Source organism: Loxodonta africana, chromosome 19, assembly GCF_030014295.1.
Source record: "Loxodonta africana isolate mLoxAfr1 chromosome 19, mLoxAfr1.hap2, whole genome shotgun sequence".
In the NCBI taxonomy this organism is placed as follows: Eukaryota; Metazoa; Chordata; class Mammalia; order Proboscidea; family Elephantidae; genus Loxodonta; species Loxodonta africana.
The window spans coordinates 19452231-19697666 of record NC_087360.1 but is presented as its reverse complement, the minus strand read 5'-3'; the positions used below and the strand labels follow the sequence as shown (position 1 = coordinate 19697666).

The following is a 245436-nucleotide window of genomic DNA, read 5'->3' as shown; positions in this document are numbered from 1 at the left end:
GAGAAGACAATGAGGCGGGAGGAGTCACACCCTGGGTGGCACAGACAGGTAAGCGCTCGACTACAGCCAAAAGGTTGGCAATTCGAACCCACCGAGAGGCACCTCGGAAGACAGGCCTGGCAATCTGCTTCCAAAAGGCCATAGCCTTGAAAACCCCATGGAGCAGTTCTACTGTGCTCCACCCTACGAGGGGTCACCATGAATCAGAATTGACTTGACAGCAACTAAAAACAACCATGTACTAGGCCCTGCTGTAAATTAGCTTATTCAATCATCACAACACCCTGTGAGGTGTGGCTTATTAATTATGAAACCCATTTTACAGACGAAGAAATTGAGGCCCAGAGGAGTAAAGCAGGCAACTTGCCACCGAAGATAATAGCAGAAGGGTCTTGTATGAGCTTCCTATAGCTGCCATAACAAATTACTACAAACTTAGTGGCTTAAAACTACAGAAATTTATTCTCTTACAATTCTGGAGGTCCGAAGTCTAAAATCAAGGTGTCGAAAGAGTCAGTTCCTTCTTGGGGCTCTGAGGGCGAATCTGCTCCACGCCTCTCTCCTAGCTTCTGGGGGACTGCAGCAATCCTTGGTGTTTCTTGGCTTATATACATATCACTCTCTGCCACCATCTTCAGAGGGCATTCTCCTTTTCTGTCTCTTATAAGGACACTGTCGTAGGAGCCCTGGTGGCATAATGGTTAAAGTGCTTGGCTGCTAACCAAAAGGTCAGTGCTTCAAACCCACCAGCTGCTCCGCAGGAGAAAGATGTGGCAGTCTGCTTCCATAAAGATTTACAGCCTTGGAAACCCTATGGGGCAGTTCTGTATGTGTTGGAATTACAGCCTTGGAAACCCTATGGGGCAGTTCTGTATGTGTTGGAATTGACTCGACGGCAGTGGGTTTTTTGTTTCCATCATTGGATCTAGGACCTACTCCAACTAGTGTGGTTTCGTCTCTAAGATCTTTAACTAATTCCAACTGCAAAGACCCTGTTTCTAAATAAGGTCACATTCTGAGGTTCTGGGTGACACGGATTTTGGGGGGCCCTATTAAACTCTTTTTTTTTTTTTAAACTCACTACAAGTGTATGGATTGAGATTTTAAGTCTAAAGCCCATCCGGGAAGTGGCTTGTGACCTCACCAGGGAGATTAGGCGTGCGTGTGCACGTGCAAGCACGCACACATTCACGTGATGATTAGGGTCCTGAAGCGTGTGGGCTGATGGGGCAGGGTGTTGTTGGCAAGTCCTGAGCTGGGCCCACCTCAGTGCAGACCCAGCAGGCGGGCTGGCAGCACAGGGGTGCCTGCAGTGGCCCTGGGCTCTTTCTCTGCACAGCACCTGTAACACCTCCATGACTCTGGGGTGGACCTGTGACCCTGGCCTGGGCACCAAGAGCATCTCTGCACCAACTTCCCCCAGCAATGACTGACAGCAGGCGAGTGACCCCAGCTATGTTGGTCATAGCCCATAAGCTTCCCGTGGGGAATTGGCAGGACCTGTGGGACAGTGGCACCCCCCCTTCTCCTGGGGTGCTGAACTGGAGCATGAAGCCTGAGCCACCAGGGTTACCCCATGGAGAGGGCTGGGGAGCTCCCTTGAGTTCCTTACCACGGGCAAGTACTGGCCAGTACACACAGAGTCAAGGCCAATATGCCAAGATCACAAAGACGTAAGCTAGACAAGAGCCCTGTTCACAGCAAGGGCTGCAGGCTGAATCAAGGTTCTCTCTGGAGCTGGTGAACTCAAGTTAGGGGAAAAACACAAACAGCCACCATTGAGCACCTGCTGTATGCCACGTGGGTTTAAACCCTCACTGTACATCAACTCCATGAAACCACACAGCAACCCTGCACAATCTGTGCGAGGGGCCCATTTTACAGATGAGAAAACTGAGGCTCAGAGATTGTGGTCCTACAACTTTTCTTCCTGCTGGATGAGAAATCTTTCACATTTTAACAATAACAATAATAGCCCTCACTAACACGCATAGGACGCTTACACCATATGCACAGTAACACTGTTTATCTCATTTATTCCTCCCTGGTCCCCCTGGGGTAAAGCTGTTATCATCCCCTGTGGCAGGCAGAAGGGCCCTGATCGTGCAAGTGGTTTGCACTCAATAACTAACCCAAAGGTTAGAGGTTTGAACCCACCCAGCAGCACCATGGAAGAAAGGCCAGGCAATCTGCTTCTGTAAAGATTACAGCCAAGAAAACTCTATGGAGCAGTTCTACTCTGTAACACATGGGGTCGCCATGAGTCGGAATTGACTTGATAACAGTGGGCTTGGTTTTGGTTGTAGGCAGAATCATGGCTTCCTGAGATGTCTACATTCTAATCCCCAGAACCCCTTGAGTATGTTACGTTGCAAGGGGGAATTAAGCTTGCTATTAAGGGTGGTTATCCAGGTGGGCACCATTTAATCACAACCAATTGCCGTCGAGTTGATTCTGACTCGTAGCAACTCCATGGGACAGAGTAGAACTGCCCCATAGAGTTTCTAAGGTTATAATCTTTATGGAAGCAGACGGCCATGTCTTTCTCCCACAGAGCAGCTGGTGGGTTCGAAACACCGACCTCTCAGCTAATAGTCAAACACTTAACCACTGCGCCACCAGGGTTCCTGGTGTAATCACAAGGGTCCTCATAAGTAAAAGAGGGCGGCAAGGGGGTAGAGTCAGAGAGACTGGAAGGTGCTAAGCTGCTGACTTTGAAGATGGAGAAAAGGGCTATGAGTCAAGGAACACAGCAGCCTCTAGAAACTGGAAAAGCAAAAAAAAAAGAAGCAGATTCTCCCCTGGAATCTCCAGAAGGAACGCAGCCCTGCTGACACCTTGATTTCAGCCCGGTGAGGCTCATGTCTGACTTCTGACCGCAAGATAATACATTTGTGTTGCTCTAAACCACCATATTTATGGCAATCGTTACAGCAGCAAGAGAAAATAAATACATCCCCATTTTACAGAGAAGGAAACTGAGGCTCAGAGAGGCTAAATGGCTTACACAGGATTCAGAAGCAGCAGAGACAGGATGCAAATGACACTGTGCTTCCCCCAGGCTTTTATCACGTCTCAGAGGGCTCAGCACACCCTGTCTGCTTGCTAGTTTAAACAGGAGAGAAAACTCTCCAAGGTTAATCAGCTAGGATTTGAGCCCAGGTCTGCAAGTCCCTGGTGGCACAAGTGGTTTGCGATTAGCTGCTAATCTAAGGGTTAGTGCTTTGAACCCACCCAACGGCACCGCGAAAGAAAGGCCCAGTGATTTGCTTCCATAAAGATTACAGCCAAGAAAACCTTTTGGAGCAGTTCTACTCTGTCACATGGGATCACCGTGAGTCGATGTCAATTAACAACAACAACTGCAGGCCCTACAGCCCCACCCCCAACCCTGCTCAGGTGTGGGTTGCTGAAGGGCAGGTGGTGGGGTCTTGGGGAAAGAGACTTGAGCAAAGTAGGAGTGGAGGTGACCGAACCAGGCACTGCCTTCCTTGGGCAATGCTGGCAGTGCTGATGCTACCCTTCCTGTCCACAAGGAGGCAAGACCTCCAATCTCTGGAGCCGCAGCTCCTCAAGCCCACGGGGTATCAAGACGAAGACCAAACCCAAGGTGGAAACATGGCCCACTTCCTCTGCAACCACGGACACAGGAGGCCAGGCAGGGCCTCAAATCCACATGCAGGGGCCTTGTCCATGGAGACTATGAGAACCTCACCCTCCAGCTCAGCCCTCCCAGCACCAGGGGAGGCAGGACAACTCAGCTCACCTCTGGGATGCTCGGAGGAACGTGCAAGGCCTCTCTGCTTCCTGTTCCTGAGCGCCTGGCATGCTGGGAACGCTGCCCCCACAGGTGGAAGCATCTTGAATCTAACAACCTGATGCTTGGGCCCATCCCCCACATCATTGCAGAAAATTGTCAGGTGAGCCATGGAAATATGGTCAAACCCGCTGGTCATCAGAAAACCCCAGGGCCTTTGATCTTAAAAATCTGGTCATCCAGTTCCCTGCCTGAACAATTCTGCATCCGGAGGACTGAGGTCAGGCTACGGCGAGTCTGAATTTTTAACAAGTTTGGGAACCCCTGGCCCAGGGGAGGGATGGCAAGATTCCAATACAAAAGGTGTGGAGGGGTCAGCAGGTGGGCTGAGATAAGACAGGCCCCATTGCTGTCCTAATACCGGCTGGCTGGGGAGTCCAGAACATTCCTCCAATTTGGTCTGGGGAAGTGGCTGCACTTATAGGTGAGCTGTGAGGCAACCCCAAGGTTGAAAGAGGTTCTCAGAGGGGAATGAGATGGGGAAAGATAACATACACGTGAAGGTTCCCCCCACACCAAGGACCCTGGCTTTCCCACCGCTGCTGTTTCTTCCTTTCCCAGCCTCCAGGGGGTTCCTGCAGACATTTGGAAGGCAGCCTTGCAGTATCAAGAGGACGGGAAGGAAAGAGGAAGGCTGGTGGTGCAGCTGAGGCAGGAGCAGCTGTGCTGGGAGCAAAGTGGGAAGCCCATTGGTGGGGCCGACGTATTCCTTCTGCGGGGGCAGTCGTGGTTCAGTGGTAGAATTCGCGCCTTCCATGCAGGAGACCGGGTTCGATTCCTGGTCAGGGTACCTCATGCACGGCCACCGCGCCTCTGTCAGTGGAGACTTGCAGTTGTTATGATGCTGAACAGATGCCAGCAGAGCTTCCAGACTAAGAGAGGCTAGGAACAAAGGCCTGCCAATCTACATCTGAAAATCAGCCAATGAAAACCCTATGGTACAAGTGGCCCACATGGGGAAGGGGGAGACTGACAGCGTTTAGTTCCCCTGTGCATGGGGTCGCCGTGGGTAGGAGGCAACTCAAAGGCAACTATCAAGGTATCCCTTCCACCATGTGTGGGGCTGGGATCTGGAGTCAAACAGGCCTGATTCATCTCCCAGCTCTGTTCCTGCGTCACTCTGGACAAGGGTCTTCACCATTCTAAGCCTTGCCTTCCTAGTCTGCAATCTCAGGGTGGGGAAATGGAAATGGCATGCGAAGCAGTGCCTCGACCACCCTACCCTCCCTTCTCCACAGCAGCTCCCTTTTTCGTCTGTTTTATGGGCTAGGCTTTGGTTTTTTTGAATTTATTTTGTTATTGAGAAAATATATGGTAAAACATACCAAGTCAACAGTTTCTACATGTACAATTCAGTGACACTGATTACATTCTTTGAGTTGTGAAACCATTCTCACCCTCCTTTTCGGAGTTGTTCCTCCCTCATTAACATAAACTCACTGCCCCCTAAGGATCCTATCTAATCTTTCGAGTTGCTGTTGTCAGTTTGATCCCATATAGACAGTTCTTAGGAGAGCATAATGCTCAAGGCACATTCTTTACTAGTTACTGTTGTTGTTGTTGTTGTTAGGTGCTGTGTAATCAGTTCCTGCTCACAGCGACACTATGTACAACACAACAAAACACTGCCTGGCCTGCGCCATCCTCACAATCATTGTTATGCTTGAGCCCACCGTTGCTGCCCCTGTCAATCCATCTTGTCAAGGGCCTTCCTCTTTTTCGCTGACCCTCTACCTTACCAAGCATGACGTCTTTCTCCAGGGACTGATCCCTCCTGGTAACATGTCCAAAGTATGTGAGATGTAGTCTCACCATCCTTGCTTCCAAGGAGAACTCTGGCTGTATTTCTCCCCAGACAGTTTTGTTCATTCTTCTGGCAGTCCATGGTATAGTCAATATTCTTCACCAACACCATAATTGAAAGGATCAGTTCTTCTAAGGTCTTCTTTATTCACTGTCCAGCTTTCACATGCATATGAGACGAACGAAAATACCATGGCTCAGGTAAGGTGGGAAAACCTGGTGGCGTAGTGGTTAAGTGCTATGGCTGCTAACCAAAGGGTCGGCAGTTTGAATCCACCAGGCGCTCCTTGGAAACTCTATGGGGCAGTTCTACTCTGTCCTGTAGGGTCGCTATGAGTTGGAATCGACTCGAGGGCACTGGGTTTGGTTTCGGTTTGGGGTGGGTCAGGTGCACGTTAGTCCTCAGTGACATCTTTGCTTTTGGACGCTTTAAAGAGGTCTTTTGCAGCAGATTTGCCCAATGCAATATGTCGTTTGACTTCTTGACTGCTGCTTTCATGGGTGTTGATTGTGGATCCAAGTTAAATGAAATCCTTGACAGCTTCAGTTTTTTCTCCATTTATCTAGGATAAACAAAGCTTTTCAGTGTTTTTTTTAAAAAAAAAAATGAAGATCATTGCTTCGGGGGCACTGAGCTTCTGTTAATGGCAGTGGAATAACGTGAAAGGGGCAGTGGTGGTGGTTGTACGAGATGAACGTAATCAATGTCACTGAATTGTACGTGTAAAAATTGTTGAGTTGTTGGCAAATGCTTTATTATATGTATATTTCTACAGTTAAAAAAAAAGGGGGGGGGACATTTTGAAACCATCAGGCCAGTTCACTCCAGCCACTGGCACCCCCCACTGGAGTGCCAGCTGCACCTTGAATGCCTCCTGTGACGGACGTGGAACTTACTCAAGAGCTTAGCTACTGTATGAGGACAGGAGGTGAAGGGCAACCACCAAGGAGGCAGTCTGCCTTTTCTGGTCCAGAGAATCAACCAAGGCCAAGTGCTTCCTTCAGGAACAGTTTATTCTGTACATTTCCTGTAGTTTCTTTTGCCCACCCTTCCTGGTGGCAGCTGGAGTCATCAACTTGTCTTTCCCCTCAAACCACGAGAGCCTTGCCGTACCAGATACCCTCAGAGTTCCACAAGAGCAGGGACCTTCCCAGTCCCCCCTCCCCCCACTGTCTCCACATCACTTTCACTTGCCAGGGCTGTTACTGGCTGTCAGACTTTTCATTTTAAACTCAGACACCCTCAAGTATCCTGGCTCATTGAGGCTTCTAACATGGTGACCACACTGGCTTCCAAAGTGGCTGGGCGTGGGGTTCAGTGTCCTCGGACAGACTTCCCACCACGGTAGCACATGGCAGCCAACTTCCCTGTCGCCTGCAATCTGGGCTGACCCAGGGAGGAGGAAGGGAGGCCCCGAGGACCCCAGGCCCTGGAAGACATGCAGCCTTCAGAGCCTGTGCTGCTGGGGGCATGCAAAGTCCTCCCCTGAGACACTGGGCCAGTCCCTGGGAGCCGACAGCTCTGCCCCTCAGGACCTGATCCAACCATGAATGTCAAGGCAAAGGGTGGGGAAGGACGGGAACCCAAGGTGGCCCTCCTGAGGGGCAGGAGGAAAAGTAACTGTCACAGAGGCAACACAGGTGAGTGAGTCTGGTGAGATCTCTCCCTCTGTCTCTGGGCAGGAGTTTACATGTCTGAAGTGGGTGGCCTGCAGGCACAGGGAGGTCAAGAGTCAAGACCTCATTCTCTTGAAAAGAAGGGGCAGACTGAGGACCCTGAGCCACAGGCAAGAATTCTCCAAACGCTCCGGCACCTCAGCCAGGCAATTCCACTGGTTTTGTATTCCCTCTTCCAAAAACAGAATCTCTCCTGATGAGTACTGGGAATGGCCTGCCAATGGACATTCCTAGTGATTCCCTAGGGGCCATGTGGGGGGAAGAAAATACCATTTTATTCTCTTAATAAAAAATAATCTCGGAGTGCGGGGCCAAGATGGCAGACTAGGTAGACACTACCTCGGATCCCTCTTGCAACAAAGACTTGGAAAAACAAGTGAATCGATCACATACATAACAATCTACGAACCCTGAACAACAAACACAGATTTAGAGACGGAGAACGAACAAATACGGGGAAGCAGCGACTGTTTTCGGAGCCTGGAGCCAGCGTCCCAGTCAGGTAACCTTGGCGCCGGGCTTAGGTCTGGGCCCAGGGGAGCTGAACTCAAAATCTTGTGATGGCGCAAACAAGGGTCACAGCCCCACCCCCCTGAACTGACCCTGGCAGGGGGCCCAGCCGGTCCACGTAGGCGGCGTGGCGACACGGCTGGTGGGAGAAGTCCCCAGGAGGCAGTGACTGGTTTTGGAGCCGGGAGTGCAGCGTCCCAGCCGGGGAAACTTGGCGCCAGGCTTTTGACTGGGCACGGTCACGGCACAAGCACGGGGTATAGCCCTACTCCCCTGAACTAACTCTGGGAGGGGGCCCAGCCAGTCTATGGAGGCGGCGCGGCAACGCGGCTGGCAGGACGAGAAGTCCCCAGGAGGCAGCGACTGATTTTGGAGCCGGGAGTGCAGCGTCCCAGCAGGGGAACCTTGACGCTGCGCTTTGGACTGGCAGTGGAGGATCTGACCACAGCTTCAGCGGGCCAGACCCTCGGGGGCAATCTCCACACAGCCAGCACACATAGCTGACACGCCCCTCGGGAATCTCAGATAAAATAGTCATTCCAAGCAAGATAAGCAACTTTGGCTATATTCCGGGGTGCTACTCTCCTGTTTCTCTGAACCCTCCCCCACCCTTCCCAGGCGGCTTCATTAACATTGGAATTTCCTGAGCCAGAGGGAGAACAGCTCCGGCTCCACAGCGGCTTTGCTTTTCCTTTTTTTTTTTTTTTTCCTAACCCATTCTTCCGGCCTGAGAGAAGGAAACACAAAAAACCCAGGGACCAAAAATCCATCCCTAATTGGACGAAAAACACAGAAACAGCTACAGCCAAGCATATATGATCCAAATCTCGGACTTTCATCCTTACAGGGATCAAGGTGGCGGTTATAATCCAAAGGCAGTTCTAATAGGGATCTGACTGCATTTTTTTTAGAGGATTTTTCTGGAAAAACAAGTTTCCCAGGTCTGATATCTCTGCTTATTCAACAGAGCCCTAACTGACGCACAACAGGGAACTGAGGGCTGAAGCTCCCCCCAGACCACCTAGCCTCTTGCCTTAGGGGTCTAAGGAGGGTGACACCTACCAATCAGTAGAGGTACTTGCATTGGGGGCCTAAGGTACAGCTGCAGTGCCCTCCCACCAAGGCGCTACAGGAATAGAGACACACCTACCTCACGGACACGTGGGGGAAGCCTGTCAGCATCCTGCCCCCCCTGGAGGGTGAACCCCAGCTGCTAATAGAATCTGGTGCACACAACTATCACCACTACTTCTCGAGGTGGATAGGTGTTAGGGTGCAGCACACACTTGATGACCAAAAATCAGATTCTACTCAAGAATAGTGAATAGACTCAGGCATATATATCTGGCAACAGCCCAAACCAGCTGGTAATAGGTCATAAGTAAGTCAAGGGCTACAACAAACAAAACAGCACAATCTAGTAGCCCATCCACGTATATTGAAAGAAAACAAAACAAGATAAGACTCAGTGAGCAATTATAGAATAAACCACTACTATATCTTTTTTTATATCTTAGTGATGGCTCGGAGACAGCAGTCAATATCAAACCACATAAAGAAGCAGACCATGACAGCTTCTACAACCCCCCAAACAAAAGAATCAAAATCTTTCCCAAATGAAGATACAATCCTGGAATTATCAGATACAGAATATAAAAAACTAATTTACAGAATGCTTCAAGACATCAGGGATGACCTCAGAAACGAAATAAGGCAAACTGCAGAAAAAGTCAAGGAACACACTGATAAAACAGTTGAAGAATTCAAAAAGATTATTCAAGAACATAGTGGAAAAATTAATAAGTTGCAAGAATCCATAGAGAGACAGCATGTAGAAATCCAAAAGATTAACAATAAAATTACAGAATTAGACAACGCAATAGGAAGTCAGAGGAGCAGACTCGAGCAATTAGAATGCAGACTGGGAAATCTGGACGACCAGGGAATTAACACCAACATAGCTGAAAAAAAATCAGGTAAAAGAATTTAAAAAAATGAAGAAACCCTAAGAATTATGTGGGACTCTATCAAGAAAGATAACTTGCGTGTGATTGGAGTCCCAGAACAGGGAGCGAGGACAGAAAACACAGAGAAAATAGTTGAAGATCTGCTGACAGAAAATTTCCCTGACATCATGAAAGACGAAAGGATATCTATCCAAGATGCTCATCGAACCCCATTTAAGATTGATCCAAAAAGAAAAACACCAAGACATATTATCATCAAACTTGCCAAAACCAAAGACAAAGAGAAAATTTTAAAAGCAGCCAGGGAGAAAAGAAAGGTCTCCTTCAAGGGAGAATCAATAAGAATAAGTTCAGACTACTCAGCAGAAACCATGCAGGCAAGAAGGCAATAGGATGACATATACAGAGCACTGAAGGAGAAAAACTGCCAGCCAAGGATCATATATCCAGCAAAACTCTCTCTGAAATATGAAGGCGAAATTAAGATATTTACAGATAAACACAAGCTTAGAGAATTTGCAAAAACCAAACCAAAGCTACAAGAAATACTAAAGGAAATTGTTTGGTCAGAAAACCAATAATATCAAATACCAGCACAACACAAGGTCACAGAACAGAACATCCTGATATCAACTCAAATAGGGAAATCACAAAAACAAATTAAGATTAATTAAAAAAAAAAAAAAGCTCATAACAGGGAATCATTGAAGTCAATACATAAGAGATCACAATAATCAAAAAGAGGGACTAAATACAGGTGGCATAGAACTGCCATATGGAGAGTGATACAAGGCGATATAGGACAATACAAGTTAGGTTTTTACTTAGAAAAATAGGGGTAAATATTAAGGTAACCACAAAGAGGTATAACAACTCCATAACTCAAGATAAAAGCCAAGAAAAATGTAATGACTCAACAAACAAAGTCAAACACTATGAAAATGAGGATCTCACAATTTACAAAGAAAAACGTCTCAGCACAAAAAAGTGGAAAAATGAAATGGTCAACAACACACATAAAAAGGCATCAAAATGACAACACTAAACACTTATTTATCTATAATTACGCTGAATGTAAATGGACTAAATGCACCAACAAAGAGACAGAGAGTCTCAGACTGGATAAAGAAACACGATCTGTCTATATGCTGCCTACAACAGACACACCTTAGACTTAGAGACACAAACAAACTAAAACTCAAAGGATCGAAAAAAATACATCAAGCAAACAATAAGCAAAAAAGAAGAGTAGCAATATTAATTTCTGACAAAATAGACTTTAAAGTTAAATCCACCACAAAGGATAAAGAAGGACACTACATAATGATAAAAGGGACAATTGATCAGGAAGATATAACCATATTAAATATTTATGCACCCAATGACAGGGCTGCAAGATACATAAATCAAATTTTAACAGAACTGAAAAGTGAGATAGACACCTCCACAATTATAGTAGGAGACTTCAACACACCACTTTCGGAGAAGGACAGGACATCCAGTAAGAAGCTCAACAGAGACACGGAAGACCTAATTACAACAATCAACCAACTTGACCTCGTTGACTTATACAGAACTCTCCACCCAACTGCTGCAAAGTACACGTTTTTTTCTAGCACACATGGAACATTCTCTAGAATAGACCACATATTAGGTCATAAAACAAACCTTTGCAGAATCCAAAACATCGAAATGTTACAAAGCATCTTCTCAGACCACAAGGCCATAAAAGTGGAAATCAATAACACAAAAATTAGGGAAAAGAAATCAAATACTTGGAAACTGAACAATACCCTGCTCAAAAAAGACTGGGTTATAGAAGACATTAAGGAGGGAATAAAGAAATTCATGGAATGCAACGAGAATGAAAATACTTCCTATCAAAACCTCTGGGACACAGCAAAAGCAGTGCTCAGAGGCCAATTTAGATTGATAAATGCACACATACAAAGAGAAGAAAGAGCCAAAATCAGAGAACTGTCCCTACAACTTGAACAAATAGAAAGTGAGCAACAAAAGAATCCGTCAGGCACCAGAAGAAAACAAATAATAAAAATTAGAGCTGAACTAAATGAATTAGAGAACAGAAAAACAATTGAAAGAATTAACAAAGCCAAAAGCTGGTTCTTTGAAAAAATTAACAAAATTGATAAACCATTGGCTAGACTGATAAAAGAAATACAGGAAACAAATAACCCGAGTAAGAAACGATATGGGCCACATCACATCAGACCCAACTGAAATTAAAAGAATCATATCAGATTATCACGAAAAATTGTACGCTAACAAATTTGCAAACCTAGAAGAAATGGATGAATTCCTGGAAAAACACGACCTACCTAAACTAACACATTCAGAAGTAGAACAACTAAATAGACCCATAACAAAAAAAGAGATTGAAACGGTAATCAAAAAACTCCCAACAAAAAAAAGCCCTGGCCCGGACGGCTTCACTGCAGAGTTCTACCAAACTTTCAGAGAAGAGTTAACACCACTACTACTAAAGGTATTTCAAAGCATAGAAAATGACGGAATACTACCCAACTCATTCTATGAAGCCACCATCTCCCTGACACCAAAACCAGGTAAAGACATTACAAAAAAAGAAAATTACAGACCTATATCCCTCATGAACATAGGTGCAAAAATCCTCAACAAAATTCTAGCCAATAGAATTCAACAACATATCAAAAAAATAATTCACCACGACCAAGTGGGATTTATACCAGGTATGCAAGGCTGGTTTAATATTAGAAAAACCATTAATGTAATCCACCACATAAATAAAACAAAAGACAAAAACCACATGATCTTATCAATTGATGCAGAAAAGGCATTTGACAAAGTCCAACGCCCATTTATGATAAAAACTCTCAGCAAAATAGGAATCGAAGGAAAATTCCTCAACATAATAAAGGGCATCTATGCTTTTTTTTTTTTTTTTTTATGCAAAGCCAACAGCCAACATCACTCTAAATGGAGAGAACCTGAAAGCATTTCCCTTGAGAATGTGAACCAGACAAGGATGCCCTTTATCACCGCTCTTATTCAACATCGTGCTAGAAGTCCTAGCCAGGGCAATTAGGCTAGACAAAGAAATAAAGGGCATCCGGATTGGCAAAGAGGAAGTAAAATTATCTCTATTTGCAGATGACATGATCTTATACACAGAAAACCCCAACGAATTCACCAGAAAACTACTGAAACTAATAGAAGAGTTTGGCAGAGTCTCAGGTTATAAGATAAACATACAAAAATCACTCGGATTCCTCTACATCAACAAAAAGAACATCAAGAGGAAATAACCAAATCAATGCCATTCACAGTAGCCCCCAAGAAGATAAAATACTTAGGAATAAATCTTACCAAGGATGTAAAAGACCTATACAAAGAAAACTACAAAGCTCTACTACAAGAAATTCAAAAGGACATACTTAAGTGGAAAAACATACCTTGCTCATGGATAGGAAGACTTAACATAGTAAAAATGTCTATTCTACCAAAAGCCATCTATACATACAATGCACTTCCGATCCAAATTCCAATGTCATTTTTTAAGGTGATAGAGAAACAAATCACCAATTTCATATGGAAGGGAAAGAAGCCTCGGATAAGCAAAGCATTATTGAAAAAGAAGAAAGTGGGAGGCCTCACTCTACCTGATTTCAGAACCTATTATACAGCCACAGTAGTCAAAACAGCCAGGTATTGGTACAATAACAGGCACATAGACCAGTGGAACAGAATTGAGAACCCAGATATAAATCCATCCACATACGAGCAGCTGATATTTGACAAAGGCTCAGAGTCAGTTAATTGGGGAAAAGATAGTCTTTTTAACAAATGGTGCTGGCATAACTGGATATCCATTTGCAAAACAATGAAACAGGACCCATACCTCACACCAAGCACAAAAACTAACTCCAAGTGGATCAAAGACCTAAACATAAAGACTAAAACGATAAAGATCATGGAAGAAAAAATAGGGACAACCTTAGAAGCCCTAATACAAGGCATAAACAGAATACAAAACATTACCAAAAATGATGAAGAGAAACCAGATAACTGTGAGCTCCTAAAAATCAAACACCTATGCTCATCTAAAGACTTCACCAAAAGAGTAAAAAGACCACCTACAGACTGGGAAAGAATTTTCAGCTATGACATCTCAGACCAGCACCTGATCTCTAAAATCTACATGATTCTGTCAAAACTCAACCACAAAAAGACAAACAACCCAATCAAGAAGTGGGCAAAGGATATGAACACACACTTCACTAAAGAAGATATTCAGGCAGCTAACAGATACATGAGAAAATGCTCTCGATCATTAGCCATTAGAGAAATGCAAATTAAAACTACGATGAGATTCCATCTCACACCAGCAAGGCTGGCATTAATCCAAAAAACACAAAATAATAAATGTTGGAGAGGCTGTGGAGAGATTGGAACTCTCATACACTGCTGGTGGGAATGTAAAATGGTACAACCACTTTGGAAATCTATCTGGCGTTATCTTAAACAGTTAGAAATAGAACTACCATACAACCCAGAAATCCCACTCCTCAGAATATACCCTGGAGAAATAAGAGCCTTCACACAAACAGGTATATGCACACCCATGTTTATTGCAGCACTGTTTACAATAGCAAAAAGCTGGAAGCAACCAAGGTGTCCATCAACGGACGAATGGTTAAATAAATTGTGGTATATTCACACAACGGAATACTACGCATCGATAAAGAACAGTGACGAATCTATGAAACATTTCATAACATGGAGGAACCTGGAAGGCATTATGCTGAGCGAAATTAGTCAGAGGCAAAAGGACAAATATTGTATAAGACCACTATTATAAGATCTTGAGAAATAGTATAAACTGAGAAGAACACATACCTTTGTGGTTACGAGGCGGGGAGGGAGGGAGGGTGGGAGAGGGTTTTTTACTGATAAATTAGTAGATAAGAACTGCTTTAGGTGAAGGGAAGGACAATACTCAATACATGGAAGGTCAGCTCAACTGGACTGGACCAAAAGCAAAGAAGTTTCTGGGATAAAATGAATGCTTCAAAGGTCAGTGGAGCAAGGGCGGGGGTTTGGGGACCATGGTTTAAGGGGACTTCTAAGTCAATTGGCAAAATAATTCTATTATGAAAACATTCTGCATCCCACTTTGAAATGTGGCGTCTGGGGTCTTAAATGCTAACAAGCGGCCATCTGAGATGCATCAATTGCTCTCAACCCACCTGGATCAAAGGAGAATGAAGAATACCAAGGTCACACGACAACTAAGAGCCCAAGAGACTGAAAGGGCCACATGAACCAGAGACCTACATCATCCTGAGACCAGAAGAACTAGTTGGTGCCTGGCCACAATCGACGACTGCCCTGACAGGGAGCGCAACAGAGAACCCCTGAGGGAGCAGGAGATCAGTGGTATGCAGACCCCAAATTCGCATAAAAAGACCATACTTAATGGTCTGACTGAGGCTAGAGGAATCCCGGCGGTCATGGTCCCCGAACCTTCTGTTGGCACAGGACAGGAACCATTCCCGAAGACAACTCATCAGACATGGAAGGGACTGGACAGTGGGTAGGTGAGAGATGCTGATGAAGATGAAGAGTGAGCTAATTATATCAAGTGGTCACTTCAGACTGTGTTGGCATCTCCTGTCTGGAGGGGCGATGGGAGGATAGAGACAGTTGGAAGCTGGCAAAATTGTCACGAAAGGAGAGACTGGAAGGGCTGACTCATTAGGGGGAGAGCAAGTGGGAGTACGGAGTAAGGTGTATATAAACTTATATGTGACAGTCTGACTTGATTTGTAAACATTCACTTGAAGCTCAATAAAAGTTAATTAAAAAAATAATAATAATAATCTGTACCTTTTCCTGGGCAACTAGACAGCGCCTGAGTCAGCATCATTACAAAAATAGGTCTTCTGTTGTCCAGATTTTTCGTTCCTTGGTCTGTTTGGCATATCGAAATATATAAGATCCTTAAATCAAGAGCTGGCCACAGAGTAAAAAAATAAAGGATTCCATGATCTGATAGAAACCAGGCCTAGAGAACACCTGGATCCCGCACACCAGACAAGAAGAAACAAAAGGAAACGGGGCGGGGGATGGTGTTGGTTCAACTCAATGATGCAGCAAACTGTTATCTCAGGAGACAAGACAAAACAAAGCAAACTTCCCAACAAGGGACAGGAGGCTGTTTCTGCTTGGAAGGGGCACCCCTGAGCTTTTGACTGAGACAGCAGTGAGCAGCAGCCCCACAGAAACGCCCAGGATGGAGAGAGGCAGCCCCTGGTCCTCAGTGTGGGGTTGCGGTGGAAGCGCAGGCGGTGTGGTCTCTCGGGTCCATGGTCCTGTGAGTGGCAGGGCTGGGTCAGGTGGAGGCTGGGCTCTCCATGGTGGACAGGAGGTAGGCAACCTGGGCCCGCTGGGCTGGGCTGATGTGCTGGCTCAACTGGATCACGCAGTCCACGGCCACCTCAGGGTTCTCCTGGACCAGGCTGCAGTGGGGAGAGACGGGCTGGGGTTGGGCCTGCCACTTGGCTCGGGGCCCCTTGAGAGTAACGTCCTTGGTACAGGACCATGTCACACTCATGTCCCTGGATAGTTTAGAACCCAGAGGTCCAAGCCCCTTCCTGCTGTGGTCACGGCGGGGTGGGGAGATGATGGCCCCATGGGGCAGAGGGCATGAGGCCTGGTGAGCAAATTGCCTTGCGGTGTGAGAGTTGGCCTTGCTGGTCACTAACTGTGTGACCTGAGATAAGGCACATCCCCAAACCTCAGTGTCATCTCCCAGGTGGAGTCCTATGTGCTCTACTAGCTACCTCAGGGGGACCCCATGTGTAGGGGGGAGTAACCCTCTGGAAAAGCTGACACCAGAATGGGAGCCAGCACCCTAAATCCTAGTGGCTTAGACTTTGGGTTCTATACTTACCTTGGCCTTGGACAAGTCATTTCATCTATTTCAACAAGGATCATAAACTGATAGCCTCCCCCCACTGCGGTCTAAGACCCCCCAGGTTCTGCACCTCCCTCTGGCCGTTGTGTGGGGGAATGGGCATTGGGGCACTGAGGCCGCTGTTGCTGGGGGACCAAGCCTGAGATCCCAGGACTGTACGACGTGGAGGGTACAAGTGGCCACTCTAGATTCAGGCAGCTGGGCTTGAATCCTGCCTCTAGTACTTGCCAACCAGGTGGGCGGGTAGGTGGGGCGGCCATTCACCTTCGGATGGTCTTGAGGACAAAGTCGCGCTTGAGGTACTTGATGTTTTCGCGGATGGTGGACTGCAGACCGTCCCCCACCTGCCAGTGCTGCTCCAGCCACCGCACCACCACCTGGTTGTTGTCCCACAGGTAGGCCTGGGGAGGCACAGCCTGCCTCAGAGAGCGGCCCCACCGGTGGGCCTGCCCTCCCCCCACACCGCCGGGCACCTGTCCACAGCCCAGCCCACCTTGACGGCCCCCTCAGTCTCCATGAACCAGCGGCGCAGCATGGACTGTGCGTGCACGTGGCTCAGCTCCCCGCTGGCCTGAAGGATCTCCTGCTTGACCTGGTCCTCCAGCAGCAGGCGGCGCAGGCGCCAGTACAGGAACTCCCGCACCGTCTTCCACTCCAGGATGTCCTGTGAACAAGCCCAGGCATGAGACGTTGGCAAGGGCGGGAGGAGGCTGGGTGGGAGGCCAGGTCCTACGACCATTCCCATTTTATGGGTAAAGCAGCTGAGACTCGACGAGGTGGAGGCTCATGCCAGGAAGGGGCAAAGCCAAGATCTGAACCCAGGTCTGTCTGCCTGCAGAGCTGGTATGTTGGCAAGTCACTAGACTGCTTCCCACAGCCTCGGGTGAAGGCAGAAGTCCCCGTGCAAACACGGTGACCACTTCCACCTCAACTGAGCCGGGACGTGGGTTTATGCAGAAGCATAGTCAACTCCGTGCATGCGGAACAGAGCTGCTCCGTAGGGTTCTCGAGGCCGTGAGCCTTCAGAAGCAGATCGCCAGGCCCTTCTTCCGAGGCACCTCTGGGTAGGTCTGAACCACCAAACTTTTGGCTAGTAGTCCAGCATTTCACCATGTGCCACCCAGGCACTCGCAGAGGTTAGACCCACAAAAAAAACAAACCCGTTGCTGTCGAGTCAATTCTGACTCCAAACAACCCTGTAGCACAGAGTAGAACTGCCCCATAGGGTTTCCAAGGAGTGGCTGGTGGATCTGCACTGCCAACCTTTTGGTTAGCAGCCGAGCTCTTAACCACTGTAGCTGCTGGAATCTCTCTGGGGTCTTTAAAGAGATACTGATGCCTGGCTCCCATGCCCAGATAATCTGACCTAATTGCAGTTTTTTTTTTTAAGTCCCTCAAGTGATTCTAACGTGCAACAGCAGCCCCATCTCAGACCCTCCATGTGTTGGATGCCAGGTGACCTCAGGATGGGTCGTTCACATCCCCCGGGCCAGCAGCCGGCTCTTACCAAGATGATTCCCTTCTCCAGCATCACACCCGGTGTGTCATGCAGGTCGGCGAACTGCACCGCCACCTGGCGGTAGATGGGAAGCAGCAGTTCCTCCCGGGCCTTCAGCTGGCTCTCTAGGTCCTGCCGCTCCTTGTCGGAGAGATCAGACTTGCCTGGGGCCAAGGAGACAAGCTGATCAGGCTGGGGCCTTCAGGAGAAACCAGGGAAGGCAGCCACATGTGGCTGGGGCGGGTGGGGGGGGACATAAACCACGGCCTGTGGGACAGGCCTTGCCCCAGGAGTGACTCTGCTGTGACTCCTAAAAAAGTTGCTCATGTAGTCTCAGAAATGCATTTGCAAGCTGCGAGACAGCATTCAACATGCAACTTTGAATTTGCCCCCTTGTATCAGACCCACTGCACTTACAGGCTATTATCAATTACCATATTTAATAAATATTGTAAAATATAAGAAGGGAATATTATAAACAACTCTATGCCAATCTGATGACTTAGGTGAAATGCACAAATCCTTTGAAATACACAAACTAGCAAAGTTCACCCAAGAAGAAACAGATAACCTGAGTAGCCCTATAGCTATTTAGTTAGAAAGCTCCTACTACACACTTAAAGAAGAAATAACATCAATTCTACACAAACTCAGAAAATACAAGAGGAAACACTTCCCAGCTCATTCTATGAGATTGGCATTACCTTGCTATCAAACCAGACAATGAATGACACACACACACACAGTCCCATAATAATCTTGTGAATAGCACAGTTATAAAGACCTTGCCACTTAATATAGAGACATTTAAAAAGAATGACATGTAAAGATTACAAGTGAAAAACACCTATTATTCAAACAAAATTAGTAAAATACTTGATGTCTGATTAGAAATTCTTAAGAGACATTTTGCCACCAAAATCCTGACATTCTTCATTGGCCCCAAATACTTAAATTTCTCTATTTTCTGTGTGCAGAGAAATAAATTCACTATGGCATTATATACCTATTATTATTATTTTTTTAATGTTAAAAGGATTGATTTGCTATTTGTGAACACTTAAAATATCTCAGTTTTTATAACCCTGTTTTGGTACATCTTCATTTTATAACATATTGCAAAGCTCCAGCTAAGAGCTGGTTGGCCCCCTCTGGACCCCTGAGAGGTGACCCTCTCACCTAGCTGTTCAATGAGCTTCTTGCAAGTCAGGTCCATCCTTCTCATGGCCTTTATCAGTTCTTTATTTCGGAACTTAATTGCCACGGTTCCCTCTGGCTCCAGAATACCTGCCCTGAAAAGGAAGAAGAGGAAAGGATAGAGTCTATGAGGCACTGTCCAGCCAGCGACAGCCAGCGGAGGGGAGGGGAGGCAAGAGAGCCAGGAGGTTGTTTATTTTTTCATTGTGCTTTAAGTGAAAGTTTACAGATCAAGTTAGTTTCTCGTATAAAAATTTATACACACGTTGTTATGTGACCCTAGTTGCTCTCCCTACAATATGACAGCATACTCCTCCTTTCCGCCCTGGATTTCCTGTGTTCATTCATCCAGCTCCTGTCGCTTTTTGCCTTCTCATCTCACTTCCGGACAGGAGCTGCCCATTTAGTCTCATGTATCTACTTGAGCTAACAAACACTCTCTTCACCAGCATCATTTTATGTCTTAGAGTCCAGTCTAATCTTTGCCTGAAGAGTTCGTTTCGGGGAATGGTTTCAGTTCTGGGCTAACAGGGAGACCGGGGGCAGTGTCTTTTGGGGTCCTTCCAGTCTCAGTCAGACTATTACGTCTGGTCTTTTTAGTAGAATTTGAGTTCTGCACCCCACTTTTCTGGGAGCCAGGAGTTTCAAGCTCTTTCTCCTACTCACTATGTGAGACTTTAAACAACTCCTTTTTCTTTTTTTGCCTTTCAAAACCTGGAAGCCCTGAGGAATGCCCTATGTATCTCTGAGCTTCCTGGTGGCCAGAATGAAAAGTTAATGGGGACCCCATTTGAGGCTGTTTGCGGTCCTGAGCCTTCCTGGAGGGCCGACCTTAGCAGCCTCCCACGAGGGTCTAGGCAACCCACCCTGAAATAAGGATAGGCTTGGCTTGTTTGTCACCATATCACAATGCCTGATGTAGTGCCTTGCAAACAAGAGGTACTCAATAAATAGTCACTGAATTAATGGATGAGGGAGCGGACACAGGATAAAAAAACAAAAAAACCAGTTGCCGTTGAGTCGATTTTGACTCAAGGTGACCCTCAGTGTCAGAGTAGAACTGTGCCCCCATAGAGTTTTCCTGGCTGTGACCTTTAAAAGCAGACTGCCAGGCCTTTATTCTGTGGCACCTCTGGGTGGATTCAAACCGCTAACCTTTGGGTTAGTAGCCAAGCACTTAGCTGTCTGCACCACCCAGGTAGTCCAAGACATAGAGAGAGAGTACTTATATTTAGGGCAGAACAACTTTTGAAGCTTTTTTAACTTATAAAACACCTAGCACAGAGCCTTCACTTAGTAGGCCCTCAGTTACCGTGTTGTAAGCATTGTTGTCATTGTCTTTTCTGTAAGGGATTAACTCCTCTAAAGAAAGCTCCTTAACAGCTGGGATTCTCTCATAAGGGTATCCATCCAACCATTTGTTTGGCCAGTCCTTCCCAAGAGTCAAGCACTATACTAGGTCCCGGATTATAAAACTGAATAAAACACAGCCCTTACGGGAACTCATAGTTTTGGGAGAGACTCAGAGTCTAGTGAGAGCTAGGTTACTTATCATATTTCCCTTTTCATCCTGGCTGCCAGGAAACTCAGGGGCTTTTGGTCCTTCCTTTTGATTTTTGACTGCAAACGTCCTAGGAAGCAGGTGAGTATAAGTTATAAAAGAATTGACAACGATTCCTCCATCCTGCCTTTGGGCTCCAGTCACTAGCTCTCTAGAGAAAATCCAGTCGTACACTGGACACTAGTTTTGGATTGATGAAGCTACAGAGTTGCCATCCTTCAGAAACTCAGAACACTCCCATGATCCCCGGCCAGTGGCTCAAAGGTGACAGGGCCTCAGGCCTGGGGAGCGAGAAAGAGAAAAGGCTAAGCCAGATGGAGGTCGAGCACCCACCTGCTCTCTTTGTCGGCATACATTTCTATGCACAGGGGGTTGATGGTGGAGTCCACCACGACCCAGGAGCCTCCCCGGAGCTCCGCGTAAGGTGGGATGTAGATCAGGACAGGCTGTTTGTATTGCCTGAGGCTGTCCACAATGTATGCCCCAAACTTCAGCACCTGGTCGTACATGTCTGAAATGCAGAGCAGTCGTTTGTCAGGCGTCTTCAGGCCCTAGGACACCTAGCACAGAAAGCCCTCCACAGCAGTGGCCCTGGGCATCTGAGAGCCTGCTCTGGGCCATGGAAAGAGGAATGGGTTTGGGTTAGAAGGCTGGTCTAGGCACAGATCACTCCCTACATGGCTGTGTGATCTTGGACAAGTCACTCCCCCTTCCTGGGTGTCAGTTTCCTCATCTGTAAGAGGAGAAGGGATCAACCTATCTCCGAGATTCCTTCTAGCTCTGGCTCTGAGATGCCCTCACTGTGACTGCCCCCCGCCCCATTCCACCACTTACAGCACCCAGAACCCACCCCAACAATACACTGGCCCTTCCCCTGCTGATGATGGCATGGTTCTCCCTTCCACCAAAATGTGCCCCTCCAAGATTCTGGCCACCCTAGGTGGTGATCAAACCAAAAACCCAAACGCTTTGTCATGGAGTCGATTCTGACTCAGGGGCAGCCTCATGTGTTACAGAGCAAAACTGTTTCATAGAGTTTTCTTGGCTGTAATCTGTACAGAAGCAGATCGCCAAGCCTTTCTTCCAGGGCACCACTAGGTGGGTTCAAACCTCCAACCTTTAGGTTGGTAGCCCAGAGCAAACCGTAGAATACAATAATATCAATGAGGGTCACACCGAAAAGGTAACATTGAGTGCCAGGCCCTCAGTGAGCACATTAAGTGATCAGCTCATCAAATCCTTACCTCAGCCCTCTGAGGTTGGTCCTATTCTTTCCCCCTTTCATAAAGGTGGGAAACTGAGGCTCATAGAGGTCACCTGGCTGGCAAGGATATACCCCAGTCTACCCACTTCCGCATCCAGCATTTTCTTCAATACCACACCACATGCCATTGTATTTAAAAAGGTGGTTGTGCTTAAAAGCATTTTCACAACTGCAGGGTCACTTGAAGAAGCCATAGTGGTATAACAGTTAAGCACTCAGCTGCTAACCGAAAGGTTGGCAGTTCAAACCCACCCAGAGCACTGTGGAAGAAAGGCCTGGTGATCTATTCCCATAAAGATTACAGCTTAGAAAACTGTATAGGGCAGTTCTCCTCTGTCACATGGGGTTGCGATGAGTCAAAAGACTCGAAGGCACCTTACAACGAGCTCACTTGAGGCTCACAGCATCCCTCCAGGAAGGCAGAGAAGACACACAATTTCCTCATTCTACCAAGAGGGAAGAGAGTGGCCAGGTCATTCAGCACAAAAGAGCTAGAGTGGGACGGTGTCCAGGACCCTCACTGCTCTGCCACTCATAGTGGGACCTCCGGTAAGCCACGTATTTTCTCCAAGCCTCAGTTCCTCATCAAAAAATGCGGTGATGTTACCCAAAGTGCCTCCTGCCCTCAGGGCTGCTGGGAGGCTCAGCTGAGATGGCAATGAGGCCGTGCATAGGAAAACAGCACTGCCACCCCGAGGCAGCTGCCCTGGGTCTAACCTGTGGCTTCAGGGTGACCTTGGGGGACAGGCTTACCTTTCATGCCACCAGAGAACCCCCTCCAGTTAGCAAAGATCATCAGGGGAAGCTTCTCCCGGTTGAAATCCTTGATGACCTGGGCCGTCTTATAGGCTGAGTCTGGTAACCACACCTGGCCTGCCTGCTGGATGATCTGAAAGAAGGGCCGGGGGGTTAGGCTCTCCCATGGAGCAGTGGCCCAGAGACACAGGGACGATGCCGGAGCCTCGCGCCAGAGTGTGGGCAACTGTCTGCGTCAGCATCAGCCCTGGAGGTAGGTCTCAAAAAGAAGTTCCTCTGGGTCACTTTGCAAAGTCTGAGGACGCCTCACGACCCTCCCTCTGTAGCCCCGGAGGTTCCTGTAGCCCCATTTACAGGGGAGAACCGAGGTCAGGGAGGAGAAAGGCTAGGAAGCCACACGGAGTCAGCAGCAAAGCTGGTGCTAGAATGCAGCCTCTGGCTTCTTAGCCCCTCCCTATGTGCCATGGCCTAGGTACAATAGCAAAGGTGGGCAATGAGTGGGAGGGGTTCTAAAAACCGGGTGCTGTAGAGTCGATTCTGACTCATGGCGACCACAGGTGTGTCGGGATAGAATGTCTCCATAGGGGTTTCAATGGCTGATCGTTCAGAAGTAGGTCACCAGGCCTTTCTTCCGAGATGCCTTGGGTGGACTCGAACCTCTAACCTCTAGGTTAGCAGCTGAGTGTGCCAGCTGTTTGCACCATCCAGGGACTCCAAGGGGCTCCTCTGAGGAAGAAGGGAAGATGGTGCAGGACTTGATGCATCCCATAGGGAGAACACCAGAGGACCAGGCACTGAGCCCCACACACAGCCAGGGGCTGCACTGAGGCTATGCTTTCCTGCCTCTGAACTGGAAGGACAGCAACGGGACCACTCCCATAGGCAGACCCAGCGGACACAGCAGCACAGCTCCCGCCCCTCACCTTGGCCTCGGAGTCCAGGTTGGCGGGGTCTGCAGGGACCACCACCTCCACAGTCCGCGTCTCCACAGCGATCACTCCAACAGGGATGCCCCCCAGCCTGGAAGGCGGAGCACAGGTGAGCAGGAGCCCAGCAGCATGCCAGTGGGAGGGGCCCTGGGGGCCTTGGGGTTCACTCAGCCCCAGCTAACACTCTGGTGTTTCTGGCTGTCTTCGCTAGTGGCTGGGACGAAGGCAGTGGCTGTTTTAATCTGACTGGATTATTTTATTGGGAGGCAAAGAGAAAGACCTAAAGCAGTAAAAAAAGAGCCTCCTAATCTGGGGGATGGAAAGGTCCTGTCTGAGCCCTGCCCTGTGAGGACAACAGCAGGAAGGGAGGGTCGGGGTAGTACAGAGTCTAAAGCAGCACTGCCCACTAGAACCTTCTTGATGACGGCCATGCTCTGTATCTGAGCCGTCTAAGACGGCAGCCACGAGCCACATGGGGCACTGAGCCCTTGAAATGTGGCAAGGGAGCCTGAGAACTGGATGACCAATTCCATTTAAGTTTAATTCATTTAAATTTAAATTGTGACACATGTCGCCAGTGGCTGCTACCAGATTGGGCAGGGCAGGTCTAGACCCCAAGTCACATCTGGGCAGCGGGGAGGGATGTTGAGCCTGAAGGAGACTCGGCTCAGGGGACATGACGGCTCACTGACAGCTGCCACTTGCTACTGGCTGGTACCCTGTATGTTACCGCATTCCGTCTCATCTAGTCACACGTGAGCCTACGAGGTAGAGGCTGTGAGGAGGGTCTCTCACACACAGGAAGGGCTCCCACGTGGAAGCAGGTGGAGATTTATTCTCAGGTTTTTTTAAAAAAAAAATGCTTTTAAAATAAACACTTGCTGAGAAGTGACTAAGTACCAGTACTATGCTTAGCACCAAGACCATGCTAACGTAGATTATCATTTCTAACCATCACAACAACCCTTTGGGGTAAAATTATTATCTCCATTTTACAGATGAGGCTGCGGGGGCTCAGAGAAGCTGAGTGACAGAGCTGGGGCTTGACCTTGGGTCTGATTCCAGCGTCTGGACTTATGGCTTCTACATCATACCAGAAACTTGAGTGGGTTCAATACGGGGAGGAGCTTTTGGGCAGCTGGAGCTACTCAAAGGGATGAGAGCTACACCACCGAAGATTGAGCTGCTCAGCTCCGAAGGCACCCAAGCCTTCTGTCCAGTGAAGGTATGCGGTAGGGGTTCCTGTCTGAGGTCCCCCTGAAATGGGATTCATGGTTTTGAGTGTCTGCACAGTTGTCTGGGGACAGCACCCAGGGCATTCCTCTGATTCCCAAAGGAGTCCGTGACTCCCTGTGAATAGGGAGCCTTGCCTCTGGGGGCTAACACAGGGGCAGGGGTCCTGGCCCCCAGTAGGAGGCTGGTCTTTATGAAGAACTTCATCCAGACAACCAGTCCTCCAGCTGGTTCTGCGTTCTGAACACCCTGGGGCCTAGGAGAAAGTGTCTCTGGGGCCCTTTGGGAGGGAGGAGCTGCCCGGCCTAACACCTAGGCGTCCCAATGCCTGGTGAGGCCAGGTCTGTGCAACCTGCTCCCATCCTACGGTTACCTTGCTCGTCCCGTCACCACAGTCTGGGCCCAGGGTGCCAGGATCTCCCTGAAACTGCCCTGGTCGAAGAATCCACTCTGCCAGGCCCCCTTCTGAGCTGTGGGCAGGAGAGAGAAAGTCAGCTGAGGGGCCCCAGATGGCTCTGCAATCTCTTTAAGGGCAGCCTGACCATAACCTGATAGCCTAGGTACCTTTACCCCCTAAGACTATACAGCTACCACCCCCCCCCCAAAAATACACCAAAACAGGAATTCGGTCCATATGGAACCTCTGCGTACCACCACCTCGCCGACAAAGCTCAGTCCTAGCTTTCTCTTCCCAAGAGGCAAGGGGAGCTGGATACATGTTTCCCATAAGGTGGGGTTTCAGGAGGGCCTGCCTGTCCTAAGAAACTCATCCGCACCCTGCTAACTACACACTGCGGTTTGACAACTACTTAATTGGTGTGATGGATTGAATGGTAGACCCCTCCCCCCAAAAAATGTGTTTACATCCTAACCCCTATACATGTGGATCAGGAGCCCTAGCGGTGCAGTGGTTAAAGCACTTGCTGCTAACTGAAAGGTCAATGGTTCGAACCCACCAGTCACTCTGCCAGAGAAAGATATGGAATTCTGCTTTCATAAAGATTACAGGCTTGGAAACGCTATGAGGCAGTTCTACTCTTGTCCTATAGGGTCAATATGAGTCAGAATCGACTCGATGGCAACGGGTCATACCTGTGTTATGTGTTAGGTGCCACAGAGTCAGTTCCGACTCATAGAGACCCTATGCACAACAGAACAAAACACTGCCCGGTCCTGCGTCAACCTCACAAATCACTGTTACGCTTGAGCCCATTGTTTTAGTCACTGTATCAGTCCATCTCATTGAGGGTCTTCCTCTTTTTCGCTGGCTACCAAGCATGGTGTCCTTTTCCAGGGACTAATCCCTCCTGATAACATGCGCAAAGTATGTGAGACGTACTCTCATCATCCTTGTTTCTAAGGAGCACTCTGGCTGTACTTATGCCAAAACAGATTTGTTCCTTCTTTTGGCAGTCCACAGTGTATTCAATATTCAGTCACTGAGTCGAAATCAACTCAAGGGCACTGCGTTTGGTTTTCGGTTTTTCGCCGACATTGTAATTCAAAGGCGTGAATTCTACTTCGGTCTTCCTTATTCATTGTCCAGCTTTCACATGCATACAAGGCGATTGAAAACACCCTGGCTTGAGTCAGGCACACCTTAAACTTCAAGGTGACATCTTTGTTTTTCAACACTTTGAAGAGTTCTTTCACAGCAGATTTGCCCAATGCAATGTGTTGTTTGATTTCTTGACTGCTGCTATAGGGTTGCTATGAGTCGAAATCAACTCGACGGCAGTGGGTTTGGTTTTTGGTTTTGGCTTCCATGGATCCAAGTAAAATGAAATCCTTGACAACGTCAATCTTTTCTCCGTTTATCATGATGTGACTTATTGGTCCAGTTGTGAGGATTTTTGTTGTCTTTATGTTGAGGTCTAATCGATGCTGAAGGCTGTGGTCTTTGATCTTCATCAGTAAGTGTTTCAAGTCCTCTTCACTTTCAGCAAACAAGGTTGTCTCATCTGCATAATGCAGGTTGTTAACAAGTCTTCTTCCAATCGTGATTACCTGTTCTTCATATAGTCCAACTTCTCAGATTTTTTGCTTAGCATACAGATTGAGTAAGTATGGTGGAAGGATACAACCCTGATGCACACCTCTCCTGACTTTAAACCAATCAGTATCCCCTTGTTCTGTTCGAATGACTGCCTCTTGATCTATGTACAGGTTCCTCATGAGCACAATTAAGTGTTCTGATATTCCTATTCTTCTCAATATTATCCATAATTTGTTATGATCCACACAGTCAATGCCTTTGCATAGTCAATAAAACACAGGTAAACATCTTTCTGGTATTCTCTGCTTTCAGCCAGGATCCATCTGACATCAGCAGTGATATCCCTCCTTCCACGTCCTCTTCTGAATCCAGCTTGAATTTCTAGCAGTTCTCTGTCAATGTACTGCTGCCGTGGCTTTTGAACAAGCTTCAGCAAAATTTTACTTGTGTGTGATATTAATGATATTGTTCAATCGTTTCTTCACTCTGTTGGATCACCTTTCTTTGGAATAGGCATAAACATGGATCTCTTCCAGTCAGTTGGACAGGTAGCTGTCTTCTGAATTTTTTTGCATTGACGAGTGAGCACTTTCAGCACTGCATCCATTTGTTGAAACATCTCAATTGTTATTCCGTCAATTTCTGCAGGCTTGTTTTTTGCCGATGCCTTCAGTGCAGCTTGCATATCTTCTTTCGGTACCATCGGTTCCTAATCATATGCTACCTCCTGAAATGGCTGAATGTCGGCCAGTTCTTTGTGGTACAGTGACTCTGTGTATTCCTTCCGTCTTGTTTTGATGCTTCCTGCATCGTTTAATATTTTCCCCATAGAATCCTTCGATCTTGCAATTCAAGGCTCGAATTTTTTCTTCAGTTCTTTCAGCTTGAAAAATGCTGAGCGTGTTCTTCCCTTTGGGTTTTCTAACTCCAGGCCTTTGTATATGTCATTATAATACTTTACTTTGTCTTCTCAAGCCGTGGATGTTTGGAAAGAGGGGTTTCTTTGTTATGTTGGTGAGGCCATACCAACGTAAGGTGTGTCATAAACCTATTCACTGCTGAGTTTTAAAATGAACAGATTAGACACAGACTGGGCAGGCACTGGGGAAGACAGACGCCATGTGAGGGTCGCCAAGGACCAAGGAATGCCCGGGGCAACCAACAAAGAAGGAATCATGTTCACATGGTCAAGATCCTGATTTGAACTTTCAGCCCCCAGAACTGTGAAAAAATAAATGTCTTTTCTTTAAAGACACTCACCTGTGGTACTTGTGCTACAGCAGCACTATCTAAGACCCCTGGGAGGACAGCCTTTAATTTCCCAGAAAGAACACAGTGGATACAGTGACAGTGACTTAAGCCCACACCCTGGTATAAATGACACGATCTAATGAGAACAAGGAGCAGGCAGCTCGAGGTGTGTTGAGTTGCAGACGTGGAAGGCTGGGTGCCTGAGAACTATAGGTCCTGACCACACTGTCTGCCTGCTGTCTGAGCTGCCAGTAAGCAGTCCACTGTTTTTGAGTCAGGACAGAGTCCTCTCGGTGCTTACAGATGGGAAAGCCCGAGAGAAATGGAAAAAGGGAGAGACAAGCCGCGGGGCTTCTTTTGTGGGGGAATCTCACAGACTCCTGAGGATGCTGCTGGCACGGGGCGGGGAGCAACAGGTGAAATTCTACACAGGGGATCATGGTGAGAGGATAGCTCAGCTTTCCTTTTCTGTTCTGGTTGCTCAGAATGAAATAATATACCTCTGGGAGGCAAACCCGCCCCTTTCAAAGACAAAGAGGATGGATGTGCACCTGGGTGCATGTGTGTATGTGTGTGCCCTGTGTGTACATGTACACCTGTGTGTATGTGCTCGTACATGTGTGTGTATGCATCTTGTATATGGGTACATACGTGTGTGTACCTGTGTATCGTGTGTGTGCATGTGTGCACCTGTGTATATGTGTGTACCTGTGTGTGTGTGTGTGTGTGTGTGTGTATATGCATGTAGAAGAAAAGGCCAAGCTGCCCATCCTGGGTAAACTCACAGAGTTCCCTTCTTACAAAGGTTTAGTCAATAAAGAGAAGTCTTCTCTTTGAAACTCTGAAGTTTGGAAGTTTCAGTACCAAATCTTCCATCAACAGGACCACAGGGCAGTCTCAGGAGCCATGGGCTCTGTAATACCCCATTCTCCATCTATTGGCTCAGGAAACCCGAGGCTGTTTTCATACCTTCTTGGTTCACGGCTCAGGAAAAGCACAGAGCCCTGCATTTGATCTCAGGTGTGCTCCTTTGGGATAGCTGACCAAATATCAATTCTTCTTCTAAGTGCTCCTTTATCCCAGGCCCAGAAAAGAAACCCTGAGACCCAGGCAGAACACTTTAGGACTTACTTGGGTGAGGCCTTCCTGCAAGCATCCACCGGGGGTCGTAAGGAGCTCTGGACGGGTAGAACTCAATTTCTCTGTCAATGGGGTCAGTGGGAGTGATGATAGGGACTGGACTGTGATTATCCTAGAAAAGAAAACAGGTCTCCAACTCAGTCTCTGATGTTTGTCAATAACACCTGTGATGAGTCCTATACTCTTTCCTCCTCTGGCTATGATTATGCCTGGTTATACAGCACTAACCCCTTCTCTAGGACTTCTGTTTTGGTTGAAAAATGTCAGACCAGGATTAACCATTCCATAGAATCTTTTGAAGTCCAGTTTATGGAGTCTTGAGTGTACTTCAGGGTTCAGATGGATTTAACAATTCTGGGAAGTGAAACAAAGGCAAGATGGGGCTGCTACTGCTACAGAAGGCCAGGAGAGAGGAAAAGCGCTCATTAGAGAAAGAAACAAAGAGGCTAGCAACAGGGAGTGGTAAGAGTTAGGAAAATGAACAGTGGGAAAGCTCCCTGAGTGGGAGAAAATACTCAGGAATAAGTACTTATATCTGTGATATTTAAACTGGAGTTCTTGGCAGGAAGTCTAGGGTAAACTGAACTCTAGAAACTAACCTTAGAAATAATTATAAGAATAACAACCTCACTTATTTGTATAGAATGTTACAGTAACCAAGAACCATGTTCACTATTATCTCCTTCTTAGGCTGCTGCTCAGCAGGTCCCCTGTGAGCCAGGCAAATAGCATCCCCTATCACAGTCGAGAACACTGAGCACAAACATCTACCTAGTCAACATAAGACGTCCAACCTGAACTAGCTAATCATCACCATCATATGCAGTATTTGATGAAGGCCTACTAAGTGCTGGGCTCTGAACAGCATCTCATTTCATCATCATGGTGACACCATGGGGTGGGTGCTATTAATACCCCCCTTTCAGAGATAAGGAAACTGAGGCTCAGAGAGATAAAGACACTGCCCTAGGATCACACTGCTACTAAGGAGAAGGTCAGGAATTGAATCCAGGCTGACTGCAAAGCTTATGGCTTCTCCTTGTCCAGCACTCCCTCCTCTTTTGTTGGGAGTCAAGACCATCCCTTTCTAAAGGGTAGCATCATTGCAGATGGCATTAGTGCCACCAAAAGATCAAAGATCAGCCAGTACAGGGCTGGAAATCAGGGAGGGAAGGAGACAGAAGTAAAGAAAAGTCAACCCAAGCCATGCTTACAGAGCTCCCTGCTTCCCACCTTCCCACCTTCGCACATCACCCAGGAGGCAACAGGGATACAATTAGCAAATGAGCTGGTTTGGTCCCTGATAAAGGAGTCTTCCAGGCTCTAAATTGCAGGGGACAATACTTACCTTTGGCATATAGGACAGCCACTCCAGGATAGTATAAACCCCCTCAAAATCATCAGGCACAGTGATATGGGAGACGCCATTGTAATACATGATCTGCACACCACCAAGTTGGTTGTTGGATGTGTAAACTTCTCTTCCCAGGACCTGCTTTGACACAACATGGTTAGCAGAGTCCTGTACGGATGGTCCACCTAAGTCCATGGCCCTTTCACCTGTCCAGAAATCATCTTGCTCAGTGTTCTCAACCTTGGCCATACATTAAAACCACCTGGGCACTTTCAAAAATTCTGATGCCCAGGCTGTACCCAGACCAAGTACATCAGAACTTTGGGGACTAAGACCCAGGAATCAGCCTTTTTTTTTTTTTTTTTAGTTCCCCGGGTAGTTCCAATTTGGGGACCAGTAATCCAGCTGGTTACTTTGGCATGTCAAAAGCAAATCCCTTCTGGGTGTTTCAAGACAGAGCTGGGAAAGGTTCTGTTGTAAAGTTAAAAATCTTTCTTAAGAGAAAGGGGGAGAGTAGAAATCTGAGCCCCCCCCCCAAAAAAAAAAAGTGTTAGGGTCTTCTAGCAAAACTAACTTTTTATATTACTGACATTTAAAAAAAAATTATTGAAGTGGCATTATAGAACACTGGAAAAAGAGGGGGAAAAGAGGAATCACCAGTAAGCTCGCTCCTAGTATAATTTGGAGTTCCGCACTCCTGCCTGCTGTCCGTGGTTAGAATCATAGTGATCGTGTGGTTCGGTATTCTACCTTTTTCTAACTGTATTAAAACACTTTCCACGTTGCTACAAAGCCTCCACTTTTAGTGGCTGCTAAAAGGTTCTCAAAGTAAAGTCCCTGATCCAGCAGCATCAGCACCACCTGGGAACGATGTTAGAGATGCAAATTCTCAGGACCCAGCCCAGACCCGAAGCATCAGAACCCCTGGAGGTGGGGTCCGAGGATCCCAGGTTTAAGGAACCCTCCAGGGGATGGAGAAGGGGGCTTGTTTGGAAACCCCTGCTCCAGCACTCCGGCTATTTGTGTACTTTCCTGTCTCGCCCCTTGTCAGGCTGCTGGGAAGAACCATGGGTCTCCCTCCTCTCTGTACATCCCTACAGCCCCTCCCACAGTACCCGGGTGAAGCTGAAATTTAATAAATATGCTGTGTTGCCTCAGAAGGGGCCCAGACAAACACAAACTGGAAAAACAGCTCTCACATCACTAGGAATGAGACTGGTTTCGTAGGGAAGAAAACGTGCTCCATCAGGGGACAATGTTAAAACAATCCCCACCACGCACACTTCTGCTCCCCGAAAGGCCCTCTGGGTTACCTTGTTGAGAGCCCCTATTCCTGTCAGGATGATGTGGGAGTTTTCCACCTGGATCACCCGCTGGCCCAGCCTCACCAAGTAGGCCCCGATGCCCATGGCTCGGCAGGTGACCTGCAGAGACAGGACCCCTTCTGAATTGCTGAGTGTGCACCACCCCCCAGAGCTGGGAGAACCCAGGAATGTGCTGAGCACAAATGGAAGTTACATCTCGGCCACTGGCAACCTGATTTGGGGCCACACTGCAGAGACAAAAGCTTGTTCTTTTGGCCACTAGTTGGATCTTGGCTTCCTGTCCAGAAAGGAGGTGGCTGATAGTTAACCGAAACGACGGTGTAAGACAAAGAGCAGACCCTGGACGTTCTGGCTCTTGCTTCAAGAGGCTTGTGTATAGCCCTTTTAAGCTCTGCCATTCACGAACCATTGCAGCCTCCTGCACGACCAGAAGGCAGTCTAGGGGTGCAGGTCAAAAGGGGTAAATTCTGAACGAGCACTGTACTGAGTTAATAAGACTTCACCAAAGTCAGTTTCCTGGTTTTGACAATGTACCGTGGTTACGGAAGACACAATCACTGGAGTAAAGAGTACCCAGGCATTCTCTGTACTATTTTGCAACTTCTTATGAGTCTTAAACAATTTCCAAATAAAAAGTTATATATTAAAAAAATAAACACCTAGGAAACAAGCCTGAGAAAGATGCTCATGGCCAACATTTTTCTACTTTGGAAACTGAAGATCCAGCACCATATGTAAAAATAAGGCTTGAACAATGGTTTATCATTAAATAGTGCTATTACTACTACTAACTAAAGCCCTCGGCTGCTAACCGAAAGGTCACCAGTTCGAACCCACTAGCCACTCCTCAGGAGAAAAGTGTGGCTTCGGTAAAGAGTATAGCCTTGGAAACCCTACAGAGCAGTTCTACTCTATCCTATAGGGTTGTTATGAGCTGAAATTGACTGATGGCAAAGGGTTTTTTTTGGTTTTTGTTCTTTTTTGGTATTACTACTACTACTGATACTACCAGTACTACTGATACTACTAGTAATAACAATAATAGACACAGAAAACGTTTCTGGAAAGGCCACAGGAGGGGGAGGATGGACACTCATTTTATGGCAGTTAAAATCAGACAAAAGTTCTTCTAAACACTCAGTGCCTTTCAAATAAGAGGAGATCGGACCCTGGTTCAAACCAACTAACTTTGAGAAGATATTTTTGAGACACACCATTAAAACTAAATGTGAACAGGGTCACGATGATATTAAAGAATTACTGCTCATTCTGTTGGATGTGATGGTAGTACTGTGGCTATGTCAAAAGGGTGGGAAACGAGAACGGCTGCATGTCGGGAATGGTCGAAGCTGGGTGGTGGGCACGTGAGGGCTCAGGGTCAATTCTACTTTTGGGACTAGTTAAAAGTTTCCATAATAAAAAGTTGCAACACGAAAGAAAGGCAGAGACTTACCAAGCTGATGGTGATGATCTCATCGTAGGCCTGAGAGGACTCCCCAGCAATGGTGCCCGAGACCTTGAGATTCTCCATACCCAGGCTTTCATCCTTCCCAATGATGTCCGTGACCACGTACCTTCGAGAACCAAACCCAGGTTAAAATCAGAGCTCTGGCTCAGAAACATCCAAGGCTGGCAGATTTCTCAAGGACCCACATCAGGAGGGATGTGAAAGGGGGATAAAGCAGCCAGGTATGAAACGAAAGCAGGAGTTGAGGGACCCTCACCACCAGACTCCAAGTCTTTAAAAGGGCAAGTACAGTATCAACAATTTCACCCCCCAAAACCAAAGATGTCACTCCCACACCACTCCATGTTCCTCCAAGAGCAATCTGGAATAGGATTTGGTCTGCTGATCGGGCATATTTAGTTCACAATCAATTAACCAATGGAAGCCCTATGGATCACAACAGAATATTGTCCAGTATAGCACTGGAAGATGAGCCCTTTAGGTTGGAAGGCACTCAAAATACACAATGGCTGCAACAAGGGACTTGGGCATACCAACAATCGTGAAGATGGTGCAGGGCAAGCACTACTCTATTCTGTTGTACATTGGGTCACCATGAGTCAGAGCTCAGTCAATAAGCCAACCCCACAGTAATTAACAACGATAGTGATAAATGATATACCTGGATTCTCCTCCTTCCTCAATGTGTTTACAGTGGATGGAGTTCAGGGGGCTGATCTTGGTGTAGTCTTGTGGGGTCAGGTACAGGTATTTAAATCCCTTAAAAAATACACTTCAGTGAGGTCAAGAATTCAGTTCCCTGCCCTCATTAGCCACTTTTTTTTTTTTTTTTTTTTAATGCAGGCACTGTCAAACCAAAAAAAAAAAAAAAAAACAAGCCTGTTGCCGCGAGTCGATTCCAACTCATAGCGACCCTATAGGACACAGTAGAGTAGAACTGCCCCATGGGGTTTCCAAGGAGAGGCTGGTGGATTCAAACTGCCGACCTTTTTGTTAGCAGCTGAGTGCTTAACCACTGTACCACCAGGGCTCCGTCAGCACTGGAGAGGTGAAATTATCATGCTAATAACATGATGTTAATAACATGCTGGAGTCCCTGGATGGCGCAAATGGTTAAGCCCTTGACTGCTAACTGAAAGGTCGAAGGTTTAAGTCTACCTAGAGGAGCTTAGGAGGAAAGGCCTGGTGACTGAATTCCAAAAAATCAGTCATTAAAAACCCCATGAAGCCCAGTTCTACCGCGATATACGTGAGGTTGCCATGTGCCGGAACCAACTCCACGGCAACTGTTCTTTTTTTCTGTCTAATGACATGTTAATCACATATTATTTCACTCATCCTTACAACACAACCTCATGCTTTTCTTAAATTCGTTTGATTCAGTGTTTCTCAGCTTTTTTTTCACCCCCCTCCCCTGCAAGGAGCTTTTGTGGGCATTTTTCCCTAACCACCACACCCATGAAGTTTTAATGACACAGACATACTGTATCTAATTATGGACTGTACGTAGATCTGTGCTTTATACGTGAAGGGTTTCAGTGGAGCTTCCAGATGAAGACAGACTAGGAAGAAAGGCCTGGCAATCTACTGCTGAAAATCAGCCAGTGGAAATCCTATGGATCACAATGGTCCAATCTGCAACTGATGATGGAGATGGCAAAGGACCAGACAGCATTTTGTTCCATTGTGTATGAGGTTGCCATAAGGTGGGGGTGACTCAATGGCAGCTAACAACATACATAAAAGAGCAAGATCTGTCTCAGCTCCTTGGGGTTGCTATCACCCCGATGAGAACGCAATGCTAGATGAATGGAACCACACTGGCTTTGGGACTTACTTTGTGCGGGTCTTCAGGGTCCACCCAAGCCACCTGGAACATGTGCTTGATCTCCTCTGCGAGGCCAATGCGGGCCCCACTGTTGGCTGCGAGGTAGATTTTGGGGATGCCCTCTGCCCGGGCCATCTCGGATGCCCGCAGATACAGAAGGTCTTCCCTGGGGCCAAAGGACCCAGCGTGGAATGTGATGTCATTGCCAATGACAATCACATCCCGCCCTTCCGGATACTCTCGGGTCTTAAATCGCATTTTGAAGGCCACCATGCCCACCTGGTAGAAGAGGCGCAGACAAGGAAAACAGGTGTGTTTCTTCAGGAAGCAATTTTATACAGGGTGATTCACACCTGGTGCTGGGCTTCACTGGGCTCTCACCTCATTTCCTCCCGGAAGTCGGTTCATCTCTACCAGATGGCCCTGCGAGTCCAGCACCAACTCAGTGTACGTCAGGATGTCTTTGGGGTACATCTCCGGGGAACCCCAGAGTTTAAAGAGCGCCTGGGAGGAAGGGAGGAAAGAGAAGAGCTTGAAGTCATCAGGAGGAACGTACCGTCCTTCCCCAATGGAGATGACTTTGGCAACCTGTCGGGATTCCATTGTGAATTTTCTAGTTCTTTCTCTCTTTTTAAAGCATGAGATATTCAAACCCTACAGAAAAATATGTAGAATAATAAACACCCAGGCACCCATCTTGTGGCTTTGGTAAATCTTAATTTTTCCATAGCCGCTTAAGATTCTGTAAAGGGATAAGATCTGAAAAGACGCAGCTGAAGTCCCTGGTGTACCTCTCTGCATCCCATTCCTGCCCCCCCCACCACCATCAACCTCAGGTAGCCATCATCTGGAATTTAGTGTCTACGAATCCTTCACATGCTGTTACATTTTCACTTCACCACGTGTGCAAGCATTTGTGGTTAGCTGCCATCGAGTCAATTCCGACTCATGGTGGCCCCGTATGTGCAGATAGGGTCTTCAATGGCTATGACCTTTCAGAAGCAGATTGCCAGGCTTGTCTTCCACGGCACCTCTGGGCAAGGTCAAAGAGCCAACTCTTCAGTTATCAGTCAAGTATTTAATCATTTAGGCCACCCAGGGACTCCTGTGCAGACATTTAATGGATGCAGTATTCTTTTGAATGACTTAAACTTTGAATGGTATCACACTGGGCATATCCTTCTGCAACTTGCTTTTTCTATACACTGTTATGTTTGAAAGATTTATCCGTATTGATGAATTTAGCTCTGGTTCCTTCATTTTCCTTGCTTTTCATTTTTTCCATGGTGTGAATATATCACTATTTATTTAAAAAAAAAAAAAAACAACCGTTGCCGTTGAGTTGATTCTAACTCGCAGGGACCTATAGGACAAAGTAGAACTGCCCCATAGGGTTTCCAAGGATCGGCTGGTGGATTTGAACTGCTGACCTTTTGGTTAGCAGCCAAGCTCTTAACCACAGTGCCACCAGGGGTCCATTTATTTATAACACTATTTTTAAAAATATTTTATTGAGTTTTTGGTGAAAGTTTACACAGCAAGTTACGTTCTCATTTGGCAATTTCCACACAAATTGTTCAGTGACATTAGTTACATTTATCACAACGTGTGAACATTGTCTTTGTGTTCAGTTTGTTCCATTTCCAGTACTCAGTACTCTAGTTTCCCTGACCCCTTCCTTGTCTTCTCAACTTTGCTTTTGGTAATTGCTGACCTTTTGGTCTCATACTGATGGTTAAGCAGGACACCAATTTTACAGGTAATAGCCTTTATTTTGTGTGCCACTCTGCTATTCCAATAAAAGGGGGTCTCAGGAGACAGGCTTGGATATAGGTTTAAAGAGTGTCTCAGGGTGATAGTTCTGGGGAGTCCTCTGAACCCTTTTTTAGTAACACTTATGTTGCTCCCAATTCTACAATATTACCTATATGCTGTAAAGAATATTTTATGGTGTCTTCTTTTTTTCTTATAAACATGGGTTAGAATTTCACTGAGAGTGGAAATGCTGGGTCACAGGGTATGTGAAGTTTCAACTTTACTTGATATTATCAAATTGTTCTCAGTTTTTTTGTACCCCTCTATAGGCCCATCAGCGGTTAAGCGCTGGACTACTAACCAAAAGGCTGGCTATTCAAACCCACCCAGAGGCACTTTGGAAGTAAGGTCTGGCAATCTGCTTCTGAAGGGTCACAGCCTTGAAAACCCTAAGGAGCACAGTTCTACTCTGCACACACAGGGTTATCATGAGTCGGAATCCACTCAACGGCAACTAACTACAACAAATAGGCCCACCACATACACTCACTCGCACTTGGTTTTGTCAGATTTTAAAATCTGACCCACCTGCTGGGTGTGAAATTATATTATGGTATTGATCTGTGCTTCAGTTATTAGTGAGGCGATCACCTTTTAATATGCTTAGCGACCACATGAGCTTCTTGGTGAGTTTCCTGTTTATAACATCTCCCCATATTTTTTAGAATTTGGTTTTTTTTTTTTTTTCCCCTAATTGATTTATAAGTGCTCTGTAGATAATCTAGATTCTAATCCCTTGCTGGTTATAGACAATTGAACATATTCTCCTGACCTGGGGCCGTTTTTTCTCTTTTGCATTAGATAAGCGCTTTCCCTGGGCCTTTGATTCAAGGGTCCCTTGCCCTGATTTGCAATTCCACCTCAGCATTCTATCAAGGTTCTGTTTATAAGTAGGTCTGATTCTAGGCTCTCTATTCTATTCCATTGGTCTGTCTGCCTAGTGGCATTACAATAATGTTGTTGTTAGCTGCTGTTGAGTTGACCCCCGACTCATGGCAACGCCATCCACGACAAAATGCCGCCCACTCCTGCACCATCCCCATGATCAATTGCAGATGAGATCACTGTGATCTACACAGTTTTCAACAACTGATTTTCACAAGTAGATCACCAGGCCCTTCTTCCTAGTCTGTCTTAGTCTGGAAACTCTGCTAAAACCTGTTCAGCATCGTAGCAACACACAAGCCTCCATTGAGAGACGGGTGGTGGCCTCACGTGAGGTGCGCGGGCTGGAAATCAAACCTGGGTCTCCCCCATGGAAGGAGAGAATTCTACCACTGAACCGCCGCGGACCCCTCAGTAATACTATATTGTCTTAATTATTGTTGCTTTAAAATAAGTTGTCATATCTGTTAAGGTGAGTCCTCCTGTCATTGTTGTTTTTCAAAACTGTTTTAGCTATTCATGGGGGCTTTTACTACTCTATATGAATTTTAGGCTCAGCTTTTTAAGTTTCACACACACACACAAAAACTCTGCTGATATTTTAATTGGAATTGTACTGCACTTATTAACATGGGCAGAACTGACCTCTTCACAATATTAAATCTCCTCATTCAAAAGGAAACCCTGGTGGCATAGTGGTTAAGAGCTACGACTGCTAACCAAAAGGTTGGCAGTTCGAATCCATCAGGCGCTCCTTGGAAACCCTATGGGGCCATTCTGCTCTGTCTGATAGGGTCACTATGAGTGGGAATCAACTCAACAGCAATGGTTTTTTTTTTTTTTTTTTTTGGTGGGGGAGGTTATCATTCATAAGCATTATATGGCTCTCTATTTGTTTAGGCTGAGAATCTTTTTAAAAAGTTTTAAAATTCCCCTATAAAGCTCTTGTATGTTTTTTGTTTTTATTTCTTCCTATGAAACACTGTGGTTGACACTGACATTGTAAATGGTATCAAGAGAAGTGGTGGTAATGGGTATTTCTGTCCTGTACCTGTCCTTACAAAGAATACGTCTAACATTACACCTTAAAAAAAAAAAAAAAACGCTGCCGTCAAGTCGATTTCGACTCATGGCCATCCCATGTGTGTCAGAGTAGAAGTAGGTGATATTAATTTTAGGTCGATATTTTTATCCGGGTAAATGAATTTCCTTCTATTCCTCCTTTATTAGAAGTTCTAATTATGAATAGATGTCATTTTATCAAATACTTTTCTGCATCTATGGAAAATTTAAGTTTCTTCTTAACCTACTTATATTTTAAATTGCAATAATAGACTTCCTAATACCACATCATATACGCAGTTGCAGGGTGGACCCTACTTGGTCATTTTTTTTTTTAATTCATTACTGAATTTCATTTCTAATATCTTATTTAGAATTTTTGTGTCCATGTTCATAAATGAGATAATTTCCCCCTCTCCTATTGTCCTCGTCTGGGATTAAAATTCAGGTAATTATAACCTGATAAAATGAGTTAAGAAACATTCCTTTTTTTTCACATTCTACACAATATATATGAGATGGGAATTATCTGTTTCTAGGAAGTTTGATAAAAACTGTTCTATAGCCATCTGGGACCATTTTTGTTGGAGAGATTTTTTAAACTATTAATTTCTTTAATGCTTATAATCTATTCAGGTTTTCTATTTCTTCTTGGGTCAGTTTTGATAAGATATATTTTTCTAAGAAATATTTAATCTCATTTTAAGTTTTTTAATTTATGGGTATAAGTCTGGGGTCTTAAAAGCCTGTGAGCGGCCATCTAGGATACTCCACTGGTCTCACCCCTTCGGGAGCAAGGAAGAATGAAGAAAACTAAAGACACAAGGGCAAGATTAGTGCAAAGGACTAATGGACCACATCTACCATGGCCTCCACTAGACTGAGTCCAGTACAACGCGATGGTGCCCGGCTACCACCACTGACTGCTCTGACAGGTATCACAATAGAGGGGCCCGGACAGAGCTAGAGGAAAATGTAGAACAAAATTCTAACTCAAAAAGGAAGACCAGACTTGCTGGCCTGACAGAGACTGGAGAAACCCTGAGAGTATGGACCCTGGACACCCTTTCAGCACAATAACGAGGCCACTCCTGAGGTTAACCCTTCAGCCAAAGATTTAACAGGCCCATGGAACAAAACAAAACTAAAGGGCTGCAGCAGCCCTGGGGCAGGGACTAGAAAGTAGGAGGGAACAGGAAAGCCGGTAGTAGGGGAACCCAGGGTTGAGAAGGGAGAGTGTTGACATGTCATGGGATTGTTAACCAGTGTCATACAACAATGTGTGTACTAACTGTTTGATGAGAAACTAGTTCTGTAAACCTTCACCTAAAGTTCAATAAAAAAAAGAATTAAAAAAAAAAACTTATGGGCATAAAATTGTGCAGAGTAGTCTTCTGTTTCCTTATCTAAAAGAAAGGAGACAGGTTTGCTGGTTTAGTCATGCTTCTTACCCTATGACACTTGAGGTCAGAGACAAAAGGACACAACAATGACATTCTTAATAAAAGTTTCAATTGATTAAGCACCTACTGAATAAATGTGTTCCTCTTAACAACCTTGCAAGGTAAATACTATTATTATGCCCATTTTATAGAGGAGGAAACTGAGGCCCAGAGAATTGAAGACGCTTGCCCAGGGACACACAGGAAGCAAAGGACAGACCCAGGATTGAAACCCCAGCCTGAGTGACTCTAAATAGTAGGTTTTCCTACTGGTCTGCGTCTCCTGTGCCTGAAGCAACACGACACTTTGCTGCCTATAGCAGAAGGCCCATGACCCTAGTCTGTTTCATGAACGTCATCCACAAGCCAGTGTAGGGGGTGCAGACAGACATCCATGACACCAATAGCAGTGTATTCCGTCTCCTTTAAGGCCGTACTACGTAAAAAAAGAAAGGCAGAGAAAAAATACTTGAAGGAAATGCGTTAAAATGTAATTGCAACTACTGCCCTGAGATACTCTTCAAACCTTGAACTGAAACTAACCTCTGAGGTCACCGTGCAGCTAAATACCAGTTTGGCTCACAAAATAAAAAATACCACCTGTAAGTACTGTGCTTCTTTTAAAAAATCACCTACATGAGGCCAAATGGTCAACAATTACTTTAAAACAAAGATAAGAATATAACGGGAGATTAATGGAAACGGAACAACCAGGAGGGAAATGATGAAAACGTTCATACATTCTGAAGACTGTAACCAATGTCACTGAACAATCTGTGTAGAAATTATTGAACGAGAACCTAAACTGCTGTGTAAACCTTCATCAGAAACACGATAAAATATTATTTAAAAAAAAAAAGTTACTGCAGTCATCATTGGTGAGTAAGTTATATATGGGCGGTACTTCATTTTCATATTTCTACTCTTCTGTATTTTTCCATTGTATATTTAAATAATAAAAAAAAAAACATAGAAAATCATTACTTTTTAAAAAAAATAGACTAAAACTTCCTCAAAGGCAGTGACCCCATCCTTCTCATGCTGTATCTACCCCTAAAATGGGACCTGGAAAGTAGCAGGTACTTAATAAATAAGCATTAACAAGACTAGACGGAAATACACCAAAATGCTAAGCAATCTGTCTTCAGGACATGGAATTGTAACTCACTTTCTCCTTCTTGGAAAGTTTCTACATTATATTACTTTTATCATTAGGATAAAATCTGATTTATTTTAGGAAAAAACGCTACAAAGTCATTCCCAATGTTAATTTCTTTTTCTTCACCAAGACCCTGTTCTTTGGATGGGGGTCTTTGGAAGAGTGACTGAGGACAGGAGGGGATGGTACTGATGGGGTCTGCTGAGGGGACCTGGAGGCGGTGTTGCATCTAACCACAGGACTTGCCTGCCTGAACACTTCCGGAAAGTCGTACACATAAGTGGTTCCTAGGGACTGGGCCTGGAACCGTTTGGCCTGCAGCAGATCCTTGGTGACGTAGGGTGTGTTGATCAGCATCCCGTGCTGGGGCCCTTGTTTGTGGCCGAAAGAATGAAACATGATCTAGATCACCAAGGAAGACAGGGTGAGAAAGGTCAGTCACCAGTATCCAAGAGCCATGCCCCTCCCCCATTTATATCTACCCAGTCCTCAATGAAAATGCAATGGGGGAAGCTAAGCACACTACGTCATGTAACAGAGAGAGCTCTTAGGGTAGCTGATATTCTCCTCTCTGCCACAGGGTAATCACAGCAAGGAGGCATAGTGGGGGATACAAAAACCTGTCTCCAAAAATATAACAGTCGTAGTATTACACACAGAAAAACAAAAAAGAGTGCATGTAAAAACTGGTGAAATCTGAATAAGGTTTGCATTTAACTTAAAAGGAGTATACCGATGTCAACGTCCTGGTTTTGATAACGTACTATGGTTTCGTAAGATGTTATCTTTGGGGGAAGCTGGATGAAGGGTACGTGGGAACTTTCGGTACTCTTTTTTTTTTTTTTTAACTCTATTTCTGCAACTTCTTGGGAGTCTTAAGTTAGTTCAAAATAAAAAATAAAAATATATATATATATATACAGAGCCCTGGTGGTGCAATGGTTAAGAGCCTGGCTGCTAGCCAAAAGGTCAGCTGTTTGAATCCACCAGCTGCTCCCTGGAGACCCTATGGGGCAGTTCTACTTTGCCCCATAGGGTCGCTATGAGTCGGAATCGACTCGACGGCAACGGATTTGGGTTTGGTGTATATAAACATATATAAAATGACAGTCAATAGGATATTTGATTCACTTTACAAAAGTCTGTTCTAAAACATGGTTGGGAAAATATCTATTTCCCTAAGTGAACCAATCTGGGGACCACATTATAAGCAGCCCTGGCATTCCATGATTTTCCCAAATAAACCAAACCCATTGCTGTTGAATCAATTCCAACGCATAGTGACCCTATAGGACAGAGTAGAACTGCCCCACAGGATTTTCAAGGCTATAATCTTCAGGAAGCAGGCTGTTACATCTTTCTCTTGTGGAGTGGCCAGTGGGTTCAAACCACCAACCTTTCAGTTAGCAGCCAGATACTTTAACCATTATGCCACCAGGGCCTCTCTTCTTATCTCAGATATGGCCTTAGAATTGATTAAACCTTGGAGGATTCATTCTCCTTCCTTGAACAACTGGGATCCAGAAGCTAACACGTTTATCCTAAAATTTAGGAGCTACTAGAACCCAGCATGGCAAAGCCAGACAGCCACTGAGTGGTGTTTGAATCTGTATCTCAATCATCCAAGTGGTCTGCCTCTGCTCTGATCAAGACATTCATGGCCTGGCCCAGCCTTACGTGTCCACATCTGGGGTCATTCACTTCTCGGTAGAGGCTGATGTCCAGGTAATAGCCTGACTCGTTGGTGATGAATAGGCGGATGGGAAAGGCCGCGCTGGTGGTGGTCTGGCGGATGTTGATTTTGACCTCAGCCTGGAGCACACGGAGTTTCCACAAGCGGCTGCCATAGCGCATGACCATGGAGCGCACTGACTCCTCAATCTGCCGCAAAACCATAGGAGTCCCAGTTTCAGAGCCCATTCCACGCACACTTACAATAGTTCTAGCGCTAACTATCCAACAACGATCAGCTACTAACAACAGAAGGCAATATGCTAAGTATTTAAAATCCGTCATCTCATTTCATCCTTATAATTACTCAGAGAGGCTAGCACGCGGATCTCCCACTGACGGATGAGGAACCTGAGGCTGGTAAGAGATAGAGCTAGTATTCCTAAATCACTCCAGCTTTACCTCCACCAGGCATCCCAAGCCTATGCATTGTTTTTCTTCTGGAATTATGCCGACCGGTGGAGTTGGGGCATCAGCATGAACCCTCTGCACCCCTCAGGTGCCATATTGATGGACCAGGACTTCTTTCACCACAGAATCACTGCCATTAAAGAACTCTGCCTGCCCGCGAAGAACCAACCTATGGCAAACAGCTCGGCCCCAAACCTCAGGTTCTCATCCCCTATGCTACCCACATGCAAAATCCCAGCAGAGCCTGGAACCAGGAAAAGAACAAGATTTCATTTCGCAAGACATTTTGGGTATCCATGTTGTCCTCAAAGTGAAGCATGCCCGTGGAAGGGTGACCATCAAAACAAGTAAGGTGCTAAGGGTTGTGGCTAAAATATGGCTCTAGAACGGAATGACAGGAGGCTCATTCTCCTCCCTCAGTGACTGAGATTCAAACACATATGTGTTCATTCTAGAGTTCAAGTCTCGAGGGCCAGGAGACAATGCCCCACCCTGCATGGCACGAAGAGCCATCAGTCCCAGCAAGGCTTAGCCCAGAGCCCAGTGAGACCCCCCAGAGGCAAAACCTTGTAGGGGTCCATGATGACAGTGGGCACGAAGTTGAGGAAGATATGGTTGCAGTCAGTGCGCACACTGGTGTTGTTGAACGCCACCTCCAGCTCGTCCATGGCTTCCAGGAGCAGCCGCTCACCCTCATTCTGCAGGTACTCGAAGGATGCTTCCTGCCCAGGAAGGAGGGGCAGCCACTGAGGCAGGGGTCTCAGAGAGGTAGACCAAAAAAAAACCCAAACCCGTTGCCGTCAGTCAATTCCGACTTATAGCAACCGTGCAGGACAGAGTAGAACTGCCCCACAGTGTTTCCAAGGAGCGCCTGATGGATCCAAACTGCCGACCTTTTGGTTAGCAGCCATAGCTCTTAACCACTATGCCACCAGGGTTTCCAGAGAGGCAGGCAGGGACGTTCCCCTCCTCCAAAAAGTGTACTAGGCGAGACCTGCAGAGCCAGGCTCGCAGAGGTGAAGGTAAGCAAAAGCTGACTAGCTGTCTGAGAGAGCAAAAGACTGAGACTAGCTTAACATCCTGCAATAAGGAATTGTTGGGAAAAAAAAACCTGCATGCTTTAGGGCCGTGAAACTATTCTGTGTTGATACTGTAACTGTGGACGCAAGACATTATGCCTTTGTCAAAACTCATAGGACTGGACAAACATTGTACATGAAATATCTAGAATAGGGAAATGTGTACAGACCAGAGTCTACTATTAGTCAGTTACCAGCGGTGGGAGGGAGGGGGAAAGAGGGAGCCACTACTTGGGGGACAGTGAACGTCTGTTAAGGGTGATGGAAAATTTTGGAAACAGTGGTGATGGCTGAACAATATGATGAAATAACTGTACTTATAAAAAATGTTGAAAAGGCAGAATTGTGACTATATATACACTCATCACAATAAACAAACAAAATTGGACTGTACAACACCAAGTGTGAGCCCTAATGTAAACTATGGACTCTGGTTAACAATGTATCGATATTCATTTATCGACTGTAACAACTTATCATAGGAACGCAAGATGTTAATACCAGGAGAAACAATTTGGGGGGTTAAGAAGAGAGGAATTATATGGGAGCTCTCGGTACTTTTTGCACCACCTTTCTATAAATCTAAAACTGCCCTTAAAAATAAAGTGTATTAAAAGATTAAATAAAATTAGAATGTCAGTCACTTAGACACACCAGCCATACTTCAAGTGTTCAATAACCACACATGCACCAGAAGAACTAGATGGTGCCCCGCTACTACTACCAACCATTCTGATCAGGGCCACAATAGACGGACCCTGATACAATGGGAGAAAAACACGGAACAGAACTTAAATTCTTAAAATTCCAGAGTTTCTGGCCCTGTTGAGTCTAGAGGACCCCCTGAGACTATCGCCCTGAGATACTCTTTAAGCCTTGAACCAAAACTTATCTCGAGGTCCCCTTGTAGCAAAATAACAGATTTGCACACAAAATAAAGGATACTACCTGTGAGTATGGTGCTCCACTAAAAAAACCATCTCTATGAGACCAAAAGGTCAATGATTACTCTAAAGCAAAGATGAGAAAGTAAGGGAGGCAGGGGAACTAGAGCACTGGAAACGGAACAACCAGAACGCAGACAAGCTGTGAAAAATGTAACTAACGTCACTGAACAATTTGCGTAGAAACTGTCAAATGGGAACCTAATTTGCTGGGTAAACATTCGCTGAAGACACAGTAAAACATTACTAAAAAAAAAAAAAATAACCATATGTGGCTCGCTGCTCTCATACTGGGTGGTGTACACATGGAACACTTCTGCCCTCACAGAAGTTCCACTGGGCAGCGCTGCTTCAAGAGCCGCTGAGAGGCCTGTACGTGTGCTGTAGAAATCAAATGCAAGACGCTAACACAGGAGAGCCAGTATGCAGGGGAGAGAGCACGTGGAGGCACTGTGCTTTGAGTACAAGTTTTCTGTAAATCTAAAATGGCTCTAAAAAAAGTCTATGATAAAAAAATAAAAATTATTTAAAAAAAGTTCCACACCCACAGTACATCCCCGAAAGGAAATATCACACAGCTACCCAGAAGGATGCTGTGGGTCACTATCCATCCATATGAAAAGAGGTTTAAAGGATTGTCTAGTAGAAATCAGCAGTCTGCAAATGATTTGGCCCCTGGGCTCCCGTCTGTAACGTTGCACCCACAAATGTGAATGTGGGGTTATGTCTACAGAGGATCACCCACAGAGCTGACCTCTGGATGGCAGGATTCTGGGTTCTTTTACTTGATTTTTGAAAATCATGTTCAGTTTGAAATTTGCAACTGCATATTTGAATGAGATTTTCATCATATCATCACAGCTTACTTTTATAAATGCAAGAAGCAGTGAAAAATCATCGAAGCTGCTTGAAATTTCGTAATATAAATATGGGTCACTTTCACGAATGCAAGAAATGATGAAACATGGTCACTCAGTCAGCCTTTAACGAGTCAGCACCTTTCCATCCTCTCCATCCTCCTCACACAGAGAAATCCATGTAACACGAGCAACTGATCCATGTGCCACCAGCCGGGACACAATCTTTGGCCACTTCCTCTCCATCTCCCCCAAGACTGGATATCAGAGGCAACCCTGTGGGTGCAGTGTGGCCGCCTGTCCCCAGCGGCCAGCCCAGGGCCCTGCACAGACCAGGCACTTGGTGAATGAAGGGCCAGGGCATGAGGACGGGCTCAGATGGAGAAATGGTCCGCGACACTTACCTTTGTAATCAGGTCCGAGTGCCTGATGATGGCCCGGATGAAGAACCTGTGGTCCGTCACTTCTGCACCTTCTTTCACCTTGGCTGAGCCCAGGTAAAGGTGCATCTTGTGGTTGGCAGAGGGCACAGCAGTCAGGTCGAAGTTTCGCATCCGGCTGAGCTCCAGCTGGAAGGCCAGTGCGGGCTCCAGGTGACGGTAAATGCGGTCTTCTGCAAACTGCAGGCCGCCAGAGAGGACACACACAGACAGATACACAGAGACCACACACAGACATACACGTAGACACACACACATAGATATATACACAGATACAGAGACACATACACATAGACACACAGACACACACAGATACACGTACAGATGCAGATACATACAGACACACAGACACACACACACAAAGGCACAAACACACACACAGAGATACACAGAGAGAGACACACACAGAGACACAGACATGTACACACCAGACACAGACACACATGCACACAAGACAGACACACAGAAACAGAGATACAAAAACACAAAGATATAGACACAGACACAAAGACATACAGACGCAGACACACACAAAATCTGCCATTAGGGCTGCGCACCTGCTTGTCCACGCCCTGTACCGTAGACCCCCCAGTGTTCATGAATTTAGCATTAGTGGTATAACCTCATGGTGACCAACTCAAGGGCTCAAGGCATTTGGATTTCAGAAAGGCCCAGAGGAGCCTGTGTTCAGTGTAAGACTGGTGTGCTGCCACGCCGCTGAGCTCACGGTGAGCCTAGCTTATCCCCAGCATCTGCCAGCACACAGCCATCCTCTAGAAGTCACTAACACCTGATTTCTTTGTGAAAAATGGCCACCAAAAGGAAGTGAACAACAGTGCTGGAGACCAAAACGAAGAGAGAATGAAGGATCTAAAGAAGGGCTGGTTCTTAGCTAGCTTTGGATCAAATAAAACATAAAATACTGAATTTGGATGAGTTATGGGCCTGTGTTGGAAACTAGCCCATCTGCTCTGGAAGAGAGGTCTGCAAGCCTTTTCTTAAGGTAAATAAATGCTTAAAAGTATGGCTGTGTATCAATAAAACTTTATTTACAATACAGCCTGCAGGTTATAGTTTGCCAACCTCTGTTCTAGGAAAAAAAAACTAAGAAATACTGTCTTACTGAACACACCCACCCACAAGTACGAAAATTATCCAAGTGAGGGAGAATCCTGCAGGGAAAGCTGGAAGGGTAGGGGACTCAAGATGTGGGTTCTGCACAGAAAACACAGGGTTCTATTAGGAAATACAATCCCAGAGGAAGGCAGAGTCTACATAATTGTCATGTTCTAGAATCAGGGGATTCTCAAGGGCTGGGAGCCGTATTCTTCATGAATATCAAAGATGCCACGAAGAGAGAAAAACCTCATTGCTTTTGGTCATACCTTGTGTCTTGCTCTGAATGTGAAAAACTTGGGAAATTCTTTCTGCAAAAAGAAACCCACACGAAAGACAATTAAGTCAAGCAAGACTCATTGTAAAACCTGCATGCTTATTTTATGATTTTTTTATGATAACCCAGTCCACTTATAGAATGAATCATTTGGAAAGCCTTCTCTCATCTAGTGATTGATCCCTTCCACCGTAATCTGCAGGATAAAAGTCACGTAAATGGTACTGGGTCTTGAAGAAGGGAAAAGACTCAGACAGGTGAACTGAGAATTGCACTGACCTTTTGGGCAATCAGGAATGTGATTCTTCGGAGTCCACAACCCACAAGGCTATTTCTCTGCATTAAAAACCAAAGATACAATGGAATATTATACAGTAATAAATAAGGGATAAAGTTCTGGATGAACCCTGAAAAAATTATTCTAAGTAAAAGAAACCAGCCACAAAGGACAATATGTTGTCTAATTCCATTTAGATAAAATGTCCAGAGTAGGCAAACCTATACACACAGAAAGTAGTTGAGTGGTTGCCTAGGGCTGAGGGAAGGAGCCCTGGTGGTACAATGGATAAGTGCTCAGCTGCTGACGACGAAGAAGGCTGGCAATTCAAACCCACCCAGCAGCCATAAAGATACAGCCTAGGACACCCTAGGGGGCAGTTCTACTCTGTCATATGGGGTCACTATGAGTCAAAATCGACTCAACAGCGCCTAACAACAATAACAACAACAGGGCTCGGGGCAGGGTAATACTGGGGAGAAAACGGGGAGTGGCTGCCGATGGGTATAGGGTTCCTTTTTTAGGGTGATGAGAATGTTCTAAAATGAATTGAGGTGATGGTTACACAAGTCTATGAATATGCTTTTAAAACCACTGAACTGTATTACTGTTTAATGTGGGTGAACTGCATGCCATGTGAACTATACATCAAAAGAGCTGTTATACAAAAAGATAAGTTAAAGATGAATGAACAAAATGTGGCACATACATACAATGGAGTATCACTCAGCCATAAAGAGAAATGGAGTCCTGATACATGCCACAACACGGATGAACCCTAGGAACACGACGCTGAGTGAAATAAGTTAGTCACCAAAGGACAAATAGTCTAAGTTTCCACTTAACGCAAAATTCTCTAGAGTAAGCAAAGATATAGAAAGTGGTACTGGGGCAGAAGGGAGAGGGAAAGAGGTCACTGCTTAGGGAGCACTGAACTTCTGTTAGGGGTGATGGAAACATTTGGAAAAGGATAGTGGCGATGGTCACACGACATGAGGAAGGTGATTAATGTCACTGAACTGTGTGTGTAAAATATGTTGAAATGACAACTTTTTGTTATAAATAACAATTAAATTATTAAACAATCATTGTATTTTACTAACAGAATTTAGTATAGTAACCACAATTAAAAAAAAAAAAAAACACAACTTCAGCAAAAAAAGCCCCGCAAGGAAGAATACAAACTGTACGGTCCCATTTATATAACATTCATAGACAGACAAAATAAATCCATAGTCAGAAGTCAGGATAGTGGTCAGTTATCTCTGGGGAGGCAGTGACTGGGAGGAGGCATGACGGTCCCCGGGGGGCTGGGGATGGTCCGTTTCTTCGTCTGAATGCTGGTTGCGCTTGTGTGTTCACTTTGAGAACGTTCATCAAGCTCTATATATATGACTTGTGCATTACTCCGAATGTTAGACATGGATAAAAAAAAATGAACACCCCCAAAAAGGACAAAACCGGTTTTAGTTGCTCCCCAAATGAAATATTACATACACCTTTACAGAGAAAGAAGAAAAAACTCAGAAGACAAGAAAATAAGGCCACTGTCTTATTCGTTGACTTGGTAAGGGAAATTATTAGGGGAAATAAATATTCTTAGCCCATTTCAGAAAAGGTGAATCACGCGCACAGAAGAAGGCTTTAGCAGAAGGTAGGCCGGGAAGCAGCAGAACAAGCTGCAAAATGAAGAGGATTCCAGCGTGGGAATCCAGCTGGTTATTGACAGCCTGATTATTGGTTCTCGGCTGGGGGGAGGTACTTGTGTGTTGTGTTAAGAGTGCGTGTATGTCTGCGTGAATGTGTATCCATATGTGTGTACATGTGAGTGTGTGTCAATGTGTATATGCGTGTGAATGTGTACATATGTGTAAACGCGAGTGTGTGAACATATATACGTGTGTGGATGTGTGTACATAGTGTAAATGTGTGTGCACATATGTATACGTGTGAACGTATGTATGTCTGTAAATGTGTGTGTGTGAATGTGTGTACATGTATGTGTGCATATTGGCATGTGACTGTGTGTACATATGTGTGTAAACATGTGTGAATGTGATCTCATTCTGTTTCTATGACCCCGCTCGCCCAGCTGCTCTGCATTTGTGTGCGGTTGAGGTCCTTGGACGTATTAACAGCCGTCCCACCACTGGGTGAGAACATACGCTGAAAAAGTACCCACAGTTACTTGCATACACAGTTGTCAGTGTAACTGGCCATTAACACTGTGGGCTTCTGGGTTATTCCAATGAAATGATCTCTCTTTCCCACCATCATTGCAACACCCTGGCAAAGAGATATACTGTCCCCACGGTACACGTGAAGAAACCGAGGCCCTGCCACGGTCAGCCACTGCTGACAAGTTCACCGGCAATGAGGGAAGCAGACCCAGGGCAGGAAGCCAGGCCTGTCTCTCTGAAGCACACAGCAGCACAGCCTCCCCACGCCACTCAGGAGCACAGGCATCTCGCCAAGACCACATCTTCCAGCTCCTCCAGGGACCGCCCACCGCCCCCCACAAACCACAGGTGTACCCAAGCACCTTGGACTGCACAAACGTCTGGAAGGTCATCACCAACTCCTCGTCCTCCAGGTGGTCTGCTGACTGGAGGGCCACGTTCAGGATGTGGATCGGCTCTTCCCTGATGCTCTGAGAAGGGAAAACATGGCTGGGCAGTGGCCAGCCCGTGGCCCCACCGTCCCCTCCCAAGTCTCTCCGCCTTCCTGAGGCCCCCCACCCCTCCCACAGCCCTGCTGCCTCCTCCTACGGCCTTGCTCACTGGGCTCAGATGCATACCTTGCCATCATCCTCCGAGTAAAGGGAGGCTTGGGCCTTGCTGAAGAGGGGGATGTCCTTGGGGACGTTGGCAAAGCAGGAGATCACTTCATCAAAGTTCCTGGGGGCAAGTGGCAGAGGGCAAGGGTTGGGGGCAGCTGTTCCATGCTAGGCAGACAGGTGAGGCAGGCCTGCCTTCTTTACCAATCAACACTCTCTGATCTCATCCAACCTGTGCAGTCCTCACTGGTTCCTTGATGAGGCCAAAGGGACCTCTGATGAGTTCTTCTCCCAAATGGAAGAATGGATCTATGTGGACTGCGATCATGAATAAATGGAAGGATGCCCAATACTGTGGAGCATCGGCTGGGTTCAACTCTCACCTCCCCTTTTCTGTGACTGTGAGAGTCCAGAAACATCACCACACCTCGAGTCGGGGCTCATAAGGCTGTGGTGAAGCTCCAACAAGATAACCCAAGCGCGATGCACAACACACAGTGACAGGTTGAAAAGACATTAATGGTAATAGCACTGGTCACTAGCACTTACCGAGCACGTTACTGACATATTAATTATCTTTAACACATACTATTTCTTGTATATTATCTAATTATCATGGCAACTCTATGAAGTAGGTCTTACTCTTATCCCCATTTTAGACATGAGGAAACTGAGGTAGGGAGAGGTTAAATAATCTGCTCAGGGTCTCGTGATGAGGAGGAAGCAGAGCCATGATTTAAATACAGATGGGCTGGGGCGAAAGCCTACACCCTAGGCTACAATGCTGTTATTATTCTGTTATCACAAACTAAATCAAGTGACATGTGGGGCCTCCTCCACCCCATATGTCAAGGCAAGGGTGGGGTCAGGGGAAACTCACTCAGCCTCTCTGTCATGCCAGGTACCTGATGAAATCCTCGAATCTCTGGAAGGCGACCATGGCTCCCATCCGCTGGCAGAGTGGGGAGAAGCCACTGTCCATGAAGAGCTCCTTGCTGTGCCTCATCAGGTCGGGGTTGGTGACACTGACAGGCACGGACATTCTGCAGGGTGACAAGAAAGGGGATGCAGCAGCTGTGCACAGACCCAGCCTGAGGTCCTGGCCCTGAAGCTTCGGCAAGCCGGGCCAGCATTAAAGCCCCCCCAAATGAGGGCTTAAAGTGGGGGCTGAGATAGGCGACAGGGACTGAGGAGTCGTCAAGTGTTTAGGACCTGGCACACAGTAAGAGCTCAATAAGTGAATGAATGACACATGCATGCATACAAGACCAGTCCCAACACAGTCCCAACGTAAACCCAAAGTGGAGAATTTAGACACACACAATAAACACGCCCAATGCCAATTTCTCCCAGGGAAGGCCTGCCCCAGGCAGCTGGCAGGGCAGGCTGGCTTGGTCCGGAGACAAACCAGGTCTCTGCTTACCCTGCTCCCTCCCACCTCCAGCAAACCTGCTCTCCTGACGGTGCCAGATACCAAATCTGGCCCAAAGGCCAGCAACCTGTTAAGCGTTTAGAGGGCTACTGGTCACCAGGAGCAAATCCAAATGTATCTTCCGGAGGTGATGGAATCAGGTCACAAAATCAATCCAAACCCATCACCTACAGTGACTCTATAGGACAAGGTAGACCTGCCACATAAGGTTTCCAAGGAGCGGCTGGTGGATTCGAACGGCCAGCCTTTTGGTTAGCAGCTGAGCTCTTAACCACTGAGACATCAGGCCTCAGGTGAAGGAGGCACTGTTTATCAGACAGTGCACAGCAGGCCAGAGGCCGTTAGAAAGGTCTGCTTACAAGGCTGGCCCTTGGCTGGTATCTGTGAACTTGGATTCAAGAGGGTCCATACCATCATGTCCAGAACTGGCAAGGGTGTCTCACTGTGTCTAAACTGTTTGTATAAACAGTGTAGTATATGCTGAATACCTGCTTTCCTTCTAAGAGTCTGGAATTTCAGTATTTGCTAGGCAGAGGGTGCCTACAGGACCAGCCCCCAATAAAAACCCAGGGTACCAAGTCTCTAACAAGCTGGTAGAAAACACTTCACACATGTCACATCTTATAGCTAGAGGCATTAAGATGGAGTTCCTGGGTGATGCTCATGGTTAACGCACTTAGCTGCGACCCAAAAGGCTGAGGTTTGAGTCCACCCAGAAGTGCCTTGGAAGAAAGGCCTGGCAATCTACTTCCAAAAAATCAGCCATTGCAAACCCTACTGTGACACACATGAGGTTGCCATGAGTCGTAGTCAACTTGACAGCAACTGGTTTGAGTGGCTCCACTGGGAGAAGACTCTGGAAGCTTGCACCTGGTTTCCCCCAGACTTCTCCCCATGCACCTTTTTCACTTGCCGATTTCACCTTGAATCTTTTTACTGTAATAAGTCATAGTAGTAAGTATGTCTACATGCTGAGTCCTCGTAGTCCCCTTAGTGAATCATCGAACCTAGGAGGTGGTCTTGGGGACCCTCAACAGGTGGGGTGAGGCTCACACGTGTGCGTTCCTGTTATGTACCCCTGAAATCATTAACCACACCCCCTGCGGAGCTGACCAGGCTCCTGACAGCCAAATCCAGAGGCCACACACTTGCAGAACAGTGTGAATTCTGCCCACAGATGGTTTTGTTTGGTTCATGCAGCATTTTAAAATATAACTTAATATAACTTTAATATTTGATACTTTTTAATTAACTGGTAACCAGGTGCCCTCGAATTCACTCCAACTCACGGCGAACCCATGAGTATAGCTGTGCTCCATAGGGTTCTAAATGGATGATTTTTTGAGACTAGATCTCCAGGCCTTTCTTCTGAGGCACCTCTGGGTGAACTCGAACCTCCAACCTTTGGGTTAGCAGCCAAGCACATTAACTGTCTGCATCACCCCAGGCAGCTCCCCAACCTCTGGCTATGCCTACAGCCCCAAAGGGTACTGGAGTGTGTCACCCACATAAGCTACATCTTGCCATGAAGCCCTACTGACCCTTGTCAGACCCTCTCTCTGCTCCCCAACACCCAGTTCACAACACACCCACTCCACAAATGCAGGTGTTACGGGCTAAGCCAGAGGCCCTACAGAGCTAATGGGGGCAGCCAAAAAGGAGGGGTCTCTTCTGGGGCACAGGCCCAGAGGCAGCTCCTGACACCTTGAGTCAACAGCAAAACTGAGGCCCTAGGGGATAATTTGGAAAAGATAACGAGAATGGTAACCCAATATGAAGACTGTAAGAATGTCACTGAATTGTATGTGCAGAAATCGTTGAATTGGCTGATGTTTTTTATGTATATTCTCACCAAAATAAAAAAATACATGCTTTTGAAAAGTGAAGACCAGCTAGGGAATCTCTGAGTCAAAAATACAAGGCCCTGTGCCCATACTGGGGTCGCCTCGAACAAGCTGGATACACAGCAGTTTCTTCCTAAGAAATCAGGCCTGGCCCACAGCCCTCACCAAACTGCCTTCCCTCCTAACAGGTTACCTGCTGAGAAAACAAAACCAAAACAGAAGAGACTTCCTCCTGAGGGGCAGATAATCTCAGAAGCTCTTAGTTCACACCCTCCACGGTCCCAAAATGGTTCCTGGCTGCACACAGTCCTCCTTTCTCCCAAGTGGGTAAAATGTCACAATGCTTTTTCTTGGAAAGAAGAAGGGTAAAAATAAATGGCAAACACAAAAGGAGGAGCGTCACAGGGAAGCAGTTTTTCACCCACTAAGAGAGCAGCACCTTTCTCCTTAAAGACCAAAGGAAAAGAGAAACATTTCTTTGAAAATTCCAAGAGACCAGAAAAATCCCTGCTTCAGAAAGCATGAAACCCATTGCCTCTGTAGGTACGAGATCTGATCAGTGGAGCCCCCAAATCAAGATGAGACCGCTGCAGCCACAAGCAAGGCCTTTGAGAGCCAGAACCACAGAGGCAGAAGAGTGAAAGAGAACCCTCCAGGCCGTGGAGACAAAATCGCTTTAGAAGAAGGTATTGATTGCACTCCACCTGACCAGAATGGCACTTTGGGCCCTGAATTAAGACAAGTTAGAAAAAGAGATGGTGAACCTGGACACACTGTTCATGGCAGCGCTGTTCACAATAGCCACAAGGTGGAAACAACCTAAATGTTCACCGGCAGATGAAGGCATAAACAAAATGTGGTCCAGCCACATAATGGAATACTAAAGCCATTGCCGATCCTGACTCATAGCAACCCTATGGGACAGAGGAGAACTGCCCCAGAGGGTTTCCCAGGTTGCAATTTTTACAGAAGCGGACTGTTACATCTTTCTCCTGCAGTGCGGCTGGTGGGTTTGAACCGCTAACTTTTGGTTAGCAGCCAAGTGCTTAACCACTGTGCCACCAGGGCTCCCAACAGAATATATACTCAGTCATAAAAAGGAATGAAGTACTGATATGTGCTATGACACGGACAGACCTTAAAAAGATTATGCTGAGTGAAATAAGCCAGACACAAAATAACAAATATTGTATGATCCCACTTACATGAAGAATCTAGAATAGGCGTGTACATAGAGACCAAAGGAGATTAACGGTTACCAAGAACTGGGGGCAATGGCTTGTTACTGCTTAGGGGGGACAGAGTTTCTGGTGGGGGTGATGAAAACGTTTTGGAAATAGATAGGGGTGATGGTTGCACAGCATGGTGACTGTAATTATTGTGAACGAACTGTACCGTACACTTAAAAATGGCTAAAACGGCAAATTTTATGTTACATATTATTTTACGGGTCTGGGTTATTATTTTACCACAACAACAACAACAAAAAAAAGAGAGACTGTGAGTGAGCTACTCAGGCACATTAGGACGTCCCCAACTGAGAACCACTGAGGGCTTCACCAAGCTGCCTGGACAAGTACAGGTGGCCCCCCCAAGCCTGTAGCATCCCCCAAGGGCTGCTCAATGCTGCGAAAGAACTTGAAAGAGAAGAGCCACCTGGGCTCGAATTCCAACTCTGTGTTAATGAGCAGCGTGGGTTAAGTCGAGTGACAGCCCAGGGTGCCTGAGCTGTAAACCGGGGACAAGAACACATTTTTGGCAGACAGATGGTGAGAGCTGGATGAAATCAAGTGTTTCTGGAAGCACTGTGGCAGAGCACCTGACCAATGGCTTGCCACTAGGCAGTAATAACCATGATAATAACCATGGTGATCATCAACATCCATCAAGCACTTTCCGTAACAGGCACTGGCCCAAACGCTGCACACGCCTTATTTCATTGACTCTTCACAATGGTCTGTGCAGCGCTGTCCAGTAGAACTTTCTGCAATGAGTAAAATGTTCCTATCTGTACCATCCAACATGGTAGCCATAAGTCACATGGAGCCACCACGCACTTGAAATGCAGCTGGTATGGCTGAAGGTCTGAAGTTTTAATTTGGATATGTTGTCATTTATTTGAATAGCCACGCATGTGGGTAGTGGCTACCATATTGGACAGCATGGGTCTACTAGGCAGGCACTGGATTACCTCCATTTTATAAATGAGCGAACAGGGATCTGGGGAGATGCTGCAGTGGGGAAGTGGTGGCCCTGACGACCCTCCATCATCGTTCCCAGGTATACTTGCTGGGTCCCAGGGGAGTCAAGACTACAGAGGTAAGGGAGGAGAGAACCCGCAGGCGTCCCCAGGTGTGCCCACTCCCTACCTGTTGGGGTGGGAGGAGGGCAGCATGAACTGGAACTCCACCACACAGGTGCCATCTGGGAGCTGCCGGTGCTGCAGGCTGTTCAGCTCATAGGCAATGTAGCCCCTCCGCACATATACCTGAAGCAGAAGTACAGCGGACATTCTCAGACGGCACGAAAGACGTCCCCAAAACTGAGAAAACTCAGGCTGGAGGAACACCAGCAGTCATCTCTAAATGATCTCAAAACAGTAGTGAAGGGCAAATCTGTTCACATTTCAGAATGTTACCGATTAAACAAAATCTCCTTCTTCAGCTCCAGAGCAGCGGTTGATAACACTTTTTCTGTAAAACCAGATAGCAAATAGCTTAGGCTCTGCAGGCCGTATGGACTCTGTCGCAACTACTCAGCTCTGCTACTGTAACTTGAAAGCACCATAAATAAAACAGTTGCCATCAATTTAACTCCAACTCATAGCGAACTCACGTGTGTTATAGTAAAACTGTGCTCTACTGGAGAAGCCAGCACAGCTTGTCCAAGGCAAGGTCATGGAAGCTCCATAGATACATCCAAACTCCCTGAAGGACAGAATTACAGAGCTGAGGGCTGGGGACCATGGTCTTGGGGGACATCTAGTTCAACTGGCATAACATAGCCTATAAAGAAAATGTTCCACATTCTACTTTGCTGAGTAGCGTCTGGGTTTCCAGTATTTTTATTTTTTGTATTATTATACTTTAGATGAAGGTTTACAGAACAAACTAGCTTCTCATTAAATAATTAGTATACATATTGTTTTGTGACATTGATTACCAACCCCACCACACGTCAACACTCTCCCTTCTCGACCGTGGGTTCCCTATCACTGGCTTTCCTGACCCCTCCTGCCTTCTAGTCCTTGACCCTGGGCTGGTGTGCTGATGACTAGTGTCTGGGGTCCTAAAAGCTTGTGAGTAGCCATCTAAGATACTCCGCGGGTCTGAGCAAGGGAGAATGAAGAAAACCAAAGACAGAAGGGAAAGGTTAGTCCACAGCTGCCACCGGGCTGAGTCCAGCACAACTACCACCACGGTGGCTACCACCACTGACTGCTCTGACAGGGATCACAATAGAGGGTCCCAGACAGAGCCAGAGAAAAATGTAGAACAAAATTCTAACTCACAAAAAAAGACTTACTGGCCTGACAGAGACTGGAGAAACCCTGAGAGTATGGTCTACAGACACCCTTTTAGCTCAGTAACGAAGGCACTCTTGAGGTTCACCCTTCAGCCAAAGATTAGACAGGCCCATAAAACAAAATGAGACTAAAGCGGCACACCTACCCAAGGGCAAGGACTAGCAGGCAGGAGGGGTCAGGAAAGCTGGTAATAGGGAGCCCAAGGTCAAGAAGGGGGAATATTGGCATGGCATGGGGTTGGCAACCAATGTCACAAAACAATGTGTGTACTAACTGTTTAATGGGAAGCTAGTCTGCTCTGTGAACATTCATCTAAAGTATATATAAAAAAAAAGAAGTATAAAAATACCATATGCTTTAAAAACTAACATAGGTTTCCCCATGAAAATAACTGCTTTCATAAGTGTCTCACTGCCTAACCACATTTTAATAATAGAAGTTCTCTGGTAACGTAGTAAAGCATTGTTTTTCTATAAAAAAAAATTAAAAAAAAAAATTTTTTTTTAACCCTGGGTAAAAGCAGGCACAACTTGTAAGGAGCTGAAGAAAAAAAATAAAAAAACAAAAAAACTGTGCTCCATAGGGTTTTCAACGGCTGTGATCTTTTGGAAGTACATTGTCAGGTCCTTCTTACAAGGCACCTCGGGGCAGACTCAAACCTCCAACCTTTCAGTTAATGGCTGAGCACTTAACCATTTGTGCCACCCAACTCACAAGCCCAAATTGTCCCCATGAAGGCTCAGTGGACCTTCCAGCGTCACGATGGGTGACCCACAGGGTCTAAAAGAAGGCATAAGAGGAAGTGAGGGCCACAGGTGACCGAGGCTCCAAGCTCAGAGGGTGAACAAACGAGGGAAACCACCCTCAACTACTGCAACCCAGAGGAAAGAGAGTCAAGTTGAAAACAAGAAGTCATCTCATATTTTCTTGAAAAGATTCTGAAAAGGTAGATCAAAAACGTTGACTTCCTAAAATGAACAAAGACGGGGGCCATCGGGACTACCTCCAAAACACCTCTCAATCCTGAACTCAGGAAGAAAGGAGAGAGCCTGGGGCAGGAGCAAGGTGACCTCACTCTAATTGAGGGTTGCGGCCGGTCACACCTTTCTCTGACCTGTTACACAAGGCAGGCACCCTAAGTGCTCACCTGGGTTCCTTCCAGCTCTCGTAATTCCAAGCAGAAAAGTCTTCCAAAAGTCTTGCATGCACCATGAGAAGGCCACATAGCAAGGCATTATGGGAGGCCGCTAGGAACAGAGAGTGGCGCCTGGCTGACAGCCAGCAAAAAAACAGGGCACTCAGCCTACGACCAGAAGAAACTGAATATTCCAACAACCACATGAGCTTGGAAGAGAGTGCAGAACTCAAGAAAGGAACAATACCCACCTGACTCCTTGCCTGCTGCCTTGTGAGACCCTGAGCAGACGACCTGCTAAGCCATGTCCAGAATCCTGACCCACAGAAACTGAGATAATAATACGTTTGGTTTTAAGTAAATTAAAAAAAAAAAAAAAAATTGCCTGCAGGTGAATCTGAAAGTTTGGACAAGGGGCCTCAGACCTGACTCTTGGGGTTAGCATTTACCTATGCTCTGCCTAAGGGGTCCTGCTAGCACCTTGGTTAAGCACTCGGCTGTTAACTGAAAGGTTGGCTGTTCAAACCCACCCAGAGGCTCTGTGGGAGAAAGACCCAGCGACCTGCTCCTGTAAAGATCATAGCCTAGAAAATCCTAGGGGCAGTTCTACTCTGTCACACAGGACCACTATGAGTTGGAACTGACTCAGTGGCACCAAATGACAACAGCAGCATGCCCAGACTGGGACAGGTGGGAATGACAGACCAGACAGCACAGTGGCTACGAGCATGGACTCTGGAGTAAGGCTGACGTAGTTTGAACTCTGGTTCTGCCACCTGCTAACTGTGTGACCTTGAGCAAGTCATTCTCCTCTCTGAGCCTCGGTTCCCCCTGTCTGTAAAACGGGGATAGTAACGGTACCTACCTCATGGAGAGAATCAGAGGATAACCCCTGCAAGGTACGTGTCCCAGGAGCAGGCGTGTGGTGGGCCGGCAGGGAATGCTAAGACTGGCACATTCAGCATTGCTGCTCTGATAAAGGACTTACCTCCAGAGATGCCATGCAAACGACTTTGTTGGTGTGATAGAAAAAAGTGGGCAGGACGTCAAAGATGGTCGTTTCTGAAAGTATTAGTTTCTGCAGGAAATGGAAAGGGAAAAAAAAGAAAAGAAAGTCAACAAGTTTTAACCAGCAGTCAGAAGAGCGGGAGGAGTGAGAGCAAGGAGAGGAAGCCCTCGTGTTGCTATAACTGAATGCTGCCTGCGTCTAAGTGCATGAGGTTCCTTTTGGGGGTTAGTTCCATAGGTCGGACAGCACTGGACCCCTTCCAATGACTCACTCTGGGCTCCCAGTGTCAAATACTGGGGGTGGATCTGGGAGTTTGTGAACGAGTGTCAGTGCGGGGGGCGGAGGCATGAGCTGCAGAGATGAACCTGGAACACCGCCACGTGAATGCACTGCTTCCAAACACTCAGGGTCACACCTGGATTTTACAAGTTGCACCTGCAAGGGCACCCTCACTGTCTGACACAGCACTCATTCTTCAAGACCGAGCTCCAGGCCACCCTTCCAGCAGCCTCCTCCCCTGACACCCACCCTTGGGCAGCCCTTGCCCCACTGGGCTGAACTGCCTGAATTTGTGACTGCGCCTCACACAAGCCACAGCACCCTGAGGACACGGGCGCCATGCCCACTTCCGCTGAGACCCCCACATGGGCCACAGTGGAAGGCAGGAGGAAGGAGAGGGCCTCACCTTGAGGTTTTCTGGGCAGAACTGGTGGCCGTACATGTCAATGGCGGACAGGAAAATGGACTCCACCTGGTTGTGTCTCAGCTCATAGGACGGGAGGTGGGAAGCAATCAGGACCTGTAGCAGGGAAGGGCGGAGGGGCTGGGTGACTGACTCAACCTCTCAGGGGAGAGCACCGAGGGCTGGACCACAGATGAAATATGGGACGGCAGCAGAGGGTGACAGATGATGAGGCTTTGCATGGTGGGTCTACGCACTGTGGGGCTATACATGGTGCAGCTGTGTATAGTGGCTGCACTGTGTGGGGCTGCACATGGTGGAGCTGCATATAGTGGGGCCGCATAGTAGGGCTGTCCACGATGGGACTGCTCATGTGGGGTTGCACACGCTGGGATCACACACAATGGGTTTGTGCACAGTGAGGCTGCTTGTGATGGAGCCACGCAAAATGGGACTGCATATGGTAGGGGCATGTACAATGGGACTGTGCATGGCGGGTCCCCGCATGGTGGGGCTGCACACAGTGCGACTATACATGGCAGGACCATGTACAGTGGGGTTTGTGCATGACTGGGCTGCACACAGTGGGACCACGCACAATGGGTTTCCACACAGTGGGGCTGCTCATACTGGGACCACACAAAGTAGGGCTGCACATGGTGGGGCCACATACACTGGGGCCATGCACAGTGTGGCTGCACCACGGGGCCCTGCACAGTGGGGCTGCACACCACGGGGCTGTGCACAGCAGGGCTGCACACCATGGGGCTGTGCACAGTGGGGCTACACAATGGGGCCCTGCACAGTGGGGCTGCACACAGTAGGGCTGAATGCAGTGTGGCTGCACCATGGGGCCTTGCACAGTCAAGCTGTATACCATGGGGCCCTGCACAGTGGGGCTGCATACCATGGGGCTGTGCACAGTGGGGCTACACAATGGGGCCCTGCACAGTGGGGGTGCACACAGTAGGGCTGCACACAGTGGGGCTGCACACCATAAGGCCTTGAACAGTGGGGCTGCACACCATGGGCCCGTTTACAGTAGGGCTGCATGCCAAGGGGCTGTGCACAATCGGGGTGCACCATGGGACCCTGCACAGTGGGACTGTACAGTGGGACCCTGCACAGTAGGGCTGCACATAGTAGGGCTTCACACAGTGGGGCCACCCCTTGTGCCCCCTACCTGTCTGGCTCTGAGGGCCACTTTGCAGTGCTCGGTTTTGCTCAGCTGAGTGAGCTCGTCGAAGATGGAGGTCAGCTCGTCCGAGAGGGCAGGGTCTGGGCTACAGAGTTCATCCTGCAGGGCGGACAAAAATGGAATCCCCAGTGGTTTTTTCTGCCAGAGGGGAAAAGGCCAGTGATCACCCCCAGCAGAGGGGTACCCCAGCAAACCAGATAACTAACTACTCAGCTGTCTGAACGTGCCCAACAAGACCTGATACATATCCCCTTACCACTTTCTACTGTGAATCCCCCATCCATTCATTCATTCGTTCATCCCTAAACGTGCCCTAAATACCTCATACAAAGAAAAATACAACTGAGTCCCTGCCTGTATCACTACTACCCAGTACTCAGTGCTGTCAACTACTAGCTGGCAATTATCACCCTATGTGCCAGGCAAGCAGCTAGTCCCTTTCCATACATTTCCCCAAATACTCCCACCTCCTTGAGAGGTTACTATCATGACTCCCATTTTACAGATGAAGAAACTGAGGCTCACAGAGGCAGTATGACTTGCCCCAAGACCATCAAGCATGTGCATGGCAGAGCTTGGATTAGAACGCAGGTTTATTCTGTTCCTAAAGCCTCTTGCGCTTTTCCTGCTGCCTGCCTTAGGGGCTCACTACTTCAGAGATGGACGAGGGGAAAAACAGTTAGGCACAAACAGGAAGGGCCACACAGGGCTCTAGTGGTGCTCCCAGGAGGAGCATCGGGGCCTGGAGAGGCCAAGGGAGACAGAAGATCCCTACTGGAAAACCAGATGCCTGGGCAACGTGCCCCCCACTCCCTGCATCAGCGACTGCTCTCAAAGGAAGTCGCCAGATGCTGGGACCACGGGTCATTTCTTCTACCAGTGTTTCCGCATTTTCCTAATTTATCTACGATGAGCACATACTCTCTTTAGAGTCAGAAAAAATTTTTAACATAATAATGTTTCACACATGAACGCAAACACACCAGGATGTCAGGGCTGATGGAATCTTGTAAAAATCATTCTAAATCTTCTCCCCCTCCCAAATACTGATTTTCTTTGTATTATCAAATGGTGGTGGCCATTACTCTCCGCCATTACACCAGAGTCTGGATCCAAGGACGGAACAGAGCACAGGTGCTATCCAACACACCAGACTTGTCTCCTGAGAGTTAAAGAGCTAAAAGCAGTCGGTGTAAAGATTTTTTCATCTGGCCACTGCACCCTAAATACCAGTTACCAGTTGCCATCAATTCTGACTCATGGTGACCCCACATGTGTCAGAGTAGAACTGTGTTCCATACAGTTATCACTGGCTGATCTTTCAGAAGTAGACCTTTCTTCCAAAGTGCCTCTGGGTGGACTCTAACCTCCAACCTTTCAGTTAGCAGCCAAGCGCTTAGTTGTGTGCACCACCAAAATACCATTTTTCTTTCTTGGGAACATGTGTGATGCCATCTCATCTCATATTTTTTAGTTAGCAGTATAGCATTTTGTTTTCATTGCTTTGTCAGTAAGTCTGTCCTAGTTATCTAGTGCGCTATAACTGAAATCCCACAAGTGGATGGCTTTAACAAACAGAAATTTATTCTCTCACAGTCTAGGAGGCCAGAAGTCTGAATTCATGGTGTCAGCTCCTGGGGAAGGCTTTCTCTCTGTTGGCTCTGGGGGAAGGTCCTCGTCAACAATCTTCCCCTGGTCTAGGAGCTTCTCAGCACAGGGACCCTGGGTCCAAAGGACACGCTCTGCTCTCGGCACTTCTTTCTTGGTGGTACGAGGTTCCCACCCACCCCCCGCCCTCTGCTCACTTCTCTTATATCTCAAGAGATTGGCTCAAGATACAGCCTAATCCTATAGATTGTGTCCTGCATTATTAACATAATGGACAGTTCACTCCCAAACAGGACCATAACCACAGGCATAGAAGTTGGGATTTACAACACATAGGATAATTACATCAGATCACAAAATGGAGGACAACCACACAATACTGGGAATCATGGCCTAGCGAAGTTGGAACATATTTTGGGGGGACACAAGTCAATCCATGACAAAGTCCTATGAGCAGTGAATCTACATTTAAAAACTAAGCCCCCTTAAAGACTCAAAAAAATTCATTTCAAAATGATCCTTCAGTGAACAAGTCTTTGCTGAGAGCCTAGCCAAAACACAACCCAGTGCGGTTAAGTCGATTCTGACTCATAGTGGCCCTATAGGACCAAGTAGAACTGCCCCATAGAGTTTCCAAGGAGCACCTGGCGGATTCAAACTGCCGACCCTTTGGTTAGCGGCTGTAGCACTTAACCACTACGCCTACTAGGTACCAAACACTGCCATATAACAAAGAGAACCAGGAGGGCCAGAGCCCGAAGAATGAATCTCCTGTGTAATCCCAAACCACAGTGGACAGAACATTTTAGCCTCTTTCACCCAAGAAGCCCCAAACAAATGTCCCAGGTTCTCTGATCTGGGGTCATTCTACCTGCCTCTCGCCCAGGCAGTCCTCTGGTGGGCATGATTCTTAGTAACTTCATGGCCCCAGAGAGAGCCAATACATGCAAAGAGTAATGGATGACCAGAACCCACATCCCACCTGCTGGCCATGGAACCGTGAGCTGACTGCGATACATCCTAGGTGTGCCTTGCTTTACGAAAAATGCAAACCCCAGAAAAATAACCTTTAAAAAAAAAAAAAAAACTCCATCAAAAAGAAGACATTTTGAAAAGGGTGATTTATTTTAGCAAAGGAATTCACTCCCCAAAGAGTAAATACCTCCTTGGGCATAAGTTCTCAGTGGCCACACACTGCATTTGTTAGGGGAGCGCCGCCCTCCCAAGTTTAACTATGAAAAATTTCAAATTACAGTAAAACCGAAGAAATCCCCTACTGATAATCACCTCAATTCACCAGGTGTTAAACTGTTATCACCTGACTACACTCACACTGTCTCTAGTGTGTATACACACACACACGCGTGTGTACAAACACACCCATTTTCATTTCTTAAAAGTCCGTTGCAGATATCATAATCCTTCACACTATTTCAGCATGTGTTTGCTTGAGAACAAGGACCCTCTCTCACTTAACTACAAAAAAAAAAAACCCAAATCCACTGCTGTTGAGTTGATGCCGACTCACAACGACCCTGTAGGACAGAGTAGAGCTGCCCCATAGGGTTTCCAAGACCTTTTGGTCGGCAGCCATAGCTCTTAACCACTGCACCGCCAGGGTTTCCCACCTAACTACAGAACCATTAAAACATCTGAGAAATTGAATAAACTAATAATATTATCTAATAAACAATCTGTGTTCAAATTTTCCACAGGGGAGCTTTCAAAAAGTATTAATGCCTGGGCCCTACCCCAGAAACCTTGATTTAATTAACCAAGAGTGAAGCCTGGGCATCTGTATTTTATAAAGGCTCTCCAGGGGATTCTAACGTACAGCTGGAATTAAGAACTACTGCACTAAATTTAAGGAAACCCTAATGGCCTAGTGGTTAAGTGCTACAGCTGCTAACCAAAAGGTCAACAGCTCAAATCCACCAAGCGCTCCTTGGAAACTCTATGGGGCAGTTCTACTCTGCCCTATAGGGTCACTATGAGTTGGAATCGACTTGATAGCAACGGGTTTGGTTTTTGTTGGTTTGTTTGCTTTTGGCGCACTAAATTTAAAAGACAATTCTTTACAAAAACATCAATATTTATGAATTTATCTTGTCATCTATCCTATAAGCCTACGGCCCCAATTCAGCCCTCTGCCTGTTTTGTAAATAAAACTTTATGCTCATTCATTTCCATATTGTCTATGGCTTCTTTGGTGCTATAGCAATACACTTAAATAGTTGTAGAGGCCATATGGCCCACAAGCCATTTTATATTTATAATTATAGTTATTTATATTTTATATATATATTTACTATCTGGTCCTTTACTCCTGATCTGACATTTTCCAAGTCAGTCATTGGGGACTACATCAGAGAAGAAAATCTTTAGCTACAAAAGACAGCTAAATATTATCTAAAAGGAGAAGAAGCAAGAATGAAGACACTCCACACTTCCCCAAAAAGGCAAAATGGAACTGCACAAAGACGAGCCACAATAAATGGAACTGTACATGTTGGGTCCCCGCATTCAAAATCCAGTATCCCTTGACTGACACCTCATCCCCTGGAGCCAGAGTGTGGGGGTTCGAATTGCAGCTCCGCATGTCTAAGCTGGGTGACCCTGGGCAAGTGACTTCACCTCTCTGTGCTTTGCCAAAGGGAGATGAGAACAGTACCCACCTCCTAGTGATGCTGAGAGACTATAAGTTCACAGTCCTAATGCTCTTCAAGAGTGCCTAGCACATGGCAAGTGTTTTATAAGTCTCGGTTAAGATCTCCACGGGGGCATCAAACTACCGTACCTACCACCCACAATCCAAATCCCAGCTGCCACCTGTTTTTATAAATAAAGTTTTATTGGAACACGGCCCCACCTATTCATTTACGTATTGCCTATGGCTGCTTTTATATGACAACCGCAGAGTTGAACAGCTGTGGCCCATAAACCAAAACCAAACCCACTGTTATCAAGTCGATTCTAACTCATAGTGACCCTACAGGACAGAGTAGAACTGCCCCATAGGTTTTCCAAGGCTGTAAATCTTTACAGAAGCAGACTGCCACATCTTTCTCTCATAGAGTACTTAAACACTCTAAAATGTTTACTCTCTGGCCTCTTCCAAAAAAAAACTGGCTGACCCCGATCCACTTCCCCCTGGGCCCCTTTTTCTGCTTACAATCAACATGATCACCAGCTGGTTCTTCTTGGCCACCTGCGCGTGGGAAAAGATGCAATCCAGCACCCGGGACATGTCCGGCTTGAACTGCTCCCTGAGGTTTATCACACACTTGTCATAGTGGTCTACAGAGGGAGACAACAGGTGGCACAGGGATAAGGCTGGGCCTCCCCTACCACCAGGGGGGCTCATCAGCAGTGTCAGGCCAGGGCGTCTTGCCTTGTTGGAAATGGTGCTCAACCTGCAAGTATCTTCGCAGGAGATCCAATACCACCATTTTCATATACCCACGAGTCCCGCTGCGGTACCTGGGGAGGAAGGGAATGCCATGAACGTTCAACCCCACTTCCTGATGAGCCTGAACACATCCAGCCAGGGGGGTTATCATTTTGAAAAGGAGAACACAAGAATAAGAAAGTATCTGGAGGCTGTGCTGCCTAAGCCTCAGGCCTAAAAGGGACTCATGAGTTGGCTCATTTGTGCTAACTCTGTTGGCCAGAGAGAAGTGTCTTGCCTGAGATCCCACAGCATACAAGAGGCCAAGCTGGGGCAGAAATCAAGCCCTAGCCTTTGCATGGCTTCTACCCATTCCCAGGAAGAAGGAAAAAAAATTAGAGTTGGGGTCCTGAACTGGGAAAGCCAATATTACCAAGTTTTAATCATTAAAAGTAAAAAATGTAAAGTAACCACCTAATGTATAAAGACCAAAAAACAAAAAAACCAAACCCGTGGCCATCGAGTCAATTCTGACTCATAGCAACCCTACAGGACAGAGTAGAACTGCTTCTTCATAGGGTTTCCAAGTGGCTGGTGGATTCAAACTGCCAACGTTTTGGTTAGCAGCCAAGCTCTTAACTATTGCATTAAAGACAGCTAAAGAATATTTTCTTGGAACAAAAAATGTTTCCTCTAAAAAAAAAAAAAAAAGAAGAAGAAGAATCTTCTGTAAGTCTCACTTCCCTTAAAAAATAGAATTTTAACCTGCATGTTCCCCAAAACACTTCTTCTCTAACTTTTCTGAGCTGAGGGAATCAAGCTTCTTAAAAGATGTGACACTGAATTTTAGGGAAGTAGAGACCAGTTTGGCTTTTTTTTTTTTTGGTAGAGACCAGCTTATGTCCAGTACCACCAAATGACAACAAAATATAACAAGAACCTAAAACACTCATTTATCTAAATGTGATAAATAAATAAATAAATAAATAACAGCACAGGACAGAGCTCTGATAAATATACACCCACTCCTTACTCCTCGACATGGTTAGGTTCCAAAGACCAGGTCATTACGCAAAAATCGGCATTCCACAAAAATGGAGACTGACCATATCAGATAACAAAACAGAAGATGACTACATCAGTACATAACTGCCAAATTACATCATTACATAACTGCCAAACCACTGAGAACCACGGCCCAGCCAACTTGACACATAACCTTAACCATCACAGCCAGTGTTACTGTCACCTCACACCTTGGCCTTCATCACTGCCAGAACAGACAGTAGATTTTTTTATTATTATTGCAAAGGCGAAACGTCGGATGATGAGATAGTCGATAAGGAAGGAATAGGTGTACTCAACACAGAAAAAACTGCTAGGGAATACAATGAATTTATCATTGGTTCGTTTCTTCTAGGTGTTTCTCTGAAGCTAAGGATGGGTTTAGGAGCTCCTGGGTGGTACAATTGCTTAATACACTCGGCTGCTAACAAGAGGTTGGAGGGAGTCCACCCAGAGGTGCCTCGGAAGAAAGGTTTGGCAACCTATTTCTGAAAAAACTCAGCCATTAAAACCCTATGGAGCACAGTTCTACTCTGACACACATGAGGTCACCATGACTCGGAACTGACTCAGCAGCAACCAGTACCGGTAAAGAGTGGGTTTAAGGTCAACTGTCCAAATCAGATGTGTTCTGGGGAGGACTCGCCCTCCCGGCCCTTGGCTGTGAAACTCCGTGTGGGGAACCTCAATGAAATTTCCTTCCTTAATCGTACTCCCAAATGGTCAGTGTGTGTCCCCAGTAGCCGGGGAGTTCCTTGAAAAGAGGGGCAATCTTCTACAGTCCTGGATTCCTTGACCTATGATAGTTTCTGCCACATTGGCTCATTCAAGTCTGGGAAAGCTTTGATTCTGTCTTTACAAGCGAAGCTTTCTTGCTAGGTGAATGTTTCATGCAACACGGCAGAAGTTATTTTTATCATCAGAAGAGTTCTCCAGCAGACTATGCCTGCTCAATAACTACTTGAGATAAAATACAAATGATTCATCTATTCTCCTTTACAAAGATCTCAAACACCACAATGGTCATTTCTAGGGCCCTTTACCGAGTATAAAAGACCCAGGGTGGTAAATAAGAAGATTAAATAAAACGTACTTGGCTACTAACTAAAGGGTTGATGGTTCAAGTCCACCTAGAGGCGCCATGGAAGAAAGACCTGTTGATTTTACTTCCAAAAAATCCGCCATCGGAAATCCTATGAAGCACAGTTCTACCCCGACACACATGGGGTCCCCAGGAGTTGGGATCGACTTGCCAGCCACTGGCCAACTAGTTAACCATTTCAATACATTGTCTTATAATCAAAGCTACCATTCTTGTTAGGTATGCGTCAGCAGGTCACAAAAATTAATCCACCTATTACTCAAAGCAGCTTACCTTGAGTAGTGTTTTTATTCTCATTTTACCAGTGGGCATACTGAGATTTACAGAAATACAGTGCCTGGTCAGGGTTCTGCAGTTAGTAAATGGCAGTGAGTAATCAGGGTCTTCCAACCCCCCATGTGTTCACTTGGTTTCAGCCTGTCCTTAAAATAGGCCCCCAGGAAAGCGGCAACTGGACTACAGGACTAATAGCCTCCGTAAACCGCTGCTTCCTTTAACATGAAACCAGAAGAACTCAGTGGTGCCTGGCTACCATTACCAAATGTTTCAATCAGGCATGTAACAGATAGGTCCTGATAAGGAAAAAATGGGCAACAGAACTTCAAATTCCCAAAGAATCCAGACTTACTAGACCCACTGAGGCTAGAGGAACCCCAAGACTATTGCCCTGGGACAGTTTTCAAACTTTGAACCAAAACTATCCCCTGAAGTCACCTTTAAAAAAAAGAAACAACTTAGCTCAAAAAGCAAAGAATAGCATCCATAAGTACTGCACTTAAAAAAATCAAAATAATAACATCTTTATGAGACCAAAGGGACAAGAGTAGCCCTAAAGCATAGACGAGACGTTTAGGGGGCAGTGAGTCTAAATTAATGGGGGTTGGGGGGGTGTGATCATTACAGTTGTGTGTCAGCTTGGCTAGGCCATGATTCTCAGTGGTTTGGCAGTTATGATGTAGTTTGGCAATCATGTGATGATGTGATCACTTCCATGATGAGATTTGATATAATGTGATCGCCTCCATGATGATCTGCTGTGAGTAACCAATCAGTTAAAAGGGAGTTTCCTTAGGAGTGTGGCCTGCATTGAATATAAGTGGACTCTCTGGCAAAGCTATTGGGCTTTTGCTCACTCTGGATCCTGCAGCTGGCTTCTATTCATCTGATCTCCAGTTCTTGGGACTTGAGCTAGCAGCTTACCTGCCATCTTGGCTGCACATCTTGAGATTCATCAATCTTCACAGTCTGTGCACAAGAGCCCTACTCCTTGACCTGCCAATCTTGGGTTTACCAGCCCCTGTGACTATGTAAATAAGGAGAAGCCTCTACCCTGATCCACAGACTTGGGACATTCAGCCTCTACAACCGTGTGAACCATTTCCTTAATATAAATCTCTCTATATGAGTTGGAATCAACTCGTCAGCAACAGGTTTGCGGGTTTTTTTTTGGTATACATTTTTGGAAACGCTGGTGGCAAAGTGGTTAAGAGCTTGGTTACTAACCAAAAGGTCAGCAGTTTGAATCCACCAGGCACTCCTTGGAAACCATATGGGGCAGTTCTACTCTGTCCTATAGGGTCCGCTATGAGTCAGAATTGACTTGATGGCAATGGGCATTATATATATATATTTGTGCACTTTACTGGTTTTGCTTCTGTAGAGAACCCAGCCTAAGATGTGGTGAAATAACTAGAGCAGATAACAAAAATGTTGATATAATGTGGAGAATATAACTACTATAATGTAACTATTTCTCACCCCAAAATGAAACCCTGTACCCATCTAATGCCACTGAACAACATGTGCAGAGATGGCTAAATGGGAGCATGTTTTGATGTGCACATTTTCACCAAAAATAAAATTGCATTAAAAAAAGAGAGCAAGACTGGTGAGGAGTGAGCTTCGTGGCTCAAGTAGACACTTGGGAATACATGAGCGACTCCTATCTGGTGGTGAGATGAGAAGGAAGAGGGGGACAGGAGCTGGTTGAATGGACATGGGGAATACAGGGTGGAACGGAGGAGTGTGCTGTCTCATTAAAGGGAGAACAGCTAGGAGTACACAGCAAGGTGTGTATAACTTTTTGTATGAGAGACTGACTTGATTCGTAAACTTTCACCTAAAACACAATAAATTCAAAAAAAAAAAAAAAAGAGCAAGAGACTCCTCCCCAGGCACCACCCTGGTGCACCAGGTAGGACAATTCCACTGGACAGCCGCCTCCTGGAGGCCAGGACTCACCTCTGCACCAGCTGCACAATGCTCTGGGTGTTCATGAAGAAGACCTCGCGGTCGGCCTTGCGCTGCAGAGTGGCCACATGGCAGTCTAGGGTGGCAGCTATCTGGATGGGAAAACAGGACTGGCTACTCACCACACAGAAGTCACTCAAAGGACCCCCCACAGCTCCTACAGAAGCCTGTTGAAGACTCATTTAGAGACTGGAAATTTCAGCCCCACAGCCCTTGGCCACCCAGAGACAATCCTGTTCATCCCAGCTGACCTTGTTGCTTGAGGAACTCAAGAGCTCAGCATCACAACCATCACCTGAGTCTGTGTGCCCATTCAGATGACACCATGGTGCAAATCAGAATGGCAATGGGGAAAGTTGTCGTTAGGAGCTGTCGAGTCGGTTCTGACTCATAGCGACCCTATGCACAACAGAACGAAACACTGCCTGGTCCTGTGCCATCCTTAACAATCGTTGTTATGATTGAGCCCACTGTTGCAGACACTGTGTCAATCCACCTCGTTGAGGGGCTTCCTCTTTTCAGCTGACCCTGTACTCTGCCAAGCATGATGTCCTTCTCCAGAGACTGATAGGGAAACAGGGGAAGGGGATTTCTGACCCAGTGAAAATCAGGGTGCTGGGGTGCAGGGGGTGGGAGGTTTTCCAGTGCTTAAAGTGAGATTTAATGTATTGGTTGATGGTTATGGGCAACCAAAATATTTTTAAAGAAGAAAACCCTGTATCAATGACAAGTACCTGAAGGGTACAAACATGTACTTTTCTCAGCTGGGGTACCCTAGAGTTATTTTTTTTTATTGAGATATAATTTACATACCACAGTATTCCCCCAGGAGCCCTGGTGGCCCAGTGGTTAAGGCCTGGGCTGCTTACCCAAGGGTAATAAAAAAATAAATAAAACAGGTAGGCAGTTCAAATTCACCAGCCGCTCCTTGGAAACCCTACGGGGCAGTTCTACTCTGTCCTATAGGGTCACTGTGAGTTGGAATCAACTCAACAACAATGGGTAATACACCCCTTTTTAAAGTGTAAAATTTAGTGGTTTTTAATATATTCATAGAGTTATGCAATCATTACCATTAGCTAATTTAGAACATCTTCACCCCAAAATGAAATCCTATACCTGTCAGCAGTCACTCCCTACCTCTCCCTGACCCCTGCCCCCAGCAACCACTAATCTACTTTCTGTCTCTATGGATTTGCCTACCATGGACATTTTGTCATATACTACGTAGCCTTTTGTGTCTAGCTTCTTTCACTTAGCATAGTGTTTTCAAGGTTCGTCCACGTTGTATCAAGCCTCAGTACCCCATTCCTTTTTCTGGCCGAGTGAGATTCCATGCTCTAGAGCTGCTGACCTCTGGGGAAAGACCTGTGCTCGGCTGACCTCTAGCTTCCCCAATCACTAATGTGTCAACCAGACAGAGGGCAGCAAGGTAAATGGGCTCTGCTCATGCAAACTACCTCGAAAATGCTTGACAAAAGCAAGCAACCCAAAAACAAACCAAATGAGGCCATTGTGGAATTCTTAGAGATACTTTAATCCCACCTAGTTATGGTTGCCATTCTTAATACAGCCCCAAGGTTATCACCTCACAAAAACCAGACAGAAGAAAAACTGGGAAGAAAAAGTCGTGATTTCCCCTGATTATTTCAGCCAATTTTTTGGAAAATCCTCTATTTGTACGCATTGCTAACTCCTATTCTGAAACTGGTGAAGCTGGTAAAGTAGAAGGTCAGCAGAAAGGAGGGAGCCCCTTAATGAGTTGGATTGACACAGTGGCTGCAACAATGGGCTCAAGAACAACAACGATTGGGAGCATGGTACGGGACCCGGCAGCGTTTCATTCTGTTGTACATAGGATCGCTGTGAGTCGGAATCAACTAGATGGCACCTAACAACAACAACATTCTGAGTCTGAGTTTTATGGCAAGCAACCGTTCCTTTGGAGAAAATTCTGGGATTCTGCAAGGGAGACTCGAAAGAGAACCCCCAGCCCCAATACCTGTGGTTGTAAGTGGGTCTCAGGAAGCCCAACATGACCACAGGCTGGGTCTCAACGCTCCCAGGAGCTGTGCACCAAGGAGGACCTGAGCCCATGCACGCACCTCAGTGGGACTGGGCTGGGCCAGGGCACATACCTGCTGGCTGGGGAATTGGCACAGCACCGAGGTGATGTTGCTGGCGTACTGGGCCATCACCCTGCGCACAGCCTTCTCCACGGGGTCGGGGATGCGGCCCGACACACTGGTCATGATCTCCTGGAGCTCCAGCAGTGGCAGCGACGGGTTTCGGAGGGTCATCATGAGCTTCTGCACCCACTCCTTCAGCTGTAGCAGGGACCATGGCATCACCCCCGGCCCTGCAGGGGTGTAGGCACCACCACCCTCCACGATACAACTCACCTAGGCCCTGTGTACCCAAAGGTATAGATCCAGCTGCCTCCGGAACTGTCCAGGGTGGAATGTCCCCAGGCCCCGAGCACAAGGGTACCTAGGAAATACCCAACTTCCCCACACAGCAAGGCCCCACTCCTCTCCAGGCATCCAGAGAGCCAACGTGGAACAGGGACATAACACAAGGCCATACAAGGAGCTAACATGTGGAAGACACCTCTTAGTGCCAGATGCTGCTCTAAGGCCTTTATTGGTAGGTTCTCATACGATCTTCAGAAATGCCCTACGAGGTAGGTGTAATTACTATTCCAATTCTACAGATGAGGAAACTAAAACAGAGAGGTTAAGTGAGTTACCCAAACTCACCCAGCTAGTAAGATGCAAAGCCAGGATGCAAACCCAGACCTATTAGCTCCCAAGACTCTGAACGCCTGCATAATGCCACTTCCTGGGGTACTGCGGTAGCCGAAATGTTGACGGGCTTTGAATGAGGATTATAACAGTGCCAAACCCATAGGATGGTTGTGAAGTTTAAAACGGAAACGATGCATACCACTGGCAAGTGCAAAAGCTAAATAAATGCTGTGATTGTAGCAATCACAATTAGGCAGCATAGCACAGGGGTTGAGAACACAGACTCTGAAGCCAGATGACCAAGGTTCAAATCTCAGCCTTGCCTCTCCACATGTGAAGGAAGGCAGGTTTCTTAGAGGCTCTGTGCCTCCGTTTCCTCACCTGTAAAGTGGTAATAATAACAGTTCCTATCTCACAAGTTGTTGGGAGGATTAAATGACAACAAATTTTAAGTGTTTAGAATAGTAGCTGGCAAACACAGAATATGCTAGACAAGGCCTGGCTACCATCATCATCATCCTCACCACCATGATGCGCTATTAAGACATGGAATGAGACAGAGCACACAATGCTACCATCAGTGATGTCAAGCTTAGCGTCACGGGTATTTCGTGGAGGTCTGCGAGTTTAGGAACTTCTTGTTTCTCTATAGAGTGAGTGGACAGTGGGGCCCTGGGACAGCAAACGGTGACTACAGCCGTGTTTCTGAACAAAGTGCACGCTTCCAATTCTCATGAACAGGGCTGACTCACAAGGACTCCCTTATTCCCACTGGAACATTCTCAGTCTTGAGCTAAACTGAACCACTAAACATGTAACTTTTTTTTATTTAAGTGTAATTTTTACAACAGTTCATAGTCGGAGAGAAAATACACACCGATGTTTACAATCACGGAAACCCCGGTGGCGCAGTGGTTAAGTGCTACGGCTGCTAACCAAAGGGTTGGCAGTTCAAATCCACCAGGCACTCCTTGGAAACTCTGTGGGGAAGCTCTACTCTGTCCTATAGGGTAGCTAGGAGTCACAATCGACTCGACGGCACTGGGTTTGGTTTGGTTTACAATCAGACCAAGGAATGTCATGAGAACAGACCTTTATTAAAACAGCTGTGGTTTTATTTTTTCCTTTACTTGACTTGGAGCCCCTGGGTGGTGCAAACCATTAAGTGCTCGGCTACTAACCAAAAAGTTGGGGGTTCAAATCTACCCAGAGAGGTACCTCAGAAGAAAGGCCTAGCAATCTACCGCCAAAAAATCAGCCACTGAAAACCCTACGAAACCCAGTTCTACCCTGACACCCATGGAGTTGCCACAAGTTGGAAATCAACTCGATGGCAATGGTTTTTTGTTTGTTTGTTTTTCCCGTTTACTTGAATAAAGACCTGTGATCTCATGGAGTAAACCCTTCTGATTCTTTACGGGGACCTGCATGACTCACCTTGATGCTGAAAATAGGTTCTGGCAGACAATAGCCACTCATGACATTGGTCAAGTTTTCCAGGACATTGTGGAAAACCTGGTGCAGTTTCTCTCCAAGGATGGGCAGAGTTGGCTGGGCTGGAAGCTCCCCTGTGAATGGCTCAGCCTGGTAAGAGACATGAAAATGAAAGGTCAAGAAACCGTGGGATCCCAAGTGAGATGGGGCGAACTGGAGAGCAAGGCAGATCTATCACTCACACAACAAGTTTAGGGTGGAGCCGAAGAAAAAGCAGAACACTGCATTGGAAAGACGAAATTGCTAAGTGAACACCCCTGTGCAGCTTTTTCAAATCATCCCCTTTGCAAACATCCTAGTACACTGTTTAGTACCCTGTTATGGATTTAACTGTGTCCCCCCAAAATACGTGCTGTAAATCTTAAACTGCTGTATCTGTGGACATAATCCCATTTGAGAACAGGATTTTCTTTGCTGTGTCGATGAGATGATATCAGTGTGGGGCATGTTTTAAGCCAATTTCCACTGAGATATAAATATAAAAAGGGTAGATTAGGCAGGGAAGGAAGCTACTACACACAATTGGAGGGGAAGAGACAGGCCACATGAAGACTGTCAAGCAACCAAAAAACAGAAGCTGAAAAGAGACAAGGGCCTTCCCCCAGATCCAGCAGAGAAAGAAAACCTTCCCCTAGAGCCGGCACCCTGAATTCGGACTTCTAGCTTCCTAAACTGTGAGGAAATAAATTCCTGTTTTTTAAAACCACTCACTTGTGGTATTTTTGTTATAGCAGCACTAAGAAACTAAGACATACCCAAATCAACTTCGGGTGGTTTAGACTTTTTTGTTTCCTTTGTTTGTCATGAAGACAATCTCTCTACTTAGTCCATTAATTTTCATTCTCTAGTGAATTCCAAAGATAAAGACCTAGTAGGATGAAGATTCATAAGAACCTCATACAAAGGTACCTGATTTTTGTAAATCATAAACATTTACCTTGAGATAACCTAATGAAAAATAAACAGTTCTACAGAGGGGCAAGAGTGACTTAACATACCCATTCATCTATTAATTCTCTCCACAAATATCCACTTAGCACCTGCTATGCGCCCGGTGGAGTCCCTGGGTCGTGTAAATGGTTAATGTGCTCAGCTGCTAACCGAAAGGTTGGAGGTTCAAGCCCACCCAGGGGCACCTTGGAAGGAAGGTTGGCAATCCACTTCTGAAAAATCAGCCATTGAAAATCCTGTAGAGAAGAAACTAGGCTACAGACTAATAGTCTACACAAGCCATAGCCTCATCTACCCTGAGACCAGAAGAACTAGACGGTGCCCAGCTTCCACCATTGACCATCCTGATCAGGGTCACAATAGAATGAAAGAAAAGCGTAGAACACAACTCAAATTCTTAAAAAGTCCAGACTTACTGGACCAGTTGAGACTAGTGAATTCCCTGAGACTATCACTCTGAGATAATCTTTAAACCTTGAACCAAAACTATCCCGAGGTTACCTTTTAGCGAAATAACGGATTGGCACACAAAATAAAGGCTATTACCTGTGAGTACGGTACTCTATTAAAAAAGTATGAGACCGAAAGGTCAAAAATTACTCTAAAGCAAAGATGAGAAGGTAAGGGGACAGGGAAACTAGAATACTAGAAATAGAACAACCAGAACACAATTAAAGAGAATGCTGACACGCTGTAAAAAATGTAACTAATGTCACCAAACAATTTGTGTAGAAATTGCCAAATAGGAATCTAATTTGCTGTGTAAACTTTCACTGAAAACACAATCAAATATTATTTTAAAAACGAGAAGAAAAGAAAACCCTATGGAGCGCAGTTCTACTCTGACGTACAGGGGGTCGCCAGGAGTTGGAATCAACTCAACAATTGCTGTGTGTGAGGCACTGTACCCTGAAAGTTTGGGACATGCTGTTCTCCTGGCCTGGACAGTGCAGTTTCCTGCCTCCCCAGCCCTGTGGGTTCCTCCTGCTTTTTGAGAGGTGACTTGAGAGTTTCCTCTATGATCTGAGGCTCACTTTCCCATCTGCGTCCCCAGAGCCTGGACCAAAGGCAGTCCCTTTTACTGCATTTACCACTAAACGACAAGGGCTTGTCTGCCTGTCTGACTTGCAGGCATATGTGAGCCTGCAGCACCCCAGGGCTGGGGCCCAGTCTCACTGAGCCAGCACAGGGAGCGTTTGCTGGGAGGACTGCCAGTGCGGGCACACAGACCTTCCCAGAGATCCAGAGAGGCCCAGTCTATGTCTAGCTTTGGGAACCCCCTAAAGAGAATAACAAGAAAAATGAGAAGAAAACACATGAAACTAACAGAACACTCTGGAGAAAAGGGACGATTAGCTTTGTTTTGGAGCAGATGTACTAATTATTAAGAGATTCATACATTGAAATATACATGAAAGGCTAGCTACCTCCCCGTACCCATGCCTTGCTTAGAAGGTCTAAAAATCATTCAGGCATAAACAGTTAGGCACTCAACCACTAGCCAAAAGGTTGGCAGTTCAAATCCACCCAGGAGCGCCTCAGAAGACAGGCCTGGTGATCTGCTTCTGAAAGATCACAGCCTTGAAAACCCTATGGAACAGTTCTACTCTGCTCACACATGAGGTCACCACGAGTTGGAATAGGCTCAGCAACAACGCCACCACCACCATGCCCCAAGCGTGGTGGTAAGTGCCAACAATAAACAATAAAGGTAGTCCTTACCCTCAGCAAGCTCAGTGCAATGGCAAAGCAAAACAAACACTGAAAAATTAACAAATATCTAAACTGGAGGTCCCCCCTTGAGCTTGAGTCACACAACAGACATGCTGGTACACCCTCTGCTCATCCGGACGACAGGGCGCTGCCCCCATGGCATCTGTATGTCTGTATATTCACCCAACAGATATTTATGGAGCACTCACGACATGCCAAAGCCTGTGTTAGGCACTGGGGATCTAGCTGTGATCAAGAAAGACAAAAAAGCATTGCACAGTGCTTACAATCTACCAGAGGCCGTGGCCATGCAGCTAACAAACACCACACCAGTGATACAGTCTACTGATGATGACAAGTGCTGCAGGGAAAAACGCAGCTGGGCAGGAGGGCAGGGCGTGTGAGATGGTGTGTGTGCGTGGGTGTGTTTGTGTACGTGTGTGAGTGTACACAATTTTAAATAAGGTGGTCAAAAGAGGAGCCAAGGAGTCATGACAACTATGTATGATGGACTATCCTAGGTGGGATCTTGAAAAAGAAAAAGGGCATTTGGTAAAAACTAAGGAAATCAGAATAAAGTATGAACTTAATAACAATGCAGCGACATTGGCTCTTTAATTGTCCCAGGTGTCCCATCCAAACGTAAGATGCTGCTAATAGGAGAACCTGGGTGCTGGGTCTTTGGGACCTCTCTGTACCATCTTTGTGAGTTTTGTATAAATTGAAAACTGCTCTAACAGTTTATTTAACAACAACAACAACAAAAAGAGGTGGTCGGGAAGGGCCTCACTGGGGAGATGACATTTGAGTAAAGCCCAAAGGAGGTGAAAGGGCAAGCCCTGAAAATGTCTAGGGAATGTCCTTCCAGGAAGAGGGAACAGGTCTTAAGGCGGGAGGGCCTGGTGGGCTCAATTAAGCAGGGGAGAGAGAGGATGAAGCCAGAGAAGCAACCAAGGCACAGCTCATTTGGCCTTTGTTGGCTGTCAAATTCTTGCCTTCCATGCAGGAGTCCAGGGTTCGAGTCCCGACCAGTGCACTTCATGTGCAGCCACCAGTGTTGTTATGATGCTGAACAGATTTCAGCGCAGCTTCCAGACTAAGATAGACTAGGAAGAAGGGCCTGGTGATCTACTTCCAAAAATCAGCCAAAATCAGGTTTTTAACCCTATGGATCACAATGGTCCAAAAACTCGAGCTCTTTTGACAGCTCTATTGTGCCTGGGGTCACCACAAGTTAGAGGCTGACACCATGGCAGCTAGCAACAATAGGGCTGTCAAAGGAATTTAGTTTTGTGCTTAGTGGTACAGAGAGCTGCTGAGAGGAACTTGAACAAAGGGAGCACGGGCTGCCTCGCGTTTCTGCCCCATGGCACTTGTTGTTGGGTTGCACATAACCTGAAGTGGGTAGGTGGAGGCGGAAGAATGGCTGGAGTACCAAGACTTCGCTCCTCACTGAAACAGTGGAGGCCGTGAGCAGACCTGGACAGTGGGGCGGAGGAGTCAGGCGCCACCTACCGGGTGCACTTTGGAAGGGTCATCAAGCTCCAGCCTGGCCACCACACAGCCAGCTTCCAGCATGGCTCCCGGGCGCTTGATGTACTTCACCTGGCCACTCTCCTGCACGGTCAGGCTCATGATCATCTTCATCACCTGTTTTGCAGAAAAAATAAATAGGACAGCGCCCAACAGGACTGGCCTGTGCGTGTAACACCCAGCATCACCCAGAGCTAGGGACTCAGGAGCAAGGATGGCATCATTTAAACAAAATAGACTCCTGGCAGACAGTGGAAACTAGCATTCCTATGTGCCAGGCACAGTGCTTGTCGTGAATAAACTCAATCTTCGAAGCCAGCCCCGAGGTAGGGATTTATTATTCCCATTTTACAGACCAGAAAACTGATATTAATTTCCAAAGTAAAGCCTGCCTCTTAGAAATACAGCAACAATCACCTTAGGCATGTGTGACTGTTTGCACGTTCCTAAAATGTGGTGTGCACATCAAAGCCTGCAGTGCAGTCATCGGCCCCTTTAATCTGCCTTCTCTGAGTGTCTGGATATATGAAGGTAATGCATTTTGTTGCGTGGGGCCGGCTACAGACAGTCTAGAGACAGATACCAGGACTGCACTGCCTCTTGCTTAGCAAGTTCCGGAGCTTGGGAGCCAGAGTCGGCCAAGCAGCCTCACCACTCATGATCTCTGCGGTCTCCAGCAAGTACTTTCCCCTCCCTTAGCCTCAGTTTCCCCAATTATAAAATGGGGAAAAATGACAGTGTAACTTCACAGGGCTCTTAGAAGCATTAAACGAGATGAAGAACCTGGCACAGAGCCGGAGGTAAACATTAGCGACTATTGTTACTGTATTTTCATCGCTATTATCGTTACTATTTTCCTTGGCGGCATGGAATGGAGTCCAGGTTTGAATCCTGACTTTGTGTGACCTCAGACAAGTTCCTTAGCCTGCCTGCACCTGGTTTCTTCATGTGTAAGATGGAGGTCATATCTGTGCCCACCTCATAAAGTTGCTGGGAAAAGTAAAAAGATAGGTAAAATGCTTAGTACAGTGCCTGCCATGTGGTAACAGCTTGGTAAGTGTTGGCTTAATGTTTTTTAATCATCACCATCGTTACTATTAATCAGTCCTTACTCGTTCCCAGGAAGGTATGCGTTTTGGAGTTTCCCCTTTGAATACTGTAGGGAATTTGGGTTGAACCACACACCCTCGATCTGTTTTCAGAATTGGTAGACAGCGGCCAAGGTGAGTAACACCTGCTGTTTTCTCCAATAGAGAAGCAATATCACTGACCCTCTCTTGGGGAGGGGGTTGAGGGTGGCCACAGGCCCCATGCCCTTAAGAGACAACCCCAAGGGCCACTCTGCAGTCACCTCAATCTCAGCGTAGCTGCTCCCAGCCTCGACATGGCCCCCGTCCTTCACTGTGTACTGTATCAGCTTCCCAGCCGAGGGGGATCTCAGGACTGTCCGGTCATTCTCCTTCTCGAACACACACGTCTTGTTGCCGATGGTAACTCGGTAACTGGGAGAGAGGAGGAGTGGGGCAGCGAGATCACGGAGGCCTATTAATCCAGTAAGCTTGAGTCAAGCTTTTAACAATATTTTATGTTGCCTAAAGGCAGCCATAGTTGTCACCCCCTGTGTGGCTTCAGGGAGTCTATATTCCCAAATGGTGGTGTTTGGTAGTTATCACAAAAACTCCTAGAACTAATAAGCAATTATAGCATGGTTCCTGGATAAAAGGTTAACATAATAAAAGTCAACTGCTAAAAAAAAAAAAAAAAGTCAATTGGTTTCTTATATACCAGCAACAAACAACTGGAATCTCTAGTTAAAAGCACATCATGTACATTAGCACCAAAATAAATAAACACTTAGGTATAATTCTAACAAAATATGTACAAGATCTATACGAGGAAAACTACAAACTGATGAAGAAAATCAAAGAAGATCTAAATAAATGGGGAGATAGTCCATGTTCATGGATAAGAAAAATTAATAGTATCAAGATGTCAGTTCTACCCAGCATGACCTATAAATTCAATGCAATCCCAACCAAAATTCTAGCAATTTATTTTGTGGATATCGACAAACTGATCCTAAAGTTTACATGGAATGGAAAAGACCCACAATAGCCAACATGATACTGAACATGTGCATTGAACTGAGTGTGACAGAGATCCGAAGACACACTCTAAAGGGTGGTCCAACCTATAAAATACATATTTGGAGATATAAGAGCACAAGAAATGCAGAAATATGTATTGCAACATTATTTATGATAACAATAAAAATTAGAATCTAACTATCCAACAGCCTCACAATGGCATAGTCTAGACCTATACTGTCCAGTCAGGTAGCTCCTAGCCACATGTTGCTACAGTGGTGAAGACAGTGTGGTATTAGCAAAAGAATAGACCAAATAGATCAACAGAACAGAACAGAGAGCCCAAAAACAGACCCACACAAATATAGTCAACTATCTTTGATAGTTATCACAGAGATTGGGAATGAGTTGGGTGCACAACGAATGTTACGCTTTTCTGGTAGAAAGCTAATCCCTTTTGCTGATGTAATTCCAACAGGTCCTGGCACAGAGAAGGCAATCAATAAATATTATTCAAGAAGTATTGACTGAGAGTCTTCACTCTATAACTGAACTGGGGAGAGCATGCCCCACTGGTGGGGCATATAATAATTTTGAGTATTTTTGGCAGATAATATTCATGGGTTAAAAGGAGATAACATTCACTGGTAAAAGGAGATAATAAGACACTGCTCTGATATCAATCAAATCTACCTTCTTCCAAAGCATTGAGGACTGGGAAGGAATGGAGTGTCACTTTCTAACAGGATCTCCTTCAGACATGAGGGAGGCCTTTGGCACCAGCTTACTCTCCCTGGCCGGGATCTGTGCTGCCTTGCCCAGGAGGCCAGCAAGGTTACCTCCAATCCATGTGCCATCTCAGAAGGCCTGGCCAGACACACTGGGAACAGAGGGTCTCTGGGGCCCATTCATGATGCCCCCTGCTAAGTGCTGCCACAACAACCTGCATCTCACCCACTAAGGCGCATGGCGACGTTCCTGCCACTGTTCACTTGTTTAACGTGTCAGCCTTCCCTGATAGCCTATAAGCTCCCTGAATAGTGACCATGGAGTTATCCCAACACCTTGCCCAGTGCCTGGTACAGAGCTCAGTAAACAGCTGCTGCATTAGCTGGATGGACACATCCGTCAAGCCTGTCCTGAGATGGTGTGGACACTGCACATTGTCACACACTTTGTAAGCAGCGGAGTTGGGGGTCATGCCCTACTCAGCTCAAATTCCTTCCACGTTGCTAGAAAAGTGCCTCCTGGGAAGCTTCCAGAGATACCTGTCATGGAGTGGAAGCTCAGCCAAGGGACCAATCTCCCCATGTGCCCCAGAGTTGACCAGAGAAAGTACCTAATCTAAGATCCTGGGGCCTGTATCCTCCAGCTTTGTATTTTCAACTCTCACGGGAGGAGTTGCCTGTCTGTGCCAGCCGCAGCGGGACAGCACCCATGCGTACCTGTCCACCTCTTCTTTCATGTAGGTGGTGTAGCTGTTCCCATTGTAAGACAGCAGCAGCCCGCCATCGTTCAGCCGGTGGGCATCGATCTCAATGTGACAGCCATTCATGATGAGCACGAACATGGTCAGAGACTGGCGGGCCACCTGTGTGGATAGACTCAATGCTACCCGCTGGATGCAGGAGGCCTGCTGATCCCTGGGCTTCCAGAGCCCCACCTGGCCCCTCTGCTAGTGGAAGGGCTAGCTGCCCTCTGCGGGAATGCTGGGGTGGACACTTCCACCTCTCCAGCCCCCGTCCTTACTCACTCCATGGGAACAGCTCACATGGCTGGAGAGAGCCTGGAGTCAGTGAGCCACATGTGTCCGTGGGTGGAGAGGCCAATGGCCGCAGGCTTGGTCCAGCCCAGCTATCACCAACTGACTACATGCCCTCGGGGGCTGGGGGCTTCCTTCTGATTCCTGTCTCCCAGCATTAGCCCACCTATGCAGGGCCTCCTTGTGTGGCATCTCACTGTGTGTGAGGCAGCCCTGGACACTCCACCAGTGACCTGGAAATAGACTAGGCCCTGCTCCCAGGCCCAGTCCAGGCCCAGTCCACCCAGGATCCTACAGAGATGTGGGACAGAAGTGAGAGGCACACATGGTCAGGGCTCGGTCTCAGCTCTGCATTTCAATCCAGGGAAGCACTGGCCCCACTTGGCCAGTTCAATGTGTGTATTGAACTGAAAGTACAATAGAGATCCCAAAACAAACACTCTAAAGGGCCCTGTTGCTGTTGTTGTGTGCCAGCCGTCCAGTCAATTCCAGTAGTGCTGCCCCAGGGGGGTTTCTTGGCTGTAATCTTTAAGGAAGCAGATTGCCAGGTCTTTCTCCCATGGAGCTACTGGTGGGTTTGAACCACGTACCTTTTGGTTAGCAACCAAGCGCTTAACAACTGTACCACCAGGGCTCCCTCCAAAGGGCCCTAACCCATTGCCATTGAGCTGATTCTGACTCCTAGCGACCCTATAGGACAGAGTAGAACTGGTGTGGCTGGTGAGGTTGAACCACCAACCTTCCAGTTAACTGCCAAGCGCTTAACCACTGTACCCCCAGGGTTCCTCTAAAGGGCCCTACGACCTATAAAATACATATTTTGAGACGTAACAAGAAATATAGGAATATTTATCACAACATTATTTTAGACAGCAATAAAAATTAGAATCAAACTAACTACCTACCCTGCAATGGAATACTCTGCACTGTCCAATGGGGGCCCTGGTGGCGCAGTGGTTAAGAGCTACAGTATGCTATGGCTGCTAACCAAAGGGTCAGCAGTTCAAATTCACCTGCCGCTCCTTGGAAACCCTATGGAACAGTTCTACTCTGTCCTATAGGGTCACTATGAGTCAGAATCGACTCAACAGCAGTAGTTTGTTGTTGTTTTTTTGGTACTGTTCAATAATTTAAGTAGCCCCACTTGGCTACTTAAATTACACTTAATTAAAATCAAATAAAAAATTTAGTTTCTCAATCACACTAGCCACATATCTGAAGTCCTCAATAGCCACATGTGTCCAGTGGTTACTGTACTGGGGAGCATAGCTATGGAATATTTCCATCACTGGAGGAAGTTCTATTGGACAGTGCTGCACAGATGCTAAGCTTACGTTAGAGAAAAATGATTGACAACATGTGGGCACTAATACCATGACAACAGGGAAGCAGTAAAACTGTATTTGCCCATGATCTTGACTTTGTAAAATCAATACATTGGGGGAGAATGACAACTAAGAAGAGACTTGCTCAAATGTTAACAGGTGATGCCTCTAGGTGTCAACACCCAGTGGATTTGTCTTTCTGATTCTCTATGCTGGTTTGGAATTTTGAAATTTTCTACAGTGAGCATCTACATTTAAAATCGAGTTTAATAGCGGTGGGATGGCTTGGAAAAGAACAGTGAGAGTGGTTGCACAACTTGAATGTAATTGATGTCACTGAATTGGATGCACAGAAATTGTCCAGATGATGTATGTTTTGTCATGTATATTTTCACCACAATAAATAAAAATAAAATCAAGTTGGGGGGATCCAGGTCCCCAAGGTAGCCAAGAAGCATTGGGCCAAAAGGGGGATGATTTCAGAGTATGTCCCCCATGGCCAATACCTATATTTGGCTGAACTAATCCCGAAAATCTCCAAAGTTGAGAGTTCAGTATGTGCTCAGCTATAAAAATAAGGAAAAAGAAAATAAAAATTCTGCTTCAGAGGCAAACTTGAAACTGTCCTCTTTTCCCTCCCTTAAGCTTGAGGCTTGGAAGAGCTGGATAAGGTAGGGCTTGCTGGGGACACTTTGCTCCTGTAGCTGCACTGGAGCCCAGGACACTGGAGCCCAGGGCACCAATGCCAAGGCTCACTCATCCTGACGCAGGCTCCCAGCCTTGTGCTGTGCCCACACATCCCAGGTGTTCTCTGATACCCTCTGCTTGAATTGCCACCAGATGGCCCAGGAAGGGTAACTAGATACTTCCAACAGTGGAGAGAGACTCTGAGTAAACTCCAGGCATGCCAGTGGTGGACCAGGGAAGAGACCAGAAGCCCCATTTGGATTCTTGGTCCAGAGATGAGGAACACCGCCAGCTGCATGGCTCTTGGAGATGGACCCAAATGGTTGTGCCAGCTCAGCAAAGCCCCGCCACGCTCTGCCTTGTCCTCTGTGTATTACTGAGCCTACCATGTCCTGACACCCAAGTGTTTAGGTTTCAAGGTCATAGTGCTGAATGCCCATACTCAAGCATGAGAAATCCCCTCCAGGAACAGTTCCTGGAAGAAATAAAACAAACAACTCAAACCTCTGAGGTTGGAGACGTCAGAGAAACACAGGACCCTTACCTTGAGAATATATTTAATGCCTCCATAAATTAACTCCACATCCACAATGTTCAGCAGAGAATCTGCTGGGAGAACCTGGCCCCTGAAAGAGAAGACAGACCTATAGTCACCTCAGGAAGGACCAAGAACTCTGCAGTTTTCAACTTGATTGAAACAAAAATTGCCCAGCTCTTTGCCTTTCTTCAGCACCAACGAACTGGACTGGACTGAAGAAGCTAAATCTGATTAAAAGGCAAGGATATGGAGGAATTGGAACCCTCATCCATTGCTGGTGGGACTGTAAAGTGGTGCAGCCGCTATGGAAAAGTTTGGCAGTTCCCAAAAAGTTAAACATGGAACCATATGATCCACCAATTCTACTCCTAGGTATATACTCAAAAGAACTGAAAGCAGGAATGCAAACAGACGCATGTATACCAAAGCATTGCAGCACTATTCACAATACCCAAAAGGTGGAGACAGGCTAAATGTCCATTAACAGATGGATCAACAACATGGGATACATACCTACAATGGAATACTACTCAGCCATCAAGAGAAATGAACTTTTGATACACCCTACAGCATGGATGAACCTTGAAAACACACTGAGTGAAATCAGTCAGTCACAAAAGGACACATACTGTATGATCCCACTTTTATGAACTATCTAGAATAGGCAAGGGCATAGAGACCAAAGGTTATTAGTAGTTACCAGGGGCAGCAAGATGGAGGAAGAAAGAAGACACAATGCTTAGGGGACACTGAGCTTCTATAAATTAACTAAGGGTGAGGGAAAAATTTAGGAGAGTTAAGGGTGATGGTTGAACAATATAATGAACATAACTAATGTCACTGAACTGTACATCTGAAGGTTGCTGAGGTGGCAAATGTTTTATTACATACAAATCTTACCACACATACACACACACACACAGAGGCAAGGAACATGGAAAATCCCAAGGAAGTGGACATTGCTCAGGACTTATGGAAATGGCACCTGCTGAAGGAAGTGAAATTTTAAAAAGGGTTTTCAGGAAGCAAAACCCATAACGGTTTCTTCTCCGCAAGATTCCATACATGGGGATTCTAGGAAACAAACCAGGGTGCAGACTGACCCCGTGCCATTCAGAAACCTGAGACCCAAACTTCAATCCTTTTCTCTTTTGCATTTGAGTGCTTATTCCGGTGGTCCTCAGTGGGGGCATCTATGGCCCCCAGGGGACATTTGCCAATGTCTGGAGAGACATCTTTGATTGTCATGACTTGTGGAGGAGACCTTGTTAACGGCAACACTAGGCAGAGAGGCCAAAGATGCTGCCCAACATCCTACATGCCCAGGGCGACCCCCCACATCCAAGAGCCACTCCACCCAAAATCTCAATAGTGAGGCTGAGAAACCCAGCCTACCTAACAGGGAGCACCTCGTCACTTTCCATTCTAATCCGTTTCACTAGTCACCTTCTGAGTCAGGTGAGGGTCTGGGAAAGCAACCACTGTACAGGTGATCTTTAACCCACCTGGCTTATCGAATCCACCCCCTTCAACTGTGAACTCCTGAGAGTTAGAATATACCTTACACAAGCTAGCATGAAATTGACTGCCCTGGCCTTGAGATCCCACCCCTCCTCCAAATATTCCAATGACATCCCCCCACCCCCCCAACCCCCCTCTTCCAAGGAATTCCAAGTGACAGGCACACAGGGAAGGCTTCACTAACTGCCTGGTGACTGATTTGCACCTAAATAAAGCATGAGCTACCTTTTATGGAGCTAACACCTATGATGGGGGGAAAAGAGTTACCCACATGCCCTACCTTTCAAGCGAGTGTAAGAAATCCGTCATGCAGGTTCTGAACATGGCATCTGCGACGTTCAAGGCTCCGCACACCACCCCAAGCATGACATCTGGCTTCTCGGCCTGGGAAAGACTGTGCTTCAGTCCCCCATGGCAACCACAAACCCAGGGGAGCCAGGGGTCCTAGAAACCCTATGGGGAAGCGCATTCAACCTCCTACCTGAACTTTCTGGGCAATGAGATGGTCTAACCACCCGGTGTAGATGTCATTGTTCTGGAAGCTCTCAGTCTCCAGGAGGTTAATGAGATACTCCACGGTGGTCCTGAAGTCTCCCCGGATGGACAGTTCCTTCAAAGCCACCACCATGTTCCTTGAGGGGAAATGCACATTTTTCCAAATTAACACACCTGTCAGCCGAACTCTGTTGGTGGCTTTTATGATGATTCGGTTCTTAGAGAGCCAGAAGAGCCCAGCAGTTAAGGTGGGGAGGGCACTAGGCAGATGGCCGGGTGGCCATCTCAGCTCCCCCATTTACTGGTCATGTCATCTTGGGGAAGTGATTTAACCACTCTAGGCCTCAGTTTCTTCACCTGGGAAACAGGACAATAACCCCAACTTCACATGGGTGTTTGAGGATTCAAAAGAGACAATTCATGTAAAACACAGAGTAACTGATCAATAAATGTTAGTGGCTATGAACGTGATTAATTACCATTATTCCAATTATTGTTAACCACCACCAGTCACTCTATCTTTCCCCCAATTGAACCCATTCAAATCTCCCCACGTCCCCAGAGCTGGGGTTGCCCTCTCGCTGGCCACACAGCTACTCTGCCAGATGTGTGTGGGGTGCGCCTGTGAATTGGTCACACTGTTACCTCCCCCCCCCCCGCCAGGGGCATAGCGATCACCAGACCACCAGCTGGCATGTGCTTGGCTGATAACAACCTATCACCTCCCTCCACCTCAAAGAGCCCCAGTCCAAAGGCCTATACCTCCACTATCTACGAAATCAGAGCAAGAGTATTTGGGGAGGAAACGCATCAAAGAAAGGCCAACCAAAAAAGAAAAAGAAAGGCAAGCCATTAGCATGCATCTCTTCCTGGGAGCAGGAACCATTCACATCTGTTAAGAGTTCCTAAGTGTCAACCAGACTTACTGGCCTGAGAGACTGAAGAAACCCTGAGAGTGTGGCCCCTGGACACCCTTTTAGTTCAGTAATGAAGTCACTCCTGAAGTTCACCCTTCAGCCATAGATTAGACAGGCCCATAAAACAAAATGAGACTAAAGGGGCACACCAGCCCAGAGGCAAGGACCAAAAGGGAGAAGGGGACAGGAAAGCTGGTAATAGGGAACCCAAGGTCTAAAAGGGAGAGTGTTGACATGTTGTGGGGTTGGTAACCATGGCACAAAACAATACGTGAACTGTTTAAAGAGGAGCTAGTTTGTTCTGTAAACTTCTACCTAAAGTACAATAAATAAATAAGAGTTCTTACATGTCAAATTCTCATGGACTCTAGACTTTCTGGAGCCATAGAGGCTACACGAACCCCTGAAACTATTGCCCTGAGATCATCTTTAAACCTTAAACCAAAAAATCCCCTGAAGTCTTCTTAAATCCAAGCCATAGCTTAACTAGTAAACAACATCTGCCTTGAGCATTATACTCTGTAAAGAACTATCTATATGGGATCAAATAGACAACAGCAACTCAAAAAGTTAGACAGGAACCTTAGGGGGCAGTGAGTTTATGCTAATGATGGAGGAACAACTCAGAAAATGATGGTGAGGATGGTTGCCCAAATCAAAGAATGTAACCAGTGTCACTGAATCATATATGTAAATTGCTGAATGATGTATGTTTTGCTGTGTATGTTCTCAACAACAACAAAACAAAATTTAGAGGAAAAAAAAACAAACAATAGTTTAGCTTAACTAGTAAAGAATGTCTGCCTTGAGCATTGTGCTCTGTTAAAGAACTATATCTATAAGGGATCAAACTGACAATAGCAACTCGAAAGGTTAGATAGGAACCTTAGGGGACAGTGAGTTTATGCTAATAGGGGAGGAACAACTCAGAAAAGGAGGGTGAGAATGGTTGTACAACTTGAAGAATGCCATCAATGTCACTGAATAGTACATATAGAAACGGTTGAACAGGTGTATGTTCTGCTGTGTATATTCTCAACAACAATGAAAATAAAATTATTAAAAAAAAAAAAGTTCCTACATGGTGTCAGCAGGTGTAAGGAAGGAGCAATTACTGACCTTGCTTTGGGGTAATAAGGTCAAATGAAGTGTCAATAGGATACGAAAAGTCGGTTGTGGGGGAGGAACCTGGACCTGAGAGTTAAGCCGTTGGGCTCTAGGGCTCTAAAAAAAAAATCCCTGTTTTTTAAGGACTTTCCCAGTTTTAGCACCAGAAAGTCCCACATCTGGGAAACCCCGTAGTCCCAGGAAAACCAGGACAGATGGTCACCCAATTAGACTCTGACCAATAGCAATAAGAAAAGCTGATATTTTTTCACTGAATTCTGTTGAGTTGTGACTGTTTATTCACAGCATGGGACAGATCACAGGTCACTGCATTCGGAGTGGGCAGGGCTGGGCTGATCTACTCCCCACCTCCTTGTATTTAGCCTTGTTTGCTGTAATCCTCCATAAGCTTCAAGGATCGCCACTGTTCACAGAGCATGATTAAAATTCCTAACTCTAAGCTGGAAACAAAAGCCCACTCATCGAAACCACAAAACTCCATTTAATTCACAGCCCGGCATCCCAGGCCAGACAGTAACGCTTTACTCTCCATGTCTTTGGGATCTTTCACTCTAAAGAGCAGTTATCCATCCACACAACAATGTTTAATTAGAAAGAAAACTGTTTTTCACATTTTCGAGCCATGTCGAGGAAGGAGAAATGTAAGATACGAGTGTTTCAGAATCTGGGGGCGCCCTTCGTGGGTTTCTCAGCTCTGTAGAAAGCATGGCAAGTGTGGACATACCTGAGCTGGGGAGAAGAGGGCTGCTGTCGCAGGCTTCAGCGTGGTGAGTGGTTCATAGCCCAAAACCCAAAACCCAAAACCCACTGCCGTCGTGTCAATTCCAACTCATAGCGACCCCATAGGACAGAGTAGAACTGCCCCCTAGAGTGTCCAAGGAGCACCTGGCAGATTCCAACTGCCAACCTCTTGGTTAGCAGCCGTAGCACTTAACCACTACGCCACCAGGGTTTCCGTAGCAGATACAGTCCTAGAAATTTTAGGCATGAAACATGGCCTTGGCAAGAACTATTTACAAGGTTTAAATTTAAAGCAGTCCTTTTTTTAAACGTTATAGTCCTCAGCACCTTTTAAACTTTTGGTATCACCTTGACTAACCTTTGGATCTCCTGCCAGTTAAACTTCCAATAAGACAGGGTTATGTGACCTTAGGTGGGCTCCTTAACTGTGTGGTTCTCAAATACAAAAAACAAAGGCAGACTGGAGTCTTGGAAATGAGCCCAGGGTATTTCAAATAGGATCCGTCCTGTGATTCTCCTCCCTTGGTCTCCTAAAGTGCTCCTGCATCTAAGCCACAGGCTAACTATTCAAAAGAAGGAAATAAGGATAGGAAATACTGACGAAATGGCCTCTTCCCGGTTCTCTCCCCAGGAGAAGCAGTGCCCAAACTGGGAGTCGGCGAACTCGTGTAAGCCACCAGCAGCAGCCACGCTGAAGTAACCCCACACGTTCTTGCTGCTACGGAAATTCAGTTCCTGGACCGTCCCGGAGCTTGGCTTAAAACCCTGGAGCCCAGATAAAGGAAGCAAGATAGAAGAAATCATTACTCCAGATATTGTTGTTGTTGTTGTTGTTAAGGGGCTATCGAGTCAGCATCAACCCACAGCGATCTCACGTGCAATGGAATGAAAAGCTGCTCGTTCCCGCACCCTCTCCCTGATTGGTTGTAGAATGGACCATTGTGATCCACGGGGTGTTCATTGGCTGATTTTCAGAACTAGATCGCCTGGCCTTTCTTCCTGGTCTATCTTAGTCTGGAAGCTCCGCTGAAGCTTATTCAGCATCATAGCAGCATGCAAGCCTCCACAGGCAGGCGGTGGCCGCACATGAGGTGCATGGGCCAAGAATGGAACCTAGGTCTTCTTGTAGATGGCAAGAATTCTACCAATGCTCCCATATACCAGACAAACAATCTCATAGAAATCAAGTCCCAGGAGGTGATGAAAACTTTTGGAAACAGTTTTTGGAAACATTGTGAGGTTGCACAGCATGATGAATGTAATTAAGGTCATGAATTATACAGTTACAAATGGTTCAAATGGCTAATTTTTTGTTACATATATCTTACCACAATAAAGTTAAAAAAAAAATAATTCCCAGGAAACCCAAAAGCCCCTATACACAATCAGAAGCTTAGGGTTCGAAAAAAAAAAAAAAAAAACCCAGCAAATAAGGCCCAGTACTCCATGTTGTTGGTGATCAATAAAACATTCACGTCTCTTGATAGGGGTGTGGGTGTATCTAGTGGGTACATCCACTGAGTATAGTCAGTCCCCAGGTTATGTACAACCCATGGTTACAAACCAACCTCCATAAAGCCTATTACATTAAAAATCTGAGGTATATACAATGGTTCCTAATAACAAACGGGCACTATTTTCTGATGTGCATCAAACATTATTATTATTTTTACATATCATTATGTTAAAAATGTTTTAGCATAACCAGAGACTGCATCAGCCTGAGACCAGCAGAACTAGACGGTGCCCAGCTACAACTGTTGACTGGCCTGACAGGGAACACAACACAGAACCACTGAGGGAGCAGGACGGCAGTGGGATGCAGACCTCAGATTCTCGTAAAAAGACCAGACTTAATGGTCTGATTGAGACTAGAAGGACCCTGAAGGTCACAGTCCTGAGACCTTCTGTTAGCCCAAAATAGGAACCATCCCCAAAGCCAACTCTTCAGACAGAGATTGGACTAGGCTATGGGATAGAAAATGATATTGGTGAAGAGTGAGCTTCTTGGATCAAGTAGACACATGAGACTATGTGGGCAGCTCCTGTCTGCAAGGGAGATGAGAGGGCAGAGGGGGACAGAAGCTGGCCAGATGGACACAAAAATAGAGAGTGGAGGGAAGGAGTGCGCTATCTCATTAGGGGGAGAGTAGTATAAAAAAAAAATTTTTATATAGCAAGGTGTATATAAATTTTTGTATGATAGGCTGACTTGATTTGTAAACTTTCACTTAAAGCACAATAAAAAAATTTTTTTTAATGTTTTAGCGTTATCTGAAGTGTTTCTTTATACATAGAAAGGTACACTATACACTAAGGCTAATATTTGAGTAACTGATGGTAGATATGAACCCATAAAAAAAAAAAACAAAAACCAAGCCTGTTGCCTTTGAGTTGATTCCGACTCATAATGACCCTATAGGACAGACAGAACTGCCCCATATGGTTTCCAAGGAGTGGCTGGTAGATTCAAACTGCCGACCTTTTAGTTAGCAGCTGTCAGAGCTCTTAACCATTGTACCACCAGGGCTCCAGTATGAGCCCAACAGTATGAGACCAGTGGTGTATTACTCAATAAGCACAGTGCTTACCTTGCATACCGGGTCATCTATAGTGAAAAATTTCACACTTTTTTTCCACCACATCAAAGATTCTGCTTCTAAATGTGGTTGGCATCTCTCTCCCAGCCCCACAGCACCTTCCTACAGAATCAAAGTCTCTTTTCAAATTTACAGTCCTTGGCGGCGAGGCAGATGACCCAGTAAGAAAGGACTAGTAAGCAAAAGTAAGCCCGTGCTTACCTTGCTTACTGGGTCATCTGCCCCGTATGAACCATACCTAACTGTTCCAACTTAGGCACAAATTCAACTTAAAAACATACTTAGGAACAGAATTCATTCATAATCCGGGGACTGCCTGTACTTCCATCTATGCAATTTTTACCTTAAAAAAATAACACCCTGTTTGCATACAGACCAAAGCAGGAGGGAGGAGTAAGGGAGAAGTCATTGCTCAGGGGCCACAGGGCTCCTGTTAATGGTGGTGAAATAATTTGGAAAAGGACAGTGGTGATGTCTGTACAACATGATGAACGGAACCAATGTCACTGAATTGTACGTGTAAAAATGTTGAATTCACAAAAGTTTTGTTATATCTATTTTTACCACAGTTCAAAAAAAAAAAAAAATTGGGGATCAGGCAGAGTAGGTGCAGATATAACGTAGGAGAACGTTGTTGGTGGCTGTCAGAGCTGGGTGAAGGTCCAAGGGATTCATGACACTCTACTGATTTTATAGGTTTGACATTTTCTACATTTGACATCACAGAAAGTTTAGGAGTGAAGAGTCGTAAGGGTGATGAAAAAATGGGAACAGAGAGCAGTGATGGTTACACAGCACTGTGAAGGTAACCAATGTCACCAAATTGCCCGTTAAAAATGGCTGAAATGGCAAATGTTTTGTTATATATATTTTACCACAATAAAATTTTTTTAAAGTGAAGAATGTGATTAATGAGCCTCTTTTTAAAAAAAAAAATGAACTACAGGAGACCAAAGGAGCCCTGGTGACACAGAGGTGAAAGCAATCGACTGCTAACCAGAAGGTCAAGAGTTCGAAAACACCAGTGGCTTCACAGGAGAAAGATGGGGCAGTCTGGTTCCGTACAGATTTTTTCCTTGGAAACCCTATGGGGTCTATATGAGTCTGAATCGGCCCGATGGCTACGGGGGTACGTAAAGTGGACCAAATAGTCAACAATTACTCTAAAGCAAAGATGAGACAGTGAGCAGGCAGGGAAGCTAGAGTACTAGAAATAGTACAACCAGAACCAAATGAATGAGAATGATGACACATTGTAAAAAACGTAACCAATATCACTGGATAACTTGTGCAGAAATTGTTAAATGGAAACCTAATTTGCTGTGTAAACTCTCACCTTAAATACAATTTAAAATATTAAAAAAAAAAAAAAAAGTAAAGAGTGGGTAGATTTCCAGTTCTAAATTATGAAAGTACTAGCAGATAAAGAGACTCAGTGAGCCCCTGGGGGGCTCTTGCTGCTGCCCAGCTGCCCGGCACCCAGGCTGCTCCTAACACACATCTGATTCCTTTGGAGGGGATGCCCCCCACCCACCCTTAGTAAGGTTTTGGTAAGGGTGGGTAGATGTGGACCCTCTCTCTGGGGTTAGCACTCTTGAATAGAGCGATGGAACATGTTCATCTGGGCAGGGGAGACTGGAGGAGAGAGATGGAGAGTCCCAGGTGCTGTGCGGTTTCTAAACCTGGTTCTCCATTCTCCCAGGTACCTGTGAACAAGCATCTTGTCACCAAAAAAATCCCTGTTTTGCTTGTCCACCAGAATCAGCTTTTCACTCACAGCCAAAGACTCCAGCCTGCTACAGTGTCATGGCTTAAAATTCTTTCATTAAATGGACAGGAAAAAAAAAAAACAATTCTCTTACTCCAAGTTCCTTTCAAATGAATAATGAATATGATAAACAATTAGCTTGCAGTAGATTACTGAGTCCTGTAACAACTGACCATCACTGACTATCAGTAACCATGGAAACTGTGATAGATGCCAGTTGGTTTGTTAAGACACAAGTTAAGTCCAAGTCACAAAGGGAATCCCTATAATGGACCAGGCTCCACTGATACTGCCACAAAAAATGAGTGGGGCCACAGACCAGGGTTCCAAATTTTCACGGAATCCAGATTTCCCGGAGCCATGGAGGGTGGATGAACCCCCGAAGCTATTGCCCTGAGGCAATCTTCAAACCTTAAACTAAAAATAGCCCCTAAAGTCTTCTTCGAAACAAACAATAGTTTAGCTTAACTAGGAAATAATGTCTGCCTTGAGCATTATATTCTTTTAAGGTCTATCTATGTGGGATTAAACTGACAGCAGCAACTCAAAAGGTTAGACAAGAAGCTGAGGGGGCAATGAGTTTATGTCAATAGGGGAGGAACAACTCTGAAAAGGAGGGGGAGAATGGTTGCACAACTCGAAGACTGTCATCAATGTCACTAAATTATACACGTAAAAACTGTTGAATTGGTGTACGTTTTGCTGTGTATATTCTCAGTAACAATGACAAAATAAATAAACTTTAGAAAAAAATTGTTTTAAATGAGTGAGGCCAGAAATCCAAGGACCTGGGTTTTAACTCCGGCCACTCATCTCAAAGATGGACCATGATGCAGTGGATAGACATGACCTTTAGAGTCCACCAACGGGGCTCAGTCACAGCTTCAGCAGGTCCCAAGTGGGAGACGTTAGTCAAGTTACCGCAGCCTCTCTGCCCCAAACCAGGGATTGCGATGCCCAGTGGTAGCGTTGTCATAACAATGAGCAATGAGATACACGAGGGGATTTATGATACTACTTGTCCTTTCCTGCATCTCAGTTTCCCCATCTGTAAACTGAGAAGTCTAGACAACTGGTGTGCCCTCCAAGGCTAACATCCAGGGTCTGCCCCGACCTGGGAGATTTGAGATGAAGGAAATGCAGGGGCCCCCATAACTTGCCTCGTCCGGATTTTCGCTGGTGATTCTGGCAGCAATGACATGGCCTCGGGCCAGGGGAGGGTTGTTAGGCGTCTCAAAAGAAATGGGTGTCACCCCCCATGGCGACTCTCCATACAAAAGCCGGATATCCTTCAGCCGGTGCAGTGGCACGCCCATGGCAATCTAAAACCAAGAAATCCATCCACAGACTGTCAGGCCCACTAGAATGCCAGTCCCAAAATGCCAAACACAGTGTCAGATACAATGTAGGAAGGAGCTCAGTACATTGTTTCAGATACACTGATACTTACTATGTGTACAAGCCTAAGCTGTACTTTGGCCAAAGAGGTAAAGAAAGAAACAGCGAAAAGACATGACTGTGCCCCACAGAGCTCAAAGTGTAACTGGGGAAATGAGCAACATTCCTGAAACAACATCACATCACAAGAAAATGTGTACGTTCGTAACAACAACCGCACAACATTTATAAACCTCAAAAGCAATATGCTCAATGAAAGAAGCCTGGCACAAAAAATCACGTATCATATGATTCCATTTATATGAAATGTCCAGGAAAGACAAAACTATAGACAGAAAGTAGACTGGTGGGTGCCTGGAGTTGGGGGTAAGAATGAAGAGTGACTGCAAACGGGCCTGGGGGATCTTTTGGGGGCCGATGGAAATGTTACAAAATTGGATTGTGGTGATGGTTACACAACTTTGCGTGTTTACTAAAAATCACTAGACTGTACACTGAAGGGAAACACTGGTGGCGTACAGCTGCAAACCAAAAGGTCAGCAGTTCAAATCCACCAGGCGCTCCTTGGAAACTCTATGGGGCAGTTCTACTCTGTTCTATAGGGTCGCTATGAGTCGGAATTGACTCGATGGCAGTGGGTTTGGGTTTTTGGTTAAGTAATATCTCAATAAAGCTGTAAAAAAATGCTTTCAATAAAAGCTAAAGATCGTCAGTTCTATGGAAGGTGAGAAGGAGGAAGTGTGTCTAGCTGGAGACTCAAGGTTGTGTGAAGGGCACAGAGAAAGCTGGCCTTGAAGATGAGCAAAAAAGAGACAATTATGGACGTTAGTTTAACCAAATGATCGACTTAAACGTTAGCTATAAAGGGACAAATGGACATTCTGTGCCTCCTGATTCGATGTACTAGGAAGGACACAACATCACCTGTGTCATGTTCTACCAAACTGTTTAATGTGAATCTAATCAGGAAGACACAATTAGACAAATTCAAACCAAGGGATGCTCTGCCCAGAGTTGCAATGTCAGTGTGAAGAATGAAAAAATAAAAAGACTAGGAAACTGTTTGAGATTAAAGAGACTAAGAGATATGACAATGAATGGCATGTGTGATCCTTGATTAGATCTCAGATTAAAAAAAAAAACAGCTATAAAGGGACATTATTGTGACAACTAGGAAATTTTTAACGTGGATGGTATCTTAAACACGTGGTATCAATGGTATACTTTCCGGGTGCAGTAATTACACTGTGGCAATGGAGGGGAGGAGCCCTGGTGGCACAGCGGCTAAGCACTTGGCTGCTAACCAAAAGGCTGGCAGTTCAAATCCGCCAGCTGCTCCTTGGAAACCCTATGGGGAAGTTCTAGTCCATCCTATAGGGTCACTATGAGTTGCAGTTGACTCAACGGCAATGGGTTTTGGTTTAACGGAACGGAACGCCCTTTTTCTCAGGAGATGCTTACATTGAAATATTTAGAGGTAAAGTATCATGACAGTTTAAACCATCTCCCAAAAGGCAGATCCAAAAAGTACATAAACAGACATGCAGTATGTATGTGATATTAAAATTTCACATGGGAGGGATTATAAGAAAAATGTCTAAAAAGGCCTCTTAAAAGAAAAACCAAACTAGTTGCCACTGAATTGACCCTGACTCCCAGCGATCCCACCTGGGTCAGAGCAGAGCTGCACACCACAGGGTTTTCAATGCCTGTGACCTTTTGGAAGTAGATAGCCAAGCCTTTCTTCTGCGGTACCCCTGGATGGATTCGAACGGCCAACCTTCCAGTCAGTAGCTGAGTGTTTAATCATTTGTGCAACCCAGGGATTCCAGAGGGCAAAAATGAAAAAAAGGTTGAGAAACACTGTTTTGGGTCTATGAATGAGTTTCTGGGGGACCATACCCAACCAAAACCAAACCCATTACCATAGACTCAATTCCAACTCGTAGCAAACTTATAAGACAGAGTAGAACTGCCCCACGGGGTTTCCAAGGAGCAGCTGGTGGATTCGAACTGCCGACCTTTTGGTTAGCAGACGAGCTCCTAACCAGTGCACCAGTGCCCTGAAATTGGAGAAAAAAGACATTCTCAGCATGTGTGGTTCTCAATGGAACTCACACACCGAAACAGTCTTTCCCCAGGGACAACTAGCCAAGAGATGAGCAGGACCCAGGGACACGGCCTCCTGCTGTGGGCTTGATGCTAGTTTCCTCACCTGTAGCTGGGCAGCCGGCAGGTTGACATCAGCGATCATTTCTGTGCAGGGGTGTTCTACCTGCAAGCGGGGATTCAGCTCCAAGAAGTGGAAGCTGCCGTCCTGGCTGTAGAGGTACTCGACCGTCCCCGCGCTCACGTAACCTACGGTCTTGGCCAGGCGGACGGCACACTGCAAAGAAAACAGGGACAGAAAGCCTTGTAAGAGGTTTCCAACAGTGTTCTTGGGTAAGTTTAAATGACAGCTGTTATGGATTGAATGATGTCCCCAAAAATATACATGTCGAAGTCCTAACCTCTGTACCTACACATGTAACCCTGTTTGAAAATACAGGTTTTCTTTTTTTAATGTTCATGGGATCATGTCAGGGTCCTAAACCTAATCCCTTCTGAGTGGTGTCTAATAAAAAGAGGAGAATGGACACACACAGGTGGAAGACAGAGGCCACGAGAAGATATATCTACAATGTCACTGAATTGAAGACGTAGAAACTGTTAAATTGGTATCTGTTTTGGTGTGTATATTCTCCACAACAAACAACAACAGATACATCTACAAGCAGTGAAGGAATACCTGGGGCTAATGACAAGGAAGGACCTTCTCCTAGACCCGATGTCCTCGTTTGGACTTCTGCCTCCAAAACTGTGAGACAATAGATTTCCTATTACTGAAAGCCATTCACTTGTGATATTTCTGTTATAGCAGCACTAGGCAACTGAGACAATAGTTTATTAGATGCCTCACCAAATGCATACTGCATCCCTGCTGTGTGTAAAATAGCTTGAGTCCCCATAGATCGGCTACTCCAATAAACCCATGTCATGCTGAAACCATCTCCGAGATGGACCAGCCTCTTCTTGGACACCCACCCATCTCCTGTGGCAACTCTGGCTTGTGGAAAGCGCTGGCTGACTCTGAAATGAAATCACTCCCCCTTGCAGCTGCCCCCCAACCCCAGCCCTGGGAAGCTCACCTGTTCCATGACCTCAAACACAGCCGGTGTGGCGATGGTAACCGGGGCCTCCTCAATGATCTTCTGATGCCGCCGCTGGATGGAGCAGTCACGGCCAAACAGAGACACAGCGTTTCCGTACTGGTCGGCGAGAATCTGGACCTCCAGGTGGCGGGCTTGCTGGGCCAGCTTCATGAGAAAGACGGGGGAGCCCGGGATCTCAGTCTGCACCTGGGAGGAAGCAGAAGGAGCTCACTGTTCCCTGAGAAACCAGGGCTGGAGCAGGAAGTTGTCTGGAGAGAGTGGGGAACATCACAGTGATGCAGCTCGGGGACTCCTCAGTGATTTTTCTGTTTTTCTCCTTTTGTTTCACTTCTCTCAAAGACATAACATTCCCATTTTCTTAAAGTCGAATGCGGTGAAAATATATAATGCAGAAAGTGAAATTTCTCCACAGTTCCATCTCCTAAGAAGATAACTTGTCCTTAAGAGTTTGGTATGTGTTACAGATTGAATTGTGGCCCCCCAAAATGTGTGTCAACTTGGCTAGTCCATGATTCCCAGTATTGTGTGACTGTCCACCATTTTGTCATCTGATGTGATTTACCTATGAATCCTACCTCTATGAGGTTAATGAGGTGGGATTAGCGGCAGTTATGTTAACCAGGCAGGACTCAATCTACAAGATTACGTTGTGTCTTAAAGCAATCTCTTTTGGGATATAAAAAGAGAAGTGAGCAGAGAGATAGGGGGACTTCATAGCACCAAGAAACGAGAGCCAGGAGGATAGTGCATCCTTTGGACCTGGGGTCCCTGTGCTGAGCAGCTCCTCAACCAGGGAAGATTGATGACAAGGACCTTCCCCCAGAGCCGAAAGAGACAGAAAGCCTTCCCCCGAACCCTGAATTTGGACTTCTAGCCTCCTAGACTGTGAGAAAATAAATTTCTCTTTGTCAAAGCCATTCATTTGTTGTATTTCTGTTATAGCAGCACTAAATAATGAAGCTATGAGTCGGAATCGACTCGACGGCACTGGGTTTTTTTTTAAATAATGAAGATAGTATGCCACCTAAAGTAAAGGAAGATTCCTTTTTTAAAAAACAGAATCATCAGACCTTACACTGGATAGTTAAACATACATGGTATTTGGCCAATCCTCAATTATTTACACAGATAGTATAGTGATCTGTAATGCTTTCTGAGGCAAAATGAGAAAAAAAGAACAATATATGAACTTTACTTAAATATGTTACATTTTTGTTTAACGCTGAAGTTATATCCTTTCTACAGTTTGGTCTTAAATGCCTTTCTATTATGAAGTGATGAGATCGTAGATGGTAATTAAAATTTTTTGTGGCATCACTTAGGAAAATAAAGAGTTATTCTAAAAAAGAGAGTTTGGTGCACAAACTATTTGGTTTTCTTCTACAGGTACAGTAATACACACATAGGACATTTCTTTAAACAAAAATGGGAGCAAAACAGGAGAGCTATTCCATAGCTCTCTTTTTCTCAGACTTAACACATTCTCTCAGCTCTTCTTGTTGGAACCTACAGACAGACTTACTTTACCCTTTTAATGGCAGAAACGTATTCCTTTATAAGGATGCCATCTAGAGGTTATTAAAGAAATCCAGGTTCACATGGGATGATTTCTAAGACAAATTGTTAAGTAAAAGAATGCAAGCTGCTGTGAAATACGAGATGATCCCTCTCATGCTAAAAATAAAATTGTATGAATATCTTTACCTAAGTACACATTGTCAAAGTGCTGCAGAGACCCAACTGCTAGCAGTGGTTACATCTGAGAAGAAGAAGGGGATTAGGAGGTGATGGTAGAAAGGAACTTCTTTTTTATTCTTAATATATGACTGGAGTGTTGGAATATTTACACTGAGAATATTTTCATATTGCACTCATGTAATTAAAAGCAAAAGCTTTAAAACCTATACAACCCCTAAATGCCATGTGGGGTCCCAGATAATATCCTGGAACAGAAAGAGGTCGTTAGTGGGAAAACTAGTGAAATCCAAATAAAGTCTGGAGTTTAGTTACAAGAAATGTGCAAATATTAATGTGATGGTTAAGGCTATGTGTCAACTTGGCTCGGCCATGATTCTCAGTGGTTTGGCAGTTATATAATGACGTAATTTGGCAGTTATGCAATGATGTAGTTATCTTCCATTTTATGATATAGTGTAATCACCTCCATGATGTGATCTGATGTGATCAGCTAATCAGTTGTAAAGGGTGTTTCCTCAAGGGTATGGCCTGCACCAAATATATATGGATGTTCTGGCAAAGTTCACTGGCTTTTGCTTGCTCTGGATCCTGCATCTGGCTTGTCATCGTCTGATCTCTGGTTCTTGGGATTTAAGCCAGCAGCCTGCCATCTTACCTGCCAATCTTGGATTCATCAGCCTCCGCAGCCCATGAGCCAGCAGCCTGTCATCTGGGTGTGCAGATCTTGAGTTCATCAGTCCCTGAAGCTATGCGAGTCAGGAGAAGCCTCCAGCCTGACCCTCAAACTTGTCCTTGCCAGCCTCTACAACCGTGTGGCCATTCCCTTGATACAAATCTCTCTCTCTCTGTGTATGTGTGTGTGTGTATATATATATATAAAATAGAGTAGAACTGGCCCATAGGGTTTCCAAGGAGCATCTGGTGGATTCGAACTACTGGCCTTTTGGTTAGCAGCCATAGCTCTTAACCACTAAGCCACCAGGGTTTCCATACATATATATATGTATGTGCGTGTCTGTATGTATATATATATATATATATATATATATATATGCTTCACTGATTTTGCTTCTGTAGAGAACCCAGCCTAAGACAATATCTTAGTTGTGACGTAGTAACATAATGTGATATGGTAACACAGGATGTTAATACTAGAGGAAACTAGGTAAAGGGTAAGGAGCCCTGGTGGCACAGTGGTTGAAACAGTCGGCTGCCAACCAAAAGGTCAGCAGTTCAAACCCACCAGCTACTCCATGGGAAAAAGACGTGGCAGTCTGCTTCCATAAAGATTTACAGCCTTGGAAACTATAGGGTCGCTATGATTCGGAATCGATTCGATGGCGATGGAGTAGGTGAAGGATATGTGGGAAATCTGTGCTATTACTGCAAGTTCCTGTGAGTCTGCACCTCAAAGTCTGTACACCCCCATGGAGACACCATGGTTGTGAAACTGGTATTTTACCTAACACTCACATATTGCTGACAGCTATAAAATTGGTATAAGCTTTTTAAAAAGCGATGTACTGATATGTACTTGTAAATGTATGTAAAGTGCATATTTAATTAAGTCCTTCTCCCCTAGGTCTTTATCCAAAAAGATAATTCAGAAGAAAGCTAAGTATTTTTTATAGTATTAAGTACCATATGATACTATGATATAACTGTAGCATTGTACATCATAATGAAAATGGAAAAAAGCTAAACTTTGAACAACAAAGGAAACATTTCATGATAAATAATATGCTCACGTATGGAATACTGTGAAATCATGAAAATAATGGTGAGGACTGGAACAACATGGCAAAAATGTTCATGATACACAATTTAGATTTTTTTATATGTAGAACAAAATTTGAATAGAAGTCTGTAAAATATACATATGAGCAAAGTCTAAGAAAATTCTAGAAATATTCAAATGGTCAGATTCAGAATGGGAAGGTTATAAGTATAATTTTTTCTTTTTTTTTTTTAAAAAACATTGCTCATATAATAGATATGTCTTTAAAGCAGAAAACCAACTGTAAGTAAATGCATAATTAGTTCCTACAATTAAAAATGATCATCCAGAAACTTTAAGAATGTCAAGACTACTAAAATTTATAAAATCTCCCATCCCTCAAAATAAGTAAATATATTTTCAAGAGATATTTTGAGCCTATCTCTCCAAAATTCATATTTTTAGACACAACTGATTCACAAGACCAAATATTCTATTAAAATGGTTTAGAGAACATCACAAATCATAGATTCCTATGAGTAAAAATGCACACATTTGCTTCAAAATATAACTCAGCGATACACCCTAGCTCCTGCAAACCTCTTCTCCACGGTTATAAAATAATGCTAATAGAAATAACTTGGTTGCCAACAACTGGGTAAAATCAATTCCCAAAGACATGAAAGGGGTCAGGGAGAGGAGGAAGGGATGAATAAGAGGAGCACAGGGTGTTTTTAGGGCAGTGAAACTATTCTGTATGAAACGGTAGTGGCAGACACGTGACATTTGTCAAAACCCATAAGACTATACAACACCATGCATGAGTCCTAATGTAAACTATGAACTTTAGTTAACTATAATGGATCAATCTTGGTTCATCGCTTGTAACAAATGTATCACAGGAATGCAAGATGTTAATGGGAGAAATGATGGGCAGGGAGGAGAGGGTATATGGAAACTCTACTTTCTGCACAAGTTTTCCGTAAATCTAAAACTGCTCTAAAAAATAAAGTCTTAAAAAAAAAAAAAGACAAGAACAGCTCACTTGTCTAAAAAGAATTGGGAAGTCCTCCATACTCTCGGCCTTCCGGATACCTTTCCCTCCACCGCCTTTGGAAGCTTTGATCATCAGTGGATAACCAACTTTTTCTGCTACCTGGGAGCAAAGGACAAAGAGATATCTTTAAAGTTAGTCACTTTCCTTGACTACCAAGACAAGTGAGAAGGTTCTGGCTCCCTGGCCCACAGGCTCTGTGCTTACCGCCAAACCCTCATCGACGTCTTTCAGACAACCTTTGTTGTAAACATCTTCTGGGACGCTGATCATTTTGCCCTGCTGCAGACCATCCTCTGTCCACTCCACCATCAGACCTGCAGAGTCACAAGGAAAGTGGAACCCTTCCCAGGTGGGCAGAAACGCACACACCACAGCAACCACAGGGCTCTCTCCTCACCCACATCACTCTAGAGCTGGATGTCTGCCCCAACAAATTATAGAAACACGTTCCTTCTGCTTCCATCAATGGCTTTTTTTTTTTTAAATAATTTATTCTATTTGTTGTTGTTGCCATTTAAAATGTACACAGTAGAACATACACCAATTCAACAATTTCGACACGTACAATTCAGTGATATCGATTATACTCTTCAAGTTGTTCAGCCATTCTTTTCTGAATCATTCTTCCCTATTAACATAAAATGGCTCCTAAGTGTTTTTATGGATTGATTCAATCTTGAAGGGGAAAGCGAAGCTGAAGAAATTCAGACTGACCAAACTGCCAACAATTGCTTTAGAACACATATGCGAATGTAAGGGGGTAGGGAAACTAGATTAATGGAAACAGGACAATCAGAATGGAAATAATGAGAATGGGAAGAATGCAGGCAAGGCCACTGAACAAACTGTGTAGAAATTGTTGAATGGAAACCTAAATTGCTACGTAAACCTTCACCGAAATACAATATTATTAAAAAATAAACACATCCCAAAAGAAAAATGAATTCAGACTGAGTCAACCAAGAACAACCATATTAGCCTGAATCCAAAAATCCCCAACTCTACCCTATAGGGGAAACCCTGGTGGCATAGCGGTTAAGTGCTACGGCTGCTAACCAAGAGGTTGGCAGTTCGAATCTGCCAGGTGCTCCTTGGAAACGCTATGGTGCAGTTCTACTCTGTCCTATAGGGTTGCTATGTGTCAGAATCGACTTGATGGCAGTGGGTTTTGGGTTTTTCTACCCTATGGAGTCATTCCTATGTAAGTCATTATTGGCCAAGGCCCTGTAAAGAAAAAAAAAAAAAAAAGCTTTCCATTTCAAATTAAAAATTCATGCTTTAGAAGGAAAAAACAAATTGAACAGGAAACTTCTGAGACAGTCTTCTGTTTATTTTTTGTCCTAGAAATTTAGAATTTTAGCCAAAGGAAGCAGCTAAACTTGTACATAGGATTTAACTATAAGATTATCAAAGTTCCATTATTTTTAATATTTTTTTAAATTGGGGTGGAGTTTAGAAACAACCTAAATGTGAACTATAGATGATTGTTAGTTTTGGCACATCCACATGATGTCATCGACATAGGCATTTCAAATGTTGTAAAGTCTATTGACATAGACAGTTGTTAGTGAAAAAAAAGTCAAAAATTAATAAATATAAGACACCAGTTTTTTCAAGTATATACATAGAATAAAGAACGGAAGGGTAGACACCCACATTGCAACAACTGGGTCATGTTCATTATGTTCAAGATTGGGTCATAGGATTATGGATGACTTTTATTTTCTTCCTTGTACTTGTCATATTTTCTAAGTTGTCTACAATGGAGTTGTACCATCTGCTCAATAATTTTAAAAAAATTTAAATGGAAGAATAAAAAAGCAAACTCAGGTCAACTACCCCACCCCCGCACACACTGTTCACACTGGCAAGATTGGGCCAAGAAGTTCCCCCAAAGTGAAGCTGAGGAACACTTACCACTTCCACTCCAGGGCAGGGTTGGGATCTGCAGTGTCTGGGCCACGATGGTAGATGCGATCTTATCTCCCAGGGCCCACATGGCCTCACTGGGAGGGCCTGAGGGATCAAGGACGGGGGGAAGGCAAAACCACGTCAGTCAGAAAACACTCTAGAGCCAAAGGCTGGCCAAGTGCTCAGTGGTAGGACCAGGTGAGGAGTAGACAACAAAGAAAGGTATTCAAGGCCCCAGCTCTCAAGGAGCTTAAAACCAAGTCAGGGAAGAAAAAGATGTGTTGGTCTGCAACTGTATCAGTCAACTTTCAACAAATATGGACTGTAAACCCAGCCTGGGTTACAATCTAAGCTATTGTGGCATACACAAAATTCACTCTGGGACCATGGGTAAAAAGCTAGACCAAGGGGGGCAAGCCAGCACCTCAAAGAACTAGACCTGGGGTCGACAAACTTTTTCTGTAAAGAGCCAGATAGAAAACGTTTTCAGATTTGTGGGCCTGATGGTCTCTGTCACAACTACTCAACAACTTTGCCAGTGTAGGGCACAACACATGCATGAATGGGTACGTCCATGTCCCAATAAAACTTTATTTATAAAAACAGGTGGTGGGCCAGGTCATGGGCTGACACCAACCTCCAGAGGAGCTAAAACTGAGGGACAACGAGAGGTGCGTGTGACAAACAGTCAAGACAGACATCCCAAATGTACTCAGAGACCATGGACAGAGAAAACATCAGCAATCGCAAGTTGCCAAGCAGACGCTCGACATATCAGGTGTTGATTTCCACTGAGCTGCTTCATACATGGGTAAGTTTGTGTTGCAGGCCCCAAGGTAAGGAGCAGCACCAGGGATTTAGTACATGACGAACGATTCCCCTAAGCCGTACAAGCATGGTCGGAGGTAGCATAACTACCTATACGAACTTAACAAACACAAGTAAAAACCCTGAAACAAACAGATGCCCTAAGACAATAAGTATCATTTCACCGAAGACGCCACAGAGATGAGGGACTCTGGTCCCAAGGGGTCAAGGGCATTCTAAAGGTCCGAGAATGGCCCAAGCAAAGGGCTGGCCGTAACAGAAATGTGATCCCCTAATCCCAGTCAGAAATATCTCAGTACCAAAAGAACACAAGCAGAGGATTCCGTTTTTCCTAACGTCATTCTGCTGTGATAACCACCTTAACGGCTCCTATTTCTATAGCCTGGAAGACTTACCCGTGTGCCCGCCCACCCCTCACCTGGTCTGCTCCCAGCAATGAAAGTGTGAGGTAGGAATACCAAATGCATCCCACTTTACAGAGCAGAACTAGAAAGAGAACCTCACCCAGCCAAGTTTTCCATAACATCCCAATTCCCACATATCCATGGAAACACACTCTACCTAGGAAAGCAATCCCATGCTTGTGCAGCAGCTCCGGAAGTTTGGGGTTTTCGGAAGCATGGCCCCAGCCAGCCCATACTGCCTGCAAAAGAGAGAGGCATGAGCTACGGTCTTCCTTCCCACGACACTGAAAGCTCTATGCCGTGTTGCGCCAACCCTGGATTTCTGAGTCTCGCAGAACCTGACTCCTCTACCTCTTCTGAACTGTGGGATCAAGTCGTTCTGGATTTCAGGGTCACCGTCCCCCTGTGGGCAGATGTGGGCACCCTGGCCAATCTACCTGCACGGGGATTCTCTTGGCAATGTCCAGGATCAGCTCCACGTTGGCATAGTTGTTGTTATTGGGCCCACCTGGGACAGGGACATACTGATCTGCCATCTTGATGTACTCTGAAATTAAAGAGGAGAGAAAAGGAAAGAACTACTGAGAGATGTCAGTCAAATGCAGAATACTCTGTGAGATGCAACGATATACGGACACAGAAATAATAACTCTAAATAACTCTATGTGGCAACAATGGACAAATGAACCTATGTCCCCACGGAAGCTTGTACGTGAACAATTGTACGTGAATGTTTATAACAGCAGAGCCAAAAGGTGGAACCAATCCAAATGTCCACCAGTGGATGAATGGATAACCGAATTTGGTTATATCCATACAAAGGAATATCACTCAGCCATCAAAAAAAAGTACTGATACATGCTACAATGTGGACGAACCTTGAAAGTATTACGAGAGGAGGCAAACACAAAAGGTGACGTATTGTCTAATGTCTTTTATATGACATATCGAGAAAGCAGATCCATGGTTGCCAAGGGACAGCAGGAATCATTACTTAATGGGCACTGGGTATCGATCTGAGATGATGAAAAAGTCTGGAAACCAGAAGGATGTGGTAGTCACATAACACTATAAATACACTAAATGCCACAGAATTGCATACTTTAAAATGGTGAACTGCACGTCACGTGAATTTCACCACAATTAAAAAAAAAATGGAAAAAGGTGTATGATAATCTGAAGAAAACTGAATGTATGATTTTAACATGTATGTGAACATATGTGAACATGTATGATATATGTGCCTCCGGACAAGGGCTGGGAGGGAGCAAAAGAAGATGGAAGCCAGCTGCCAGAATAGGGGGATTAGAAGTGGGTTTAAAAAAAATCTCCTCTTACAGTTTGTCTTCATATGGTTTTAGCACTAAACACTACAGTGACTTAACTTTAAAATATTTATGCTATCTAAGCTAGAAAGTCCACTCAGAGGGATATGTCCTTAAAAAAAACACTTGTCATTGAGGCCAAAGGATTACATAACAGGATGTTGGCAGAGCAGCACTCTGAACTGTGACAAATCAGACCATTCCATAGTCAAAGGTTGGTACATCTGAACTTGGGAATTCTCTAAGATCCCACGAATGAATGAAGTGGAACTTTAGGGGCAAGCACAGCAAGAAACTCAAGAGGACTGCTCCTTCTGGCCTTCCTGCCTCCAGTGTTCATCAGATCCATGTGTGCTGGCCACCATGAAGGTTCCAGAAATTATAAAGTGAGCAAGTCAGAGCTCACTGAATTTGACTTTAATGTTGAATTAGAAAAGCAAGGAAACAATACAATAGCTGCAGACTGTGGTCAGTGTTAGGAAGGAAATACCCAGGGTTCTCTGGGAGAGCAACACAGGAGGAAGTTCCCTGCTCAAAGGAGGTGATGTGTGACTGAGACATTGTGGCGGGGTGGGGAGGGGGCCTCCCAGCCAAGATCTGTGAGAAAGCACCTTCAGCAGCGGCCGCAGCTTGTGCCAACCTCTGAAAACAGAAACAGCACAACCAATCAGGACTCAAGGGAGGCCAGAGGGCAGTCGGATGGAGCCAGGAGGCCAGCAGGGCCAGAGCCATGTGGGGAAAGTTTAGTCTAAGCCTGATGTGAAGGTAACACTTTGGACTCCAATCCTGCCTACATCACATTCAGGTTGTGTGACCCTGGGCAAGTTATTTATATCCCTGTGCCTCAACTGTCTCTTCTGTAAAATGGGGTGTCATAGATTGAACTGTGTCCCCCCAAAATATGTGCTAACTTAGCTAGGCCATGATTCCTAGTATTGTGTGATTGTTCACCATTTTGTCATCTGATGTGCTTTTCCTATGTGTTATAAATCCTACCTCTATGATATTCATGAGGCAGGATTAGAGGTAGTTATGTTAATGAGGCAGGACTTCAATCTACAAGATTTAAAAAAAAAAAAGTGTTGCATTCCGACTTATAGCGACCCTATAGGACAGAGCTGTATCTGAAATCAATATATTTTGAGATATACTAGAGCCCTGGTAGTGCAGTAGTTAAGAGCTTGGCTGCTAAGTAAAAGGAGAGCAGTTCAAATCCACCAGCCACTCCTTAGAAATTATGGGGCAGTTCTACTCTGTCCTACAGGGATGCTATGAATCAAAATCAACTTGACAGGAACAGGTCTGGTTTCTTGGTTGTGACATAAAAGAGAGAAGAGAGCAGAGATGGGAGACCTCGTACCACCAAGAAACAAGAGCCAGGAGAATAGTGTGTCCTTTGGACCTGGGGTTTCTGTGCTGAGAAGCTCCTAGATCAGGAGATTGATGACAAGAACCTTCCCCCAGAACCAACAGAGAGAGAAAGGCTTCCGCTGGAGCTGGCACCCTGAATTCAGACTTCTAGCCTCCCAGACTGTTAAAGCCATCCACTTGTGGTATTTCTGTCACAGCAGCCCTAGATGACTAAGACACGGGCTAACAATCAAACCTGTCCTCACTGGCAGCTGTGAGTAACAAACAAGGCAGCACCCCTGCGTAGTGCCTGCCCTCGGAAAGGTTCAGGGACCAAGACTGAAGTTACTGATACTGGCAGCAGCATTGCAGGTATCAAGGAAGGGAATGACAAGACCTTTAGCTCTGCATTTGTTTTGTTGTCATTTTAGAGTGGTAAAATATGCATAACAAAACATTTGCCATTTCAACCATTTTTGTGTACAATTCAGTGATGTTTTAATCACGTTCACCAAGCTGTATAACCATCACCACTAACCACTTCCAATTTTTTTCCATCACCCTTAAAAGTGCCCCTTAAGCAATAACTCCCCATTTCCCTGTCCCTCCCACCCCTAGTAGCCACTAATAAACACTGGTCTCTATGCATTTGCCTATTGTAGAGACTTACATTAGTGGGATCCTATCAATATTTGTCCTTCTGTGTCTGACTTATCATAATGTTTTCAAGGTTCATCCATGTATCTGAACCTCATTTCTCTTCACGGCTGAGTAGTATTCCTTGCGTGTACACACCACATTTTGTCTATCCGTTCATCTGCTGATGGACGTTTAGGCTATTCCCACCTTTTGTCTATAGTGAATAATGTTGTTATGAACATTGGTGTACAAGTATCTCTTTGGGTCCCTGCTTTCAAGTCTTTCAAGTCTTTTGGGTATTTCCTAGGAGTAGTGGCGTAGTGGTTAAGAGCTACGGCTACTAACCAAAAGGTCAGCAGTTCGAATCCACCAGGCGCTCCTTGGAACCTCTATGGGGCAGTTCTACCCTGTCCTATAGGGTCGCTATGAGTCAGAATCGACTCAACAGCAGTGAGTTTAGCTTTTTTTTTTAAAGCAGATAAATGAATAAATGACTGAAATACAGTACATACATCTGTTTAAAAAAATTCCCAGGGACAGACACCAATCTGCTGTGAACGCAGACATTTCTCAAAGATGGGATCTCCACTTTGCATGGTAACTACTTGTGAGACACATGGATCGCTTTTGTTATCGGCAGAGAAGAAAGAACAACTGTGGGGTCCAACAAGGTACCCTGAGACTTCGAGGCCCAGGGGGACTTGCCCAGGCAGGGAAGGGGGTGAGGGCAAGTGGCGGGGGGTATGGCAGAGGGAGGGTCATGGCCCAGGTACCTGCATTGGCCTTGAGGTCCTCGGGGGTCACCATGACCACGAAGCGGATGGCCCGTTCATTGCGGAACATCTCGTAGGCCCACCTGCGGATGGAGCGCATGCACTTGACGGCAGCGATACCATTGTTGGCAATGAGGACCTAGAGAGGAATAACGAGGAAGGGGCAAGGGCTGCACCTGGGCTGCAGGTTTCGTGCTTGCAGGTGCTCAAACTCAGGTTGCAGAACAGATGACTGACTGAATAATTTTTATTCCTTTGGCTCCATCATGATCACCCTTAACATTTTTTTTTTTGAGTGTTTAGTATGTATCAAAGGAGCCCTGGCAGTGCAGTGGTTAAGCACTCAGCCACTAATCAAAAGGTTGCCAGTTTGAACCTACCAGCTGCCCTGCAAAGATTACAACCTCGGAAGCGCTGTCCAGCCATTCTACTCCACCCTACAGGGTCGCTATGAGCCAGAATTGACTTGATGGTGACAGGTATGATGTGCCAAGCCACGGTGCAACGTTCACACCTGCGTTCTTTCATTTCATCCTCACGGTGGCCCTCTGAAAGAGGTTTTGTTATTACCCCTATTTTGGTGTTAAAGACATAAAGACTCAGAGGAGTTAAGATGGTACCCAAGGTCACACAGCTAGCTAGCAGCAGAGCTGGGACTGGAGCCCACATCTGTCTTATTCCGTAGTCTGACCCAAGCTCTTAACTGCTGTCTCTGCAATTCATAGGCTAAAGGTTCCAGGTTTGGTAAAGAGTAAAGGCAATAACGGTAGCTGCACCCAAAAGCAGAGAGCATGGGGAGGGGTCCAGGTTTCAATTCCTGACTGTGTCATGAACTTGCTCTGTGGCCTTAGGCAGATCCTTCCCCACTCTGAGCATTACCTCCACATGAGGAAGTTGGACTGGCCAACCTCTGGGCTGGGTCTCTGTGGGATTTACAATTAAATTTACCCAAAGAATTTGGTCTTTGTCCTTGGTTCCTGAGCGATAAACTCTAAACCTTCTCCAGGGACTGAACTGTCTTTTATCTATACGGTTCCGGATCATACCTGAGGTTTTATGTAATGAGGTGACACGACTAGGGGCTGGCCAGGCCAAAACGACCTACTTCTGGCTATCAACCCAACCCTAGGGGAGGGAGCATGACTCAATTAATCATGCCTAAGTAATGAGGCCCTAACAAAGGCTCTGGACATGGAAGCTCCATGGGCTTCCTGGTTCGTGATAGACATCAACCCACATAGTGTGTCCCTTTTTCGGACATGGCAGCTCCAAGCTGGGAACCCTCCCAGACCTTACCCTGTGCAGGCATCTCTTCATTTGTATCTCTTTGGCTATAATACTGTAAGAGTAAGCATAGAATTTTCTGTGCGTCACTATAGGGAAAGACTGAACCTGAGGGAGTAGCCTGAGCCAGCAGGTCAGAAGTGAGGACATTGTGGGGACACCCAAGTTTGGGCTGGCATCTGAAGTCTTGGGCAGTCTTGGCAGTCTGGAGGACTGTGCCCTTTACCTGTGAGCTCTGACCTGGCCCAGGTGGTTAGGGTCAGAGGAAGGACAGTATGTACAGTGAATAGCGACTGAACTTCTTTGATTTAGTTGAAAATACAATGGAATAGATTAGATTGCAATTGAATTTTAAAGTCTCTAAGAAATAAAACCTAACTCTAGTTTGCTTGTCCCCTCCCCCCCCCAAAAAAGACAATTTACCTGACATTCCTGAAGGACACATCCCATTAGAGATTTGGGCTGTGGTCATCTCTGTTTTACAGAAGGGCAAACTGAGACATGGAGGGGTTAGGTCACTTGCCCGGATCTCACTTGCACCAGGATTTGCCTGTAGGCTTCTGGCTCTGGACTCAGTGTCCCTCCTACCCTTTCATAAATGCCTCTCGGGAGGTGACAAAACAGCTGGGCCCTGGCTTTCTCAATCTCATTACCAAAGCAAGGTGAAGAGGGAAAGATCTCTGAGTGACCCCAGCATGGCCCAGTTTCCCTCGGTCCCCATTTGTTCTAGCACATTCTGGGAGCCCCGTGGGAGAGAAGGCTGCTGGAGGCAAGCCTGCTGTTCTAGTCTCCAGGACTGTGGCTTTCCTATGAGAAGTGGTGAAGAGAGGGCATGCCCCAGGTCAGCTCCTAAGCCAGAATGTGCAAGGGCACCAGGCTGAGGCCTTTTGTGGCCAGCGCCCCTCTGGGCATCTGAGGACTGAATGCTAGCCATCAGCTGGGCAGGCTGCGAAACAGTCTCCTGGTGACTGTGGCAAAAATGCAGTTTGTGGATGGCCATACAGGAGATTCTGAATTCCAGGGCCTGGGGCAGGGCAGAGGAATCTATTTTTAACCAACAAGACTAGGTGTGGAACCACCAGGTTTGGGACCAGCACCAGTCTCAACCACTCAGTGCTTCACTAACTACGCTGGGGTGAGGGCGTGGGCTCTAGAGTCTGACAGCCAGGGTTCAAATCCCAGCTCTGTCACTGACTGACTGTGAGATCTAGGCTAGTGGCCTCCCCTCTCTGAGCTTCAGTTTCCTCATCTGTAAAATGGTACCCACTGACAGGGCTGGGGGGATGGTTAAATGAGATATAAGGATGAAAGCAGTTAACATAATGCCTGGCCCAGTGTAGGCCCTCAATAAATGGTAGCTGTTGCTGCTGCTGTTGTTGTTATTATTGTTATTGTTATTATTATCATTACCATCACTCAAAAAGAATGGAAGCTGACTTGGGTTCAAATCCCACCTCTACCACTCACTAGCTACATGACCTTGAACAACCAATGTCAAGTCTCTGTATCCTAACTTCCCCACGACTCCACCAGGAATAATCATAACAGCATGTAAGCAGATGGAATAAGAAACAAATGCGCAAAGTCTTTGTCCATGGCAACTCTTAGCAAACTATTCTCTTTCATTACTACCATTAGAATACGTGGGTCACCTCTCCATGGAACTGTAAACCTCGGGAGGACAGGGTTGTGTTTCAAGCTTCCCTCCTAATAACCTGGGTGGTACAAACAGCCAATGTGCTCAGCTGCTAACCTAAAGGTTAGAGGTTTGAGTTCACCCAGAGGTGCCTCAGAAGAAAAGCCTGGTGACCGACTTCCAAAATAATCAGCCATTGAAAACCTTACGGAGTGCAGTTCCACTCCGACACACAAGGAGTCACCAGGAGTGGGAATCAGCTCGACGACAACTGGTTTTGGTCTCAATAACCTAAAGAGCAGCCCCTTTCACAGAGACACCTCGGGATTCTTTGTAGGAGGAGCCCACTGACTGGGCTCAGAGGCCTCAGTCTCCTCTGTGAAATGGGCCACTGCACGTGCTGCACTGAGCTATTGCGAGGGTGGAAAGCTCCTGCAGGTCAAGTGCCTAACACTTAGCAAGTGCTCGTGAGAGAGTTCCCTCGCCTCCGCTGAGGAATGGCCCAGAAGCTGGTTTTCCATCTCCAGCTGGGAAGAGGGGCCCCTCCACCAGGTCCCGGCCCCCACCCAGAATGCCAGGACACATCCTTACCTTCTCGATGACCCGATTTCCTCCAAAGCGTGTGACAAACTCAGCTGGAGAAGCCACGGTAAAGTCTCTATGCAGATCCAGCTTTTTGTGCTCACGGCCCCTCTTCACCAGGTGGAGCCCCGACATGCTTGGCCTGCAGAGGGAAAGACAAGCCACCTCAGGGAGGGGGCCAGCTGGGCTGCAGGCCCCAGAGCACCCCATACAGGGGAGTTGGGGGTCCTGAACCTATGAAATGAATGACAACAAAGAAGCCCACGTTAGGCCCCTCTGCTTTGCAATCCTTCTCCCAAGATCTTGAAGCACTTCACTTGAGGGCACTGATCTCATCCACCCTGGAGACTAGAAGAACTAGATGGTGCCCAACTACTACTACCAACCACTCTGATCAGGGCTACAATAGGTGGACCCTGATAGAAGGGGAGAAAAATGTGGAACGGAACTCAAATTCTTAAAAAGTCTACTTACTGGACCAGTTGAGACTAGAGGTCTCCCTGAGACGATCACCCTGAGATAATCTTTAAACCTTAAATCTAAATAATAGATCCATTTATAAAATAAAATAATATCACCTATGAGTAATGAGTTCCTTTAAAAAATCATCTATGTAAGACCAAATGGTCAAAAATTACTCCAAAGCAAAGATGAGAAGGTAAGGGGGCAGGGAAACTAGAATACTGGAAATGGTACAACCAGAACGGAATGAATGAGAATGACGACACATAGCAAAAAAATGCAACCAATATCACTGGGTAATTTGTGTAGAAATTGTTAAATGAGAACCTAATGTACTATGTAAACTTTCAGTTTAAGCACAATAAAGTATTATTAAAAAAAAAAAAAAAACAGACACTTGAGGGCAGGAAATAGCTTCTGGAGGGGCCAGGGCACAAAATGAAGCAGGAGGGAGCCCTTCACCTGCCCCCAGGTATACGCTTAGATTTCTAATCTTCCTCAATTACTTTTTCCTTTACATGATGGAGCATGAGTTCTGTCATTTAGGAACTCAAAATAGTACTAAAAAACATAGAACAGGGGTAGGAGTGTATGATCAGGGAGGAAGCCCTCAGGACTCCTTAATCAGGGCAGTGGTTACAGTCTAATACTTGGTATCTGTTAAATTGTATTTATATTTTCCATGCACTTTTCTGCGTGCACATTTCACATTTTTAAAAACTGGAAACAAATAAAAAAGGGTAACAAAATAGAGGTTCCTTGCCCCACCCCGCCAACCCCCCGTGCCACAAAAAATCACTTTTGGATTTTTCTGGCATTTATACATCTCCATGGTTCTAAGCAGTGGGCTGATGGTTCTAAGAAGGAGCCCTGGTGGCACACTGGTTAAAGCACTCGGCTGGTAACTGAAAGGTTGGTGGTTCCAATTCACCAGGCACTCCGCAGGAGAAAGATGTGACAGACTGCTTCCATAAAGATCACAGCCTTGGAAACCCTATGGGGCAGTTCTACGCTGCCCTGTAGGGTCGCTATGAGTTGGAATCAACTTGACAGCAAGGGGCAACGGGTGTAGTTCTAAGAGGTACAAATAGTTAATGCTCTGGGCTACTAACCAAAAGGCTAGGGGTTCCAGCCCACGCAGAAACACCTCAGAACAAAGGCCTGGTGATCTACTTCTGAAAAACCAGCCAAGGAAAACCTAATAGAGTGCAGTTGTACTCTGAAACACATGGGGGCACCGTTGAGTTGGAATCGACTAGACAGCAGCTGGTTCATAGCTCTAAACAATATAAGTACACCATCTTGTGAGTCATCAATCTAAGACCCCAGCTACAGCCTCCCTTTAATAGATGAGGATTTAGCTCTCTTGCCAGGCCATCCCATCCGCTTCCCCATCCCTGACCCCCCAATAGACTATATACCGTCATTTGGTAAAGGAGGTCAGGTGGTACAGTGGTTGAAGTGTTTGGCTGCTAACTCACCAGCCGCTCCTTGTGAGAAAGATGTGGTTGTCTGCTTCTGTAAAGATTTACAATCTTGGAAAACCTGTGTGGCAGTTCTACTCTGTCCTACAGTCTCTATGAGTTGGAGTTGACTCAAGGGGAACAGAGTTTTTACAGGTAATTTAGTAAATTCGGTATTATAGTGTTTCATTAGCCTATGATCATTATTCACAGAAGAGTTTTGCAGTGTACCAAATTCTTCCTTCCCTCCCCTCCCCTTCCCTTTCCTTCATTTCCTTCCTTCCCCCTGGAGTTAACGATGTCATCCATTTACTTGGTGTTCGTTGCACCTGTTACTAATTCAGCCCACTCTGTCTAAAAGCCTCTCAGTACACCAAAAGGTTGGAGGTTGGAACCCACTCATTGGTGCCGTGAAAGAAAGGCCTGGTGATCTGCTTCCATAAAGATGATAGCCCAGGGTTGAGGGCTGTGGGAACCACGGTTTCAGGGAACATCGAGCTCAATTGGCATAACAGCGTTTATAAAGAATATGTTCTACATTCTACTTTGGTGTCTGAGGTCTTAAAAGCCTGTGAGCGGCCATCTAGGATATTCCACTGGTCTCACCCCTTCAAGAGCATGGAAGAATGAAGAAAACTAAAGACACAAGGGAAAGATTAGTCCACAGCCTCCACCAGACTGAGTCCAGTACAACTAGATGGTGCCCAGCTACCGCCACTGACTGCTCTGACAGGGATCACAAGAGAGGGTCCCGGACAGAGCTGGAGAAAAATGGAGAACAGAATTCTAACTCAAAAAGAAAGACCAGACTTGCTGGCCTGACAGAGACTGGAGAAACCCTGAGAGTATGGCCCCTGGACACCGTTTCAGCTCAGTAATGGGGTTATTCCTGAGGTTCACCGTTCAGCCAAAGATTGAATAGACCCATGGAACAAAACAAGACCAGGCCTGGGCAGGAACTGGAAGGGAGGAGGGAACAAGAAAGCTGGTTAATAGGGCACCCAGGGTTGAGAAGGGAGAGTGCTGACATGTCGTGGGGTTGTTAACCAATGTCATACAACAATGTGTGTACTAACTGTTTGATGAGAAACTAGTTTGTTCTGCAAACCTTCATCTAAAGTTCAATAAAAATTTTGAAAAAAAAAAAGTACAGCCAAGACGACCCTGTAGAGTTCAAGTCTACTCTGTAGCACATGGGGTCACTGTAAGTCAGAATCAACTCAATGGCAACAGTTTTGGTTTGACACACAAAATAATTGATCGATTTCATTTTTTTTTTTTTTTCCATTGGAGACATCCCTCCTACGATGTCTCTTTTCATGTGGGTTGGCTATTCTCTAGGCCTCCTACTGAGCCGCCGTCCTGGGGCTTCCCTTTGCAAAAATCCTTAGAATTCCCTTGAATTTCCCTCCGGGGTTAAATTTCTATGGGGGGGAGGATCTCATGGCTCCCTCTTTCTTGGTGTACTCCATTGTTTTGCTGAAGCATATCCTCCAGTTGTTTCATCCACTTAAAAAGTTGATACAATAGCAGGGTGCATGACAATCACGTCCTCAACGTGCCTGTAGTGCTCCTGGCACCGCTGGCGTCTCTCCACAATCATTCTGCAGGTTTCTTTTAATTCTGTGTTGGATCACCTGTTTCCCATCTGTTGCTCTTCTTCAGTTTACTTTCTTGTTTCAGTGGAAGACATCCTCCAGTAGCTTTCTAAGAAAGGATGTTTGGAGGATAAATGCTTTGCGGCCTTGCATGTTCTAAAAATGTCTTTCTTCTGCCTTCACATTTGACCCTACTGTCTGGCTGCATACGGAATTCTAGGAAGGAAAACCTTCTCCTTCGAGTTCTGGAAGCATTCTGCCATTGTGTTCTGGCTTCCAGGATTGCTAGAACCAGAGCTGTTCTGATCCCTGGTCCTCTGTACCCCTTGCCTTCGAGTAGATTCCGACAAGCCTATAAGACTGAGTAGAACTGCCACATAGGGTTTCCAAGGCTGTAATCTTTATGGAAGCAGACCGCCACATCTTTCTCCCACAGAGCAACTGGTAGGTTCAAACTGCCAATCTTTCAGTCAGCAGCCAAGCACTTAACCGCTGCGCCACCAAGGCCCTTATCCTCTGTAAGTGGCCTATTTTTTTCTCATCCAGAAGTTAAAGGATCTACTCTTTGTCCCCAGTCCACTATAATTTCACATGCTGTGCCCAGGTATGAGGCTGGGAGTCTGTCAGACCCTTTAAATCTGGAAAACTCGTGTCCTGGGAAAGTGTCTTCAAGTATTTCCTTGATAATTGTGTTGCCTCCTTTTTCTCTATTCTCTCCAGAAGTCCTCTTACTTGGATGTTGAAATTACCAGATTGGCCCTTTATTTTTTATTTTCCCCCTCTTCTCTTTTTATTCTCCTGGGCGATTTCCCTATCCTTACTGTCTCAGTGTTCGGTTGAGTTTTTCATTTCTGCAAAACCATAGTTTTAATATCCAGGAGTTTATTTTGGTGTGCAAACGTTCCCTTTTTTTACAGCATCCTGTTCCTATATGTGTGGAAACCCTGGTGGCATAGTGGTTAAGTGCTACGGCTGCTAACCAAAAGGCTGGCAGTTCAAATCCACCAGGCGCTCCTTGGAAACTCTGTGGGGCAGTTCTACTCTCTCCTATAGGGTTGCTGTGAGTCGGAATTGACTCAACGGCAGCGGGTTTCTTTTTTTTTTTTTTTTTTGGTTCCTATATGTGCAATATGCCCTCTGACTTCTATGAGGAGACAAATGATAAGTTTGTTTTTTTAATAAAGTTCTCTTGGCATGGTTTCTGTTTCTTCCAAGTTTCCTGTGACCGTTTGTTTGGGCCCTGTCTTCCATATTAGGAACTGCACTCAAATGTTTGGGAAGCCCTAGTTACCTCATGACTAAAACAAAAAACAAAAATCCCGCTGCTGTCTGTCCTATACGTCATAGCAACCGTATAGGACAGAGTAGAACTTGCCCCATAGGGTTTCCAAGGCTAGAATCTTTACAGAAGCAGACTGCCACATCTTTATCCCCCGGAGTACCTGGTGGGTTCAAACCACTGACCTTTCGGTTTGCAGCTGAGTGCTTAACCACTGTGCCACCATGTTAGGGACTAACGGGCTAGTGCGAAGCATAGAACCTGCGGGTGTGGCTGGCTGACTGTGAGCTTCAACATAGGGTGATCTGGAAGGGCTATTTGCTGAGGAACCCCCACTTCAGTATGTTTAATGTCTTCCACCTTGCTGGTCCAATTCCCTAGGAAAAGCCTTTTGGTCTTCTGCCTGGAGGACAAATGTTGGCAGGAAGGAGAGGGGCTGGACAGGCTGGGGAGGTCTCAGGATCAGCACCTACACAGATTCTTATCCTCTTGCTTGGGATACAGGCCCCATACCTTCAACTGTGCCCATCAACCTCCGGAATCCCAAGGCCTTCTGTCTTTCCCTCTCTAGAGAATAAACTGCCACCTTCCTTCTGCTGGGATAGAGGTGGGGCGGTCGCCCAGCCACATGGAGCAGGGGAGGGGATCTAGGACTCTTTTATCCAATCCTTCTTATATTGGTACCTGCCCCTGGTGGCGCAGTGGTTAAGAGCTTGGCTGCTAACCAAAAGGTCAGCAGTTCAAATATACCAGATTCACCTTAGAAACCCAATGGGACAGTTCTACTATGGTCACCAGGAATCAGAATTGACTCCAGAGCTTGATGGCAATGACTGTGGGTTTTTTTTTTTCTTGTTTTTTTTTTCTCCCCCCACCTCCTTCCAAAGGTACAGATGCCCCCAGCTCCTGCGCCTGCAGGGGGTCTGCAATGAAGTCCCATAGGTTCTCAGCCTTCCTTGCCGCTTCAGGGTTCAGCCTTCTTGATTCCACTAAGCCACTCATTCAGCTGCTTTCTGGCTTCCAAAATGCGGTTGCTAATATCCCCTCCTGTTCTCCCTGTCTTGGGGGATTTCTACCTCTTTGAAAAATTAATTAACTTTAAAATGCTCTTTGCTGCCATTGGGGGGAGATTTGGTAGGAGCAAAATCAATGTGGACACTCAGTTCACCATCTTAACCTGGCAACGGGGCGTTTAAGCTGGGGAGACCTCGGCCAGGAATCACTTAGAGGTTAACCGCCCAGAGGTGTGTCCAGCAATGTGTCGTCGGGCACCTTGGGAGGCTGGGGCTAAGTGGGGTCAGGAGCCCAAAGTCTTGGCGAAGAACTGATGGGTCCCGAAGATCACCACCAGCAGGCCACCATATATTTGTCATGCTATTAGCTTGTTAAACAAAAGATACCATCCTAGGTATCTCCCCAGAAGAAGTGAAAGCAGGAAGGCAAACAGAAACCTGTACACCAATGTTCACCGCAGCACTATTCACAAGAGCCAAAAGGTGGAAACAACCAAAATGTCCATCAACAGATGAAGGGATAAACAAAACGTGGCATACACATACAATAGAATATTACTCAACCATGAAGAGCAATGAAATCCCAATGCATGCCACAACACAGAAGAGCCTTGAAAACATCATGCTGAGTGAAATCAGTCAGTCACAAAAGCACAGATACTGCATAATCTCACTTTCATGAAATAAGCAAAGACAAAGAAACCAAAGATGATTAGTAGTTACCAGGGCTGGGAAGGAGGGGGAAGGGAGAGTTTTTGCTTAGGGGGCACTGAGCTGATGTTAATGGTGGTGGAATGATTTGGAAAAGGTTAATGAGAATGGTTGCACAACCTGAAGAATGCAACCAGCATCAATGAATAATAGGTGTGAAAAAAAAAAGTAGACATGAGCAGCCTTTGATTTGCCTGAGCGGTGAACAGCAAAGCTGGAAGTAAATAAGCAGTCAAGGAAGAGTGATTCCATTGTTGTTGCTGTTGGTTGTCACCAAGTCGGCTCCACCTGCTGTTAGTCCGAGGGACTCTGGTGGCCTGCATGTTGCTATGATGCTGGGAGCTATGCCACCGGGATTTCAAATACCAGCGAGGTCACCCATAGTGGGCAACTTTCAGCAGAGCTTCCAGACTGACACAGACTAGGAAGAAAGACCTCGTGATCTACTTCTGAAAATCAGCCAATGAAAACCCTTTGGATCACAACAGAATACTGTCCAGTAGAGTGGTAGGAGATGAGCCCCCTAGGTTGGAAGGCACTCAAAATTAACAGTGGCCACAGCAAGGGACTGGAGCATACCAACGATCGTGAAGATGGTACGATGGTTTGTTCTGTTGTACATGGGTTCCATTTTACAGATGGGGAAACTGAGACCCAGTCAGGTAAAATGGGTCACCCAGCAAGTCAGCAGCCTGGGCTCTTTGCACCAGCATTTTCTGCTATATAAAGTCTCTGCGTTCTACCCCCCTCCCCCCCACCTCTGGGGACAAGACTAAACCATGGGAAAAGCCTTCTACAATCCGGTAGCCTGCATCCCCGCCCCCCAAATCAGGAACCAACAAAAGCTTCACCTGTTAGAGACGGAGAAACAGACTTCTAGGCCAAAGGGCCAAAAAGAGAAATGAATGACAGAAACCCATCATGTTTATCTGCCAAAATCAACAGGATATGTATTTTCAATTAAGGTTTTTTCTGCTCAGCTGGCCTTAAGCATAGTACCTGAATGAATGAATGAATGGACAAATGAACAAATGGTTTCTAGCCTTCGAGATGGCCTTGTTGCCTCCCATAAACCGCAAGCAGCTTTTCTTCTATACCTCCTAGCACTGAGTTGCAGAAATGAAATAGGCCTTAGAACAGTCCTTTGGAAGGTCAGCATCACCTTGTGAATGTGAACAGTACTTTTATCATAACTGCATTTCGATAACCAGCAAGTTCAGTTTGTTTTTAAGATTATGGGTGGTTGCTGTTGCCTTCTCTTTGCCTGTACGTCCTGAATTTTCTGCAGTGACATATTACTTTTCAATAAGGAAAAAGTTATTAAAACCAGCTATATGAGACCAAAAGGTCAATAATTACTCTAAAGCAAAAATGAGAAGGGGCAAGGAAACTAGAGTACTGGAAACAGAACAACCAGAATGCAGTTAAAAGAGAATATTGACACATTGTGAAAAATACAACTGATGTCCCTGAACGATCTGCGTAGAAATTGTCAAATGGGAACCTAATTGGCTGTGTAAACTTTCACTGAAAACACAATAAAATATTATACCAAAAAAGACAGAAAAAAGTTATTAACTTTGTAATAGGGATACCCAAAGCCACCGCCATTCCAGTGTCCCTTGCCAAGGCACTCAGTTTCCTTATCTGTAAAATGGGGATGATAATAGCACGTACCCCACAGGGCTGAGGAGATTAAATGAATCAATACACAGAAAGCAACAGAAGAGTGCCTGGTGCACAAAAATGCTGGAAAATTATTTCAATGGAGAATTCCAAGAGGGTCAGGGACTGCTGATCTCCCTCTGCCCCTTGCTCCATGAAGCCCAGGGTCTGGTCCCCAACCGTCCATTCTCCTCATGAGACAGGTAAGAGATTGGACTGGCTAATAATGAAATAACCTCTGTTTCAGTATTCTTCGAATCTAAACCGAAGTGCAGACCACTATATAACTTTTACTGCTGGCACCCGAGAACTACTTGTGATTAACAAACGAGGTGCTCAGACAAGATAAGGGGCTACACTCCAAGGCCCTGTGTGCTTGACCAGCTATAATTAAATAGTCTCTGATTCAGAATTCTTGGAATCTAAACCTAAGCGCAGACCACCATATAACTTTTTTACTGCTGGCACTCGAGGACTACTTGTGACTACCAAACTAGGTACTTAGACAACATAAGGGGCCATATTTCCTATCCCTACACGCCTGACCAGCTATAAATTACTGATAACCCTTCTGAGTTGTTTTTCAAGTCCCCCACCAGGTGCAGAGCATGTACAGTAAAAATCAAAGTAACTTATGAATGGCCTTCCACATGAGATAATCATGAACAAAGATCCCTTGCCAGGACTCAAACCAGGATCCAGAGACATCACGCATGCATAACATCCCAGAATACGTTCTATTTGACATCCCAGCAGCCTTTGTGACAGACTCCATCTTAGTTCCAGCAACCTCTGCGAGGAAATCCATCTTGAATTCCAACTGCACGCTCATTTGGTTTGCATAATCCCTCCCCTTCTCCTGAAAATCACCACCCATCTAATGAATAAAGATAATACCTTTTTATAAGCCCTAAGAAATCCTTCATTCAGAGAGAGACTGGAGGCTAGCATAGGTGAAAACCCCTCTCCGTCTCTGCCTTGCGAGCCTTTTCCTAATAAACCTTTGTTCGTGTGGAACCTCTGAGCCTCTACTGGTCATTCTTGATCAGAAGAAGGTAGGAACCCAGGTAGGGCTTAGTCCTGAGCTGGGAAGCCCTGCTCTGTAACACTCACTCCTTCCACAGCCTTCCCTGACTGGCTGGCTTTATCTTTTGGCCTCAGAAAGGGCAACAAACATACAAACATTAAAACTCTCACAATTCGACCTAAAGCTCAACAAAGAAAAACTCAACCATTAGAAAAACATCATTTTGTGCCCATGGAAAAACCATTCCTGGCCGCCATTTTGATATCAAATTGGTGACAGAGCCATCCGACCACAAGCCAATCAAAAGCATTTACAGTGGGTCAACCACACAATGCTATCAGAATGGTCTTCTTTCAAGTCTCCCAGGCTAGTGGCTATTTTGATCTGTTTTTGACAAAGTTGGAAGCAAACCAACATTGGCTCTGGAGACTGACCTTTAGCCGGCATTTGCCCCAGTGGAAGGAGGAGCACCTTTGCCTGGTGCTAAGCCCTGCCCTTACAGGATCAGGCAAGAGTAGGGGCTGAAATGTTCCATGGTGACTTTGGAAATGGCTTCACATGCAAACAGCTACACAACAGATGGTGTCAGCCAAACACCAAACACAGTCAGCTGTCCGAGCACATGACCTGGCAAAACCACATTGGGAACAGAGAGAAGAAACATTTTTGAGTGCTCGCTGAGGGTCAGATACAGGGGTCTTCTCACTGACTCTGCACAATTCTGTGCAGCAGACACTACCATCTGTTTTCCATGATGAGGGAACCGAGGCTCAGAGAAGGCCAAGGGACTTAAGTCACACAGCCGGCAAGTAGTAGAGCTGGGATTCTAATCCAAATCTATCTGACCCCCAAAATCTAATTCTGCAGCAGAAAGATCAGATTATTTGAGATAAATGGGAGCACCTCTATTGTCTGAACTTTAAAAAACAAACACTTGCATTTCAGAGGCAGTGTGTATAATGCAGGAAACCCTGGTGGCATAGTGGGTAAGTGCTACTGCTGCTAACCAAAAGGTTGGCGGTTCAAATCCACCAGGCACTCCTTGGAAACTCTGTGGGGCAGTTCTACTCTGTCCTACAGGGTCGCCATGAGTCGGAATCGACTCAACGGCAACAGGTTTGGTTTGGTTTTGGTTATATATAATGCAGAGTCCCTGGGTGATGCAAATAGCTAAGGTGACTCGCTGCTAACCAAAAGGTTGGAGGTCCAAGTCCACCCAAAGGCACCGCAGAAGAAAGACCTGGCAATCTACTTCCAAAAAAAATCAGCCATTGAAAACTCTATGGAGCACCATTCTACTCTGACACACATGGGGTCTCCCCGAGTTGGAACTGACTCGATGGCAACGGATACTGGTATGTGTAATGCAGGGCTCTCAAGCAGGGGCAATTCTGCTTCCCAGGGGGCACTGGGCAACATCAGGAGACATTTTTGTTTGTCACACCTTGTGGGTGCTCCTTGCGTCTAGTGGGTGGAGGCCAGGAATGCTGTTCAACATCTTACAATCCACAGGATAGCCTGCACCACAAAAAATGACCCAGCCCAAGCGTCTGTAGTCTGTGGTTGAAAGACCCTGGTAGACTGGCGCCATCCTCCCGGGCACTGAATCCATAATTGACCATCTGTGACCTGTATAATCCTGGGCAAGTTACTTCAATATCTACGCCTCGGTTCCCTCATAGGATGGAAATATCAGGCTGGTGTTGGGGCTCAGCACCAGGCCAGCCCACAGTAAGGCCTCGGCCACTTTGCTCTGGTGCCTCGTTCCAGTGGAGCCATCACAGAGGTCCAGGAGGGGGACATGGGCTCAGGCCCTGATTGTAACCAGCCCAGCGAGCTATCTGCAGTCTACGTTAAATCCCTTACCCTCTCTGTGCTTTTATAAAATAGGGATGGCAACAGCACCCTGGTGGTCACCCAACTGCTAAGAGCTGATGGGGGTGAAGGCACCTTCTGACCCATGTAACGCTTGTAGGGTCAAACATCCTACCATCACAAAGCAAGTAGGCAAGAAAGGATATTATGTAATCAAGGCTGATAGCTTTAACTTAGTTTTCAGACAGCACAAAACTGGGCTCCCAGAAAAATGGATCCTTGGAAATTTCTCAGGCCACCTGCTCCCTCAGTGCTGCCTGGAATGGCCTCTTTAGCCAGACAAGGGTTGGCAAACTACGGCCCAAGGGCCAAACCTAGCCCACCAACAGTTTTTGTATAACCCACAAGCTAAGAATGGTTCCTACAACTTTAAATGATTGGGGGGAAAAAAATACACAAGAAGGATATTCTGCAACATGTGAACATTTTATGAAATTCACAATTCAGTGTCCGTAAATAAGGTTCGACTAGAACACAGCCATGTCCATTTGTTTATATATTGTCTATGGCTGTCTTCCAAGTCCCTAGGTGATACAAAAGGTTAACGTACTCGGTTGCTAACCAAAAAGTTGGAGGTTCGAGTTTACCCAGAGGTACCTAGTAAGAAAGGCCTGGCAATCTACTTCCAAAAAATCTGCCACTGAAAACCATATGAAGCATAGTTCTACCCTGATGTACATGGGTCACATGAGTCTAAGTCAACTGGTTACTGGTTACATGGCTGTCTTCACACTCAAATGTGGAGCTGAACAGTTGTAACAGAGACCATATGGCTGGCAAAGCCTGAAACAAGTATTAGCCAGCCCTTCATAGAAACAGTTCACTGACCCCTGACCTAGGCAGTGGTTTTCAACCCTCACTGCATACCCTATCATCTGAGGAGGTTTAAAAAATACTGATGCCTTAACATAGTTTATAAAGAAAATTATCTACATCCTTCTTTGGTGAGTAGCGTCTCAGGTCTTAAAAGCTTGTGAGAAGCCATCTAAGACAGTCTACTGGTCCCACCCGACCAGTCCACTGGTCCCACCCCACATAAAGAAAAACAAGGACACAGGGAGAGATTAGTCCAAAGGACTAATGGATCACATCTACCACGGCCTCTACCATACTGAATCAAGCACAACTAGATGGTGCCTGGCTACCACCACTGACTACTCTGACAGGGATCACAAAGACGGTCCCAGACAGAGCTCGAGAAAAATGTAGAACAAAATTCTAACTCACAAAAAAAATACCAGACTCACTGCTCTGACACAGAATGGAGAAACCCTGAGAGTATGGCCTCCAGACACCCTTTTAACTCAGTACTGAAGTTACTCCTGAGGTTCACCCTTCATCAGGCCCATAAAATAAAACACGACTAAAGGGGCACACCAGCCCAGGGGCAAGGACGAGAAGGCAGGAGGGGACAGGAAAGCCGGTAACAGGAAACCCGAGATCGAGAAGGGAGAGTGTTGACATGTTGTGGGGTTGTTAACCAATGTCACAAAACAATATGTGTACTGTTTAACGAGAACCTAGTTTGTTTTGTAAACCTTCATCTAAAGTACCAAAAAAAAAAAAAAGAGACAGAGAAAGAAAAACAAAGCATAATAATAATAAAAAAAAAGACACCTGGGCCCTAGTTTGAACTAACTAAATCAGTATCTTGGGGGAGGGGGAACCGGGCATCTACATTATTCCAAAGCTTCCCAGGAAAATCTAATGTGCATTTAGGGGTGAGAACCACTAAGAGATCAACAAGCAACATTTCCATACAAGCAGCTGGCCGAGACTCTGAGCAGAACCCCCATGCGGTGATATCACTCCCAACAGGATACTGCAGGACTCACTGAAGACCAGATTCTTCTTCCTCCCCCTCCCCAATTTATTTCACACCATTCAACTCAGGCTCCTCCCAGAAGCCCTTCTCCAAGTATACCCACCCCATCTATTTCTCTTTCCCCCGAACTCTGGTACTGTTCATGCTCCAAGGGACACTGTTCAGCATTTGGGACCTTGGGAACTTAATCACTCATTGTGGCTCCTCAGTTAGCTGGCCAAGGCCTTCAGGACAGGATCCCAAGCCCTCTTGCACTCTGGGGGACTCTCCTGCAACAGAACTCTGTTGTCACTGTTATCAGTTCAGGCAAGTGTTTGTGCTGACCCAGGACAGTGCCAAGGCCAACACCTCCAGGGTGCAGGTGACCAGGCACAGTGCCAGGCACTAGGGCTGGACATGCTCATAACCTAATCAGGAGTTCCCTCTTTGACAGATGAGGAAACCGAGGTTCAAAGGGTGGAGTGCACTTGGTCAAGGTCACAAGGCTGCTAAGTGACAGAGTCAGGCTGTCTAACTCCATCTTTTTAGCAACTCTAAGCTAAGAGAAGAAGCCAGAAGAACAAACTAGTCTGTCTCAGAAGTATCGCCAGGGTGCTACTTAGACGCAAGGATGGAAGATTTCATCTCACGTTCTTTGGACATGTTATCAGGAGGGACCAGTCCCTGAAGAGGGACATCATGCTTGGTAGAAGGTCAGCAAAAAAGAGGAAGACCCTCCAGGAAATGGACTGACACAGTGGCTACAATAATGGGCTCAGACACAGCAATAGCTGTGAGGATGGTGCAGGACCAGACAGTGTCTCGTTCTGTCGTACACAGGGTTGCTATGCGTTGGAGCTGCTCGACAGCACCTAACAATGCCAACAAGCTAAGAGATGAATGATTCAGTCACCTGATAAAGCATCTTCATATTATTATAATTATGGTGACCACACTCGTCTTGGATTTGCCAGCATAATTCTGACCACTTCGAAATTTATTCTTTTAAAGTGGTTTGCAAAATGTATTCTTTGGGATTAAGTATGCAATTAAAGATTTACATGATAAACTTTTTGAGTAAATACCTTTACAGATCAGGAGGAAAAATTATCCTTTGCAAACCACATAGTCAGTGATTTGGGTACGCTCTAGGAGCTGAGTGGTTTTGCCAGAGGAATTCGATCAGGGCCTCAAATGTAGAAGAAACTCGACCTTCGTGCCCCACAAAAGGTAGTGTGCAAGAAGGACCGTGATTCAAACCCCAGTTCTCTCTACCTTACAGGACCTTTGCTCAGTCACAGCTGTGAGCGCTCCAAGGCGGGTCCCCCTTGATGGCTCCGTTAGTCTCTTCTGGAGAAGGATCAAAGAGCTGGAAGGTCCAGCCTTCCTCCATCTGCCTGGCTGCATGTCTTTCTGATCCTCCCATCTGTGAAGCTAAACAACCTCTGAGGCCCTTCCGGCTCCACAAAGCCTCATTTCCCCAGAATGCTCTCAAGTCGCAGTAACTTTTTAGTCCTTCTGACTAGTCCAACATTAGGACAGCCATCTTATTATTAAACTGTCCACTAAGCAGTGACCCTGCTGGTATTTGGAATACCAATGGCAGAGCTTCCAGCATCATAGTAACACACAAGCCACCACAGTACGACAAACTGACAGGTGGCTGGTGGGCACGTTTCAGTGGCACTTCCAGACTAAAACAGATTAAGATGAAAAGCCTCGCAATCTAGTTCCAAGAATTAGCCGCTGAAAACCCTGTGGAGCACAACAGAATATTGTCTGATACAGTGTTGGAAGATGAGCCGCCTTGGTTAGAAGACACTCAAAATCAACGATTCATCCATCCCCTGAGGTCATTTTTTAGCAAAATAACAGATTGGCACACAAAATAAAGGATATTATCCGGGAGTATGGTGCTCCATTAAAAAATCATCTATGTGAGACCAAAAGGTCAATAATTACTCTAAAGCAAAAATGAGAAGGGGACAGGGAAACTAGACTACTGGAAGCAGAACAACTAGAGTGCAATTAAAGAGAACGTTGCTACATTGTGAAAAATGTAACTAATGTCACTGAACAATCTGTGTAGAAATTGTAAAGTGGGAACCTAATTTGCTGTGTAAACATTCATCAGAAACACAATTAAAATATTCAAAAAAAAATCAATGGACTCAAACATACCAATGATCATGGGATAGCGCAGAACTGGACAAGGTATCATTCTATTATACGTGGGGTCACCATAACTCAGAGCCAGCTTGATGGCCACTAACAACAACAACTTATTTTTAAAGAAAAAGGACTCCATTCAAATAGGTTGTTAACTTAAAGCAATAGAACCCGGAGGCCTATAGCGTAGGTTTGGGTTATGAATGGGAATCCCTGTTGTGCTCTTACCGGCTGCGGAGCCTCAGTTTCCCCACTTAGTGCCCCATGGTGGTGTTACGAAGACAGCATGAGATCCTGCCCACCACGTGCTCGGCTTAGCAATGCTGAAAGCGCCCCAGGAGTGGCAGCAGTTACCATTGCTGCACCCATTGGCTCTGAATTCAAATTACTAAGATGACATCCAGTTCCCCCATTGTACAAGGAGTCCCTGGAGGTAGGAGGTCATAGTTCCCAAGTATTTTGGTGTCCCTTCCTTTTCCTAGATGCAGTCCTGACACATAGGTGTGCAGGGACTGCTTATAAAAAACTAAAAATTAGGACCAGGTAAATTGATCCTAAGAAAATAACAAAGAATGGAAACAGAGACTTAGTTACTTTATAATAGCAAAAAGAGAGAGAAATAGACTAAATATCCATCAATAGGGTATTGGTTATTCATTTTAAGGTATACCCATTTAAAGGAAACACTACTTACCCTGCAAAAAGTATGTTGTAGATCAGGGGTTGGCAAACTCTTTCTATAAAGAGCCAGATAATTACTAGGTTTTAAGGGTCAAACAAACCCTGTCCAATCCTGCCACTGAAACATGAAAGCAGACACAGACAATACAAAAATAAGTATGGGTGTGTTCCAATCAGACTTCATTGAAGGAAACTGAAATCTGAATTTCATGTAACTTCTATGTGTCACTATACAGTATTCTTTTGTTTTTTGTTTTTTAGTCCGTTTGAAAACGTAAAAACCATCCTTAGCTCACAAGCCATACAAAACCAGGCAGGGAGCCATAGTTTGCCAAACCTGATGGTAGAAGAATATTTAATGTTGAGTGAAAATGCAAGGTACAATAAAATATATTCTGTACGATTCAAGTTCATAAATAAAAACGTATCTGCACAGAAAAAAGGCTGCAAGGACAGACAACAACTGTTAAGAAAGATTACAGGTTGTGGAATATGGGTAATTTTTGCTCTTTTTTGCTTATTGATAAATTTCAAAATTTTGAAAAAAATGAAGAGGTGCTCAGGTGCAGAGATGTCTGCATTGATCTGCTCAAAAAAGGACCTTCAGAGTGATACCTGCTCAGGTCCAGGTAGATTCCCCCTCAGCTTCAAAATCACTAGGCTTTAAAAAGACCAGCCTTCCACAACCATCACCTTTCTCAAGGATAGGGAGAAAGGGTGGCCCCCACCAACAGGTCGATCATGAGGTACACGTGGTCTCCTGGATGGCCACCCCCTCCTGTCATCGTCTCTGCCAAATGGAGCTGGGCTCTCCCTGCTCTTCTCCTGCCAAGAGCAGCTCACATCTTGCAAGGCCGGCTCCATCTCCCCAGCGCCCGAACCGGAGCCTGCACTCTCCGGGGAGGGATGGGGGCGGAGGGGGGGGTAGTTGGACTAGAGGGTATTGTTGCCAAGAGGACACTCGGTCTGTCTTCATGGAGGGGAGTGCACACGTCTGTAAAAGGTGACCCAGCGGTCAGTATATTAAACGAGCAAGCTTACCTACTTTACTTTGCAATCAGGGAAACGGACCTTGCACTTGGCAGGACTCATGCTGACAGCTCCGCGGGCCAATCCCACCGGGTTCCTGCTGGGGTGCAGAGCATGCACCCCCTAACCCTCTGAAGTAGACCCGGGTCCTGGGACTCAGCAAGGCAGCAAAGCGGCGACGGGGAGGTGGAGGCGTGATTCTACAGCGACTTGGGTCCGGTTCTACTGCAGCTGGTAGGCGCCCAACTCCGCGTTGGCTTCCTTCGCCCCGAAATGCGCGCTGCGTGCGAGCATCCCGGGCCTACGCACCCGCCCCAAGCACCCCCTCCCAGGCCCGGCCCGCTCCGGGCCCCGCGCCCCACCCACTGGGCCGGCCCGGGCCCTGGACCCGCGCTCGCCGGCACCCGGGCCCAGCCAATCGCAGAGAGGCAGGTGATCCAGCCCGTGAGTGAAACCAAAAATCCCATTGCCATTGAGTCGATTCTGGCTCCGACCCTACAGGAAACAGAACGGCCCCATGGGGTTTCCAAGGAGCGGCTGGTGGATTCGAACTGTCGACCCTTTGGTTAGCAGCCTCAGCTCTTAACCACTGCACCACCAGGGGTCCCCTTGGGCTCCTATTTCCCAACCCCACTATCCTGGCTGGAGTACAGGAATTCTAGGATGGACTACCCTGACATATTGGCAGCTGGAGAAAATTCTCAAATAGCACGTTTGAATACACACACAATAGGGAAGTGGTGGAAAATACAGGACATTTAAAATAAGAGATACCCCCTTTGTACCTGCTAATAGCACCCTTGGTCAAGTCAGCTTTTGGCTTCCAAGTTCCTGCTGTTGCTTATTCTTTCACCTCTTCGCAGGTACCCATTTGCTCCGCACTCCCCCCCAGTGAGCTTCCGGGGTACACTTTGAGCCCCCGGGGGTCTCCTAGTAAAGTGAGGGCCACACAGAGTGGCCCTAAATAAGCTCTTGATAAGACTAACGAGCATATACATCGACTTTTGTGCCTGTCTCATTTACTCTTCACAGCAATCCTAGTGTGTTTATCCCCATGATACTGATAAAGGGCACCGAGACTCACATGTGAAGTGGGTTGCCCAGCTCACGGAGCTGGAGATTTGAACTCATACTGATCCCAGTTAGAACGAATGCATGCTTCTCCAAGTGGTTATAATAAATACAAAGTGCCCTAAACACTGCCCAGAAAAGAGTACAATAATAATAAATGTAACCTAAAAAAAAAAAACCCAAAATCCAAACCCACTGCCATTAAGTTGATTTTGACTCATAGCGACCCTATAGGACAGAGTAGAACTGCCCCATAGAGTTTCCGAGGAGCGCCTGGTGGATTCAAACTGCCAACCTTTTGGTTAGCAGCTGTAGCACTGAACAGCTACATCACCAGGGTTTCCAAACACAACCTAGATTCATAAAAACAAGCAAACCCCAGCCCAGTGCCGTGGAGTCGATTCCGACTCATAGCGACCCAAGCAAACAAACACTAAATAGTATAAATGTTGGCAAATGTCCTTTCAAAAGGCGCAGGCCGAGCCAAACCTCTAGGGAGTGCTATTCACATGGCCACAACTTGAACAGTGACTCCCCCGGAGTTGTGACAGCCTGAGGGCACTGGTCAGTTGTGCTCTAACCACATATTAAACAACATTTCAAGAACTGGTTTAAAAAAAACAGATGAATAAAATTTTTAGTTCTTCGGAGTTTCAAGGTCTTTCACGGCCCTTCACCTCCTCCAAAGAAACGCACATTACCAAAAAAAAAAACCAAACCCAGTGCCGTCCAGTCGATTTCAACTCATAGAGTAGAACTGCCCCATAGAGTTTCCAAGGAGCGCCTGAGGGATTTGAACCCTGACCTCTTGGTTAGCAACCGTAGTTCTTAACCACTATGCCACCAGAGTTTCCTAGATACCCTTAGAGATAGCCTAATCCACTGTCATGGACTGAATTGTGTCCTCAAAAAATATGTGATTCAATTTGGTTAGGCCATGATTCCCAGTATTGTGTGATTGTCCGCCATTTTGTCATCTGATGTGATTTCCCCATGTGTTGTAAATCCTACCTCTACGATGTTAATAAGGTAGGATAGGCAGCAGTGATGTTAATGAGGCAAGATGCCATCTACAAGATTGGATTGTGTCTTGAGCCAATTTCTTCAGGAGATATGAAAGAGAGAAACAAGCAGGGAGACAGGGGACCTCATACCACCAAAAAGCAAGAGCCAGGAGAATAGCGTGTCCTTTAGACCTGGGGTCCCTGTGCTGAGAAGCTCCTAGTCCAGGGGAAATTGATGACAAGGACCTTCCTCCAGGGCCAACAGAGAGAGAAAGACTTCCTCTGGAGCTGACGCCCTGAATATGGACTTCTGGCCTACTAAACTGTGAGAGAATAAACTTTTGTTTATTAAAGCCACCCACTTGCGATATTTCTATTATAGCAGAACTAGGTGACTAAGATACCCACCTTGCTTTTCCCTGGGGCTCTCCAGAAAGGGATTTCACTTAGATATGGCAGGGTTTTGTGCTTCATCAGAGTTATAATAACTTGAATTTGTCTCTGCCTGCATTATCTGGTAGGAATAGAAGGCAGGAGAGAAAGAATAATACGCACATGTATGCACGACACCACATTTATGCAAACATCAGCGGCTGGGATTCTCAATGAAGCAGTTCAAACACGGCTGTAAATGTAGTCTCCTGATACAAGCTCTTCCTCTCAGACTTATCAAAGGTTAAATTTTACTTGTTGGTATTGTAGAGGGAAAACCCGGGTCAATGAAAATACATACGTACAAATCAACAGGAAAATGCACAGGAGTAGCAACATGATGGAAAGACCTGTGGAAGGACTGGCCATGGTGCTGCCTCCAGCCACTGTGTGACCTTGGGCAAATTCCTTCTCCCCACATCCTCGTCTAGAAGATTATCGCTACAATGTGCTTTCATGAAAAAGAAAAACAAAATGAAATAATCCCTTTCAATATAGGATGGTAGAAAATGTTCTATAAAGTATAGGGTTAGAAGAGAATGGTTTTTCTAAAACAGGATACTGAGGGGGGAGAAAGGTATTATTTTTAGTTGCTCTTTAATAAAAATGTCCGGTCGATTTTGACTCATGGCGGCCCCACGTGTGTCAGAGTAGAACTGTGCTCCATAGGGTTTTCGGTGGCTGATGTTTTGGAAGTAGATCTCCAGGCCTTTCTTCCGAGGCACCTCTGGGTGGACTTGAACCTCCAGCTTTTCAATCGGCAGCCAAACACATTAACATCTGCACCACCCAGGGACACCAGTTGCTCTTTACCCTGGATTAATTTAATAGCCAGCCTCGAGGGGATCCCTTTTCTCAAGCTCCCGGAAATCATTTTAGGAGCTAAAGGGATTTGAAAATTGAGGTTCTGACAGCCTCTTCCAAAATAAATAAATGAATGAATAAAAACCTTACAGAAAGATACTTGACACTCTATTCAGGGACAAATAAAAACTGCATGGTGATGGTAGCATGATAGGGTAAATGTAATTAATGTCACTGAGATCTAGTCTTAAAAATGGTTAAAATGGAAAATTTTTTATTTATATATATTTTATCACAATAAAATTTTTAAAAAGCAAACAAGCCCCTCTCGCCAAAAAAAAAGAAAAAAAAATTGTAGACAATTTAAAGTTTTAGGACCTGATTACTACCTGGAACTGGAGCCCTGGTGACACAGTGGTTAAGTGCTTGGCTGCTAACCAAAAGGTCAGCAGTTTGAATCCACCAGCCACTCCTTGGAAACGCTATGGGGCAGTTCTACTCTGTCCTACAGGGTTTTGAGTTGGAATCGACCTGACAGCAACTTGACAGCTGATGAGAAGAAGGGCAGATGGTAACGGTCATCAGGAAGGAGCAGAGATGTTCTCACTGCAAGCCCACCCATGTCTTTATTTGGGAAGGTGATGCCACATACCTGACTCCAGTTGGATTCCCTGGTGTTCCCTAACCTCTCGGGCAGGGCCCCCTCCTTCATGTCCAGAGCCCACAGACCTTCACTCTCTTTCCCTGGGTCCAAAAGTCTCTTACCTCAAGGCTCCCAACACGGAAGGGGAGGTTTGGGAAGTGGGGGCAGCCCCAGCACCCGTGGCCTACTTTGTCATTTTATCAGGACACTTCACCTGCCTTCCAGTTGCTCTTCCTCCTCCACAGAAACAGGTTGCTACATCTTAAAGGCACATGCCTAGCCAGGGTTCAGGAATGGCCAGGGTCACAGGCCAAGACTTCCAAGGTGGCCCATTCAACTGATGGGAGCTGGGGGAGCCTCTGGGCTGCCTGCACCAGGCACCCCCCACCCAGCGATCTCAACAATCCTGTGAGGTAGGCACTATTATTATCCCCCTTTGACAGAGGAGGACCTGCAGCTCAGAGAGGTAATGAGACTGACTTGAGGTCTGAACCCAGACCTGGCTGACACTGGGGCCTGGGCCCTTCCCGTGACACTGAGCATCTTAGGTAATGATGATCACGCTGGGATCAATAAAGACTATAAGCAGGGTTTTACTACTGAAAGAGTTTACTACCAACTCATGTTCAGTTTCAGAGCTTGTCCTAACTTCGGAGTTGTAGCTGAGAGCCCCTGAACCTGCTGTATTCCATTCAGTCCACACATGCAGCCCCCAGGGTAGGGACTGTTAGTTAGAGGTGGCTTTGAGCCTGGGTATCTCACCCCAGGGCCTGCTCACACAAACCACACTGCTTCTTTTTAAACAAAATGGAATCCCTCTGAACAGCAGTCTTTTTTTTTTTTTATTGTGCTTTAAGTGAAAATTTACAAATCAAGTCAGTCTCTCATATAAAAATTTATATATACCTTGCTATATACTCCTAATTGCTCTCCCCCTAATAAGACAGCCCATGCCTTCCCTCCACTCTCTCTTCTTTCGTGTCCATTCTGCCAGCTTCTAACCCCCCTGCCCTCTCATCTCCCCTCCAGATAGGAGATGCCAACATAGTCTCAAGTGTCTACTGGATACAAGAAGCTCATTCTGCACCAGCATCCTTTTCTATCCCATTGTCCAGTCCAATCCATGTCTGAAGAGTCGGCTTTGGGAATGGTTCCTGTCCCGGGCTAACAGAAGGTCTGGTGGCCATGACCCCCGGGGTCCTCCTCGTCTCAGTTAGACCATTAAGTCTGGTCTTTTTACGAGAATTTGGAGTCTGCATCCCACAGCTCTCCTGCTCCCTCAGGGGTTCTGTTGTGTTCCCTGCCAGGGCAGTCATCGGTTGTAGCTGGGCACCATCCAGTTCTTTTGGTCTAAGGCTGCGGTAGCCTCTGGTTTATGTGGCCCTTTCTGTCTCTTGGTGAAGAGCAGTCTTTGATAACCTTCATTTAATAGTATGTAGGCAACTATTTTGCCACATCATGTAATGTTCTCTTTAACTTCCTTTCTAAAGGCTGCATGGGAATTCCAAATCTTGGGAACTGTTTCAAAGCCTAAGGAAAGGCCAAGTCCCAACCCCAAGATAAACACAAAGGGGAGTACAGAGCAAAGATCTCAACAGATAGTATGAATTCAATGGATGTATATTTTTAGCCAGCCCTTGTCAGGTGAGAAAAATGCAACGTTTTATAACCATATTAACGACAAAAGAGTTGCTATGATGCTGGAAGCTATGATACCTGTATTTTATATACCAGCAAGGTCATCCATGATGGACAAGTTTCAGTGGAGCTTCCAGACTAAGACAGACTAGGAAAAAAGGCCCGGTGATCTATTTTTGAATATCAGTCAGTGAAAACCCTGTGGATCACAACATAATATTATCTGGCATAGTGCTGGGAAGATGAGTCCCCTAGGTTGGAAAGGATGACACCATAGCCACAGCAATGGACTCCAACATACCAATGATCATGAAGATGGAACAGGACCAGGCAACGTTTTGTTCTATTATACATAAGGTTGCCATGAGTTGGAGCCAACTTGATGGCAATTAACAACAACCAAGACAGAAGAAAAATTCAAAATTGGAGTTTAATCCCAGGACTAGTATGCCAAGTCACAGACTATATGCCAACAGAATTTGGTGAAAACAAAAATTCTACTTCTGCTAGCCATCTAAGATGCATCAATTGGTCTCAACCCACCTGGGGCAAAGGAGAATGAAGAACACCAAGGACACAAGGTGATTACGAGCTCATGAGACAGAAAGGGCCACATGAACCAGAGACTACATCACCCTGAGACCAGAAGAACTAGATGGTGCCTGGCTACAATCGATGACTGCCCTGACAGGGAACACAACAGAGAACCCCTGAGGGAGCAGGAGAGCCGTGGGATGCAGACCCCAAATTCTCATAAGACCAGACTTAATGGTCTGACTGAGGCTAAAAGGACCCTCGTGGTCATGGCCCCCAGACCTTCTGTTGGCCCAGGACAGGCACCATTTCTGAAGCCAACTCTTCAGGCATGGATTGGACTGGACAATGGGTTGGAGAGGGATGCTGGTGAGGAATGAGCTTCTTGGATCAGGTGGACACTTGAGACTACGTTGGTATCTCCTGCCTGGAGGGGAGATGAGAGGATAGAGGAGGTTAGAAGCTGGCGAAATGGACACAAAAAGACAGAATGGAGGAGAGAGCGGGCTGTCTCATTAGGGGGAGAGTAATTGGGAGTGTGTAGCAAGGTGTATGTGGGTTTTTGTGTGAGAGACTGACTTGATTCGTAAACTTTCACTTAAAGCACAATAAAAATTATTTAAAAAAAATTAAATGCAAAAAAAAATCCTACTGCTGCTAAAGAGCAATAACAAAATGTCTGTTCATCCATCCATCCATCCACGCATCCATCCAGCCTTCATTCATTCCTGCACTCACTCATTAAGACATTTGCATGCCCCGGGAATGCAGAATTCTGTCTTTGGCAAGCTTGTGTTTCTCATTGTAATCATACATTTGGCAGGTATTTATTAAAAGTCTCCATGAATCAGCACTAGGCTAAGGAGTGGGGAAAAGCAGAGACTTGGATAAATATGGACAAACAGGGGCCTGCCTTCATGGTGCCTAAAGTCTAGCATGGGGAGACAGGTGATCACCAAGTAAACAAATAAGGAAACTTATTTGAGACACAATCTCAAGGAGTGGAAGACAACAAACCAGCATGACTGATCAAGAAACTGAGGCAGGGGAGGAGAGGAGGGGAGAGGTGAAATACTTTAAAGGTGGGAAGGGCACAGGGGGGTGACTGATGAGCCAGCAGGCAAAGAGCTGGGGTGGAGACAGCACCAGCTACGTAATTTGCAGGGCCCAGAGCAAAATAAGAAAGCGAACACCTTGTTCAAAAATTATTAAGACTTTCAAGAGGGTACTGCTGAGCACTAAGCCTAGCTAGGGGCCCTGGTGGTAAAGCGGTTAAGTGCTTGGCTGCTAATCAAAGGGTCAGCAGTTCAAATCCAGAAGCTGCTCCTTGAAAGCCCTATGGGTCACTATGAGTCAGAATCGACTCAGTGACAATGGGTTTGAATTTTTTTGGAGGGTGGCCTTCTAGGCACAAGGCCCTGAGCGACTGACCACAGAAACTGACCAGAGAGGTAGCACACTCAAGAAGCCAGCCCTGGTCGGAGAGGAGAGGGAGGGGGAGGGGAGGATTTCAGTGCAGAGGGAACAGCAAGCGCACAGGCCAGAATGGGAATAGGGCAGTGAGTGTCCTGGGATAATAAGGTGACAGCGGGAAGGAAAAGGCCCTTTGAGGACTGCTTCAGAAAGAGCTTCCTCCCAAACCACAAGAAGTAAACATGTGCATTTTCTGTCTATTCCAAGGCCATCTCACAATTGGCAGCCTGGAGGAAGAGGCCAATGTGGGTCACCAGGTGGCCTTCCAGGGAGCAGCTGGAGGTACAGCAGCCTCTCCCAGGCCTTAATGTCTGCCTGGGAAATGGGGAAGGGGTTAGATCAGATTGGAAGGGTCCCTTGAGTTGGACTAGCCCAAACCCCTACACCCCGTGCCCATGTGCCCCCTAAAGATTGTCAACATTCTCCACTTTCAGCAACCAGGGTTAAAATTAAAAAAAAAAAAAAAAAACTCACTGGTAATATGGGAGCCCTGAGGGTGCAGTGGTTAAGAGCTTGATTGCTAACCAAAAGGCTGGCAGTTCAAATCCACCAGCCGTTGCTTGGAAACTCCATGGAGCAGTTCTACTCTGTCCTAGAGGGTCACTCTGAGTCAGAATCAACTCGACGGCAACAAGTTTGGTTTTTTTGGTTTGGTAATACGGGTGCCTATGGAAGAACCCATGTCCATTTCCTTGCTTCAATTTGTTCTTACTTTGGTGGAGAGTGTTTGAGAGATACTTAAAAGAACACCCAGTAAGGCCCACCTCCAGGGGAGAAAACAGGCTGGAAGGAAAGAAAGCAAAAATTGTGAGGCAGGCAGCCTCAGAGCCCAACACTTCCAAGAGACTCCTGCTCTGACTTACCCTCCTAAAACCCACAACCAAACCCAATGCCGTCGAGTCGATACACCAAGCAAAACCAGCTGCCTTTTCTTCTGAAATTGTCCTGACAAGATAACCACAGAACGGGCCATAGATGGCTTAAACCCGCCTCCGGGTAGAGACTTAACATCCTAATGGAGAAAAATTCATCCCTTCCTCCATCTTGGGGGATCGAACCATTGTCCGGAGAAAATGAATAATAGTCATCCCCAAGCCCCGAGCTCTCTTTAAAAGCCCACCTCCTCAAGCTGCCTGTTGGAGGCAACAGCCCCGATGGCTCCTTTCCTCGTACAAGGAAATAAAGGTGTCTTTCTGATCGCCCACCTAGGCCTCTTGTACGTGGAGCAAAACCCAGGGTTTCCACCTGGCAACAATAGAACCGAGGTTATGCCTGCTGGTTGATGGTCCTTCTCTTGTCGGTGCTTTCCTGCATGCGCATAATGTTCTACCTGGAACTTCCACCTTCATTTGTAATTTGGGGTTAGGGGTTGGCTTGGAGGTGGAGAACGTTGCTAATGTAAAATACAAAGCCACCAACTGCACCCCTGGGATAGTCCCACCTGCTGGGGACCTATGGGTATCCATTTCCAACAATCACAGGAATGGGTATGGGTTATATCATCCAAGTTTCTGCTTTTTTAGGCATCACGGGGGGAAAGCATGTTTTCTGGCTGCTAGCTACATGTTGAATGAGTGAATGAATGGATGAAGGAAGGATGTCTCGGCAGGAGGCGGGGAGAACCTCCCTCCTGGTTAGCCTGGGCTCCTTCTGTTTAAATTATAACTACTTACACAGGAGCTTATCTTCCCCAGCTAGGCTGAGGTCCTCTAGAAAGCCAGTGTCCTGGCACGGGGCCCTGTACACACAGTAGATATGCTCATAAATGATTTTGAAAGGAGAGATGGAAGGAAGGTGGGAAAGCTTATGCCTTCTATTTTTTAACATTAAAAAAAAAAATTTCATTGCTGTAGAGTCGATTCCGACTCGAGGCGACCCCATGAGTTACAGAATAGAATTGCTTCATAGGGTTTTCTTGGTTGTAATCTTTATAGACACAGATCGCCAGGCCTTTCTTCCTCTGCGCTGCTGGGTGGGTTCAAACCGTCAACCTTTGGGCTAGTAGTCCAGCGCAAAACATTTACACCACTGAGGGACCACTTTTTACATAGCTCTCCCCAAAGTGTTAGTGTCAGTGGATGGCTTGACTGAGCAGGTGAAGTGGAGGGAAGGGGAGAGTGCAAGCCCACCCAAGCTCTGTGCTGGGAAGAGAAAGAACACCTTACCTCATATTGGGGACAGTGTTCTCAGGCTCGCCTGCAGTCAGAGCAGCGTCCAGCGACAGGGCCCCCAGGCTGGCCCGGCTGCCTTTCCGGGAAGATTCTCGGAACAAGCTGGTGCCAGGGTCTTCATCAGAGGAGTTGTCATCAAAGGAACCCAGGATGAAGTTGGTCATCAGCTGCCTTTTGATATGAGCTTGTTTCTTGTCTTCTTTGGAGGAGGACCTGGCTTGCTGGCCCTGAGGCCTGGCTGGGGAGGACAGGCCATTGGTTTCTGGGGCCGTGGTCGCTGCCCCATTGGCTTGGAGATCTGGGGAGGCCGGCAGGTCATCAGAGGAAGGGGGGTTTCTCAGGGGTTTCTGGTGTGGGGGTGGCCAGGAAGTTCTCCACTGAGAGGTATCTTTGAGTTCTTTAAGAGAGGCTGGCTCGGCCTCTGTGGGCGTCTTTGGCAGTGAGCTGTGGTCGTCATTTTTCTGCAGTGGCTCCCCTGAGCTGTCTGAGGCCAGAAAGGGCTCCTGGCTCTGAATGAGGCTCGCTTTGCATTTGCTCTTGGTGACTAGGTCGGAGTCCATCATGGTCTTCCAGATTTTTAATCAGGAGAAGGTTAGGCAAGAAAAAATCAGACAGGACACAAAGAGAAGTAGGACCATTCAGAAAATCTGTAAGGAGAAAGGAGAAACATCTTAGGGTCGATATAATGGAGTGATTTCTCTCTTCAAGTTGCTGGTGGGTGAGAGGCATTAGGTTCTGGTATCAGCAGAGAGGCTAGAAGGGAGGATCCCTGGGTAAAGACTGGAGACAGGCTCACGTCCCAGCTCAGCGGCTAACTTGCTCTGTGGCCTTGGGCATTCTCCTTAAACCCCTCTGGGTCTCAGTTCCTTATCTCTGATTGAGGCATACCAACGCACACTTGCCATAGATCACAAACGTGCGTCTAGGAGAGCTAAGTGAAACCATGTATATTAAAGGACCCTGTGATAGCAGCATCATTCATAACAGCCAAAACGTGGAAACAACTGAAATGCCATCAAAGGACAAATAGATAAACAAAAGGTGGTATATGTCCATAATATGGAATATTACTCACCGATGAAAATGAATGAAGCCCTGATAAGACAGGGAGCAAAGGCCCTGAGATCAGAGGGTCAGAGGATGCCTGTTTGAAGAATAGCAAAGAGACTCGTATGGTTAGATGAGAAGCAAGTAAAAGAGAGATAAGCTATACTATCAGGGAGGTAATAGGGGGTTGGGTGTGGAACCTAGAGACTTATTAAGACAGGGAACAGAGGGGCCCCCAAATCTACAAAGTAACAAGAAATGGGCCAGGGCGCAGACACAAAGCCATTCCCCAGAACAATGGGGCAGGGTATCAGAAAATATCCCACAAACTCCTTCAGAGTTGTCTTTCAGAAGCAGCTGGAGAAAACCAACCCCAGGGACATGCGCAGAACATCTACCTGTGACCGCTACGTGACCTTCCGCCAGGGGCAGTGAGGGGCTACAGCCCCAGTTGGGAATCGAACCTGGATAGCAGGGGACTGCACAGGCGCGACACCCCATAATAAGTCCTGCTACAAATCCCAGAGGCCTCCAGGAAAGGAGCCATCTTGGAAAGCTGCTGTGTGCACAACGTCATATCCCTGCCTATGCCTGTGAATAAACATAAATCTTTTCCCGCCCAAGAACTTTTAAAAACCCAGGCCTGTCTTTTGTTTTGTGAAACAGGTGTATGTGTTACTTAGGCCCTCCTTGTCTCCACTTGCAAGCCTCTTCAATAAAGCTTTGCTCGTGTGGAAAATTCTGCGTGCCTTACCTGTTCATTCTTGACCAGTGAGAGGCAAGAACCTTATTCTGGTAACACTGATACATGGTACAACATAGATGAACCTTGGAAATACTACGCTAAGTGAAAGAAACCAGTCATAAAAGACCACATATTATATGATTCCATTTATATACAGTGTCCAAGATAGGCAAATCCATAACCCATTGCCATCGAGTCGATTCTGGCTCACAGTGACCCTGTAGGACAGACTAGAACTGCCCCATAGAGTTTCCAAGGAGCGCCTGGTGGATTCAAACCGCAGCTACAGCTATTAACCACTGCACTACCAGGGTTTCCAGGCAAATCCTTAGAGACAGAAAATAAATTAGTGATTGCCTAGGGCTTGGGAAGAGAAAATAGGGGGATGGGGGCGATGGGGAGATGATGGATAAAGGGTGTGAGATTTCTCTTGGGGTAATGAAAATATCCTAAAATTGATTATGGTAAAATAGGTACATAAATTTGTGAATGTATTAAAAACCATTGAGCTGTAAATTTTAAATGGGTGAATTGTATGGCGTGTGAACTGTGTCTCAATAAAGCTGTAAAAAAAAAAAAACTCTTTACTATATTCCACTTTGTAAATATAAGGTGATTATTGCTGCTAGCCGTCATCTTCGTCGTCAGTTATTATCATTGTTGAGTTGTTATTATTAATATCATCATCATTACCATCATCATGGCCCTGAAGGAAGGAAGGGCACCCTGTCTTATTTTCTTGACAGCAGTAGTACACCCAGCCTGGGGTATGCTTAAACAACTAGAATGGAAGGCCAGGAAGGGCAGAAAAAGCCTGTTCTATTCCAGGGTCTAGAACAGTGCCTGGTAGAGTGAAGGCTAAACAAGTGTTAATTGAATAAACAAACTCAGGTCTTTTGATTTCTAACCCATGCCTCTCTCTACCACACTAACTCTGCTCTCTTGAGCAGATCATCGTTATTTTAAAGAAATACTGTTGAAAAAAAAAGGTAGCCTGAACATTTTGAAATTTCTATACTCATATTGCCACCATCATACCTGAGACGCATTAAAAAAGCAAGACCACAAAGCTTGAATCTATCAATCTGGTATCTAAAACACTTTACTTTTTATTTTATTGCAGTAAAAATATACATAACAAAACGCTTGCCATTTTAACCATTTTTACATGTACGATTCAGTGGCAGTAATTACATTCACCGTGTTGTGCAGCCAGCACCACTATCCATCTCCAGATGTTATCCACCACCCCAAACAGAAACTTAGTACCCCTTCAGCAATAACTCCCCACTGCTCCCTCCCCCTCGCGCTGGTAACCACTTATAAACGTCTGTCTCTACGCATTTGTCTGCTCTAGATATTTCATATACCTGGAATCATGCAATATTTGTCCTTTTGTAAAACTGCTTTTTTTTTTATACTTCAACACAGCTTTCTTACAGACCAACAAAAAACCAAACCCAGTGCCGTCGAGTTGATTCTGACTCACGGCGACCCTATAGGACAGAGTAGAACTCCCCCATAGAGTTTCCAAGGAGCGCCTGGTGGATTGGAACTGCCGACCCTTTGGTTAGCAGCCGTAGCACTTAACCACTATACCACCAGGGTTTCCAACATTTTTAAGGAGAGTGGAAAAATTCCCAGAACGAAATGATCCGAGTACTTCCTCCAAACATTCAGAATTTCTGGCAACGGTACTTTCTAGGTATTATACAAAGTCAGAAACTTCTGTATTTTTAAGTTCATCAAGTTTCTCTTTAAAGAAAACTCCGTGGTCTGTGGCTGAACACAGGCTTTTTCACTACAGAGCGTATTCGTCGACAGGGCAGGCGGACTCCAGTTTGTCATAGTCCCCACCACTCCCTATTGCTTTCCCCTGCCTGTTACACTCATTTATATTACATGCTGGTCCACTGTAAGATAATGGAGTTTGTGGCCCCAGAGCTGAAGGATAGAGGGGTAAGGTATGTGACTTCTCACCCAGTCAGCTCTTAAGGCACTCCACTGGCTCAGCCCTCCCAGGACCCTATAAGGTCAGCATTTTGACTTGCCCCATTTGACAAATGAGGTCTCTGGATGGCGCTGATGTAGGAAATAATACTGGAGTCATTATTCCCCGTCCTTGAGTATAGAGAATGTGACCCAGCTGGAGCCGGGCTCAGAAGGACTCCCAAGGACACATCAACTGGGCCCTGAAGTATAAACATAATAGCTAAGATAATCTTGGGAAACATCTTTTAGGGAACCTTTCACATAAGCCAGAACACAAAAGACTTTCCACTCTTACCTTTTTCTATTAACATTTAGTGAATAGAAAATGTGTTGGACCAATGAAGAGCCTCCTGACTGTCAGTTACAGTTTCTAGCCAATCTGTGAACAGGGGAAGCTTTCAATGGTTTTGCCCATTTTGTAGTGTTATATGTACTGATGACTCTGTAGTATTCTCTGGACTCGGGCAGACGTGGTTGTGGTAGCGTACTTGTCCATTTTCCCATTCTTGCCAATTCTGTAGTATTCTCTGGACTCAGGCAGACGTGGCTGTGGTAGCACGCTTGTCCGTTTTCCCACCCTTGTCTGTTCTGTAGTATTCTCTGGACTCAGGCAGACACGGCTGTGGTAGCATGCTTGTCCGTTTTCCCACCCTTGTCTGTTCTGTAATATTTCCTTGTACTCAGGGGGATATTAGCTCTGGCAGCATGCTTGTCTGCTCCCCACTTTTGCCTTTTTTAATATATGCTGAATAAAACTTTCCTTTTGCTTTACTCAACTTTGTGATGTTTTTTACCCTACGTCAGCACAAACCCTGAGCGGTGCAAATGGTTTGCTCTCAGTTACTAACTGAAAGGTTGGCTGTTCAAACCCGTCCAGCAGCACTGTGGAAGAAAGGCCTGGCAATTGACTTCCATAAGATCGCAGCCATTGAAAACACTATGGAGTGCGGTTCTACTCTGACACACATGGGGTCACCATGAATCAGAATCAATTTGATGGCAATGTGTTTTTTTTTTTTTTTTTCTTTCTGGACATTTGAAAAACCTGAAGCTCTGACAGGGGAGTCACTCACCCACAGACACCACAAGTAAGTAGGGCTTAAACTCAGGCCTTTCTGACACCCAAGCCTTGCTCTAAACTCAGGGTTTCTCAACTGTGACACTGTTGACTCTTGAAGCCGGAGAGTCTTTGTGGTGGGGCCTGTCCTGTGCATTGTAGCCCGTGGAACAGCTTCCCTGGTCTGTACCCACCAGCTGGCTGGGGCACCCCATACCCCTAGCCCACCTCCAATTGTGACAACCAAAAAACACTGCTCGGAACACCTATGCCAACTCCTTCCACTGCAGATGGTGAGCTGGGAACTTGCAGAGGGCAGGGTCTATTTCTTACTCATCTCTAACATGTAGGAAGTCCTGTTGTAGGGAAAAAACATCATAAAGTTTAGTAAAGCAAAAACAAAGTTTTATTTGGCATATATTCAAAAAGGCAAAAGTAGGAAATCGGACAAGCATGCTGCCACAGGCATGTCTGCCCAAGTCCAAAGAATATTATAGAATAGGCAAGAACGGGAAAACCGACAAGCAGGCTGCTTAGAGTCTGTCTGCCTGAGTCCGAGGAAGGTTAGAGTCATCAGTATATATTAACATTACAAATGAGCAAAACCTGTGAAAGCTTCACCTTTTCACAGGTTGGCTAGAAACTGTGATCCTACACTTTGAATCAACTGGTACGGGTTTCGGTAAGGACAGTCTTTATTGGTCAAAAAAAATTTCCATTCACTAAATGAGAATAGAACAAGATAAGTGTGGAACGTCTTTTGTGTTCTGTTTGATTGGCTTATGTGAAAACCTTAAAAGTATTTTCCAAGGTTATCTTTATACCTTCAGGGCCCAGCTGATATGTCCTGTGAGCCCTCGTGAACCCAGCTCCAGCTGGGTCCCATTCTCTGTGCTCAAGGACAGGGAACAATGATTTCGATATTATTTTCTAAATCAGTCCTCAAGCAAAGCTTAACCCTTTGGTGACCCAATTATTTTCCGCTTGGAAGTTTTTCTTGATACCACGCGTTTTCCTTAAGGAAGCTTGCCGAATCATTGTTTCTAAATTTTCGGCGGATAGTGTGGATTTTTCTTTCTTGCCCCCTCCCACAAGCCTACCCTAAGTATTTAGTGGTACTTTTTTTTTTTATGGAAACCCTGGTGGTGTAGTGGTTAAGTGCTACGGCTGCTAACCAAAAGGTCGGCAGTTCAAGCCTGCCAGGCGCTCCTCGGAAACTATGGGGCAGTTCTACTCTGTCCCATATGGTCGCTAGGAGTTGGAATCGACTCGACGGCACTGGGTTTGGTTTTGGTTATGAAGTACCACTAATTATACCCTGAAGACCCCACTGGGGTCTATTGGTAACAAACAAAAATTTTCAAAATATCTTTTTTTCTAACCAAAAATTCAGACACCTCATGCAACACCCTGTAAAAAGTCATTTGCAGCACTTGCCTGTTCGTTTGGTTTCAAACAGTCATAAAGGTCTTTGCCTCACAACTAACTTGCACTATCAGGTACAGCAGCTTCCCTGTAAGCCTCAGAGGCTAAAAAAACGTTCATCGTTGCTGTTTGTACCACAAGAAAAGGGTTAACAAGCCTCAGCAAGCAAGCTCAGAGACTCAAAACAGCTGGCTCACACTTACCCTCAGGACAAAATGTGAAATCGGTAATTTGCATACAGCTTTACCAAAAATGTTGCAAAGGTGGTCGGTCACAGCTTCCCCAGCGATTCCCAGGGGGGCCGAAGGGGAGAAGGCAGGTACGCCCTTCTAGACCGGCTGAGAGGCCGCCCTCTCTCACGCCCTCTGCTGGCGACACTGGGGAAGCGCTTTCACACTTTGGCTCCCTCAGGGCTCTCTGTTCAGCGACCCCCGCAGAGTAGCTGGCAGATACCGGCTTCTGTTGTGGAAACACTGACGACACTGTGTGAGACCAGCCTGGTCACTTGTCTGCTTCTCCAGGCAGACTAGGAGGCCCTTGGGGACATGGACCAAGTGTCATTCATTTCTGCATCCCTGTGCCCAGCTTGGCACTTGGCACTCCGAAAGTGTGTGCTGAATGAATGAACAAATCCAGGCCCATACATTGTGCAACAACGGATGGCTTCAGCCAAGCTGGAATTTCAATTTTAGGGTCTCGTTTCTGAATCTGTGTTCAGAAGCGCCAGGGGAATGAGCTGGTTGTCTCCATGGTCGTTCTGAAGCAGAGTGCCCAGCGGAGCACTTTATACAAATAGGGCCAACTTTAGGCAAATTTTAAATGTGCACATTTAAAATGGTGAGGTACAAAAAAAAAATAGTAAGTGCGTAAAACTGAAATGCTGGGCATCTCCCCACCCCAGATAAAAATAACTTGAATTACTGACGAGAATATTAAAAAGCGGCATCAGAGCAAAAAATACACTACAATGCTTTGGGATTGATGAGCTCTGAGGACAAAATTCTTTACATTGATTATCATTGGAAAGCTGGTGAAATAATGCAAGCTTTGCATTATCAAGAAAACCCTGGTGGTGTGGTGGTTAAGTGCTACGGCAGCTAATCAAGAAGTCTGCAGTTCAAATCCTCCAGGCACTCCTTGGAAACTCTATGGAGTAGTTCTATTCTGTCCTATAGGAAATCGACTCGACGGCACTGGGTTTGGTTTTGGGTTTTGGTTTGCATTATCAGGCTTTTCAGGGACTTGGTCAGGAAGTCCCATCTGGAGGAATGGATGGCTGATTCGGACAGGGGATAGGAGGATGGATAGATGGACAGATGGGCAAATGGGTAAGATGGACAGACACATGGGTGGTGGGTGGTTGAGGGATGGCGTATAGCTTCCAAGCTCTAAACCAGAAGCTTTCGTGGAGTGGCCAGCTCTTTTCCACAGTCAGCCCCCTCTCTCTCTGCAAACCCTCTAAGATCTACCATTAGACAGGGGCCAGTGGATCGAACACCTCAACGCCTACCTTGCAGGGGTTACCAACACAAAAATCCTAGTGTCTTTCTCTTTTCTTTGCAGAGCAATGACATGGGCCCAAAGGCCACCATGTGAGAACTTTCCCCAAGTACACAGGGACAAATAAGGGCACTGTTTGAGAAAGCTGCCAACAAAACACTCTGAGCCTCAGTTTCCTTATCTTTGAAATGGGGATACTGATTCTTGCCCATTTACCTGGCACACAGTTAAATACGACTCTTCAAGTTATATATATGTATATATATATGGCATTTGCACACACATAGGAGTCCCCAAGTACTGCAGACAGGTAATGCTCTCGGCTTCTAACCAAAACAATGGCGGTTTGTGTCCACCCAGAAGCACCTTGGAAGAAAGGCCTGGGGACCTACTTCTGAAAAATTAGGCACTGCAAATTCTATGGAGCACAGTTCTACTCTGCCACCCATGGGGTCGCCACAAGTCAGAATAGACTCCACAGGAGCTGATGTTTACACACACGTAAACCATCATACCTGTAGAATGCTTTCAAGCTTATACGACTTCTCACCACCACCCGCTCTAGCCCTCAGAAGAACTCTCTGGAAATTATTACTGTTATTGTCATTATTTACTTCCATTTCACAGTTCTGTGGCTCAGAGAGGCTCGGTAGCTGCTGAGGTCCAGGCTCCACACCTATACGTCTCCCACAACTGGATATAAACATATTCCATAGGTCAGAGGGTGTTACACTGAGCACATAGATACGATCCTCAGACAGGCACCTGACCATGTGCTTTAAGTGGAAAAAAGCCAAAAAATCCAAACCCGTGGCCATGGAGTCGATTCCGACTCATAGCGACCCTCTAGGACAGGGCAGAGCTCCCCCATAGTTTCCAAGGATCACCTGGTGGATCCCAGCTGCCGACCTTTTTGTTAGCAGCAGCAGCGCTTAACCACTACGCCACCACGGTTTCCACTTTAAGGGGAGCGAGGGGGGTGAGATAACGGTGCTGCCCAGCTGACCTGTAAACTGTATGCAGTGGCCAGAGCTATTTTTATTTCTTGCAAACTGAACGCAAACAACAACAGCTGCGAGATGCCAGAGTGGCAGGAGACAAGTTTGGCTTCCACAGGTGTTGGCCAGCAGGCAGCAAGGGCTGGCGGAGGGGATCCGAGTTTGTTTTCTAGCCCATCCCACCACCCCACCACCCCTCACCCCCCAAAATAACTATACCTGGAAGGCCTTTGAGGGAGGAAGGGGCAGAATGATGTCAGCCTTAAATCGACAACCCCCACACCTGGATTTTTCCTCCCACCCAAATGAACTCCCAAGAGCTCTTTGCCACTTACCGTGGCTGAGGACAGGGTCACCAGCTCCATGCTCATGTGGATCTGAAGAGCACCCAAGAGTGACTAAGGGCACAGGTGGCAGTGGAGTGTCACCTTTCAGCTGGAGGTTGGTGTCAAGCATCAGGCCATGGGGGAGGGGTTTGGATTAGCCAGGGCTCCCATGAGTGAGTTTCCCCACCAGCCTGACAGGCAGCATGCCCTTATCTGTCACTTGCAAATTTAAGCTCTTTGCTAAGGTCCTCGCTCAGCATCTCACTTATTTACTCAGCACCTCACTTATTTACTCAGCCCCTCGGGTACTTAAGAGGTTGTGCCTGCTCCCTGGGGCTTGTAGGCCCGAGTAGGCACCTCCCTGTGACTTGTCATATCCCTGCACTTAGGCCCACTTGGCAGCACATGGGACCACTCCCTTGCCAAACTTGGCATCCCTGGAGTGTGCTTTCAACATTCCCATAATCACTCGGGTAGACAGCAAAGCAGGACTTCCTTCTGTTCACCTGTCAGAGAGCTGCCCGTAAGCCAAACTTGAGTTTGGCTGAGTTTGGGATGATTAAACGAGAAGCAAAACTGGCAAAAACAAGGAGTGGGTGGTCAAGGACCCTTGGGTTGGCAGGCGGACGGCGCAATGCCCGTTTGCAAATTCAGAGACAACCGAGGCGATAGGAGCAAGCGAAGTGCAGGTGCCAGGGGCTGGAAGCCTGACTGGTAGACACCTGGCCCGCACTGCTGCTCAGGGGGCAGGGTTGGCACGGGCACAACAGGTTTTTCAGGACATTGCCTCCTCCAGCCTGCAGCCTAAGAGGGGCAGACACAGAGACAGTCCGCTCTGGACCCTGGTTTCACAGATGAGTAAACTGAGGCCCAGAGGTCACGCATGACATTAGCGACACAGCCAGGACTAGGACCTGGGTCTCCGGCTCCAGGCTGGGGCTCTTTCTAGAACGAGCATTATTCACAGCAAAAATCAGCTGTTGTTGGTCCTCTTTTTGGTCCCCTAGAAACTGACCTGGGTTCACATCTGTCACTAGCTGGGTGAACCTTGGGCAAGTGAAAAGCGCTCTCTGAGCCTCAGGGTCCTCATCTGCAAAGTGGGGAGATAAGGACAGTACTTTCATCATGTAGTTGTCCTGTGAGTGCAACGAGCAAATTCTCTCAGAGCACTTGGCAAGGCGCCCAGCACAGTACACACTCTATATATCTTTTTTTTTTTTTTAATTGTGGTAAAATATATATAAAAAAATTTGCCATTTTTACCATTTTAAGTATACAATTCAGTGACATTACTCACATTCACCAATGTTGTGTGATCATAACTACTCTATACTTCCAAAAGTTTTTCATTATTCCAAATAGAAATGCCAGACCCCTTCAGCCCTAACTCTCGATTTCCCCCCATCCCACTCAACTCTGGTACCACTAGTGAACTTTGGTCTCTATGCATTTGCCTATACTAGACATTTCATGTCAGTGGGATCATACAAGCTCTCAGCAGAGCTTCCAGACTAAGACAGACTAGGAAGAAAGGCCTGGTGATCTGCTTTCAAAAATCAGCCAATGAAAGCCGTATGGATCCCAATAGAACAGTGTCTGACTCACTTGCTTTGTTCCCATCATCAGGAGGGATCAATCACAAGAGGAGGACATCATGTTTGGTGAAGCCAAGGGCTAATGTGGGTGTGGAGACCTGAGAGTGACTGACCGACTTATTTCACTCAGCATAACGTTTCCAAGGTTCACTCATGACGTAGCGTGTATCAGAACTTCATTTCTCTTTATGGCTGAATAATATTTCACTGTATGGATATACCATATTTTCTTTATCCATTCATCCGTTGGTGGACATTTGAGTTGTTTCCATCTTTTGGCTACAGTGTGTAGTGCTGCAATGAACATTGGTGTACAAGTACCCGTCTGAGTCCCTGCTTTCAGGTCTCTTGGGCACACATCTAGGAGTGGAATTGCTGGGTCATACAGTAGTTTCATGCTTAACTTTCAGAGAGCCACCCAACTGCATACATCTTAGGGATTGTCACCAATGACCCTCTGCGCTGAGAGCACCACAGGCAAGATGGGTGCTGCTCCACCTTAGACAAATCACGTTTCCTCTCTGAACCTTGGTTTCCCCATCTAGGAAAGGAAGGAAAATGCCCAGCCTCGCCCACTCCATAGGATTACTGTGAGGATCAACCGAGGTTCATTTATTCACTATACACAAGCCATCCCATTCCCACTAAAACAGAAGGAATGAGGCAGGTGCCGGGAGAGCTGCTTCTGCTGAGAGCTTCTTCCTCCACACACAAACAGAAACGGACTCACGTTGAGCTAATGGATACCAGTCTGCCACTGTCACGCAGCAGGGCCAGCCCCTGAGGTCAGCCAGCCCAGATGGGACAGGTGATCCCCACACCAGGGACAGCCCCAGGACTTGCTCCAGGCTCCTGAGGCCTCCAGCCACAGCTGCTTAGAGAACCTGTGGGGGCAGGACCAGGCTGAATCAACTTCTCATCTATTCCCTGATCCAGTGGGGATACTTTCAAGGACTTTGCGTGTTTGTAGGGGGTTGGAGGATCACTTTTCAAGCTATTTGGAGTGAGGATTTTTTAAAAAACGCCAACACAGGAGTTGAAGAAAGGAAAGGAAGAAGGGGTTTTGAAGCATCTTAAGGAATCTGCTGCAAAGGATCTCTTTAAAGCCTTAAAAAGTAAAGATGTCATTTTAAGGACTAGGGTGAGCCTGACCCAAACCGCGGTGTTTTCAATCGCTTCATAAGCATGCAAAAGCTGGACAATGAATAAGGAAAACCAAAGAAGAATTGATGCATTTGAACCGTGGTGCTGGCAAAGAATATTGAATATACCATGGACTGCCAAAAGAACAAACAAATCTGTCTTGGAAGAAGTACAGCCAGAATGCTCATTAGAATTGAGAATGGCAAGACTTCATCTCACCTGCTTTGGACATGTTATCAGGAGGGACTAGTCCCTGGAGAAGGACATCATGCTTGGTAAAGTAGAGGTCAACAAAAAAGAGGAAGACGCTCAGCGAGATGGACTGACACAGTGGCTGCAACGATGGGCTCAAGCCTAACAACGATTGTGAGGATGGCACAGGACCGGGCAATGTTTTGTTCTGTTGTACATAGGGTCGCTGTGAGTTGGAACTGACTCAGCACCTAACAACACCAACAAGGAAGTGATTCCTAATAAGACACAGAGAGTGTTTTCCTGTGTCATTAGTATGTATCAGCACCACCCGTCTGTCAGTCTGTTGTACTGTGGTAGGTCGCGTGTTGCTGTGATGCTGGAAGCTATGCCACCAGTATTTCAAATACCAGCAAGGTCACCCATGGTGGACATGAGTGGAACTTGCAGACTAAGACAAGCTAGGAAGAAACATCTGGCTATCTACTTCAAACATTAGCCAATGAAAACCTGATGGATCACAACAGAGCAACGTCCAATGTGCTTGTTTTGGGCATGCCATCAGGAGGAATCAATCACTAGAGGAGGATGTCACATTTGGTGAAGCAGAGGGCCAAGGAGGGTGAGGGAGACCCTGGGTGAGACGGATTGCTGGCGATGGTGAGGATGACACCAGGCTGGCAATGTTTTGTTCCGTTGCACATAAGGTTGCCATGAGTCGGAGTTGACTCGATGGCAGCCATCTATCTGTCCACCTATCTAGCATGTATTGAGCACATGGTCTGTGACGGCCATCATGCTAAGCGCTTTACATGCATGATCTCATTGACTTCTCCCTACAGCCCTCAGCATAGATATCACTTACTACCCACCTTTTACAGGTGAGGAAACTGAGGCTCAGCGAGGTTCAGTCACTGCCCAAGATCACACTTTTGGGACCCCGGTGGCCTCATTTTGGAGCCCATGCTTCTAACCCTCCTGCCCTCTTGTTCTACATGTGGAATACCCCTCCAAACGCCCTGGGGAAAGTCCTAAGTCGGGGGACCTCGACATGACTGCGAGTTGTGTTGTTTGATTTCTTAGAGCCATGGGCTTGGTTTTAAACCTCTGTGTCCATTCTTAAGCAACTAAACACAACAAAGGAATAAGCAACAAGATTTCAGGTTCTTCTTGGCAAGGCTTCAGGGAAGAGAGGAGAGTTCTGTCCACACAAAGAAAAAGCCTTCTAAATCAAGACCTAACCTCTAGAATCCCGCAATCAGGAAAAGCCACAGCTGGAAGGCAGTTCAGAGAGAATCCCTTCCAGGGGTGGAGATGGGAGAAGGGGACATTTACCTGGGCCTCTGAAGGTTGAACAGGAGCTCACCAGGTTGTCAAAGGGACAGGACGTCCCAAGCTAGGCACTAAGCTAGACAGTGAGTCTATAACTCTACCGGCTAAAGATGGGGACTTTGACTCAAGTTACAAAACCAGGAGCAGCAAATTAGCATATTGGTTTTAGAGTAAAGTATAATTGTTTGTTTTCTTAAGACCTCTGCGTCTGAAGAAGATATGTGACAACTTTCAGGTGACAGTGGAGAGAGGTGTGACCACCCTGCAAACTGTAGGACTTGAGAAGGCACAGAGCCTTGTGTAATCCAACAACCTTGCCTTTCCCTGCAATTGTGACTGAGGGCGCCTGTGATGTCCCTTATCCCAGATGAACAAATGATCCAGATGAGCAAAAAAATTGCAATGGTCACCTCCAAGGAGAGACTCTGCTCTCTGTTACTCTCTGTCTTGAAACACTAGTTAAGGTGCCTTCCAATAACATGTAATAACGACAACGTCTTCAATTATAATAAGCATCTGGCATTCAGGATCTCATTTAAGCCTCACCGCGGCCCTATGGGATAAGCATTATTATTATTATCCCCTTTGACAGATGAGACCCCGACACCCAGAAAGGCCAAGCGACTTGCCAAAGTCACACAGCTTGGAAGTAAACAGCCCCATCTGTCTGACTCCAGCTCCTAGATTTGCAAAAGGTATAAGTGAACAGCTTGTTGATTCCATTGATGAACTGACCACCCACTTAGATGGGTAGATCCTAAAGCCTGAAAAAAAGAGGAGGCCCAGAGAGGGTGTTATGGATTGAATTGTGTCCCCAAAAAGATATGTCGAAGCCCTAATCCCTACACCTGCGAATATGACCTTGTCTGGGGAAATAGGGTCTTTTTTGAAGATATTATCAGTTAAGTTAATGAGGTCATGTTGGAGTAGGGTGGGTCATTATCCTACATAACCAAAAACCAAACCCGTTGCCATCGAGTCAATTCTGAATCATAGCGACCCTATAAGACAGAGTAGACCTGCCCCATAGGGTTTCCAAGGAGCGGCTGGTAGATCCGAACTGAAGACCTTTTGGTTAGCAGCTGAGCTCTTAACCACTCACTGCTCCACCAGGGCCTCTTATCCTATATAGCAGGGGTCTTATAAAAGAGGAGAACAGACATGGAGACAGAGTCACGCACTTGGGAAGTCACCATGTCAAGCAGCAAAGGAATAGCAAGGATTGGCTCCCAGGAGCCAGGATAAAGGTATGAAATGGTTCCCCTCTCGGGGCCCTCAGAGGCCTCGATGTGGCCAATACCCTGATTTTGACCTCCAGGCTCCAGAACTGTGAGCCAGTAACTTTCTCTTCTTTAAGGCCGCCCACCTTGTGGTATTTTGTTTGGCAGCCCTAGGACACTAAGCCACTCAGTCTTCTGTCAGGGCACCCAGATCTTTGTGGAGCCCCAACCAATACAGTGAGCATAAACATAAAATAACTCCATCTCCATGCTTTTGTGCCAAACCGCTTGCTTCTAGAGTTTAAGTGTTGGCGTGCAGCGTTAGGGACCACCGATTTGGGGACAACCTCAGAGAGAACAATACGTTTGAGAAACTTCTGTGAATGTACATTTTCCCCCTAATCGGGAAAAGGCTCAATGATCACATTTCCCAGGACCTTGGGAGTGTTGACCTAGAATGGTACACTCCTGCAGGCCTGCCACACCGCGGGTGCTCGATCAACGCCTGTTGGGTCAAACCAAACGTTCGCTGTGGTGGATTGTTCCAGCAGCAGTTCCTCCCTTGGCAGATGTAAGAGGAGCGAGCTGACTGTCTCCATGGAAAGTCTGTTCCTATCAGGCTCATCTTTTCCGTCAGTCTCACTTGAATCCTTCTTGCAGACACTGCTCACATCGACTGTCTGACTCTCCTTTGAGGCCTGTGCCGATGCCATCTTCAAAAATGGAATTCTATCCTCCACCCCCTTTATTCCTGCCATCCCCTAAATTTGCCTCCTTCAGCCATTCCCGCATGCACCCACAGGTGTGCCCTGAGCACCTGCAGGCAGGGTGTGGCTTGCTGGGGACACGGAACAAACAGGACAAGACTAACTTTTCCTCACCGGGTTCACATCTCACTGGGACACAGGTAAAATCACAGACACACAGAAGGGCACAGCCAGGAAAGTTGTTGTGAAGGAGAAGCTTGGGGTGTGTCCACCAAGAGTGCGCAAGCAGATGCAATCTTGGTCTGGAAGGTCAGGAAAGGCTTTCTGAAAGCAGATGGAAGTTCTGGAAGGTAGACAAAATGTATTCCAGGTAGATGGAGGTGAATGCATAAAAGCCCAGGAGATGGCACTTCCAGGAATCCAAAGGAGGCCAGCCAGTTGACCTGGAGCTAAGAAAAGGATGGGGTGGGGGTAGGACATGAGACAGGGCCAGAGAGGCAGGCACGGTTATGAAGATGGATTAATCCATACCTTCTTCATGGAGCAAGGAGTCTCCGGGTGGTGCTAACGGTCAAAACGCTTGGCTGCTAATCAAAACGTTGGAAGTTTTAGTCCACCCAGAGGTACCTCAGAAGAAAGGCCTCGTGATCTACTTCCGAAAGATCACAGCCTTTGAAAAACCTACGGAGCACAATTCTACCATGACACACATGGGGTTGCCATGGGTCAGGATCAACTTAACAGCAACCGTTTGCTTTCCCTCCCACTCCTTGGAGCAATGGGGAGCTATACAGCACAAGAGCCAGGGCACAGACTCTTCAGCCTGACTGCTTTGCTAAAATCTGCTCTGCCACCGAAAGCAGCGTGACCATGGGCAAATGTGTTAGCATGAACTTTAGCTTCCCCATCTGTAAAATGGGGATAAGAATAGTATCAACCTCACTGGCCTGTCAAGGCAATGAAATGAACTAACATAGGTAGGTTGCTTTAAAAAAAAAAATTTTTTTTTTAGGTTGCTTAGCCTGGTATAAATGAAGCATGTGGCCAGAAGTAGCTGCCATGATTACTGTAGTTATTCTTCCCATTAATGTTATTCAGGGTAGTGGCTGGCCAGCTCTCGGGACACCAAGGATCTTTATGCAATCCTTTTTCTTGATGTCAAGCTGTTACGTGATGGGTACCTCTTCCACCTAGATAGGGCTAGCACTAGGGCTAAGGTTAGAGCTAGGGTTAGGCTTAAGGCCAGAATTAAGGCTAAGGTTAAAGCTAGGAATATGGTTAGGTTTAGGGTTAAGATTACGGATAGGGCTAGGGCAGGGTAGTGCTGATACAGCACTCAGCCAGAAAGGCAGTGGAGTAACTCCGGAGGTGGCCGGGAAGACCTATATACACAGGTCAGCCTATGCGTCCACATGTGACTCCAAAGCAGAGTCGTGGCTGCCTTCTCCCCACTTGAGCCACACCCTTACCCTCTGGCGACAGCTGCTTTCCTTCAAGTCTATCTAATGCTTTCTACCAGCTTTGGAAATCCCGATTCACATGCTGGGGGGAATCAATTGCACCCCAAGGGTGATCTGCCTTCCTAAAAACAAGCACCCTCTCCTCTGTCCTGCCCCTTTCCTCCTCTTCCTTCCAGACAAAGAAGCAAAACCAGCTTTTGGCTCAGAATCAGAGGACCTGAGTTCAAGTCTTAGCACTGACACCAGCCAGGAAACTCTTTCAGGTTGTTTTGTTATTTGAGTCGTTGAATCTTAGTTTTCCAGGTTTTACTAATGCCAACTCACAGAGCTCTTGCGAGAGCATATACTTAAAAGAGCTTATAGGCTGTGCAGGTGGAATAAATAGCAGTCTCAAGGGCCACTTCATCTTGTTAAACCGCAGCGATGCAGACATCTTGAGGGGCAGGGAGAGGGTCTGAAGGATGGCCCGGCTATCAGGACCCCGCTGGAACCTCAATTTACAATCTGATGCAGTGTAAGCAAAGAGATCTCACTGACTTAGTTTCCTAGGACTGCTACACAAAATACCATAAAGTGGGTGCTTTAAAATACAGACATTTATTGTCTCACAGTTCTGGAGGGTAGAAGTCCAAATCAGGGTATCTGCCGTGTCGATTCTTTCTGAGAGCTTTGAGTGAGGAACAGTTTCTTGCCTCTCTCTTAGCTTCTGGTGGTTGCTGGCAATCCTTGGTGTTCCTTTGCCGCTTGTAGGTGTATCTTTATGTGGTCTCTGTTTTTGTGTCTACTCTCCTTTTTTTAAGACACCAGTTGTCATGGATTGAATTGTATACCCCAAAAATATCTGTCGACTCGGCCAGGTCATGATTCCCCGTATTGTATGATTGTCTGCCACTTCATCTGATGTGATTTCCCTATGTGTTGTAACACCTCTCACCATGATGTAATAAAACGGATTAAAAATTAGTGGCGGTTATATTGATGAGATCTACAAGATTAGATAGTGTCTCAAGCCAATCTCTTTTGAGATACAAAAGAGAGAAGAGAGCAGAGAGACGGAGATGTCTCATACTACCAAGAAAGAAGCACTGGGAGCAGAGCACGTCCTTTAGATCTGGGGCTCCTGTGCAGAGAAGCTCCTAGTCCAGGGGAAGATTGACGAGAAGGACCTTCCTCCAGAGCCAACAGAGAGAGAAAGCCTTCCCCTGGAGCTGTCCCCTGAATTTGGACTTCTAGACTACTACACTGTGAGAAAATAAACTTCTCTTGGTTAAAGCCATCCACTTGTGGTATTTCTGTTATAACAGCACTAGATGACTAAGACACCAGTCATATAGGATAAGGATCCACGCTACTCCGATATGACCTCATTAACCGATAACAGCTTCAGAAAAGACCCTGTTCTCCCAAACAAAGTCACATCTACAAATACAGGGGTTAGGGCTTCTGCATATCTCTTTGGGGAACGCAGTTCAATCCATAACAATGAGTGATCAGGCTTTACGCTCAGAACTAATCTAAGGCAGTTTTGATTTTGAAACCAAGAATCCTATGGGCAACAGGGTATATTGGTCAGAGCGCAGGACATGGTGGGGCTGGGTTCATGTTCTATTTCTGCTTTTTATTTCCTGTGTGACCCTGAGTGAGTTTCTTCACCCGTGTTATGGATTGAATTGTCTCCCCCAAAAACGTGCATCAACTTGGCGAGGCCATAATTCCTGGTATTGCGTGGTTGTGCTCCATTTCGTGAACAGATGTTATTTTCCTACGTGTTATAAATCCTAACCTCTATGATATAAATAAATGAAGCAAGATTAGAGGCAGTGATGTTAATTAAGCAGGGCTCAACCTACAGGATTAGGTTGCATCTTGAGTCAATCTCTTTTTTTTTTAATTGTACTTTAGGTGAAGGTTTATGGAGCAAATCAGTTTCTCATTGAAAAATATAGAACAAAATTCTAACCCAAAAAGACCAGGTTTGCTGGCCTGACAGACACTGGAGAAATCCTGAGAGTATGGCCCCCGGACACCCTTTCAGCTCAGTAATGAGGTCACTCCTGGGGTTCACCCTTCAGCCAAAGATTGAACAGACCTGTGGTACAAAACAAGACTAAAGGGGCGCACCAGCCCTGGTACGGGGACTAGAAGGCAGGAGAGAACAGAAAAGCTCGTAATAGGGAGCCCAGGGTTGAGAAGGGAGAGTGTCAACATGTCCTGGGGTTGTTAATCAATGTCATAGAACAACGTGTTAAGTTTTATTAACTGTTTGATGAGAAACTAGTTTGTTCTGTAAACCTTCATCTAAAGTACAATTAAAAAAAAATTAGTTTCTCATTGAACAATTAATACACTTACTGTTTTGTAACATTGGTTGACAACCCCACAGCATGTCAACATTCTCCTCTTCTTGACCTTGGGTTCCCCATTACCAGCTTTCCCATCTCCTCCTGCCTTTTAGTCCTTGTCTCTGGGCAGGTGTGCCTATTTAGTCTCCTTTTATTTTATGGGCCTGATAATCTTTGACTGAAAGCTGAACCTCAGGAATGACTTCAGTACAGAGTTAAAAGGGTGTCCAGGGGCCATACTCTGGGGGTTTCTCCAGTCTCTGTCAGGTTAGTAAGTCTGGTTTTTTTTGTGTGTGTGTGTGTGAGTTAGAATTTTGTTCTACATTTTTCTCCAGCTCTGTCTGGGACCTTGTATTGTGATCCCTGTCAGAGCAGTCAGTGGTGGTAGCCAGGCACCATCTAGTTGTGCCGGTTGAGTCAATCTCTTTTGAGATACAAAAGAGAGAATGGAGCAGAGAGGAGAGGGACCTCCTACCACTAAGAAGGAAGAGCTGGGCTTCTAGCCTCCTAAACTGTGAGAGAATGAACTTGCTTGTTAAAGCCATCCACTTGTGGTATTTCTATTACAGCAGCACTAGATGACTAAGACAGCCCCTCTGAGCCTTGGTTTTCTCACGTATAAAACAAGGATGATAAGAATGCCTTCCTCCAAAACAGAGAGTGGAGGGAGGGAGCGGGCTGTCTCATTAGGGGGAGAGCAACTGGGAGTATGTAGCAAGGTGTATATAAGTTTTTGTGTGAGAGACTGACTTGATTTGTAAACTTTCACTTAAAGCACAATAAAAAGGAAAAAAAAAAAAGAATGCCTTCCTCATAGAGTTTTGGAAGGGTTAAAATGAAATAATGTAGATAAACCAAATAATGAGAGGGCATGCTAACACTGTACCCTCCACGATGTACCAAGCATTGTGCCAAGGTCCTTAACAAAGATCAAGTTCAAGACACTGTTATCTCTCACCTGGATCAATGCACAAACATCCTAATCCATCTCCCTGCCTCCAATCTTTTCTCTTCTACCAGAAAAAAATCAAATTCCCACTGTTTACTTCTCTGCCACTTCTGTTCTGACACCAGGTACAGACGCAGCACTTCCTCCTCTGACCCCAACCTCCCAGAGGTAGGTCAGACCTCCCAAGTTAAAGGGTACAGTCCTCCAGACTGCCACGTCAGCCCAAGGTCTCAGATGCCAGCTGCAAGCCTGGGAGTTTCCATGAGACCCTTGCTTCTGACTTGTTGGCCCCCACAAATTTGGAGGTTCCCTCTAGCCCCTCAAGATACCAGGGGTATCTAAGTTCAGGGATCCCCAGCCCTCCCCACCCCCACCCCCCACCTCCCACCTTTACTTCTGACCTGCTGGTCCCATAGCTCCCTTGGGATCAATAACTTGCTAGAACAACTCATAGAACTCACAGAAACTGCTATCCTTATGAAGACAGTTTTATTATAAAGGAAGCAAATGAAGAGATACGTAATGCGAGGTCTGGGAGGGCTCCCAACATGATGTTTCCACATCCTATGTGCATCACCCTCCCATGTGCATCGATTTCTTTCAACAACCAGGAAGCACATGGAGCTTCCATGCTCAGAGCCTTTACTGCCCTAGTGGTGCAGTGGTTAAGCATTCGGCTGATAACCAAAAGGTCGCCAGTTCAAACCCACCAGCCACTCTGCAGGAGAAAGATGCGGTAGTCTGTTTCTGTAAAGATTACAGCCTTGGAAACCCTATGCAGGTAATTCTACTATGTCCTACAGGGTCTCTATGACTAGGAATCGACTCGATGGCAACAGGCTTTTGGTTATTACTTAGTGGTGGTTGTTTGAATCAGTCTACCTCCCCTGAGGTCAGCTGATAACATAAGGTGGTCTTTCTGGCCTGGCTAGCCCCTACCTGAGTCTCCTCATTAACATAAACTCTCAGGTGTGGTCTGGAGAGTGATAGATAACAAACCAAACAACCAGTTGCCATCAAGCCAATTCCGACTCATGGAGACCCCATGTGTGTCAGAGCAGAACTGTGCTCCATAGGGTTTTCAGTGGCTGATTTCTTGGAAGCGGGTTGCCAGGCCTTTCTTCCAAGGCACCTCTGAGTGGATTCAAACCTCCAACCTTTCATTTAGTAGTCAAGTGCATTAACTATTTGCCCCACCCCGGGACTCCATAGATAGCAAAGGCACCTCAATTACTCAGGCAAGTCCAAGGGTTTAGAGTTATCTCTCTGGAACCAAGGACAAAGACCAAATTACTGGACATAAGACTGTTATTGGAAAGACCACATTCTAGTATCCACAGAGCAGCCAAAGAGACATTGTAAAAAATTTACTTACACCTCTAGTGTCCAGACTATGGTTTCTAAGTACCTTTCCATTAAAAGCAGCCAGGGGTCCTTGGAGAAATGGCTGATTCCAGGGTTAGGGCAGAAAGGTATACAATGAGCTCAGATATTCTGTCCTTCCTGAAAGCAAGGAACCTGCAGGGACTTGCTCTGCCAAAGAAAGGATAAATGGGGCAGTAAAAGCATAAGGACTGCAATGAAAAGGATAATGATTGCAAATATAGCTTAAAAAAATCATGAGGTCATAATGTTACTCAAAACAGAAACAACCTTGTCGACATCTTTGCATGTTTCTAGGGCACCACTCATTACTCTGCAAATTGACTTACCAAAAAAAAAAAAAAGCCATCAAGTATTTAGCCTATCTTTCTTGTAGGGACTGTATTTCAGGGCTAATCAAAGGGAACTTCCCTAGAGTGTGACTGTTTTCTGGGGCTCCAGGAGAAGTAAAGCTGATAAAGCTGTGCTGGGTGGCCCAGAAACTCAGAACAGGACTTCAGGAGCAAAGCTGGAGTGAGTGGAGGCTCTGCCATTTGTTATCTGGTTGATCCTGACTGACTTCAGTTTCCTCAGCTGTGAAATGGCGTTAAACAATACCTACTTCCTAGAATTGTCCTAGGAATTAAAAGACATCACGTAATTAAATACCGGGCAGGTGTCAACTACTCAATAATCAATTGTTACCTCAGTTGACCTGCTATGCCCAGTCTGGACTCCATGGACAATTAGCCCTGGATCCCTAGAATAAACGTACATGGCCTATCTTCAAGAACCATCTTACTTTATGGCAGTAAGTGCTTTAAAAATTCCTATTAGAAGAGAATGTAAACTGCACAGGAATTTTTCAGATAAAATACAAGATTTCTGACCATGTCTCCAGGTTTCCCTGGGTACAGAGTTCCTCTCCTTTCACGAATGGAGTTCCCTGAGTCAGATTCTGAGGAAGCACGAGGACAAGGTATCCCAAAGTTTCTACTGGGATGAGACTTTGAGGAAACTTCCATTTCAAGAAATTAACATATTTATTTCCCTTCAGACTTTTTGGAGCCATGGAGGCTGGTGAACCCCTGCAACTATGGCCCTGAAATACTCTTTAAACCTGAAATCAAAACTATCCCCTGAAGTCTTCTTAAAGCCAAACAATAATTTAGCTTAACTAGTCAAAACTGTCTGCCTTGAGCATTATCCCCTTTCATGATGTATCTATAGGGGATCAAAGTGATTACAGTTGCTCAAAAGATCAGAGAAGAACCTTAGGCAACAGTAAGCTTATGTTAACGAGGGAGGAACAACTCCGAAAAGGAGGGTGAGAATGGTCACACGACTTGAAGGACGTAATCAACATCACTGAATTGTACGTGGAGAAACGGTCGATGGAGGGTTTGCTGTGTATATTCTCAACAACAACAACAAAATAATAAAAAAATATTTCCTCATGGAGATCAAGTATCTCACGTACTGTAATACAAGGCTCTGATTTCTGTCTCAAGCCTAAAGGTGATTTGCTCTGCATTAAATACAAGGGAGGGAGTTCACACAACACCTGAGCAGGTGCAAATAAAACTCCTCAGGCCAGTTAGTCCTCTAAAAAAAAATTTTTTTTTTTTTTTTTCTAGGCAAACCTAAAACTCTCCCCAGGGTGTCTCAAAGAAAATTGTGAGTTGGGAATGTTTGCATCTCAGATCACAGGCCCTTAGGGTTGGCAGGGTCTTCCCATGGAAAACTTGGAGAAGTCAGTAAGGAAATCACACCTTGTACAGGTCTCCAGGACACTGTGGGAGGAAAAAGGCAATTTATCAAAGGACATCTTGACCTTTCATTTTTAAACAGAAAATCCCGTATAGGAACCTCCCTCAGTTCTGGGAAAACTGGGATGGTTGGTCACCCTACCTATACGCAAGCCCGTTCATGTTAAATAATAACGATAGACGTGAGAGATGTATTTGCGTACTATGTGAGTGCATAGAATAAAACGGTCTGGAAGGTTGCGGACCAGCCGTGCATAGCAGTCCACTCTGCGGAGCAGAGGCAGAGGGGCAGGACGGTGCCCAGGGACATCCCATTTTACTTTTCCTTGCGTACGACTCTGTAATGAAATTTTTTTTTTCATTAAATAAAATCATATGTTTTTGGCAATATTGGCTGACTACAAATGTTTGATTTTCAAAGGATTCTTTTTTTAAAAAAATGAGCAACACTTCGAGACATTGGCCGTCTGTGAGAAACAGAATACTTTTCCTTAAGACAGAAACTTTAGCGGGAGAAAATCACAGAACTTCCTTTAAATGCTTTGTGGACGTATTTAAGGAGTATGGACACAGATCCCCGGCAATACAACCATTTAGAGAAGCAAAGGAAGGCCCTTTTCCTTCACGTACGTTACATTTCAAGCCCTTACAACCAGCTTCTCTCCAACAGATCAGGTTTGCTGTTCCCCTGGAAACCCCAAATGCACGCTTTTGTCCAGGGGCCACTCTCCCAATAAGTGTAACTCCCAGATCATTTGAAAGTTGCTTTAAAGGCAGTGATTCCAGGGCAGATGAACTCACTTACCACTTCAGTGCTTCGTCTTTTCTTTCCCACGTCCTCTCCACCATGCGAGTTTTCCAGGTTCCTTGTTTACTTAGGGCCTGAATCTAAGCCGGCTAGCTGTTCACTGTTGTGACTGTAAATGTCACTTTTAGATTAACTGGTCTCTGCTGTTTAAAAATACCCCTGCGGCAGCACTTAACCTTCAAGGCACTGGCCAGCAGTAAGAACCTAGGCGAAGAGGACAAAGTCTCAGCACAGAACCACCTGTCTGGTTCCCGCCATTCCAGGTGCTTTGCACCCTTCAATTCCATAACTCGTTTTCTTTCCAAATTCTTAGGTATCCAAGCCAGAGGCATCTGCGGTCCAAGTCGTCATAAGCAATGCAAACAAAGTCATTCTGACCCTCCTAGGACCAGCTGCAAACTAACTGCAGACAGGTTTTTTTTGTGTCCCAGAAATGACTTCTCAAAAGAAGCCCTCAGTGGAAGCTAGAAGGAATGAAGGTGATAGCTATCAAAAGATCATCTGACTTCTCTTCCCTGGAAAGATGTGGTAAAACCCTCTTGCCTTATCACGCCACTCAATGAAATCCTTCTTATTTCTTGGGACTTGGGGGAAAAAACCCAGCTCCATTCATAGGCAGGGATGCGTGGCCCTGGCTAGGGCTGGGAGAAAGCTGCGATTCAGCACACAGTGTAGTTACAAGGTGTTCTGCCAAGGCAGGGCGGGTTGGAGGAATGTGGGACAAAGGTCACCTCCAGGCCCAGACCAGAGCCAGCGGCTGGAAAGCAGAGACCACACAAAAGTGCGCTGAGCTCAGACAAAAACTAAGGACAGCAATAGCTTAGTGTTCCAAATTCAGGAAACAAGGACGCACCATTATTAAAGAGCGAGCGAGAAAACTGGGAACAGCATTGAACCTACTGGAGAGCCCTTTAAACCACTGCCATTCCAGGTGCAGCCTTCACCCTGCCAGAGCTACTTCACTTATGAATTTATCTTCCAATAAGGCAAAGTAATCAAATAGTGGGTTTTTCAGATTTGAAGCCACTGGACACAAAGCATAGCGTACTTCTTGCTAATCATGGGTTCCTCGGATGCTGGAAGCTATGCCACCCGTATTTCAAATACCAGCAGAGTCACCCATTTTGGATATGTTTCAGCAGAACTTCCAGACTAACACAGAGTAGGAAGAAAGGCCTCGTAATCTAAAGGCATGGTGAATATTAGCCAGTGAAAACCTTATGAATCCCAACAGAATACTGTCTAATCTAGTGCTGGAAGATGACCCTCTAAGTTGGAAGGCAACAATGGAGTCAGCCATGCTGGCGCTCTGAAGATGGTATGGGACTGGGGGGCAGCGTTTCATCCTGCGGTACATGGGGTTGCCATGAGTTGGAGCCAACTTGACAGCAACTAACAATAGAGCCGTAACCTGGGACGATACCACATACACTTTACAGGAGTCAGGGATTAATGATGTATGTCAAGTGCTTAACACAATGCCTGGCATATGTTGAACTCTTGGCAAGTGGTGGTCCCTATGACCATTATTAGACTATTTATTGAAATGGTACCATTCCACAGTAAGTAGCTCACACAATGAGGCACCTCTTTAGATATAGACTTGTCTTCCGTGTTTCCTGAGAGAGCCATCTGTGACTCGAGTAAATTTTTTTTAAAAATTTATTCCATTAAAGGAGTTCCTCCCAGATGACCCAAATAATTACGATCCAGGCAGGGTGTTTGCAGTGGCAGGACAATTGAGCTTTGAAGTCAGGCAGATGTGGGTTTGAATCCTAGCTCTGTTACCTGTTACCTGTGATTTTGGGCAAATGCCTGAGCCTCTCTGGGCCTGTTACCTCATCCAACTACTTTATTATTAAAAAAAAATCCATTGCCATCAACTTGACTCCGACTTACAGTGACTCTACAGGACAGAGTAGAACTGCTCCATTGAGTTTCCAAGGAGCTGCTGGTGGATTCCAATTGCCAACCTTTTGGTTAGCAGCCAAGCTCTTAACCACTCTGCCACCAGGGCTCCACTTCACCACACAGTTGAGAAAATGAAAGGATATGCATTGAGCTTCTAGCCTTGTGTCTTGCTCATAACAGGCACTTGATAATATCTTTCAAATGAAATTCATGACTTTCAAAAAGACTAGGACAACCTTCCCCAACCCGACACACACATACTCACACTCATTCATATATATACACACACACATTAAGAACTCTCTGGTGGGTGGCTCAGTTCTCCCTTGACATTATCTCATGAAGACATAAGTATTTTTCATTAATTATTTAATGAGCAACTAATGTGCTCTGTAAACTTTCACCTAAAGCACAATAAAAAATAAGTAGTCAAATGGAAAGCTTGAAACCAAAGTTAGTCACAAACTCTTTCCACAAAACACAAGAACATTAATAGAAAATTTATTTCTTCAAACACATCTTAGATTCAGAGACTCAAGCGTATCAAGTTATTTGCACACACACAAAAATAAATAAGTGGCCACGGGGTCCAAGGAAACAGGGAAAGAAGTTTCAGGTCCTGTGCAAACCAGACTCTTTATAAAAATGACAATTTCTCAAAAACTACCAGCGAAGGTCACCCCCTCTGCTCAGGTCACAGCACCTTCCAGTCGATGGGTTTCCTGCCAGACTTCCACAGCAGCTCATTGGTTTTAGAAAAATGCCCACATCCAGAGAGTTCTCCGTACAAGACAACAGGGACGAGGGGCAGTCTGTCCCCACCCCTTCCCTGCCTGCAAGGACCAATTAAGTCAGGGTCTGGGGGTGGGACCCAGCATTAATATTTTTTAATGTCTCCCCAGATGCAGGCTTGAGGAGCACTAACTGGTTATTTGAAGTCTCCCAACCTGCTTCAGGAAGGATGAGAAACTGAATTCCAATTCCAAACATACTTCTGAAAATTTTAAAATGCCCCCAACTGAAAGAGTCTACGAGGTAGCTTTAAATTGTGAAGTCCAAATCAGTTTTAGGAGGACTCTTATAAGAGAAAAAGAGGCCCATCTCCAACAGGTACATGTTCTTATCTTCCCTCAGCTTGAGCCATTAACACAAGTCAACACACAAGACCCTCCAAAGTAGCCCAGGGCCCCCTACCAATTTTTCCTTGTAAATCTCAAATATTTGAGCAAGAATGGAAAGCCACTGCCACACACATACACCCAAATGTCTGCTTCCCCACCAAACACCCTCTTTAAGACACCAGTGTCAAAGCTAGTTTTTTTTTTTTTAATTGTGCTTTAAGTGAAAGTTTACAAATCAAGTCAGTCTCTCAATCAAAAATTTATACACACCTTGCTATATACTCCTAGTTGCTCTCCCCCTAATGAGACAGCACACTTCTTCCCTCCACTCTCTCTTTTCATGTCTATTTGGCCTGCTTCTGACCTCCTCTGCCCTCTCATCTCCTCCCCAGACAGGAGATGCCAACCTAGTCTCATGTGTCTACTTGATCCAAGAAGCTCACTCTTCACCAGTATCACTTTCTATCTCATTGTCCAGTCCAATCTCTGTCTGAAGAGTTGGCTTTGGGAGTGGTTCCTGTCTTGGGCTAACAGAAGGTCTGGGGGCCATGACCTCTGGGGTTCTTCTAGTATCAGTCAGACCATTAAGTCTGGTCTTTTTATGAGAATTTGGGGTCTGCATCCCACTGCTCTCCTGCTCCCTCAGGGGTTCCCTGTTGTGTTCCCTGTCAGAGCCATAGCTAGTTTTTTTCTGGGAGCAAACCGAAGCAAAAAGCAAATTTTATGAGAAGGAAAATGTAGTATCAGATAATGGATACTACTAACAACATGCTCAAGTCTAAACAAACAAAAACCCAAAACAAACAAAAAAACTCAACAATTCACATCTGACCTTGCCCTGTTGCACTCAAATCAAAAGCAGATAGTGACTTTCACACAATTAATTAGTATATAACTTGGGGTGCCCAGGACATCATTTTGCACAACTGACTTCCATGTTGTTTGACTTTAGATTACAAGTGCTGAGAGGCTTCGGCAAATACTCTTTTCTTTGTTGAATTGTTTCTGTCCAGTCTCTCACTCCTGCTCACTGAGCCATGAATAGCTCAGTTCCAGGTACAGCACGAGTTTTCTCATGGACTTGGCTTTGCAGAGCCCACTTCCTCTGCACAAAATCCTCCTTCCCCTTCCTCTTCTCGGCCTGGAAGCCACAATTCCTTCAATATCCAGCTCAGACATTCCCTCCACTGTGAGATTGCTTCTTTCCCGGACTGACTGAATGGCTGCTTCCTTTTGCTTCACACTACACCAGCGTGAGCACACAACGTACGGGCTCTGTGATTGTTGAGGTCTGAGTGGGAGCGTCTACAACAGAGATCCACAAACTACGGCCCAGGGGCCAAATCCAGCTGGCCACCTGTTTTCCTAAGGGTCCTGAGCTAAGAATGGTTTTCACATTTGTTAAATTCTTAAAAAAAAAAAAAATTTTTTTAAAGAACTTTTCAAAGCAGCAGAAAAAGATATTAAATTCAAATTTCCAAGTTTATATATAAAGTTTTATTGGAACACAGCCACACTCATTTGTTTACATTTTGCGTATGGCTGCTTTCACACCAATGGCAGGGTTGAGCAGTTGCCAGGGAGACCACCTGAGTGAAAGCCTGTAAAATATTTACTATCTGACCCTTCACAGAAAATGTTTAACGACCCCTGACTTAAAAGACTAAAATTACCTTTTATTTGTTTTTGCATATGGAATGATGGAATCGTAGGAAACCCAGAAACGTGAAAAAATTATTACTATGTGGTTAAGAATTCACCCAAATAAGGAACGTTCTTTCTAAAGAATCAGTGATAAAAACTGGATTTGTATTTTTTTGGTCGGAGACCATTTAAAGCACTCATCTGTGTAGTTTGAAGGGTTAGTACACTTCTAAGATGCAGTATATTAAAAAAGTGATTATTACCTGGTGTTTTGATAATTTCTGGTATCTCAGCATCTACTCCTTACAGCATTGCAATAGGAGAGAAGTGTCAAAATCTAACTGGTCTGGGAATTCTATCCTCTCCCTTCTCCCTTGGGTGGCGGAGTCCACTGTAATTTCTCAGGAGGTAGGAACCCAACGGTGCCAGAGGGCAGATTAAAAATGCCTCTTCCTGCTGCTTACTGATCCCAGAATGTGAGGATCATGAACTCTTCACAGATGAGGGAAGCAGCAAAGTAAGGCTTCCACACCCCTAAGAAACGTGTTTGCTAGTTTAGATGCCTGCACACTTTCTTGCCCAGATAGAAGCACACCATGGAAACGCTGGCGGTATGGTGGTTAAGGGCTACATCCGCTAACCAAAAGGTCAGCAGTTTGAGTACACCCGACGCTCCTTGGAACTCTATGGGGCAGTTCTACTCCGTCCTATAGGGTTGCTGAGTCTGAGTCGACTCCGCTTCAACAGGTTTGCTCTGTTTACCAACCCTTCTGCATACTTTTTTACTGGACACCAGGGAAGTGCAAACTCCACTCCCAGCTGCCAGAGCCAAGTGCCGGTAGGTCAATAGCCATCAGGGAGTCTTCCTGGGCCCCTAGCCTTATCACCCTAAGTTCAGATTCCTAGGCGGTGTCTAGAAATACTAGTCAAGGGAGCACCAGAGAAGGAACTCTCAAACTTTTACAGGGTATGGCAGAAAGGCAGGCCATGATGGCCGTGCTAAGACCTGAAGCAATGCTTTTTTCCCAGCGGGAAGCTTGCCCTTTAGGATCTCAGTAGGCCCTGACCCCATCTGGGCTCCCCACAGCACTTGTGGAGTTGGGGTGCTACTCCTGCCTGGGGCGGAGCCCAGCTTGGAAGAGCCCTGCCGGCTGCAGTCTTCTCTGCGCCCCTTCCCAGAACCAGGCCCGGGCTTACCCAGGCATGGTGGTGGGGTGGGCCGCTCCATCCGGGGCGGAGGGGGCGGGAGGAAGGGGGGCGGGCCTGCGGCGCGAAGGCGGCCCTTCCCGCAGACAATGGTTGTCATGGGGACGGCTCTGCAGCGCCCGCCCGCACTTGGCCCCAAGTGCAACGGCAGCTTAAGGACATCCGTGTGTCTTGGCAATTGCCTAGGGACCCGAGGGAGCTGACAAAAGACACTGGTGCACCGAGCGAGACTGCAACAATCTTTTTATTACCAAACTCACACGGAGTTAAGGCTTTAACCCCGTTAATAGCAAAATGGCATCTCTAACAAGATCAAGGTCGGGGGTGCAGGACTAAAAGTTGGTCTCTTAAACAAAGGATTAAAAAAATATATACACACCGGCACACGTATTTTTTGAAAAAAGGTAAAATTCCTGAGGGTTGCAGAAAAAAACACCCCAAGCTTTTTTCAGTCCGTAAAAAATAGCATCTGACAGTCTGCTGCCTTAAAAAAAAAAAAACTCGAAATGAACTCAGAAGAGAAGCATTTCCCCCCTAAAAAACTTTTCTCTTCCTGGTCCAACTTGCACCCTTGATTCCAAGAAAACACTCAAAGAATAATAAGACCCCCAGCTCACTTCTCGGAGCCTCTGCCCATTTGTTAAGCTCCTGCCTACTATCTTTCCTTAGGAATTTCCCCCCGTTATCATCAGAAAATTGGTCCCTAATTACTGGACCAGTTGAGGGCCAGATAGATTCCGTTTCCTGCAATATCAATGGAGCTGGTGTCTCTGGCAGAGATTGGGATGCCTCGCTGGGTGCAGGGGGCCTTCCTAAATAAAAATACCCACCACCATCTAACCTAAAGTCTAACCTAGCTGGTAAAAATAAGTAGCAGCAGCATCAAACTACTGGCTGTACCCAAAAGGTGCATGTTTCCTCCCTTTAACCAACAAGGTAAGGGGGGCGAGTGGAGGTGAAAACTGCTGTTTGTGGGCAACCTGGCTCGCTGCTGCCTTAGGGAAGCAGCTCCCCTTAGGCAGGGCACTGAAGAATTAGTAAAGCAATTCTTTTTCAACTGGACTTCACAGCTGGCTAATTCTTCAACAGCAGCTTCGCAAAAACCACTAGCAGAGGCCACCCCCTCTGCTCAGGTCACAGGTCCTTCCAGTCGATGGGCTTCTTGCCAGACTTCCGCAGCAGCTCATTGGTTTTAGAAAAATGCCCACATCCAAAGAAGCCTCGATACACGGACAACGGGGAGGGATGGGCAGTCTGCAACACGTGGTGCCGCTTCTGCAAGAGAGTCCAGCCAACGAGAGAATGAAACATGGCATATTCGGGACTTTTCCAAGACACTGTGTGGATACCCTTTTGTTCTAAATTTGCCCGTTTTCCGAAGTTTATTTCCCCTTCAGCAATTATGCTAGAACATACATCCATTCATTCACTCACTCATTCATTATAGAGTAACTACCTTTGCTGGGCTCTGAGCATGCCAAAAGGGCGAGCCTCACCTCTGATTTGGCAATTATCTCTCCGTTTTTTAAATGCCCCTACCTCACAGCCCCACAATTCCACCACAGCTAAGAGAGCACTTGCTAAAGGTCACCACGATGCATGACTAACACAAAGGTCTGCATGTAAGGAGGCTCACAGCAGCACTGCTTCTACTAGCTAAGATCTTACATATGGGCTGATATGGCAAAACAAACAAAAGCAAGGCAGCGATTCCTTCTGAATAAAAATAAAGTGATAAATTCATTAAAAAAGTTTTTTTTTTTTTTAAAAATTCACGAGAAACTATTTAGTACCTTTAAGAGGAAAGAAACAGTGGAAGGTATTTACTTTCCATTTTCTTCTCCTCTATATGGAGCTCCTGTGGCTCAGTGGTTAAGCCTACGGCTGTTAACCAAAAGGAAACCCTATCGGGCAGTTCTGCTCTGTCCTGTAGGGGTGCTAAGAGTTGGAATTGACTGAACAGCAACGGGTCTGGTGTTTAGGTTTTCTATGAAACCCTGGTGGTGTAACAGTTAAGAGCTTGGCTGCTAACCAAAAGGTTGGCAGTCCAGACCAACCAGCTGCCCCAGCAGGAGAAAAGATGTGGCAGTCTCTTCTGTAAAGATTCTGGCCTTGGAAACCCTATGGGACAGTTCTACTCTGTCCTATAGGGTCACTGTGAGTCAGAACTGATTCAATGGCATTTCCACGGTTTGAGGGGACAATGGTGGTTCAGTGGTAGAATTCTCGCCTTCCGTGCAGGAGACCTGGATTTGATCACAGCCAACTCACCTCATGCAGTGGAGCTTCCAGACTAAGACTAGCAAGAAAGGCCTGGCGATCTACGTCTGAAATATCAGCAATGAAAACCCTATGGATCACAATGGTCTGATCCACAACCTATTATGAGGATGATGTGGCTAACAACATACTGTTTGAATAATCTCACCACAAAAATAGACTTTGACTTAAACGTCAACTGCAGTTATCTGAGCAGGAGGATGACAGACCACTATTTGTTTCCTTCTTTATTCTTTTCTGCATTTAAATAAAACATCTAACAAAAAAAAAGTTTATTTCAAAAAGTCCTGCCTTTGGGCATTTTTAGGGCAGTGTACACTATTATGTATGATATTGTGAGGGTGGACACATGATATTAAGCATGTGTCAGAGTGACCCTAATGTGAACTCTACGAACTATACAGTAAAACCTGCGAGAGCCACAACCTGTATAAGGCGAAAGCCTGTCAGAGAAGGAAAACACAAATATTTTCCACTAAATCGAGCAATAAAAAAGTGGTCAGACTGCACCCTGTCAAAGATGGAAACCTTGCCAGATGGCTCTCACAAGTTTCAAGGTAATAATGTGTCAATATGGGGTCATCACAGGGATTGGACTGGACTATAAGATAGATAATGATACTGGTGAGGAGTGAGCTTCTTGGCTCAAGTAGATACATGAGACTATGTGGGCAGCTCCTGCCTGGAGGAAAGATGAGAGGGCAGAGGGCACACGAGCTGGCTGAATGGACACAGTGAACACGGGGTGGAAAGGAACATGCCGTCTCATTAGGGGTAGAGCAGCTAGGAGTATATTGCAAGGTGGGTATAACTTTTTGTATAAGAGACTGACTTGATAGTGAGGCAGTCCAGAGTGGTTGAAAGCACAGAGCCTGAAGCCAGATGCCTGGGCTCAAGTCCCAGCTCTGCCGCTTAGTAGTTGTATAAACATGGAGTGGCCCTCAACCTCTCTAAGCTGCCCTTTATTTTTCACCTGTAAATCAGGAATACCAATAGCACCTAGCTTATAAAATACCATGAAGGATCGAATTAATGATAATGCATACAGAGTACGAGAAGTAATACCCGTGTGGGTCTGACAAGTGGAAGAAGCCCCAGTAAATGTCGGCTGCGCTACACTTTAAAGGCTGAGTTAGCTCTGGGGACTGCAAAGACCTCACGCTGTGGGCAGAGAAAGCAGGACAAGCAAAGTGGGGCGCAGTCAAGGAAGCGGTGGAGTTGCAGCGAGAGGCAGGTGTGAGCCAACACCAAGACACCGTCTTGTCAGCCAAACCCATCACTGCTTCCAAAGCCATAGCGGGGGAATGACATGATCAGATTTGCATTTCAGGCTGTAAGACGGGTGCCACTGAGTCAATTTTCAACTCATGGTGATCCCATGAGCCAGAGAACTGCCCCATAGGGTTTTCTAGGCTATAATCTTTAAGGGTATAGACTGCCAGGTCTTTCTCCCGCTGAGTGCCGGGTGGGTTTGAACTGTCAACCTTTCAGTTAGCAGCCGAGCGCTTAACCATCTGTACCACCAGGGCTCCTTGAGAAGGGACTAGAATGGGGAAAATGAGAAGTAGGGAAACCAAGAGCAGGCTGCAGCTCAACAATCCAGGTCAGGTAAGACGAGCCTGAAGCAAGGCATGTTCAAGTGGAGAGGTGGGACAGATGTGAGACAGACAGAAGGAAGAACACAGACACTGATGGCTGATTAAATATGAGGAAGGGAAAGAGAGAAATCAAAAACGACATCAGATTCCTGGCCTAGACCGACTGGGCAGATGGTGGTACTTTTTAATCAGTGGGGAGAACACAGGAGCAAGTTTAGTGAAAAATGGATGAGGAAAGGAGAATTTAGCTTGAAACTTGTTGAACTTGATGTGCCTATGGGGTCACTTATAAAAATGCAAATGCAGCCAGCTATACAGATTTAGTAGTTAGGAGACTCGGTTAGTACGGAGTAACGGATTCCTTTTGCGTGGCCTTCCTTGCCATGGTCTTGTAACTCTCACCAAATGATTAGGTGACACTATGTAAATAAGGTGCTTGTGGCCCACCAAGGGGATTGGACAGCTTGCTAATAATGCAAATAAGGTGCATGGCACCCTTGTGGGGTGGAATCATGCAAATAACATGTATGGAAGCCTAATGAGGGAATTGGTCAGTTTTGCCATCCTGCTAGGCTTAACAGTGTATTCTTTGGACCCCCGGTCCCTGCACTGACAACCTCCTAGATCCAGGAGATAGAGCAAGCTGGAACACCTGAGACAGAGCAAGGTGGTTACAGTGGGTGTGCCGACCCACAGCATAAGAGAGCTGAGCCGCTTCAGGCCAAGTCTTACCGGCAGAGTGGGGTGCTGCCGGGTACTTATTGGTAGAGCTTTGTAACAATTGCCCAAGCAGGTGAGAGGCCGGGCTAAGGGTTCAAGGAGCTAAGGGCCAGAGAGACTATCCTGATCGAAGAACTGTATCCTAAGTCATGCCTGATCCTAAATTGTAGCTTGTCCCTTCCCTAATAAGCCCCATAATTGTGAGTTTGTTCTGTGAGTTCTGTGTGGCCACTGCAATGAATTATCGAACCCAGCAGAGAAGCAGAGAGTGCCGTGGGAGGGACAGCTGGTGTCAGAATTGGTAAAAAGGGGAGGGTGAAGGTGTGTCAGACCTCCAGCTCACAGCAGCCAGCCTTGGGCTAGTGACGCTGATAATGACTCTCTTCCCCTTCCCACAATGCCCCCTGAAGGTCCGATGCCCTCACACCACCAGTTTTACAGCTGGAGATACACAACTTGGTTTCCACGATCAAGCTGCTTTAATGACTGCTTCCTTTTAGACCAAACCAAGTTTAATAATAAAGGCTATAAATATACTGAATAAAAACTATGCTGAGGTAATAGATCTACTGATTGCAAACCTCCCTAAAGCACAAAGACTGGAAATTACTCTCACGTACACTTCTTACTTACCCAGACAATCAGATCTTAACAGTTGGTTCATTCATGCAACACTTTATTTCTATTATTCCTTCAGAAAAGTGAAAGCCTGAAAAGATTCTGTTCATGCGCACAAAACCTTTGGAGACTCTACCACCGGCTTAGAATCCTGTATACTCCCTTGTTCAAAGGCTGCACACAACACACTCCCACAGGCCTACCCAGGCGAACAGACAAACCACTCAGCATGGTGCTTAAGAACCTAGAATCTGAAGCTCTGCAAGGCTGGGCTCTGATCTCAGCTCCACCATTTACTGCAACTTTGGGCAAACGACTTCACCTCTCTGAGCCCCAAAACTTTGACAATCTTAAGGGAAACTAAGACTCACTTAGTTTATGACATGGATTTTCCAGGACTGCTTGGCAATGATTCCTAGAATTTTCTAAACTGCTTTGAAGTGATTAAAAAAAAAAAAAAAAATCCATACCCTATCGATGGCACTGCCCTTCTTCTGAGCATAAGAGCCCCAGAGTAAGAAGACAAGGCCATGTGAGTTCTGATTTAGCCAGGACACAACTGCATCGGTAAATTGCTCCCAGCCTCTTTCCTTGTGAGAGTTAGCTTGATGTGCTCGAACAGTGAGGACAGCATTGAGCAGGAGAACACCTAGGAACACACATGGAAGAAATCAGTTAAAAGTAGGCTACAACAAGTCAGCTCCAACTCCCAGCTTGGGTGTTATACACACTATGAAATCATCCACATAAGTCTGAAATTAGGTCATGAAGAAAGCATCACAACATGAACCGTGGTCAAACATGAACTGCAGGTGATGAGATTAGAGAGCATTTTATTTTCATCTCTGCCTTTTTGACGTCTTCCAAGTGAATGTTCATTTATTGTTGTCATCAGGAAGGATGGCTTTTAAAAATATCCTAAATGATATTAAATAACCCTGGGAGATACAGTGGGACTTGTGAAAGCCAGAACTCAATAGGACTGCCTTGTTTTTCCAGGTCTTGTAAGTTTTCCACCTTTAACAGGGTACAGTCTTACCACTTTGTGTCATTTGTTTTAATGGAAAATATTTTAGTTTTCCTTCTCTGACAGGCTTCCGCCTTACACAGGTACTGGCTTTTACAGGTTTTACTATATAACAAGTCGGCCAAAAATTTCATTGAAAACGAAAATCAAACGGCAAGAAACAACCAAAGATACTAGACACATTGAGACTAGAAGAATCCCCAAGACTACTGCCTTATATACTCTTTAAACCGTGAAGTGGAACTATCCCACGAAGTCACCTTTTAACTGAATAGCACGTTAGCTCAAAAAGTAAAGACTGTCACCCATGAGTACTACCCCCTTTTAAAAAATATGAGACCAAATTGACAGGTTACGCTACAGCACAGATGGGGTGGAAAGTGAAAAACTAGAATGGAAATAATGAGAATGTTGACGCAATGTGAAGAACGTAACCAACGCCACTGAACATTAGGTGTGGAAATTATTGAATGATAACACATTTTGCTGTATATATTTTCACCAAAAATACAGTAAAACACTAAAAAAAAAAAAAAGAAAAACAATCAAAGACTAACAGTCTTTCCTTATTCTGATTGTATAAGGACGGTTGATTATTGTAAAAACATAAAAAGTAGAAAAGTCCCGTAGGTAGGCATTAAACACACACACACAACGCATGTGTCAAAATGAGAAGAGTGAGGCCAATTTCTAAGTGGTCAAAGCGAAGAATCTTTGAGCAGATAAATTTTAAAAATTAATAATATTATTATTATATTACAAAGTTATATTAATAATATAATAATAACCCACTTCCGTCGAGTCGATTCGGACTCATAGCGACCCTATAGGACAGGGCAGAACTGCCCCATAGAGTTTCCAAGGAGCACCTGGCGGATTCAAACTGCCGACCTCTTGGTTTGCAGCCATAGCACTTAACCACTACACCACCAGGGTTTCCAGTATAATAATATATATGATATAATAAGGAACACATCTTTCTTTTTCAGAGTATGATTACAACATGAAAGGAAACATTGGCTACAGGATAAACTAAGATAATACATTCTTTTTTACTTATATAAATTAACCATTTTATAAAAGAGCTCTAGATTTTTACAGCCGCCTTTTAAAGTACAAACAATCAGGATGGAAAGGAGAAGGCTGTTGAAATTAATCCAAATATATCTTGTAATTTTGGGGTCTGATGTGTTCAAACTGTGGTATTGGCAAAAAATGTTGACTATACCGTGGACTGCCAGAAGAACAAACAAATCAGTCTTAGAAGAAATAAAACCAGAATGTTCTTTAGAAGTAAGGATGGCAAGACTTCAATTCCTTACTTTTGACACGTCATGAGGCAAGATCAATCGCTAGAAAAGGACATCATGGTTGGTAAAGAGTCAGCAAAAACAAGGAAAACCCTTATTGAGATGGGTTGATGTAACAGCTCCAACGATGAACATAAACAAGGTTACCTTGTTTGGCCCACCCAGACAGATCTCCATGACCCGGATGAACAAAACCATCTATGTCTGTAGACAGTTCTTTATAAATGTTTTCCAAACTGAAAGAAAAGCAAAAAAAAAAAGAGAATCTTAACCATAATTCTGAAAGTTCAGCAACCACCCACATACCTGAGAGGTTAAAGTCTGTAAGTCTGCTCTCGATTAGGAAATATTTAAACAGTCCCCATTTCATCCTTTCCTCCTTCAGCCATGACCGAGCAGGGAAGAAAAACAATGGAATGCTGCGGGTACCGGCCAAAAGCAAAATCTTATTCTTTACTTTGGTCTGTGTGTAGATTTAAGATCTGGCACTTTGGAAGACCTAAGTAGATTAGCCCAGCAGCCATAATTCTTTCACAAATGATGTTCACAGTTTTTATATTTCTATAGTATATACATTGTATACAAAATCCTCCAAAGCAGTGGTTCTTAACTGGAGCGATTTTGGTTCCAGGGGACACTGGGCAGTGTCTAGAGACATTTTTGGTTATCACAACTAGGGAGGGGAGGTTGCTACCGGCATCTTGTGGCAAGGATGCTGCTAAACATCTTACAATGCACAGGGCAGCCCCCACAATAAAGAAGGATCCAGGCTAGAGGACCTACAGTGTGAAGTTGAGAAACCCTGCTCCTAAGGCCAGCGAATGCCCTCAAATAGTCGCACCTGTGATTCAAAAAGTACACATCTGAAAGTAGTCAAGATTGGCCCTGAGCCATCTATAGAGCAGTTGTACCTGGGTGGAGGCGGCACAGGTCTTTGAACACTAAAGCAGAGCCCATGAGCTTGATTAGGTCCGTGATATGGGTCCTGTCCCAGGATGACAACTTTCACCTGTGAATACCAGTTGGCAAGACGTTAAACAATACCACAGTGCAGGCAGTCTAGATAAACACCTTGCTGACTGATAACCTTTAAAAGGAATGTCACAATGAGAAGGCAAACCTTCCTGACCCAACCGAGAACTCCAAGGGAGTAACTTCCTTGGCACCATTACTTCCTATGGCCAAATTATCTTGCCCTTGATATCACCCCAAGTCCTTCCCTGACACAGGTTTTTCAAACAAGCTGGCTTTGTTTTCATGCTCATCTTCCAAGTCACCAAAGTAAATACACCGTCGTAACAAGTGCAGCCACCCAGAAGCACATACGTTAGTTATCTCTCGGTCAGCCCTATCCCATCCCAATTTACCCATTTGAAATTACCTGTGTATCGGGGGTTACTGCACTCATTACCCTATGCTTGGTATTTTTTACATCACTCATTTTGGGCATCTTTCAAGACTACAGACAGTTTAATCAGTAATGGGCAGTCATCTTGTTTCCCAAATTATTTCCATTACACAAAATACTGCTTTTTATTTCTATGGACTAGATTCCGAATAGTGGAGTTGCCGATCAAAGGAGAAGTTTATTTCAAATTTTCATAGGTTATCACCAAATCACTTTTTAATGAGTTTAAGCAATTTGAATTCCCCACCAGTGACATGAGGGTGCCTGCTCCCCTACAATCGCTAACGGACGAAACCTCAAGAGATTGAGGCCAGGTCCAAAGGACCAAGGGAAGAAAGAAGCGGCTGATGCACCGAATGGGAATGAGGTCACTGTCACGGGAGGTGTTGCAATAGAAGGTTAACCCTTTTGTCCAGTGCCCACCCACCTCTTCATTCTACTGCTTCTGTCCATGGGGCCCTGTTTAGACTCTTCCTTCACAACTGACATACTTTTCTTCTTTTGAAAACCCAGATTCAGATGTTCCGTGTCCAGGACGCTGCCACAAGCCTCTCTCTGTGCCTCCCCTAAGGGTTCACTGTCCCTGGTGTTTTCTCCATAGGGAAGCAACCTGTCCCAGGACGGATGGTTCTCTGTTCAAGGATCTGGTCCTGGATGAGTGAACTTCCTTGTTTGAGCTACTTAACCACCTCCCAAGCTAAAGCCTCAACGTGCTTTTCTATAAAGGAGCCCCGCTGACCCCTCCGATGCTCAGACTCTCACAGGCTTGACGCTTTCGTATTGACCGTTGGTATTCAGAACAGAACATAATGTTCAAACATTAGAGCAAAGTCATTTCAAAATAAGGAGCTACGGAGTTCCTGCTTTAAAAAGTAAACTGTGGAGTTTGCTAAGTATTAGGTGTGGCAACCTTACCAAGATGGCGGATTCACCTCTCTCTCTTCCATTTGGTTTAGCAGACATGTAGGAAATCACAGGACTCCTCCCCCCATCTTACAAATGGGGGAGGGAAAAGGATAACAACAAAACCCCAAATCCTCCAGTGTGAGTATATTGTGGGGGTTAAAGGAAAGACAGATGACAAAGGTCATAGGCAACAGGCTACAAGGAGATGCCGGAGATGGATCTAGTAAGTTGGTTTTCAAGACAGAAGTGAGGAGGTTCATGCCACACAGCCTGCTCTGAGATGGAGGTAAGACATGATCAGCCCTTTCATAGTTTATACAGCCAGTCCCCAGGTTACAAAGGAGATTGGTTCCTAAGTCTGTCTTCAGGTTGCATTTGTAAGTTAAGTCAGAAACGGCACACACGGTTCTTATTTAACGTCAGTCAAGTGTCTGAAGACCTGGCAGTGCAGTGGTTAAGAGCTCAGGCTGCTAACTGAAAGGTCAGCAGTTCAAATCCCACAGGCACTCCTTGGAAACCCTATGGGCAGTCCTACTCTGTCCTATAGGGTTGTTAGGAGTCAGAATCGACTTGACTGCTATGGGTTTTGGTTTAATCAAATATTAGTATACAGTATATATTTTACCTTTCTATGCATATAAAACACTGAAGAAACACTTCCAAACCACACAACGTTTTCATGTCCATCACAAAGTAGCACTTGCGTTCATTACGAACCATTGTATTTAAGTCAATTTTTAAATATGATAGGCGGTATGGCAGTCCGTTCCTAAGTACATGAGTTGTCCCATTCTCCCTTTCGCGATGGGGGCTGCCTGTACGGTGCAAAACCACAGACAAGCTCTTGAACAGGAGACTGATGTGACTGGAGCCGCCAATCAGCAGCAGTGGTGGAGGAAGAACTAAAGCCAAGGATTTGTTACCAGAACATGGAAACTGTCCGGGGCAGAACTCAAACGCTTTCAAGTGCCAACAACAAAGAGTGGTCAGATAGAAAGAATAACATATTGAGCTACACGTCAAGGTGGGGTCGACTGTACCAGACACTAAGACAGCAGTCCTGAATTCCGATTTGCGGTAACCCCACGCGCACGGAGGAGAACTGCATTCCATAGGGTTTTCAAGGCTGTGGCCTTTGCAGATCACCAGGCCTGTCTTCGAGGCGCCTCTAGGTGGGTTCAAACCACTGACCTTTTGGTTCGTAGTTCAGTGCTGTCTTAGTTATCTAGTGCTGCTGTGAGAAAAACACCACAAATGGGTGGCTTTCACAAACAGAAATTGATTTTCTCATAGTTTAGGAGGGTAGAAATCCGAATTCAGGGTGCCGGCTCTAGGGGAAGGCTTTCTCTCCCCGTCATCCCCAGAGGAAGGGCCTTGTCTCTTCTGAGCTTCTCCTCCTGGGCAATCTTCACGTGGCTAGGCATCTCTCTTCCCCATCTTGCAGGTTTGTTAATCTCTTTTGTATTTTAAGAGATTGACTCAAGATACACCCAGCACTAAACCTGCCTCATTAACATAACAAAGACAACCCATTCCCAAATGGGATTAGAACCACTGGTATAGAGGTTAGGATTTACAACACATATTTTTGGGGGACACAGTTCAATCCGTAACAGGTGCCTAACCATTTGGGCCAGCCAGTGATTCCCCGGCAGTCTGCGACTTATTGAAGAGTTTGAATATTAGCCCTGGTTCTGTCAACTAGGGCGGGGAGTCCTATTACTAGCTTCATGCCTCAATTTCATCACTCATACCACAATAATACCTAAGAGTGGCATGGGGTTGGTTTCAGGGTCAAATACGAAAAACCAACCAAACCCACTGCCTGCCGTCGAGTTGATTCCGACTATAGCGACCCTATAGGACAGAGTAGAACTGTCCCATGGAGTTTCCAAGGAGCGCTTGCTGGATTTGAACTGCCGACCTCTTGGTTAGCAGCCATTAGCACTTAACCACTATGCCATCAGCATTTCCTCGGGGTCAAATAAGATACAGAAATGATGCTTAAACGACATATTCCTAAAAAATGAGAACTCCAAAGTGAAAATGTTCAACCAAGTTTGGTATATAGCGAATAAAGGTTTCATAAATAGCTCCTTTAAAAAGAGAAAAATGAGAGCTACAGGCACATGGTCTATGCACGCATTTTTCTTTTCCTTTCTTTCTGCTATGTAGTAAAAAAAAAAAAAAATGTAGTAGCACATGGTAAAAGTTAAAGAGTAAACAGCAGCTAAAATATAGTCTGTCAAAGTTCACAGTTTCAATGTTTTATCTATTAATGAATTGCGGACAGCGGCTTATCTGCAGCGTCCCTAATTGAGCAATACTATTTGATTCCCTCGTCTTTTATGAAGTAATCACCTTCTGGTACTTACATCTCTTATGTCACACATCTGGGTCCATGTGAAGACCTGGTGTGGGGGTGGGTAAACGGTGTGATGCTTTCTTTCTTCTGCCACAAACCCCATTAGCTGATATAAAGATAAATGAGATTTAAAATCACATTCTCACTGGAAGCCATAAGCAAGCCTCTAAATAAAGCAAATCAGTTGAATTACCTAGCTCTTTGTCAAGTTCTATACGCAAACCCTCTTAAAACACAACAGTACCTGCCACCCACCAAGGTTGCTCAATCACTTCAATTTCCTCCTTCTTTCTTTTTTTGGGGGGCCTGGTGGCACAGTGGTTCAAGAGCTCAGCTGCTAGCCAAAAGGTCTGCAGTTCGAATCCACCAGCCACTCCTTGGAAGCCCTATGGGGCAGTTCTACTCTGTCCTACAGGGTCACTATGAGTCAGAACCAACTTTTTTTTTTCTTGGGCTGGATCAAGCTATATTTCCCCGGCTGCCTTAATTTCCTCTTAATGCCTTTTATTTTTTTAAAGGCCATGCCAGGTTTCATTCAGTCTGGTTGGTAGTTTTACTATGCCAATTTTTTTCTGATTAACTCCGTGGATTAAATGAAGGCATAATACCATTCTATGGTTGTGAGCCCTGGTGGCCCAGTGGTTAAGAACTTGGCTATTAAGCAAAAGGTTGACAGTTCAAATAAACCAGCCTATCAACCCTATGGGGCAGTTCTACTCCGTCCTATAGGGTTGCTATGAGTTGGAATTGACTTGATGGCAACGGTTTGGTTTTTGTTTTGGTATGATATCCTTCTTTTGGTGTTGTTAGTTGCCCGTGGTGTCTACTCAGATTCGTGGTGACCCCATGTATGCAGAATAGAACTGTGTTCCATAGGGTTTTCAAGGCTGTAATCCTTCAGAAGCAGATCACCAGGCCTGTCTTCCCAGCTGCCAAGGTAGGTTCCAAGTACCAACTTTTCCATTAGTAGTACAGCACTTAACAATAACCACTCAAGCCATCCAGGGACTCCTGATATCATCCTGCTGATGCTACTGTGTGTGATGGAATCAATGTGGATTCACACTGACCCTACAAGACAGAGCAGAACTGCCCCATACGTTTTCCCAGGCTGTAATTTTTATGGAAGCAGACTGCCACATCTTTCTTCCACGGAGCCTCTGGGTGAGTTCAAACCAACAACCTCTGGTAAGCTGTCCAGTGCTTAACAATTGTCACCAGGGCTCCTTTCACATCAACACAGCCTTTAAAACCTGTAGCTAATAAGCATGCGAGGACCCCAAATACCATGGCTTCATTTTACTCCATGAGTGCAAAAATGACATTTACGGAGGGAAAATAGGAGAGACTATGAAGGCGATATCCTAACACTTGAGGACTTGACCTGCTATCTCAATAACACAAAGAGTCAGCGGTCTCCACTGTTAACGTTATGAAAGGTACCGCTCTACACTTACCTTTATAAAATACGGTTTCCCGAACTCCTGGCTGAGCTGCTGCTTCCAGCTCTCCCCAAAGCCCACGGGCACGTTGCGGGCTGCGAGTCTGAGCAGGGCGATGGCCTTGTTCTTCTGAATCCGGATCAGCTGCTCGGGGCTCAGCGGCGAAGAGGGCGGCGTGCTCGGCTCGTCCTGCCCGGTCCGGGCCTTCTTGGCGGGACTGGCCTGCAAGTGGAGCCCGCAGAGGCGGGCCGTGAGCTGCAGCGGCCCTCTCCCGGCCGCTCCCCATTTCCAGCCCCATCCCAAGGGCCATCTGCAGAAGATGCCCATTTGGGAGGTTTTCGGTTCTGCGACCCCAGGGCTGAGCCCAGTCCCGGGCCAGTAGGCCGCTGCCGGAAATTTCGTGAGCCTGAGACCAAAACCGGAGGGTGGGGGAGGCAGGTGGGCTGAGGAAGCCCCGCGGGGTCTTGAGGGATTGGCGGGAAAGGAACAAGGCGCGGAAGCTCCCGCCCCGCCTCAGGGGCCAGCCACTTGCGTCCCCACGCTGCCTTTTCGCGGCAAAATCCCTCCCCTGGGGTCCCGCCCCCTCCCTCACGCGACTGGACGGCAAGACCAGAAGGGCGGGCCCGCGGCGCTCTGATTGGCGCTCTGGACCCCGAGGCTCGCCCCCATTGGCTGCTCCCTTAGCATGGCCGCCGGTGAGAGCCCATGGCGGCTGTTTTGAACACGTTGAGGCTGTTTTCAACACGGGGCTCCCAGTTTGCAGAGTCAGTCGCTCGTTCCTGCATCCCCTCGGTCGCCCGGGGCCCCCCGCCAGCAGCCCCGGCCCGGCCCCAGACCCCGACCCCACAACCCGTCCCCGCCGCGTCTTACCACCACATCCCCGTTCTTCTCAGGTATCGCCGCCACCGCCCCCACGCCAGTCCCCGCGTCGGCCGGCTCGGGGCTCCGGGTACATCGCTTCCCGGCGGGGCTCGGGGAGAAGAAGGCGTAGAGCGTCTTCTGGCCGATCATCCTGGAGCCTAGGAGCGAACGACCGCGCGCCGTCCGGGAAACCCGCGAAATCCTTGTTGGCGGCGGCGATCAACAATTGGCGCCAAGCGACCCGCGCATGCTCTGACCAGGGGGCTCTGCTGGGGACGGGGGGCGGTGAACGCCCAGTGCGCGTGTGCGGGAGGGGCTTCTGGGTGATGGGTGGGGTTTGGAAGGGTCCTTGGGGGCCTGTGTGAGGGCTGGGTTGTCTTCATTCATTCCCTCCTTCATTTAGTATATTCATACATTATAACCCTGCCTTTTGGGCAAGTCCCCCTGTCTCTCAGCTGTAAAAAGAAAATTAAGAGTACCTGCCCTATGGGGTTGTAGTAGGAGTAAAATTAGCATCAAAATGTTTACTCAGCGCGTATATAAATTATCCAACTTTCACAACCTATTTTACAGGTTGGGCAAATCTGCTGCCAAAAACCTCTTTGAAAGTGTTAAAAAGCAAAGATGTCACTCTGAGGCCAAAGGTGCGCCTGACCCAAGTCAGGGTATTTTCAATCCCATCATATACATGTGAAAGCTGCACAATGAATAGGGAAGACCGAAGAGGAATCGATGCCTTTGAACTATGGTGTTGGTAAAGAATACGGACTGCCAGAAGAACGAACAAATCTGTCTTGGAAGAAGTATAGCCAGAATGCTGCTTAGAAGCGAGGGTGGCGAGACTTTGTCTTGTGTACTTTGGACATGTTATCAGGAGGGACCAGTCCCTGGAGAAGGACATTATGCTTGGTAAAGTAGGGGGTCAGCGAAAAAGAGGAAGACCTCAAGGAGATGGACTGACAGGGTGGCTGCAACAATGGGTTCAAATATAGCAACAATTGTTAGGATGGTGCAGGACCCCGCAGTGTTTGGTTGTGTTGTACCTGGGGTCCCTATGAGTCAGAGCAGACTAGGTAGCACCTAACGACATCATTTTACAGATGACAAACTAAGGCTTAGAGTGGCGAAAGTGTTGCCCCAAATCACTTCGATAACCTAACTTATACAGTTGGGGGAGACTTTGGGGTCATGGAGGTTAAACCTCAAAGTATTCATCCTCCAAATGGCACTACCGACACCCCCATACACCTGGGATTCTTCTCTTTCCCTCCCACCTCACATCCAAGCTATCAATACGTCCTGTTGGTTCTGTCTCCAAAAACCAAAAAATCCAAACCCATTGCCATCGAGTAGGACTCATAGCAACCCTATAGGACAGAGTAGAACTGCCCCATGGGGTTTCCAAGGAGCGGCCGATGATCCCAACTGCCGACCTTTTGGTTAGCAACCAAGTTCTTAATCACTGTGCCACCAGAGCTCTATCTCCAGAATAAACCCTGTATTCAACCAAGGCTCTCCTCTAGCTCCAATCCCAGCTGGCCACCTCTTTCCTATAGCCACAGGACAATGCCCGGGTTAATACCCTCCTGTGTCTTCCAGATGTGCTTAGACTAAAAGGCCGGCTTCTTACACCACAACCCTCTGGCCCCCTCCACAAGGCCCTATGGGCTACGGGGCTGACGCAGTTCCAACAACCTGGATCTCCTCACATTTGCTGGACGCACGAAGCTTGTCCCCCATATGGCCTTCATATACTAGCACACGCTGTCCACCTGCCTGGAAAACTTCTGATCTCAGCTGAGGGTCCTTCCTCAGAGATGCCTTCCCCTCCACTATGTGAAACGATCTTGTTTCCTTCTTTCCTTGTTTATTGTCTATCTCCACCTCCAAAATGTAACCTTTATGAGGACAGGGACTTTATCCTTGTCCTTGTCGCTGTTGTGTCCCAGTGCCTAGGACTGAGGGCTCCCAAGGAGAAACCAGTTGCCACCAAGTTGACTCTAACTTGTGACAACCCCACGTGTGTTAGAGTAGGACTGTGCTCTACTGGGTTTTCAATGGCTGATTTTTCGGAAGTAGATTGTCAGACCTTTCTTCCCAGGTGTCCCTGGATGGACTTGAACCTCCAACCTTTTTATAAAGTTAAACATACATTTACCATGGGATTCAGCAATCTCCCTCCTAGGAATTTATCTAAGTGAAATGAAAATCTACAGTCACATAAAACCCTGTACACGAATGTTTATAACAACCTTTATGCTTTGTTTTAAATGTGATTTTATTTACACCAATTCAACAGTTTCTACATGTGCCTTTTAGTGACGCTGGCTACATTCTTTGAGTTGGGGAACCATTTTCACCCTCCTTTTCTGAGCTGTTCCTCCCTCACTGACATAAATTCAGTGCCCCGTAAGGTTCCTATCTAATCTTTCTAGTTGCTGTTGTCAATCTGATCCCACATAGATAGTTCTCAAAACAGCGTAATGCTCAAAGCAGAGATCTTTTACTAGTTAAGCTTAAGTATTATTTGGTTCAAAGAAGATTTCAAGGGATATTTTTGGTTTAAGGTTTAAAGACTATCTCAGGGCAATATTTTCAGGGATTCATCCAACCTTCACAGCTCCAGGAAGTCTGGAGTCCATGAGAATTTGAAATTCTGTTCTGCATTTTCCACCTTTTAATCTGGATTCTTCTGTGGAATCTTTGACCAAAATGTTCAGTAATGGTAGCCAGGCACCATCTAGTTCTCCTGGTCTCAAGGCAAAGGAGGCAGTTGTTGAGGTGAAAACTAGCCACACATTCCAGACCCTCCTCCTATTCCTGACTCTCCTTTCTCTGTTGTTCCAGGTGAATACAGACTTACTGTTGTACCTTGAATGGTCCCTCACAAACCGTTAAGACCTCAGGCACTATGCAAGGAAATAGGAGGTAGAACAGAAGCACTGAACATGTTATTAGGCCAATTAACTGGGATGTCCCATGAAACCATGACCCTAAACCTTCAAGAAACCAAATCACGTGAAGTACTTGATTGTACGTAAGTAGCCTCAGCAGCTACTCTTTTTTTTTTTTTGTCATGGTTGTAAATATGTCTATCACACAACTTTTGCCAATTCAGGTTTTCACGGGTGTACAGCTTATTGACAGCAATTACAGTAATCGGCTTTGCAACCCTACCATTAATCACTGTGATATTTCCATCACCATTAACCACCTCCTTTCCCCCTCCCTCCTGCCCTATAGCAACTTTATTCTTAATCACCAAAAACTGGAAGCAACTCAAACACCTCATGAACTGACAAATGGGGTAAATAAACAAAGAATACTGTTTGTTGTCAGGTGCCAGTGGAGTTGGTTCCTACTCATAGCAGCCTTATGTATAACAGAAAGAAACACTGCCCGGTCCTGCACCATTCTCACAATCGTTGCTGTATTTCAGTCCATTGTTGTAGCCACTGTGTCAGTTCATCTCATTGAGGGTCTTCCTCTGTTTTGAAGACTGTCTACTTTACCAAGCATGATGTCTTTCTCCAGGGACCTGTCCTTCCTGGTATCATGTCCCAAGTATGTGAGATGAAGTCTCGCCAACCTCGCTTCTAAGGGGCATTCTGGCTGTACTTCTTCCAAGACAGATTTGTTCATTCTTCTGGCAGGCCATGGTGATTTAGAAAATAATATTGCAATTACTATTCCCTGTCCTTGAGCACAGAGAATGTGACCCAGCTGAAGCCGGGCCCACAGGACTCACAAGGACACATCAACTGAGCCCTGAGATAAAGACAATAGATGGGACAATCTTAGAAATTATCTTTTAGGGAAGAAAAATAATCTTTTAAGGAACTTTTCATATAAAGTCAATCAAACAGGACACAAAAGACTTTCTACTCTTATGTATTCCTATTAACATTTAGTGAGTAGAAATTTGTTGGACCAAAGAAGACCCTCCTGACTATCGCTTCCTGAAACCTATACCCATGATTGTCAAGAAAGGCAATTCAAAAGGTAAGATCACAGTTTCTAGCCAATCTGTGAAAAGATGAAACTTTCAATGGTTCTACCCATTTTTGTGATAATATGTACGGATGATTCTGTAACCTTCCTCGGATTCGGGCAGACATTAGCTCTGGCAGCATGCTTGTCCACTTCCCATTTTTGTCTTTTTGAATATATGCCGAATTAAACTTTCTTTTTGCTTTATTAAACTTTATGATTTTTTTCCCCACAACAATGCTATATCCAATATTCTTCATCAACACCATAATTCAAAGGCATCAATTTTTCTTCAGTCTTCCTTATCCATTGCCCAGCTTTCCACGCACATAAGGCAATTGAAGATACCATGGCTTGGGTCAGGCAATGTTGTGCTGCTATTTAAAAGGTTTTCATTGGCCAATTTTTTCAGAAGTAGACTGCCAGGTCCTTCTTCTGAGTTTTAGTCTGGAAGCGCTGCTGAAAGCTGTCCACCATGGGTGACCCTGCTATTATTTGAAATACCAGTGGCATAGCTCCCAGCATCACAGCAACACGCAAGCCACCACAGTACAACAAACTGACAGATGAGTAGTGAAATGGAATGCTACTGAGCAATAAAAAGGAACAAATTACTGATACAAAGTCATGATAGACGGAGAGAACATTGAGGTCAAGGATTTCATTTTACTTGGATCCACAATCAACGCTCACGGAAACAGCAGTCAAGAAATCAAACAAGGCAGTGCATTGGGCAAATCTGCTGCAAAAGACTTCTTCAAAGTGTTTAAAAGCAAAGATGTCACGTTAGAGACGAAGGTGTACCTGACTCAAGCCATGCTGTTTTCAGTTGCCTCATAGGCATGTGAAAGCTGGAAAATGAATACCAAAAAACCAAACCCATTGTCCTTGAGTCTATTCTGACTCATAGTGACCCTGTGGGAGAGTAGAACTGCCCCATAGCGTTTCCAAGGAGCACCTGGTGGATTCAAACCACCAACCTTTTGGTTAGCAGCTGTAGCTCTTAATCACTACACCACCAGGGTTTTCTGGACAATGAATAAGGAAGAGCAAAAAGAAGAATTGAAGCTTTTGAATTACGGTGTTGGTGAAGAATATTGAGTATATCCTGGACTGCCAGAAGAACAAACAAATCTTTCTTGGAAGAAGTACAGCCAGAATTCTCCTTAGAAATAAGGATGGTGAGACTTCATTTCATGTACTTTGGACATGTTATCAGGAAGGATCAGTCTCTGGGAAAGGACATCATGCTTGGTGAAGTACAGGGTCAATGAAAAAGAGGAAGACGCTCAATGAGATGGATTTACACAGTGGCTGCAACGACGGGCTCAAGCATGACAATGATTGTGAAGATGGCGCAGGCCGGGCAGTGTTTCATTCTGTCGTACTTAGATAGGGTCGCTATGAGTCAGAATTGACTCGAGGGCACCTAACAACAACAACTGATATAAAAACATGGATAAATCTCAAAAGCATTATGCTAAGTGAAAGAAACCAGACCAAAAAGGCTACATATTGTATGATTTCATTTATAAGTAATTCTGGAAAAAGCAAATGGTGGGGACAGAAAACAGATCAATGGTTGCCAGGGACAGGGGCGGGAGAGGGGAGTTTGGCAATGAAGGAGCCTGAAGGAATATTTTGGGATGATGCAATTGCTTTGGACCTTGATTGTGGTGGTGGCTACACAACTGTGTGTATCTGTCAAAGTTCTCAGAAGGTCCACAACCTCATGGAAGTTTCATCCCACTGGGGGAGATAGAATAAACAAGAATTAGGAGCAGTAACAGCACCTGCCACCCCTTTTTAACATAGAAGCTCTTCTCACACGTCCTCTCATTTAATCCTCATGGCCCTCTCATGACATAGGTTTTATAGTCCCTGCTTTACAGGTGAGGAAATTCAGGCCCAGAGAGGTTAAGCGACCTGCTGGAGCCCACACAGCTAGAGCCAAGGAACCACAAACGGAAGCCAGGGGTCTGAGCGCAGAACTTGCGCTGCTACCTGCCACAATATGTTGGTGGCCCAACTCCCTTCCAAGACACCAAGATAATCCCCAGTGAGAGGTGACATGAACAGTTCCCAATTCACCAACGATTCTCAACCGTTGTGGAACAAACGATGTTAAACTGAAGCACGGAAATGCCTGCAACGCACAGAAAGAGCCAGCAGGTGGCGCCTGGAGGTTTCCCACAACCTTGTTTTGCAAATTTTGTCGCGTTTCCCGGCTTGCAGCGCAAATCTACCCGGAAGCAGTGGCTGTGGTCCGGGGTGAGTGTTTTTTCTTTCCCGCCACCCCCTTCTAGAATGCTTGCAAGAATTGGAGCTGCACGGGTGCTGTCTGAGATATTAAAAAGAATCCTTACACACACACACACCGCTCCCCGTGCCCACGCGCATGTTACAATTCTTTCAGAATTCAGTGTGTGTGTGTCTATGTGTTTAACTGTTTTATATCTGGATTCTTCATCATATCCGCTGAAGTATTACTCTACTGACCTATTTTAATCTGGGGTTGGATGGTGGGTGGTTAACAATCCTCCCTTCTCCTAAGTGGGGTGAAAAGGGCTCAGTGATTAAGCACTGGGCTGCAAAAGAAAGGTGGGCAGTGAGAACCCACTGGCTGCTCTGCGGGAGAAATACGTGGCAGCCTGCCTGCCTAAAGATTAAAAAAAAACAGCCTTAGAAACCCTATGGGGCAATTCTACTCTGTCCTCTAGGGTCGCTCTGAGTCTGAATCCATTGTCAGCATCCTTTTTTTTTTTTTTTACTGTAAGCAGGAGATAGTTGCACTGCATTCCTGGGTGACTTTGGGCCAATCCCTTCCCCCTCTCAAGGCGTCAGTTTCCCCATCTGTAAAATGAGGGTTTGGACTAGATGGCATTTCCACATTTGACTGTGGCGTGTGAATTCCCGGGTGTACTCTAAAAATTCAGGTGCTTGGGGGCGGGGTGCAGATACTGAGATTTTTGCAAGTAGCCAGCCACAGAAGTCGGGGAGACCCTGGAGCAGACCATCGCTAGGGGTCCTTTCGACTTTAACAACCTCTGCTTCCTTTTTAGGATGTGGTTTTAAACTTTAAAATGGAAACTTAAAAATAGGGGGAGTGTTGCTGTGGGAGCCCTTTGCAGAACAGGCTTTCCACCAGACAAACAGCCTGGGTAACCTCTCCCTGTCTTTGCCTGGCTCCAGGTGCCTTTGCGGAGACAGAGACAGGATGGACAAATTCCTGGTGAAGGGGGCTTTCCACCACCGTTTGGGGAAGGGTGAGGAGAGAAGCTTGCGGGAGGAACAAGATCAGACAGGTGAAGACGCCGCTGTGTTGAGAGGAGAGGAGGGAAGCTCTAGGAAAAGGCCCAGGAGAGACACTGCAGAGGATGGAGTCCACTCAGCAGGCCCCCGCTGGCGCCATATTCGGGCTCAGGACCTAGACTGCGATTACACTGTCCTGTTTGGCAGAGCTGAGGCAGATGAGATTTTCCAACAGTTGGAGAAAGAAGTGGAATATTTTACAGGTAAGCAGAGGACGGCGATGGGTGTGTGTTGTGTGTGTTTTGAAGGCTTGATAAAACCACTGCTCTGTGTTTAGAGAGAGTCCCTGGGTAGTGCCAATAGTGATGTGCCTGGCTACTAACCGAAAGGTTGGTGGTTTGAGCCCACCCAGAGGCACCTCGGAAGAAAGCCCTGGCAATTTGCTTCTGAAAGATCAGCTTTAAAACTCTGTGGAAAACAGTTCTACTGTACAGCACATGCAGTCACCATTAGAGGGTTTTTTTTTTTTCTTTTTAATGGTAGTACTATGTTTAACTTTTTGAGGAACCTCCAAACTTTTCCAGAGTGCCTGTACCATTTTGCATGCCCAGCAGATTAGGTTTCTAGTTTCTCTACAGCCTTGCCAGCACTTATTATTTTCCTTTTCCTGATAGTAGCCAACCTAGCGGGCATGGAGTATGGGCTTCAGTGTTTTTAAAAAGCTTCCAGGTGTTTCTAATGTGCACCAAGGTTGAGACCCACTGGTCTAGTGGGAGAGATGAGTGAATAACCAGGTAATCCCTCTACACCAGTGGTTCTCAGCATCACCTGTTGGACTTGTTAGAACTCAGATTGTGGGGCCCCAGCCCCTCAGTCTAGTTTCTGTAGTTTTCAGGTGATGCTCATGCTGCTGGTCCGGGGACCACACATTGAGAACCGTGGCTCTACCCTGTGATGAACACGCGGGGATCTGGCCAAGCACTTGGAGGGGTCCGTGGAAAAGCCCACAGGAATCCCAGTTGACAACCTGAGCTACATTTGCCCCATCTTTCACAGAACCACAGGCCCTCAGTTTTGCCCAGAGTTGGCAAAACTGCTGTGTTGTTGTTATTTTTAGTTCCCGTCTGGTCAATTCTGATTCCTAGCAACCCTATGTGTGCAGAAAAGAACCGCTCCATAGGGTTTTCAGGGCTGTGACCTTTCAGAAGCAGGTCGCCAGGCCTGTATCCCGAGGTGCCTGTGGGTAGGTTTGAACTGCCTTTTGGCTAGTAGTTGAGCACTTAACCATTTGTGCCAGCCAGGGACATCTAAAGGAAACCCTAGTGGTATAGTGGTTAGTAGCTATGGCTGCCATGCAAAAGGTCGGCAGTTCGAGTCCACCAGCTGTTCCTTGAAAACCCTGTGGGGCAGTTCTACTCTGTCCTGTGGGGTCTCTAAATGTCGGAATCAACTCAAGGGTAATGGGTTTGGTTTGGTTTTGGTTGCGACTTCTAAAAACCACCCTAGTGTGTAACCAAAGGAGTCCTGGTGGCATAGTGGTTAAAGGCTTGGCTGCTAACCAGAAGGTCAGCAGTTCCAACCTACCAGCTGCTTCCGCGGGAGAAAGATGTGGCGGTCTGCTCCCGTAAAGACAACAGTCCTGGAAACCCTATGGGCAGTTCTACTCTGTCCAGTGGGGTCTCTATGAGTCTGAATTGACAGCACACAACAGATGTGTAACCTACTCATATTGTGCTCAAATTTAAGCTTCTTTATTTGTTTTGTTGCACTGTAGTTAAAGCAGTTGTTACAGTGTTAAAAAAATATTGGACTAGGACTGTCTTTCTCTAAGTACAGGACAGGATCACTGTTCTTACATGAAAATTCTGGGCAGTCCACAATGATTGTTGAGGAGGCGTTAAAAAACATGGAACAGATTGAAAGGGCAGGGCCGAGATGGCTGACTAGGTAGAAGCTACCTCGGATCCCTCTTGCAACAAAGACTCGGAAAAGCAAGTGAATCGATCACATACATGACAATCTGTGAACCCTGACCATCAAACACAGATCTAAAGAGTTGACCTGAGTGACAGGTGAGTGAAAAGCTGCATCCTGAAGCAGCAACTGCCTCTGGAGCCGGCGTCCGGCGCCACAGCCTTGAGCCCTTGCGGTTCCCTGGTGCCGAGTGGTGGGGCTGATTGTGGCTTGCTAAGAAGGGGCAGGCACAGGACACAGCCCTAACCCCTAGCCCCCTGGGGTAACCTCCGTAGAGACTCAGCCAGCGCAAACACGCTGCACACTGACGTGGCTAACGAGAGAATGAGCAACCACGGGGAAGCAGCGACTGTTTTTGGAGCCTGGAGCCAGCGTCCCAGTCAGAAAACCTTGGCTCCGGGCTTTGGACTGGGTGCAGGGGAGCTGAGCACAGCAGCCTGAGACAGTGCAAACACAGGACGTAGCCCTAGCTCCCTAAAGTGACCCCAGGGGAAGCCCAGCCAGCGCATGCAGGCAGCGCAGCGACGCGGGTGACGGGAGGAGAAGTCACCGGGAGGCAGCGACTGGTTTTGGAACCCGGAGTGTGGCATCCCAGTCTTGGCACTGGGCTTTGGACTGGGAGCAGAGGAACTGACCACGGCTTCTGAGACAGCACAAGACAGGACGTGGGCCTGACCCTCGGGGGCAATCTCGACCCAGGCAGCGCACACCCCTCGGGAGTCTCAGATAAAACAGTCATCACCAAGCAAGATAAGTGACCTTGTCTGTATTCCTGGGTGCTACTCTCTCCTATCTATCTGACCCCTCCCCTCCCTTCCCAGGCGGCTTCATTAACATCGGAATTTCTTGGGCCAGGGAGTGAAGTGTTCTGCGGTTTTCTTTTCTTTTTTTTTTTTTTTTTTGTCTTTTCCTAACCCATTCTCCTGGCCTGAGAGAAGCAGCTACAAAAAACCGAGGGACCAAAAATCCTTCCCTGACTTCCTGAAATTGGACTAAAAATACAGAACCAGCTCCAGCCAAGCATATGAGATCCACAGTCTTGGGCTTTCATCCCTACAGGGAACAAGGTGGCTATTATAATGCAAAGGCAATTCTGATAGTGATCTGACTGTAATTGTTTTAGGGGATTACTGGAAAGACAAGTTTTCCAGGTCTGATATCTCTACCTATTAAACAGAGCCCTCACTGACCCACAACGGGGAACTGAGGGCTGAGGCTCCACTCAAACCACCTAGCCTCCTGCCATAGGGGTCTGAGGATAGTGACACCTACCAATCTGTAGAGGTACATGCATTGGGTACCTAAGGTACAGCTGCAGAGCCCACCCACCAAAGTGCTTTAGAAATAGAGACACACCTACCTCACTGGCACTTGGGGGAAGCCTGTCAGCATCCTGCCCCACCTGGAGTGTGACCCCCCTGCTGCTACTAGAATCTGGTGCACACAACTATCACCACTACTCCTCTAAGTGAATAGGTGACAGTCTACACCACACACTTGATGACCCAAAATCAGATTCTACTCAAGAATAGTGAATGGACTCAGGCATATATATCTGGTAACAGCCCAAACCAGCTGGTAATAGGACATAAGTGATTCAAAGGCTACAACAATCAAGACAGCACAATCTAGTAGCCCATCTATGTATGTTGAAAGAAAACAAAACAAGATAAGACTCAGTGAGCAAATATAAAATAAATCATTACAATGTCTTATAGATGGCTCAGAGACAGCAGTCGATATCAAACCACGTAAAGAAGCAAACCGTGATTGCTTTTACAACTCTCCAAATTAAAGAATCAAAACCTTTCCCAAATGAAGACACAATTCTGGAATTGCCAGATGCAGAATATAAAAAACTAATTTACAGAATGCTTCAAGACATCAGGGATGACCTCATAAATGAAATAAGGCAATCTACAGAAAAAGCCAAGGAACACACTGATAAAGCAGTTGAAGAAATCAAAAAGATTATTCAAGAACATAGTGGAAAAATTAAAAGCTGCAAGAATCCATAGAGAGACAGCATTCAGAAATCCAAAAGATTAACAATAAAATTACAGAATTAGACAACTCAATAGGAAGTCAGAGGAGCAGAATCGAACAATTGGAATGCAGAGTGGGGGAGTTGGAGGATAAGGCAATTGACACCAATATAGTTGAAGAAAAATCAGATAAAAGAATTTTAAAAAATGAAGAAACTCTTAAGAATCATGTGGGACTCTTTCAAGAAGAATAACTTGTATGTGATTGGAGTTCGAGAACAGGGAGGGATAACAGAATATACAGAGAGAATAGTTGAAGATCTGTTGGCAGAAAACTTCCCTGATATCATGAAAGACAAAAGGATATCTATCCAAGATGCTCATCGAACCCCATATAAGATTGATCTAAAAAGAAAATCACCAAGAGGTATTATCATCAAACTTGCCAAAACCAAAGATAAAGAGAAAAATTTAAAAGCAGCCAGGGATAAAAGAAAGGTCTCCTACAAAGGAGAATCAATAAGAATAAGTTCCAACTACTCAGCATAAACCATGCAGTCAAGAAGGCAATGGGATGACATACATAGAGCACTGAAGGAGAAAAACTGCCAGCCAAGGATCATATATCCAGCAAAACTCTCTCTCAAATATGAAGGTGAAATTAAAAGGTGGAATTATCCCATTTACAGATAAACACAAGCTTAGAGAATTTGCAAAAACCAAACCAAAGCTACAAGAAATACTAAAGGAAATTTTTTGGTCAGAAAATCAGTAATATACCAACACAACACAAGGTCACAGAACAGAACATCCTGATATCAACTCAGAAAAGGGAAATCACAAAAACAAATTAAGATTAATTGTAAAAAGAAAAAAATGCTCAAAACAGGGAATCATTGAAGTCATTATGTTAAAAGAGATCACAATAATCAAAAAGAGGGACAAAATGCAGGAGGCATAGAACTGCCATATGGACAGGAAAACAAGGCGATATAGGATGACACAAGTTAGGTTTCTACTTAGAAAAATAGGGGTAAATATTAAGGTAACCACAAAGAGGTCTAACAATTCCATAACTCAAAATAAAAACCGAGAAAAACATAACGACTTAGCAAACATAAATTCAACTACTATGAAAATGAGGAACACACAATTTACAAAGAAAAACGTCTCAGCACAAAAAAGTGGAAAAATGAAATTGTCAACAACACCCACAAAAAGGCATTGAAATGACAGCACTAAACACATACTTATCTATAATTAACGCTGAATGTAAATGGACTAAATGCACCAATAAAGAGAGAGAGTCTCAGACTGGATAAAGAAACACGATCCATCTATATACTCCCTACAACAGACACATCTTAGACTTAGAGACACAAACAAACTAAAACTCAAATGATGGAAAAAATTATATCAAGCAAACAACAAGCAAAAAAGAACAGGAGTAGCAATATTAATTTCTGACCAAATAGACTTTAAAGTTAAATCCACCACAAAGGATAAAGAAGGACACTACATAATGATTAAAGGGACAATTTACCAGGAAGATACAACCATATTAAATATTTATGCACCCAATGACAGGGCTGAAAGATACATAAAACAAACTTTAACAGAACTGAAAAGTGAGATAGACACCTCCACAATTATAGTAGGAGACTTCAACACACCACTTTCGGAGAAGGATAGGACTTCCAGTAAGAAGCTCAATAGAGACATGGAAGACCTAATTGCTACAATCAACCAACCTGACCTCATTGACTTATACAGAACTCTCCACCCAACAGCTCCAAAGTATACTTTTTTTCTAGTGCACATGGAACATTCTCTAGAATAGATCACATATTAGGTCATAAAACAAACCTTTGCAGAATCCAAAACATCGAAATATTACAAAGCATCTTCTCAGACCACATGGCCATAAAAGTGGAAATCAATAACAGAAAAATCAGGGAAAAGAAATCAAATACTTGGAAACTGAACAATACCCTGCTCAAAAAAGACTGAGTTATAGAAGACATCAAGGAGGGAATAAAGAAATTCATAGAATGCAATGAGAATGAAAACACTTCCTATCAAAACCTCTGGGACACAGCAAAAGCAGTGCTCAGAGGTCAATTTATATCGATAAATGCACACATACATAGAGAAGAAAGAGCAGAAATCAGAGAACTGTCCCTACAACTTGAACAAATAGAAAGTGAGCAACAAAAGAATCCATCAGGCACCAGACGGAAACAAATAATAAAAATTAGAGCTGAACTAAATGAATTAGAGAACAGAAAAACAGTTGAAAGAATTAACAAAACCAAAAGCTGTTCTTTGAAAAAATTAACAAAATTGATAAACCATTGGCCAGACTGACTAAAGAAATACAGGAAAGGAAAGAAATAACCCGAATAAGAAACGAGATGGGCCATATCACAACAGACCCAACTGAAATTAAAAGAATCATATCAGATTATTACGAAAAATTGTACTCTAACAAATTTGCAAACCTAGAAGAAATGCATGAATTCCTAGAAAAACACTACCTACCTAAACTAACACAATCAGAAGTAGAACAACTAAATAGACCCATAACAAAAAAAGAGATTGAAAAGGTAATCAAAAAACTCCCAACAAAAAAATGCCCTGGCCCGGACGGCTTCACTGCAGAGTTCTACCAAACTTTCAGAGAAGAGTTAACACCACTACTACTAAAGGTACTTCAAAGCATAGAAAAGGACGGAATACTACCGAGCTCATTCTTTGAAGCCACCATCTCCCTGATACCAAAACCAGGTAAAGACACCACAAAAAAAGAAAATTACAGACCTATATCCCTCATGAACATAGATGTAAAAATCCTGAACAAAATTCTAGCCAATAGAATTCAACAACATATCAAAAAAATAATCCACCATGACCAAGTGGGATTTATACCAGGTATGCAAGGTTGGTTTAATATTAGAAAAACCATTAATGTAACCCACCATATAAATAAAACAGTAGACAAAAACCATATGATCTTATCAATTGGTGCAGAAAAGGCATTTGACAAAGTCCAACACCCATTTATGATAAAAACTCTCACCAAAATAGGAACCGAAGGAAATTTCCTCAACATAATAAAGGGCATCTATACAAAGCCAACAGCCAGCATCACTCTAAATGGAGAGAGCCTGAAAGCATTTCCCTTGAGAACGGGAACCAGACAAGGATGCCCTTTATCACTGCTCTTATTTAACATTGTGCTGGAGGTCCTAGCCAGAGCAATTAGGCTAGACAAAAAAATAAAGGGCATCCGGAATGCCAAGGAAGAAGTAAAATTATCTCTATTTGCAGATGACACGATCTTATACACAGAAAACCCTAGGGTGTCCTCCAGAAAACTACTGAAGCTAATAGAAGAGTTCGGCAGAGTTTCAGGTTACAGGATAAACATACAAAAATCACTTGGATTCCTCTACATCAACAAAAAGAACATAGGAGCAGAAATCACCAAATCAATACCATTCACAGTAGCCCCCAAGAAGATAAAATACTTAGGAATAAATCTTACCAAAGATGTAAAAGACCTATTCAAAGAAAACTACAAAGTACTAGTGCAAGAAACTAAAAGGGACCTACATAAGCGGAAAAACATACCTTGCTCATGGATAGGAAGACTTAACATAGTAAAAATGTCTATTCTACCAAAAGCCATCTATACATACAATGCACTTCCGATCCAAATTCCAATGACTTTTTTAACGTGATGGAGAAACAAATCACCAACTTCATATGGAAGGGAAAGAAGCCCCGGATAAGTAAAGTATTACTGAAAAAGAAGAAGAAAGTGAGAGGCCTCACTCTACCTGATTTTAGAATATATCATACAGCCACAGTAGTCAAAACAGCCTGGTACTGGTACAACAACAGGCACATAGATCAATGGAACAGAATTGAGAACCCAGATATAAATCCATCCACATATGAGCTGCTGATATTTGACAAAGGCCCAGTGCCAGTTAATTGGGGAAAAGATAGTCTTTTTAACAAATGGTGCTGGCATAACTGGATATCCATTTGCAAAACAATGAAACAGGACCCATACCTCACACCATGCACAAAAACTAACTCCAAGTGGATCAAAGACCTAAACATAAAGACTAAAACGATAAAGATCATGGAAGAAAAAATAGGGACAACCTTAGGAGCGCTAATACAAGGCATAAACAGAATACAAAACATTACTAAAAATGATGAAGAGAAACCAGATAACTGGGAGCTCCTAAAAATCAAACACCTATGTTCATCTAAAGACTTCACCAAAAGAGCAAAAAGACCACCTACAGATTGGGAAAATATTTTCAGCTATGACATCTCCGACCAGCGCCTGATCTCTAAAATCTATATGACTCTGTTAAAACTCAACCACAAAAAGACAAACGACCCAGTCAAAAATTGGGCAAGGGATATGAACATGCCCTTCACTAAAGAAGATATTCAGGCAGCTAACGGATACATGAGAAAATGCTCTCAATCATTAGCCATTAGAGAAATGCAAATTGAAACTACGATGAGATTCCATCTCACTCCAACAAGGCTGGCATTAATCCAAAAACACAAAATAATAAATGTTGGAGAGGCTGCGGAGAGATTGGAACTCTTATACACTGCTGGTGGGAATGTAAAATGGTACAACCACTTTGGAAATCTATCTGGTGTTTTCTTAAAAAGTTAGAAATAGAACTACCATACAACCCAGAAATCCCACTCCTTGGAATATACCGTAGAGAAATAAGAGCCTTTACACGAACAGGTATATGCACACCCATGTTTATTGCAGCTCTGTTTACAATAGCAAAAAGCTGGAAGCAACCAAGGTGTCCATCAACAGATGAATGGCTAAATAAATTATGGTATATTCACACAATGGAATACTACGCATCGATAAAGAACAGTGACGAATCTCTGAAACATTTCATAACATGGAGGAACCTGGAAGGCATTATGCTGAGTGAAATTAGTCAGATGCAAAAGGACAAATATTGTATATGACCACTATTACAAGATCTTGAGAAATAGTATAAACTGAGAAGAACACATCCTTTTGTGGTTACGAGATGGGGGAGGGAGGGAAGGTGGGAGAGGGTTAGTTACTGATTAGTTAGTAGATAAGAACTACTTTAGGTGAAGGGAAGGACAATACTCAATACACGGAAGGTCAGCTCAACTGGACTGGACCAAAAGCAAAGAAGTTTCCGGGATAAACTGAATGCTTCGAAGGTCAGCGGGGAGCAAGGGCGGGGGTTTGGGGACTATGGCTTAAGGGGACTTCTAAGTCAATTGGCAAAATAAATTATATTAAGAAAACATTCTGCATCCCACTTTGAAGTGTGGCGTCTGGGGTCTTAAATGCTAACAAGCGGCCATCTAAGATGCATCAATTGGTCTCAACCCACCTGGATCAAAGCAGAATGAAGAACTCTAAGGTCACACGATAACAACGAACCCAAGAGACAGAAAGGGCCACATGAACTAGAGACTTACATCATCGTGAGACCAGAAGAACTAGATGGTGCCCGGCCACAACCGATGACTGCCCTGATAGGGAGCACAACAGAGAGCCCCTGAGGGAGCAGGAGAACAGTGGGATGCAGACCCCAAATTCTCATAAAAAGATCAGACTTAATGGTCTGGCTGAGACTAGAAGAATCCCAGCGGTCATCGTCTCCAAACCTTCTGTTGGCAGAGGACAGGAACCATTCCCGAAGACAACTCATCAGACATGGAAGGGACTGGACAATGGATTGGAGAGAGATGCTGATGAAGAGTGAGCTACTTGTATCAGGTGGACACTTGAGACTGTGTTGGCATCTCCTGTCTGGAAGGGAGATGGGAGGGTAGAGAGGGTTAGAAACTGGCAAAACAGTCACGAAAGGAGAGACTGGAAGGAGGGAGCAGGAGAGTAAATTGGAGTATGTAGTAAGGTGTATATAAGTTTATATGTGAGAGACTGACTTGATTTGTAAACTTCCACTTAAGGCACAATAAAAATTATTTAAAAAAAAACATGGAACAACAGAGGGAAATGTTATTACTGTTTTACTTCCCTTTCAATCCTGAGTACCTACCATATTTTTATGCAAATAATGCATGTTATACATTTTCACCAACCATGCAAACTCCCCTACCCCTGCCCTGTGCATTTTTGTAAATATGCCATACCAATTTTTTTTTAACATATAGCTGTCTTCAATTTCTATTTTTCATCACACGTAAAAAAAACACACACGTAAACTTCACTTTAATCAAAAAACCAAACCAAACTTCACTTTAGATATTATCAATTTAAATAGAAACAGACACACAGTTTCAGTTTATTTTCTGATTACTGGGAAACTACCAAATGCAATTCATGACTTCTTGACCATGGCTTATAACTTTATTATACAATTATGATGAAAAGCAACACTTTTGGACTATTTTTGTATGCATAAGCAGGAGATTAAAGAAAATGAACAGAAGGAAAGAAAATGAACAGAACAATATGATTTGCCTGTCATACGGGAGGATGGGTGAGTGAGGCTGAAATTTGGTTCTAGAAATGACACAAGACATGTGTGGTATATGCATGGGCATGCTATGCCAGAATTGTTTTACAGGCAATCCTCAGATTATGAACGAGTTCCATTCCTAAATCTGTCTTTAAGTCATGTTTGTACGCAAGCTGGAACAATTAGGTAGGGTTGGTATCTAATGTCAGTCAAATGTTAGTCTTGGTATATGTTATAGAGTGTACCTTTCTGTGCATAAAAAACATTTAAAAAGCACTTCCAGATACACTAAAACATCTTTAAAATAATACAGTAATAATGTTTTGATGTGCGTTGCAAAGTAGTGCCCATTTGTTATTGCAAATTATTGTATGTACCTAGAATTTTTAATGGGCTTTACAAGGCTTGGTTCATAACTATCAGTTGTACTTACGTTGGACCTTCGTAACCTGGGGACTGCCTGTACTTGATTTCATAATTTCTGCGTGTTATATGTGTAGACATCTTATTTACATGGGTGTGTTATCTGCAGAAAATACAGTACTCAGGAAGCACATGTTTGGGGCACTTTCCCGTCTAGATCTCAGGGCTCAGTGGGATGGGGCTGACCATGTGGCTGTGTGTGTCATCTGAACAGGGGAACTGGCCAGGGTGCAGATGTTTGGAAAGTGGCATGATGTGCCAAGGAAGCAGGCAACTTACGGCGATGCTGGGGTGACCTACTCATTTTCAGGCCTCACTCTGTCTCCGAAGCCCTGGATCCCAGTCCTAGAGCGTGTCCGGGATCGTGTTTCTCAGCTGACTGGACACACCTTCAACTTTGTGCTCGTCAACAGGTGACACCTTACTTTTTTTGAACTTTTTTTTTTTTTTTTTTAGGTTAGTGTACTGAATTTTATCAATCTTCTGTCTCTTCCAAAAGGAAGACTTTAGGATCCGGCATATCTTATTCATTTGTACAACAAACACTTCTGTAGGGCACAAGGGATGTCGTTGTTAGTTGCCGTTGAACTGATTCCAACTTGTGGCAACCCCATGTGTTAGAGAGTAGAGCTGTGCTCCATAGGCTTTGTTTGGCTGTCATTTTTTTTTGAAAATAATATTGACTTTTATAATAATGATTGTTCCAGATGTGCTTTTTTTTTTTTCTGGAGAAAATGAATATATAACCTGGCATCTAATATTCTGCTTTTGATACAGCAAATACCTTTGTTTCTACTCCAAAATCAGAAAACATCAGAATCAGTGTGGGCATTCTCTCTTTAAATACTGATTCTGCCCAATTCTCTCTCTGAGATCCCATTTACACAAATGTTAAAACTTTCCCCCACGTAGTATGTGTCTCTTATATTTTATTTTGTATATTCCACTCCTTTGTTCTCTGTGTTTTAGTCTGGATATTATTTAAAAAAAAAAAAAAAACTGCTGCTGTAGAGTCGCTACAGCGTAGTGACCGTATAGGACAGAGTAGAACTGCTCCATAGGGTTTCCAAGGCTATAAATCTTATTTTATTGTGCTTTAGGTGGAAGTTTTACAGCTCAAGTTAGTTTCTCATACAAAAATTTATACACACATTGTTATGTGACCCTCGTTGCTCTCCCTGTGATGTGACAGCACACTCCCCTTTTCCACCCCAGGTTTCCCGTGCCCATTCCACCAGCTCCTGTCCCTTTGTATCTTCTCGCTGGCCTCCAGACAGGAGCTACCCATTTAGTCTCATGTATCTATCTACTTGAACTAAGAAGCTCACGCTTCACAAGTACCATTTTATATCTTAGAGTCCAGTCTCATCTTTGTGTGAAGAGTTGGCTTCGTGAATGGTTTTAGTTCTGGGTTAACAGAGAGTCCAGGGGGCATGTCTTCTCGGGTTCCTCTAGTCTCAGTTGGACCATTAAGTCTGGTCTTTTTACATGAATTTGAGTTCTGCACCCCACTTTTCTCCTGCTGTCAGGGACTCTGTTGTGTTCCCTGTCAGGGCCGTCACTGGTGGTAGCTGGGCACCATCTAGTTCTTCTGGTCTCAGGCTAATGGATTCTCTAGTTTATGTGGCCCATTTTGTCTCCTGGCCTAATATTTTCCTTGTGTCTTTGGTGTTCTTTCTTCTCCTTTGCTCCAGGTGGGTTGGGACCAACTGAGGCATCTTAGATGGCTGCTTGCTAGCTTTAAAACCCCAGACACCACTCACCAAAGTGGAATAATAAACTTATGCAAGGCTGTAAATCTTTACGGAAGCAGACAGCCACATTTTTCTGCCGCGTTGGCTGTAATTTTAATGGAAGCAGATTGCCAGGCACCACTGGGTGGGTTTGAACCACCAACCTTTAGGTTAACAGTTGAATGGAGGCTGTTTGCACCACTTAGGGATGTGGCACAAGAGATAGGTAGTCTTCATGGCGCTTACACCATGGTGAGAGGTAAGAGGTGATAGATTGGTGAGAAAACACATGAGCCATTTCACACAGTGATCAGTGTCTTGAAGGGAACTCGACAGGCTGATGTGATTGAGAATGGCTGGAAGGGATGGCGTGTAGGGCAGCTTTCTCAACAGCAGCAGTAATGACATTTGGGGCTGGATCATTCTTCAGGACACTGCATTGTAGGACATCGAGCAGCATCCCTGGCCTCCACCCACAAGATGCCAGTAGCGACCTCCCCCAGTCATGGCAACCAAAAATGTTTCGACATTGCCCAAGGTCTCCTTGGTGGTACGGTCACCCCTGTGGAAAACCCTTAGTTTAAGGGACAGTCACTTTAGATAAGGGGGCTAGAGGAGGGCTCTGAGGCAGTGGTGTCCGGGCTGATCACTAATGAAGAGCAAGCCACGCGGACGTCTGGAGGAAGGGCAGAGGCAGCTCGGTGTGGCCAAGAAGCAGGAGTCCCACCGGTCCACCCGGAGCAGTGAGTGAGGGAAGAAGGGATGGGACAAGCTCCGAGTAGGCAGAGCCCAGACTGTAAGCAAGGATGGGGATTTATTCTACGTACAGGGAGAAGCCATCTTATGGGATATGTGTAAGAATCAGGAGAACCATAAGGCATGTTTTTGCCTTCTTTTGGTGTGTCCACTTTTAAAGCACGTGATCAAAATGACCAGATTACAAAGGGCAAATGCTGCAGGCTTGGCCCGTCTGTAGAAGCAGAGACCTCAAGCCCTCGCAGAGCCACGGCAGGGATGGCTGTGCACACGATGCCGTGTCACACCATGTGAGAAAATGGGGAGTGTGCAGGTCGGTGCATCTGAGGAAAGGGCTGTTGTTATCAATGCCACTCGTTTTGTCACTGCAGGTATAAAGACGGGCGTGACCACATTGGCGAGCACCGAGATGACGAGCGAGAACTGGATCCCAGGATCCCTATCGCCTCTGTCTCCTTCGGTGCCTGCAGGGACTTCTTCTTCCGGCATAAGGATTCTCGAGGGAAGAGACCCTCCCAGCGGGTGGACATGGTCAGGCTCCAGCTGGCCCATGGCAGTTTACTGCTGATGAAACCCCCAACCAACACCCATTGGTATCACAGTCTCCCCGTGCGAAAGAAGATTCTGGCTCCACGGGTCAATCTGACATTTCGTAAAATTCTGCCTACTAAAAAGTAAAAACTTTTTGAACCGTTAGTACTTCTTTCTCTTTCCTGCTGTCCACTGAGAGGGGGCTGAGATTTCATTTATCACCTGAGACCACAGAAGAGGTTTAACCAAAGCACAGGGCTTAATCCACAACAATGCAGAATTCACAAAGAGGCTATTTATAGCAAATCAGTAAATCATGAAAGAATACCAGATTTTTTCCTAACAAAATGATCCTTTTATTGCTATGATACACGGCAGATACAAAAAGTACCTGTAGCAAATATGTAAATCAGCAATTATTATGGCATAAACTACTAGTTTAACTTAGGTTTCTGCAAAAAGAAGCTAACTTTGTGAACTCTGTAAATAATTTAAAACTGGAAATAAGATTATTCTGTTGTTAATTCCTAACTGACAAATGAGGAAGTCAGAGGAAGAGGTTTTGCACAGACATTGCTCACATTTACAACCTTGGCTCAAACCTGTCTTCTGACTAATGGTCTGCTTGAAACTCAGCCGTAAAGGGGTTATCCCCTTTCAGCCTGCCACCCCTCTTTAATGGCAGATTTCAAAGACTGAGCAGTGGCGGAAGAACAGTTACTCAAAGCTACAACTCTGCAGAGCAGCTCAGCTCAGGGCCACACGATTGGGCATTTATTCCACCAGCCTTGGGTAAAACAGGTGCGTTCGTTTCAACGTCAAAGCCAGGGTCGGCTGTGGGATGGAGGGACATCAGCAATGAATGGATCAGGTGGTTCACGTTTGTCCTTTCTACTGACGTTCGTGGCCCAGGGTTCTTTCACAGTATATTCCATCGATAGCAGAAGTTACTGAGTCCTTAAGATGCATCCTGGGTCCGTGGCTTCCTGCACTTTCAGCTGACACCAAGGCATCATCTTGAAGTATTGGGCAGTTCTCCACTGCTGAAGTGGCACTGTTCTTAGCCTCACCTCAGGTGACCTTCTGGATGGGTCTAATTCCCAACCTTGTCTCTGAAGAGTAAGTTTGCATTTGGTATCCATTTTTACTTAAAAAAAAAAAAAAATCTAGCTAGAACATAGGTGGCCCATTGCCACAGAGGTGATTCCAACTCATAGCGACCTTATAGGACAGGGTGGAGCTCCCCCATATGGTTTCCAAGGCTATAATCTTTACAGAAGCAGACTGCCACATCTCTCTCCTGCAGAGTGGCTGGTGGGTTCCAACTGCCAATCGTTCGGTTAGCAGCTGAGTGCTTAACCACTGTGCCACCAGGGCTCCATAAAACACAAGTACTACTATGTAATCAAAATTCCTCCAGCCCTGGGCTGCGTTCATGAGACGTCTGAAAAGGGAGGCAAAGGCTCAACATATTCTTTTTCTATCAGGCTACTGGAAACAATGAAGAGAAATTTAAAATGTGGTCATATAACAAATGAGCATTTCAAATGCAGTAAGAGATGTCAGCTGTAGCTACGTGCTTAAAAACAAATCAAAGCCTTCTTCTTTTTGTGGGAAGGGCTGGACTTTGATAGCCATCAAATGTAACCCCCTCACTTTACAAACGAAGAAACCGAGGTCCAGAGAGACTGCAGCCCCTGGTTTGTGCCTGTCCCTCCTATTCCAGCTCTCAAATCACGGCAGGGAGCTCCAGGCTCCAACCTTAAGTTAAGGGCTCTTCCAAGGGCAATAAATAAATAGATGAACACAGCCGTCCACAATGAGTCCCAGGGTACTAAAGAGTTTTCTGCGGAGGAGCAGCGGAGTCGTAGGTGTTACACAGAAAGTGCTCGATTCTGGCTATTCACACAGGCTTATAATAATCACCTCTCCTGGAGTCCGTATACAAAAGAGAAAAGCAATAGGTAAGCAGTTCATCTGGCAATGACAATGTAGTGAAAGAATCTCCCCGAGGGGCCAGTTTGGCCGATGTGTCTTTACTACATATAAAGAATTGAAAGGTTAGAAAAAGACATACAAAAAGGGAAGGCATGTGTTCTTCAGGCATCTTTGAACTGTTTCTTTGCTCTCCGCTAAGTGAAGGAGCAGAGCTTTTCAAAAATCATTTATAAGACTCCTAGGTAATGTCTGTTTTCCAGAATAGACAGGCTACAAAAGCAGTCGAAAGTGAAAGGCACTTTTTCTTCGAAGTTGTTGCCTTGAAAAACTCCACTGATTCTTGTCAACCATTTTTATGGGCTTGCTCATTAAAAAAAATAAAAGAACCGTACTGAAACATCAGAGGATTAGCCAAAGTATGACTCCCCCTGGAAAACACCGAACATGTTAGAATATAAAAAAGGGCTCTGGAGTTTGATTTCTTTTTAATTACCTCTACCGCTGGTAAAAAGGCGCTCTAGACATAATGGATGCTTTCCTAAGACGACGACGACACTCTCGCCGCATGCTCACAGAGCTGTGCAGGGAGCCCGACTGGTCGGGATTGGGGCGCTGGCCCCCTGTGGAGCCTGCTCTTGGAACACACCGGAAGGCTGAAGAACTCTAGTGGGGCTGTTTGCATAACACACAGAGTATGATTTTGCTTTTTTCCTGAAGGGTGTGGACAGTTCCATGGCCTCCAGTTCTGGGGCTACGCGGTCACTCTTCAGACTTGTACTCCTGGCCCTGGTGCTGCGTCTTGGTGAGGACTCGCTCATAGAACAGCAGGTAAGCACTGGAGGACAGGACCTCTTGCAGGCTGGCCTTGCGGACGGTGTCGTCGGAAATCCACAGCCACTGGCTGCTAGTTGAGAGTGGGTTCTTGGCTGAAGGCGGGGACCGTCGGTAAGTCACAAAGTGTCCAGAGTGCATGTCTCCATGGTGGACAACAACTGCCATCAGCCGGAAGAGGTACGTGGAGGAGCTGGGAGGCAGGAACAAAGACCAGAGGTTTACAGATACAACAAAGAGGCTTTATAGAGAACAATAGACTAAATAAAAGAATCCTAGACATTCAACTGGTGCAGAGCTACGGCTGCTAACCAAAAAGGTTGGCAGTTCGAATCCACTGGCTGCTCCTTGGAAACCCTCTAGGGCAGCTCTACTCTGTCCTAGAGGGTCGCTATGAGTCAGAATCAACTCGATGGCAACGGGTTTGCTTTGTTTTAGATGTTCAGTGATAGGGGACTGATACAACAGTACACCCATGTAACTCTACTACACAACCATTAAAATACAGATCTATATTTACTGGCATGGCAAGATGTCCATTCTGAGTATGAGTGTGTGTGCACACATATTCACAACTCGTAGAGTGGGAGATCCTAAAGATTTAACTGGTCATCCCCAGGTGGTAGCTCAAGAAATTCAGTCTTCTTATACTTTATTTATACATATATATATATATGTACATAGGAGACCTGGTGGTGCAGTGGTTAAGAGCTACAGCTACTAACCAAAAGGTTGGCAGTTCAAATCCACTGGCTGCTCCTTGGAAACCCTTTGGGGCAGCTCTACTCTGTCCTATAGGGTCGCTATGAGTCGGAATCGACTCAATGGCAGTGGGTTTTATATGCATGTAACAACACATACGTGTATTTAGATTTTATTAATTTTATAACTCATTTTAAAGTGATTTGCATTTTGGACAAAAATAAACAGGGCAATGTGTTGTTAGTTGCCATCAAGTCCATTGTGACTCATGGCGTGTTACAGAGTAGAACTGCCCCATAGGGTTTTCTTGGCTATAATCTTTATGGAAGCAGACTGTCAGGCCTTTTTTCCCACGGCACTGCTGGGTGGGTTTGAACTACCAACCTTTACGTTCGCCAAAATCAAAAACCAAACTCACTGCCATTGAGTCAATTCCAACTCATAGAGACCCTACAGGAGAGAGGAGAATTGCCCCACAAGGTTTCCAATGAGTGGCTGGTGGATTCCAACTGCCAACCTTTTCGTTAGCAGCTGAGCTCTTAAGCACTGCGCCACCAGGGCTCCAGCCTTTAGGTTCACAGTTGAGCACAAACCATTTGTGCCACCTGGGGACCTTGGGAAATGTGTAACAGTGAAATTCCACCTTAAAACGAAAGAAAAATTAATCTCTAAGTCTTCATTAATCTCTGCGTGACAAACTAATTTTAAAAACTAGGAGAAATAGCAGCCTCCAAAAAAATAAAATTTTTTTTTTTTTTTTAATGAATGAAGGCTGTGCTTCTAAAGAGCAGCTCACCTGTAGTCAGGAACAACTGGAAGAGGGAACGTCATCGGGGTTGGCAGGGTCGGCAGTAAAGATGGGGAGCAGGCGCCATTCATAAAAACTTGTGTTTTGGGGGCTCCTGGCTGATTCAGAACTGTGAGAGAAAAAGGCCTGAGGCAATTAAAATTAGCAATAGCTTTGGGTAAACAAAACATGGCTGAAAATTAACTCTTCAACAAAGAAAAAAAAATTATTTCATTTCATAACAGTGATTCATACAATTTCCTACCTTTTGTCTGTCTTTTAAGCCCAAATAGGAGAAGTGTATCAGCCTCCTGGTCCACTGCTAGCCTTGACAACTCTGAACCGCTGAGATTTCTATCCATTTGCTAAAGACGTGGGTTAAAGTTAAGCAGTAGCTAACTTACCGGCTTTCTGACTTCAACCAAGGCTTTTCATCCTTGGCCCTACTGACATAATTCTTTGTTGCAGTGGCTGTCCTGTGCACTGCAGGGTATTTAGCAGCATCTCTGTTCTCTACTCGCTAGATGCTGGTAGCCCCCGCCCCACCCAACCCAGGTCTGACAACAAACATGTCTCTAGGCACTGCCCGATTTTGCCTGGGGGACAAAATTTGAGAATGACTGACCTAAACATTCTCTTCTTCAATTCTGTCAAATCCTAAGGAATACCAACAGTGTAATAATATTAATAAATGTTTACAGGCTAAGATAAAAAAAATTAAAGTGATATTTACATCTCTTTTCAAGCATCATATCTGGGGGCCTTTAAGTACCAGAAAGTTCACTGTTGGCATTTAACCAGAGTCGTCATGGTTTGAATGTAGTGGACTTGCGCCCGAGCCAGGAGAGGAAGAAGCTAGAATGAAGAGGTACTTGACTGAAAAAAAGGGCCAAGGACTGTGCCCCCTCCTCGCCCCAGCCAATTCCTTACATTCATCTGCTGACCTGCCCAGGGGCAGCAAAACACAGTCTCTCCAAAATGATGGCCTGCCAGGCCACTCAATAGTGGTTGCAAAAAAGAACAAAGGTGGCAAGGGACGCTAAGTTGGGAAAGGGTGGGGTACAAGGAAAACAATCGCAACCATGCTAGAAGTAACTCTAAAGACCTCAATATATTAGCAGCTGGTGGATTTGAACTGCCAACCTTTTGGTTAACAGCCATAGCTCTTAACCACTGTGCCACCAGGGCTCCATTATTTAAGATATCTTTTAAAACCTGCTCAACACTGCATTCCAGCGCTAGTTCTCCCATTTGCTGTTTGCCCCTGGACCGATCCTTTAAACCTCCTGGAGCATCTGTTTCCTCTTCTGTAAGACTAAGGGTAATAACAGCTAACCTTGCTTTAGTGGGGGATACAAATAGTTAACAACAAGCTCAGCTGCTAACTGAAAGGTTGGGGGTTCAAGTCTACCCAGAGGTGCCTCGGAAGAAAGGCCTGGCGATTTGACTTCTGAGAAATCAGCCACTGGAAACCCTATGGCGCACAGTTCCACTCTGACACTGACGGGGTTGCCAGGAGCCAGAGTCGATGTTGATGGCAAGTGGTTGAGTTGCAGTTGCTTCACGGGCACCCAAGTTAACAACCTCCAATGACGGCAGTAATGGAATCAGGTAAATAGCTCAGTAAGGAAACAGAACCAACACGAGACCTCCAATGATCTGAGGTGAGGACATTTCCTGTCTACATGAAATGACTGTATTGGGGAGAAAAATTAGGAAAGAAAGAAACTCACAGGGATGACGTGAGGGGAACCAAATTTTGTTTAGCCAAAAGACCAGAAAGCGAGAAGAACTGAGCTTTTCTCCCTGTGCTCTTTCATCTGTAACACAGTTTAAAAAACTGTACATCTCATTGGTATAGAATTTCAACAACTACTAAGAGATCTTCCCTCTCCTACCCCGACCCTTTTGTTCTCAAGATTTTGAGCAGCCACTGCACAAGCTGCTCCCTCATATCACAGAAGATCCAGAAGGGGGTGGTTCCAAAATCCTTTTCTCTCGGCCGTCAATTCCTGGCGAGTCAGGGCCACACACCTGGCTTGGGGGCGGCCGGCCCGTCCTGCGGCTCTGACGCGGGCCCTGTGCCGTCACTCAGCACCGGCTTGCGTTGGCCAGGCTTATGTCCGAGGAGGCGGTACTTGTAGATGTCCAGTATCAGGAACTCGTTGAACTGCACGTGCTCGTGCCGCTTCAGGGGCGTGCCGTGGCTGGACCAGCTCAGACGCTGCAAGTGGATGCAGAGGCACTGAGGGAGCTGCAGGGGACGGAGAAACCGGAAAGAGCAGATCGTTTCAGGCACGGGACACGCCGAGTCCACAAAGTTGACAGGGTGTGTAGGGTGGGCTCACCTTCCCTAGCTTTAACTGTTTGACAAACGTAGTCCTCTGGTGTTCCACTTTTTCCCCATTCAATACCCCTTTTGCTTCAATCTGAAATAACAGAAACGTTTTTCTGCAGAGATGCTTGAAGTAGGGCATCTGCGGAGGACTGCAGATCAGACTGGGGTTCATAACCTGACGCTGTGGGACCCGAGTGGCGCGCAGTGTTCGTTTAAGGCACTGGACTTCAACCTACTGTAATGAACTTAGCTGCCCAGTTACTTGTGAGTGGTTTTCATTGATCCCTCTTGGCCATGAAATCACACTAACGGTGGCGGAAAGAGAGAATGAAGAATCAGCACTGAAACTCTGACATGGGCATGTCATCTGTTTTGTTCCGTGTCTTCGAAAATTCTATTCCACACCAAAACCAAAGACCCAAACCCGTTGCTACTGAGTCCTGTCCAACTCATAGTGACCCTACAGGACAGAAAACTGCCCCATAGGGTTTCCAAGGGTGTAGCTTTGACAGAAGGAGCCCTGGTGGTGCATAGTTAAGTGTTAGGCTGCTAACCAAAAGGCTGGCAGTTAAATCCACCAGCCACTCCTCGGAAACCCTATGGGGCAGTTCTACCCTGTCCTGCAGTGTTGCTATGAGTTGGAATTGACTTGACGGCAACAGGTTTGGCTTGGTTTTGGTAATCTTTATGGAAAGGGCCCTGGTGGCGCTGTGGTTAAGCGCCTGGCTGCTAATCCAAAGGTCAGCGGTTTGAACCTACCAGCTCCTTCACAGGAGAAAGATGTGACAGTCTCCTTCCGTAAAGATTCCAGCCTTGGACACCCGATGGGGCAGTTTACTCTGCCTATAGGGTCGGTATGAGTCAGAATTGGCTCCAGGGCAATGGGTTTGGTTTTTGGGCTTAATCTTTGCGGAAGCAGGCTGCTACATCTTTGTCCCGCACAGCAGCTGGTGGGTTGGAATCGCTGACCTTTCAGTTACCAGCCGAGTGCTTAACCACCGTGCCACCAGGGCTTCTTTCTATTCCACATAAAAAAAAAAAAAAAACATAGTTCCTCTTAATTCAGAGGGCAAAAAGGCAAGGTGTGAGTAAGAGGGCATGAAGGGGACTGTGATAATTGGAGAGAGGCAGTCCCATCTCAAAGCATGACGTGACACTTTTTCTCTAAGCACTCTGTGGGTGAAACAAAACTCATCAGAAAAGAGATTTGGTCCACGGGCTGCTGATTTCAAACTAAGCTGGGAAGAAATGGCTGTGGCTGGAAAGACTTATTAGGTGGGGTCAAAAAAATCTCAGGGCCAACGGTGTGGGAGGCGCTCACAGGCCAGCCGGAAATGACCTGAGGGTAAATTGCGCACCTTCGTACAGTTGTCACAGACGACATCGCGCACCGACTCTGATGAGATGAAGTGGTGCAGGCAGTGGTCCAGGGTCAGCGGGTGACCCTACAGCACAAGAAAAAAATGAATTATTACACTTCAGTGGGGAGCCACCCTGAAACTGCTCACAGATGGCAGTGGGAATCCCACACAACTAGATGTTTCCTGAACAAATGTGGAGCTCAAAGCACTCTAGACTTGTTCAAGAGTATGAGAAAGTCACGCTGCAGAAAGTACAGAGTTCCACACTTTTAAATATCTTAAACACACACACACACACGCAGTCAAAAAAAAACCAAAACTTCAGCAGCGAGAAAAATCACCCACCTTCCTCTCTCCCATATTGAGACCATGGTAACCAGTGGCCATCGAAGTCAAGGCCAACTCAAGGTGACCCCATGTGTGTCAGAGTAGAACTGTGCTCTACAGGGTTGTCAACGGCTAATATTTCAGAAGTAGGTTGCCAGGTCTTTTTTCCAAGGCACCTCTGGGTGGACTCCAACCGTCAGCCTTTTGGTTCGCAGCTGAGTGCGTTAACCCTTTGCACCACCCAGGGACTCCTCTGGGCACAGTACCACATTAAAGCTAAGCTGGGGTTCAAACGACCTTGTGTCTGAGTAACACATAGGACCTGAGTCACATAAAATGCCTAACAGGCCTGTTAGATTTAAACGTCTCTGAAGCAGACTCAAAATAACTCACAGATCAGTACATACCCATGTGGCCGCTGGAATACTTAGTGAAAGGCTATCAAAGGTATCAAATCGAACAGGACTCTGAAACAAACATTGCAGAAACCCAGAAAGGATTTCAATGCGAGTCTTTATAAATGAGAAGCTACATGGCTATGGAATAGTCTAATGTTTAGATGCCCAACATTAAAAGAAATATACTTATTTAGAAGTACATTTTATTAACAACCACCTCATACTAAAATGCTCATGGACAGCTTGGGAAAACTAAAAGATTATATACCTGCCCCAGTAATTCTGAGATTTTACCCTAGGTAATAGCCACGGACATAGCTACAAAGATGTTCATCACAGCACTACTTGTAGCAGCAAAAATGTGAACAGTCTAAATTTCTAGGGAACAGTTAAATAAATAAGGGCACATCTACAGAATGGAATACCATACTGCCATTTAAAATAAGGTAGTAGACGAATGCAAAATAAATAAAAGGCATAAAATAAAGCTTTGTATTCATAGACAGCATGGCTGTTTACATACACAGAGAATTCTAAAGAAGCTATAATAAAACTTCTAGAATCAGTAAGTGAATTTTTTTAAGGTCAGTACATAGACATCAATTATATTTCTATATACTAGTGGCAAACAGATGGAAAATAAAAAATTTTTTAAATTCCATTCACAATGGCATCAAAATACATAAAATAATGAGGAATAAATTTAAACCGCTATATTAAAAACCACAAATTGAAATTAAAGAAGATTTAAATAAATGGAGACACATGTTCCCAGATGAGAAAACTCAATATTATAAAATGTCACTTCTCAAGCTGACCAATGCAGTCCCAATCATAATGCCAGCAAGGCTTTTTGTAAAATATAAACTGACAAGCTGATTATAAAATGTCTATGGGAGAAGGGAAAGTTCTTCCTTATAAAGCCAAATAAACAAATACGGAATGATGGGATTAGAAGCAGAAACAACTCAAATGCCCATCAACTGACAAATGGATAACCAATAGGTGGTATATCCATTAAATGGAATATTACTCAGTCAGAAAAACGAATGAAGTGCTGATACACGATACGACACGGAAGAACCTTGAAAACATCGTGCTAAGTAAAAGAAGCCAGTCACAGAAGATCACATATTGTGTGATTCCATTTACAGAAAATGTCAAGAACAGGCAAATCCCTAGAGACAGGAAGTAGATCAGTGGTTGCCTAGGGCATGGAGTTTGGGGGAGGGGTATGAGGAGTGGCTGCTAAAGGATAAAGGGCTTTCTGGTGGGGGATAAAAATGTTCTAAAATTCTTATGGTGATGATTGTACAATGCTCTACTTTTGTACCATGCTGGAAATTTTGTAAAATGGACATTGATTTAAAAACCTCAAGAAAGAAAAGAAAACCAGCCCCAGGATCTGTGTCCATCATGGTCACAGACAAAACCTGAGGACTGGAAACTCTGGAAGCCCACGGTGGGTCTACTGCTCTCGGTGCTGAAGATGCCATCTAAGGACCAAAGGATGCGTCAGCAGCGACTTAACTGAGGCAGTAGGTCCACTGAGGGGGCAGAGCCCACGGCAATCACAACACCGCAAATCAGTGTCAGCCCCCATCTCTAGACCCTCTAATGAATCTTAACTTAAAAGAAAATCTTGCCAGAAAATATCAAGTACTGGGACTGTACTTACCTGGTGTTCACAGTGTTTGCAGACCATATTACTAGTAAGTCTTCCATGGAAAGGGTGCTGAGACTTCCAGTGACCGGACGTGGGGTGAGGTGACCCTGGAATACAAAGTGTCTTTTGATATGTCACCTTTAGCCCTTTGGAGCCAACCTCGAAATGCACCCTCCTTTTTATAGCCATGCAGTAGAAACTCCCTCGTTTGAAAAAAACCTTCCTGAAAAGTAAACTGAAATAACTTTCTCCTTACTGACTTCCATCAAAAATGACATCCCATTCCCTTTATAGGAGAATTATTACAGGTCTTTAAATGGGTTCTGTATATAATGCACACAGCCATATTTACATTTGTGTTTAATATCTTCTTACAAACATTTGCTTCAAATGTTTGAGATGTAAAAGAAGCATAGCACAAGTGAACATCTGATAAAGTGATGTAAACTGCTGAAATCATCTGAATAAGCATGGTCTGGAAAACTGGAATTTTCCTTGGATGGGCCATTGGTGATACACACAGTATAGTGTGTTAGTTAGGAACAAGGGCGTCGGAGTCTGGCACCCTGGGGTCACACTTGGCTCTGCTTCTTATTAGCTATGTGACCCGGGGAAGTCACTTAATCTCTGAAAGCTTTGGTTTGTTAGAAAGAGGGGTAATTATTATCCCATTATCCCCAGTTTCCTCAACTTCACGAAGCTTCTGTGAGGCTGAAATGAGATATTATAGTGCCTGGAAGACAGTATGGTCTAAAAAAACATTACTAATGTGTGGTTAGGCGCTCCACTGTTAACCGAAAGGTCAGCAGTTTGAACCTACCAGCTGCCCTGTGGGAGAAAGATGTGGTAGTCTGTTTCCCTAAACATTTCAGCCTTCGAAACCCTATGGGGCAGTTTCATTCTGTCCTACAGGGTCACTGTGAGTGGAAAAAGGAGCCGTGGTGGCAGAGCGGTTAAGTGCTTGCCTGCTAACAAAGGTTGGTGATTCAAGCCCACCAGCCGCTCCTACGAGAAAGATGTGGCAGTTTGCTTCCATAAAGTTCACAGCCTTGGAAACTCTATGGGGCAGTTCTACTCCGTCCTACAGGGTCACTATGAGTGGAAAAAGGAGCCTTGGTGGTACACAGGTCACGTGGTTGGCTGCTAAGCGAAAGCTTGGTGATTCAAACCCATCAGCCACCCCTAGGGAGAAAGACGTGGCTTCTGTAAAGATTCCAGCCTTGGAAACCCTATGGGACAGTTCTACTCTGTCCTGTAGGGTCACTATGAGTCGGAAGTGACTTGACAGCAATGGGTGTTATTAATGCACAAAGAAATCAATGCATCAATTTTATTTTTTACGCTTACGCCCTCAGAAAACCATGATTTCCTTCTAAGGATGACTGGGATCTTCCGCAGTGCAAGCTGGCCAGAGCGAGAATACTGAGGACCTGACAGGTTCAGCCTCCTAAATTCTTCACAGGATCAGTTCAATGAGGGAGAAAAGCAAGCCCCGGCATGAGGTACAGATAACTCTCTTTAAAGGGAACTGAGCAGGGCTAGGATGTGAGGGAACAATTCAAGACGGCTGCCCGGGGAAGAATGTAGAGCTGCCTCCAAAACCCGAGTCCCTTCGCCAGTAGAGCATGTGTTCGAGCTAGACCGGATGTCACCAGGAAACAAAACAAAAATCAAAAACAAGCAAATGACTGTCGTATCTCAAAAGTATGCATCACATATGTTATATTTCAGTGGAAAACAGCTACCTCTCGTGCGGCAGGTTATCTGTTTGGGGGTGATTTCTGACTGCTGCTGTGGAGGAAAAAAAAAAAAAGAACGAGACTGAGAACCCCATTGCAATTCCTTTATCACGCTCACCCCACTTCCAAGTTTCTGTGCTGACTGCATCACTCAAAAATCAACTTCTTATCAAAAAGCCCATGTTTCTAAAGTTGCCTTAATTATCCTCTCTGGTTGGTAGCTGTGCATATTGCTTCAGCAACTACAATCAACACATATTTCCCCTTTCTGGAATCTCTCTCGCCCTTTTTATCAACTCTCTACGCACTTCTACCATTTTAGGGAAATGCCCACATGTTTAGCATGCCTGTGGCTCCTTGTTCCCCTCGATTACACAGGGGAAAAAATCGAACATTCTTTCTCTTCCCAACCAACACAAATTGTAGCAACAGGTCATTTTAAAACACCCTGACATCCCTCACCAGTGCCGCCAACGGCAAAGAACGTACCCTAGCACCCTCCCATCCCCGCTCCCACTCCTGGGTGTGGCTGAATCCGACTTTTGAATTTAAACCTGTGCAAAAAGATTACACTTGTGTTTCTTATACTATTAAATATGGACAAATTGCATCAAACCTATTGACACTCCTAAGGGCTTACCTCCAAAGAGTGCACATCAAACAGATGTGTGACCCGGGGCTGCCGGTCTCGCTCATCTTCCAACGACGAGGTAATGACATGGAAGAGTTCGTGAGCATCCTGTCAAAGGGCAGAGCATTCTTCAGAAAGAGCAGGGCCAGGGGCAGCATCAGGACCACCCCGCGTGAGGACCACTAGGCTAAATAGCGGGAGACGTTGCTCTCTACTGTCAGGTCTAAAAAGAATGCATCGTCTGTAATACATCTCAGTAGAAAACGACCACCTCTAGTGGGCAGGTTATTTGCTTGGCAGTGATTTCTGACAGCTGCTTCAGCTAAAGCAGGCATGTTTTGCTTTCTACCGCTGCAAGAAGGAGCCTTGGTGGTGCAGTGGTTATTTAAGCATTTGGCTGCTAACTGAAAGACTGGCAGTTCAAACTCACCCAGCAGCGCCTGGACGTGGGCGGGGGGGTGACTCTGCAATAGAAACCGTCTTTTTGATGGGCTGCCGTTAGCCCTTTGGAGCCAACCTCAAAACACCCGCCTTTTTCATTATGTGGTGGAAACTCCCTTTTTCAAAAAAAACACTCCTGAAAAGTAAACTGAAATAGCTTTCCTCACTGACTCCTATCAAAAAAGACATCTTTTCCTGCAGAGGAGAGACCTGGCGATCTACTCCTGTGAAGATTCCTCCCTACCCGCCCCCAAACACCAACTGAAGCCACTCCCAAAGTCTACCTTTCAGCCAAAGGCCTATAAAATAATAACACACGTGAGGAACACGCTTCTTAGCTGAATGAAGTATACGAGACCACACAGACAAGACCCGCTCAAAAGCAAAGATGAGAAGGCAGGAAGTGACAGGAAAACTGGATGAATGAACACAGAGAACCCAGGGTGGAAAGGGAAAGAGGGAGGGTACTGACACATTGCGAGAAATGCAACCAATGTCACAAAATAATTTGTGTATAAATTTTTGAATGAAAAACTAATTTGCTGTAAACTTTCACCTAAAACACAATAAAATATAATAAATTACAAAAAAAAAAAAACCCACTGCCATTGAGTTGACTCCAACTCATAGTGTATTACAGCCTAGAAAACCCTGTGGGGCAGTTCTACCCTGTCACACGGGGTGGCTATGAGTCAAAAATTGACTCAATGGTACCTAACACCACCACTACCACTGTCGCAAGGCCCAGGTCATTAAAGAGAAACAAGTATGTCCTAGACATCTTCACAAGTAAAGGCCCTCAACCGAGAGGCCCAAGAAGAGCGTGAAGGAAAGAAGGCTGGTGCCAGCTGTCTCTCAGCCTGTTTTCACTTTACTGAGACGGCCCTAACCTCCATTCCCCGACCCAAACAGGACAACTCTTTAAGGATCAATTCAAATGCCCGTCTCCCAAAAAGTCAAAAGCCATCTGTCAATCCTCCGGGGTGGACAGGCTCTCCCTCCCCCGAACACTCCAAGCTCCTGATGCTACCTTCCCTAGCATATTGCAAACCTAATGGCTTTTCCTGGATCACCACTGCCCTCCATGAAACTAAACTAAACCACCAACAACTCCTGCCTGGGTGCCAGTGACAGTCTCCTCATGGGCTCTTGTCTTCCACTCTTGGCCCCCTCCACACAGCGTCTAGGGTGATTGTTTAAAACACAAATGACATTACTCTTCAGCTTTCAGCCTTCCGGTGACTTTTGCTATTAGAGCAAAGCGCTTCCTTCTTACCTGGCACACAAAGCCTACAAAGCCTCTGTAATCTACCCCCTACCCAAGGGTCTGGCCTTCCTCCTGAACTCTCCCTCACCATGCTGCAGCCCTTGCCTCTTTCTTCTTCCTCGAACACACCAAGCTTATCCCCCATCTCGGGGTCTTTGCATGTCCCGCACTCTCGGCCTGAGAAGCCCCTTGTCCAGATCCTCACGTGGCTGCCTCCTTCTCAGCCTCAGGTCTCGGCTGAAACAGTGTCTCCTCAGGGAGTCCAGCCCTGACCAACTACACAAAGTTGCCTCCATACCTGTCAACTCCACTCCCCAGCCAATTCCACAGAAGTCCTGCAGGCTCCACCTCCAAGTTACACCTTCCATCTCGACAGGACTGTCCATCTACTCTGCCTGAACCCCAGCTGAGCCACTGCCACAGCCTCCTAACTTTCCTCTCTGCTTCCATTCCTGCCCGCCTGAGGTCCTTCCTGCACAAGGTGACCAGGGTGGCCATTTTTAAACTTAAATTAAGCCCTCTAATGGCCTTCCGCCTCACACAGAACTTAAAGCCAGACTCCTGCCATGGCCTCCCAGGCCCTGGGTAATCTGCTCCCCGCCACACTCTGAGACCCCTCTCCTCCACTCTGCTGTAGCCACACAGGCCTGAATTCTCCAAACACTGCATTCTTGCATCCACCAGAAGGCGCCTGCCCAGCTTCTTCCGCGGTCTGAAACACTTGCACCCAGACCTTACAGGCCTCACTCCTTTTATACCTCAGGGCTCAGCCGCAGTCTCACCTCTCCAGCAGAGCCTGCCTGCCTAAAATCAGCTCCACGTTCCTTCTCTCCTTATCCCCAGCCCCGGGCCCTCATGCTTTATCGTAGGATCTCGTTTCCCTTCCTTTTTATTATCATCATCGAGTTGCACAGCATAGATTAAAGCAGCGAGACAATTTAAAAAAAATTAAAGGCAGGTAGTAAGATTTCCAGATCTCACTTTTCAGTGTTTTTAAAATGCCTCTGACTTCTTTTAGCCTCACAGTTTTGGGAGGCCCAACAGGCTGCCTCTGACTTCTCTACTCCAATGTCTACAAGGCGGAGGCAGAATATGCCAATGCTAGCTGAATGGCGCCATCTTGGAAATGTGGCTGGAAGACTGTAACGGTATACCACTGGAAGCCAAATATTTTTGTTCCTAGAACTTCACTCTCCCAGCCTCTGCCTCAGACTTGTGGTTTTAACAGTGGCCTGGAGAGGAGCAAGGTGGCAAAGTTCCATTTAGACAGTGAAGCTCTGGATGTGGAAAGGGGCTGGGAGTGGCTGGAACAAGGCCCTGGGGTTGCCTTTGACTTCTACTATGAGTTTAGGGCCACTGCTAGCTAGCCTCTGAGGCACTAATTTTTAAAAAATAAGGATATGGTCAAGCAAAGGGTTTTACCTGAGCCTCTGAGCCTCCACGGTGATGCCACCTGCCACTCTCTAAAGGACCCAGGGGTCCCTACCATCCACTGAAGTGCAAAGTCATTCAAGAACTAAAATAATTTGTGTTCTTTCACGGCTGGGTATGGCCTATCCTGTTAACCTTCCATCCAAACCGTTGCCATTGAGTCGATTCCGACTCACAGTGACCCTGTAGGACACAGCAGAACTGCCCCCATAGGGTCTCCAAGGTTGTAATCTTTATGGAAGCAGACTGCCACATCTTTCTCCCACGGAGCAGATGGTGGGTTTGAACTGCCGACCTTTTGGTTAGCAGCTGAGCACTTTAACCACTGTGCCACCAGGGCTGCTTCACCTTCCATCCATCGGGTGAAAAAGAACTGCATGTACCCTCTGACCGTGAGAGCAGGAACGAAGTTAGTGCTCTGGGCCCAGAACAACAAGGTGACATCAAATGCCACAGAAATGGACACTGAGCCCCAGTCAATGGCAAGGTCACTACCAGTGCTGGTCCTTCATGATGCAGCAACGCAGCTGCTTTTCAGCCTTCATTGCAAGCTCGCCCCCTTCTCACCCCCAATCACTAGTGCAAAGGGTCCTCCAAGCTAAACATGTTCAGAATGTTGTGTTCACCTGTTCTTCAAATGAAGAGATCTGCCATCTGTACATTCGTAAGACATCCAACAAGCAGCTGGCATCCAGAACCTCGTCATCAGTAACTTCCTGGCAGGACAAAGCTGGAAACAAAACAAGGTACCATGGTTATTAAATTCATCACCATAACAGTGTAAGCAGAAAACCTGCACAGCACCACATAGCAAAGTTAACTAAAAATGTGTTAAGAATCGTAAAATTCACCTTGTAATTACATTTCTTTCATCACTCCTCTTTGTAGCCTTACCCAATGAATGCCTAAGAAACTCACATATCACTATTAGGCACTTGATGTTGGTTGAATGAATATTATTTAGGCTGCAGTATTTAAATGAAGTAACTGATTTTCTGATTCTTGAACATACGTCAATATAAATTTACTGCTGCAAGTTTTTTTTTAATTTTTATTGTGCTTTAAGTTAAAGTTTACAGATCAAGTCAGTCTCTCATATAAAACCTTATATCCACTTTGCTATATACTGCTAGCTGCTCTCCCCTTAATGAGACAGCACACTCCTCTCCACCCTGTATTTCCATGTCTATTCAGCCAGTTTCTGTCCCCCTCTGCCCTCTCATCTCCCCTCCCCACAGGAGCAGCACACAGTCTCATGTGTCCACCTTATCCAAGAAGCTCACTCCTCACAAGTATCATTTTTTGTTTTATAGTCCAGTCCAATCCCTGTATGAAGAGTTGGCTGTGGGAATGGTTCCTGTCTTGGGCTAACAGAAGGTCTGGTGACCATGACCTCCAGAGCCCTTCTAGTCTCATTCAGACCATTAAGTCTGGTCTTCTTATGAGAATTTGAGGTCTGCATCCCACTGCTCTCCTGCTCCTTCAAGGATTCTCTGTTGTGTTCCCTGTCATGGCAGTCATCAGTTGTAGCCGGACACCATCTAGTTCTTCTGGTCTCAGGCTGATGTAGTCTCTGATTTATGTGGCCCATTCTGACTCTTGGGCTCATACTTACCTTGTGTCTTTGGTGTTTTTCATTCTCCTTTGCTCCATGTGGGTTGAGATCAATTGATGCATCTTACATGGCTGCTTGCTAGCATTTAAGACCCCAGATGCCACTCTCCAAAATGGGATGCAGAGTATTTTCTTAACAGATTTTATTATGCCAACTGACTTAGATGTCCCCTGAAACCATGGTCCCCAAACCCCTGCCCCTGCTACGCTGGCCTTCAAAGCAGTTTATTCAGGAAAACTCTTTGCTTTTGGTTTAGTGCAGTTGTGCTGACCTCTCCTGTATTCTGTGTTGTTCTTCCCTTGCCCTAAATTAGTTCTTATTGCAAGATTCTTATGGAGTAAAATGATTTTCAACCACAACTCTCAGGGTTGGGAGGGTGCTTAAACATTCATCTAGTCTAACCTCATACTGAGTGCTTAGCTCATCTGCACAGTATTTTTCCCATGCTCATAAAACCTGAGCTTGTATTTGTTTGCATTAGAGTTTCTGATTATCACACCAAAGCATCAAGCTACATGTGGTGGCCTGAAAGGGTCTGCTGAGTGGTTTAGTTTTCTGTTGTAACTAGAATCAAGTCTAATAAACAAAAATAACAAGTTTGATGGGTTTATGGATTTATATGATAAATATCTAGATCAAGGTCAGCAAACCTGTTCTGTAAAGGGCAAGATAGGAAATATTCTATATTTTCCGGGCTATGTAGCCTCTGCTGCAACTACTCGGCTCTGCTGTTGCAATTCAAAAGCAGCCACAGACAATACCTAAACGAGTGGGTGTGGCTGTGTTCCAATAAAACTTTACTGACAAAACAGGTGGTGGGCCAGATTTGGCCTGTGGGCCAGAGTTTGCTGACTCCCGATCTTGACCATCCTACTTCCCAGAGGGTATTAAAATGGGCCAGTACCACTAAAGTGTGGGAGACAAAAACACAGGGACTGCCATCTCGTGCAGTTTCTGGGAGCTCAATGGCTAACAAGGTAAACTAGGTCAGTCTGTTTCTTCTCTTTGATTTGTAGTCAATGGATTTGAAAGATTCCTTAAAATGCTTCAGGCTCTGACTCTGGAGATTGTGAACACTGATTCCCCATGCTCACCCCCATCTGAGCCTAGTCAGTAACTCTGGGTCCTGACTTTTGGGGAAGCAAGTGAAGTCCCGCAGCTCACCATATCACTGGGTGCACACCCTGAATCAGAACTTTACCCTCCAGAACAAAGGGAGCAGAGCTGGGAAAGGGACTTATCTTCACTCTTCCTTCCACACATCCCTTCTATTACCTCTTTCCTTTACAAGGACGATCTGAATGTTCCCTTTAACCCAATTTTGCCTAAAATGTTGGCGGGGGGGGGCAATTTGACAACATCTACCAATATTTTCTTATCCTACTATCTTAGGCTGGGTTCTCTAGACAAACAAAACCAGTGAAGTGTAAAAATACATATATAGAGAAATTTGTATCAAGGAGATGGCTCACGCGGTTGTAGAGGCTGGCAAGTCCCAAGTCTGTGGGTCAGGCTGGAGGCTTCTCCTGACTCATGTAGCTGTAGAGGCTGGTGAACCCAAGATCAGCAAGTCAGACAGCAGGTCTCTGGCTCACAGGCTCCTGTGAGCAAATCCCAAGATCAGCAGGTAAGCTGCTAGCTCAAGTCCCAAGAATCAGAGATCAAATGAACAGGAGCCAGCTGCAGGATCCAGAGCAAGGAAGGGCCAACAAGCTTTGCCAAAAAGTCCACCTATATTGGATGCAGGCCACACCCCCAAGGAAATTCACTTTCAACTGACTGGCTGCTCATCATGGAGGTGATTACAACATATAAGATCTCATTATGGAGGTGATCACATCATTGCATAGCTGCCAAACTATATCATAACTGCCAAACCACTGAGTATCATGGCCCAGCCAACTTGACACACAACCTTACCATCACAGTCCACCCCTTGTCAACTTGGCACCTGTACACATCTCTAAATAAAGAACATTATGAAGTCATACTCACATCTAACATGATATGACTAACACGTGTACAACCGAAAATGCACTAGCCCTGTTTACACCTTATATTTTATAAGTGAAGAAAACAAAAAAATCTGATGCACACATACAAGGAAGAAACACTCATAACAATTACAGTCCTTGTTTCTGCAACTGCTCACGTGGTTGCATCTGCTATTTAGAACTACCTTCTTCCACCAGCCACTCTGTATTCCCTTTACCCTCAGGAAGCACCTCAGCTGCTTGTGATTCTTTGCCTGGTAGGGTGACCCAAACCCTCATCCGTGAAGGGTCTGGGCCATTAGTAGTCATGCTGGAATTGGGTTGCTGTAGTTTTCCATTGACTTTAATCACAGGGCATGGTAACAGTAAGAAATGTATTCCAGACATATTCTTCTTTACCTCCGTTATGTAATACCAATCCAAATTCCTCTTGGTAATGAGAATCAATTACACCAGCCAATACAGTAACTCCCTTCTTTGCCTGTCAATCCAAAGGCATGAGGAGCCGTAAGTGGACAGGTGGCATCCTTAACTTCCAGTTCAATGAAATCAGCGTTGTGTCTCCTGGTGGGAGCATTTTTCCCTTTGGAACTAAGACCTCTAGATCTGCAGAGCATAGGGCCATGGGAACAGGAAGCAAAAATTTTGCGAGTAGGTCACTAGGGAAGATAGTGAGTGATGTCACTCCCATTTCCATCCCTTGATTCCTGAAACCATGAATCCTGGCTATGGGAGAAATGGCACCATACACTGGATGCTGGTTTAGAGCATATGCAGCCTCCTGGAGAACACTGCCCCAACTCTGCAAGTATTACCAGCTAGCTAGCACTGTAATTATGTCTTTAGAAGGCCATTCCCCTGTTCTACCCAGCCAGCTGCATCAGGATGGAGAACATGGTAAAACCAGTGAATTCCATGAGGATGGGCCCACTGTCGTATTTCATTTGCTGTGAATTGAGTCCCTTGATCCGAGGTGATGCTGTACGGGATACCACGATGGTGGATAAGGCATTCTTTTAAGTCCACGGATGGTAGTTTTGGCAAAAGCACTGCATGCAGCGAAGGCAAATCCATATCCAGAGTAAGTTATCTACTCCAGGAAAAACAAAATGCTGCCCTTTCCACAATGGAAGCGGTCCAGTGTCATCAACCTGCCCCCAGGTTGCTGGCTGATCACCTCGAGGAATGGTTCCACCTTGGGGAATGGTTCCGTATCGGGGACTCAGTGCTGGTCTCTGCTGCTGGTAGATTGGGCACTCAGCAGTGGCTGTAGCCAAGTCAGCCTCGGTGGGTGGAACTCCATGTTGCTGAGCCAATGCATAAACTCCATCCCTGCCACCATGGCTACTTTGTTCATGAGTCCCCTGGGCAATGATGGGAGTGGCCGGGGAAAGATGACTGGTTTCCACATAACGCGTCATCCTACCCACTTGATTGTTAAAATCCTCCTCTGCCAAGGTCACCCTCTGGTGAGCACTCACATGAGACACAAATAGCATTCACATGAGACACAAATATCTCCACTTCCTTGGCCCATTCAGAGAGGTCTATCCATATACCTCTTCCTCATACCTCCTTGTCACCAATTTTACAACCATGTTCTTTCTAAGTCCCTGGCCATCCAGCTGCACCAGTGGCCATAGCCCACGAATCAGCATATAATTGCACATCTGGCCATTTCTTCCTTCCAAGGAAACTGAACCACCAGGTGTACTGCTCAACATCCTGCCCACTGGGAGGATTTTCCTTCACCACTGTCATTCAGGGAGGTCCCAGAAAGGGGCTGTAGTACTGCCGCTGTCCACTTTCTAGTAGTGCCTGCATATCATACAGAACCATCTGTAAACCAGGCACGTGTTTTCTCTTCTTCAGTCAGCTGATCATATGGAACTCCCTATGAGGCCACAGGTGCGGACTGGGAGATGGAAGATGAGACAGGAGTAGAGGCATTTGGGCAACTTCCTCATGCAACTTACTGGTGCCTTCAGGTCTTGCTCATGCCTACGGTTCAGCAATTTTTTTCACTATCTATCCTAATCTTGTATATACTACTTCCATTTAATGATGGAGTGCTGCTGTGCAAGTCCGACGTTATGACTCTGCAGATCAGACAACACCCAGTTCACGATGAGCTGCTCAGCGTGCACGGTGACTTGGTGGCCCATGGTTAAGCATTCAGTGTCTACTAAGGCCCAGTAACAAGCCAAAAGCTGTTTCTCAAAAGAAGAGTAGTTATCTGCAGAGGACTTTGCTCCAAAATCCTAAGGGTCTGGATTCCCTGGAAAAGCAGAACCAGTGAAACATATAAATACATACATATATATATAAAGATTTATATCAAGGAAATGGCTCATGCAGGTGTCATGGCAGGAAAGTTCCAAGTCCATGGGTCAGGCTGGAAGCTTCTCCTGGCTCACGAAGCTGCATGGGCTGGTGAACCCAAGATTGGCAGGTCAGAGAGCAGGCCTCTGGCTCACATGCTCCTGCAGAGACTGACAAAACCAAAGATCAAAAGGTAAACTGCTAGCTCAAGTTCCAAGAAGGGAGGTCGAACAAGCAGCAGCCAGCTGCAGGATACAGAGTGAGTAAGAGCCAACGAGCTTTGCCAGAAAAGTCTACCTATGTTGGATGCAGCCCACACACTCAAGGAAACTCTTTCAGCTGATTGGCTGCTCATAACAGATCTCATCAGAGAGGTGATTACATTATCATATAGCTACCAAAGTACATCATAAACTGCCAAACCACCGAGAATCATGGCCTAGCCAAGCTGACACACAACCTTAACCATCACACCTACAGTCCAGCAATTTGTCTCAGAATCTATCCTAAAGAAGTGACATCGGTGGTTCAGTGGTAGAATTCTCGCCTTCCACATGGGAGACCCACGTTCAATTCCTAGCCAGTGCACCTCAGGCACAACTACTACCCATCTGTCAGTGGCTGACTGCATGTGTTATGCCGCTAAACAGGTTTCATGGAACTTCCAAAGGCAGATTAGGAAGAAAGGCCTGGCAATCTACTTGTGAAAAGCAGCCAGTGAAAATCCTGTGGACCACAAGGGTCTGATCCACAGCTGATCATGGGGATGGTGCAGGACTAGGCAGCGTTTCATTCTTCTGTGCGTGGAGTCACCAAGAGTCAGGGGGCTGACACTATGGCAGCTAACGACACCCTAGGGAAACAGATGCATATGTGGGTGAGATGGCATATACAGGGATGCTAGCTGTCCCTTGTCTATCGTGACCGGAAACTGAGAGCATATGGGTAAATACACTGTGAGGTCTCTCTATCGTGGATTCTGTGTGGCTATAAAAGTGAATGGGATGGAGTTCCGTGTATGGAATGGATGTTTCTTCACTGTATATTGTTACCCAGTTATGAGGAAACAGAACAATTGTTATATAATTTCCAGGGGGCACGGTGGTTAAGAGCTCGGCTGTTAACCAAAAGGTTGGCAGTTCGAATGCACCAGCTGCTCCTTGGAAACCGGGCAGTTCTACTCTGTCCTATAGGTTGCTATGGGTCAGAATTGACTTGATGGCAATGGGTTTGGGTTTTGGTTATGCGTACACAGAAACATATTTAAATGCACAGAAACGGTCAAGAAGGATACACTCAGATCTTACTTTTGGGAAGGAAGGACAGGAACAGGATCAGGGAAGTGATAGAGCAGACTTTAGCCTTACCTGTAATGTTTTAAGTTTTTACAAGGAAATGTATTCATGCATTTTGTGCAATTAAAAATGCCTTCTAAAAAAACAAAATGAAAGACACGGAGGAAGCTTTATTAGTGGTTTACCAGGGGCAGGGGGCGGGGAAAGAGGGAGACATTGTTTAGGAAGCACTGAGCTTCTGTCTACGGTGATGGGAAATCTGGCAATGGACACTGCTGATGGTGGCACAACACAATTCATGGAATTTGGTCACTGAATTGTACATGTGAAAAATGTTAAACTGACGAAAGCTGTATCATATATATTTTTACAACAATTAAAAAAAAAAAAGTTACCAGCAAGGCTAAAAAACAGGAGCAGCAGCAGAGAAGGGCGGACGTATTTCAGCGCAGTTGCCCCGGATGGCTCCCGTTCCCAGCCCTGGGTCACACACGTGAAAAATAAGACGGAAGGGATGTGGTCACGACTAAGACGGTGATTCAGCCTGCTTTAGAGCATCTCCTCAGAGTCTTTGGAATGGTATACTTTTTCCAACAGGACAGTAAAAGAAATTACTTTCACATCGCCTCTTAAATAGAAGACCGCTTGCTCCATAAAGATTTCTCAGGGTCAAGCAGAGATCCCACAGGAACATAGCGAAGCAATTATTTAGGTGGGTTTTTTTAATCCGTTTTTTTCCTGACTCTGAGAGTAATATATGCTTATGGCTGAAAGTTTTGCAAATTCAGAGAAGTATTTTTTTGCACAACCCCAGAACGGCCACTGCTAGTGTTCTGGCTTTGGTTCTGTCCAGGCTTTTATCTTCTGAAGTGCCTGCTGTGAAGTCAAATTATGCATTTCGTATCCCGCGCTTTTTAACGCAATATAGCCTATGCCCTTTCCCAAATTTAAAAAATACTTCATGAACATGATTCTTACTGGCTATGTACTATGGTATTTCGTTATGAAAAAAACACGGAATGAGATCATATAATTTCTTGATTTATAAAGAAATTTATGTTTAATCATTCTACTATAACTACATTCATTAACCCCCCTTACAACTAAAAAAAAAACTTTTTTTTTTTTATAACTAGGTGTTGGAGATATTTGTGCATTCATTAGCATTTCCCAAATTGTGTTCTGTGAAACGTCTTTGGGTGGTTAAGAGTCATTATGAAATCAAAAAGACTAATTCTACTGTGAAAATAAAGTTAGGTTGACTTGGTGTGTGTTCTGCTGTGTGTGTTCTCAACAACAACAAAAATAAAATAAATCATAATAAAAAAGTAAGATAAGCGACTTTTTAAAACCCTTACCAAACCAATATACAGTGTGACTCTCCAAGCTGGAGACAGTGGTCAGCCATTCCCAAACTCGTTTTTTTTTTTTCAAACTCCACTTTCCAGGCTGCTTTCATAGTCCACGTTTCTAACTATTTCCACTGACATGGAATTAATGTGTCAAACTGAAGTCGCCGCCAAGGCCTTCCCTGCTCTGCTGCAGTACGCCCCTCACAGCTGGCCAAGCCCTGGTTTCTAACCTCAGTTTGGCCCAACTGCACCCTAACCATGGTTTGAATTTAGCACGCGCAAACCAGGATCTTGGCGCATGTGCAGGACCTGAGGCGCCTTGGCCCTGAACCTCGGGCTTGAACGTCTCTAAAGAGGAAAATATTTTCCAGCAAACCACGGTGCCCAAGGCCATTTGTGAGGCAAGAGGGCCCTTCTTTTCGCAACATGACTCAGCACCTGGATCTCCAAATACGGGCATAGGAGGGATCGAGGTTTTGGATTTTGGGCACCAACCTCTGCCCCCTGGGGACAGAACAGTTCCCAGCTCCCTTGGGACAGGGTGCCCATGCTTTTTCAGCTGCTAGGCCCCACGTTGCTCCTTGTTTGCCAAACAGTAAATTTCCACTTTCTGTTTCCCTTGCTACTGGTGGTGTGGTGGTTGTCTTATTTTGATCAGCTAGTACGACAGGACAAGAAGCCGAGTTCGGTTACAAAACGGTACTGAGCATTCTGCAAGCTACTGCTATGTAGCCAGGGTTCTGGATTTGTTTTTTCATCTTGCCTAACAGGTAAAACATGGTACCTCCAAAACCAAATCAAACCTGTCGCAGTCGAGTAGATTCCAACTCACAGCCACCCTACAGGACAGGGCAGAACTGCCCCACAGGGATTCCAAGGAGCGACTCGTGGATTCATACTGCCGACCTTTTGGTTAGCAGCTGAACTCTTAACCACTGAGCCACCACGGTTCCCATGGTATCTACCTCACTGTTTAATTTATATTTCTCTGATGATGATCATGTCAAACATTTGAGTGTTAGAGATTTGTATTGCTTCTTTTGTGAAATTACCTCATTTCCTAGACTCACTTTTTTTTTTTCTTTAATGTTTTTGAAATAAGAGCTCTTCTTGCAATCAAATTATTCATGTGGCAGTTGGTTTTTTTCCTTCCCTAAAAAGCTGTCACTAAAACTAGTAACTTTTAAAAACACATGGTTACATCTTTGATTAAAACAAACAAAGCCTATCTGTATCTACTGGGCTCTTCCTGTTTTTGTCCATAAAGATCTGTATGGTCTTTTCTGACACTAAGGCAGTTAACCCTTTGTCTGCCATTTGGGCTTCTTTGAAAATTCACACCATTCCCTTTGAATTCCCAACTGGATACCTTTCAGGAGATGCAACAGTGTTAAAGATAAGTACTGGTGTGGCGGCGGCTCCTTCGGATCCCGGGTGTACTGGCTTGTAAACTCTTCCAGCCACTTGATGAAAGTGGGGCAAGCAGACAAGCCTTGCAGCAGGGAGTTCATGAAGCACGTGTTCCCTAAGTTGAGAAGGCCAGGAACGAGCCCTGAAAAAAAGTGAGGGGGGAAAAGAAAAGCACATCACTATCGGGCCAACTCTCTTCAGAAGCCAGAGTTTCTGCAAGGTGGCCTTGAATTTGGACTTCCAGTCTAGGAGGGTCCTTTAATCCAGGGATCTGGGGGTCAAGGGCTCTGCCCTTGCTGAGGCCTGGCCCTAGTACTGCCTCCTTGAGGAGACTGTATGCAACAGAAGGGTCCCCATTGTCGCTTTTTAAACCCGTGGTGGTGTCTGGCACAGCCTGGTACATGCTGGATGTACAAAGACACTTAGTAACCATCTCTTCTCTCTCTTCATTCTCTCTTGCTCTCTCTCTAATAAGAAAGCACAGGCTCTCAGAACAGAAGAAAACAATTGTTCTGTTGTGGCCCTCCCAGAACAATGACTGTTTCTATCTTACAGTCGGTGGGAAGACACCACTATAGATAACAGTTCTCATCAGTCTTTCAGCAAAATCTGACATGCTTCCCTTTTTGATGAAATTTCTTTAAACACCTTTTTATCATGAAAGTTATGAAAAACATGCACAGAAGCAGAGAATCACATAAGAAATCCAACTGTAACCATCCCTAGATTTAACAATGATCAACATTTTGCCACGCTTGCTTCTCGATCCCTTTTTTTTCTTTTTTTGCTGAATTTTAATCAACCTAAGTACAGCAACATTTATTTCAAAGGGGACCATTTTTTAAAACAGGGAAACAGAATTTTCGATTAATGAAAAGTATTTGAAACTTTTACTAGTGACTAGCAGCTAGCCAGAGAGCCCTGGTGTGGCACAATGGCTAAGAGCTCAGCTGCTAACCGAAAGGTTGGTGGTTCGAACCCACCCAGCGGCTCCAAGGGAGAAAGACCTGGCCATCTGCTTCCATAAAGATTACAGCCTAGAAAACCCCACGGGGCAATTCTACTCTGTCACCTGCGGTCGAACTGAGTCAAAAACCGACTCGATAGCATATAACGATAAACAGCTAGTTGGTGAAACCACAAATACATCACATAATTATTAAGTTGTGCTACTGAAAAATATAATTGCCATATTAAAGAGAACACTAGGACAACGAAGCACTTGAAATTTTTCATTCAAGAGCACGCTCGAAGCTCCAGGTGTCGGGGGGGTAGCACAGAAATCTTTTACTACGGGGTGCAGGATAATGAGTCACTGAAATTAATCTCTGGTTAAAGAAAGCACTGTTTCAAAAACTGAGATCCTCGGTTTAAGGATACAAGAGAACAATAAATGAACTGCTCCCTTTTCGTATTGTTTTTGGATCAGGCGGTAATAGGGGTTGGAGTCCAGGCTACAGAAGACGAGGTAATGGCCTCATTCTTACCTTTTCTACGCTTCTTTCTTTCTGTAATGGGCCCCCAAATAACATATATTCCTGCTGCAAGCGCAGCGGCAATACCACCAATAACTCCCCAGTTCTTCATGACTTTGTATCTAAAAAAGAAAATAAATTTACTGTCTTCCCCCATCACAAATACAATACACAGATATAAACACATGTTGTTGCATGCTGTCAAGCTGATTCCGACTCTTGGTGACCCCATGTGTTACAGAGTAGAACTGCTTCATTGGGTTTTCTCAGCTGTAATCTTTATGGAAGGAGCCCCGGTGGTGCAGTGGTTAAGCACGCAGCTGCTAACCAAAACGTCAGTGGTTCAGACCCACCAGCAGCTCCACAGGAGAAAGACATGGCAGTGCGCTTCTATAAAGGTTAACCAAAAAAAAAACAAAAAAAAAACCAAGCCTGTTGCCATTGAGTTGATTTTGACTCATAGCGACCCTAGAGGACAGAGTAGAACTGCCCCATAGGGTTTCCAAGGAGCGTGTGGTGGACTGGAACTGCCAACCTTTTCGTTTAGCAGCCGTAGTTCTTAGCCACTACACCACCAGGGTTTCCATCTGTAAAGATTACAGCCTTTGAAACCCTATGGGCAGTTCTACTCTGTCCTATAGGGTCACTCTGAGTCATAATCGACTCGACAGCACACAACAACAACAATCTTCATGGAAGCAGATCACCAGGCCTTTTCTTTCATGGTGCTGCTGGGTGGGTTTGAACCACCAACCTTTAGATTCGCAGTCGAGCGCAAACCATTTGTGCCGCTCAGGCACTTTATACATACACACATAGGTATACACACACACACACACATATATATATATAATATATACACACATAGGTACGCAGAAATAACATTTAGTCAAAATAGCCCACCACTCACCAAATACCTAACTTTCAAGGTCAAGTAATAATAAGTAATAAGATATGTCTTGAATACCAGCATGGTTAAACCAAAAAAAAACCAAGCCCACTGCCATCAAGTTGATTCCGAGTCATAGCAACCCTACAGGACAGAGTAGAACTGCCCTACGGGATTTCCAAGGACCCCCTGGTAGATTCGAACTGCCGACCTTTTGGTTAGCAGCCAAACTCTTAATCACTACACCACCGGTGTAGAATTTAAAACCTAAGTCGGAGCACAACCCTCCAACAGCCGCATCTCACCCAGAGAAAAGCTTCTCACTCCATTGCTGCAACCCCACTGGCCGCCACAACAAACAGGCTCTTGCCCTGGGGTCTTTACACTGGCCACCCCTCTGCCTGGGGTGCTCTTCCCCAGATCTCTGCTTGGCTCACTCCCTCGCTTCCTTCACTTCTCAAGGAGGCCTAAGTTGAACACAAGAAGCCCTCGTGGCACTGCTAACTGAAAGCTCTGTGGTTTGAACCCGCCAGGGACTCTGCAGGAAGAAGACCTGGCGATCCGCTCAGATAAAGATTACAGCCTAGCAAGCTCTATGGGGCAGTTCTACTCTGTCCTACAGGGTCGCTATGAGTCGGAACCGGCTGGGCAGCACACAACAACGACAACCCCGAGCATACTGTCTGGACCTCCACTCTTGGTTCCTTTTACCTGGGTCTACTTTTACCAGAGCACTTAGCACCTTCTGTCATAAAATTCACTTACTCACTGCGTTTGTTGTCTCTCTCCCATAACTAGAATGTAAAGTCCCCAACAGCAGGGAACTTTGTTTTACTCACTGACATATCGCCAGTGTCTAGATTGTACCTGCCACATAGTAGGTTCTAAGCAATATTTACTGAATGATTGAACACTTGCCAAAGGATAGAGAAATGGATTTCTCTTTTAGACTTTTAAATGGGCAGGGGACCATAAAATAGTATAAAAGATGTCCTAAATATTTATAAAATCAAAGATTTCTTAATTTCAGGCTAGATTTGGACACTGAAGTTATTCTCTTCCTACAAATTAAGGTATTTCACCAGCAATTTAAAACACTCTTTTTATACAAAGTTGTTATTGTCACTGAACAAGGCAAATCATATATGTATCTAAGTGTAACATACATCTGTACACCAGTCTGATACATATGTATGTATGCGTGTGACAGTCTTACCCAACATTTAGATAATTTCAATCTTGTATTGATCTCAGCTCAGTAAACATTAACTCAGTGAACACTTACTGGCGGTGACAGTGACTTGGTCTTACAACAACCAGCATTTTCCTAGTGTCATGGCTCATAAATGAACTTCAAACCTTTGTTCTTCCAAGAGAGAATCAACAGAATGTACATAGAGCTTGATTAAGAAAGTGGAATCACATGAATCAGGTTCAAATCCTTGCTTTGCTTCTTCCTAGGACATCATTTCACTTTCTAAACCGTGGCTTCCTCATCTATACAAAGGAAATAACCATGAGACCCACCTCATAGGGTGTTGTGAGGATTTAGTAAGTGTTAATGCTCAAGAAAGGTAATCCAACTCAATGTGGAAATTATAGAACGATATCATTAATATCACATGCAAGCAAAATTTTGCTGAAGATCATTCAAAAATGGCTGCACCAGTATATCGACAGGGAACTGCCAGAAATTCAGGCTGGTTTCAGAAGAGGGCATGGAGCCAGGGATATCATTGCTGATGTCAGATGGATCCTGGCTGAATGCAGAGAATACCAGAAGGATTTCTATCTGTGTTTTATTGACTACGCAAAGGCATTCGACTGTGTGGATCATAACAAACTATGGATAACATTGCACAGAATGGGAATTCCAGAACGCTTAATTGTGCTCATGAGGAACCTTTACATAGACCAAGAGGCAGTTGTTCGGACAGAACAAGGGGGTACTGATTGGTTTAAAGTCAGGAAAGGTGTGCGTCAGGGTTGTATTCTTTCACCATACCTATTCAAACTGTATGCTGGGCAAATAATCCGAGAAGCTGGACTATATGAAGAAGAACGGGGCATCAGGATTGGAGGAAGACTCATTAACAACCTACGTTATGCAGATGACACAACCTCGCCTGCTGAAAGTGAAAAGGACTTGAAGCACTTACTAATGAAGATCAAAGACCACAGCCTTCAGTATGGATTGCACTTCAACACAAAGAAAACAAAAATCCTCACAACTGGACCAATGAGCAATATCATGATAAACGGAGAAAAGATTGAAGTTGTCAAGGATTTAATTTTACTTGGATCAACAACAGTCAAGAAATCAATCATTACAGTGGGTAAATCTGCTGCAAAGGACCTGTTTAAAGTGTTGAAGAGCAAAGATGTCACCTTGAAGACTAAGGTGCGCCTGACTCAAGCCATGGTATTTTCAGTCGCATCACATGCATGTGAAAGCTGGACACTGAATAAGGAAGACCGAAGAAGAATTGACGCCTTTGAATTGTGGTGTTGGCCAAGGATATTGAATATACCATGGACTGCCAAAAGAACAAACAAATCTGTCTTAGAAGAAGTACAACCAGAATGCTCCTTAAAAGCAAGGATGGCAAGACTGCGTCTTACATACCTTGGACACGTCAGGAGGGATCAGTCCCCGGAAAAGCACATCATGCTTGGCAGAGTACAGGGTCAGCGGAAAAAAGGAAGACCCTCAACGAGGTGGATTGACACAGTGGCTGCAACAATGAGCTCAAGCATAACAACAGCTGTAAGGATGGCTCAGGACCAGGCAGTGTTTCGTTCTGTTGTGCGTAGGGCTGCTATGAGTCGGATCCGACTCGACGGCACCTAACAACAACAACAACAAATGCATAGGGCAGAAGCCCCTGGGTGGTGCAAACAGTCAAGCGCTCGACTAGTAGCCCAAAGGCAGGTGATTCAAACCCACCCAGAGGTGCCTCAGAAGACAGCCTGGCAATCTGCTTCCAAAAGGTCACAGCCTTAAAAACCCTATGGAACACTGTTCTACTCGGCACACATGGGGTCACTCTGAGTGAGAATCAACTCAATGGCAACGAACAACAACGACGTATAGGTCATATAGTAAAAGCTTACTAAATGTAGCCACTACTATTAAGTATTACACCTACTCCTCACTTATCACCTATCTCCTTATCTGACATTTCGCACTTATAATAGTAAAAAAATCTACTATCCAATTATTTTGCACATTAATGACGTAGGTCTGGCGCTAACGAACGCCAAGTGCAAGGAGAGAGTAACGCTAGCTGTGATGGTGAAGGTTATGTGTCAACTTGGCTGGGCCATGATTCTCAGCGGTTTGACTGTTATGTGGAGGGTAGATAAGAAAAGGAGATGGGAGGTCTGGCAGGACTGGGAGATCCTGATAAAACTGGGGACCCAGACTGGGGGAACTGACAGCTATGTAATGACGTAGTCATCCTCCGTTTTGTGATCTGATGTAGTCATTCTCCATTTTTGCACAATGCTGATTTTCACATGACAACCTGGTCTTTGGAACCTACCCATGTCGAAAAGTGAGGAGTGGGTGTATAACCTCAGAAGTTTCTTAATGCATCACTGTGCTGACTTACATTCACAAGAGTGCCTGGGAAGGTTAAAAAAGACTATCAGAAATGCTAAAGCTCTTTACAAGTGTTCTTCATGTCCCTGAATCAAACACTAATATTTCAGTGCATAAGGTCCCTGGATGGCACGAACAGTTTGTGCTCAGCTACTAACTGAAAAGGTTAGCGGTTCAATCTAACCAATGGTGCTGCCGAAGAAAGGCCTGACGATCTACTTTGTAAGATAACAGCCATTGAAAATCACACGGGGTCCAGTTCTACTCGGACACAGACAGGGTCACCGTGAGTCAGAATCGGCTCAACAGCAACAGGTTTTGAGGCACTGTGATAATCTCGTCTCATTCTCAAAGCAACCCCAGAGGCAGATTTTATTTTCATCCCCATTTTTATAGATGAGGACACAAAGGGATGTGGCCACCTGGTCAGTGAGTCAGGCAGCCAGGATGTGAACCCATCCCAGATGGGCTCCCCAGGCTGTGCTTAAAACCACAATGCTCATGACGGCAACTGAAGGACAGAGTAACAAAGGGACGGGACAGAGGATCTGCCCTAAATCTCTGGGTGGTACAAATGGTTAATGTGCTTGGCTGCTAACTGAAAGGCTGGAGTTCGAGTCCACCAGGAGGTGCCTCAGGAGAAAGGCCTGGCAATCTATTTCTGAAAAATCAGCCACTGAAAATCCTATGGAGCACAGTTCTACTCTGACACACATGCGGTCACCGTAAGTCAGAACTGACTTAACACCAAATGGTAACAGGTGGTTAGCAGGGCATGCCTGGTGGCGTAGTGGTTAAGTGCTATGGCTGCTAACCAAAGGTTTGGCAGTTCAAATCCACCAGGCGCTCCATGGAAACTCTATGGGACAGTTCTACTTTGTTCTATAGGGTCGCTATGAGTTGGAAGTGACTCGACGGCACTGGGTTTGGTTTTTTTGGTTTGGTTTAGCAGGGCATGCACAAAAAATCAGGGCAAATGACAGACTTTGGAAACTTCATTCCTCTGCAAAATGGCAAGTCAAGAAGGGTAGTGGGGCCTGGGTGTGAGATCTGGCTTCTCCTCCCGGCTCTGCTATCAGTTCAGCAGTGAGACCACAGGCAAGGCCGTCTCAAGGCCCAAATTCCATCTATGGAATGGGGACACTGAACAGAATAGCCATTGAGGGCTTGCTTCCAGCCCTGGGATAATGGCTCTTTAGATGTGCTCCAGTTTGAGAGGACAGAAGCTGATCTGAGGAACAGGTTTCAGTCAATTAGGGTCAGTACTGGGGCTGCAGTGCTTAGCTCCGAAGCCTGGAGCACGTGGAAGAGTGGATAAGAAAAGGAGATGGGAGCTCGGGCAGGGTTGTGATCCTGATGGAACTGGGGACCCAGACTGGCAGGCCTGGCAGGAATGGGGGAATCTCAACAGGACTGGGGCAGCCTTTTAACAGTTTAAGGAGGCCAGGTTGGTTAAGAAATCCTTGCAAGTAAAGGGAGTCACTGATAAGATTGTGAGCCCAGACAAAATTGGGGTTCTCTGGCAGAATGAGGTTCTGATAAATGAGGTTTTGATGCGGGAGGGGACAGCCGTAAGGACTGAGGAAACCCTGGAAGGATGAGAAAGTATGATAATATCGGGAGGCCCTGGCAAGGTGGAAGGATTGGGGAAATCCTGGAAAGATTTTGGGGCCCTGGCAAGAATAAGGGATCCTGCCAAGACTGGGGAGCCTTAGCTGACCGAGGGGCACAAACAAGACTGTGGGACTTCTGGAAAGATTGGAGAGCCCACAGAGATAAGGGGACCCTGGCGGGTCCACATACTGGCATGATTGGGGGGCCCAGAAGGATCGAGGTATTCCTAGAAAATTCGGGGGGCCCTGGCAGGCCTGGGAGGCACTGAGAGAACAATGAACATTGACAGAATTCGGTGCCTTGACAAGATGGGGGAGATTCCGCAATCCTGGGCACCCCCACAGGGCTGGGGGGCACTAGCAGGTGGGGGAACGCACTAACAAAACTGGGGGGCGCTGGCAGAATTGGAGAGTGCAGACAGAAACGGTGTTGCCGAAAACACTGGAATCCCTGAGAGGCCCGTCGCCCCTCCCGGCCGTAGAAGCTTCCAGAGTGACCCCTCGGGCCCCGGGAGCCCCGACCAAAGCGTGAAAAGGCCGCCTCCGGCCGGGTCTCCGCAGCCGCCCCGCCCCCACAGCTCACCTGAGCGCCGCCCCGGCCCGCAGGAAGCGCTGGAGAGCCCTGTCGGCCGCCGTCATCGCCGCCTCGGCCCGGGGGCTCAGCATAGCCGCTGCGCCGGAGACTCCGCCGCCGCCGCCACCGCCCCCGCCGCCGCGGCCGGACCCAGGGCTCTGAACGCTCAAAGGCGGCGGAACCCGCGACCAAACACGCCCAGCTCCTTGGGGGGAGGGTAGGCCGAGGGGACAGGCGCCCGGATGGGGCCGGAAGTAGCCTCCGCCGGAGAGCAATAACCGGCGGACCACGTCCTTCCTTCTGTGTTAGCGAAGGGCTACCGCTGTTTTTTTTTTTTACTGTGGGGGGCGCTTCCGGGTTGTTGATTTTCCAGATTTTGCCCTGGGCTCCGTCCATCCGTACAGATGCCCCGCTCCCGGGCGGGACTGTGGGTCCTGATTGGAATTTGCCAGTGTGGAGAGGGCGGCCCCCGCCCGAAAGTGGGGGTCAGGCCCAGGCTACCATTAGTTGTTACTGTCGTCAGAGAGGAAATAGGTCTCCAAGGAAGGACCTTTGATAAAATGTGGTCCAACTTTGACGGCACCAGTACGGAAACCGAGGCTTTTAGTCATAACAGCCACCTAACTTACTGTTTGCTTAGGTGCCTGGTGCATTGCAAAGTGCATCGCACGTATTATTCACATTTAATCTTAACGCTATCCTAAACATTACCCGTATTTTACATCCGAAAAAACCCAAGAAGTATAACTTTTGACACAGCTTGTAAGGTGTGCAATTCAGATGGACCGATCTGTGTCTCCAGGATAGTTCCGTCCGATAGAAACATAACAGGAGCCACATATGTAATTTAAAATTTTCTGGTAGCCATGTTTAAAAAAAAAGGAAAAAGCAGGTGAACTTGATTTTTTTTTTAATTTATTTGTATTGTTGAGACTATACACAGCAAAACGGACCAGTTCAGCTGTTGCTACATGTCCAATTCAGTGACATTGATTATATTCTGAATTATGCAACCATTCTCACCCTCCTTATCTGAGTTGTTCGTCCCCCATTAGCATAAACTCTGACTATGGTTCCTATCTAATCTTTGGAGTTGCTGTTTTCAATTTGATCCCATTTAGATAGTTAAAAGAGCACAATGCTCAAGGCAGACATTTTTTACAAGTTAAGCTAAAGTATTGTTTGGTTTTAAGAAGACTTAAGGAGATATTTTTGGTTTAAGGTTTTTAAAGATTGTCTCTGCAATATTTTCAGGGGTTCATGCAGCCTCCGTGGCTCCAGAAAGTCTAGAGTGGACGAGAATTTGAAATTGTGTTCTGCCTGTCCCCCCTTTCAATCAGGGTTCTCCTATAGAATATTTGATCAAAATGCTCAGTAATGGTAGCCGGGCAACCATCCAGTTCTCCTGGTCTCATGGCAAAGGAGGCAGTTGTTCATGGAGGCAGTTTGCCACACATTCCATATCTTCCTCCTATTCTCAACTCTTATTCATCGTCTGTTGATGGAGGCAGATAGAGACCAATTGTTATGCCTTGGATGGTTGCTTGCAAGCTTTTAAGACCCCAGGTACGACACAAGAAACTAGGAGGTAGAACAGAAGCACTAAACACATTATTAGGCCAATTAACTAGGGTGCCCCATGAAACCATGACCCTAAACCTCCAAACCTAGGATCCAAATGCCATTAGGTATTTGGTGAACTTGATTTTTATAATATATTTTACTTAACCCAATGTATAAAAAATATTATCATTTCTCTATAAAAACTGTTAATAATGACAATCTTTCATATTAAGTACATCTCAATTTGGATTAGTTACTTTTTATATGCTCAATAAATACTAGTAGCCAGTGGACACCATACTTTTGAAGCATTAGGGCCAGAGAGAATTTACCCTCCTTTTAGATCAGTTTCCCAATTCCAGAATCAGTAATTTTAACTGCTTTAGTGAAAAAAGAATCCTTCAGTTCAAAATTTTTGGTCTCAGGACTACTATGTATGCTTAAAAATTATTGAGAGCTTTACTTATTAGATTATATTCCACTAGAAATTAAAATTGAGAAATAATTTTTGTATGCTTAAAAATTATTGAGAGCTTTTGTTTATTGGGTTATATTTATATTTATTCTACTAGAAATTAAAATTGAGAACTAATTTTTGGCTTTTTAATTGAGGTACAATTTACACAGTAAAATACACTCATTTTTACTTTAGAGTTCTATGAGTTTTGACAAACGTACACAGTCATGAAACCACCACCACAATCAAGATAGAATCATCAACCCACAAAAATGACTTCCTGTCCCTTTGTAGTTAACCTTTCCACCCAGTCCCAGTCTCTGGCAACCACTGATCAAAACTAAAATATTTAAAACCCAAGAATACCTAAACATACATTCCATTAGTTATCAGAGCAACGATGTTGTCACACATTGCATAGCTTCTGGAAAACTCCGGTGTATGCTCACAAGAGAATGAGAGTGGGAAAGGCAAAATAATGTCTCAGTATTATTATGAAAACAGTTTTAACCTCAAAGGCCCCCTGAAAAAGTCTTAGGTGTGGCTGCAAACCCCACTTTGAGAACCACTGCTTTAGCCTGACCTGGGAATAACCTGCCACCCATCAGCAAATCTGCTCAGACCTCTAAGTTCCAGGCTCTTTTAAATAATTGGCATTTGTAGAGTATCCATAGTCAATCAATTCACAGATGTTTTTGAGCACTTTACATGCTGTATCTCGTTTATTCTTGCAATGACCGTGTGAGTAGTAACAGCACTCCACATCTCACAAAGCTAACAATGCCCCTGCCGCCTGGCTCTTACTCCTCTTCTAACAAGGGAGGTGCTGCTGTCGTTGACTAATAGATGTTCTTATAAATAGGGGGCGTATTACTAATTTATGACAATAATGCCACAGCAAGTAACCAGCAGGGCCCACTCTGACATCCATCAGGCAGATCCAGGATCTGTGGCATCTTGGGAGATAACAGGGTCACTAGGGATCAGTCCCTGGAGAGGGACATCATGCGTGGTAAAGAAAAGCGTCAGCGAAAAAGAGGAAGACACCCAACGAGATGTACTGACACAGTGGCTACGGCAGTGGGCTCAAGCATAACAACGATTGTGCAGGACCGGGCACTGTCTCCTTCTGTTGTACATAGGGTCACTATGAATTGGAACCTAACAACAACAACCGAAATCTCTTGGCTGTTGTGATTATCCTGCCGGCAAAGGGTTTATCCAGAGGCTCAAGTCCTTGGGATAAAAACCTGAAGTAGCATTCTTCAGCTGCCCCTATCTGGATTCAGCTGGAACTCCTCCTTTGCAACTACTTTTAGAGAGCTATCTCATTTTGGTATTTAAATTACTGTCTGATTATTGTATTTTATTGTGGTAGAGTATGTAACATTTGCCATTTTTACATGCACAATTCACGAAATTACCTTTACCG

General features: G+C 45.5%; 4 protein-coding genes across 11 annotated transcripts; 1 reads left to right on the top strand and 3 right to left on the bottom strand.

Annotated features, from left to right (window-relative positions):
- Positions 1-15211: 15211 nt before the first annotated feature.
- ACACB (acetyl-CoA carboxylase beta) lies at positions 15212-143273 on the bottom strand. The gene is given in 52 exon segments (XM_023559423.2): positions 15212-16292; positions 17015-17151; positions 17244-17414; positions 18258-18412; positions 19428-19540; positions 21340-21517; positions 23024-23159; positions 23950-24046; positions 25562-25658; positions 29567-29687; positions 30924-31067; positions 32243-32353; positions 33708-33828; positions 34384-34481; positions 35560-35829; positions 35932-36054; positions 42160-42315; positions 43591-43794; positions 44622-44777; positions 47340-47555; positions 48761-48802; positions 49048-49104; positions 51588-51695; positions 51843-51942; positions 52727-52864; positions 57467-57585; positions 60747-60836; positions 61453-61566; positions 62633-62746; positions 67428-67661; positions 67663-67735; positions 72052-72152; positions 74199-74387; positions 76245-76391; positions 80481-80615; positions 81850-82000; positions 84031-84176; positions 86904-86985; positions 88699-88802; positions 88900-89050; positions 92301-92464; positions 97228-97389; positions 99681-99851; positions 100654-100863; positions 105138-105248; positions 105354-105463; positions 107067-107165; positions 108450-108531; positions 108730-108839; positions 112380-112518; positions 115891-116023; positions 142422-143273. Coding segments are annotated over 52 exon segments (7461 nt in total). The 5' UTR covers positions 143066-143273; the 3' UTR covers positions 15212-16165.
- Positions 143274-172510: 29237 nt separating this feature from the next.
- Positions 172511-187023, bottom strand: UNG (uracil DNA glycosylase). The gene is made up of 7 exons (XM_003419362.4): positions 186823-187023; positions 185968-186174; positions 184521-184616; positions 180743-180840; positions 179979-180067; positions 177965-178143; positions 172511-173553 (listed from the first exon to the last, which is right to left on the bottom strand). The coding sequence occupies exons 1-7, from the start codon at positions 186961-186963 to the stop codon at positions 173413-173415; spliced, it is 951 nt and encodes a 316-aa protein (XP_003419410.1). The 5' UTR covers positions 186964-187023; the 3' UTR covers positions 172511-173412.
- Positions 187024-193044: 6021 nt separating this feature from the next.
- Positions 193045-208149, top strand: ALKBH2 (alkB homolog 2, alpha-ketoglutarate dependent dioxygenase). 5 transcript variants are annotated; one of them, XM_003419364.4, is made up of 4 exons: positions 193045-193074; positions 193996-194318; positions 205179-205377; positions 207825-208149. In XM_003419364.4, exons 2-4 carry the CDS (start codon positions 194021-194023, stop codon positions 208129-208131), a joined length of 804 nt encoding a protein of 267 aa, XP_003419412.1. In that variant the 5' UTR covers positions 193045-193074; positions 193996-194020; the 3' UTR covers positions 208132-208149. The 5 variants fall into 5 exon arrangements, with proteins under 5 accessions (XP_003419412.1, XP_010597211.3, XP_064128398.1 ...); XM_010598909.3 differs by lacking the exon at positions 193045-193074 and adding an exon at positions 193106-193286 and having other exon boundaries at positions 205275-205377; XM_010598908.3 differs by lacking the exon at positions 193045-193074 and adding an exon at positions 193108-193286.
- A 167-nt stretch (positions 208150-208316) lies between these two features.
- On the bottom strand, positions 208317-242116 carry USP30 (ubiquitin specific peptidase 30). 4 transcript variants are annotated; one of them, XM_010598912.3, is made up of 13 exons: positions 241994-242116; positions 235317-235426; positions 233789-233971; positions 224468-224571; positions 220712-220810; positions 220078-220123; positions 218345-218439; positions 216676-216735; positions 215939-216025; positions 214591-214671; positions 214277-214496; positions 212252-212372; positions 208317-210946 (listed from the first exon to the last, which is right to left on the bottom strand). In XM_010598912.3, exons 1-13 carry the CDS (start codon positions 242074-242076, stop codon positions 210682-210684), a joined length of 1554 nt encoding a protein of 517 aa, XP_010597214.2. In that variant the 5' UTR covers positions 242077-242116; the 3' UTR covers positions 208317-210681. The 4 variants fall into 4 exon arrangements, with proteins under 4 accessions (XP_010597214.2, XP_010597215.2, XP_064128397.1 ...); XM_010598913.3 differs by having other exon boundaries at positions 220078-220120; XM_064272327.1 differs by lacking the exon at positions 241994-242116 and adding an exon at positions 238820-241925.
- Positions 242117-245436: the final 3320 nt, after the last annotated feature.

What these genes read in the sequence shown, in the direction of transcription:
- UNG (XM_003419362.4), bottom strand. Translation starts at nt 186,963, where the DNA reads ATGATCGGCCAGAAGACGCTCTACGCCTTCTTCTCCCCGAGCCCCGCC. An exon ending in AGATGTGTGACATAAGAGAT is followed by an intron (nt 180,841 to 184,520) that starts GTAAGTACCAGA and finishes TGGTATTCACAG; the next exon opens with GTGAAAGTTGTCATCCTGGG. An exon ending in AGGGCAGTGCCATCGATAGG is followed by an intron (nt 173,554 to 177,964) that starts GTATGGATTTTT and finishes ACTCTCTTGCAG; the next exon opens with AAGCGGCACCACGTGTTGCA.
- ALKBH2 (XM_010598908.3), top strand. Translation starts at nt 193,111, where the DNA reads ATGCTTGCAAGAATTGGAGCTGCACGGGTGCTGTCTGAGATATTAAAA. An exon ending in AGAAGTGGAATATTTTACAG is followed by an intron (nt 194,319 to 205,178) that starts GTAAGCAGAGGA and finishes TCATCTGAACAG; the next exon opens with GGGAACTGGCCAGGGTGCAG. An exon ending in AACTTTGTGCTCGTCAACAG is followed by an intron (nt 205,378 to 207,824) that starts GTGACACCTTAC and finishes TTGTCACTGCAG; the next exon opens with GTATAAAGACGGGCGTGACC.
- USP30 (XM_010598912.3), bottom strand. Translation starts at nt 242,076, where the DNA reads ATGCTGAGCCCCCGGGCCGAGGCGGCGATGACGGCGGCCGACAGGGCT. An exon ending in GATAACCTGCCGCACGAGAG is followed by an intron (nt 218,440 to 220,077) that starts GTAGCTGTTTTC and finishes TTTGTATTCCAG; the next exon opens with GGTCACCTCACCCCACGTCC. An exon ending in GCCGGCCGCCCCCAAGCCAG is followed by an intron (nt 212,373 to 214,276) that starts GTGTGTGGCCCT and finishes TTTCTCTCACAG; the next exon opens with TTCTGAATCAGCCAGGAGCC.